The sequence below is a fragment of the Hyla sarda genome, chromosome 2 (genome assembly GCF_029499605.1).
Source record: "Hyla sarda isolate aHylSar1 chromosome 2, aHylSar1.hap1, whole genome shotgun sequence".
Taxonomy (NCBI): domain Eukaryota; kingdom Metazoa; phylum Chordata; class Amphibia; order Anura; family Hylidae; genus Hyla; species Hyla sarda.
The window spans coordinates 120,533,197-120,821,554 of NC_079190.1; the positions used below are offsets into that span (position 1 = coordinate 120,533,197).

At 42.7% G+C, this 288,358-nt stretch overlaps 2 protein-coding genes and 1 long non-coding RNA gene across 6 annotated transcripts; 2 read left to right on the top strand and 1 right to left on the bottom strand.

Annotated features, from left to right (window-relative positions):
- Positions 1–42,319: 42,319 nt before the first annotated feature.
- Positions 42,320–75,803, bottom strand: GPALPP1 (GPALPP motifs containing 1). 2 transcript variants are annotated; one of them, XR_008888487.1, is made up of 9 exons: positions 75,574–75,803; positions 66,587–66,704; positions 65,103–65,201; positions 63,749–63,845; positions 52,161–52,298; positions 51,473–51,637; positions 44,903–45,001; positions 43,462–44,080; positions 42,320–43,351 (listed from the first exon to the last, which is right to left on the bottom strand). XR_008888487.1 is itself a non-coding variant. In XM_056555424.1 (8 exons), exons 1-8 carry the CDS (start codon positions 75,647–75,649, stop codon positions 43,862–43,864), a joined length of 1,011 nt encoding a protein of 336 aa, XP_056411399.1. In that variant the 5' UTR covers positions 75,650–75,803; the 3' UTR covers positions 42,320–43,861. The 2 variants fall into 2 exon arrangements, 1 of the variants encoding a protein (XP_056411399.1); XM_056555424.1 differs by having other exon boundaries at positions 42,320–44,080.
- Positions 75,804–75,946: 143 nt separating this feature from the next.
- On the top strand, positions 75,947–109,301 carry NUFIP1 (nuclear FMR1 interacting protein 1). 3 transcript variants are annotated; one of them, XM_056555419.1, is made up of 10 exons: positions 75,947–76,304; positions 78,407–78,480; positions 79,597–79,701; positions 86,151–86,213; positions 87,586–87,662; positions 100,522–100,614; positions 103,464–103,660; positions 104,269–104,394; positions 105,294–105,532; positions 108,565–109,301. In XM_056555419.1, the coding sequence occupies exons 1-10, from the start codon at positions 76,091–76,093 to the stop codon at positions 108,862–108,864; spliced, it is 1,488 nt and encodes a 495-aa protein (XP_056411394.1). In that variant the 5' UTR covers positions 75,947–76,090; the 3' UTR covers positions 108,865–109,301. The 3 variants fall into 3 exon arrangements, with proteins under 3 accessions (XP_056411394.1, XP_056411395.1, XP_056411396.1); XM_056555420.1 differs by having other exon boundaries at positions 75,993–76,251; XM_056555421.1 differs by lacking the exons at positions 75,947–76,304; positions 78,407–78,480 and adding an exon at positions 78,910–79,076.
- Positions 109,302–117,177: 7,876 nt separating this feature from the next.
- On the top strand, positions 117,178–163,237 carry LOC130357717 (uncharacterized). The gene is made up of 3 exons (XR_008889229.1): positions 117,178–117,249; positions 150,405–150,530; positions 163,065–163,237. It is a non-coding gene; the product is annotated as an uncharacterized LOC130357717 (long non-coding RNA).
- The last annotated feature ends 125,121 nt before the right edge of the window (positions 163,238–288,358 follow it).

Sequence of the window (288,358 nt, forward strand, 5' to 3'; positions counted from 1 at the left end):
CCCACAACCTGAGGGGGTAGCTTTCAACACATAAGTCCGCACCCGTCAATAATGTGTATATATGTTTTAACCCCCTCATGCTGGAGGACAAGAACCTCAGTATGCTAGTGTCTGAGCCCTGTTGGGGGGGGGGGGGGGATGCAGAGAAGAGATAAAGTGTTGCACTCGCAAAAATTTTAAAAAAATCTGTGTTGGGTATATGAAATTGTAGCTTCAGTTGTGCGAATGACATCAAAATCTGACCCTCATATAGATCTCCAACCTGCGAGATACCGCTAGCAAGCCATTCCCTCAAATCAATGTCTGGTATCGATGCTTGTATTAGAGAGAGTGGAATAGACTTTCTATCTGCTAATATGGGTCTGTTTGAGTTGGTCAAGTAAAATTTCCAGGCTGCACAGGAGACATTTACTATAGGGTTATTTGTTTTAGGAAGGGATTCCATATAGGTAAATATAGCATATCAGATAGGGAATATGGGGCTACCGAATGGCTCTCCGACACTGTCCAAGGCAGATCCATATTGGCCCTTCTCCACTGCTGGAGAGAGCCCACTAATGTGAATATATATTTGGACTCTATATCATTCATGTTGATGTCTGGATACACTGCTATTCTGTTTTGTATATTATTGTACTTTGTGTATTGACGGTACCTTCAAGTGCCGTTGACTGTTTTTATGTATGTTAAAAAACTTTCTCAATAAAAAACTATTGAAAGTAAAAATAAAAGGTTTAAAAAAATACTAATAATTAAATAAATGCCCCTTCCCTAATACAGTGGTCCCTCAACATATGATATTAATTGGTTCCAGGAGAACCATCATATGTTGAAACCATCATATGTTGAGTACATATGTCTATGTAAAAATGGTAATTGGTTCTGGGGCCTCGGAACCATTGTATGTTGAATGCATATCTCTATGGGAAACTGCTAATTGGTTCTGGGATGACCATTGTATGTGGAGTGTATTGGGAGTGTTTAACAAACCAGGGTGCCTCCAGCTGTTGCACAACTACAACTCCCAGCATGCATGTACAGCCATTGACTGTCTGGGCATGCTGGGAGTTATAGTTTTGCAACAGCTGGAGGCACACTGATAGGGAAACATTGATGTATGGGGTGTATTGTGTGTATATGTATTGTATGTGATGTGTGACATCGCATACAGTACTGTACAATTCTTTAAATACCTTCAGGGGGGACAGAATGTCCTCCATTGCGATCCTGCCGACTACAGCTCTATAGGAAAAGAAGGGGAGGGCAGCCAGCAGCTCATTGGATGCCTGCAGCAAGATGCTGCAGGCTATTGGCTATGGCTTCACTGGGGGGGGGGGGGGGGGGGGGCTTACCCGGCTCTCACAGTGGAAGCCTGCGTGAGTTAGCAGGACAGCATGTGAGTAACAGGAGGCAGAACGGGGCACACGGGGCACATTAAACAACTATCTGTCAGTTGCTGAAGTTGTCAGCGCTGTCAGATAGCTGTTTGTATGATGGCCCCGACACACAGCAGCATCATATGTCGATGCTGCCTTCAACATATGATGGGCTCTGAGAGGCCATCATATGTTGAAATGATCATATGTCGGGGCCATCATAAGTCGGGGGGTCACTGTAATGTCCTGTATTATCACAAAAAAACAAACAAAAAAACTATACACAATAGGTATTGCCACATTTGTAATGTACTATAAAGGATAATGCTATTAATCCCACATGGTGAACACCATAATAAAACAAACAATGGGAATTGCTAATTTTGGTCCAAAACGTGTAATAAAAATGATCAAAAGGTACCAAAAATACATAAATTGTACAAATTAAAATTCAGCACATTCCATAAAAAATTAATCCACACACAATGCTGTTGGACGAAAAACAAAAAAGTTATGGCTGTCGGAACACGTCAACACAAAAAAAGGATTTTGTTGTGAAAAGGAAAAAGAACATAAAAAGCTATATAAACAGGTTATCACCATAATTGTACTGACCCACAGAATAAAGATAACATAATTTGTACTGCACAGATAAGTAATCTTGAAAAATGCCAGAAATGTTTTATTTTTCACAAGCTTTGTGAATTTTTCACAAAAAATGCTACATGTATGAACAAAAATTTACCACTAATATAACGTACAGTATGTGAAAAAACATTCTCAAAATCGCTTTGCTCAGTAAAAGCATTTCAAAGTTATTACCACATAAAGGGGTAATCTGCCCCTAGACATCTTATCCCCTATCCAAAGGATAGGGGATAAGATGTCAGATCGCCGCGGTCCCGCTGCTGGGGACCCCCGGGATTGCCGCTGCGGCACCCCGTTGTCATTACTGCACAGAGCGAGTTCGTGAGAGCAGCGTGACATCATGGCTCCACCCCTCGTGACATCACGGCCCACCCCCTTAACCCCTCAAGGACCTGGCCATTTTACACCTTAGGACCAGAGCGTTTTTTGAACATCTGACCACTGTCACTTTAAACATTAATAACTCTGGGAAGCTTTTACCTATCATTCTGATTCCGAGATTGTTTTTTCGTGACATATTCTACTTTATGTTATTGGTAAAATTTTGTCGATACTTGCATCGTTTCTTAGTGAAAAATTCCAAAATTTGATGAAAAAATTGAAAATTTTGCATTTTTCTAACTTTGAAGCTCTCTGCTTGTAAGGAAAATGGATATTCCAAATAATTTTTTTTTATTCACATATACAATATGTCCACTTTATGACTGCATCATAAAATTTACGTGTTTTTACTTTTGGAAGACACCAGAGGGCTTCAAAGTTCAGCAGCAATTTTCCAATTTTTCACAAAATTTCCAAAATCACAATTTTTCAGGGACCAGTTCAGGTTTGAAGTGGATTTGAAGGGTCTTCATCTTAGAAATACCCCACAAATGACCCCATTATAAAAACTGCAGCCCCCAAAGTATTCAAAATGACATTCAGTCAGCATTTTAACCCTTTAGGTGTTTCACAGGAATAGCAGCAAAGTGAAGGAGAGAATTCACAATCTTCATTTTTTACACTCGCATGTTCTTGTAGACCCAATTTTTGAATTTTTACAAGGGGTAAAAGGAGAAAATGTATACTTATATTTGTAGCCCAATGTGTCTCGAGTAAGCACATACCTCATATGTCTATGTAAAGTGTTCGGCGGGCGCAGTAGAGGGCTCAGAAGTGAAGGAGCGACAAGGGGATTTTGGAGAGTACGTTTTTCTGAAATGGTTTTTGGGGGGCATGTTGCATTTAGGAAGCCCCTATGGTGCCAGAACAGGAAAAAAAAAACACATGGCATACCATTTTGGAAACTAGACCCCTTGAGGAACGTAACAAGGAATAAAGTGAGCCTTAATCACAGGTGTTTCACGACTTTTGCATATGTAAAAAAATAAAAAATAAATTTCACATTTATGCAAGGGTTAATAGCAGAAAATAACCCCATCTCTTCTGAGTATGGAGGTAGCCCATAAGTTGACCTGAAGTGCACTACAGGGGAACTACAATGCTCAGAAGAGAAGGAGTCATATTTGGCTTTTTGAGAGCAAATTTTGCTCGGGGGGCATGTCGCATTTAGGAAGCCCCTATGGTGCCAGGACAGCAAAAAATACCCACATGGCATACTATTTTGGAAACTAGACCCCTTGAGGAACGTAACAAGGAATAAAGTGAGCCTTAATACCCCACAGGGGTTTCACGACTTTTGCATATGTAAAAAAAAAAAATTCACTAAAATGGGGGTTTCCCCCCCAAATTTTACATTTTTGCAAAGGTTAATAGCAGAAATTACCCCACAAAATTTGTAACCCCATCTCTTCTGGGTATGGAGGTACCCCATAAGTTGACCTGAAGTGCACTACGGGCGAACTACAATTCTCAGAAGAGAAGGAGTCATATTTGGCTTTTTGAGAGCAAATTTTGCTCGGGGGGCATGTCGCATTTAGGAAGCCCCTATGGTGCCAGGACAGCAAAATAACCCCCACATGGCATACCATTTTGGAAACTAGACCCCTTGAGGAATGTAACAAGGGGTACAGTGAGCATTTACCCCCCATTGGTGTCTGTCAGATCTTTGGAACAGTGGTCTGTACAAAATTTTTTATTTGCACAGCCCACTGTTCCAAAGATCTGTCAGACACCAGTGGGGTGTAAATTCTCAATGCACCCCTCATTACATTCCGTGAGGGGTGTAGTTTCCGAAATGGGGTCACATGTGTTTTTTTTTGCGTTTGTCAAAACCGCTGTAACAATCAGCCACCCCTGTGCAAATTACCTCAAATGTAATGGTGCACTCTCCCTTCTGGGCCTTGTTGTGCACCCCCAGAGCACTATGCGCCCACAAATGGGGTATCTCCGTAGACGGGAGAAATTGCATTACAAATTTTGGGGGGCTTTTTTCCCTTTTACCTCTTGTCTAAATGAAGTATAGGGCAACACTAGCATGTTAGTGTAAAACATTTATTTTTTTACACTAACATGCTGGTGTAGACCCCAACTTCACCTTTTCATAAGGGGTGAAAGGAGAAAAAGCCCCCAAAATTTTTAGGCAATTTCTCCCGAGTACGGCGATACCCCATATGTGACCCTAAACTGTTGCCTTGAAATACGACAGGGCTCCGAAGTGAGAGCTCCATGTGCATTTGAGGCCTGAATTAGGGATTTGCATAAGGGTATTCTACTTCAGTGATTCCCAAACAGGGTGCCTCCAGCTGTTGCAAAACTCCCAGCATGCCTGGACAGTCAACAGCTGTCCGGCAATGCTGGGAGTTGTTGTTTTGCAACAGCTGGAGGCTCCATTTTGAAAACAGTGGCGTACCAGACGTTTTTCATTTTTATTGGGGAGGGGGGCTGTGTAGGGGTATGTGTATATGTAGTGTTTTTTAATTTTAATTTTATTTTGTGTTAGTGTAGTGTAGTGTTTTTAGGGTACAGTCACACGGGCGGGGGATTACAGCGAGTTTCCCGCTGCGAGTTTGACCTGCCGCGCAAAATTTGCTGCATTGCAAACTTGCAGCCTGATACTCACTGTAAGCCCCCTGCCCATGTGAATGTATCCTGTACAGTCTATCAGTGCATGCTGGTAGTTATAGTTTTGCAACAGCTGGAGGCACACGGGTTGGGAAACACTGAGTTAGGAAACAGACAATGTTTCCCAACCAGTGTGCCTCCTGTTGTTGCAAAACTACAACTCCCAGCATTCTCAGGCATGCGGGAAGTAGTAGTTCTGCAACATCTTTAGAGCCAGATGTTGCCGAACTACAACTCCCAGCATGCTTGGAGTTGTAGTTTTGCAACATCTGGAGGACTACAGTTTGCAGACCACTAATACAGTGGTTCCCAATCTGTGCCCTTCCAGATGTTGCAAAACTACAACTCCCAGTATGCCAAAACTGTCCAGGCATGCTGTGAGTTGTATTTCTGCAACATCTGAAGGGCCAGATGTTACAGAACTACAACTCCCAGCATGCCTGGACAGTAAGGGCATTCTGAGGATGTGTAGTTTTGCAACATCTGGAAGGGCACAGTGGTCTCCAAACTGTGGACCTCCAGATGTTGCAAAACTACAACTCCCAGCACGCCAAGGGCTGTCTGGGCATACTGGGAGTTGTAGTATACAGGGTCCCAATACAGCAATGCATGTCGCTTTACGGCGACGTGCATTGCTGTAAAGGGCCCGACCGCGGCTGAAGATCCACTCACCTGTCGCCGCCACCTGTGACAGCCGGGATCATGCAAAATTACCGGGCGGTGATCGCCGACATGGGGAGCCTAAATGGCCCCCCTCGGCGTTTGCCCTGGATGCCTGCTGAAGGATTTCAGCAGGCATCCGGTTCCGATCTCTGCCCGGCAAACGGCAGGGACAGGAAAACGCCATGACGTCCTGGGACGTCATTGGTCCTTAAGGCCCAGGGTGCCATGACGTGTCAGGACGTCATTGGTCCTTAAGAGGTTAATACAAGTCTATGGCAGGGGCATGACGACCGCCACGCCCCCCCCATATACTCGTATTGAGAGGGGCGGGCCGTGACATCACGAGGGGTGGGGCCGTGACGTCACGATGTTCCGGCCCCTGTACTGCCCGTCATTACGTGCAGAGCGAACTCGCTCTGTGCAGTAGTGACAGCGGGGTGCCTCAGCGGCGATCCCAGGGGTCCCCAGCAGCGGGACCGCGGCGATCTGACATCTTATCCTCTATCCTAGGAGCGGAGTACCCCTTTAACCCCTTAACTGTGCCGGCTCCCGCGATATGAAGCGAGGTCGCGCTGGGACCCCGCATCACATCGCGTCGGTCCCGGCGCTCATCAACGGCCGGGACCCGCGGCTAATACCACACATCGCCGATCGCGGCAATGTGCGGTATTAACCCTTTAGAAGCGGCGGTCAAAGCTGACCGCCGCTTCGAAAGTGAAAGTATCCCGACTAGTCAGTCGGGCTGTTCGGGACCGCCGCGGTGAACAGCTTACAGTACACCGGGAGGGCCCTTACCTGCCTCCTCGGTGTCCGATCGGCGAATGACTGCTCCGTGCCTGAGATCCAGGCTGGAGCAGTCAAGCGCCGATAACACTGATCACAGGCGTGTTAATACACGCCAGTGATCTGTGTAAGAGATCAGTGTGTGCAGTTTTATAAGTCCCTATGGGACCTATAACACTGCAAAAAAAAAGTAAAAAAAAAAAAGTGTTAATAAAGGTCATTTAACCCCTTCCCTAATAAAAGTTTGAATCACCCCCCTTTTCCCATAAAAAAAATAAAACAGTGTAAATAAACATAAACATATTTGTGGTATCGCTGCGTGCGTAAATTTCCGAACTATAAAAATATATTGTTAATTAAACCGCACAGTCAATGGCGTACACGTAAAAAAAAATCCAAAGTCCAAAAAAATGTATTTTGGTCACTTTTTATACCATTAAAAAATGAATAAAAAGTGATCAAAAAGTCTGATCAAAACAAAAATCATACCGATAAAAACTTCAGATCACGGCGCAAAAAATGAGTCCTCATACCGCCCTGTACGTGGAAAAATAAAAAAGTTATAGGGGGTCAGAAGATGACGTTTTTAAAAATAAAAATTTTCCTGCATGTAGTTATGATTTTTTCCAGAAGTACAACAAAACCAAACCTATATAAGTAGGGTACCATTTTAACTGTATGGTCCTACAGAATAATGATAAGGTGTCATTTTTACCGAAATATGCACTGCGTAGAAACGGAAGCCCCCGATTTTGTCGCACAATGATTATTTTTTCCGTTTCGCCGTGAATTTTTGGGTAAAATGACTAATGTCACTGCAAAGTAGAATTGGTGACGCAAAAAATAAGCCATAATATGGATTTTTTGGTGGAAAATTTAAAGGGTTATGATTTTTAAAAGGTAAGGAGGAAAAAACGAAAGTGCAAAAAACGGAAAAACCCTGAGTCCTTAAGGGGTTAAAGGGGTATTCCAGGAATTTTTATTTGACTATGCTACAGGGGCTGTAAAGTTAGTGTGGTTCATAATATACTGTCTGTACCTGTGTGTGACGGTTTTCTCACAATTCTTGATGATTGGTCATTCTTGGTGATTTTCACTCCAATATTTATTTTTACCAGCATACAAAATGACTGCTGTCTCAGATTTTTCCCAGCTTGCAATGCGGCCGAGACCTGACTCACTAGTCAGCTGATGACAGGGAGCCTGTCTGCTTCAATGGGTGGAGGGATCGCTTGGTGGGAGAGAGATCAATCTGCAACAGCTGTAGGCACCCTGATTGAAAACCACACTGATTTGAATGGATGCAGCTCATTTATGTTTCAACGGGTGGGGTGGCTCATGTGTGGGAGGGAGAAAGATGGAATTGTGGGATTTGTAGTCAAAAAAAGAAAAGTCAAACAGGAAATACCAGTTCACAAAAAGCTAGCGACAGTATCATGGTAATCTCACAACTTAGCCATTTAGCCCCAAGACAAGCGCAGATCCTTCCTAAGCATGTTCATTACTGTCTGCCAGGTACATACTAAAATCCCCTTATGCTGGATAACTCCTTTAACCCCTTAAGGACAATGGACATACTCCTACGCCCCCGTTTCCGAGTCATTAAGGACCGAGGACGTAGGAGTACGTCCTGTCCATTCCCGGCCCCCCGCCGCTAGCCGGAGGGGAGCCGGTGCCCGATGCCTGCTGAAATCGTTCAGCAGGCGTCGCGGCATATCGCCCAGGGGGGTCATGATGACCCCCCATGTCGGCGATGGCCGCAGATTGCTGAACAATTCAGCCATAGCGATCTGCGGCCGATTCCGCGTCAATCGGGTCTCTAGTGACCCGGAATTACTGGCTGATCGGGGCCGTCTATGACGGTGACGAACAGCCATAGCCAGCAGCTGGTGCCACCTCACGATCACCCTGATTCGTCAGCCGTTTTACCGGCCAACCTGCTGCGGGTGCTACTCCCGCAACCCGCTCCGCCCCTCTTCCACAGGTCGTGAGCGGGTGCGGGAAGAAGACCCCGGGAGCTGGGGACCCCGATCCCCGCCGTCAATGTTGGGATCGGGGCCCCAGGAGCGACGGCTGCGAGGGACTGACCTGCAGCGGAGCAGCAGTAGGAGATGAGTGGCAGCCTCCTGCTGTTGCTTATAAACAGCTCCCAGCATGCAAAAAGGGCATGCTGGGAGCTATAGTTATGCAACAGCAGGAGGAAGACCACAACAACTCCCAGCATTCCCTTATGGGCATGCTGGGACTTATAGTTTTGCAACAGCTGGAGGCACATTTTTTCTATGGAAAAGTGTACCTTCAGCTGTTGTATAACTACAACTCCCAGCTTGCACAATCAGTTAAAGTGCATGCTGGGAGTTGTGGTGCATCTGCTGGTTGCATAACTACAACTCCCAGCAGGCGGTGACTGCTGAGAGTTGTAGTTTTGCAACAGCTGAAGGCACACTGGTTGTGAAACACTGAGTTAAGTAGCAAACCAGTGTGTCTCCAGCTGTTGCATAACTACAATCCCCAGCCAAAGTAGTACGCCTCCAGCTGTTGCATAACTACAAGTCCCAGCATGCCCTTCCGCTGTCCGTACATGCTGGGGGTTGGAGCTTTTGCAACAGCTGAAGGCACACTGGTTGCAAAACACTGAGTTTGTTACCAAACTTGGTGTTTCACAACCAGTGTGCCTCCAGCTGTTGCAAAACTACAACTCCCAGCATGCACTGATAGACCGTACATGCTGGGAATTGTAGTTTTGCAACAGCTGGATATTTCTCCCCCCCCCCCCAATGTGAATGTACAGGGTACACTCACATGGGCGGAGGTTTACAGTAAGTATCCGGCTGCAAGTTTGAGCTGCTGCAAATTTTCTGCCTCAGCTCAAACTGCCAGCGAGAAACTACTGTAAAACCCTGCCCGTGCGACTGTACCCTAAAAACACTACATTACACTACACTAACACAAAATAAAATAAAAGTAAAAAACACTACATATACACATACCCCTACACAGCCCCCCTCCCCTCCCCAATAAAAATGAAAAACGTCTGGTATGCCACTGTTTCCAAGATGGAGCCTCCAGCTGTTGCAAAACAACTACTCCCAGTATTGCCAGATAGCCACTGACTGTCCAGGCATGCTGGGAGTTTTACAACAGCTGGAGGCACCCTGTTTGGGAATCACTGGCGTAGAATAACCCTATGTCCACCCCTATGCAAATCCCAAAATTTTTTTTTACATATGCAAAAGTCGTGAAACACCTTTGGGGTATAAAGGTTCACATTACCCCTTGTTACGTTCCCCGAGGGATCTAGTTTCCAGAATGGTATGCCATGTGTTTTTTTTTTTTTGCTGTTCAGGCACCATAGGGGCTTCCTAAATGCGGCATGCCCCCAGAGCAAAATTTGCTTTCAAAAAGCCAAATGTAACTCCTTCTCTTCTGAGACCTGTAGTGCGCCAGCAGAGCACTTTTCACCCCCATATGGGGTGTTTTCTGAATCGGGAGAAATTAAGCTTCAAATTTTGGGGGGTATTTTCTGCTATTACCCTTTTTAAAAATGTAAAATTTTTGGGAAACCAAGCATTTTAGGTAAAAATTTTTTTTTTTTACATATGCAAAAGTCATGAAACACCTGTACGATATTAAGGTTCACATTACCCCTTGTTACTTTCCCTGGGGGGTCTAGTTTCCAAAATGGTATGCCATGTGTTTTTTTTTTTTGCTGTTCTGGCACCATAGGGGCTTCCTAAATGCGGCATGCCCCCAGAGCAAAATTTTCTTTCAAAAAGCCAAATGTGACTCCTTGGCTTCTGAGACCTGTAGTGCGCCAGCAGAGCAATTTTCACCCCCATATGGGGTGTTTTCTGAATTGGGAGAAATTGGGCTTCAAATTTTGGGGGGTATTTTCTGCTATTACCCTTTTTAAAAATGTAAAATTTTTGGGAAACCAAGCATTTTAGGTAAAATTTTTTTTTTTTTTACATATGCAAAAGTCGTGAATCACCTGTGGGGTATTAAGGTTCACTTTACCCCTTGTTATGTTCCCCGAGGGGTCTAGTTTCCAAAATGGTATGCCATGTGTTTTTTTTTTTTGCTGTCCTAGCACCATAGGGGCTTCCTAAAGGTGAGATGCCCCCCCCCAAAAACCATTTGTTGCTCCTTTCCTTCTGAGCCCTCTACTGCGCCCGCCGAATAATTAACATAGACATATGAGGTATGTCCTTACTCAAGAGAAATTGGGTTTCAAATACTAGTAAAAAATTTCTCCTTTTTACCCCTTGCAAAAATAAAAAAATTGGGTCTACAAGAAAAATTGGGTCTACAAGAGTGTAAATAATGAAGATTTTGAATTTTCTCCTTCACTTTGCTGCTATTCCTGTGAAACACCTAAAGGGTTAATACACTTACTGAATGTCATTTTGAATACTTTGGGGGTTGCAGTTTTTATAATTGGGTCATTTATGGGGTATTTCTAATATGAAGACCCTTCAAATCCACTTCAAAACTGAACTGGTCACTTTAAAATAGTGAGTTTGAAAATTTTGTGAAAAATTTCAAAATTGCTGCTGAACTTTGAAGCCATCTGATGTCTTCCAAAAGTAAAAACTCATACATTTTATGATGCAAACATAATGAAGACATATTGGATATGTGAACAAAAAAAAAATGTTTTTTGAATATCCATTTTCCTTACAAGCAGAGTGCTTCAAAGTTAGAAAAATGCTAAATTTTCATTTTTTTCATCAAATTTGGGGATTTTTCACCAAGAAAGGATGCAAGTTACCATAAAATTTTACCACTATGTTAAAGTAGAATATGTCACGAAAAAACTTTCTCGGAATCAGAATGATAAGTAAAAGCATTCCAGAGTTATTAATGTTTAAATTGACAGTGGTCAGATTTGCAAAAAACGCTCTGGTCCTTAAGGTGTAAAATGGCCAGGTCCTTAAGGGGTTAAAGACACATGCCAGATTTAAAAAATGCTATTGGATTTCATATTTCTGATAGTTTGATAGTTTTGATATTTCTTGGCCTGTGTAGAAAAAAATACTGAGAACACAAATCTTTCACATGTAATGTGCTGTCAACTAATGGTCGGAATATAGTCATAACTAAGTTCTGCCATTATGTGGTACACATGATCTACATCATAGATTATACAGTAGCTCCACAAAATGTGACACTTTCACAGAATATACATTTGACATGTTAAAGGGGTACTCCGTTGAAAAACTTCTTTTTTTTTTTAAATCAACTGGTGCCAGAAAGTGAAACAGATTAGTAAATTTCTTCTATTAAAAAATATTAATCCTTCCTGTACTTATTAGCTGCTGAATACTACAGCAGAAATTATTTTCTTTTTGAAATACAGAGCTGTCTGCTGACATCATGAGCACAGTGAGCTTACAGTGAGTATCAGGCTGCAAGTTTGCGATGCAGCAAATTTTGCGTGGCAGCTCAAACTCGCAGCGGGAAACTCGCTGTAATCCCCCCCGTCCGTGTGACTGTACCCTAAAAACACTACACTACACTACACTACCACAAAATAAAATAAAAATTAAAAAACACTACATATACACATACCCCCCTCCCCAATAAAAATTAAAAATGTCTGGTACGCCACTGTTTCCAAAATGGAGCCTCCAGCTGTTGCAAAACAACAACTCCCAGTATTGCCGAACAGCCGTTGACTGTCCAAGCATGCTGGGAATTTTGCAACAGCTGGAGGCACCCTGTTTGGGAATCACTGGCGTAGAATACCCCTATGTCCACCCCTATGCAAATCCCTAATTCAGGCCTCAAATGCGCATGGCGCTCTCACTTTGGAGCCCTGTCGTATTTCAAGGCAACAGTTTAGGGCCACATATGGGGTATCGCCGTACTCGGGAGAAATTGCCTAACAAATTTTGGGGGGCTTTTTCTCCTTTCACCCCTTATGAAAAGGTGAAGTTGGGGTCTACACCAGCATGTTAGTGTAAAAAAATAAATTTTTTACACTAACATGCTGGTGTTGCCCTATACTTTTCATTTTGACAAGAGGTAAAAGGAAAAAAGCCCCCCAAAATTTGTAATGCAATTTCTCCTGACTATGGAGATACCCCATATTTTGGCGCAAAGTGCTCTGGGGGCGCACAACAAGGCCCAGAAGGGAGAGTGCACCATGTACATTTAAGGTGATTTGCACAGGGGTGGCTGATTGTTACAGCGGTTTTGACAAACGCAAAAAAAAAAACCCCACATGTGACCCCATTTCAGAAACTACACCCCTCATGGAATGTAATGAGGGGTGCAGTGAGAATTTACCCCCCCACTGGTGTCTGACAGATCTTTGGAACAGTGGGCTGTGCAAATTAAAAATTTTGTACAGCCCACTGTTCCAAAGATCTGACAGACACCAGTGGGGGGTAAATGCTCACTGTACCCCTTGTTACGTTCCTCAAGGGGTCTTATTTCCAAAATGGTATGCCATGTGGGGGTTCTTTTGCCGTCCTGGCACCATAGGGGCTTCCTAAATGCGACATGCCCCCCGAGCAAAATTTGCTCTCAAAAAGAAAAATATGACTCCTTCTCTTCTGAGCATTGTAGTTCGCCTGTAGTGCACTTCAGGTCAACTTATGGGGTACCTCCATACTCAGAAGAGATGAGGTCACAAATGTTGGGGGGTATTTTCTGCTATTAACCCTTACAAAAATTTGAAATTTGGGGGGGAAACACACATTTTAGTGATTTTTTTATTTTTTTTACGTATGCAAAAGTCGTGAAACCCCTGTGGTGTATTAAGGCTCACTTTATTCCTTGTTACATTCCTCAAGGGGTCTAGTTTCCAAAATGGTATGCCATGTGGGTATTTTTTGCTGTCCTGGCACCATAGGGGCTTCCTAAATGCGACATGCCCCCGAGCAAAATTTGCTCTCAAAAAGCCAAATATGACTCCTTCTCTTCTGAGCATTTTAGTTCGCCCGTAGTGCACTTCTGGTCAACTTATGGGGTACCTCCATACTCAGAAGAGATGGGGTTACAAATTTTTTTTTGGGGGGGGGTTCTGCTATTAACCCTTGCAAAAATGTGAAATTTGGGGGGAAACACACATTTTAGTGAATTTATTTTTTATTTTTTTACATATGCAAAAGTCGTAAAACACCTGTGGGGTATTAAGGCTCACTTTATTCTTTGTTACGTTCCTCAAGGGGTCTAGTTTCAAAAATGGTATACCATGTGTTGTTTTTTTTTTTGCTGTTCTGGCACCATAGGGGCTACCTAAATGCAACATGCCCCCCAAAAACCATTTCAGAAAAACGTACTCTCCAAAATCCACTTGTCGCTCCTTTGCTTCTGAGCCCTCTACTGCGCCCACCGAACACTTTACATAGACATATGAGGTATGTGCTTACTCGAGAGAAATTGGGCTACAAATATAAGTATAAATTTTCTCCTTTTACCCCTTGTAAAAATTCAAAAATTGGTTCTACAAGAACATGCGAGTGTAAAAAATGAAGATTGTGAATTTTCTCCTTCACTTTGCTGCTATTCCTGTGAAACACCTAAAGGGTTAAAACACTGACTTAATGTCATTTTGAATACTTTGGGGGGTGCAGTTTTTATAATGGGGTCATTTGTGGGGTATTTCTAAGATGAAGACCCTTCAAATCCACTTCAAACCTGAACTGGTCCCTGAAAAATTGTGAGTTTGGAAATTTTGTGAAAAATTGGAAAATTTCTGCTGAAATTTGAAGCCCTCTGGTGTCTTCCAAAAGTAAAAACACGTCAATTTTATAATGCAAACATAAAGTAGACATATTGTATATGTGAATAAAAAAATTATTTGGAATATCCATTTTCCTTACAAGCAGAGAGCTTCAAAGTTAGAAAAATGCATAATTTTCAAATTTTTCATAAAATTTGGGGATTTTTCACCAAGAAAGGATGCAAGTTACCACAAAATTTTACCACTATGTTAAAGTAGAATATGTCACGAAAAAACAATCTCGGAATCAGAATGATAACTAAAAGCATTCCAGAGTTATTAATGTTTAAAGTGACAGTGGTCAGATGTGCAAAAAATGTCCGAGTCCTAAGGTGTAAAATGGCTGGGTCATTAAGGGGTTAATAATCCTATGACATTGTTACACTCTATACAGTAATATGAAATAAGAGGCTTTATTGGGGCCAGTAGATAGGCAGGATAAAAGTGACACATCAATAGAATTTCATGTTCGAGTCACATTCATTATACATTTTATGCACACTGATTTTATTTAGTTTTTTTTTTTTGTTGATTCCCAGGCATTTTTGCTAATAGCAGGCATTTTTGCAGATTCTTTATAAATATTCATTCTTGACAGATGCATAAATGCTAAAATGACAGATAATTATTCATTTTATTTAGGAAATTACTGAGTTATTTAATGTAAGCAGTGAATGTTTAGAAAAGTTCAATGAGCTGTTCAAACGTCAGCTTGAAAGTGATAATCAGATGTCTTGAAAAGAAACACCGGCTGAGAAATAATAGTACAGTCAACACTGGAATTGGGCATTTAAACCCGTCTAAAAATAAAAATCTCATGCAACAGAAATATTGGAAAGCCAAGGGGTGAAATATGTGTGGTGTTTTGGGGCAGAGGTTGAAGTCCCAAGCTTTTCTAACAATTGCTCTAGTAATTGACTTATATGCATTCTACAGGGTGGGCCATTTATATGGATACACCTTAATAAAATGGGAATGGTTGGTGATATTAACTTCCTGTTTGTGGCACATTAGTATATGTGAGGGGGGAAACTTTTCAAGATGGGTGGTGACCATGGCAACCATTTTGAAGTCGGCCATTTTTAATCCAACTTTTGTTTTTTCAATAGGAAGAGGGTCATGTGACACATCAAACTTATTGGGAATTTCACAAGAAGAAAAACAATGATGTGCTTGGTTTTAATGTAACTTTATTCTTTCATGAGTTATTTACAAGTTTCTGACCACTTATAAAATGTGTTCAATGTGCTGCCCATTGTGTTGGATTGTCAATGCAACCCTCTTCTCCCACTCTTCACACACTGATAGCAACACTGCAGGAGAAATGCTAGCACAGGCTTCAAGTATCCGTAGTTTCAGGTGCTGCAGAATGGGCAAAACTTTGTTCAGTGATGAGGCAAACTTTTATGTGCATGGTGAAGTTAACAAACAAAACCACCGCTATTGGTCTGACACTAACCCACATTGGATAGATACCTCCAAGACTGTTGGAACACAGAAATTTATGGTATGGTGTGGTATATGGGGTACAAATATAGTGGGGCCATTCTTCATCAATGGAAACCTCAAGGCCACTGGATATGCAAAATTGCTACATGATGATGTGTTTCCCTCTTTATGCACTGAAGCTGGCACGTCCCTGAGTTTTTCCAGCAAGATGGTGCACCACCACATTATGGGTGTCAGGTCCGAGCATTCCTAGATGAACAGTTTCCTGGAAAGTGGGTTGGTCATCGTGGGCCAGTTGAATGGCCCCCAAGGTCTCCCGATCTGACCCCCTTAGACTTTTATCTTTGGAGTCATCTGAAGGCAATTGTCTATGCTGTGAAGATACGAGATGTGCAGCACCTGAAAGTACGGATACTGGAAGCCTGTGCTAGCATTTCTCCTGCGGTGTTGCTATCAGTGTGTGAAGAGTGGGAGAAGAGGGTTGCATTGACAATCCAACACAATGGGCAGCACATTGAACACATTTTATAAGTGGTCAGAAACTTGTAAATAACTCATGAAAGAATAAAGTTACGTTAAAACCAAGCACATCATAGTTTTTCTTGTGAAATTCCCAATAATTTTGATGTGTCACATGACCCTCTTCCTATTGAAAAAACAAAAGTTGGATTCAAAATGTCCGACTTCAAAATGACCGCCATGGTCACCACCCATCTTGAAAATCCCCCCCCCCCCCGCTCACATATACTAATGTGCCAGAAACAGGAAGTTAATATCACCAACCATTCCCATTTTATTAAGGTGTATCCATATAAATGGCCCACCCTGTATATTTTATTTCTAACCAGCATATGATTGCTGTTACCATTTGTAGGCGCTAGGTGTTTACATATCTTACTCATCTATTTTATTACCTATTGACCCATTATCCTCCTACCTAGTAGTATTGATGTATTGTTATCTAAGCTTTGACAGTGACCCCTTTCCCCCACATGATATATGGTTTTAAATGTTTTTATGTCTTTGGGACAAAGTGTATCAAATACAGTTGTATTGATTTCATATTCTTATTTTGTGTTGTGGGGTTATTAAAGGTATATGTTATTTTTAATAAATGTTTATTTACTGTATATGTACAGAGGTAATTAAAGGTTTCTGAGGCTAACCAATAAAGTTGGTCACAACCACCTAATTTGTATGGTGATAGCCCTACAGTCAACTTATGGAAGAGGATTAAGACAAGTTAGATATTAAAGGTTTTTTTCTCAGACTTTGTGATTAATGGTCTATTATCAGGATAAGCCATCAATATCTGATTGGTGAGGTGCCAACACCCAGCACATCGATCAATCAGCTGTTCTGCAGTTCCACTGTGCCTGAATGTCCACAGTAAGACTAACTTTTTCTGGATTTTTGTTTGAAAACTGCCATTGCATTTTTTGTGCCAAAGCCAGAAGTGTATTCAAAATGGATGGAAAATATAAAGGAAGGACTCCTTATACCTACTGGATCAATTTCTGTCTTTGGTTCAAAAACTGCAGTGGCAGTTTAAAAAAATAAAAAAATTTAAAATAAATAAACGCCAGAAAAAAACCTGGGTGGAAACTTAGCCTAAACAGAGCTGAAAGCACATGGCTGTTTTCAGCGTGTAGTGGCCATGCTGGTTTATTGCAAGTCTCCTCCTGTTTACTTTAATAGGAGCTGAGCTACATTAACCCCTAAAGGACCAAGCCCATTATGACCTTAAGGACCAGACCATTTTTTGCACATCGGAGCACTGTCACTTTAAGCGTTAATAACTCTGGGATGCTTTTACTTACGAATTTGATTCCGAGAATATTTTTTCGGGACATATTCTACTTTAACATAGTGGTAAATTGTTGTCGCTACTTGCATCATTTCTTGGTGAAAAATTCAAAAATGTCATGAAAAATTTAGAAATGTTGCATTTTTCTAACTTTGAAGCTCTCTGCTTGTAAGGAAAATAGACATATCAAATAAGTTATATATTGATTCACATATACAATATGTCTACTTTATGTTGGCATCATAAAGTGGACATGTTTTTACTTTTTGAAGACATCAGAAAGCTTCAAAGTTTAGAAGCAATTTTCCAATTTTTCACTAAATTTTCAAAATCTGAATTTTTTAGGGACCAGTTCAATTTGAAGTGGATTTGAGGGGGCTTCATATTAGACCTCTCAAAGTATTCAAAATGACATTTAGAAAGTTTGTTAACCCTTTCACAGGAATAGCAGCAAAGTGAAGGAGGAAATTCAAAATCTTCATTTTTTACACTCATGTTACTCACACATGTTCTTGTAGGCCCATTTTTTTTAATAAGGGGTAAAAGGAGAAAAAGCCCCTCAAAATGTGTAACCCAATTTCTCTTGAGTAAGGAAATACTTTATATGTGGATATAAAGTGCTTTGTGTGTGCACTAAAAGGCTTAGAAAGGAAGGAGCGACAATGGGATTTTGGAGAGTGAATTTTGCTGAAATGGTTTTTGGGGGGCATGTCACATTTAGGAACCCCCAATGGTGCCAGAACAAAAAAAAAAAAAACACACATGGCATACTATTTTAAAAACTACACCCCTCAAGGCACATAACAAGGGGTACAGTGAGCCTTAACACCCCACAGGTATTTGATGACTTTTCGTTAAAGTCGGATGTGTAAATGAAAGGAGGAGCCACATTTGGCTTTTTTAAAGAGCAAATTTTTCTGAAATGGTTTTTGGGGGGCATGTCGCATTTAGTAAGACTAAGGGGTACAGTGAGCCTTTACACCCCACAGGTGTTTGACAATTTTACACTAATGAATTATTTTTTTCACTAAAATGCTGGTGTTACCCCAAATGTTATATTTTCGCAAGGGGTAATAGGAGAAAAAGTCCCCCAAAATTTGTAACACCATTTCTTCTGAGTATGGAAATACCCCATATGTGGATGTAAAGTGCTCTGCAGGTGCACTACAGGGCTCAGAAGAGAAGAAGCACCATTGGGCTTTTGGAGAGAATTTGGTTGGAATGGAAGTGAGGGGTCATGTGCGTTTACAAAGCCCCCATGCTGCCAGAATAGTGGACCCCCACATGTGACCTACACCCCTCACAGCATTTAATAAGGGGTGCAGTGAGCATTTACACCCCACTGGCATTTGACAGACCTTTGGAACATTGATCTGTGCAAATTTAAAATAAAATTTTTCATTTTCATGGACCACTGTTCAAAAAATCTGTCAGACACCTGTAAATGCTCACTGCACCCCTTATTATGTTCCATGAGGGGTGTAGTTTCCAAAATGGGGTCACATGTGGGTGTTTTTTTTTTTTTTTTTTGCGTTTATGTCAGAACCACTCTAACCAGCAGCCACCCCTGTGCAATTCACCTCAAATGTACATGGTGTGCTCACACTTCTGAGCCTTGTGTGCCCGCAGCGCATTTTACATCCACATAATGAGTTTTTCTGTACAAGAAAATTGCATTACAAATTTTGGGGGTCTTTTTTCCTTTTACCTCTTGTGAAAATGAAAAGGATGGGGCACCACCAGCATGTTAGTGAGTGTAAAAAAAATTTTTTTTTCACAATAAAATGCTGGTGTAGACCCCAACTTTACCTTTTCATAAGGGTTAAAAGAAGAAAAAGCCCACCAAAATTTGTTAGGCAATTTCTCTCAAGTATGGAAATACCCCATATGTGGCACTAAACTGTTGCCTTGAAATTCGACATGGCACCGAAGTGAGAGAGCGCCATGTGCATTTGAGGCATAAATTAGGGATTTGCATAGGGACAGACCCGGATTCAAGCATTACACTTGCCTCCGATCCCAAGAATACCCTACAGCATTGTTCAAACAAGGTGCCTCCAGCTGTTGCAAAACTGTGAAGGGATATATGTATATGTAGTGTTTTACCCTTTATTTCGTGTAGGTGTAGTGTAGTGTTTTTAGGGTACATACACATGGTGGGGATTCATAGTGAGTTTCCCACTGGGAGTTTGTGATGCAGCTGTAAGTTTGCTGCGCCTCAAACTTGCAGCGAAAAACTCAATGTAAACCCCCACCCATGTGAATGTACCCTGTACATTCACATGGGTGGAAAAAAAACTCCAGCTGTTGCAAAACTACAACTCCCACTGTAGTGCCGGGGTGTTGCAATGGTGTAGCAGGGTCTGGTGGTATTAACCCTGTGGGGTAAGGTGTTATTAACCCCTGATTAGTCGTGATGCCAGGATGTGGTTGTTTCGGTATAAGGCCCTGCCGACAACCAACCCAGAAACGTCATGCAATAAAGGAATGTCCACAGCATTAATTTTTAAAATAACTGGAACTTTTACTTGGAATTCTAATTAAACAGTCTTTACAAATATGCAGTTTCTCTGGAGGCAACCGGGATGCAGGATACCTCACAGGCTTGCTGGGACTTGTAGTATTGAGATGATTTATGCAGACCTCTGTGCTACTAATATTATTCTTGCGTTGAGTAGTAGTCACTAGAATTGTAGATAGAGCTAGATAACTCACGGTTTGAAGTGGCTGCAGGTTCTTTAGGCTTTGGCCTAGCGGAGATGAATTTAGATAGTACAGGTATTGTGCTTTCTTATGAATCCAGGAATCAAGAGAGAGAGAGAGTTTAGAGGCTACAGACCCTTATATACTAGGGGGGCTGGACTAAAGCCCATTGGTTGCTAAGCCTGTGGTTCCTGTGCCCATGGCACTCTGGGTAGTGTCACATGACAGTGGTTCACATGACTAACCTCTATACATTTGTACAACTTTATGTATAATGAAAAATATGTACACAACACATTTACAATGCATTAACAAAAGGTGAGCAAGGGGTGAGCCCTGCAGGAGAGCCCTATGGACTGCAGGGACTCTTCCGGAGGGGACCTAGAGATTGTACAGGACCATGTCCTGTACCGGGACACCACACCAGCATGCCCTTTGGCTGTCCGTGCATGCATGCAAGTTGTACTTATGCAACAGCTGGAGACACACTGGTTGCAAAAGAGAGTTTGTTACTTAACTCAGAGTTTTGCAGCAAGTGTGCCTCCAGCTGTTGCAAAACTACAACTCCCAGCATGTATTGCCTATCAATGCATGCTGGGAGTTGTAGTTTGCAACAGCTGGAGGCACACTGGTTGCGAAAAACACTGAGTTAGGTGACAAACTCTCAGTGTTTCGCAACCAATGTGCCTTCAGCTATTGCAAAACTACAACTCTCAGCATGCACTGACAGCCGAAGGGCATGCTGGGACTTGTAATTATGCAGCAGCTGGAGGCACACTACTACAACTCCTAGCATGCTCTATGGCTGTCCGTGCATGCTGGGGGTTGTAGTTATGCAACAGCTGGAAGCACACTTTTTCATAGAAAAAATGTGCCTCCAGCTGTTGCATAACTACAACCCCCAACATGCGCAAACTACCAAACGGCATGCTGGCAGTTGTAGTTGTGCCTTCTGCTCCTGCATAACAACAACTCCCAGCATGCCCTTTTGTGCATGCTGGGAATTGTTGCTAAGCAACAGCAGGAGGCATAGCCATACCTCCTGCTGCTGCGCTCCATCCTCCAGCCTACCGCCGCCACCGACTCCGATCCTGGAGCCCCGATCCCCCGCTTCAGGTACCAACTCCCAGGACCCGGTCCTGATTTGGACGGGTTAAAGGGGTACTCCGGTGGAAATTTTAAAAAAATTTTTTATCAACTAGTGCCAGAAAGTTAAACAGATTTGTAAATTACTTTTATTTAAAAAATCTTAATCATTCCAGTTCATATCAGCTGCTGTATACTACAGAGGAAGTTGAGTTGTTCTTTTCTGTCTGACCACAGTGCTCTCTGCTGACACCTCTGTCCATGTCAGGAACTGTCCAGAACAGGAGCAAATTCCCATAGCAAACCTCTCCTGCTCTGGACAGTTCCTGACATGGACAGAGGTATCAGCACAGAGCACTGTAGTCAGATAGAAAAGACATTCAAAAAGAAATTTACTTTCTGTGTAGCATACAGCAGCTGATAAATACTGGAAGAATTAAGATTTTTAAATGGAAGTGATTTCCAGATCTGTTTAACTTTCTGGCACCAGTTGATTTAAAAAAATTGTTTTCCACCCGATTACCCCTTTAACCTGCCACAGTCACTACACAATAAACCGAGCCATGTGCGTCAGGCTGTGCATACTGTGGGCATCCAGGTGCAGATACTCTGTCAGACAGCTGATTGGTGAGGGTGCCAGGTACTAGCACCCCTCCTATCAATATTGTTGACTTATCCTACTTATACCAGAAAACCCCTTTAAAGCACAACTGTCATAATATTTTGCCCCCCCCCCCAGACCACTATAATGGTGTTCCAGATGATTATAAGGTGACTACAGTCATACCTTTATTGCTGTTTGTTCTTCTTTTCTTACTAATAAAAACCTTTTACCAAAAAGTCAGGCACAGTCGGATAGGCGTGGCTTGGAGTTCGCCACCACGCCTATCCTGCCTTCCAGCGCTGGGACCGCTATATCTCTCTACACAGTGCATCAACACCATGTGCCCGTCCTGTCAGCTCTAACCTGCGCGCACCACCGCTTCCTGAATTTACACAGCGAGCACTCGCTCCCGACGTCTATGCTCTTAGTGCGCATGTGCTGTACTAGAGGCAGTGAGCGGACAAGCGTCTGCCTCTAGTACAGCACATGCGCACTGAGCGCACAGAAGTCGGGAGCGAGCGCTCTGTCAACTTAGGACGAGGCGGCGCACGCGTCTTAGATGCGCTGTGGATGCACTGTCTAGTAAGACACAGCAGTCCCAGCGCTGGAAGGCAGGATAGGCGTTGCAGTGGCAGGCCTTGGGGAACCAAGCCACGTCTATCCGGCTTTGCCTGACTTTTGGTTAAAAGGTTTTTATTAGTAAGAAAAGACGAACAAACAGCAATAAAGGTATGACTGCAGTCACCTTATAATCATCTGGAACACCAGAAGGCTAAGTTTTCAGTTGTTGTTTTTTCTGGCAGTTTTTTGAAAAGGAGAAGTATAAGTCCTTCCTATATATATATGTCCTATTCCTTTTGAATACATTTCTGGCTTTGGCTCAAAAACTGCAGTGGTAGTATTCCAAAAACTTCCAGAAAAAAACCAAGTGGAAACCTAGCCTTATAGCTGTCTGGGTGGTCAAAATATGATGACAGTTGCGCTTTAACCCACATGATCTTTTGTTTCTAGCAGCAGGTAAATCTCCTCTTCCTGTTAAAATAAATAAATAAATAAAAAACCTGCATGCTTGATCAATACCAGCATAAATATTTCTAAGGGAGTTTAACCAAATAAGAGTTTGTCTGGCAGCTATCTAATGGTCATGGCCAACCTAACATATACCGTTGAATATATATGTTAATTCATTATTAATCAAGGGTCTTCCTTTGTTCAGGATTCTCCTATTGTGGCTACAGTAGTCCAAAGTTGTCCAAAGTGGAAAAAACCCTAATTATATAATTATATACTGCATAAGGGTATTCAATTTTGTTGAAGTAGTATTGCCATAAAATGTATTTATGGTATATTCGCACAATATGCCATAAATGCCTGGTTTTGACCCCTCCTTTGATACCCACACCTATCAAGAGAGTCTTGTTACGGGCTGTCTTTATGACTTAATGGTAAAGCTTCTAATAGGATAACTAGATCCCAATTTTTGCACTAGGCTCTTTAGAGTTAATGGGTGATTAATTTGTATGTCACTTCCAACATTATCCAAAGAGAAGAATCCTGGAGAAGTGCCCATACTTTGCAATATAATGTGCAAAGATATTCTTTCCCTGACAGCAGATACTGGGAATAATGACTATAGATGCTGCTTAATTTGTTTATTTGGTGTGAGGAACCGTCCTCGGGGATAGCCCTGGGATCATCCTGGTCACTTGCCACGGGACACGTTTCCTCGCAATAACTCTCCAGACAATAGTTCAGCATACAAGTCTGGCACCTCGCCAGCTTTATTTATACAGGTTGCAGGAAAAACAAAAAAAACTCAGGAACAAAATAAAGTCCTAGACCGTCTGGTCACTGACTACACACGTAAGAATGCCCTGACTACTTACTGGTGAGCTACCCTCAGCCAACATAACATGTGCCCCTGTAACCTGTTTACTCACAGTTCCCACTGTCACTTGGGCCTTTCACAGCTCCTGCTGTGTGCATCCAACAGGGCCCACTGTCTCCCCTTACAGCAACCTGCTGTTTCCCAGGGAGAGCCCAGATCATCATTGGCGCTGTGCCCGCAGGGGCCCCCCGTCACATTCGGGACATCCCTGTGTCCCAAAAATCTTTTAAGGACACAAGGATGCCCCTGTTACCTCTCTGCGGGCGCGTGTTTACTTTAAAAACGCAGGGGCCGCCGGGAGGTAGTGCACGCAGGGACGTCACTGATGTCCCGTGCGTGCGCCCATAGAAGAGCGGAGCAGTGAGGAGGACGCGCGCATGGTAAGTCACCAGTACGTCATTTCAGTGTTCCCACCACTGCTCCTCTCCGGTCCCGGGACCTACTGCTATGGCCCATAGGCCATAGCAGTAGATCATGACCCTGGACCGAAGGAGTGGTGGTCAGAACACTGGGGCATTAAACAGGCATACAGCCTCCAGCCATACACTGTATATGGCTGAAGGCTGTATGTCTGTGGGGGAACTGTACTGTACCTAATGTGGGGGAACTATACTGCACCTAATGTGGGGGAACTATACTGCACCTAATGTGGGGAACTATACTCATACCAAATGTGGGGGAACTGTACTGCACCTAATGTGGGGTGAACTATACTGCACCTAATGTGGGGAACTATACTCATACCTAATGTGGGGGAACAGTACTGCACCTAATGTGGGGGAACTGTACTGCACCTAATGTAGGGAACTATACTGCACCTAATGTGGGGGAACTGTACTGCACCTAATGTGGGGAACTATACTGCACCTAATGTGGGGAACTGTACTGCACCTAATGTGGGGAGCTATACTGCACCTAATGTGGGGAGCTATACTACACCTAATGTGGGGGGAACTTTACTGCACCTAATGTGGGGAACTATACTGATACCTAATGTGGGGTAACTGTACTGCACCTAATGTGGGGGAACTTTACTGCACCTAATGTGGGGAACTGTACTGCACCTAATGTGGGGGGAACTATACTGCACCTAATGTGGGTGAACTATACTGCACCTAATGTGGGGTGAACTATACTGCACCTAATGTGGGGAACTATACTCATACCTAATGTGGGGGGACTGTACTGCACCTAATGTGGGGACCTATACAGCACCTAATGTGGGGGAACTGTACTGCACCTAATGTGGGGAACTATACTGCACCTAATGTGGGGAACTGTACTGCACCTAATGTGGGGAACTATACTGCACCTAATGTGGGGAGCTATACTACACCTAATGTGGAGGAACTATACTGCACCTAATGTGGGGAACTATACTGATACCTAATGTGGGGTAACTGTACTGCACCTAATGTGGGGGAACTTTACTGCACCTAATGTGGGGAACTATACTGCACCTAATGTGGGGAACTGTACTGCACCTAATGTGGGGGAACTATACTGCACCTAATGTGGGGTGAACTATACTGCACCTAATGTGGGGGAACTGTACTGCACCTAATGTGGGGGAACTGTACTGCCCCTAATGTGGGGGAACTGTACTGCACCTAATGTGGGGAACTATACTGCACCTAATGTGGGGGAACTGTACTGCACCTAATGTGGGGAACTATACTGCACCTAATGTGGGGAACTGTACTGCACCTAATGTGGGGAACTATACTGCACCTAATGTGGGGAGCTATACTACACCTAATGTGGGGGGAAATATACTGCAACTAATGTGGGGAACTATACTGATACCTAATGTGGGGTAACTGTACTGCACCTAATGTGGGGGAACTTTACTGCACCTAATGTGGGGAACTATACTGCACCTAATGTGGGGGAACTACACTGCACCTAATGTGGGGAACTGTACTGCACCTAATGTGGGGGAACTATACTGCACCTAATGTGGGGAACTATACTGCACTTAATGTGGGGAACTATACTGCACCTAATGGGGGGGGGGGAACTATACTGCACCTAATGGGGGGGAACTGTACTGCACCAAATGTGGAGAACTATTCTGCACCTAATGTGGGTGAACTATACTGCACCTAATGGGGGGGGGACTATACTGCACCTAATGTGGGGGAACTATACTGCACCTAGTGTGGGGAACTATACTGCACCTAGTGTGGGGAACTGTACTTCACCTAATGTGGGGAACTGTACTGCATCTAATGTGGGGAAACTATTCTGCACCTAATGTGGGGGAACTATACTGCACCTAATGTGGGGGAACTGTACTGCACCTAATGTGGGGAACTGTACTGCACCTAATGTGGGAGAACTGTACGGCACCCCAAATGTGGGGGAACTGTACTGCACCCCTAATGTGGGGGAACTGTACTTGACCCCTAATGTGGGGGAACTGATCTGCACCCCTAATGTGGGGGAACTGTACTGCAACCCCTAATGTGGGGGAACTGTGCTGCAGCTCTAATGTGGGGGAACTGTACTGCACCCCTTATGTGGGCGAACTGTACTGCACACCTAATGAGCGGGGACTTGCACCTAATGTGGGGAACTATACTGCACCTAATATGGTGGAACTGCAACCTAATGCGAGGGAACTATACTGCCAATCTAATGTGGGGGGAACTATACTGCCAATCTAATGTGGGGGAACTATACTGCACCTAATATGGTGGAACTACAACCTAATGCGGGGGAACTATACTGCCAATCTAATGTGGGGGAACTATACTGCACCTAATGTGGGGGGAAGTATACTGCCATTCTAATGTGGGGGGAACTATACTGCACCTAATGTGTGGGGAACTATATTGCCAAGCTAATGTGGGGGAACTATACTGCACCTAATGGGGGGGAACTGTACTGCACCTAATGTGGGGGGAACTATACTGCACCTAATGTGGGGGAACTGTTGGGGGGGGGGGGGCATCATAATGAAGTGCTCTATCTTCCAGGCAGCCTTAATCTGGCCCTGCAGATCATACCGAATCTCTCCCTTATAAGCGCCACCCTTCTTTGCTGCCTCATTCATTGGGCTGAGGTGAGGGTTGCTCCAGAGTGAGCAAAGGAAATCCACCCTTTCTTTGCCATTTTATCACAATGGATAGCTTTCACAGATCATCTACAGAACTCTAATGAAGAGATATGAAGGAATTGGATAGCAGTTGAAGATACCTTGGAGATTTCAGGTGTCCAAATTTCAAATCTGACCAAGGAGTTTGAATGGCTTGTGTGGGTTTTCTCTGGGTACTACGGTTTCTTTCCACACTCCAAGATATACTGAAAGGTTCATTTGCTTCCTAGGAAATTGATCCTAGTGTATGTCTCAAATTGGAAATTTAGAGTGTGAGCCCCACAAATGCGGTGGAATATCTAACAGTAATAAATTATAACATAACACAGATACATTTTTTAGTCCAAATTATGGCTTTCAGCTTGATCACAGGTCTCTTAAGGTTATCAGACCCACGCTTAGTCTGGGACTTGTGGTCGTAATATAGACGCAAAAATGCATCCACATAACATCAGCTGCTGTGTCCATTTTTTTCAGACATAGCAAAGAATGTAGGTCAGATAAAAGTAATGACTTCTTGTCAGATGGCTCTTCATATGTGGCTGGGAGTAAACTACCTGTATTTGTTTTTTCTTTCCCAGCTTTCATTATGGCTTATGTTTTCCCATCCTCTCCAGACATGTTTAATTTTTCCATCATAAATAAATGCCATCTTTGTATGGGTGAGTCTGTAAATAAGAGGTTCAACACCCTTTGAGTCGCTATCTTCCACAAGCAGAAACCTATTGAAAGTAGAAATTGCAGAAAATGAAAGTCTGAGCTGAAAATTGCTTTTCCTCTGTAAAGATGTGTTTCTAGCTTAACAAGAACAAACAATCTAAAGCGTATACTATCTAACAATGGCGTTGTAAACGCCTGTAAATGAAAACACATACAAATATGAAATTATATTTTAAGTAATTAAAAAAATGGGAAATTTTATTATTACTATCTTAACCCCTTAAGGACCACGGGTTTTTCCGTTTTTGCACTCTCGTTTTTTCCTCCTCATCTTTTAAAAATCATAACCCTTTCAATTTTGCACCTAAAAAACCATATGATGGCTTATTTTTTGTGCCACCAATTCTACTTTGCAGTGACTTCAGTCATTTTACCCAAACATCTACGGCGAAACGGAAAAAAAAATCATTGTGCGATGAAATTGAAGAAAAAACGCCATTTTGTAACTTTTGGGGGCGTCCGTTTCTACGCAGTACATTTTTGGGTAAAAATGACACCTTATCTTTATTCTGTAGGTCCATACGGTTAAAATGATACCCTACTTATATAGTTTTGATTTTGTTGTACTTCTGTAAAAAATCATAACTACATGCAGAAAAAGTTATACGTTTAAAATTGCCATCTTCTGACCCCTATAACTTTTTATTTTTCCACATATTGGGTGGCATTTTTTGCGCCATGATCTGAAATTTTTAGCGGTACCATTTTTGTATTGATCGGACTTTTTGATCGCTTTTTATTCATTTTTTCATGATATAAAAAGCGACCAAAAATACGTTATTTTGGACTTTGGAATTTTTGGGCGCGTATGCCATTGATCGTGCGGTTTAATTAATGATATATTTTTATAGTTCGGAAATTTACGCACGCGGCGATACCACATATGTTTATATTTATTTTTATTTACATGGTGTTTTTTTTTTTTATGGGAAAAGGGGGGTGATTTGAACTTTTATTAAGGAAAGGGTTAAATCACATTTATGAACTTTTTTTTTACACTTTTTTTTTGCAGTGTTATAGCTTCCATAGGGACCTATGACACTGCACACACTGATCTTATACCCTGTTCACTGCAAAGCCATAGCTTTGCAGTGATCAGGGTTATCGGCGGTCGATTGCTCAAGCCTGAATCTCAGGCTTGGAGCAATCAAACGCTGAGGGGACACGTCGGAGGTAGGTAGAGGACCTCCGCTCTGTCCCAGTTGATCGGGACACCGCATTTTCACTGCAGTGGTCCCGATCAGCCCCGCTGAGCAGCCGGGAAGGTTTTACTTTCGGTTTAGACGCGGCGTTCAACTTTGAACGTCGCGTCTAAAGGGTTAATAGCTATTAGCCCCGGGTCCCGGCATCAGATACGTTATATCGCGGGAGCCGGCCAAGGACGTAAATATACGTCCTTGGTCGTTAAGGGGTTAAAGTGTACCTGTCAGATCCCTCAAAAAAAAACACTATTATATGTTACTTAGTACCTCATCCTGATCATGTACATGTCATTTTAATATCTCTATCGCTGATATTTCACACAAAAAAATTGCATATTACAGCAGATCAATGTTTTTTTCATCCTTCAAAATGGATTGGGTGTGTCCTTCTCATGCCTGCACTGTGATGACTCCTCCCCTCCCTCTCCTGACTCACTGCTCTTGGGAGCCTGGCAGCCCTACTCTGTAACCCTTTCCTCCCTGGTGTTATGCTGTACACACACACAATGATTATTGGAGATTGCATGTACTCTATCACCAAAGACAATGGCCCTCATTTACTATTGCAAACCTGACATGTTTTGTCGAATTGTGCGCCAGATTCTGGTGCATTGCGCCAGCAATTCTGTCAGAATTTGCACCAGAATTAAAAAAAACCCGACTAACTCTCCATTTTACTAAAGAAACCCGAAAAGGGGGCGTGGTCACCGAAAAGGGGCGTGTTGCCGACATTTTCACAAAAGCACAACATATTTACTAAGGTTTCCACAGAAAATGTGGTGGATTTCAGCTGAAGAAAACCAGACAGATCAGAGCATGTGTAATAAAAAGCAAAATGTAGGGAAACGTGCAAAAAGTAGAGAAATCTTAGTAAATACTGTTGGAAAAAAATTGTAGGGTTTTCCTCAGCTCAAATCCACCACATTTTCTGTAGAAACTTTAGTAAATAGGTAGGGTTTTTGTGAAAATTTCGGGAACATTCCCTTTTTCTGTGACCATGCCTCCTTTTCCCGACAGACATGCCCATTTTTCAGGATTTCTAAGTAAAATGGAGAGTTAGTTGGGTTTTCCATTTCAGGCGCAGACAGAATTTCTGGCACACAACCCGACAAAACATGTCAGGTTTACAATAGTAAATCAGGGCCAATATGGTGAGTGTGTAACTTACATCTTCCTAAATTAGTGCAAAGGTTTAGTGCTAAAAGTACATTTTCTATATGTTCCTATATCATTCATGTGTATGTAGTTTTGGAATAGTTGGAGGTACAGTGTGTGGAAAACTCTTTTTTGCAGCAGTGTTGCCTTCAGCTGTGTGCATATAGCTTTTGCAAAACTACAACTCCCAGCATGCCCAGACATCCTTTGACTGTTCAGGCATGCTTGGAGTTGTAATTTTGCATCAGCTAAAGGCACATGTTTAATAAAACTCTGTGTTACAGTTGTGTTACGGCTGTGTTCCTCCTGCAGCCTTGTCAATCAGCCATCTCTTGTCCATGACCATTGGACACGCTCATGCTGCTGTGGGACTCATCAGTGTCCCAGGAGGTATAGGGACTCCTAGTGGTGGGGTTTTCAAAGGCAATTTTCTTTAATAAAATGTAAAACATTTTTAATGAAGTATATTAGAAAAAAAGATTGTTTTGCCAAGATGTACAGCATATAAAAAGTTTTTATATCTGACAGTGCCGATTTAAATTCAGACAGCTTATGACAACACCAGGCAGGCAGCAGATGTGCCAAGTTATCACAATGACTTGAGCTGTCTTCCTAGGCATTTCAGACACTTTTTTTACTCCAACTTTTAGATGGCTTACTTAAGGCTAATATTTTTTACACATTTTGGCTTAATTTGGAGCAATTTAAGGCTTCTCTTAGCCATAAGCCCCTTAACGCTGTCTAGTAAATCGCAAAGTGTCTAAAATACATCATATATCTGCTGTAAAGCATGTAGTGCAAATTAAAGGTAACTACTTTAGCTAGTAATTCTCCCCCAGTGAAGATTAGATGCTGTGTAATATTTAGGCTAGGTATTCAGAAGCTGAACCACACTGGGCACACTGGACCGACCACATTGGTGCAATTTTGCCCCATTTACTATGAGGTCAAATCACTTTTGTGACACTTTTCCAATGGATGCGACAAAAGTGTGTGGCATCGATAAATATGGCATGGCTTTGGTAAAAGGACATAGCGACAGCAAACAGCAAAAATGAGCCGAAATCCTGGCACAGTTTAAGCCAACTAATAGTTGGTCTAAACTGAGACTAGACAGACTAAAAATGTGACAGTTTTAGAAAAACTTTTGTGGACCTTTTGTCCATATCATGCACACGCACCATCGCTAGTCCTACAGTGCCATCTGTTTCATTCCTATGTCATGTGGTCACCAGCCTGATCCACAGAAAATCACAGTGTTTAATGTGTCAAAAAAAGTGGTCAGTGCTGGGTCAGCGGACTACATGTGAACTATGGATGACATCATGCTCTATCAGATTTCTTTTAGCTGCTCACAGATACCTTCCCACCCCACCAAGATCTGTATACTGCTGTTCTTTTTTCCTATGGGATCAGAGTATATATTAGTTGCACACCTTCCCTGAGTGTTCCATTTTTGCTATCATTTTCCCAATTCTGTGCTATATTTGAATTTACTGCAAGCCTGCAGCAATTTGTTGTAAATCTATGAAGGATCCGGTGTGTGTGAACGTACTCTTAATCTGTTTACTGCAAATTGCTAAAAATTTTCATCTCATCAAAAATAAAATAATAAAATATGCTTATAATTTCCCTTTAATATCTCATTTTTTTCATTCATATTGAGCCTTTTTTTTTTAGCACATATTAAATGCCCAAAATAATTTTTCTTATTAACATGGGCTCCTGTGTTTCACCCTGATACACATAATAGTTGGCTGGTTCAGGGGAGATTATTAGCAGTTTCTGATTTCTTCCCTTCTACACAGCACATAGATCTCAGGAGGAGACATTGAGAGAGGTTACAGTTGGAGGCTGAGAACCCCCCTGTTATAGTTACTGTTATGTCAGTGTTAGACATTATGATTATAGCATAGCAATACTAATTTACTAGCATATTCATAGTTCTTAAAAATACATACATTTTATATTCAAGCTATTCCCAAAATTAGTGTAAAATGTAAAACAGTAGAGTAATGAAGGCTAAAATATCATTTCTCACTTATGACGAAGTTATCCACCATAAGGTGATTTTAGTACGTACCTGGCAGACAGTAATGGACATGCTTAGGAAGGATCTGCACTTGTCTTGGGGATAAATGGCTATGTTGAGAGATTACCATAAAGCTGAGGCTATCTTTTTGTGAACTGGCTATTTCCTGTTGGAGTTTGTTCTCTTAAACTAAAAATCCCATGATTCTATGTTTGTAAGTGTGAGGACAGTTTCCTCCCTCCCACACATCTGCCACCCCAGCCATTGTGTCTGTACCTGTGTGTGACGGTTTTCTCACAATTCTTATGTGATTTTCACCCCAATATTTATCTTTAACAGCATACAAAATTACTGTTGTCTCAGATTTTTCCCAGGTTGCAATGCGGCCGAGACCTGACTCACTAGTCAGCTGATGACAGGGAGCCTGTCTGCTTCAATTGGTGGAGTGATCAATCTGCAACTAATGCAACAGCTGTAGGCACCATGATTGAAAACCACAGGTCTTTCTTTTTGAATGCAGCTCATTAATGTTTCAATGGGTGTGGTGGCTAATGTATGGGAGGGAGAAAAATGGAATTATGGGATTTGTAGGCAAAAGAAGAAAACTCAAACAGGTAATACTAGTTCATAAAAAGCTAGCCACAGTGTTATGGTAAGCTCACAACATAGCCATTTAGCCCCAAGACAAGTGCAGATCCTTCCTAAGCATGTCCATTACTACCTGCCAGGTACATACTAAAATCACCTTATGGTGGATAACCCCTTTAAAGATGCTACAGCAATTTCCATGGAAATAGGTAACAATAGAAAGGAGCTGTCCTTATTCATGGCAGTGCAGAGTGTGCATTGTCCAGGAGCACTCTATACACCACTATCATGTCTTTTTCCTTGTAATGTTTTATGTATTGCATGCTTTTTGTTGGGATCCATTTGGTGGTTGTTTTTTATTGGAGTCTGGTTGCTTTTGTTAAAATATTCAGCTTAGGCTTCAGAGAATATTCTTATTTAAGTAGTGCAATAACTATACAGAACAAGTACCGTTTTACACTTGAATTGGGCATATTAGGTCTGTTCGCCAACTTATTGTTCAGCCAACAGCTATTTTTCCTGACCCCATTCATACACATGGTTGAGTGTGCATGTGTTTTTTAATAGAGAATGGAGGGTAAGCCATGGCTAGACACCTGGTAGTGGCTTATCTCCTTTGTGAACAAAAGGATCAGGGTAGAGTCTACCATCTGCCAAAGTCTGCCTCACTTATATGCCACTTATCGGGTTGCACTAGTCAGTAGAGTATGGATGGTTCCCTGTGCTCCCACAGGTATTCGCGGCCATTAGGCCCCTACTTTTCATGGCTCAATTACCCACCACTCAAACCTCAACCTAGCTGTAGCACAATACACAATTTTATGTAAATGGAAAATATTTGTGTTACACCCTGGATGTTACAACTGTATGCTTGAGTGACTCTTTTATATAAATAATCAGATTTTTATAACATCACTGTCTCTAAGTGCAGATTAAGTCTATGGAGCTTGTGTTGTACAGCAAGATGGAAAAGGCAGCGAGCTGGGGAGCGAACCTCATGCTTCTTTTGGCTCATTTTGGAGATCAGTGGGGGTCTAAACATGCAGACTTCTTACATGTCTCTGCGACAAAACTTCTTACATTTCTCTGCGACATGTCAATAGTTTCTTCTAATGACAGGGACACTTTAACTTAATTCTTCTTTGGGTACGTTCACACTGCAGAATTCCCGCTGAATTCTGAGAGCAGAATTCTGCAAGTAGAATTCCGTGCAGTGAACTGTACCATTAGTGTGAATGGGTCTTCCGCGAGACCCGTTCACACTGCGGAATTTCAGCGGCGGACAATACTGCCGCTGAAATTGTTCCACGCAAAGAAAGAACATGTTCACTCTTTGCGCGGAATACCGCGAGTACTGCATAGCCGTTAATGGTGACGGCGCAGTGCCCTGCGGTCTCACCATCGAAGAATCTTCAGCTGCGTTCGCCTGACAGAATCTCCGCTAGCGGAATTCTGCAGTGTGAACGTACCCTAACTATTCTTTGGAAGGACCACTCATGTGCTTAGGGTCTTTATCATGCTTTATGACCTATTATATTGGCCAGTTATTCCCACGATTCCGAGCTATTGGATTATTTTGATGGAACTGTCCATTATGTCCATGGCTGTAATTATAGTCTATAATTTTTGTGGTTGTACATGTTACAACCACTGAACGCTGTTAATATGTACTGTATGTAATTATATTGCATGGATTACTATATCATTTCCTGATGTGAAGCCTCAGATCTACATCTCTTTCCCACTGCCATCATCTTTTTTTCACATTACTCTTTTAGAAAAGCACGGTTGGTACTGTCCTGTATTGAGGTTCATTGTAATTAAATGATGAGAACTGTATGGCCTTTTGGATGATAGATTGTACCTTTTCCAATTTATAATCGTGTTCTTTATAATATACCATATATGTTTCTGTCAGTGCTTCCGAATGCCTTTATTAGTGATGTGAAATGTCTTACACAATAATGATCATATTCCGTCACATCTCGACCAGTCTCTTTCCCTAGACGTTATTGATCACCTAACTAAAAAAAAATATTTCTCCTCTCTCTTTTTTTCCGGCAACTTTCTCTGCTCTTTGAAGCACACTGTTGCGGCACCCGAGAGGAAGCATAGCAAGGGACAGAGCCTGTGGGATGACTTGCCACAGCAGTGCCGCAGCCTGTCAAGGTCAAAGTCAGGTTGGCACGAGGGTTTCTACTGGATTCTCTCATGCTCTATGGGAGTGTTTCCGAACCAGGATATCTCTAGCTGTTGCAATTCTACAACTCCCAGCATGCCCGGACAGCCAAAGGCTGTCCGGGCATGCTGGGAATTGTAGATTTGCAACAAGTGGAGACACCCTGGTTGGGAAAAACTGCTCTATGAGTCAGCCACAGGAGAAAATAAAATAAGGTACAGTTCTTTATTGACTAAACTGTAGGCAAATCATTCAATGTACAGAGGCACAGAATCTTACAATAAAAGAAAAGTATCAATGGCTGGAGTAGGGAAGCCCTCCAAAGGAAAAACAAGGTTGTGTGTATGGGGCTCCAGAAATAGTCTGCACTCCACTCTACCCCTTTGGAAAATAGTGTGCTCGTCCTTAGCTTCTTTCCTGAGGAAACATACTGGTTGGTTCAGAATAGGGGGATTACTTGATAGAGAATGAACCGAGTGTTGGCTGCACACACACAATGCTGGTGGTGCCCGGTTACAGCAGCACAGCTTCCCTGAAGAGAATAGAAGCGGAGTTACAGTAACCAAGCACCACCACTACACAATGAATGGCGCCAACTGCTTCTGCCCCATTGTTTGTGTATGTGCTGCTGCCGAGAATCTGATGATTAGCTGACCAGCCGGGTGCTGAGTGTCAACACCCCACCAATCAGACATTGATGGCCTATTCTGAGGATAGGCAATCAATGCATGCCTGGAAAATGACCAAGATAGCATGTGCTTTTTATTTCCTATTTCTGGCTGCTTTCTTCAGTGACTTCTGCATCAACAGTGCCACATGGTCCGGTCGTGTCCTGTCCAGCAGGGGGAAGAGAATTCCTTCATAGTCCTATCCTCAAGCTCTCATCCATTGAGGTTGGCTATCAAAAAAATCCAGCTTATTATTTTTTCCAACACATATGCAGGTACAGCTATGACCTTTTTTTTTTTTTTTTTTTTTTTTTTGGAACAAGAGTAGTGAATGCCATACCTTTTCTACTCTGTTGAACTATTTCCACCAATGTTTGATTGGAAATAGAGTAATTTAAGAGATCTGACCCAAGCCCATTGCTAGAATAAAGTTGCGGTGCTGTTAGTAATGTGCAGTGTCACTTTGTGCTGATTCATTTAAAAATATACGTTAACTGCGGGCAAGGCAATATATTAGCTACAGGTTTCTAAATCCTCTGCTACACTTCAGAAAGCCTTTATATTTATTGAATACAGATTTATTATTGAGCTTCTAAAACATCCTTAAAAGGGGTACTCCGATGAAAAACATTTTTTAAATCAACTGGTGCCAAAAAGTTAAACAGATTTGTAAATGACTTCTATAAAAAAAAATTCTTACCCTTCCAGTACTTTTTAGCAGCTGTATGCTGCAGAGGAAATTCTTTTCTTTTTGAATTCTTTTGTCTTGCCCACAGTGCTCTCTGCTGACACCTGATTGCCCGTAACAGGAACTGTCCAGAGCAGGAGAAAATCCCCATTGCAAACCTTTGCTGCTCTGGACAGTACCTGATACTGACAGAGGTGTCAGCAGAGAGCACTGTGGACAATACAAAAGAGAAATTAAAGAAAATAATTTCTTCTGTAGTATACAGCTGCCAAAAAGTACTGGAAGGGTAAAGATTTTTTTTAATAGAAGTCATTTACATATCTGTTTAACTTTCTGGCACCAGTTGATTTAAAAAATAAAAATAAAAAATAAAAAGTTTTCCACCGGAGTACCCCTTTAAGTGGTAGATGTAGGCAGCCAGAGATGTATATTTTTAAGGCTCAATATATGCACTAACTATATTTCTTATAACCAATTTCTTTTTACTTATTATAATAGAAAAAATCCAAAGTATAGATAAACTCTGAATACAGCTACAGTTCATGAGACATGGCAAGAGAGTAAGTTCCGAAAGAGAATTCATATGGTTCCTACTGCACAGCCCTTTATATGGATAAAATATTTTCTAATAGAGACACTTTATTATGTGTGTTGCTTAGTGAGACAACTTTAATATAAAATGAGTAATACTAATGGCAATGGGATTTCACTGCACAGTGCACACTACAAAAATTCCACCACAAAAAGAATGGCCATGTTCGTTCTTCAGGCGGAATCTGCTCTGCAGACATTGCTATGTATGGGGATGGCAAAGTCCCAGGGTCCTAGTGCCAACTGATTCAGTTGTCCAGACGAAAATTCCATAGTGTAAACCCAGCCTAACTATAATTCAAACCCAATCCATGAAACCTAATTGCATTTATGATTATAGACACTTTCTGGCATTAATAGTTACTAGGACACACAGGTTTCCGTCTGTTGGACCTGGTTGTAGCTGTTCTATGTAAAATCTTGCTGAATGTGGACAAGGGCCATCACAGCAAAACAGACCAGATCTGCCATTCAACGTCATGTTGATACTTCTGCTCCAAAAGCACTAAGCATTTTGTTTGGAGGACTTGACCATGAGGTCTTATTTAGAAAAATCAACCTGTGGGGAAAAAAGGGAATGACAATATCCCCATCCATAAAGCTATGTTCACACGTAGTATATTGATACTTATTTATAGTCAAAATCAATAGTGGAACTGGCACAGAGAAAAACTATACTAGAAAGAGTTGCTAATTGTTTTGTGTTTTGCACCCAATTCTAGTTTGGGCTACAAATACTAAGCAAAATGCTACACGTGAACATAGCTTAACACCGAAGCACCATTACTTTTGTCACAGATTTTGGCAATAATAATATAGGAATGTAAGAATATTAGTACATACTAGAGCATAACAGTGACCATAGTTGGAATGTATTTTAAAACTTTTAAAATTCTTTATCCTTGCTCTCGATGTCATAGGTTTACAGCGATGCATCCATCTATCCTATTCATGCAAAGTTAAATATAGTATTGGCCAATGTGAAGCTTTTCATTATATATACACTAATATGTTTATTTTTACTCAGTTTTCAGAATCTCTCCTTTCCCCATCAGGTGTTATTTACATAGATGTATTTTAAGTATTAATGCTGAACTTGTTGGAGAGACGTTGTTATGGAATGCCAGCAGCTAAATAAGGAACAGATGGCGCCTCTGTATTCTGGTAAATATAATTTGTGCTTCATATTCCCTAGTGTGTAACAGAGTAAATGAATGGCTAATAAATATTTTCTATGTAGAGTCTACAGTGTGCTAGTATACAAATAAAATCCGTTCAGAAAGTTTTCATGCCCTTTCACTTTTTCCACATATTATTATGTTGCAGCATTTTGATAAAATGGAAAAATAAGTCTGCATTATTGTGCACTCAATAGCCCAGAATATGAAAACTGAATTTTAGAAAATGTTACTAATATATTAAAAAGGAGAAACTAACATTTTGCATGGACATAAGTGTACAGACCTTTTGCTCGTGAGGGCTCAGACCGCTGGGACCCCTGCAATCTCCTGAATGAAGCTCCGGCTGTCTGCTAAAAGGGGCCGGCCGACACACCCCTCGATGTATCCCATAGAGATACATGGAGGGGGCATGTCGGCAGACTGCCTGGGCCCCGTTCAGGAGATCACAAGGGTCCCAGCGGTCAGACCCCCACAATCAACTTATCTTTCACTGCACTACTCCTTTACAACAGTAGGCATTTGGAACAACCAGACTGAAAAAACCAAGAGAAAGTAGACACCCTAAAAATTGTGCACACCAAAAAGTACCAAAAAGTACCAAAAGTAAATATTGTAAAAAATCTTTATTATAAATACATAGGCTAGACACACATTTCTTTAGCCTATGTACTTCTAATAAAGATTTTTTTGTAATATCTACTTTTGGTACATTTTGGTGTGCACAGTTTATTTTGTGTGTCTACTCTCTAATTTTTTTTCAATCTGGTATACAATAGACACACTTTGTGGCGCCCGATTCAAATGATTACAGCTGAACCCATTTCTTTTTATGTGATTTGGAACAACCAGAACTCCTCGTTGAGCTGACACTTCACCAAATGAAGTAATCAGGGGATAAGAGCCTTGGTAAAAGGATGTGACCAAGAACCAAATGGTCACTCTGGCTGAGCTCCTTAGATCCAGTGGGCAAATGGTAGAACCTTCCAGAAGGTCATCCATAACTGGCTGTAGAAGTATCAGGCTATGAAGGTGTTTGGTCAGGGTAGAACAAAAACTGAATGGAGCAAAGTACAGAGATATTCTTAATCCATATTTCTGATCCAGACTGCTCTGGACCTCTGACTAGGCCTAAGGTTCACCTTCCAACAATACAACAACACTAAACACACAGCCAAGAAAACATAGGAGCTGGTTAGAGATAACTCTGAATGCCCTTAAAGGGGTACTTCGGCCCTAATAATTCTTATCCCCTATCCAAAGATGTATGATTGGACCCCTGCAATCTGTCATTCCGCACCCATCTTTGTAAGCTCTCTGCAGTGCTGGAGGCTCCGAGTTTGAAGTGTGACGACCATGCCCCCGCGTGATGTCAGGCCCCGTCCCCTCAATGCAAGTCTATATGAGGGGGCGTGACTGCTGCACACTGAGCCTCCAGCGTTGCAGAGAGCTCGTAAAGGTGGATGCCGAATGACAGATTGCGGGGTTCCCCAGCGGCAGGACCCCCACGATCAGACATCTTATCCCCCTATCCTTTGGATAGGGGATAAGATGTATTCGGGCAGGAGTACCCCTTTAACACAGTTAAAGCTATTTCTCGGGACATTTATCATAACATTTATCTATATAATTGTCTGTCTTTCTACACAAGTTAACTTTTTTTTTTTTAAATACTTTTCTTTAAATGGGGTTTTCTGAAGAAAGTTTATCTATATAATTGTGCTCAGTTAAATACTTAGCAGGCATGGTGGGGAGAAAGGGTGCTAAGTATTTAACTAAGCCCCGGATGATGCAGTGAGCAAAACGTCGGGTTCAGCGTGTGGCTAAGTAGGCTTATGTCTCCCACTGGGGATTTATGTTTATCTCATTATTCTGTCAATATATTATTCGCTTTGTAATTTTTGTCACTATTATGGGTAGTTATATTGTATTTACTTATGGGTTATGCCACATACTTTGAGGATGGATCATAACATGTCTTCCCTTGCACTTTGTATAACTTACCCTAGCCACGGCTTTTAGTTTTAGTTTTGGTCCACTGTGGATATCATTACTATGTTTGTGATTTTAACATCATCCAGTTTTTTTTGTGTTATAAGGTTGCTTATCATAACGAGTAAATAAGAGGCTTTTCCCAAGGTTTAGGAATAAATGTCTGACTTCACACTCTCCACTTAATATATGCCTCTTTATACTAATACACCTCTTCTTTCATTTTAGTCATCGCTCCAGATTATTCTTCCCTGGCCATGCTTGCACTCTTTGGGGGACATTTCCTAGTCTAGTCTATTCTGGGTATGCTTATAGACCAGCGTATATGGTAGTCTCCTGTCTATTGTGCTCCTAATTTATCAAAGGTCTCACAGCCCTTGATAAATTCTGTGCTCAGACTTCAGGGTCTACAGCTTAAACTGCATTTAGACCTGCTCCAACATGGTCTGACATTTCAGTGTATTTTGGGCAGATGCGACTTGTCGCACAAAAGTCGCACTTGATAAATTCAGCTCCAATGCATTTTCCAATGCATTTCCATCTAAAATAGACTTGCATGCATCATGTTCTAAAAATCCTCAACAGCAAAAGTCGCAGAAAAGTCGCACATATTTAGACTGCGACTTTCTGTGCGACAAATTTAGACAGGAAAAACCAGTCTAAATTCTTTGATAAATCTCCCCCTTTGTTCTTCTTCTTTGGTTTCCTATGCCTCCTTTTTTCTAGCCTATACTCAATCACACATTACAACTGCCTATTCCCCCAGTTGTTAATTCATTTAATATACCTGTATATGGTAAATGTGCAGTTGTACATGCTCTTAACCTATACCTTTCCTAAACTTTTCTGCCTCTGTACAACAATTTATTATACTAACCACAACTTATTTGCTTACTGTACCCCTGTATTGAAATTAAAAATAATTATTCATAGCAATCATCTTCTAAATCACTTGAGCCTGATTTAAAGGGGTACTCCGGTGAAAAACTTTTTTCTAAAATCAACTGGTGCCAGAAAGTTAAACAGATTTGTAAATTACTTCTATTAAAAAAATCTTAATCCTTCCTGTACTTATTAGCTGCTGAATACTACAGTGGAAATTCTTTTCAGTTTGAAACACAGAGCTGTCTGCTGACATCATGACCACAGTGCTCTCTGCTGACATCTCTGTCCATTTTTAGGAACTGTCCAGGGTAAAAGGAAATCCCCATAGCAAACATATGCTGTTCTGGACAGTTCATAAAATGGACAGAGATGTCAGCAGAGAGCACTGTGCTCATGATGTCAGCAGACAGTTCTGTGTTTCAAAAAGAAAATAATTTCCGCTGTAGTATTCAGCAGTTAATAAGTACAGGAAGGATTAAGATTTTTTAATAGAAGTAATTTACAAATCTCAAACCTATAATTCCGGCAATATACCGACTTCAATCCTTAAGTGACCTCCTGAGGAAGAATACGAAACACGTGTTGAGGCGGCGGCGGGGGTACAGTGATCTTGTAGGACTCAGCATGACTACCTTAGGTAATAACATATGACCACATTATTTTCCATGATTTTGTTATTCTTGTGATTTTTTCATGTATGCTAGGGTCTAGAGATGAGCTGTCCCCTGTACTTTTGTGGGGTTCATTTTTAAGGGTGGGTTGTTTTAATTGGGTGGGTCCCATACTGTGTTTTTGATATTGTTCCTTAATAAAGTTTTGTCATTTTTTGAATTTACATTTTTGGATTCTTATTGAGTGGTGGTTGTAGGTCTATAATTTACAAATCTGTTTAACTTTCTAGCACCAGTTGATTTAAAAAACAAAAAAAAAAAGAAGTTTTTCACCGGAGTACCCCTTTAATACTTAAACAAAGACATCTGACAAATTCTACATACAAAGTGTGTGAGACAGCCTTAAATTAATTTAGGAATTTTATGCTGCCCGTGTTCGTTTTGAGGATAAAAGGCCATTTTACACTACAGTAGGGCCCATCTGTTTCGTTATAGCAAGCAGCCAACATGTGCTTATTTCTTAGCAGCACATGGGCAGTGTTGTTTCCAGAGTACTTCCCAGTTACCGAAAGTAGTAGTAGAAAAGCTGAGAGATGTCACATTAAGATAGGGTGTAAGTGTTCCTTACTTCAATCTGCCAATGGGGAGACACCTGACAGATATTACATTGGTTCCTATGTAATGGGTACATTTGTGTAAAAATTCACCTGTCACTGCCTTGACATAAGGTCGCAAAAGGTAAATCAATGGGTTGTGACATCTTCACACACACACACACACACATTTGTGTTTATAAAAAAAAAAAAAAAAATTCTATAAAATGTATTCATTACACAACTATTTACCTGAATTTTATAAATTTTAATATCACATTGTGTAAATAAAACTCCTAATAAAAGTCCAACTTCATAATTATGGTATAACAATAACTTAAAACAAAATCATGAATGTACACACGCATTAGAAAGCAATGCTACAAAACACCTGGTAAAAATTGTGCAATCTATTTATTATGATGACGCCAATTGGCATTATAAAGAAGTCATCGCTAATACTCCTGTACTACAGGCTTGTTACCACTTGGTACTGCAAGTTTGTGGAAATAAACTAGAGGGAGATTTATCAAAACCTGTCCACAGGAAAAGTTGCCAAGTTGCCCATAGCAACCAATCAGATCGCTTCTTTCATTTTTAAGAGAACTTTTCAAAAATGAAAGAACCAATCTAATTAGTTGCTATGGGCAACTCAGCAACTTTTCCTCTGGACAGGTTTTGATTAATCTCCCCCTAAATGTGGAAGACTGATAGTAGAGCTCTGTTATCCACCATCTCACAGACATAGCCCACACTAGGGACCTTTAAAGCCTTGGACAGGGCTTGTGGTCAAAACATAAATCACCTGGTTAGTTCAATCTTCTTACCCAGGGACCCTGCTGAATTGAGCATACATAGCAGAAACATCTACTGGTGTCATATTTTCAATAGGTGTAAATTTGTCAATACAGTGACGACCCCGACCTAAGATGGCCCCGACATACGATCATTTGAACATACGATGGTCTCTCAGAGGCCATTGCATGTTGAAGGCAGCATCAACGGACGATGCTTTTGTATGTCGGGGCCATCGCATAAACGGCTATCCGGCAGCACAGACTGCTTCAGCTGCCACCGGATAGCCGTTTACGGTGCCCCATGTGGTCCGATGACGATCACTTACCTGCCCTCAGGGCTCCAGCACGTCCTCTTCAGGATCCCCTGCATTGTCGGCGCTCTCCATCGTCGTCATCACGTCACTGCGCACGCCGTCCCGTCATCCAATAGGAGCGGCGTGCGTAGCAACCTGATGGTGGCGATGGAGAGCGAGGATGCCGGGGAAGCAGAGGCCTTGCCGGAGCATCAGGGACACCCCGGGGACACGGTGACAGTGATGGAAGGAGACATTTAGGGCAGCGGTGACGGTGCCGGAGCGGCGGGGACACGCGAGTATAACCTCCAATACCAGTGATATTTAACCTGCGGACCTCCAGATGTTGCAAAACTACAACTCCCAGCATGCCCGGACAGCCGTTGGCTGTCCGGGCATGCTGGGTGTTGTAGTTTTGCAACATCTGGAGGTCCGCAGGTTGTAGACCACTGTCCTATACTTTACATTGCACGGATCCCTCAACATACCATCGTTTCAACAAACGATGGTCCATTTGGAACTGATTACCATCGTATGTTGAGGGACTACTGTAGTTTAATTTTCCTTTAGTCTGAAGTTGGAAATTACAACAAAGGGGAAACATTGTGGAACCTATTCCCAATGTCCAGGAATCGGTGAAGACTACTCATGCATGTAAATGAGTTAAAAGCTCATACATTATTTACAGCAAAAGCAATCATCACCTGATAAATTATATTAATGTTTACTGCACAACTAGCAGATAAAATGGGAGAAGCAAGACATCCAATGGGCAGTCTGTGGGTGTAGGAAATGGGGTCAGTAGATAATAAAGCCAACATATATAGGGTTATATGGCTGGATATCTTCATAGGAACATACTGCTGTTTCCATGTGAGAATTTAGTATTCAACTCTTTGGATTTCCGCAGCAAAGCTTTCTTCTGAGCATCATCAAAGCGATTAACCTGTAAATCTTGTTCTCGGTCAAATGGTCTTCTTTCCTTAGGTTTATCTTTATCTACCTCTGCTTTCCTTTTAAGTTTTTTGCGGTGAAGATCTATGAGAGATTCTGATCTTTTTGAATCCTGAAGAAAAGAAAAAAAAGCATAATGAAATATCTACTTTTAAAAAGGAGTCTGCCACTTTCTTCCTGCACTCGTTTCATGTGTGCAGTATATTGCTATGGAGGTGGCCGAGCAACGTGTATGATCAGATGTTCCTCCATGTGCAGCAAGAATATATAAGTAAGTAACCTCACCATAAAAATGCTTGAGAATAGGAAAGAAGTGGGCAAACCCTTTAAAGCAACACACCAATCAACAGTTTATTCCTTTCCCAGAATAAGCCTGGTGAGGGTAAATGGCTTCCCTGCTTCCCATCTTGCTCCGTTTCCACAAAATACTGCCACTACTGGTCCTTGCTGCTCCCGTGTTACTGCTCGCTTTAGGGTTTGTGGTTAGACCGGAAATCACTTTCCTTAGAGGACTAAGGGTCTCTGAATTACATAGGGAAAGTTACTTCTGGTCTACACAGCAAGCGCTGTTTGAATCACAAATCACAGAGTACAGGTGAAATGGAGCCCCCCATAAGATGGGGAGCAGGGCAGCTATTATCCCTCCCTATGCTGGGTGGGTAAAAAACGCCCAAAAAAGGTAATATGGTATATATTACCAGGTGTGTATCTTTCTTCTTAATTAAAAATTTATTAAAAATAAATACAGTTTAGGGACTGTATGAAAGAATTATATTGGACAGTATATATCACTACATATTATAATCACTAGTATTTACTGGAAGCCTTGCATAGGGAAACAAGGTAAAATCTTTACAGTAACTTCGGATAATTTTGGGCAATGCCACCTGTAAAGGTGGTGTGATGAGCTGCTGTATATAAGACAGTTACTTACATTGTGGATGGACACCTGCTCCGCCAATCTCTTATCTCTTTCAGAAACTTGTGGAATTTCTTCACCTTTACTGCTGGAAACCTTGCCCTCTTGTTTCTCCTTAAAAACATAAATGCAGGTTTATGGTTAACAAGGTGACACTGTAAAGAAGATAAATTGTATGTTCTTTTTAGTATATTTGCTACACAAAATTTTGAGAGACAACAATGTAGTACTTCTGGACAGGCGAGTCATGCATGGGTCCTTTCTACTTATTAGAAAAGTGGATGAAACCAACCAATGGACCTCCTCTCCCCCTATAGCCCCCAAATAATGTTGCTCTGTAGTATGTATACCGGTTTAGGTATCACTAAACTTTATACACCTAAATTTAAAGCATACCTCTCATTTCAGGTGACTTCAGAATTAGCTGCCCTGCGTGTGTATATGAGAATCAACATTAGTTCTATTTTATAACTTGAATATGGTATTTTTAGTAGATGTCTGCTTTGCAGGCCTTATAATTTACAGTTCTCCTAGAGCTGGCGAGTGGAGCTCTCTATATAGAATTGTATTGCTTGTCTTGTAGAAACAAGATAAAGCTTAGCTGATTTTAGAGAAGATGATTTGAGCAGCAGAAGGATGGGTCAGTTGGGGGGAGGGGAAAAGTTTGATAACAGGAGAAAGAAGCAATTGTGTCTAATAAACTATTACAAAGTTTCTTATATTCACTTGTACTATTAATTTATGTAAAGTTTGTTCAAATGACAGTGTTCATTAAAAACAAAAAAAACTAACAAAATCCAAGGCATTTAATGTACATTAAATTTAATACAGCCAAATGCTATGTGTAGACATATTTTCATATCCATGCTTGCAAAATAGGTAGACTAGAGAGGAAGGGCAGCTTCTTTGGTCTACTACTCTGTTACTCTGAATGCAAATTATGGGGAATGAGGAGGATTCTGAACATAACAGTGAAATTAAAACTACAGCTTACTGAAAGGAAAAGGCACCTGATAATATGTATATTACAAAGTTTTATACCTTTATTTAGAAACATAATACTGATGTATATTTACAATAATTTACATTGTCAATATGTTCTTAATTAAATTAATCTGCAATTCAATAACCAATAAACTCCAAGCTTTGCATATTCAGTGTGGGAGTCTTTGTTAAGACCTCTGCATTTATTTTAAAGTGCAAAGCAAAGGCCATTGGAGGAATGTCATATCTAAGAAAATGAAGCAGAACTAATAATGATGTTTATTATTACAGACTGAATAAAGGGTGTTGGTTTACCCAATTTAGTACATAAAACCAGGCTAGGTAGGTTTAGATCTTTTTGGGAACAGGGCATTTTCTGTTGGAGTTTGTTCACTTTCCTCCCTCCCACACATCCGCCACACCACCCATTGAAACCCAAATTAGCTGCATTCCATTCAAAAGACCAGTGTTTTCTAACCAAGGTGCCTACAGCTGTGGCAAAATTATCTCTCTCCCACCCAGCAATTGCTCCACTCACTGAAGCAGGACAGACTCCCTTTGAACATCTTACTGGTGATGTCATGTCTCGACACACTGCAAACTGGGAAAACCCAAGACCTGAGTAATTTTGTATGCTGTTAAAAATAAATACTGGGGATGAAAATCCCAGAAGAATTGCGAGACCACCTTCACACACACAGGTACAGACACTATATGATAAATCACCACCTTATCAAAGCTATGAATCTATGCGAACACGTTATTATCAATTGGTTCTGCCCCAAACTATTCTGATAACACTTTATAAAGCAAGCATGTAACTAATTTTATGGATGGAGAACTGTCTAAAACTGTCATTATGGGTAGAAATATATGGAGATAAAAAAAAATATATATACAAAAAAAATTCTGATAGGGGTTTGCTATAAGCCACCAAACATAATGGAAGAGGCAAAAAAAACAAGGCAGCAAATCAGAATGAGGTGATAATAATGGGGGACTTTAACTATCCTGATATAAACTGGGAGACAGACTTGTGAATCTCATAAAGGAAACAGGTTTCTGACTATATCTAAAGACAATTATCTGTCCCAAAGGGTGCAGAGCCCGACCAGAGGGGGCGCCCTACTCGACTTAATATTAACCAACAGACCTGACAGAGTAACTAATGTGCAGGTAGTAGGACACCTAGGGAATAGTGATCCTAATAGAATACATTATAACTTGTTCTTCAATAAGGGAATCTATCTAGGTGCCACAAAAACAATGAACTTTAGGAATGCAAAGTTGGATCAACTCAAAGAAGCCTTTAACAATATAAAATGGGATAATGTCCTCAAAAACAAGAATACTGACTATAAATGGGAGACTTTTAGGAATATTTTTAATTCTCAATGTAAGAGGTATATATATTATATATATATATATATATATATATATATATATATATATATATATATATACACATACATACACACACACACACACACACACACACACACACACACCTTATGGGAATAAGAAGGTCAGGAATAAAAGAAAACCAATATGGATGAATCATAATGTTAAGGAGGCAATAAGTGACAAAAATAAAGCATTTAAACTACTAAAACAGGACGGCAGTGAAGAAGCATTAAAAAGCTATAGAGAAAAATGTAAATGATGTAAAAAACAGATAAAAGCCACCAAAATGGAGATAGAAAGACTCATTGCAAAACGAACCCCAAAATGTTATTTAACTATATAAATAGCAAAAAGGTTAAAAATGAAAGTGTTGGCCCTTTAAAAAATGATGAGGATGAAATTATAAACGGGGAGCAGGAAAAAGAAAATATATTAAACAAATTCTTCTCCACTATGTTCACCGAGGAAAATGAAATGGCAGGTGAAATACAGAGAGATAAGGTAAACTCCCCAGTACAGGTCACCTGTCTAACCCAGGAAGAAGTACAGTGCCACCTACAAAGAACAAAATAGACAAATTACCAGGTCCAGATGGCATTCACCCCCGTGTTCTAAAGAAATTAAGTAATTTTTAATATTCAAGGACTCTATAGTGAAAGGGAATATTTAAAAAGGGGTCAAAAGGTGACCCCAGGAATTATAGACCTGTTAGAAAATCCTCAAACAATTTACATACAACAGAGGTTAAACTAAGAGATGCTATTTTGGAGTATCTTGATAAAAATAAATGTATGATTCCATATCAGCATGGCTTTATGAGCAATCGGTCCTGTCAAACTAACCTGATCAGTTTTTATGAGGAGGGGAGCTCCAGACTGGACCAGGGGGAATTGCTGGATGTCGTATATCTGGATTTTTCCCAAAATATTTGATACGGTGCCACATAAAAGATTGGTGCATAAAATGAGAAGGATTGGGCTGGGGGAAAATGTGTGCAAGTGGGTGAGTAACTTGCTCAGTGATAGGAAACAGAGGGTGGTTATTAATGGTACTTATTCTGATTGGGTGACTGTTACTAGTGGGGTACCCCAGGGGTCCATCTTGGGTCCTATTCTATTTAATATATTTATGAATGACCTTGTAGAGGGGTTGAATACTGAAGTAGCAATCTTTGCAGATGATACTAAACTCTGAAAAGCAGTAAACACATTAGAGGACAGTGAACTGTTAGAAATGGATCTGGATAGGTTGGAGGTATGGGCTGGGAAGTGGCATATGAGGTTCAACACTGATAAATGTAAGGTAATGCACATGAGGAAGAAAAACCCGGACTGAGATTACCTAATTTTTCGCTCCATAAGACGCACCTAGGTTTTAGAGGAGGAGAACAAGAATAAAAAATATTCTGAACCAAACGGGTACTAAAATATTTAGGACCCCCTTGTGGCCAGCAGGACTCCATTATGCGGACAGGAGAACGGGACAGCGGCAGCGGCGCGAATAAAGGAACGGGGCAGCGGAGCACTTCGCGTTTCAGACCCAGGAGCAGGTAAGAGTCAGCAGCCTTTGCCCCCACAACCCTCCCATGCAGCCTTCCCATGCACTTCAGCACAAACACACATTCGCTCCATAAGACCACCCTTGTGGCCAGCAGGACCCCTGCAGACATTTCCTTCCCACCTTTGGGGGAGAAAAAGTGCGTCTTATGGAGCGAAAAATATGGTATATATTAAATGGGAGCACACTTGGGACGACTGACATGAAAAAGGACTTAGGAGTCATAGTTAATAGTAAATTTAGCTTTAGTGACCAGTGTCTGGTAGCTTCTGCCAAGGCAAATAAAATCATGGGGTGCATCAATAGGGGCATAGATGCCCATGACAAGGAAATAATTCTACCGCTGTACAAATCGCTAGTCAGACCACACATAGAATACTGTGTACAGTACTGGGCACCAGTGTACAAGAAAGATATAGTGGATCTGGAGAGGGTTCAAAGACGGGCAAACAGGGTAATACTGGGAATGGGAGGACTACAGTACCCAGAAAGATTATCAGAATTAGGGTTATTTAGTTTAGAAAAAAGAAGGCTTAGGGGAGACCTAATAACTATGTTTAAATATATCAGGGGACAGTACAGAGATCTCTCCCATGATCTATTTATACCCAGGACTGTATCTATAACAAGGGGGCATCCTCTATGTCTTGAGGAAAAAGTTTCTACACCAGCACAGACGGGGGTTCTTTACTGTACGAGCAGTGAGACTGTAGAATTCTCTGCCTGAGGAGCTGTTCATGGTGAACTCTGTAAAAGAATTTAAAAAGGGGTCTGGATGCATTTTTGGAGAGTAATAACATCTCTGGTTATGTGTACTAGATTTATAGGAACAGAACGTTCATCCAGGGATTTATTCTTTTTTTTGCCTTCCTCTGGATCAACTCAGTAGGGACTCATTAGGGATATAGGTTGAACTTGATGGACTCTGGTCTTTTTTCAACCTTATGAACTATGTTATTAATAATATAGGTAGGTATATACACAATCATGTGTATATAGAATACGTGTTCCTCAAGGCTGGACTTGATTATAGTATATTTTATAAAAGCTTGTATATAAAAAAATGAATATTTAAAGAAATGTGTATTATACACACACACACACACACACACACACTTCTTTAAATATTTTTTTTTTATATACAAGCTTTTATAAAATATACTATAATCAAGTCCAGCCTTGAGGAATACGTATTCTATATACACATGATTGTGTATATACCTACCTATATTATTGTTTAGGTTGTACGGAATACACAACCTCCACGTTAGTATTCGCCTGGCACCTATAAGTCATTATTTTGGTTTTAGAGCTACCCAATTCTTTATGTTATTAATAGGTGATGGCCACAGGTTAGCCCAAGGAACTCTGCACAGGTTACAGAGCACGCCAAGATAATTCTATCACAGATGTAAATTGGACCCTCTTCAGTCTATTGTGCCCATATCAATTGGGCTTGTTGTAAAGTACATATATAAGGAGCTTGGCAATATTGCTGCCCCCCACAATAGTGTGAAAGTATAAACCAAGCTCTGTTTATACTGGCTTTTGTTTTTTCAGGAACAATGGTAGGTAAAGATTGGTTTTTAATATATCCTAATGACTTATAAGCCAATCGTTTTCCTACCCCCCCCCCCTCCAAAAACAAACGAAAAGCACTGGACAAGGCTGAACTTTGTTGGTCCTCAAAGAGCGATGGAAACCTGGCAGAATAGCAATATAAGAAGTGGCGAACAAAGCCAATGCATAGAAATGTAATGACAGGCATCAATTACTACAAAATCACCTATTACAAAACCTTCCTTTACAAATGTCAGTTCTACTTTCTTCGTACAAAAAATACATAAAAAAGTCCTTTCTTGAATAAGAACGGTCAGATTCCAAAACTTTTTATATGTTGTACATCTTGGGAAAACATTAACCTTTCTAATATATTTCATAAGAACATTTTTATTTCCTTTTTATAAAAATCAGCGAGGGTGGGCTAGCACTCCTCTGTGCCCTCTCCTGTCTGATAGTACTCCTCTGTGCTCTCTCCTGTCTGATAGCACTCCTCTGTGCCCTCTCCTGTCTGATAGCACTCCTCTGTGCTCTCTCCTGTCTGATAGTACTCCTCTGTGCTCTCTCCTGTCTGATAGCACTCCTCTGTGCCCTCTCCTGTCTGATAGCACTCCTCTGTGCTCTCTCCTGTCTGATAGTACTCCTCTGTGCTCTCTCCTGTCTGATAGTACTCCTCTGTGCTCTCTCCTGTCTGATAGCACTCCTCTGTGCTCTCTCCTGTCTGATAGCACTCCTCTGTGCTCTCTCCTGTCTGATAGTACTCCTCTGTGCTCTCTCCTGTCTGATAGTACTCCTCTGTTCTCTCCTGTCTGATAGTACTCCTCTGTTCTCTCTCCTGTCTGAAAGTATTCCTCGGTGCTCTCTCCTGTCCTATCAGACAGGAGAGAGGACAGAGGAGTGCCTGCCCACCCTCACTTACTGGACTTTGTCCATGCCTGTGCTTCATGAAGCCATGATTTCTATGAAAAGGAAATAAAATGTTCTTATGAAGTATATAACAAAGGTTAATGTTTTGCCAAGATGTACAACATATAAGTTTTTTGTATCTGACAGTGCCCATTTAAACATTTATATACTTACTATTGCTTTTCTCTCCCTGTCAGCAGGAGTTTCAGTCCAACCTGACCTATCCCCGGATTTTTCATTAGTCTTTCGCTTGAATGTTCTTGGTCCCAGCCCAAATGTAGTCATCTCTGGAGGAAGTTCAGTCATCCAAGACTCTCTTGTTGGATTCTTGAGCTCATCCTTTAATACAAGATACAGATTTAACCTACATATATTTTGGGTAAGCTAAAATGTAACTAAAACACATCTAATACTATCCCAAAGAAAAGCATATAAGGGAACAATCTTAAAATGTATTAACTTTGCAAACATTGGCAGTTGTTTTTGATGAACCATGAGCAATTTTAACAGCACCACATCTTTCCCAGATCCCCACACATTACATTATCTAGCAGGTCCCATTAAAATCAGCATATTTGGCCAACACATATATAATGTTTATGGTCAGCTATAATCATAGATTGTAAACCTGTGTGGCTAGGACCCTTATTTTATACCAGTCACTTCATAAGTCAAACTATTATTTTTAATTGTTTTTGCATGCTATGTCTTTATACCCCCTGTATTTTATACGTACAGCGCCCTAAAAGATTAACGGCACTACAAAATACATACCAAAAACTTCCAAAATTACCAGCAAAGTAGAAAGATCTAGAGTAACAAAATAGAATGGTTATTTAGTATCAGTACTCTTAACCCTCACATCATTTGAGGTAAGTTTCTGTTTCATTTTCAAGGCACGCCGTTCAAAATCCTCAGCGACACTGGACTGGACAGGCCCTTTGGCAGGTACTGGACCAATGATTTCTTCATCATCACTATCATCATCATCATCAGCTGCCTAAAAAGAATTAACCACAAGAATATTGAAATGACCTTCCATATTGAGCAATTGTTTACATTTAAACTGGCATCTAGGACTACATGGTGATGTCTAATAGATCTAGCAACTGCCATATGTTACTTCCTGAAGTGCTGACAGCATGCAGAACAACAAGCACTGAAGTGTCACTAGCAGTACGTGTTTTATTACAAGGCTCCAGCTCCTACTGAAAGTAAATTCCAGGGTCTTGCGACTTACATCCCCAGGCTTATACCCTCAATAAATGCAGATGACACATCTTGAACAATCTGTTCTTTGCTTCATCTGGACAAAGCTCACTGAGGAAAGTCACTGACATCTTAAAAGATCCTAGTTATACATAATATAAAGAATATAGAGCAGAAAGTCCTTATAGCTGGCATATACTCTTGGTGGAAGCAGAGGCCCCCCAGTCTCAATAGGGCACTCGTCACTATAATTTAGTAAGTTGGTTATAGATTCTCTTTACTTCAGAGACTAAAGGGGTTGTCCAGGATTAGAAAAAAAGAGCTTATTTAATGAATAAACAGCACCATTCCTATACTCAGGTTGTTTGCGGTAGTGCAGTTTACACTGACGTGAAAGGAAATACAAGAAAGGAGATTAGTGCTTGGAAGTGCCATGAAACGTAATGTTTACTAGAAATTGATTAAAATCTTACATATGTGATATAGTGATTGTAACGCTCACTAGCGGTAATGAAAAGCCATTAAGGCACTGGCCAGGCTTGGCAGGGCCCAGCCAACCTAGCCGTGCCAATCAGATAACAGGTTGCAAGTATATCAAAAGTACCACCAACTCGTTTCTACCACCAGTATTGGTGGCGTCATCAGGGAGGTACAATGAAAATACAGCTTTAGAATAGTTAACATGCAAAACAGTAGCCAGTAGGACCTGCAAGTCAAATGCCCCAACAAAAAAAAAAAATATATATCTATATAGTTAAGGACATGTGTTGCATCGGCCCTGTGGGAAAGACGATGCACATTCCACAATGGTTACTGTATCTAAAGTCAGGTGCCACATGTCATAGCCAATAGAACCTGCAAAAAAAAGCCCCAAAACCATACTAATGTAATTTAGGTGAGAATGGACATATATTGCATGATAGAGTACTGTAGGGAAGAAAAACACATCCCAGTGGCTGCTGTGTCCTGATTCAGGTGCCACCTGTATAAAAATCCACCTGAAAGATAAAGAAAATTCCATTCACAATGTTGTCCCGTGAAAGGAAAATCAATATAGAGCTGTCTGGTGACAGTTCTATAAACACTCACGGTTTTGTAGATTCACAAAAGAGAACCGGGAGGTAACCTGCAGCATGCAGGGAGCCGGAGGTTGCCGGCTCATTCGCGGGATCTGGCAAGGAAGTGGAGTCTGACGTCACATCCGCTCCAGGCTGCGAGATAAAGCGTGCCTGGCCCCACCCGCCAGACACATCAGTGGGGGACATGTGCGATAGCCTATGCGTAAGCCTGCGCAAGATAGTACTGGCGGCATGGAGCGGAATAACAACAAAAATGACAGCACGGCATGACAGGTAGATATAAACTAAGGGCATACAGGCAATAGGGTTGACGGCATCATGTTATCAATCTGAAACAGTATGTTATATACTAATCACCACTATATAAACAGGATTTACTGGGCATAGGTGCAAGTAATACCAAGTAAGCAATTTACTCACACGGTATACAGTATAGGCGTTAGAGGGGAAACTTTTTATAGCTACAGACCAAGATGGAATGAGCCCCAAAACTACCAAAGTGGGGGTAGAAAATTTTTTTTTTTATTTTATTAAAATTTCAAATGTGACATAAAGCACAATGTATCATGGCTCAAGAGTGACATGAAAGACAACATTTTTTTTTATATGAAAAATAAGTGCTGTAATCCATGATAAGGAGCCCCATTGGGCCAAAGGGCAGGGAGCACACATAGCTGACACCCTATAGGGAAGGGGACTAGTAAAAGAGGTGGAGGGGTATTATGCATGGCTCTAAGGGGTACTAAACTCACCCTAGGAAACCCTAAGTATGGGCCCTGATGCCTAGGCGGAGTGGCCGCTCTAAAAAGGGCGGTCCCGAGCTGGAACCTCCTGCACGAGTCCTAATAGACCCTAATAAAAATATGACCATTAGATCCTTCCGGCTGACTAAAGCCGCCTCTATGTACCTAACTTGGTCATCTGGGTGACCAGCTATTGTGCATCCCGCCTCATATAAGAAGCACCCAAAGTGCAGTTGCTCATTAAGGCCCAAGGGGGCCACTGTATTGAGTCTATAGATCCACCGACATTCTTTTTGTAGGAGTAATCTGTTAAGGCCCCCCCCCCCCTTCTCCCAGACATATAGCATCTGTCAATGCCTGTGAAAAAGATATTGGTGAGAACTCCCCCATGCACATTTTTCAAGTGGTTGGCAACAGGAGTATCCCGGGAGTTCCTGATATCACCAATATGCTCCTCTTAAATTCCCTACTCGTTTTTCCCCACATACAGGAGTGGGCATGTGCAGACTGCTAAATATATATATCTGCTTTGGTGGAGCAGTTAATAAAATGTTCAATACGGATAGGTTCAGTTTGATGGGGTAGCATATAAGTCTTGGTGACATACTGGCATGCCCTACAATGACCACACTTATGGCATCCCTTAATGGGTGCCAGTCAGCCTAGCCAGGACTGGGTGGTGGGATCGGATTGTCTTAAGTGACTTTGGACCAGCATGTCGCCAAGACTGCAACCTCGTCTATAGGTAATTTGTGGTGCGTTACCAATAATATCCTGCAAGTCAGGGTCGATCTTAAGTATATCCCAGTGTCTGTTAATTACATTCCGTATAGGGACCGAAAAATTTTCCAAAGTACAAATTATTCTGGCTGGTGGTAAGGTATCTGAGACATTTCTATTATGCTTGGGAGTTAGGAGCTCATTCTGTGGTCTGTCAGCGGCCTCTCTAAGAGCTTAGTTTAGTATGTACCTAGGGTAGCCCCTTTCACGGAAGAGCTGTGTTATATTGCGCGCTTCCCGTCTGAAGCTCTTAGAGAGGCAGACCACAGAATGAGCTCCTAACTTCCAAGCATAACAGGAATGTTTTTTCTACCCCCACTTTGGTAGTTTTGGGGCTCATATAGCCTGTAGCTATAAAAAGTTTCCCCTCTAACGCCTATACTGTATACAGTGTGTAAGTAAATTACCTCCTTGATATTACTTGCACCTATGCCCAGTAAATCCTGTTTATAGAGCGGCGATTAGTATACAACATGCTGTTTCAGATTGATATCATGCAGTCAACCCTATTGCCTTTATCCCCTTAGTTTATATCTACCTGTCATGCCGTGCTGTAACTTTTGTTGTTATTCTGCTCCATGCCCCCCCCCCCCCCCAAGAAGCCGCTGCAGATCATTGATTTAAAGCGGGCTCTTTAAATCAATGAACTGAAGCGGCTTTGGCTAAATCAGAGACCACCGCCGCCACCCACTTCTCTCCCTGCCTGTCCGGGGGTCCTCCCAACCACCGCTGCTGCCTCCAGCCATCCCTCCTACCCCCGCACCGCATACCGCCCCCACCACCGCTGCCCCCCAGCCATCCCCCCATACCCCCGCACAGCACACCGGCGCTGCCCCATTGCCTCCCCTATCCCCGGTTTTATAATTACCTGTTCCCGGGGTCCCCGTTACTTCTGGCTCCCGTCCTGAGCTGTGCGCACTGACGGTGACGTCACGTTGAGGACGTCACTGCGTTGCGCAGCGCACAGCGTAATGCCGGACGCACCACGAGCCAGAAGTAGCGCGGGCCCCAGACCCCGGGAACAGGTAATTATAAAACAGGGGATAGGGGAGGCAATGGGGGCGGCGTGCGGTGGGGGCGGCGTGTGGTGCGGTGGGGGGTGCGTAGGATAAGCATAAGGCTATCCTTCATATAAGATAGGGCCAGGGACTATTGATAGGATTCAGATTATTGGGCGGACTAGATGGGCCAAATGGTTCTTCTCTGCCGACACATTCCATGTTTCTATGTACATCTTTCCAACAGGGCCTATGCAACACGTCCGTACCTATATAGATATATGTGTTTGTTGTTGGGGCATTTGACTTGCAGGTCCTACTGGCTACTGTTCTGCGCATTAACTATTCTAAAGCTGTATTTTCGTTGTGGCAATATATAAAGAGCTGACACCGGCACCACAGTCTGTAGTAAGGAACAGTTCATACAATATCGGAACTATTCGATGGCAGCAAAGGTCTCGGTAAATGGCTGTTAGGCTGTATTTTCGTTGTACCTCCCTGATGACGCCACCAATACTGGTGGTAGAAACGCGTTGGTGGTATTTTTGATATACTTGCAACCTTTTATCTGATTGGCACGGCTAGGGTGACTGGGCCCTGCCAAGCCTGGCCAGCGCCTTAATGGCTTTTCATTACCGCTAGTGGGCGTTACAATCACTATATCACGTAAGATTTTAATCAATTTCTAGGAAAAGTTATGTTTTATGGCACATCCGGAGCACTAATCTCCTTTCTTGTATTTGATTTATGCTGGATGATAATAGTGTTATCAGGTGTCTTATGAAGGACCACATACTTTTTCACTATGTTTCTAGTAGACTGAAGTGAAAGGAGCCAAGTTGTAATACTAAACACAACCTAAAGACAGGTGTGGTGCTGTCTTTGGAAAAAAAAAAAAAGAAAGAAATGTTTTCTATACTGGATAACTCCTTTAAAAGTCAGAAGTGTATGTGTTAAATAGTTAATAATAATGGGAGGACCACTACGAGAAGAGTTCTGCAAAAGTAGAAACAAATCTTATCCAATCCACATTGGGAATAAGAATGGGGAGAATGTTAAAACTTAGCCTTTATTTGACTTGTATAATGATTAAAGCCGAATATGTAATTATATATTCCAGGGAAGGCTGATTATCAAAGCCCCCAAGAAAATAACCATATGATCACCAGAGGACTGATAGTTGCTATCAGGGTGACACTCTATCTAGTAGTCATCTGCTCGAATTGCACCAAGACATATCATAAGAAAATATTTATACATTAAAGGTACCCTACACGTTTCTGTCTCAATAATGCAACATCCTCAGCGGTCACCCAAAAAGAGACTAGGCTGTATGAAGCACCATTATAGATAACAGTCCCTAGTCAATATTTCACATTACTTAGTGCAAGATCATGGAAAGAGTACACAAATCCTTGAGGGATGGCAACCGATGATGTAGAGTATGCCCTTTTTAATAATTAACCCATGCAAAGGATATATTTTGTGGCCGTGAGACTCCAGGGATAACCATCCATAGGTATATCAGAATAATGGTCTCAATATTTGGCACACAAGTGAGATGCAGCACACACCTGCAGTTGGTGACCCCTGAGGATGTTGCATTATTGCGACAAACATGTAGGGTACCTTAATGTATAAATATTTTCTTATGATATGTCTTGGTGCAATTCGAGCAGATGATTGCTAGATAGATCGTCACTATCAGTCCTCTGGTGATCATATGGTTGTTTTCTTGGGAGGCTTTGATTATCAGCCTTCCCTGGAATATATAATTACACATTCGGCTTTTATCAGAATCAATTTTTTCTGATATACATTTTTCACTTGGTGTTTTTGTTTGATTTTATTATAAGAGTCAATTAAAGGCTAAGTTTTAATATGCTCCCCATTCTTATTCCCAATGTGAATTGGATAAGATTTGTTTGTGCTATATATTTTTGGGAGTTTTTCACACATTATTATTTTTGTCTTTACTGCTGGACCCGTTATTTTTAAGCAGTTGCTTTTCTGCAGAAGTAGAGTTGACATATCATAGCTCAGCTGTCATTGTACATAATTTAAATGACTTAAAATGTTATTCTCAGTAGGACTGATGTAGCCTATAGGTAAGTTACAGAGGAGGAATTATGCTTGTAAACTGAGAGCTCTATAATAGTTTTACTTTATTTGGAGGTCATGATGCCAGAAGTATATATGGGGAGATATATATCAAAACCTGTGGAGAGTAAAAGTTGACCAGTTGCCCATAACAACCAGATTCAAAGAACGAAAGCAGTTCCAGCGCACCTGCGCTTGAAATGCGTCATCTACGTCTTGTCTATGTGTGCTGGTTTAAAATAATGCCAATTTTCTATTGCATCTACAGAGCTGGATCCCGCTTGTATTTGTTGAACCAATAAGATTGCTTTCTTCATTTTTAACAAGGCCTCAGAAAAATTCAAGAAGCAATTTGGTTCCTATGGGCGACAGGTCGATTTTTTTCTCTGCACAAGTTTTAATAAATCTCCACCATAGTGCATATAGTTAAGAGAAGTTGTTTCGGTATTTACATTTTTTTACCCTGTTCAGGAAAGGGTTAGATAAAAATGACAAATGACTGTGTATTTGAACTAAACAAAAAAAAAAGAGGGAAAAAAACTCCACACCAAACTCCAAAAATGGGCTGGACAAAATTATTGGCACCCTTTAAAGGGTATTCCAGGAAAAAACTTTTTTTTATATCAACTTGCTCCAGAAAGTTAAACAGATCTGTATATTACTATTAAAAAATCTTAATAATTCCAATAATTATCAGCTGCTGAAGTTGACTTGTTCTTTTCTGTCTGGCCATAGTGCTCTCTGCTGACATCTCTGCTTGTCTCAGGAACTGCACAGAGTAGAAGAGGTTTGCTATGGGGATTTGCTTCTACTTTGGACAGTTCCCGAGACACGTGTCATCAGAGAGAACTTAGACAGAAAAGAACAACTCCACTTCAGCAGCTAAAAAGTACTGAAAGGATATAGATTTTTTTAATAGAAGTAATTTACAAATCTGTTTAACTTTATGGAGCCAGTTGAGAGATATAAAATAAAAAGTTTTTTCCTGGATAACCCCTTAAATATTTGGTTGCACACCCTTTGGAAAAAAGAACTGAAATTAGTCGCTTCCTATAACCATCAATAAGCTTCTTACACCTCTCAGCCGGAATGATGGACTACTCTTCCTTTTCAAACTGCTCCAGGTCACTCTTATTGGAAGGCGCCTTTTCCCGACAGCAATTTTAAGAACTCTCCACAGGTGTTTAATGGGATTTAGATCTGGACTCATTGCTGGCCACTTCAGAACTCTCCAGCGCTTTGTTGCCATACATTTCTGGGTGCTTTTTGAGGTATGTTTGGGGTCATTGTCCTGCTGGAAGACCCAAGATCTAGGCCACAAACCCAGCTTTCTGACACTGGGCTGTACAGCGAGACCCAAAATCCGTTGGTAATCCTCAGATTTCATGATGCCTTCCACACATTCAAGGCACCCAGTGCCAGAGGCAGCAAAACAGCCCCAAAACATCATTTAACCTCCACCATATTTCACTGTAGGTACTGTGTTCTTTTCTTTGTAGGCCTCATTCTGTTTTTGGTAAACCAGAAAGCTCTATCTTGGTCTCATCTGTCCACAAGACGTTTTCCCAGAAGGATATTGGCTTACTCAAGTTCATTTTGGCAAAATGTAGTCTTGCTTTTTTATGTATCTGTGTCAGCAGTGGGGTCCTCCTGGGTCTCCTGTCAGTGTTTCATTTAATTTCATTTCACTTAAATGTTGACAGTTCGCACTTACACTGGTGCCCCCTGAGCCTGCTGGACAGCTTGAATATCTTTGGAACTTGTTTGGGGCTGCTTTTCCATCATCCGGACTATCCTGCATTGACACCTTTCATCAATTTTTCTCTTCCGTCCATGCCCAGGGAGATTAACTACAGTGCCATGGGATGCAAACTTCCTGATAAAGTTGTGCACTGTGGACAAAGGCAAATCTAGATCTCTGGAGATGGACTTGTAGCCTTGAGATTGTTGAAATGTTTTCCACAATTTTGGTTCTCAAGTCCTCAGACAGTTCTGTTCTTTTTTCTTTTGTCCATGCGTAGTATGGCACACACAGACACACAATGCAAAGACTAAGTGAACCTTTCTCCTTTTTATCTGCTTTCAGGTGTGATTTTTATATTGCCCACACCTGTTACTTGCCCCAGGTGAGTTTAAAGGAACATCACATGTTTGAAACAATCTTATTTTTCCACAATTTTGAAAGGGTGCCAATAATTTTGTCCAGCCCATTTTTGGAGTTTGGTGTGACATTATGTCCAATTTGCTTTTCTTCCTACTTTTTTGTTTAGTTCCAATACACACAAAGGGAATAAACATGTGTATAGCAAAACATGTGTTACTGCAATCCTTTTCTGTGAGAAATACTTCAATGCCTGAAAAAATTCAGGGTTGTCAACATTTATGGCCATGACTGTATGTATACCAAAGAGAAAAAGAAAGAGCTTTACCACTGTTTTACCAATAAAATCAATAGTTTTATTTATACTTCCATAAAACATGATTACCATTACACACAATACACAGGATTAGGTCTTACAGTACAACAGTCCAATACTTAGAGTGGTTCAGTGACCAACACCCCTCTCCCTTCATGCACTTTATGTTCTCCTGTTATCACATTAAATCATAATACCACAGGTTAAGTATACTATATGGTTGCTATTTTTTCTTTTAAGAGATGAGCGAAGTTCTCTGCTCGGCAGTTGACTTTATCCTGCATAAATTAGTTCAGCTTTCCTGTGCTCTGGTGGGCTGGAAAAGGTGGATACATTCCTAGGAGACTCTTTCCTAGGACTGTATCCACCTTTTCCAGCCCACCGGTGCACCTGAAAGCTGAACTAATTTATGCAGGATAAGTCATCAACTGCCGAGCCGAGAAGTTCGTGACTAATCTCTACTTTTTTCCCCCCATATAATAACATATGCTGGGAGGGGAATAATAAAATCACTCTACTATGGAGACCCAAATCCCTGTACTGTATTCAACCTATTCTCATACATATCTGTCACCAAAAAAGGCAGTCCACTTACCCATCACTAATGTGGTTCGTTATGACACCCCCCCATGACCTCTTGAGAAAGACTGCGAAATGTGCATTGAGGTTGGGGGAGGTGTTGGAACGAACCACATTAGTGATGGGTAAGCGGACTGCCTTGTTTGGTGCCAGATATGTATGAGAATAGGTTGAATACAGTACAGGGATTTGGGTCTCTATAGTAGTGATTTATTATTCCCCTCCCAGCATATGTTATTATATGTAAAAATAGCAACCATATAGTATACTTACCCTGTGGTATTATGATTTAATGTGATAACAGGAGAACATAGAGTGGTTCAGTGACTGACATCCCTCTCCCTTCATGCCCTTTAAGTATTGGACTGTTGTACTGTAAGACATAATCCTGTGTATTATGTATAATGGTAATCATGTTTTATGGAAATATAAATAAAGCTATTGATTTTATTGGCAAAGCAGTGGTAAAGCGCTATCTTTTTCTCTTTGGCAAAACTATATATTAATCTACTTTCTTCCTTCTGCTCTATAACAATATTTCAGAGTGGGCTGCATTATCAATGTGTTAAGTTCCCTTTAAATGTATTGCCATTTAGTTTTGGATCAGGAACATTGTCGGTTCCCAGATCCCTCTTGCCTTTTAAACGAACAGATGGGAAGTGATGCAGAACAGTGCTCTAAGATCCATTGACAGGTCAATTAACATTTCTCTCTCTATTTGCACTGAAAATTAAAAAGGGAAAAAAAGACAAATGCAGGTTTTTCCAATATAAAAAATTAAGATCTTAAGTCTATAAAACATAAATTAAATAATGCAACACTAACATAGCGTCAAGCGAAGCACATGTGGGTGTCGGTATGGTCTTGTCTGCTTGGTACATGCTGCACTTTTAGCTTTTCTCGTTTCATTTGTTTTCCTATGTTACTGTGCGTAGGATTTATTCTGTGTATTCCTATTTGCCGTTGTTTTTATTTACTCACTTGGAGGATTGTCTCCAATGCTTCTAATTAAGAGCTGTGTGTATAATTAGCATTATTTTGCACTATGACTAGTATATACACCTGATCTTTGGGTGTGTCGTTATTATATTATATATCTCTCTCTATATATTTTTTAACAACATAGCTGTCTATAATTTTATGTAGGGCTGGACGGTATACCGGTTCATACCGAATACCAACATTTTTGTGCTGCACGATATGAATTTTAACCCATACCTCAATACCGGTTTGGCCCCTCCCCCTCGGGAATGAATGAATCAGCCCAGCGCTGCGCTGTCCCCACATCGGGAACTAATCCTATGTGACCTGCGAGCTCTGTTTTGCCCCCCAATTAATTATTAGCCCAGCGCTGTCCCCATCGGGGTAAATTCTCACATGTCACCCGCATGCGCTGCCCTCCTTGTCCCGTTTGTTGTGGCCACCGGCGCTGACACTCTATACCAGTGGTCTCCAACCTGCGGACCTCCATATGTTGCAAAACTACAACTCCCAGCATGCTGGGACAGCCAACGGCTGTCCGGGCATGCTGGGAGTTTTAGTTTTGCAATATCTGTAGGTCCGCAGGTTGGAGACCATTGCTCAATACTGTGCGCTATCCTTATGCCCGGGCTGCAAAAAGTAAACAAAATAAAACTTTAACTCACCTCCCGTTGGTCCGGTACTGGCCTCACTTGTTTCCTGGGGACGGGAACATCGAAGAGCAGTCAGCTTATCACCGGCCGCAGCGATGTTCCGCCTCGGCCGGTGATAGGCTGAGCGCACTGTCATGTAAGAAGCCGGCTTCTTACATGACAGTGGGTTCGGCCTATCACCGGCCGAGGCGGAACATCGCTGCGGCCGGTGATAGGCTGACAGCTCTCCGACGTTCCAGTCCCCAGCGTAAGGCCGACGTAGGTGCGTTAAAGTTTATTTTGTTTACCTTTTGCAGCCCGGGCATAGGGATACCACACAGTATAGAGTGTCAGCACTGGCGGCCACAACAACCAGAACGAGGAGGGAAGCGCTTGCGGGTGATATGTGAGTATTTACCCCGATGGGGATGTGGGCTGATAATTAATATTGGGGGCTAGGAAATACCGTTATATACCGTGGAACCGCCAAAAGTTTAAAAAATACCGTGATACACACATTTGGTCATACCGCCCAGCCCTTATTTTATGCCATATACTTTTTGTACAGTCTGTGTTTAAAGACAACATGTCGAAAGTTTTTCTAAGGACAGCCACTCCTCAGACCCATAATAAAATGTAGGCTTTCTAAGTGTTAAACAGCCACTGAAGGTGTACGTGTAAATTATCCGCTTAGTTAAATTACTTGAAAATAGACACCCATCACATGCACATTTCAATTCTTACAGCAATGAGAATATTTTTTGCCAAAATTGTGGTTCTAGTAACATTTACAGGGAAGGTGTGCCAAAATTTTTTATTTTTTAATAAAAGCAATGCGATTAATGTAAAAATAAAACTTTGATATCCATTACTGCATTTCAGCCAGGACACGACAGTAAAGCTATATGTAACATGTCAGTGCAGCCAATTACCTTGTACTTATCTGGAGATCCCCTTTCGTCAGATCCATCCTCACTATCTGAACTCTGCCTTTTAAAGCCAGGTGGCAAGGCTGGACCTATAACTGGCCTTTAAAAAAAAAAAAAAAAAAAAATGAAACATCTCTGTTTATAACAAAAAGAACACTGGAAAATATAATTTACTCAAATAAAAAATATTTCATAGTGCATAATGTTTTCAAAGGAGTGATATTAACCCATTAAGAACAATTTCAATTTTATTTTATTTTTGTTTTGTTCTCCTCGCTTTCTAAGAGTCATAACTTTTTTTTTTTTTGTATTGAACGGGTGACTTGCCAAGTGGTAGCTGTAATGGCAAAGGTCACTGACACCCGCTGTCCCTTACACCCTGCTGTTTGTCTTTTTGGACATAAACCTCCTAATATGCATTATGCAGAGTACAGGTTGACACTGCATCTAAATGGAGCTCCCTCTAACTCTACATACCTACTGTTACTTCTGGAGTCAACGCCATCCTAATATCTGAAAAACTGAATGTTTTATAGAGTTATTTAACAAAGTGTATATATGTTAATCAAGATAAACAAGCCATGGGGTTGTTCCGCTCGCCTCATTATCAATATTCACATGTCACAATATTCCTATTCTGAACGCTGGGACCCCCCCCCCCCCCTGCGATCTCCTGTTTGGTCCCCCGGTTCTCTAGCACAGGAGCGCATCATGACCCCAGCCCGAAGCGCAAGTCGCAACGCCCCCTCCATATTGGAGGGCTGTTCGGCAATTTTTGGCTCTCCTATAGAGATTTATGGAAAGGGCAGAGCGACCTCGATCCTTCGTATAGGGGATAAGTTTTTGTTTGTGATACTTATCCTTTAATTTATATACAGTTTGTTGAACAACTTCACAACGGCTGCACAGATTTGGCGGAGTTATAAATTATTTGAAAGAGGGTCACCCCACTATAAGCCTGTATATTCAGCTTAGTGTCAGTTCTCACTGCATGGTGACTGTTTCAGTATTAAGAAAGATAATAGAAACTGAAACAGAAGTCCTGGAAATATATTATTTACATAAAAAAGGCTGTTTATAAAGCCAACACATATTTAGACTGCCGAAAATAAGTTTCCACCATTTTTAGATGGCTTAGTTTTATGGTGCAATTACTTATTTTTTTGGTGAAATGAAACCACATTCATACTCACTTCAAGGCAACTTAGGCTACTTTATTGAACATGTTTCTGAATTGTGGTGTAATTCCTGTAAACCAGTTTTAATTACACAAAATAATCCAGATTTTTAGATTTTTGGTGCAGTCAATTATGATTATGGTTAACGTGGCAAAAAAATTAAATAACAGAGGGCATACCTTTCAGGTGAATCTGATGGTTTTTTAAAGCCTGGTGGAAGGGCGGGTCCAAAAAATTCGTCATCATCATCATCATCACCTGGTAGATTATCTATTTTTCTGCAAATATAAGATTCAGTCTCAATCAATTAAAAATAATAATTTTATTAATTTTTTTTAACCTTACAGAGATTAATATACATGAGAAACCTTCCCTCACCACCTCCTGACCAAAAAAATAAAATAAAAAATAAAAAACACTGGAATCCAATTGGCTGCTATCACTTTCTTAAAACAGTACTTTTAGATTATGTGTGCAACAGAAGCAAGTGCTAGTAATCAAGTCACATCTTTATTAAAAAGCATAAATATTTATACTAAGTTTTAAAAGTTTATTCTCTTTGTGTGGAAAGGATTTCATTTTACTGTTGCGGTGCTTTTCCTGCTGGCAGTGGATTATAGAAGCCTGTACAGTGATCCCACAACTTAGGATGGCCTCAACATACAATGGTCTTTTCTGGACCATTGTAACTTGAAACCAGACTCAACATACAATGCTATGGAATCTGCGAAACGTGTCAATGGCTGGAAGAACCGACCAATCAGAATGGATATTTCACTGGTAAAACCCCTGTAGTCCTAAAGTGCATGCACTGACTGGTGTCTGGTAGCGCCCCCCTACAGTACAGGGAGGTATTACATGTTCCGTACTCTTTACCTGTGCCAGGGTTAGCTGCTCCTTTGGGCATCAGGTGAGGGCGGCTCTTTTTTTTTTTTTTTTAAAAGGACATTGCGTGTTCTGTACAGGACCCTGAAGAAGCTTCTGTCCTCTACATAGACCAGCGTTTCCCAAAGAGGGTGCCTCCAGCTGTTGCAAAACTACAACTCCCAGCATGCCCGGACAGCCCAAGGCTGTCCGGGCATGCTGGGAGTTGTACTTTTGCAACAGCTGGAGGCACCCTCTTTGGGAAATACTGACATAGACAGTGATTTACAGCTCCCAGCAGATCTTTCTTACTTTTATATGTAAGGATTTGCTTTATCTCTATTAGTTATCTACTTATTTTTTGTTTAATTCTCACTTTTTCCTATTTTTGGATGACATTTTGGTGGCTTCAGAACCAATTACCAGGTTTCCATAGAGTTATGGTATCAACATACAATGGTTTCAACATACAATGGTTGTCCTGGAACCAAATTAATATTGTAACTTGAGGGACCACTGTAGTCTATCAGAACTATGATGACTGAATGCTGTAAGCTCAACATTGTGTTATTCTATAAGTCACATGGTATAAAAGTTTTTTTTTTTTTTTTTTTTAAGTATTACTCGATGCCATCTCAAAGACAGAGATATGCCATTCGAGGCTGTTATCACTAATCAGCCTAGGATATGCAATGTTTCTTATACAGTTTTGCAAAAAAAAAAAAAAAGAAGAATGAATAAAAACACCCAAAAAATGGCTTTTCTATAAACCTCTAGACAAATCTATAGCTAAACGCACCTTTGTGATTCGTTTTTTCTCTCCTTATGGTGCCGGTGGCTGTGTGATGTCTCCTGATCACTGTCCTCAGATGAATCTGAACTCCTCTTGTATCCAGGAGGCAACGCTGGGCCTGCAACTATGCAGAACAGTCCAAGTCAATAGAAACAAAAAGCAGTAGGATCATTCATCCTTACAGACAAGGATCTCCTTTGATGTCCATATTGTGTTGAAATACCTAAAACCCCTCCTACTAAAATATAATTTCAGGGTTACACTAGGTTCACTCTGTTTGTGCCCAGACCCATTTTGTGCCGAATGGATCATGAACGGGTTGGAGCGCAACCGACACTGCCGGGTCCCGATGGATCTCATTGACTTGAATGCTGTCTGTTATTTTACTGTTATTGACTCGGCGCTCAATCCATCTCATTGTAGGAGACTGGCTAGATAGACATAATAGGGACTCTGTCTTCTGCAATCATCTGAATTTAGAAGGAGTAAAATGCACTAGAAGACATAAATTTATTTAAATGACAGCAATACTTTAGTTCAGAAATAAACAGGAGATCTCGGTATTGTAGCCACGCAAGGATGGGTTCAAATACTTTTTGTGTTTTAAAGGGTACCTCTCATCAAAAAAACTTTTGATATATTATAGATTAATGTATGCAGAATAACTTTACAATTGCATGTTATAAAAAAATATGCTTCTTTCTATTTAATTTTCCACTTTGAAGAAATGACCACTAGGGGTCTCCCTACCAGTCCTGGCAGCAAGCATTTCAGACTCATACTGGAGTCCTAAACACTACGAGCTGCCAGTCTGCTTTGTTCATAAAGGAGAACACTCAGAGCTGCCAGCCTGCTTTGTTCACAGCCTGTTTGGCTGTGAACAAAGCAGGCTGGCAGCTCTGAGTGTTTAGGACTCCAGCATGAGTCAGAAATGCTTGCTGACAGGACTGATCGGGAAAAATACAATAGAAAGAAGCATATTTTTCATTAACATGCTATTGGAAAGTTATTCAACATTCATTAATCTAAAATATATCAAAAGTTTATTTGATGAGAGGTGCCCTTTAACTGTTTTTCTCATAGTGCAGGTGGCGCGGATTACAAGGACCTTTACTGTTTGTAATCCCCTGGGAGAGCTTTGTTGGGAGCAAAGACATCTTACATGCTGTCTGTCACAGTAACCCACAGCACTGCTTCACAGCCAGCACATGCTGATAAAGATTCCCTTTAAAAGGGGTACTCCACTGACTCCGCGTTCAGAACATTTTGTTACGTATGCTGGGTGCAGGCTGAGGGGGTTGTGATGTCACGGCCACGCCCCTCGGGAAGTCACGCCCCCCCCTCAATGCAAGTCTATGGGAGGGGGCGTGGCGGATGCCATGCCCCCTTCCATTGACTTACATTGAAGGGGCGTGGCGTGACATCACGACCCCCGCACCCAGAGTTTGGAACAAAATGTTCCGAATGCTGGGGCAGTGGAGTACCCCCTTTAAGGGTGGGGACACAAACAGGAGCTAGCCCAATCCCTGCTGCTTCTAAGGTGGCCATGTACACAGAGACTGTACTCTAGGCCTCTGTTTACAAGGAAATCTCTGCTGAGCCAATATCTAGCTGCGGTGGATCATCTCTGTGGCCGGTGATTGAATGAGCAGAGATGTCCTTGTAGGGAGAGAAGGACTAGCATAGAGACCGGTGGGGATTAAGGCATTGTAGGCATTCGCACTGCAAAATGTCCAGGGACATTTCTGGCAAACAATCTGTGCACCGATTCAACCGGCCCTAGAATTGCTCGGACATACGCGTCACCGCTCATTTCCAAGCAAAATTGCAATGTGGAATTCTGCTCGGAAATTCTGTAGTGTGAACCTGGCCTAAGAGTGGCAGTGAATTGGACAAGCGAGTAACTTTTTGTGAAAGCCTGGCCCCTTTAAAAAGTATTTGCATTATTGAAGATTTATTTAAGACTGCCAGAAACAATCCTGAATATTTTTTATTTGGCTTTCTTATAGCTGAGAAATAATTATATGTAACCAAAAAGAAAAAAAACACAGGGCACAAAATAAATGTACACTCCAGGTTTTTTTTTTATTTATACAGGTAACTAGGGGTGTGAATTGGAAAGAATCTGGCGATACGATACGTATCAAGATACATGTAGGACAATACAATATATCCCGATTCTTTCTCAAAGACGATATATTGCGATTTTTTCGCATGAGGCTGTATGAGGGCTAATTTTTTTTAGCCACAATCTGTGTTTTGTATCGGTACCATTTTGGTTATGATCTGACTTTTTAATCTCTTAACTTTTTTCTGGGGGTGTGGCACCCTCTTTAGCCGTGCACCCCACCCCTCTCAGACTGGAGGTGGTTTAGTCAATGGCTGATCCAACATGTCACAATGTCACACAGTCAGAGGCTATATGCACAGCAGAGGTGAGTTATGTTAGGGTCCCATCCGATATGAGACCACCTCCGCGTGGTGGATGGGGGGGGGGGACACATTTTGATCAAAAAGTGGGCCAAGAGCCTCCATTTTTTGACCAAGAGTGCTGTTACAACTTTCTTTTTTGTACATTTTGTATTTGCCACCGCAGCGGGCACCTGTGTATTAGGTTGTTGTGCTGGCTATTTTTCCTTTTGTTTTTACTTTATAAAAATTGTTTTTTATTTTACATTTACGTAATTTACCATATGGGATACATAATGTTATATTTTAATAGGTTGTACAATTACGCACGCAGTGATACCAAATATATTTTTATTATGTTTACATGTTTTCATATAGGAAAAGGGGGGTGATTTGAACTTTTTATATGGAAGGGGTTAATGTGTGTCTTTTAAACTTTTTTTTCACTATATTATATTATTATTATTACTACACTTTATTAGTCCCTTAGGGGACTTTTAGGAGGAGTCATTAGATTCCTCATACAGATCAATAGAGTTCTGCTCTTGAGCTTTTTTTAAGCACAAATAAAACATAGAAAACTAAAAAAATTTTTAACAAAGTACTGCATATTAGAAAGTGCAATAGCAAAAATTAGTTTTTATGAGAGTGCCCACTTAAAGTAAAATGTCAGACACAAGGTGGAACCCAACTAACCCTAAAGACAATGGGGTGTGCTGAGCTGGACTGTACCAAGTGTTGAAGTGTGTGGTATCCCAGAGCAAAACACCCATGTCTACCTGCTCTATCAGGTGGATGTTATGCTATGAGGCCCACTTCCACCACCTAAATTTGCGTATTAATGTGTTTAGTGATAAAAATGCTTTAAATGTGCTATCTAACCTTGTTGTGCTAGTGTGCCTTTAATTATATGCGTTAACTGTATTTCTCTGTCAAGGAAGAGTGAGGAAGCCACAGCAGCAGTTGAGCCAATCAGGGCCCTCCAGCCATGCCTCCACCCTAGTCTGGTAAGACAGGGTAGATCCCTCAGTGTGGTAGTCTGGACTTGGTTAGCAGTGAGGAAGGGTGTCCTATCACCCTGCTCTGTTAAATCATGGGACTAGGCCTTCAGTTTTCCTTGTAGTCTTTTTTTTTTTTTTGAATGGCTGTTCATCCTCACACGGATCCCACCACCCAGGTTTCAAGTCTCAGGATGAAGGTGTGATGATCCTCTGCCCACATATATCTGCTCTATTACCCCTGGCAGTAAGCACTAAATAGGAACACTGTTGTGAAGGACTTCACTGGTGGCAGCCCTCTCTAATTCTCTTCTACTAAATAGTCAGTGTTCATACCTCCTGTGACATTCCATCTCAGGGATTAGCTCTCGGATCGTCCTGGTCACTTGCCACGGGACCCGTTCCTCACAATAACACAGCAGACCACAGTTCCGCATACAAGTCTGGCTCCTTGCCAGCTTTATTTCCACAGGTTGCAGGTAAAACAAAACATACCTCTGGAACAAAAAGTCCTAGACCGTCTGGTCACTGACTATACATGTAAGCATGCCCTCACTACTAACTGGTGAGCTACCCTCAGCCAGCATAAAACATGTGACTCCTGCAACCTGCTACTCACAGTTCACACCACTTTTTGGACCACTCACAGCTTCAGCTGTGTGCTTGCTCAACAGGGTCCGTGTGTCTCCCCCTTCAGCGACATGCCGTTTCCCAGGAAGAGCCAAGATAAGACTGAGTCTCCATTTATATACACACCTCCCTTCCCTGCTGCCTCATTAATTAAGCAGCAGGTGAGAGATTCTCCAGGGTGAGCCAAGGAAATACACCCTTTCCTTGTCACCTTATCACACTCCCAACCATCCCCGATCCGGATTGGGGTGATGTCCCACGTCCCAGAACGGCCCCCACATGTAACATGTTCAACTGTATGTACCTAATGAGTCACATACAGTTAAATGCAGAACTCAGTGGGAAGTTTGTCAGGGTGAAGAGCCATTGGCTCCTCAAAATGTCAATCACTCGTGCCTGTGGCTTCATTTAGCCAGCAGACGCAAGAGGCTGGACCCATCCTCTGTGCTTCAGCGCATGAGTGACATCATCAGATGCCAGAGCACACAGGAAGAGGAAAGACCAGAAGAAGAGGCCGCGCTGAGCTGCAGCAGCCGACAGATGTTATCTGGGGGATTTACCTACCGAGACAACTCTCCCTGAAGGGACCTGTCTAATTACTGGAGCGACCTAACTATGCAATGGGAGGGACTTTCTAACTACTAAGGGGGCATTATAGTTCTTGAAAAAGTTCCCGCCATGTTCGCCAGAGATGAGTCGTTGCCGAAAGGAATCATTGGGGCGGTCTGAAACGGAGAAGAAAAAAGGAAGTGAAGAAAGCCGATGAGAGAAGACGTCACCTGATATAACTATGTAATCGCTTATATGGTCTGTAGTGGTATTGATGGTTGTTGTCAGTCTCTCAGTATAAAGTCCTCCTAAACTTAGGTCACAGACTGACATTATTGCTGTTAAAAACATATTCCCATTCTGCAGCTGCATGCGTGCTTAGGGAGTGACTAAGAGCATGGTTAGCGCGTGACTGAAGGTTTGGTTAGGGGTGTGACAATGGGTGAGGTTAGGGGAGTGGCTTGTCCCTCTATGCTCTCAGCGAAAGTTGGGAAGTACCAGTGTAAGTCATCACTCCTAAAGTCAAGTCAGAGTCAAGTCATAGTCTACTTTTACTATAAAGTCTCAGCAAGCCCATAACATTGGCTGTGGTTTTCTAACTTATCCATTGCTGTTATTGTTAAAGCGTTACTGTCATTAGTAAGAATTTTTTTTTAATGCTTAAATCAGTGTAGCAATGTGCCCTAAGACCTGTATGCATAATATGCATATGTTAATATGTAAAATACCTTTTGATCTATGGATATCTGATCAGTCTTCTGAATTCCTCTCAAAGGCTAGGAGCGTTTCCCCTGGAGCATGATGAGGTCCTCTCCTCCCCCCTCCCCTGTCATTAGATCTGCACAAACATTTTTACTTTTGCAAAGCATATTGGCTGAATGCATGCTCTATATTACTAATGCAGCCATGTGAAACTATATGGTGCAAGGACAGAAGAAAAACCTGCCAAAGAATAAAGATGTTCTATAATACGAAAGTAGCCATGTGGAACCTATATGCTGCACATACACAAATCATAAGTTCATAAAATTACTGAGAAGAGAAACCATTTTGCATTTAAATAATAGTTTAGCACCTTGTATTGCTTTTAACTGTGCATGTGAATGCTTCTCCTGAAGAGGCTGCAAGCTGTCTGCATCTTATCTGTGCTCTGAGGAACAGCATCGAGAACCCCCCCCCCACCTCCCCTCAGAGATGGGGGACCAAAAAGGACCAAAAAGGCTGAATTTTTTGGGTTCGTTTGCAGAAAAGACCCCCTAGTGGCCATTTTTTTTTAACTTGTTTTTCGCAACTTTAGCAATCAAATTTTTTTAATGAGGTATATTAGGAAAATGCTTAGTTTTTAAGGAAGTAAGTATTAAATGGCACTTATTGCACCTCGATGGAGAAGCCAAGGTGCATTGTTTGTTTTAAAAAGTGAATGTGCAAATTCTGCCTCATAAAAGTCCTAGATCAAAAATCCTGATCATGCATTATGCCCCATCCTTTGGATAATGGATAAGTGTCTGACCACGGGGAGTTCTGTCTGCTGTGACCCCTCGCAATCTTCTAAACAGAACCTCGACACTACCCAGAAGTGGAGCGTGTCGACCCCTGCACAAAGCACTGGCCATCACGCCCCCTCTATGTATCTCTACAGGAAAGCCGGAGATAAATCGTTCGGGTATATCATGCTCTCCCATAGAGATTGATGAAGGGGGCGTGTCGACCTTTGCTTCGTGTGGGGGTCAACATGCTCTGTTCCTGTGGAAAGCCAGTGTGCCGTGCAGGAGGTATTTTTCCGCATATGGGGATGTATGAGGGCTCTTTTTTTTGCGCCGTGATCTGAAGTTTTTAGCGGTACCATTTTTGTATTGATTGGACTTTTTGATCACTTTCTATTAATTTTTTTCATGATATAAATATCTATTTTGGACTTTGAAATTTTTTTGCACGTACGCCATTGACCGTGCAGATTAATGATATACTTTTATAATTCAGACATTTTGGCACGCGGTGATACCACATATTTATTTTTATTTACACTTTTTTTTTTGACGAGTCAAACTTTTATTAGGGAAGGGGTTAAATGATCTTTATTCACTTACACCCCCCCCCCCACTTTTCTTTTGCAATGTTATAGCCCCCATAGGATAACATTGATCAATGATTCTGCCGCTTGACTGCTCATGCCTGGATCTCAGGCACTGAGCAGTCATTCGGCGATCGGACACACAAGAGGAAGGTAGGGACCCTCATGTCCTGCAGCTGTTAGGGACACCGAGATTTCGCAGCGGCGGTCCCAAGCAGCCCACTGAGCTAGTCGGGGGTAGTTTACTTTCACTTTAGATGCAGCAATCAACTGTGAATGCTGCATCTAAAGGGTCCCGCCCGTTGTTAGAGACCAGGCCCGACCCGCTATGATGCGGGGCCCGCGTTATAGAAAGGGAGCGGACTCAGGGCGTTCTGGTACGCCCTTGGTCCTTAACAACCACGGACGTAAATGTACGCCCTGGTTTGGCGGTACTTCGCGCACCAAGACGTACATTTACGTCCTATGTATGACCGTGAGCATCGGAGCGGTGCTCGCGTCATACACGGCAGGTTCCGGCTGCTATCAGTACAGATCATCTGTAATGGAGGACGGAGGTCCCCTCACCTGCCTCCGTCCATCTCCCGGCATCTCCTGCTCTGGTCTAAGATCGAGCAGACCAGAGCAGAAGATGACCGATAATACTGATCAGTGCCATGTCCTATGCCTAGCACTGAACAGTATTAGCAATCAAAGGCTGTCCGGACATGCTGGAAGTTGTAATTTTGCAACACCTGGAGGCACACTGGTTGGGAAACACTGCTCTGGGGAATCAACGTGCACAGAAGTCAGGGAAACCTGGGATTATTTTAAGAAAGCTACATTATAAAACTGGATAATTTTAGGGAACCTATTAGTTTAAAGCAAATCTGTCACCAGCGTCACCTGCACTATCCTGCTGATTCCAGCGCTAGTTACCTTTTTTTACAAATATGAAAATGAAGTGCTTTGGTGCACTGGAGGCGTTCCTAGTCCATTGGTGTGCTCTTCTGCCCACCCAACTTAGCCCTGTGCACCGCCCCTTCATAAATATTCATGGCCCTGAGCTTTATTCTATACAAGGAACAAAAATCTGTAGATCTGCCTACTCCCGTCACATGATCATCAGAACATGTCCTTTTTTTAGCCACATTCTCTTCTATCTTCCACTGCTGACCCCCGCCCCACATGTACTGGTCATATGACTGTGACAACATCACAAGTCCTACACCTTTAGCATGTAGCAGATACAGAGAAGGTCCTGGCTGCACACTCACTGGAGACCTCTGCTTCTCTGTATGGGTGTGTTCACACAGTACGTTTGTAGTGTACGGTTGCTGGATCGGGTTGGGAGGGGCGAAAACCAGTCCCTCCCGTATACCAGCTGGATCCGGCCCAAACCCCATTCATTTCAATGAGCCGACCGGAGTCAAACACTGACTCCGGTTGTCTCATTTTTGCCCCGTATATGGTTTTCTGACCGGACCTAAAACCGTGGCATACCATGAGGGCAAAAATGAGATCACTGGAGTCAAGTGTTTGACTCCGGTCGGCTCATTGAAATGAATGGAATTCGGGCCGGATCCAGCTGGTATACGGGAGCGGCTGGTTTTCGCACCTCCCAACCCGATCCAGCAACCGTACACTACAAAATTTGTGTGAACACACCCTATCTGCTACATGCTAAAAGGTGTAGGACCTGTGATGATGTCATGTGATGTGTGTGTGTGGGGGGGCCATGTATAGATAAAAGGTAAACAGAGTTGGAGTCAGTGTCACCTGCACTATTAGCCTTTACCAGCAGGTTAGTGTGGCTGACGCTTGTGACAAATTCCCTCTAAACACAATGGGGGAGATTTAGCAAACCTTGCGCAGAGGTGGAGCAGGTGACCACAGCAACCAGAGGCCAGCTTTTTTTTCTTCATATATACTGGTTTTTTTTTTAATACCTCTACAGCATTGATCCCAAACGTGTTTTCCAGCATGCTGGGAGTTGTAGTTTTGCAGTAGCTGGAGTGCCCCAGGTTGGAGAAAATAGCTTTAGAGCAGTGTTTCCCAACCTGGGTGCCTCCAGCTGTTGCAAAACTACAACACCCAGTATGTCGGGCAGCTTTTGGCTGTCCGGGCACGTTGAGGGTTGTAGTTTTGCAGGAGCTGGACGTGCCCTGGTTGGGAAATACTGGTATACTTTACTTCTATGCAACACTTTCAACAGGTACATTGCTTAGCACAGTGCTCTCCTGTTGCCGAACTACAACTCCCATGATGCCCGAAGGCTGTGATAGCATCATGGGCGTTGCAGTTATGTCACACCTTGGTAAACACTGGCTCGGTAGTAAAATACAGTCTTTTAATACCTTCTCCCTCATCGTCGTGATCGTTACCGCCGCAGAATCCTGGAGGCAGCGCTGGACCGATCAAATCCCGGGACATCTTGAACAGAGCAGTAAATGACTGACGTCACTACAAGGCGCCGATACTTCCGCTCTCATCTATGTCGCCATGTATGATACCGGAGAGCGTATGTTCCTCCCCAGAACTGACCGAGCTCACCACCTTATTCGATAAACACCACGCCGTGTCACCGCCGTATATGACACGTGAACGCAAACAAGCTCCACAGCCACACAAGCTGTCGCTCCTGAAATGACGTGTGCGTTCCATAGACGACCACGTGACACACGCAAAGCCGAATGCCACCATCTTTGATTCTGGCACACCGCTTGTTCTCACTACACATGCAGTGTATGATATATAACAAGTATTGATAGTTGTATGCCCATATTATGTGACTAAGCGGGGGTCATGAACTGGACCATCCAATCCTGATCCCGCTGACCTGTAGGAGAATCCTTTCCCGTGTCATGACGCTATATGTCCCCCGGAAGTGAGCGCCATATGCACGCTGTTATCATGGAGCAGCATGCAGCTTACCCTCCTCCTGTCCTGCGGCCTCCGGTGTTCTCCGCTCCCCCGGATCCTGGACAAACCGGACCCCCAGCGCTCTGGGCATCAGCAGCACCCCCTGCACCTTGGTATGGAGGGTGGAATCAGTGGGGATCACAGCAGGGATACCAGCAGCGAAACGGTGGGTGACCAGTGCAGCAGGACGCATTGCACCCAGTGGGCTAGAGGCACATGTAGGGTTGGCACCTTTCTTGCAAAAATAAAATACCGGCCATGCTAATTTGCATAATTATTTATACCTAACATCACAGGATAACCATGCGGGGAAAATGTCCTATTCTGACTGCTTTAACTTATTTATTTTTCTCCCTACATGGGCCTGTCTGACGGCTCATTTTTTTGTGCCCCAATCTGTAGTTTTTCACAGTACCCTTTTTGTTTCTGTGACTTTTTGATCGCTTTATTTTATTTCTTTTTGTTACTAACAACTCCCAGCATGCCCTGACATTCTGTGATTGCAGCTGGCCAAAATGGAAAGTACAACTCCCAGTATGTGGGACTATATAGTAGTGCTGGGCGGTTTACCAGTTCATACTGAAATTATTTTCCTGCATGACATGAATTTTTTCCCATACCGCAGTCCCGATTGGGCCCCTTCACCCCCCCCCCCCTGATGACTTTTCCTGCATAAATTAGTTCAGCTTTCCGGTGGGCTGGAAAAGGTGGATACAGTCCTAGGAGACTCTTTCCTAGGAATGTATCCACCTTTTCCAGCCCACCGGAGCACCTGAAAGCTGATCTAATTTACGCAGGATAAGTCATCAACTGCCGAGCCGAGAAGTTCGTGACAAATCGAATTTACTGTAAGTTTGCTTATCTCTACTAATCATATGTGACCTGCAGGCACTGTTCTACTTCTCTTCTGAATTATCAGCCCGGCGCTGCGCTGTCCGCCACATTGGGGAACTAATCATGTCACCCGCGAGTGCTCATGGTCCCTCCGATGCGGTTCTGGGGAAGGGAATGTCAGTCGTCAGCCTATCACCGGCTGCAGTGATGTCCTGCCTCGGCCGGTGATAGGCTGAGCCCACTGTCATGTAAGAAGCCAGCCGACTCCTCACATGACAATGTGCTCAGCCTATCACCGGCCGAGGCGGGAAATCGCTGCAGCCGGTGATAGGCCGACGGTTCTGTGACGTTCCAATCCCCAGAACCGCATCGGAGGGACAGTGAGGTCGGTAACGGGGAACGTCGGAAGGTGAGTTAGTTTATTTTGTTTGTATTTGCAGCCTGGGCGCAGGATAGTACAGTACAGAACAGCGGCTAATAATTATTTGGGAGAAAAGCAGCGCTCTCGGGTGACCGCCAGCAGGTATCGAGGACATTTGCACGAGTAGAAGTACTCCTGCAAATGTCCAGTATCTGTACCGATACCAGTATCAGTATTGGGATGAGAGATGAGTGAAGTTAAAGTAATTTGATTCATCACGAACTTCTCGGCTCGGCAGTTGCTGACTTTAGCCTGCATAAATTAGTTCAGCTTTCAGGTGCTCCGGTGGGCTGGAGACTCTCTCCTAGGACTGTATCCATCTTTTCCAGCCCACCGGAGCACCTGAAAGCTGAACTAATTTATGCAGGCTAAAGTCAGCAACTTCCGAGCCGAGAAATTTGGGACGAATCAAATCACTGTAACTTCACTCATCTTTAATTGGGACATCCCTATGAAGCAGCATAAAATCTGGTTCAGCTTCAAATCCTGCATATCAAATATGTTCAGGATACTGTATGTGTGAATAGACCCTAAATCTTCTGTATTCCCTAACACAGTGGGGGAATTTATTATGGCTAAACTGACACTATTGATAAATTCCCCCTGTGTTACGGTTGGGGAATCCTTCTCTGGACTGATACAGTGCCGGATCCTTTTTGGTGTACCTGCTTTCAGATACGCTGGTATTAGTACAGTACAGGGATCTATTTGAGATTGCTATTGCTTGTCAAATTCTGTAAATCTTTTTCTTCTATTGGCAGATCCGTTTTATGTTATGTCAACACTTACTGCTCTAATGACACAAATGTAGTATCTAAGGCGTTAATGGATCAAACCACCATTCATGTTACTCGAAGTAATGAGAAATGTCTCCTTGCTTGTTTTGTTACTTTGAAAACCAGGGACTGGGCATGTGGAGCCTATAAAGAATGTATTGTTACCATTAGACAGCTAATATAAATGTAACACTATTTATTTTTTTCATTCTAATTTACTTTCTTGTGCTATTTCAGTGGGGCCTAGGCATTATGGCCACAGTCGACATGTACAGGAAGGAAATGGTTGGCATGGTAACAATGACCATAAGGTATAGTGTATGATGTAGTCCCATATTAACATATGTATATTTGTATTTTAATATAATTGTCTGGACACAGCAGGATTACTCTGGATTCCGAACTGAAAAAACTGAAGCTCTAATCACTGGGGGAGATTTATCAAAACCTGTGCAGAGGAAGAGTGGTGCAGTTGCCCATAGCAACCAATCAGATTGCTTCTTTCATTTTCCACAGGCCTCTTTAGAGGCCTGTGGAAAATGAAAGAAGCAATCTGGTTGCTATGGGTAACTGCACCACTCTTCCTCTGCACAGGCTTTGATAAATCTCCCCCACTGTGTGTACTGTCATGGTGGGGCGGGGTCTGACTGTACTCATCAGTGCTATGCCAATGCAAACCCCACTAACCTGAAAATACAGGTGGTTAGTATGTGTGATCATGAGTAAAATGATGTATTTCTTACCCCAGCCTGTTCAGCCATTCACAAGATATAGAACGATCTTGCAATATGCAAACTAACTCTTAACTTCACTGTGGGTAATAATGAGCCCTCATACAGCCCTGCTTCCTCCTCTGTCCAGAAATAAAAAAGCACAAACGGATGCGCTCCGTAGTGTAACACCAAAGGTGAGTTGGTAACGCTAAGTGTGAATTGCGCTTACCACATGAAGTTGTACTCCAACCAAGTACAACAATGAAACAGGGCATATCATCAAAGGGTCTCTGCAGCTTCGTCCCGCTGAAATAAAATCACGATAAAAACAAGCAATCTCCAGGAAGCAGAGTGGGATCAATGGAAGCGCTTAGACCAGATAAGAAGTTAAAAGGATTTATTTCCCTTAATGCAACGCGTTTCACGTCACCCGCTTCCTCAGGAATCCTTTTAACTTCTTATCTGGTCTCAGCGCTTCCATTGATCCCGCTCTGCTACCTGGAGATTGCTTGTTTTTATCCTCCTCTGTCCAGACCACCTATGAATATCCATTATCGTTAAGGCTCTTTGAATGAAAAAGCTCAAAAATGTGAATTTGCGGTGTACTCAAGGCAAAAATGGGCTGTGTCCTTAAGGAGTTAAATGATTTCTCTTTAAAAATACAATGCTTAAGTTTACCTGTTAATATTTCATGCATATTTTCTCTGGTTTTAGAAAAAGAAGAGAAAAGAACCTGTTTATTCATATTTCTGTGACCCCTGTGATCGAGGCTTTAAGAACCAGGAAAAATATGAGGAACACGTTTCACAACATGTCAAGGTACAATCATACTACTCGTGTGTGAATTCAACATTACAGGATAGAATCCTTTCTTGGCATAAGCTGCTGTTCAGTTGAGTATCTGCAGAGGGAAGTCTGTGTGAGCATAAAGATAACTATTTCTTGGCCACAGGTTGAAACGTATACATTTTCCTGCATATAGTTATGATTTTTTCCAGAAGTACAACAAAATCAAACCTACCGTATTTTTCGCCGTATAAGACGCACTTTTTCTTCCCCAAAAGTTGGTGCGTCTTATACTGAGAATACACGCCTATCACAGCGGTCCCTGCGGCCATCAACGGCCTGGGACCCGCGGCTAATACAGGACATCACCGATCGCGGTGATGCCCTGTATTAACCCTTCCGACACGGCGATCAAAGCTGACCGCTGCGTCTGAAGGGAAAGTGACACTAACCCGGCTGCTCAGTCGGGCTGTTCGGGACCGCTGTGGTGAAATCGCGGTGGTCCCGAACAGCTTACAGGACCTTACCTGCCTCCTCAGTGTCTGCTCTGTGCCGGGATCCCCTGCTTGACCGGCGCTCTCCTTTGACGTCATCACGTCGTCTCGCACGCCGTCTTGTCATCCAATAGGAGTGGCGTGCGTAGAGACGTGATGACGGCGAAGGAGAGTGTGGAAGAAGACGTCCCGAGAGTCGGGGACACCACGGGGAGGCGGCGACAGAGATGGAGCGACATCCAGGGCAGCGGTGACGGGTCTGGAGCGGCGGGGACACGTGAGTATTACCTCCTATACCAGTGGTCTTTAACGTGCGGACCTCCAGATGTTGCAAAACTACAACTCCCAGCATGCCCGGACAGCCAACGGCTGTCCGGACATGCTGGGAGTTGTAGTTTTGCAACATCTGGAGGTCCGCAGGTTGAAGACCACTGTTGGGTTCAGAATCTTTATTTTTTTTTTTTAGATTTTGCACCTATAAATTGGGTGCGTCTTATACGCCGGTGCGTCCTATAGGGCGAAAATACGGTATATAAGTAGTGTATCATTTTAATCATATGGCCCTACGGAATAAAGAGAAGTGTATACAGAGAAATTGGAGTTGTAACACCACCTTAAGTATAAACATATAAATCTTTATTGAGATGTTTTACATAAAAAAACATATAAATTCAAAAAAATGAAGTATTGCAATAGAAATCCAACACAAAAATAACTGGCGCAGAGTAAGAAAAAATACATGCAAATGAGCAAATAAAAATGTCCGCACACTATATATAGCAATATATGGAATAAATAATTTGGCAACTGTGGGCTATCCATACAAGTGCTGCATAATGAAACATAGAAATTTACATCTAATATAACCTAGGGCTGATATATAGCCAGGTCTAGGAATGCATAGTGAAATACAATGATTAGAGATGAGCGAACTTACAGTAAATTCAATTCGTCACGAACTTCTCTGCTCGGCAGTTGCTGACTTTTCCTGCATAAATTAGTTCAGCTTTCAGGTGCTCCCGTGGGCTGGAAAAGATGGATACAGTTCTAGGAGACTTTCCTAGGACTGTATCCACCTTTTCCAGCCCACCGGTGCACCGGAAAGCTGAACTAATTTATGCAGGAAAAGTCATCAACTGCCGAGCTGAGAAGTTCGTGACGAATCGAATTTACTGTAAGTTCGCTCATCTCTAACAATGATAGTGGGGACAACATGTCCAAATACTCAATGACAATCAACGTGTAACCTTACCCATGTGGGATAACAAACTCTGCGACCGACCCCTACGATCGTTTCGGTTTCCCTTTTTCAAGAGGTTTGGAATAAAGAGAAGGTGTAATTTTTAGCGAAAAATGTACTGCTTAGAAACAGAAGCCCCCAAAAAATACAAAATGGTGTTTTTTCTTCAATTTTGTCGCACAATGATTATTATATATTTTTTTCAGTTCTGTCGTAGATTTTGGGGAAAATTAGAGTACAAAAAAACAGAAAAACCCCAGGTCCTTAAGGGGTTCAATTTCTTTTAGTGCGGCCAATATATTGTTTTTGGCAGGGACGTGTTATTACATAAATAACTGAAGTACTGTCACAGGTCAGTAGTTCATCAATTTTGTGTTGGTGAGAATTAGTCGTTGAGGATACAATTTGTCTTTTTTTGAAATTTTGTTTGCTTACAGCTGTTACAACTTTTGCACCTGAAGAAAAAAATCTTTCAAGGATAGCCAAGTTTGTTGCGGGTTGATGTTTGAATTTTGGCTAGGTTGCTTTTCCTAGGTTTGGTGCTTTGGTGTATGTCATTTTTGCTTTGTCAATAACAGTGCTAGGGTTTTGTCTTGTTTTAGTAGGGGCCAGTGTTTATTTATAATCCACTTTCTTGTACTGTTGTTATATGGTAAAATTATCTTCATTGTTTGTTCGTTTTCATCTTCCATTTCTCGTTCTTAAAAATATGATTTTCTATCTTGTCTTATTTTCTCAAGTGCTCTGGATAATTTTTTGTATAAAGTCTTTGGTTAATTCTTTTGCTTCTTCTTCAAATCTCTCTTTGTTTGTGCAGTTTATTTTTAATCTCTTAAATTGTCCCTGAGGGACACTTAGAAGCTATCTGGGCAGATGACAACTTTCAAATAAAATGTGTGAATTTTTTGATATTGGTTTTTTGAAAGTCTGCTTTTCCAATTTCTCACCTTCTACTGTTATTTTTAGATGTAAAAATTCCACATAGGAAACACTAGTCGGAGGGGTAAATTTCAGGTTTAAAATCGTTAATATTAAGGGGGTATTCCAGGATTTGTTTTTGACTATGCTACAGGGGCTGTAGTTAGTGTAGTTCATAATAGTGTCTGTACCTGTGTGTGACGGTTTTCTCACAATTCTTCTGTGATTTCCACCCCAATATTAATTTTTAACAGCGTACAAAAGGACTGTTGTCTCAGATTTTTCCCAGCTTGCAATATGGCCGAGACCTGACTCACTAGTCAGCTGATGACAGGGAGCCTGTCTGCTTCAATGGGTGGAGGGATCGCTTGGTGGGAGAGCGATCAATCTGCAACAGCTGTAGGCACCCTAATTGAAAACCACACTGATTTGAATGGATGCAGCTCATTTGTTTCAATGGGTGGGGTGGCTGATGTGTGGGAGGGAGGAAGATGGATTTTTTTGTAGGAAAAAAAAAAGTCAAACAGGAAATACCAGTTCACAAAAAGCTAGCCACAGTATTATGGTAATCTCACGATATAGCTATTTATCCCCAAGACAAGCGCAGATCATTCCTAAGCATGTCCATTACTGTCTGCCAGGTACGTACTAAAATCACCATATGGTGGATAACCCCTTTAATAAAAGACAAAAACCCATGTAAATTTTCATTCGTCCCTCGCCATACCAGTAAAATGTCATTGATATATCTCCGCCATAGGACCAGATCTGTGCCTAAGTAAGTGGGTCACAAAAATATTTTCCCAATACCCCATAAAAAGATTTGCGTAGCTCGGCGCAGATCTGGCCCCCATGGCGGTACCGACTTTCAGGTAAAAAAAAATTGTTAGTCAAAGCAAAAATAGTTGTGGGTTAAAATTAATTTAATACTCTGTTAAAAAAGAAAGAAAAAAAACAATCTGAGCTGGTGGGAGGTCTCTTACTTCAGATAAAAAAAAAAAAAAAAAAAAACGCTTGTATCCCCTGTTCGTGGTTGGTGCATGTATAAAGACAACTGATATCTAAGGTTCCCTGTATCCAGCCCTCTTGCCATTGTAAGTTCTCTGCGATGGTAATTGTGTCCATTGTATCTTTCAAATAGGATGGTATTCTCTTCACATATGGTTGCAGGTATTTTTCTACGTACTGCAACAAATTTAAAGTGAGGGATTGAATCCCTGAGACTATAGGTCTGCCAGTCGGTTCTGTCGAGTGCTTGTGTACTTTTAGTAGACAATAAAATAGTGTTTTTTAGTGCTTTAATAGAAAGTCAAATTCAGTCTTGGATAAAAAAAAATTCTTTAAGTGCTTTCGTACATAGATCCTCCAATTGTTTTGTATACTACAGTGTCGGGTCTTTTGTTAAATGTTTGTATGTCTCCTGATCTTATAATTGTCTATAACATTCTTTTATATAGTTGGTTGTATTCCATACCACAATAGCTCCCCCTTTGTCTGCCAGACGGTTAGTAATCTAGTTGTTTTTCTTGAAGTTGCTTAATTGCTGAGATTTCTTTTCATGTTAGATTACTTTTCGGCTTGCTTATGGAGGTTTTTAGATTTCTGATTTAATTTGTTACGGCAAATCTAAAAGCATTCATTTCTCCACTCGCTTCCTGGGTAGGATAGAACGTTGATTTTTTTATTTTTTTTATTTGAAATCTGAGTGTATGTAGTGGCTTTCCATTGTTTTTGTTTCAATCAGATTCTTCAATTAAATATTTCTTCAGGCTCAGGTTCCATATAAACTTTTCTATACCCATGTAGATGTCGAATTTTAGCTCCACATGTGGGGCAAATTTTAATCCTTTAATAATTTTTGTTGGTCCTCTGTTAGTGCCGTCCAACTCTAATTATTGCTGTGTCCTGTATTCGTTGTTCTTCTCCATTCTTTTATTTTCTTCCGAATTGGAGTCTCGTCTAGGTCTATTAATGCATTTCCGTTGTCTAGTTCTCTTTTTCGATTTCCTCTTGTTGTGTTTACGGTTGATGGTATATTTGAATTTGTTTCTGGTGTCTTGTTTCTTACCTCTTCCTGGCTTGTCTGATGAATTTGGGCTAATACAGGGATTTTGTTCCTTCTTTGTTCCTGGGGAGGTGTCTTATTTTGTGATTATTGTCCCTTGTTTGAGGTAGTAATGGTGGTTTCACTGTTGGTCCTGTTCGTTTAGGTCTCTTCCTTTTTGTTTAAAACGTTTGTATGTTTGTCCTCTTGTTCCATATTTTTGGTTTTGTTTGTCCTGATATGAATTCGGTGGGTATTTTTGATGGTATGTTCCATGTCCTAAAAAATCTTATGGATTTGTGGTGTCTGTAGGAGTGCAGCATTTCTATTGTTGGTGGGTATTGTATATTGTGTAGCCGGTTTGAAATGTTCTTTATTATATATTTTTATTTCCGGGATAGTATATTCTTTATAGTTCGATGGGTGTGTGTATTGGATGCCTTGCTTTTTATGTATTTTTCCTGATTTTTATTTTTTTATTTTATTCAAGTTTATTACGTGAATGTATTATTGTGGATTGATATTCATAGTTTTCCTCAATTTTAGCTTTTGCTCTTTTTATATTTTCATACATTTCATATTCTTTTATACACATATATACTATATATATTTTCTCCTTTCAGCTATTATAATTGATTATACTAGTTAATCCAATTGACCCACACTACAGAACACTCACTCATACATTCAGTTACTAATATTTATTTACATTAATATTCAAATTAACTTAACTGATTCACACCTATTAGGCCCTACCAACATTAACCCACTGTATATCCCACTCTCATTCCTGACAACACATACAGAGTAGTCCTTGAGAACCTGCCTTTTGCCTTTTTTTCTTTCAAATGTAGTAAAACCAAATAAAATCTATTTGGCCAGGTTATCGCTGTAATCATACTGACCCAAAGAATGATTTACACATATCTATCAGTTATATTTATCAGTTTTGCCCCACAGTATTTATAGTAATATTAGAGGGTGTTATTGTAAAATACAATGGGTTCAGCAAATTAAAAGCCTTCATAAGACACTGTAGGTGGGGGGAAAATAAGTTATGGCTCTTGCAAAAACAAATCTTGTTAAGTTAATCTCCAGACAAGACTTGTAAAATCACCTTGTCGCTACTTTGAAGGGGTTAATCTAACCAAACCACAGGAGGGTTTGTAAAGTACAGGTACCTTTTTACTAACAAATGGTTTGTGCCGGTGTTCTTTGTAACACAGGTGGGTGTGTGACAGTTTTCTGTTTTATCAAGTGTTTATTTTTTTTATTTTTAATCCAAATAAAAACTGGCAAAAAGACCAATACACACAGTAATGGTTCCCTGTGTGCAAATAGCAATATGTCTAACAGATCTAAAAGAACAAAAAAAATCCTTGAGAATTCTTCTTTTATAGCGTCCAATATAGTTTACTGAAAAGCCCCAACGTTTTAACCTGCCCAATAGCTGGTTAGTTTTGTGTAGGTTAAAATGTTGTTGCTTTTCTTTATGCTAGTTGGCCTTAATAATAGAAGAACTTTCATCAGGGGCTCTATTGACAGCTTTATTTTGTTTTGAGGATCCCAATTGGGATAGAGGATCATTCTATTGTTGCATGCTTGCATCCTTTCATCCTTCAATGACTAGTCCTATCTAATTTTTCCCTTATTGCAATTACAGTCTAATAGAACTAAACATTGTAAAATCCTATCAAAATGTATGGTTAAAAAAATAAATAAAGCCATGTGGCATACTAATAAGCCAGTGTCATGCGAACATTATTCTAATTTTCTAAACTTACAGTGCCAAGAAGAAGACTGCAATTTTAGAGCCCACGAGAAGCTGGTACAATTTCACTGGAGAAATGTAAGTTGTGCATGAAGTAGTCTTATTTGTTTGGGTACAGTGAGGTGAGGGAGAGTTTAAAACACACACTTTGTAGTAGTTTTTATAGCCAAAGACAGAAGTGGATTTGAAGTAATGAAAAATAAAAGCAACGACTTATACTTCTCATGCCTACTGGATCCACTTCTGGTTTTGGCTTAAAAAAAAAACTTTACATTTTTGTAAAGTATTGTCTGGCACTATAATTCTAGACCCAGCAAGTACATGTATGTGTATATGTGCTGTGTTAAATAAGTACAACACTTTTGCATAAATCAGCAGTACAAGCGCAGAAACATTTTTCCTTCTCTACTTATCAGGCTCCTTTCCTAGTGAACCTCCCACCTAAACACCATTTTAAACTGCTCAAATCTAACTGATCATAGAAATCATTGGAGAGGGGATAGGAGAAGGGGGAAGTGGAATTAGCTAGAGACAGGCAGACAGACACAGGAACACAGCTGCAGCTTGTAGTGAGTGTTATCTCACATCATAACTTATCCTGCTCAGTACTACTCTGCAATGTCCTCTGTCGCTACTGCTTTAGATATGTTGGGAAGGGCTGTGCATAATTTTTCAAATTCTTGCTAAAGAGACATTCCCACTTATGGCAAATCCTGTGGACATGTCATAAACAGCCTCAGTGTTTGTCATAAGTGTCTGACAGGTTTTAGGTTTGGGTCCCAAACCTATGTTGAGCCCCTGGGTTCCCAACCACTTTTCTACCCGATGAGGTGGCCGATGCATCTAGGGGGAATAATTGGAGGAGTGGCAGCCCTGCTCCATTAGAACTCCTCTTAGTGCGAAGGAAACATGCAGGAAATTATGCATCTATTCATTTGCAATGTGGATACAGCAGTTTATTATAATAGGTGTTGTCAGTGTGACTATGGTGGTGGGGGGTGTGAATATGTAATGGCAGGGAAGTGTAGTCAGGCCTGTACTGAGTGCATACAGTAAAAAAAAATAGCTGCTAAAGAGGACCCCTTCTTGCGTTAAAAAAAAGACTCCCTACATATTCAATCCTACTTCAAAGTCTGCGCCTCTCTGATAGATTGCTGAATTCATCAGAGGAACTATAGGCCCCTATATCTCAGGAAAGTTAAAACGGGTGATCGACATACTAGGAAAACATATGTAATCAAGTCTCACCTAAGCTTTGTAATGACGCCAAGACATGTCCTCTTTAACCTTATTTATGCAGCTCCCTTATTGTAAACCACTAGCCAGAGGTGCAAACCCTCTTCTAATATGTTAGAAAGGCAATCTGCATAGTTCTCAAATTGCATCTCTAAGTTATCAGCGAGCTGGCTGTACTCTCATATCCAACTTAACTTGTACTTAATGATTCTAGATGCACGGACCTGGAGCCAAGAGAATAAAACTGGATACACCTGACGAAATCAATAAATGGAGAGAAGAGAGACGAAAGTATGTGTCTGTAGGACTGTTTAATTAGTATTGTCATCACAGAAATAACATCCACATTTAATTGCTCCTAAAACTGTAGCAACAGCATAGATGTTACTTCTACAGGAATACACAAATAGGTGCATGTGGAGGTTCTTGCCACCCCTTCTATTTATTTATTTGTTTTCAAATTCAAAAGAAATTTTATTAGCAAAGGAGTAACAAGTTTACATAAAAAGAACCAACCACCCCTTCTATTTTTTAAGCAAACACAGTAATAGTTTTAAACTAATCTCTTGTGCTCTGGCTAGAGATGAGCGAAGTTACAATGATTCAGTTCGTCACGAACTTCTCGGCTCGGCAGTTGCTGGCTTTAGTCTGCATAAATTAGTTTAGCTTTCAGGTGCTCCGGTGAGCTGGAGACTCTTTCCTAGGACTGAATCCACCTTTTCCAGCCCACCGGAGCACCTGAAAGCTGAACTAATTTATGCAGGCTAAAGTCAGCAACTGCCGAGTCGAGAAGTTTGTGACTAATCGAATCACTGTAACTTCGCTCATCTCTAGTTCTGGCCCTCAGAAGTAGTCTTCATTGGTTGTGCATATGATTACTACATTTATTTGTTGTACTATGTCCTCAAATACTGTCACGAATAACGTTATCTGCTCCCAAAAGGGAATGTTCATTACGCCACTTGGATGTAATAGAGACGGCAGTCCTACTTTTGCCCCCCCCCCCCTTCCCCCCTTTCCTGCCTATAAGTGACAGGGTAGAGCTGTTAACATGTGGCAACTTTTATGCTCTGGTGAACTTGTCATGACCTGCCATTCTTCTAATTGGTCCCATGTAGTGCTCAGTTTATGGTACTGTGGGGTACATCAAACACCTAGTTCTCTTGGCAAAATGTGCTGCTTGTCAGATTTGTGAAAAGTGGATTGACAGGGGTTTTCTCGCAAAACCTATTCATGCCCTATCCCAGCAGATCAGATACCCCTGTGGATAGGGGAAAATAGCCACGAAGAAGAATGAACGATGATCCGGCACCAGATGAAAATTATGCAGCTTTATTTTCTCCGTATCAAAAATAGACAAATTTCAAACGGAGCTCATGAAACTATTGGAGGAGGGTCTAGCCCTTAATGTCATCACCCAAAGGGAAAAAGATTATCTTTATATACAAGATCCAAATGTATGCCCTTCCCAAAACTCAAAAGGGGATAAATCCCCCACCAATGAGACCTATTGTGTCTAGTGGTGGCTCATTGTTGGAGCATTTATCAATGTGGGTGGACCAGCTATTACAACCCCTGGTGCAGCGTGTCCCCGGTTATTTGAAGGACTCAGGAGATATTCTGAAAATGTTTGAAAATAGAAGATGGGGTCCGGAGCATGCATGGCTATCATGCAATGTAGTTTCCCTCTACACTAACATCCCTTGGACAGTAGCCATGTATGCTTTGGACAACCATCTTAGGAATTATGGTGATTAGACTCAGGAATTATGTGAATTTGGAAAAATGTCATTTTGGTTTTTGATGTCTCGGAACTACTTTGTATTCGATCGGGAGTTCTTTTTGCAGAGAAGTGGAGTCTCGATGGGGGCCAGACACTCCCCATCATTAGCAAACCTAACGATGTCTTACTGGGAATCCCAGGTCATTTTTTTCAAATGCCAATCCATACTGTACAAACATACAGTGGTACGGGAGATTCATTGATGATCTCCTTTTAATTTGGGAGGGAGATGAATCTCTCATACCACTGTTTGTTCAGTACATCAATCAAAATCCATACAATTTAAAATTTACTAATCACATGAATAAAAGCAACATAACATTTTTGGATTTGGAACTAAGTAGTGTAGTTGGAGAAATATCACAGTGGCCACACATCGTAAACCAATTTCAGGTAATACAGTTTTGAGGGCCAATAGTAACCATCCAACACATACGATAAAAGCCATACCGGTAGGTGAATTAACCTGTCTTAAAAGAAATTGTTCTAATAATGAAATATATAATACACAGTCAGACAACCTGATAAATAGATTGAAGGAACGAGGGTACACAAATAAAACATTAAATAGAGCCCAAAAAGTAGTATCCAACAAAAATAGAACAGATCTTATTCAGGGAAGAACGAATAAAAGGGAATTTGAGAACAAACTAACCTTATCGTTAACAAATTCCCCTCATTTCAATAAAATTAAAAGTGTAGTGTTACGGCATTTACACATATTAAAACAAGATGAGATAGTGTCCAAAATATTGGAAAAGGGGTGTCTTATAGTTTAAAAAAAAAAAAGCCCCCACACTAAAAAATCACTTGTCGCCAAGCCTTGTGGAGGAGTCCCGATCGAATACAAATGGGTGGCTCTCACAGAAGGGCTTTTTCAAGTGTGGACATAAAATATGCCTCACTTGTAACTATGTGAAGGTAGTAAAGGAGTTTGAAAATGCGGAGGGCAGCAAAAATATGCAACTAAAAACTACATGAATTGTAATAGTAAAAATGCGGTTTATATGATTGAGTGCACACATTGTAAATTAAAATACATAGGATATACTACACGGAAATAAAAAATGCGAGCTCTAGAACATCTAATTGATGTGGGAGCATTAAATAGGAACAAATCTGCTGCCTCTCCATTTCCAAACTGTAAACGGTGGAAATATATCCGGATATAAAATATATGGCATCGAATTGGTAAAACTGGACATAAGGCAAGGATGCATTAGAAGAAAGTTGGAACATAGGGAAGCCTTCTGGCAATTCACTCTTGGCACACGTGCCCCGTTTGGCATGAATGTGAGACGGGAATTGTTATTCCATTATTGATGCAAACATTGTAACATTAATATCAGAAAATAGAATGTGAAATATAATAACTGCTCATAATGGTTGAAAAAATATTTCTTACCATGTACATGGTGTTGAATATAGTGTTATCATTATTTTATAACACCTCCTTTTTTAAAGTGTGTGTTTAACAAACGAAGTCTCTGTCCAGTTGTGAGGTCTCACGGGCAAGTGTAGGTAACCTGAATGGATTGGAGTGAGTTAATAACTCCTCACCTGAGTTGGTACGAATAAAAGCTCTTGCCTGTCAGATCCATGACGTCACTGAGGAAGAGCGCGCATGCGCTTGAAACGTGTATGACTATGGAGGGAGTCGGTTTTACTGTGTGATGTTGGTCTATTTTTGATAGAGAAAATAAAGCTGCATAATTTTCATCTGGTGTCGGATCATCGTTCGTTCTTCTGCGTTGGATATCAGCACTTTGCCGAGTGCGGACCCGTGCACAGAAATTGGTAGCGATGAGCTGAACTGAACATTTACCTTGTTTGTCACAATAGCCACTAAACCTTAGGCTTTCTGTTCTGTGATTATCGTCATAATACCACTGCGATGATTTGCAAACATTATACATTGTAGCAAACTATTGGGACAGTCGAAAGAGTTGCTCTGATGTAGCTAGCTTAGCACAGTACTTGGTTATTGGTGAATGAAACCAGCCCAGTTGTTCATAATAGTCATAAAGGACAAGTGATTATAACCTCTTGGTCGGCTCAGAGGTATTGTAGGTGGTGGTATACACATTTCTCCTTCAAGACGTAAAGAATCAGATTGGTTTTCAAAACCTTATGCCTGGCTGTCAGCAGTCTGACAGTAGCAGGATTGAATGCACGCTGTGTGCAGAGCCTGAGCAGATGTAAGCAGCAGGGGCTGTATACAAGGGCCAGGATACAGCTGTGCGTGTCAGGTTGTACTGCTCAGCTGTCAGCTCCCTGAACTAGATGACTGCAATAATGTCAATATTTTCAGAATAAGAAAGTTGATATTGTGTGAACATACTTGTATGTACCTCTTTTGTGTTTAGAGTTTCAGAAATAAATCTTTACTCTGTGGGATGCGTTGCTTGTTTCCACTGCTAGAGATGAGCCAAGTTAGTGATTCGGTTCATCACGGTTCGGCATTTTCTGACTTTAGCCTGCATAAATTACCGTATTTTTTGCCGTATAAGACGCACTTTTTCTTCGCCAAAACTGGGGGGAAAAAGTCGGTGTGTCTTATACGGCGAATACACCCCTATCGCGGCGGTCCCTGCGGCCATCAACGGCCGGGACCCGCGGCTAATACAGGACATCACCGATCGTGGTGATGCCCTGTATTAACCCTTCAGACGCGGCGATCAAAGCTGACCGCCGCGTCTGAAGGGAAAGTGACACTAACCCGGCTGTTCAGTCGGGCTGTTCGGGCTTACAGGACACCGGGAGGGACCTTACCTGCCTCCTCGGTGTCTTCTCCGTTCAGGGATCCCCTGTATGTCCGGCGCTCTCCTTCCTCGTCTGCGTGCGTAACGACGTGATGGCGGCGACGGAGAGCGAGGATACCCGTCCGGCAGCAGAGACGTTCCGGAGCGACGGGGACACGGCGACAGCGATGGAGCGACATCCAGGGCAGCGGTGACGGGTCCGGAGCGGCGGGGACACGTGAGTATTACCTCCTAAGCAGTGGTCTTCAATCTGCGGACCTCCAGATGTTGCAAAACTACAACTCCCAGCATGCCCGGACAGCCAACGGCTGTCCGGGCATGCTGGGAGTTGTAGTTTTGCAACACCTGGAGGTCTGCAGGTTGAAGACCACTATTGGGTTCAAAATCTTTATTTTTTTTAGATTTTGCACCTATAAATTGGGTGCGTCTTATACGCCGGTGCGTCCTATAGGGTGAAAAATACGGTAGTTCTCTCCTAGGACTGTATCCACCTTTTCCAGCCCACTGGAGCACCTGAAAGATGAACGAATTTATGCAGGCTAAAGTCAGCAAACGCCGAGCCGAGAAGTTTGAATTACTGTAACTTCGCTCATCTCTATCCACTACCATTGGTAGATAGGCAGAGGTCTTTCTACTGGAAGTGCTAGTCATTTATTTCCATCAGGAGAGCCGCAGCATTATATGCTTAAGAGCAGTAAAGCATTATTTGTTGCCATTTAAACTCCAGTGGGTGGCATGTTGGCTCAGGGGTTAACCGAGTCCTGAGTTCAAATACAAACTCCTTACAGATATTGCTCTTGGTTGCATGTTCTCCCTGTGTTTGTTTTTTGGTTTGCTTTTGATGCTCCAATTACCTTCCACACTTCAGAAGCATACTTGGGGTCCATGCACACTTTAGATTTTGTGGGTCAGACTTTAGTTTTGGTATTCTGCTTGGAAATCCAGTTGCAGCAAAGTCCCATTTCTCTCATTGGGATTCTCCAGCGCACATTGCACACTATGGAATTTTATTATTCTTTTAATAGAGCCTCGGATCCCCTGGTTCTTCTTAAGATGGGTATAGGCAGCACACAAAATTTTGTGCAAAATAAACTTGTCTTTTATTCCATGATGCAGCACACAACGTTTCGGCGATCTCTCACCGCCGACTCGAAAATCTCTCAACTTGAAAATGGCGGTGAGAGATCGCCAAAACATTTTCTGCTGCATCATGGAATAAAAGACACTAGTTTATTTTGCACTAATTTGGTGTGCTGCCTATACCTATTGTATCTATCTATATTGTGCAGCCCTGGTTGGTAATATATATGTATGTGTGGCATATTTAGCCCCAAACCAGGAAAAGTAGGACTGCGTAAATAAAATAAAGAGAATTAAGACAAATAAAAATGATTTTAATGGTCAAACCATGAAGCTTTTATTGATAGATGCAAATTGACATGACAGAATGACAGCTTCCAAAATGTAAATAACAGTAGTCCAGAAACCAGACTTGAGGTACATAAGCAAGTCATATGCATAATGTGAGCATCCAGAGCAAAAGTAGATAATAAAAGTACAACTATCAGGTAATGCAAAAAAAACGAGGCCTAGCGTAAGTGATCTAGAAGTGGCTGACACCTGCAGGAGTATATACAGAAGGGGTCAATAAAGAGACAGACAATGAGTCGTATCGGGGCAGTGGTTAGAGGACAACCAGGGGTCCCATAGAGCAGTAAAAGGATCCACTACATCTTCCCTAATAGCAGTTTTTCATATAACAATATAAGATTGATCCTAGAGACTACATTCCCCACTCTCAGTACAGATTGTTTCCATTGAGTTGCGATATGTATTCAAACAGCCAGCAGGATATATTGAGCAAGGCAAAATAACTTATGTCTCATCCTGTTCGGCCTGCAGCCCAGTAGGCAGAAGGCAGGCATCCGGGGAACTCTCACAGATAGTACAGACTCTATGAGGTCCAAAATTTGCGACCAAAATGTAGACTATTGGACAGGACCACCACATATGAAAAATCGTTCCCCTCATGCCACAAGCACGAAAACATAGTGGGGACACAGAAGGATAAATAGCATGTAATCTTGTCGGAACCAAATACGGTAGGTCTGATGGAGGACTTGCCGTTTCCAAATAAAAATGATTTTATTTGGTAATTTAAGTTGAATTTTTTTTTTCTTTCAATAATCTCCGTATAACATCAGGGAGGTGTTTTGTTAGCAGAATCATCCCTCCAAATGATAGGAATTAGCATTACACAATTGTCAGCATCGCTGGCTGTTTACTGCCATTACTTCACTCGCTGTTGTTGTAAAAGTGATTTCAAGTGATTTTTATTATGTGATCCAAAAATGGTGGTTGTCATAGTAATCTTTAGTGAAAGCTAAAAAATCTGCCCTTGTAATGACCTGCTCTCTGGGATAAGTGCCCTCTCCAGGCAATAAACAAGTACCCTCTTTTTATTTATTTTTTAGTGTAATTCAAGTCTTCTCTTCTGTCTACAGAGGTCATGTTAATTCAATGACTCCTCTCTTGTTTGGCAGATTGTTTAGAACTGAATACAGCCAACTTTATATTGTCTTTTTATTTAATTTTTTTATATATTTTTTTTTTTACAGCTAAAAACTATTTAAGATTTCATGCTGCCCACGAGACAATTAGAAACTGAAAGCTGCAGAAAAAAAAATCGTACATTAACTTTTTCAGTACTTTCTATGATTAAGACGTGTGAGAGCTGAAGAAAGGGGGTACTATGAACGCCAGGCCTCTCTGGACCTTTTACTTTACCTTTTTTGATATAGCTTGGAATAGCTGTGCTTCCAATTGATAGGACCTCAGCTACTAGACACTTTTTAATATGTTGCCAATAAAATCTTCTAAAGTTGTTTTATCAAACATGCAGGATACATATTTTTTTTTTTTTTTACATTTCTAGTGAACATGGCAGAAATGCATAACCTTATCCACAGTTTTCTGTGGCCTTCGCATTTGAGGACATACATTTTTAAGATTTTATCTGCAACCTTTGGCGCTGGATTCAATAGTCCAGTCAGAATACAGCTAGAGCTGTCAATCAATGATGGGCAGGGTCGGGGAGGCTTTTATTACTGCCCTGCCTCTCCACATGTCTGTGTTCCTATAGCAGGACAATTTATGGCCCATCTTAGTGTGAATTCTCCACATCTATGGTCTTAACCCCTGCATATTTGTGAGATGTAACCTGTGTCTTCTGCTTGTGAACTTAGATTTGCTTTGGACTTGATAAAGGGAGGAATCCCGAAAGCTTGTCTCTACAAAATTATGTTAGTCCAATAAAAAAGGTATAACAAGATACTGCAACATATATATATATATATATATATATATATATATATATATATATATATATATATATATAGCAAAATAATCTGTAGTTGCAGTATCATGTATATGTGTGTATATATATATAATATATATAATATATAAATAATGTATATGTGTGTGTATAATATATCTCTATATCTATATCAAAGCTGGTTTGTGAGTCGCTCACCCAGTGCACGCCCAACTCGCCTCCTGTGCCGTGGACCTGCCGGTACCGCCTCCGGCTACTCACTTGTGCAAGAAGAAACCAGGTCCGGCACTAGGTTGCAAGTAAAAACTTCTTATTCTTTTATTTCAAGATTCTGCGGTACAGGGTAGAAAGACTGACGCGTTTCGCTAAAAAGCTTAATCGTAGTGTACAATTAAGCTTTTTAGCGAAACGCGTCAGACTTTCTACCCTGTACCGCAGAATCTTGAAATAAAAGAATAAGAAGTTTTTACTTGCAACCTAGTGCCGGACCTTGTTTCTTCTTGCATATATATATATATAATATAATATTTATCGTACGGGATTCATAATATTATATTTTAATAGTTCATACAATTACGCACGCATCGATACCAATACATGTTTTTTATATAAGAAAAGGGGGTAATTTGAACTTTTGAAGGGATTAATGTGTGTCTTTAAACCTTTTTTTTATTAAAACTTAAAAAATTTTTTTTTTTTTTTTTACACTTTTAGTCCCTTAGGGGACTTGTAGGAGGAATTATTAGATTCCTCATACAGATCAAGAGTTCTATTGAACTCCATTGATCTGTGTGCTCTGCGATCCATTGATAGAGCCTAGTCCGCCATTCTATCAATGACAGAATCACAGACACCAGGGAACAGAGGTAAGCCCTCCGGCTACCTCTATAGTGGATCTAGCTGCGGAGGCGATCTAGCCCACCAGGGAGCGTTCACATGTCTCTTTAGACACCGCTGTCAGCTTTGACAGCGGCGATCTAAAGGGTTAATAGCCAGCATGCGGCTGCTGGCCGCATGTTGGCTATTAGCTGCGGCCCCGAGCTACTGAAAACAGCCGGGTGCTGCAGAGTATGGAGCGGGCACGAGTCCGAAGCCTGCTCCATACACGCCTTTTTGAGTGCCTCCATGCTTGTCGTGGGCTTTCAGGTCCGGTCCTGCTTTCCCAAAGCAGGGCTAAGGGCCTGAAAAATTCACCCGCCCGGGCATCGGGCACATAGATCAGTGACTGCGTGTCCCGGGCATTGGGTTATAGCACTTCCACTTCCCATAGACAGGATATTAAAAAAACTGTTTTATCTGTCACGTAAAGTGCATGACCGAGGGCAGGGATATTTATGCTCTTCCCTTTCCAGTGCCTAATAAGGGCTGTCAGCAGGATAGTTAGCATGAAATGACAGATACCCTTTTACTAATCTTTAAAAGGAAACTCGCTCTCCTTTTATCATGTATTCTGATCTGCCTGATTTCATATTACATAGAGCAGAAGGAGTTGAGTAGATTGATTATATCTGAGTTTATCATTTCGTGGGTAAAGAATGAGTAGAGCTTGTAATTTATAATTTTACATTTCTACCTTTTCCATGTTTGAGTCCAGTGGGTGGTCTTACCCACTAATTGACAGCTATTTCTTATACAAGGATGGCAGTCAGTGTTTAGGACTGCCCAAAATGAGCAGGAATGTAAACAAATAAATTACAAGATCTAAAAATACATAGGTGTGTGCAACTTATAACTAACCGGAATAGGATACCAACACTCAAAGGTGTCTGAAATAGGTGAACTAATATGTAAAAAGGAAGGGAAGTCCTCTAAGGTTAATAAGGGTCCTGAAGGATACCTTACCACAGATACATTAAATTAACAATGGGTACTGCAAATCAAGAATTTAAGGTCATACACATAAATTAAAATACATTTTAAGAAATATATAGGAAAAGACAAACAAAACCTTGCCACAGGGCCCTTGTGGTAGGCTGGAGAAGTAAAGTACTGCAGATATGGACAGTAAAATGTACCACCAATTATTAATCAATATAATTATAAGAGCATACAAATAATGCACATAGATGAGTCCCTTTATACATTAATCCCTCTCCTAGAGAAATCTTTATGTGAACAATAGATCAAACTTCATCTCCTAAGGAGAAAGATGGATACAATGGTGCTATACAATTAAAGGAGTACTCCGGCCCGAAGACCTCTTATCCCCTATCCTTTGGATAGGGGATAAAATGCCTGATCACGGGGGGGGGGGGGGGGGTCCTGTCACCTCTGGAGCAAACATCGCTCCGGGTCTGCTGAATCCCGATCACGGGGCCGCAGTATCATGACATCATGGCTCTATCCATGTGTCACGCCACGCTCTGCCCCCTCAATGCAAGCCTAAGGGAGGGCGGGACCCCCGAGATCAGGCATCTTATCCCCTATGCATAAGATGTCTTATGGCTGGAATACCCCTTATAATGCAAATAGATCAGTGACTATATACATTAATGTATACTCTTATAATTATATTGATTAATAATTGGTGGTACTTTTTACTGTCCATGTCGCAGTATTTTACTTCTCCAGCCTACCACAAGGGCCCTGTGGCAAGGTTGTGGTCGTCCTTTTTTAAAAAAAATATATATATATTTCTTAATTTATTTTAACCTCTTTTGGGATGCAGGGCATATGCATACGCCCTGCATCCCCGATCCTTAAATGGACACTGTCAGATATAAAAAGTTTTGATTTCTTATAAAGCGTTGCGAAGCAATATGTTTTGCAATTGCTTTCATCAGAAATTTTTTATTTATTTAATGGTGAAAAAAGGCATTCAAAAAAACTGGTATATGTCCCAGAAGGCAGGAGGACCCCTAGTGGCCAGTCTGGCCCCATCCTGCCAACATCGCGGACGATTTCCTTGATTGACAGCAGGTCCAGCACTGCTGTGCTGCTGTAGTGAAGAATTGTCTTGAAGAGTTCTGTCCCGAACAGGAGTGTAGGGTTTGCAGAAATGTGAGCAGTGCATTGATCAGAGCGAGACTGCCCCCCCCCCCCCCATATCAACCAATCAGTCTCTCAGCACTCGACACAGTGACTGTCATCAGCTGTTCGGGACACAGAACTCTTCAGGGCACACAATTCTTCACTACACCGGTGGTGGCAGCGCATCCACAAAGGTACCGGTGCTGAGGGTCCATGATGGGACATCACCCGCGTGTGGGTGGAGTTTGCTGGACGGCGCTGTTGTGACTGTGACCTGCTAAAAACTGGACCAGTGGTGCAGGTCTGTTTCCCTGCCAGGGTGCCACCAGCTGTTGCAAAACTACAACTCCCAGCATGCTGGGAGTGGCAGTTTTGAAACAGCTGGCACCCTGGCTGGGAAACAGTGCTCCCCATAACCTGTCACACCCTGAAACTACAACTCCCATCGTGCCCTGACAGATGCAGGCTGTAAGGAGTTGTAGTTTGAGAGACTGCAGATTGACTGACTGTGCAGGCTGTAAGGAGTTGTAGTTTGAGAGACTGCAGATTGACTGACTTTTTATTTTTTATTTGAGATCATATAAAACTACAAATCCCCATCATGCCCTGACAGATATACAGGCTGTGAGGACATGATAGGAGTTGTAGTTTTGTAGCAGGGGAAGATTGACTGGTTGTGGATGGATCACCTGAAACTACAACTCCCAACATGCCCTGACAGATATACAGGCTGTCAGGACATGATAGGAGTTGTAATTTTATGATCCCTTCACATACAGTCAATCTGCAGTCTAAAACTACAACTCCTGACAGCCTGTATCTCTGTATATAGCATAAAACCAGAGAGGTGTTACAGATGAGACTTCTGTACTTGGCTGATTGCCAGCTCGCTCCCCAGACCAATGACTCAGAGCAGAGAGGGGGAGTGGTTATCACACTGAGAACAGAGAGACACTCCCCCTGCTTTTGGTGAACAACTTTTACAGTGAGCAGGATATAAAAGGTAATTCTAACAGAAATAAAGGCCGTATGATCAGGATGAGGTACTGAGCAACATAGAACAGTGTTTTTTTTTTTTTTTTGGCTGATCTGACAGGTACGCTTTAAGGACTCAGGGCGTACCTGTACGCCCTGAGCATTTCTGGTCCCTGCCGCTCACCGGGCGGGGACCGGACCGGAATGCCAGCTGAAATCATTCAGCAGGCATCCCGTGACATGGCCGAGGGGGGTCCTGAGATCCCCCCATATATCAGCGATCACCGCAAATCGCTGGTCAATTCAGACCAGCCATTTGTGGCGATTACGGGTCATAAGAGTCACTCTGCAGATGCTATAAAACCAACTCCTATCATGCCTTGACTGTATATCTGTCCCCCCCCCCCCCCCCCTCCACAGTCAGTCAATCTGCAGTCTCTCTGCAGGATATTTCTCACAGAATGGCCCCTCAAATCCACTTCAAACTTAACTGGTCCCTGAAAAATTCAGATTTTGAATTTTTTGTGAAAATTTTGAAAATTGATGCTATACTTTGAAGCCCTCTAATGTCTTCAAAAAGTAAAAACATGTCCACTTTATGATGCCAACATTAAGTAGACATATTGTATTTGTGAATCGATATAGAATTTATTTGGAATGTCCATTTTCCTTTCAAGCAGAAAGTTCAAAATTTCGAAAAATGCAAAATTTTCATGAAATTTGGGGATTTTTCACCAAGAAAGCATGCAAGTAACAACGAAGATTTACCACTATGTTAAACTAGAATATGTCATGAAAAAAGTCTCTGAATCAGAATAAAAGGTAAAAGCATCCCACAGTTATTAATGCATGAAGTGGCGGTCAGATTTGCAAAAAAAGCTGCGTCCTTAAGGTGAAAATAAGCTGCGTCCTCAAGGGATTAAATTCTTGGTTTGCAGTACCCATTGTTAATTTAATTTTAATTGTGGGAATCCATCAGAACCCCTGAGGACTGTCACCTTCCTTTTTAAAAATTACAAGATCTAATGGATCTTTTCCCACAAAACGTCTCCACTTCTGCTCTATACCTTGATGCATGCAGCTCAGATAGCAATATTGACATGCTTCTTTTGTCATGATACTTGCATAATCACTATCCTTTTTTTCCTATGTTTTTCTACTGTAGAGAAAGGAAGGGTTGGTTTGTCTTTTTTTGTTTATTGAACACATCAGTTTTTTATTTTTCAATTATCTATTCCATTGTTGTTCAGGTATCAATCATAGCCATTTACACTTGTGTATATTCTTTATCTGTATATTAACCTGTCCTACATTTTACATGCGTAGAAACTACCCAACTCTACAAAATGTTTCGAAAAAGATTCAACTCCAAAAAGAAAAGGAAGCAAGAGGAGACGTACTGAAAACAGCACAGTTTGGGTTTGTATAATTTTTGTCAATATTTGCACAATATTTAGTGCAATGTTTGTTTTTGATCTTTTTTTTCATTAACCTTGTTTGTTTGAAACAAAGTTTTATGCTTTAATCTTTACATACTAAGTTTATTAAATTCTCCAAGGCACAACTGAAACAGGAATAAGACATACAAAATAAAATTAACAATAAAAATACTGTAGTAGAGCAATGAACCCGAACAAAGAGAAATTATGGGTAGACTAAAAGAATCTAGTTGCTTAAAGGGGTATTCAGGCCTTATACATCTTATCTTAGGGGATAGGATGTACGATCACTGGGATACCGCTTATGGGAACCCCGCAATCTCAGTGCAGCCCTCGGCATTCTGTACCGGATGCTGCCTTCGAGACGTGACGACACGGCCACTCCCCCTAGTGATGTCTGTGATCGTACATTTATCCCCTGTCCTTTGGATAGGGGATAAGATGTATAAGGCTGGAATACCCCTTTAACAAAGTGTGGTCAAGGAAGGAAGAAGTGTAAACAATTGGGATAGTTTAAATCCCTACATAATATAACATATCTGGGGCAAATGACAGAGTATTATAGGTTACAAGTCTAAAATTGGTCAACATTATCAGTAATAGCAGCTATTTTTTATTTTTAGTATGAGAACATTAACCCTAGCTATAACATCTGTTAAACATAGCTCAGGTGTCTTCCACTGGACAGCTAGATGTATATTGGCAGCTAGTAGAATGAATTGAATCAGTTAAAAGAAAGCTTATAGAAACCTCAATGGTTTGTCCCCCAACAGACAAACTGATTATGCTAACATAAATGAGTGGGTCTTGTACAGTAGTTGTTATGGCCTCCACTTCAGACCAGAACCGTAATGCCACCGGGCAGGACCACCACAAATGAATAATTAAACCAGTGACCTGAAGCTTAGAGAGTCTTCTGTTAAATGTTATAATCCTCCCAGTTCACTGCCTCCATCGTGATAAACCACCCCTTCCCTTTATTTTTATTATTTTTTAGTTTTCTACCTTGAAATTGCTCTGTATTTTCTGCTCAGTCTGTCAGGTTCATAGACTGGGAAGGGGCGTTCCCCAGCAGGCGTGACATCATCTGAAGCCATACAGGGGAGAACTTCCTCCCTCACTCTGCTGCACACAACCCAGAGCAGTTCAGTGTGAGATGAGCTATGATTGGCTAAGCCTGCACACACCCCTCTCAGAACTCCAGACTGCATTTCCCGATTTTGGACTTCTGCCAGGCCTGCAGGAGTCCAAAGTCTGTGCAAGAGATGGGGAGAAATTTGCTCTGGACAAGTAAGGAGACACCTAGTGGCAATTTTTTTTTTTTTTTTTTTTTTTTTAAACACACATAAAACAGAAAAATTCTGGTGAAGTTATTGGATGCCTGGTTTTGCCAGAGAAATGCGTAATAGAATATTCCCTCATGGTAAAGAATAACTGGCAACAGAGTATTCTATTCAGGTTACCCTGTTTCTAATGCTTCTTACTGGGCAAAAATCAGTGAATATTTATCTTGCTGCTAGTATGGTATTTTTAACTGCTCTGTAGGTGGCTGCTTATGTGCAATGCTTTCTCTGTTCCACTTCCCCTGCTAACCATGTCCCCTTCGGCTGATATATAATTTCGATGCCATAACAATTTATCTGATTGATATTTAATATATGCTATACTTACTGTGTGTTTTTATTTTTTATTTTTTTTTATAGAATTTTTATTCCATTCTGCTCTGTTTTTTCAAACCACACACCCTCACCACATTTTGCTGCCTTTTATCTCAAAAACAGTTCACAATACTGCTCATTCATCAACTTTGGCTGCACTAAACTACTGGTACACACCCTCACTGACTCCCACTTTGACTACTGCAACATCCTCGCCTGTGGCCTTTCATGAAACACTCTTATCCCCCTCCAATCCATCCTTAACTTTGCAGCCCGACTAATCTACCTCTCCCCTCCCCTGCCTATCACCTCTGCCAATCCCTTTAAACCGCCTCTCATATAATCTCGATAACTCTGCCTGTGCTCTTCCCTTGCCCACACAAATATTTATCCTTCTCTTTCCCCCCACCCCAATACACTGCAACTTACTACCCCGATATAGCAGACTCTTTCCCACTATCAAGACTTTCAAATGCAACCAAAAAACTAATCTTTTCAGGACAGCCTGTGACCTTTTAATAGCTGTGAACTGTGCTTTCCTAACTGCTTACTAGTGTTGCTCGCGAATATTCGCAATGCGAATTTTATTCGCGAATATCGCATATTCGCGAATATTTGCGAATATAGCACTATATATTCGTAGTTACGAATATTCGTTTTTTTTTGGTTTTTTTTTTTTACTTAATTTTTTTTTTCACAGTACACATCACAGTGATCATCCCTTTCTGCTTCCAGCTTGTGTGGTGTAAAGAAGGCTCTAATACTACTGTGTGAGACCGGTGTGCGAATCTTCGCATGTGCGAAAATTTGCATATGCTAATTTTCGCATGTGCGAATTTTTGCTTATGTTAAATAAGGTATATGCTAATTTTCGCATATGTTAATTTTCGCATACGCGAATTTTCGCATATGCGAAAATAAATCGAGAATTTATTGTAGATTGTAAGCCCTCGTGGCCTGGGGTCCCCTCTCCTACTGTCAGTCTGTCATTTCTTATGCTCATTGCACTTGTATTTAGTTTTTTACCCCTTATCACTAGTACAGTGCCCTGGAATCAAGGGCACTTTAAAAATACGTTTTTGTTTTTAATTTGAGTGGAAGTTTGTGCTAAAGCCTTATGTCTTGTTTGCCTCATAAATAGTTCTGCTTTTTTCTTGCTTTGTTCTTGCAGTAAGATGAAGGGAATGAGGAACTGTGGTACCAAGGATATATCCTGGAACAATCACCAACATGCAAAGAAAATGAAGAGCGAACTCAGGCCTGCAGAACTGCAAGGAAAAACTGTAGAGCCTCCCAAGGAACCATTAACCAGTCAGATTATTCCCCAGCCTGTGAACCCCCTAGATATGCTCGCTGGCAGTGACCCAGGTATTAGGTTTTGTTTTTATTTTTTTATTTATATTCTATTAGATGCTATGGTGTTCTTACTGTGAAGTCAACTTTTACATCCATTAGATATAGAAATGGGATATGCTGCAGTACCAAGTAAAGGCACTTCCCAGAGTATGGCACTCTGCCTAGTAGAAAGTGAAGAGCCTGCCGAGCTCGCATTATTGCAGCAAAGCTGTAATTTCCAATGGTTTGTCACAGGACTTAACTGCATGGACTAAGTGCTTTAGGGGAGATTTGGAGACATTTGGCTGACTGAGCCTTCTGTGAGATGCAGAGGGAGAAAAGTTGGCATATTGGGAAAAGGGGTTGAAGCAATCTTCTGAGCTGTGGGCAGCACGGGGGCTTAAAGGGGTACTCCGCCCCTAGACATCTGATGTCTGATTGTGGTGGTCCAGCCGTTGCATGGTTGTGACATCACACCACGCCCCCATGTGACATCATGTCACACCCTCTCTATTCATGTCTATGGGAGGGGGTGTCTTGGCGTTAAGCATTGCCCCAGAATTCAGTATGTAAACATAGGTTTAAAGTTACATGAAAAATGTCAGTCCTTTTTTTTTTTTTTTTTTCATTTCTTCCTGCAGAATCTGACAGTGGCGAGGAGCCAACATCTGCCGGCTTAACAGTCATTCCAAAGCTAGTAACATCTGGCCTCAGTAAACTTATGTCCAGTTATGGGAGTGCATCTGAAAGTGACAGTGAACCCGAGGGTAAGTATATCTGATGTAGCCCCAGCAGAATATCTATGTATGCTATGCTTTTTGTCCTAATTTCTGTGGGATTAGCATATTAGAGTAAAAAGAATGATGGCACTTGAAATATAAATGCTGAAGCATTGTTCTGCTTTATTTATATTAATCACAGAGGATATACTTACAGTTCAGACAAAATGTAAAAAAGCTTTACCAGCCAGCGTTGGTCTAATATTTATTTGTGTAGAATCACATTCTTGTTAGTTAATATAAACATAAAATGTAAATGGAAAAAAAAGTCTGTACATAACATAAAAGCACTCCACGAAGCTGACAATTTCTGGGCCTCCGGTTAGATCTAGTTATGCCATTTATAATAATAGTCAAAAAGAGTACTTGGAACTGGCATCTTAAAACAAAAACAAAAAATTGTATTTCTATTTTGGATCACATGTAAAGAAGCCAGTTTCAGTATATTACCAGTGATGCAAGCCAAGCCTTTTACTTGTGGGCTGGTTTATTTTACCAAGTATTGTCTACTACATGGAGATTACAGGACATTATTAAATTGATATTATTATACTATTATAACCTCCAAGTGCAGAAACTTGAGTAAACCTGACAAACCATGTTGCACAAATTTCTGTCTTGCATTACATTTAGGAAGGAATTATTAGTAGCTGAGAATATTCGAACTGGCCCATTCAGTTATTTATTTTGCAAATGTGTTGGTTCCCCCTAGTGGACATTTGCTTTAATATTGAAGGATGGTACTTTGTTGCACGCAACTAGCTGTGAAGAAATAAAGTTAATCTCTTATTCAGTATTTGATATTCTTGGTGGATTGTTTTTTTTATTTATAAATACATGCTTACCAGCCATTGATCTATATTGATTATTGTTGTTAATTCTTTCAGCGTTGCCAATCAAGAAGGTAGCAAATGCCATAGAAGAAAATAGACAAATATTGGAAGCACATGGGCAGACTATGGACTCTAAGTCTTCAAAAGCTGGGTACACTTCGAAAGTGACAAACACAGGCTCTTGCAACGCTGCAACGCGGTCAAAAGTGGCCCATAATAAAGTTCATCACAAAAGAGGCCACAACGCAAAGAAACCTGTTAACACCAGGAGTCGGACTTCACTGCTGGAAATGGTAAGAAAATAATGTGTTAAAACACCCCCTTAGGACACTTTTCCAACCCTATAATGCTCTGTGATGTGTTTATCCATCATGAGAGAAGGTTACTTTACACTCCATGTTGAATATATGTTGCACGTATCTCAGATACAATGTATATGTAACAATAGAGGGTGAACTCACCTTTGCTCATAAGTGGCAGAAGTGTGCCATTGAGACAATAGAGTTCCTGCTTTCACCTCCTGGATTGCTATTCCTGACCGTTTATCCTCTTAGGTGCTGAGGCTGCTAGTTATCACAGCATCAAAGGGCCTCCCTTTGTCTGAGCATTAGTAGCCAGTGATCACATGGTGCATATGGCTTGTCAAGGCCCAAGCCACGTCATGTGAGAAGAATGCCCAGATGACACGTCACCTGGTGGCCTGGCTCACTGGAAAGTGATTTTATGCTACCCATTATTTAGCATAACACTCATAAGACTTCTGTTAACCCCTTAACCACATGCATATGATCTTCTCACTATGTAGCCAGCACCTGTGCGATAAATGTTCAGTGCAGGAGCGGCATGGTTACAAGATCTGTGCCTGCATCATGCTTCTGCAGTCTGGATTAGCAGTTTAACCCCTTAAGGACCCAGGGCGTATGGGTATGCCCTGGCTCCTTGGTACCTAAAGACCCAGGGCGTACCTGTACAACCGTGGGAAATTTCTTACCCCCCCCCCCCCCCAAATCGCCAGTCAGTTCAGACCGGCGATTTGCGGCAGCATCTCCAGGTCAAGCTGGTCTCTGGTGACCCGGAAAAAAGGCTGAATGGGGCTGTCCGAGACAGCCCCATTCACCCTTTCCCAGCAGGAGTGAGGTGGCATTCAATCTCCAATATCCCATTGTCGCTCATTCCCTTCTGAGCCGAAAACTTTACGTCCACATGAGGTATTTCCTTACTCAAGAGAAATTGGGTCACAGTGGTCTGTGAAAATGAAAAATTACATTTTAAATTTGCACAGCCCACTGTTCCAAAGATCTGTAAATGCTCACTGCACCCCTTATTACATTCTGTGAGGGGTGTAGTTTCCAAAATGGTTACATGTGGCGGGGGGGTCCATTGTTCTGGCACCACGGGGGGGGGGGGGGGGGCTTTGTAAATGCACAGGGCCCCCGACTTCCATTCCAACCAAATTCTCTCTTCAAAAGCTCAATGGCGCTCCTTCCCTTCTGAGCATTGTAGTTCGCCCGCATAGCACTTTTCATCCACATATAGGGTATTTCCATACTGAGAAAAAATTGGGTTACAAATTTTGTGAAAATGATTAAGTTGGAGTAACGCCAGCATTTTAGTGAAAAAAAATCTAATATTTCATTTTCACGTCCAACTTTAGCAGAAATTTGTCAAACACATGAGTTGTTAAGGCTCACTGTACCCCTTGTTACGTTCCTTGAGGGGTGTAGTTTCCTAAATAGTATGCCTTGTGTTTTTTTTTTTTTTTTTTTTTTTTGTTGCTGTTCTGGCACCACAGGGGCTTTCTAAATGCGACATGCCCCCCAAAAACCATTTCAGCTAAATTTGTTTTCCAAAAGCCAAATGTGACTTCTTCTCTTCTGAGCATTGTAGTGCACCCGCAGTGCACTGGATGTCCACACGTGGGGTATTTCCATACTCAGAAGAGATGGGGTTACAAATTTTGGGGAGCATTTTTTCTTTATTACCCCTTGTACAATTTGGGGGGAAAAAAAAACGCATTTTTGTGAAAAATAAAAAATTCATTTACACATCCGACTTTAACGAAAAGTCGTCAAACACCTGTGGGGTGTTAAGGCTCACTGTACTCTTTTAGAGATGAGCAAAGTTACAGTGATTCGATTCGTCCCGAACTTCTCGGCTCGGCAGTTGCTGACTTTTTAGCCTGCAAAAATTAGTTCAGCTTTCAGGTGCTCCGGTGGGCTGGAAAAGGTGGATACAGTCCTAGGAGAGAGTCTCCAGCCTACCTGAGCACCTGAAAGCTGAACTAATTTATGCAGGATAAAGTCAGCAACTCTGCTCAGCTCTGTACCCCTTGTTACGTTCCTTGAGGGGTGGTGTTTCCAAAATAGTATATAAAAGCAGTAACAAAATGTTTGCGGTAGCTATTGTAGTTACAGGACAAAACTGAGCTTATTTTTAGTGAAATACACACTAGTGTATTGGTCTCACAGGAGAAGGGGAGGGAAGAAGCTTGATAATAGCAGAGAGAATAATTTTTGTCTAATAAGCGAATGTAATATATCTTGTTTTATTAATCTATGTGAAGTTTGTTCAAATGACAGTGCTTATTTATTTCATAAGTCCTATACCTGTACCCCAAAATAGTATATCTCTGAACATGGTGATCTGTGCAAACATACTATATTTGGTTCTCTTCACATCTATACTGCATGTTCTTAAAATTTATATAGATTTATAAATTTTTCCTTTTTTCATTGAAATGAAATGTGTGCTGAACTAAACAAGTGCTAGATATCTTTAATATATTTAACGCCATGTTAGATTGCTGCACCTCCTCGTACATTCAGGTTCTTTTTAAATGTCCTCCTTATTAGCTTTACCAAATAAAAACGTGTTGAATATTAAGTTACTCCTTTTTAAGTCTCCGTAAGCACAGTAGAAGCCTAAAGTAGTGAGGAGTTCAGTTTTCTATCCATTGGGTACTGTTCTTGGCTCTCCTTATCACTTGCAGTGATATAGCACTGATGGCTGGATTGTGCAGTCTGTTGTATATTAATGACGAGTGGCTGGCGTAGAAATCCTGTTGTACCACATGGTGCTCAGATAATTATTTCTCTGCCTTCAAAAGCAGATTGTAGTCCATTTAGTGGTGTTGGCAAGGGTGTAAAATGGCAGCGTTAATGGCTGTGTGCTCTGGCTGCATTCACAATCCTGCCTTCCCGGGTCTTGTCTAGTATTTGCCTGCTTTATGAGATGTGTGAATGGGCAGCTGGCTTTAATACTTTAGCAGAAAACTAAAATGTAATATTGTAATATTTATTTTTTTAACATTTTCTTTCTTTTCTAGTTGCTGGCCCGTGACATAAGACATGAAAGAAATGTCCTTTTACAGTGCGTCAGATATATTGTCCAGAATAACTTTTTTGACTGCACATTGGAGCATGAGCAGCAGGTCACCAGCGAGTCTTTACCAGCAAAACCCAAAGATGTAAATAGAGAGACAAAATCCAAAGTGAAAGGTGTACAGAACATTGAACTGGATGAGAAAAAGGCTCCAGTGGCTAGCTCCTTCATCAGACCACTACAACCGGTGGATGATGACATCTGGGAAATGAATGCGAACTGTGTTGAAACCTTTGCAGTTTAAAATGCTTCAAGGTTGAAGAAAGGACTTCCCCCCCCCCCCCCCCCCTAACTTTTTCTTTTGTGTCTCACAATACCCAACAAGTATTTAAGTTCATTAAAGATTCATGGTGGAGCCTCTAAGTATTGCCATCACAGAAGAACAGACTTAGCAGCTGCACTATTCTTCTAGTCAAGTCGATGGACACTGTCAGAAGCTGATGGATCCCATTTTAAGTCGAGAGGGTCCATCAGACAGTTGTTTGGTGGTTTTGACACTGCCAGCATGGCTTCTGTTGTAACTGAAGCCATGGCCAGAGAGAGAACTTGTCACTTCTTTTAGCAAATACATACATTCTTCATGACATTCTGGAGCATATTTACTTCTAAGTTTGCATTGTTGTTTCTCTTTTATACTTTCTGGAAATATATAAATAAATTGTCAACTAGGTGTTTACATTCGGTTTATTAGTCTGATTCTGTTGTCACTGCTGACATTTTCGGACAGTAGGGGCACACCCTATTGACAAAGGTTCATTCATAAATATTTTTCCAGGAGGAGTAACTGAGGAATCGCACACTGCAGTGTTTTAAGAATACTCTAGAATTTTTGCTTCAGGTGGAATGAAAGTAGTTACTAATACACGTTCTATGAGTGCCTCAAGTCTTTTAAAGGAGTATTCCAGGAAAAACCTTTATTTTATTTTTTTTATATATCAACTGGCTCCAGAAAGTTAAACAGATTTGTAAATTACTTCTATTAAAAAAAAAATCTTACTCCTTACAATAATTATCAGCTGCTGAAGTTGAGTTGTTCGTTTCTGTCTGGCAACAGTGCTCTCTGCTGACATCTCTGCTTGTCTCGGGAACAGAGTAGAAGAGGTTTGCTATGGTTTAAAAAAAAAATAATGATTGAGACAGCATAAACTCCTCTCGCAGTTGAGCAAATTACTTCAATATCCGGCCCATCATAGAGCTGGGAAACCTCAGGTAGTATACACAATTTAGACATGCTAGGATTATGCCACAGAGGAGAATATGTAAAAAACATAGGATAATGCAAAAGGGTCCTAAATTTCGTCCACACCTTACGGATAAGTACAAAGGTAGGAGAGAGGTCTGGGGGGGGGGGGGGGGGGGGCGCGTTTCTGTGCAGCCATTTACATCGGATAAATGGGGGTCTCCCTACCAATATGCCTTGATACTACATCTGTGCGCCTCATAGTAGTAAACTGCACCCACCCCTTCACTGCGGAACCTGCGATGCTAAAAGTGCAACAAAGGATTTGGAATGGATAAACCACCCTTTTCCTTACCACGTTGCAACGTTTCAAGACTGATCCTAGCTGCTTGCCATTCCAGATAAGCTCTCTAAATATCAACTGAATTCTAAGAAAATATTTCATAGGAATCCAGACAGGGGTGTTATGTAGAATATACAAAAACTGAATCATTAGAACCATTTTAACGAAGTTGGATCTACCAATCATAGAGAGGGGAAGTTTACGACAAGTAGCCACTTTAGAGAACTACGCTAGCAACGGAACAAGATTAAGAGTTACATAATCAAAGGGAAAGACAGTAACATAGACACCCAAAAATTTAAACTGTAACAGGGAGGCCAACCCTAGCAATAACCGGTAAATTTTTTAAGAAAATGAAGTATTTCTCACAGAAAAGGATTACAGTAACACATGTTTGGCTATACACGTTTATTCCCTTCGTGCGTATTGGAACTAAACCAAAAATGGGAGGAAAAAAAGCAAATTGGATATAATGTCACATCAAACTCCAAAAATGGGCTGGACAAAATGATTGGCACCCTTTCAGAATTGTGGAAAAATAAGATTAAAGGCGCATCACATGCTTGAAACACAGTCACCTTGGACAAGTAACAGGTATGGGCAATATAAAAATCACACCTGAAAGCAGATAAAAAGGAGAGAAGTTCACGAAGACTTTACATTGTGTCTGTGTGTGCCACACTGAGCATGGACAACAGAAAGAGAAGAGAACTGTCTGAGGACTTGAGAACCAAAATTGTGGAAAAATATCAACAATCTCAAGGTTACAAGTCCATCTCCAGAGATCTAGCTTTGCCTTTGTCCACAGTGCGCAACATTATCAAGAAGTTTCCAACCCATGGCACTGTAGCTAATCTACCTGGGCGTGGACGGAAGAGAAAAATTGATGAAAGGTGTCAACGCAGGATAGTGGGGAAAGGAAACAAAAAAGAACCACACAAGGTGCCTAGTGAATTATCCCAATTTACCAGAGCAGTTTTACAATGCTAATATTGTGCTCACCTTGAGTGCAATAAATATGCGCATATCGCCCAAATGTATTGGGTGTAGGAAAGTAGTGGACTCCCAGGAGTGCTGCGATTCCGTAGGGATGTGAGGACAGGTGCAGGACTGTCCACGAATAGTACAGGAAAAAATGAAAAGCATCCCTCTCTAGGCACTGCTTCTCCCGATGGAATCACACACAAGAGGTAGTCGGATAAAATCTATTCTTTATTATCCAATGGTGATATTGTAGAGTGATGGAGATGTTGACTTCTAATATACACACATTGAGCACCTTTGGAAGAAACAGCCACAGTTCTGTCTTTGTCAGCGGTATTGAAGATGAGGCTTGTACCGCACGTTAAGGGAGGATGTTGCAGAGGTGCGCGATGTGTAATAATTGGAGACAGAACTTGAAGATGAGGCTTGCGGAGGATGTCAGGATTCTCCATAGAATAGTGAACGGGGCTTGCAAGGCACGTGATGTATGAGGTAATCACTGGTATTGTAAGTAAAACCTACCATTTTCTGCTATCTATTATGGATATCCACCAAACAGTAATCCAGAGAAAAGCAGCACTCAGTCCTGAAGCAAAAGTATAATGGGTGCACGCAGAACTAGACCTTGGTCAGGGGTCCATATATTAAGCAGCAAAATCCAGATAAATCCGCAGCACACAGGTCCAATGTAGTGAAAAAAAGGAAAAATTATTTCATCATGCGAATGTCATACATCGACATTTCTGCTGGCTCTCCCAGCCTTTCTCAAGCTCATACAAGTGTTATAAATCACCCATTATATCATGGCAACCATTACAATTCAATTATCAATTCATTTATAACAAAAATAGTGATATCTAAAATTCCACACAATAAGATATACAAAGCAAATTGCATAATATACAAAGTACATGTGCCCATCCTGTACATATAAATTATTCATCACAAAGTTACATTGACTACATATTATTTACCCAAAACCCTAATAAGGTCCTGATTCTATCCTCAGAACAGATGTGCACGTGAAAATAAAAACTATTAAAAACAAAAATATACGGGAATCGCCACTCACCGCTATGTTGTAGATACCTAGCGTGGGAGAAAAACAATGGCGCATGTGTGCCGAAAATGTGCGGTATCAAATGTGAGGCTTGAGACATTCACATGATGGAATACATTTTTCCTTTTCTTCACTACATTGGACCTGTGTGCTGCGGATTTATTTTCTATTATAGATATCCAAATTTTTATTTTTGGTATATATTTTGGTACTATATCCCACACTGTAATCTTTACCCTATGATGGTTATCCTTATATTCTAGACTGATCTGATACTTATTTACTTTAAGTGCAATGAATACTTTATTCCAAATTTTCCAACTACCACTCATCATAAGGCGATATCATATACTCTCTTATTATGTTATTTATTCATGTATTTTCTTTACAATAGTGTTTTCTGCACCTGGGAAAGCCGAGATGCATAAGTCAGTTTCCCGGAGAGTGATTACCTCATACATCATCTGCCTTGCAAGCTCCGTTCACTATTCTGTGGAGAATCCTGACGTCCTCTGCACCATCACTTTGTGCGGTGCAAGCCTCATCTTCAAGTTCTGTCTCCAAGTATTGCACATCGCGCACCTCTGCAACATCCTCCCTTAACGTGCGGTACAAGCCTCATCTTCAATGAGGAAGGGTTAAAATCCAAAACGCGTCATTGGATAATAAAGAATATATTTTATCTGACTACATCTTCTGTGTGAGTCCCTTGGGAGAAGCAGCGCCTAGAGAGGGATCCTTTTCATTTTTTCAACGCAGGATAGTCCAGATGGTTTGGTAAAGCACATCATTCTACTGTTTACCGAAAACGGAATGAGGCCTAAAAGTACAAGAACACAGTAACTACAGTGAAATATGGTGGAAGTTCAATGATGATTTGGGGTTGTTTTGCTGGCACTGGGTGCCTTGAATGTGAACGAGGCATGATGTAATCTGAGGATTACCAATGGATTTTGGGTTGCGCCGTACAGCCCAGTGTCAGAAAGCTGGGTTTGCGTCCAAGATCTTGGGTTTTCCAGCAGGACAATGACCCCAAACATAGGTCAAAAAGCACCCAGAAATGGATGGCAACAAAGCGCTGGAGAGTTCTGAAATGGCCAGCCATGAGTTCAGATCTAAATCCCATTGAACACCCGTGGAGAGATCTTAAAATTGCTTTTGGGAAAAGGAGCCCTTCCAATAAGAGAGACCTGTAGCAGTTTGCAAAGGAAGAGTGGTCCAACATTCCAGCTTAGAGGTGTAAGAGGTTTATTGATGGTTATAGGAAGCAACTGATTTCAGTATTTTTTTCCCAAAGGGTGTGCAACCAAATATTAAGTTAAGGGTGCCAATAATTTTGTCCAGCCCATTTTTGGAGATTGGTGTGACATTCTGTCCAATTTGCTTTTTTTCCTCCCTTTTTTGGTTTAGTTCCAATACACACAAAGGGAATAAACATGTATAGCCAAACGTGTTACTGTAATCCTTTTCTGTGAGAAATAATTAATTTTCTTGAAAAATTCCAGGGGTGCCAACATTTATGGCCATGACTGTGTAAGAGCCATTAAGAGGGGCAAGGAGTGTGCAAGATCTCCCAGGAAGAGAAGCATATCATCTACGTAAAGGGCAATATGTTCCTCAATATCCCCATAATGGAAACCCCTAAACTCGATGGAAGCCCTAATAAGTACCTGTATTGCTATGGCAAATAGAAACCGGGAGAGGGGACATCCTTGGCGTGTACCTCGACCCAGGGGAAAGGAATGGGAAAGTAAACCATTAGACCAAATTCTGGCACAAGGGGAAGCGTATAACAATTGTACCCATGTCAGAAACTGGGGCCCAAATGCCATGTGACGCATGACACTCCACCAGAAATACCACTTGACTCTGTCAAAAGCATTGGCAGCGTCTAGTGAAAGCACAGCCCTGCAAAACGCTCCCTCGGGCTGCAACTGGAGATTCAAAAAGAGCCAACAAATGTTATCCGGTGTTGACTTCCCCGGCATGAACCCCATTTGGTCACCATGTACCAAGGTAGTAATGACCCCCAGGAGACGGTTAGCCAAGACCTTCGCCAATAACTTAACATTGGAGCACAGTAAAGAAATTTGTTCTATATAAGCCCGCAGAGAGCGGGTCCTTACCGGGTTTCAGTAGCAATACTATAATGGCCTCTAGCATAGACCCAGGCAGACCCTCCCCTTCTTCAGCAGCCCGCAGAACCTCCAGCAACTGGGGCAACAGAATGGCCCTCATTTACTTAGAAAATCGGGTTGTAAGTCTATCTTGCTTTCTTACCCGACTGCTTTTTTTCCCCTGGTATTTATTATTATGTCGCATCCTATTTGTTGCACGTGGGTTTTGTTGGTTTTGGTTTCCAACTCCTCTGAGTTGTCGGGGAAAAATCCCCAACAATTCAACAAATTCGGGTTGGAAACCTTTATAAATACGTGGGAAAGCTCAGAAATGTCGAGTTACGCCCCTTTTTCGGGTTTCGGAGAATCCACATCGGGTCCGTCGGGCAAGAATGTCGCATCCTGTCGCAGACTGGCGCACGATGTCTGCGACATGTCGCAGACAAAGATGCGCCAAAAAAACCCCGACAAAACAAGTCGGGTTTAGAATAGTAAATGAGGGCCAATGTCTTGGTATTGTTTAAGATACTCATTGGGAAGCCCATCAACACCCGGAGACTTCTCATTAGGTAAGGCCTCCAACGCAACCTCTAATTCCTCAAGAGTAATGGGTTCATTCAGGAAATCCCTCTTGGTCTGCAATAGCATCGGGAGCGAGATGCCAGAAACAAATTGATCAATAGCAACCAGATCATGTGGCAGCTTGGAAGGATATGTCTCCTCATAGAAGGAAACCAATACATTTAAGATGTCCGCATCCTCCTGGACAACATTCCCAGCACCATCTCAGAGACAAGAAATAGAGGCAGATCCCCGCTGAGCTCTAATAGTACGAGCCAGCAGGCAACCCTTGCTCTCACCACTCTCAAAGTAGCGCTGCTGTTGAAAGAAGTGCTTGTTGTCCGCCATCTGTAATAAATGTGAATCTAATAGGGCTTGCATGGGCTGTAAATTATCTCTAGCTAGGTCAGAAGGGTCACGCAAAAACCTTTGTTCCACTAGGAGCACTTGCTACTGTAGTGAGGCCTGAATTGCCCTATTCTTAGATTTACAAGTCGTAATATCCCTGATAAAGACACCCCTCACATACACCTTCAAAGAATCCCACACTGTGCCCACTGAGGCAGTTCCCGCATTGATCTCGAGAAAGGCTTCCACATAAAGCCAACTGAGGGGACTTGAAGCCAAAAGGGGTTCAGTCGCCACGGAGAACACCACAATGCCGCAAGATCAATGTGTGATAGCGTAGCATGAGAGGTAGAGTAACAAGAGTATTGCACCTTGGTAGGATTATGTCTTCGCCAAAGGACTGCCCACCCAACCTCCTCCACAAACCTAGCCAAACCCGTAGTAGAAGGAGTCCTGGGAGGTCCCCGGGCACCAAACCTATGAATTGTCAAGTGCGTCTCAGAGAAGCACAACACAGCAGGTTGGTAGGATTTAAGCACCTGAAATATAGCAAGACGCTTAGTGGGATCACATTCCACGCCCCTCACATTCCATGCCACTATATGTAAATTGGTAGCGATAAGGAAAACAGGGAAGCATAATTGAAAACATAGAGGGGCGGATACAGTAGCCACCAGTGGTCTAGAGGAAAGAAAGACATAGTAAATAGAGCACTGCAGAAGGGCCAGAAGGAAGGACACAAAACACACACCCCATACAGACAACAAAAACCAAACAGTCGCAACTTGCGACATAGACAGGGGGCAAACAAACAGCTCAGGTATAGTGAGCAGGTAACATGTAGACAAAAAAAACCTTCACAAGTATGCCGTGCTCAAGTCCGAGCAAATACGAACAAAATATATATGGGAAATCTGGCAGCATATATAGAAGCCTGCAAACCAGATGACTGAATATATGCAGTAAATGAAATAACAAAGTGCAATAATAGAATAACATAAGCACAGGAGCACAATCAGAGCCATAACACCTAAAAAATTAGCCAAGGAACAGGTACTCCAAATCAGGTTAACAGGACGAACAGTTAAATGCAAAGTTCACACAGGAACCTCAGGTACAGGCATGCCTTATTTGTGCCTCATGAGCATCCAGCCACTCAGCAGCCGCCACAGAGGTGTCTAACATATGGGTGTTCCTAAGGCGACTACCCGGAATCGGGCAGGGTACACCACATTCAGTGCACGCAGGCGTCTCTTGATATCCACATATTTGGCCCAACTCTTTTAAACTTCGGCCGAAAAATTTATAATCGCACGATGCATATCTCTCATGAGTGGAGGAACTTGATCCTCCAGATCATCCACTCTTTCCTCAACTGCACTAATCCTCTCGGAAACCTTTTGCATATCATAGTGGATAAGGTTAAAGTCCTCACGCAACCCTCCTAGCAACATTTTAACATCAGTGTTGTCCTTGGAGACAGCCAAAAAATATCTTTCAGGGTAGGCTAAGCAGTAGCAGTTGGAGGCAGTGAGGCACCTAAAGAAGCAGACACCACACCAGCAGAGGAGGGGGTTAATGGTAATAGGAATTTGTGTAGCCACAGCTTTCACTGCCCCAGCATATGAGACATCAGGGTAAGGCTCAGCAGGGTCTGTAGAAAAAAGGGCAGCAGCGGTGGTAGAGGAGTCCCCAGTGTAGGCAAAGGATGATTCAGTATGCAGGGGGTTAACCCCCGACTGACCTGCGATTTCATGGCGCTCAGTCCTGCTCAGCACAGTAGAGGAGGTCACATCTGCAGAAGAGACCGGGGCCCCGGACAGCCAGTCAGCCCCATCAATCTCCAATCATCCGCCAGGGCCCGCTCCGGCTGATCAGTAACTCGTGCGAAGCGCTGCAGGCACTCCGCAACTCCCGCCACCCCCACAAAAGATGGTGCCGGCTCCTCCGGCATTTCGGCCTCACATCCGCCTGCGCCCGCTGTGTCCTGGTATTGGGCCTTCGCCCTGTGATGCTCCGGGCACCTTCAGGAAGAAGTAGGTAGCAGATATGGAGATTTTTTAAGCCAGATGCCCAGAATATAAGCAGGATGCCCAGTGGAGCTCCGGACCGTGCGACCACCCACATGCTGCGCTAAGCCACGGCCCCCAAGATTATGGTTTATTAGTTTATCCCTGCATATCTTCTTCACAGTGTATATAGTTGGCTTACCATTCAGAGGGACAATATGAACAGATGAGTTCTGACTTTCTGGCAGAATCTATACATGTTGCGTACGGGTTTCTTATATCCCCGTAAACAATTTCTCCAGAGTGGAGCCACAATATGTAAGCACTATCTTTTGTATGCTGTCTAAAATTTTTACTTTAAAATGATCATGGAAAACTTATTGTATGTTACGTATGTTTTCTGAAACCATCTGACAGCTTGGCCGTTGAATCTTTTAGTCTGGGGAAAAAATTGTTCCTCTTTAGATATGTCCGAAATACTTGACCCTGGGATTGCCTAGGATTGTATAATACTTTCCCATGCAATTCAGGCACATTAAAGCTTTAATCCCCCTATATACAACTTTCCAGACAATCTTGTAGCCGGAGAATTGCTATTGATTCCTGGAATGCTGATGCCAAAGGTCCCATGGAAGTCTGTTGGACCTCTGGCATTAGACCTGACTGATCACGTGAGTCTTGGAGTAATTCTTGGGCAACAAGATTGCCCGGTAAGTTAAAATGTATATTGCCGCCCAAGCAAATGGAGACGAACACTCTTTAAAAGCAAAACTATTTTTTCCACACTAAACAGATTGACGGCTAAGCCGCTAGTTTTGGAAAAGATAACTAGACTTGAGCAAAACTAAAGTTGTTAATTCGTTGAAGTAATTGCATTTGAGATGTGTTTAAACCTATTGGTTATTAAAGGAAAACTGTCAGCTTTCTCCCCCCGCACTAACCAGTGGTACTGGCTGGTAGTGAGGGGGACGCTGATCAGTTTGATGCTTACCGTGCCCGGATCCGCCACGCCGTTTGACCCTAATCTTCTATTTTCGGGATATGCTAATGAGGTGCTAACTGGCACTCTGTCGTCACTCTGACACCAGCCGCAGCGCGGCCCAGCTCATCAATATTCCTCCCCTCCCTCCACCTCTCCCTCTTCTCCCTGCTCTGTAATGAAGAGAGAGGGGAGGAATATTGATGACTTGGGCGGCGCTGCGGCCCGTCACTGATGTCAGAGTTAGCACCTCATTAGCATATTACGAAAATAGAAGATTAGTGCCGAACAGCACGGTGGATCCGGGCACGGTAAGGACCAAATTGATCAGCGTCTCCCACACTACAAAGTCAAACAGGAAATACCAGCTCACAAAAAGCTGGCCACAGTGTTATGGTAATCTCTCAACACAGCCATTTAGCCCCAAGACAAGCGCAGATCCTTCCTAAGCATGTCCAGTACTGCCTGTCAGGTACGTACTAAAATGCACTAAGTACCAGGGAACCAATACGCACATTCACGTCCTAAAGGGCATTCCTACTGCAGGTCCCTGCTGCTTTCAGTAGCCAGGACCTCTCTGCTAATGGTGAACATCAGCAATCACGCTGATAACTACCATTAACCCTTCAGATGCTGTGATTGATAGTGTAACAGTTGCAGTCATTGTATTCACTCATTGGGCCACCTGCAGCACAATTGCAGGGGTTTCTTTACCGGCCTCCTGCCACTTTGGGGGTGTTCTTGTGTAGTCTACCTAAAGAGGCAGACTATATAGGTTGATCACCAATATTACTGATCAGTGTTATGCCTCTGCATAGCACCGAACAGGAATAGCAATTCAAAGATTGCTATAAATAGTCCTATATGGAGACAAAAAATTGCCTCTTTTTCTCTTTTTTTGTAAAAATAACGCGTGTGTAAATGTCCAAACTATTAAAGTATGTTAATGATCCTGTATGGTGAATGGTGTAAACGTAAAAAAATAAACAAATCCAAAATTGCTGATATTTGCTCAAATCCCCCAAAAATATTAATAATAAATACTGTAGTTTACCTCTGTCTCTCCCCTCTGTCAACATCTCCACTGACTACCCGCTGTCTAATGAATTTAATTTAAACTGTTCACCATGACCTACAAGGTCATCCACAAGCTGTCCCCTCATACATCTCTGACCTGAGCTCACCATACAATGTCAGGCTTCTGCTTCCAAAGCCAGCAGGATATTGTCATGTATAAAAAGAGGCATGGACTAAAGGGACAGGGACATAATACTCCCCCTTTATAAAGCATTGGTACGGCCTCAGCTGGAATATGCTGTTCAGTTTTGGGCACCTGTCCATAAAAGGGACACTGCGGAGTTGGAAAGGGTGCAGAGACGCGCGACTAAACTAATATGGGGCATGGAACATCTTAGCTATGAGGAGCGATTAAAGGAGTTACAAAAAAAGTTTTTTACCCAAATATCCATGAAAAAATGAGGGTGCATGTGTGCGCGTGTATACCCCGATATACCCCGAGGAAAGGCAGGGGGAGAGAGGCCGTCGCTGCCCGCTTCTCTCCCCCTGCCTTTCCTGGGGTCTAGAGCGCTGCTGTCGGCCCTTCTCACCCCCTGGCTATCGGCGCCGCTGCCCGTTCTGTCCCCCTGACTATCGGTGCCGGCGCCGATAGCCAGGGGGAGAGAAGCGGTGCCGACAGCCAGGGGGAGAGAAGGGGCAGCGGCACCCATTGCCGGCGCCGCTGCCCCGTTGCCTCCCCCCATCCCCGGTGGCATAATTACCTGAGTCCGGTCCGCGCTGCTCCAGGCCTCCGTCGTGCGTCCCCAGCGTCGTTGCTATGCACGGCGCGGCGCTCTGACGTCATGCGCCGCGCCGTTCAGCGCATAGCAACGACGGAGGCCTGGAGCAGCGCGGACCGGACTCAGGTAATTATGCCACCGGGGATGGGGGGAGGCAACGGGGCAGCGGCGCCGGCAATGGGTGCCGCTGCCCCTTCTCTCCCCCTGGCTGTCGGCGCCGCTTCTCTCTCCCTGGCTATCGGCGCCAGCACCGATAGTCAGGGGGACAGAACGGGCAGCGGCGCCGATAACCAGGGGGTGAAAAGGGCCGACAGCAGCGCTCTAGACCCCAGGAAAGGCAGGGGGAGAGAAGCGGGCAGCGACGGCCTCTCTCCCCCTGCCTTTCCTGGGGGTGTATCGGCGTATAACACGCACACAGACTTTAGCCTAAAAAGTGCGTCTTATACGCCGATAAATACGGTAAGTATATTAATGGCCCATACAAAAAATATGGAGAAAAACTGATCCAGGTTAAATCCCCCCCAAAGGACGATGGGGGCACTCCCTCCGTCTGGAGAAGAAAAGGTTTAGTCTAAAGAGGCGACACGCCTTCTTTACCGTGAGGACTGTGAATTTATGGAACGGTCTACCTCAGGAATTGGTCACAGCAGGAACAATTAACAGCTTTAAAATAGGGTTAGATACATTCCTGGAACAAAATAACATTAATGCTTATGCAGAATTATAAAACTACATCCCTTCCCCTTATCCCCTTACACCCTTCCCTTCAATTCCCTGGTTGGACTTGATGGACGTATGTCTTTTTTCAACCATACTAACTATGTAACTATGGAACTCTCTACCCAGACACATTCGGCTCTAACCCACAATTAAGACCTCTGAAAGGAACCTGAAGACCCATCTCTATAGGCAAGCCTATGACCTACAAGAACCCTGCTGCCACTGCCCTCTGAACTGCTGCTTCCCTAACTGCTCACAGATGATCAACTCTCCCCTTTCCCTATTGTATCCATTCCTTCTCCGTGTAGATTGTACGCCCTTGTTGCAGGGCCCTCTCTCTCTCTTTGGATAAGTCTGCAATTTACATGTTCACTGTGCCTGCATTTGTATTATGTATTTAAACCATCATCAAATGTAATGTACCCTGGAACAAGGGGTGCTATAATAATAATAATATTAATAGTGTACCGCAAGCATGCAATTCATAGACACATAAGGTGCTCTCGTGACCAGATCTGGTCATATATCTGATCTGTGCTTCAAGGCATCTGCACAGACACCATTTGGCAATTCACAATGAAGAACATATTCTTGAAACATTGCAGATATAGGAGTTAAATGTCACAGTTGTATCTTTTTCTATATCCGAGAAGGATTATAGTGACATTTAAGACTAAGCATACGCAAGACTATAGAAATGGAATTATGACATTTTTGCTTGTGAATTTTTCCTGTTCCTTTTAACTGTTTTAGTTATCTGCAGTCAGCATATAACATTTCTAATAAAGACATTCTCCATATGGAAAAATATACTAAAAATACCCATGTTTTTGTTCTCCCATATCTTTGAGTTATGGCTCTACCTCTCCTACCACTAAAAATAAACAAACAGCAGTAAAGCCATAATGTAGTAAGGTGAATTGGGGGGATTAAATCATACCTTTCAAATACCACAAAAAAAAAATATATACCGTATATAAATAAAAAAAAAATATATATATAAAAATATATATATACTACTCTGTACAGCATCTCAGGTATTTTAACAGGCTTTCTCTCAATTCGGGCCTATCATTTTGTGTGGGAAAAATCTGGATTACTTAGAGGGAAGCCATGCACACAGGGAAACCATAAAAACTCCATGCAGATGTTGTTTATGTGGTTAGAATATAAACCAGAATACCAATGCTGCAAGGCAATAATACTTAATCCTTTTTATTTACCAGGATGGTCATGATTTTCTTGTTTTGGATCAGATAGTTATTGGTGGCATGATCAGTAAATGTAAATGCCACTTGTAGGGACCTTTACAATATGCATTGTACATGCTTAGTGCACTCATCTCAGGAGAGCCGTTACTAGGCAACAATGATGCTTCATGCGTGCCCCGGGAGGACACTCCACCACATTGGCTCCTCAATGTGGTCTCCAAACCTGATTGGTCACCAGTGGTTTAAAAGTAATTATAAAGGCACCTTACTACAGTAAACCTCCCTTAGTAGACATCTCTCGATAGTTTTTTTTTTTTTTATCAATTCTTTATTTAAATTTTTTTCAGAAACAGGTTACAAAACAGTACAACATATACTTTCAGGTAGTATCCTGTATGACAGGTCAATGGGCTGGCAGGCTCCAGAAAAGAGAAATCCACTTAATGCATATACATGTATATAGCAAAGGAAAAGCAACATCATGAATCTAAGCTCCAGGACAGAGCATGCTCCAGGATTCAGGCCTCCACCCCAGCCCAAGACCTGTCAAACAGGGAAATGGTGGGGAGGGGGTAGGGTAGGGTATCCAGATAGCGGATAGTCCCATAAGACTTAAATGGGCACTGTCATGAAATAAAAAAATTGATATGTTGTAGTACTTAACTACTACAACATATCTCTAATATACTTTAATTAAAAAAAGTGATTTTAAACCAGTTTAAAATCACTTTTAAATTCAGCCACTAGGGGTCGCCCTCCTAGTGGCCGAATGCATTCGGCAGTGATGTCACTACAGAATTTTGACTCATTTAAGCCTTGCAAATGAGTCGAAATTCAGTCACTGCGGTGCTCGCTCCCGCCTGTCAATCAAACAGGCGAGAGCGAGCATGCTGATAGCTGGGGCTGCGCGCATTGGCCAGCTCCACTGGCCTCGCGCGTGGCCCCGCCCGCCCCCGTTACCCTGTCCGGAGGCAGCGTGCGCACTTATTGCCGTGCTGATCCTCCGGATGGGTAAGTCTGATCTGAGGTCTTATTATACTTTATACAACTCCCAGCATGACCATACAGTCATCAGCTTTCAGGGCATGCTGGGAGCTTTAGTTTTGCAGCAGCTGGAGGCACCCTGATTAAACATGAGTGTTTCTCAAACAGTGTGCCTCCAGCTGCTGAAAAACTACAACTCCCAGCATGCCCTGACAGCTGTATGGGCATACTGGAAGTTGTAGTTTTTCAACGTGCATGGCAGGCCGTAGATGCTCCTCCTCTCTGGATAGCACAACAGGGAGGAGGAGACCCCGGAGCTGCCTGCCGTGCTATTGGCAGATCATCTATGCGCGCTCCTGACAGGAGCGCTGCATAGACGATATGAGGGCAGAAGCAAGCGTCCAGCAAGGTGTCAGTGATGTCGCGCCTGTTGGGAAGCGCTGTTTCCTGCCCTGCTTTATAGAGCAGATTTAGAAGCACTAAATCTGCTCTATTAAAGCGATTTAAAAAATGTTTGAAGCCATGTAGGGGGTTAGGGCTAGATTACTACTAGGTAGGGACATATTAGGTTATATATTACTTGGTGGGAGCTACCCTTTAATGTATTTTCACCCCACTCCCAATAGCGGATGCGGACACACCGAATAGGGGACAAAACACTTGCAATAGGGGGCATAAAACTCCCAATAGGGGACATAACACTCCCAAAAGGGGACAAAACACTCCCAATAGGCAACAACCAGGCTTATTTGCCAACCCTACTTTGTACACAGGGCCCCTGTCAGGGGGCTAGAGTCAATACACCCCAGTAAGGGGCCTAGGCACCCCACTGCAACTGCCAGAAATGAAGCAGAAGATCGCTGTTTAAAGTAGTCTCCTGCTTCTGTACATCCGCTGGCCACATAATTCGCCCCCCTGATCCCCCCTGCCACTTTATTTCCCCTGAGCTAAATCATCCCCCCCCACCCCTTTATTACCCCTGTGCCACATAATTTCCCACAAGGGGTGGTAAAGAGGGGGGGGGGGATGAATTTGCACAAAGGGTAATAAAGGGGGAATTAAATGGCACAGGGGGGATCAAGGGGAAATTATGTGGCACAATGGGTAAGGGGGGTATGATTTGGCACAAGGCACAGGGTATAAAGGGGGATGAAATGGTAAAGGGGAGATAAGGGGAGATTAAACATCCCTGGGAGATTCTACTGTAATATTGCTTTTTATCTTGTTTTATAGGTAACTAGCTGAGTACCCGGCGTTGCCCGGTTTTTCCTTCCTAATCCTTGTTGGGGACGAAAATCAACAAAGGAGGAAACTTTTGACTTCATATCCCATCCTCATATATTGTTGTCATATCCCAACCCCATTGTCACGATGCCGGCTGGCAGGAGGTGGATCCTCTGTGCCAGAGAGGGATTGGCGTGGACCGTGCTAGTGGATCGGTTCTAAGTCACTACTGGTATTCACCAGAGCCCGCCGCAAAGCGGCGGTAGTGACCAGGTCGTATCCACTAGCAACGGCTCAACCTCTCTGACTGCTGAAGATAGGCGCGGTACAAGGGAGTAGACAGAAGCAAGGTCGGACGTAGCAGAAGGTCGGGGCAGGCAGCAAGGATCGTAGTCAGGGGCAACGGCAGGAGGTCTGGAACACAGGCTAGGAACACACAAGGGAACGCTTTCACTAGGCACAAGGGCAACAAGATCCGGCGAGGGAGTGCAGGGGAAGTGAGGTATATATATGGAGTGCACAGGTGAACACACTAATTAGAACCACTGCGCCAATCAGCGGTGCAGTGGCCCTTTAAATCGCAGAGACCCGGCGCGCGCGCGCCCTAGGGAGCGGGGCCGCGCGCGCCGGGACAGGACCGACGGAGAGCGAGTCAGGTACGGGAGCCGGGGTGCGCATCGCGAGCGGGCGCCACCCGCATCGCGAATCGCATCCCGGCTGGAGGCGGTATCGCAGCGCACCCGGTCAGTGGATCTGACCGGGGCGCTGCAGTAACGAGAGTGTAGCGAGTGCTCCGGGGAGGAGCGGGGACCCGGAGCGCTCGGCGTAACAGTACCCCCCCCCTTGGGTCTCCCCCTCTTCTTTGAGCCTGAGAACCTGAGGACCAGACTTTTATGCAGGATATTGTCCTCAGGTTCCCAGGATCTCTCTTCAGGACCACAGCCCTCCCAGTCAACCAAAAAAAAGGTTTTCTCTCTGACGTTTTTGGAGGCCAGTATCTCCTTTACCGGAAAGATGTCCGAAGAACCGGAGACAGGAGTGGGAGAAATAAGTTTAGGAGAGAAACGGTTGAGGATGAGTGGTTTAAGAAGAGAGACATGAAAGGCATTAGGAATACGAAGAGAAGGAGGAAGAAGAAGTTTGTAAGAGACAGGATTAATCTGGCACAAAACTTTGAAAGGACCAAGATAGCGTGGTCCCAATTTGTAGCTGGGAACACGGAAGCGGACATATTTAGCGGAGAGCCATACCTTGTCTCCGGGAGAAAAAATGGGGGGAGCTCTTCTTTTCTTATCAGCAAACTTCTTCATGCGTGATGAAGCCTGTAAGAGAGAATTTTGGGTCTCTTTCCATATGGTGGAAAGATCACGAGTTATTTCATCCACAGCGGGCAAACCAGAGGGCAAGGGAGTAGGGAGGGGGGGAAGAGGGTGACGGCCGTACACCACGAAAAATGGTGATTTGGAAGAAGATTCAGAGACTCTGAAGTTATACCAGAATTCGGCCCATGGTAGAAGATCTGCCCAGTCATCCTGGCGGGAGGAAACAAAATGCTGTAAATAATCACCCAGGACCTGGTTAATTCTTTCTACTTGCCCATTGGATTGAGGATGATAAGCAGAAGAAAAATTTTATTTAATCTTGAGTTGTTTACAGAGAGCCCTCCAGAATTTTGACACGAATTGGACGCCTCTATCCGAGACGATCTGCGTGGGCAACCCGTGAAGATGAAAAATGTGTACAAAAAATTGTTTTGCCAACTGAGGCGCAGAAGGAAGACCAGGAAGAGGAATAAAATGTGCCATCTTGGAAAATCGATCAACGACCACCCAAACAACAGTGTTGCCACGGGATGGGGGTAAGTCAGTAATAAAGTCCATACCAATCAGAGACCAAGGCTGTTCGGGGACAGGCAGAGGGTGAAGGAGACCAGCAGGCTTCTGGCGAGGAGTCTTGTCCCGGGCACAGACAGTGCAGGCCCGCACAAAATCAACAACATCCGTCTCCAGAGTCGGCCACCAATAGAAACGAGAGATGAGTTGCACGGATTTCTTGATGCCCGCATGGCCTGCGAGATGGGAGGAGTGACCCCATTTGAGGATTCCGAGGCGTTGGCGTGGAGGGACGAAGGTCTTCCCTGGAGGAGTTTGCCTGATGGAGGCTGGAGAAGTGGAGATCAGGCAGTCAGGAGGAATGATGTGTTGCGGAGAGAGCTCTACTTCCGAGGCATCCGAGGAACGAGAGAGAGCATCGGCCCTGATGTTCTTATCGGCAGGGCGAAAGTGAATTTCAAAATTAAACCGGGCAAAGAACAGAGACCACCTGGCCTGGCGAGGATTCAGCCGTTGGGCAGACTGGAGATAGGAGAGATTCTTGTGATCGGTGTAAATAATAACTGGAAATTTAGATCCCTCCAGCAGATGCCTCCATTCCTCAAGTGCTAATTTAATGGCCAGTAGCTCTCGATCCCCGATGGAGTAGTTCCTCTCCGCCGGAGAGAAGGTCCTAGAAAAAAAACCACAGGTAACAGCATGCCCGGAAGAATTTTTTTGTAGAAGAACCGCTCCAGCTCCTACTGAGGAGGCATCAACCTCCAATAGGAAGGGTTTAGATGGGTCAGGTCTGGAGAGCACGGGAGCAGAAGAAAAGGCCGACTTGAGCCGTTTAAAGGCGTCTTCCGCTTGAGGAGGCCAGGACTTAGGATTGGCATTCTTTTTGGTTAAAGCCACGATAGGAGCCACAATGGTGGAAAAATTTGGAATAAATTGTCTGTAATAATTGGCGAACCCCAAGAAACGTTGGATAGCACGGAGTCCGGAGGGGCGTGGCCAATCTAAGATGGCAGAGAGTTTGTCTGGATCCATTTGTAGTCCCTGGCCAGAGACCAAGTATCCTAGGAAAGGAAGAGATTGACATTCAAACAGACATTTCTCCATTTTGGCATAAAGTTGATTGTCACGAAGTCTCTGAAGAACCATACGGACATGCTGGCGGTGTTCTTCTAGGTTGGCAGAAAAAATCAGAATATCGTCCAGATACACAACAACACAGGAATATAAGAGATCACGAAAAATTTCATTAACAAAGTCTTGGAAGACGGCAGGGGCGTTGCACAGGCCAAAGGGCATGACCAGATACTCAAAGTGTCCATCTCTAGTGTTAAATGCCGTTTTCCATTCATCCCCCTCCCTGATGCGGATGAGATTATAAGCACCTCTTAAGTCCAGTTTGGTAAAGATGTGGGCACCTTGGAGGCGATCAAAGAGTTCTGAGATAAGAGGTAGAGGGTAGCGGTTCTTTACCGTGATTTTATTAAGACCGCGGTAGTCAATGCAAGGACGTAGGGAGCCATCTTTTTTGGACACAAAGAAAAATCCAGCTCCGGCAGGAGAGGAGGATTTGCGGATAAACCCCTTTTCTAAATTTTCCTGGATGTACTCAGACATAGCAAGAGTCTCTGGGGCGGACAGAGGATAAATTCTGCCCCGGGGTGGAGTAGTGCCCGGGAGGAGGTCAATAGGACAGTCATAAGGCCTGTGAGGGGGTAGAGTCTCAGCTTGTTTTTTGCAAAACACATCAGCAAAGTCCATATAGGCCTTAGGGAGGCCGGTTACAGGGGGAACCACAGGGTCACGGCAGGGAGTACTGGGAACCGGTTTAAGGCAGTCCTTGAAACAAGAGATACCCCAGCTCTTGATCTCCCCCGTGGACCAATCCAGGGTTGGGGAATGGCGTTGGAGCCACGGTAGTCCAAGGAGAATTTCGGAAGTGCAATTGGGGAGGACCAAGAACTCAATTTTTTCTTGATGAGGTCCGATGCACATTAGAAGGGGCTCCGTGCGGTAACGTATGGTGCAGTCCAATCTTTCATTATTAACACAATTGATGTAGAGGGGCCTGGCGAGACTGGTTACCGGGATGTTGAACCTGTTGATGAGAGAGGCCAAAATAAAGTTTCCTGCAGATCCGGAATCCAAGAAGGCCATAGTAGAGAAGGAGAAGGTAGATGCAGATATCCGCACAGGCACAGTAAGGCGTGGAGAAGCAGAGTAGACATCAAGAACTGTCTCACCTATGTGCGGAGTCAGCGTGCGTCTTTCCAGGCGGGGAGGACGGATAGGACAATCCTTCAAGAAGTGTTCGGTACCGGCACAGTACAGGCAGAGATTCTCCATGCGGCGTCGTGTCCTCTCTTGAGGTGTCAGGCGAGACCGGTCAACTTGCATAGCCTCCACGGCGGGAGGCACAGGAACGGATTGCAGAGGACCAGAGGAGAGAGGAGCCGGGGAGAAAAAACGCCTCGTGCGAACAAAGTCCATATCCTGGCGGAGCTCCTGACGCCTTTCGGAAAAACGCATGTCAATGCGAGTGGCAAGATGAATGAGTTCATGTAGATTAGCAGGAATTTCTCGTGCGGCCAGAACATCTTTAATGTTGCTGGATAGGCCTTTTTTAAAGGTCGCGCAGAGGGCCTCATTATTCCAGGATAGTTCAGAAGCAAGAGTACGGAATTGTATGGCGTACTCGCCAACGGAAGAATTACCCTGGACCAGGTTCAGCAGGGCAGTCTCAGCAGAGGAGGCTTGGGCAGGTTCCTCAAAGACACTACGAATTTCCGAGAAGAAGGAGTGTACAGAGGCAGTGACGGGGTCATTGCGGTCCCAGAACGGTGTGGCCCATGACAGAGCTTTTCCAGACAGAAGGCTGACTACGAAAGCCACCTTAGACCTTTCAGTAGGAAACTGGTCCGACATCATCTCCAAGTGCAGGGAACATTGTGAAAGAAAGCCACGGCAAAACTTAGAGTCCCCATCAAATTTGTCCGGCAAGGATAGTCGTAGGCCTGAAGCGGCCACTCGCTGCGGAGGAGGTGCAGGAGCTGGCAGAGGAGATGATTGCTGAAGCTGTGGTAGTAGCTGCTGTAGCATCACGGTCAGTTGAGACAGCTGGTGGCCTTGTTGCGCTATCTGTTGTGACTGCTGGGCGACCACCGTGGTGAGGTCAGCGACAACTGGCAGAGGTACTTCAGCGGGATCCATGGCCGGATCTACTGTCACGATGCCGGCTGGCAGGAGGTGGATCCTCTGTGCCAGAGAGGGATTGGCGTGGACCGTGCTAGTGGATCGGTTCTAAGTCACTACTGGTATTCACCAGAGCCCGCCGCAAAGCGGGATGGTCTTGCTGCGGCGGTAGTGACCAGGTCGTATCCACTAGCAACGGCTCAACCTCTCTGACTGCTGAAGATAGGCGCGGTACAAGGGAGTAGACAGAAGCAAGGTCGGATGTAGCAGAAGGTCGGGGCAGGCAGCAAGGATCGTAGTCAGGGGCAACGGCAGGAGGTCTGGAACACAGGCTAGGAACACACAAGGGAACGCTTTCACTAGGCACAAGGGCAACAAGATCCGGCGAGGGAGTGCAGGGGAAGTGAGGTATATATATGGAGTGCACAGGTGAACACACTAATTAGAACCACTGCGCCAATCAGCGGCGCAGTGGCCCTTTAAATCGCAGAGACCCGGCGCGCGCGCGCCCTAGGGAGCGGGGCCGCGCGCGCCGGGACAGGACCGACGGAGAGCGAGTCAGGTACGGGAGCCGGGGTGCGCATCGCGAGCGGGCGCCACCCGCATCGCGAATCGCATCAGGCTGGAGGCGGTATCGCAGCGCACCCGGTCAGTGGATCTGACCGGGGCGCTGCAGTAACGAGAGTGTAGCGAGTGCTCCGGGGAGGAGCGGGGACCCGGAGCGCTCGGCGTAACACCCATATCCTGACCTCATAGCCTGTCCTCATATCCCGACCTCCTATCACTGGTAACAGGAGCAATTATTTCAGAAGACTTAAAGGTAGGCAGACAATGTAATAGAGCAGTAAGGAACACTAGCAGAATGCTTTGATGTATAGGGAGAGGTATAAGCACTAGAAAGAGAGAAATGCTCATGCTGCTGTACAGAACACTGGTGAGGCCTCACTTGGAGTATTGTGCGCAGTACTGGAGGCCGTATCTCCAGAAGGATATAGATACTCTAGAGAGAGTTCAGAGAAGATACTAAATTAGTACATGGATTACAGGATAAAACTTACCAGGAAAGATAAAAGGACTTTAAAGGGGTACTCCGGCCCCGAGACATGTTATCCCCTATCCAAAGGATAGGGGATAAGATGTCTCACCGCAGGGGTCCTGCCGCTGGGGACCCCCACAATCTTTTAATCTCCACCCACCTGTTTGAGCTGCACGCCGCGGTGCCAGCTCACAAACAGCCGGGTGGCGACCACTGGGCCGGAGTATTGTGACGTCACGACTCCGCCCCTGTGTGACGTCACCCCCCGCTATGCAAGTCTATGGGAGGGGGCGTGATGGACTTCATGCCCCCTCCCATGGACTTGCATAGCGGGGGCGGAGTCGTGACGTCACGATACTCCGGCCCCGTGGTCACCACCCGGCTGTTTGTGAGCTGGCACCGTGGCATGCAACTCAAACAAATGGGTGGCGAATACAAGATTGCGGGGGTCCCCAGCGGTGGGACCTCCGCGGTAAGACATCTTATCCCCTGTCTCAGGGCCAGAGTACCCCTTTAACATGTATAGCTTGGAAGAAAGAAGAGACAGAGGGGATATGATAGAAACTTTTATATACAGAAAGGGAATCAACATGGTAAAGGAGGAAGAAAAACTACCACAAGAGGACATAGTTTTAAATTAGAGGGGAAAAGGTTTCTGCAGTAATATCAGGAAGTATTACTTTACTGAGAGAGTAGTGGATGCATGGAATAGCCTTCCTGCAGAAGTGGTCGCTGCAAATACAGTGAAGGAGTTTAAACATGCATGGGATAAGCATAAGGCTATCCTTCATATAAGATAGGGATAAGCATAAGGCTATCCTTCATATAAGATATGGATAAGCATAAGGCTATCCTTCATATAAGATAGGGCCAGGGACTATTGATAGGATTCAGATTATTGGGCAGACTAGATGGGCCAAATGGTTCTTATCTGCCGACACATTCTATGCTTCTATGTTAATTACACTCTGGAGTGAGTACAGGACAGTATTCAGCCACTTAGAAAGATTTTTGAGCCTTTTTTCCCAATAGGGCACATCTCTCAATAGTGGACACTTTTTTTTTTTTTATTCCCCATGAGTGTCCACTTCTACTTTTTTGTGGCATTTAGCAGTAGTTTTTAAGTGATAAATCTTTTCCCTTGATATTTGCAAAAAGAAAAACAAAAAAAAAACTGTGAAAGATGCATCCTGTATAACCAGTAGGTGTCACTATTCTAGTGTTTCTGTTAGGAAAGTCTATGCTGTAATAGGGCAGTGTACTTCTAATTGGTATGTTAAAGGACTTTCTCTGGTCTGCAACAGTCTTTCCCAACCAGGGTGCCTCCAGCTATTGCTAAACAACAACTCCCAGCATGCCCGGACCACTTTTGGCTGTCCGGGCATGCTGGGAGTTGTGGTTTTGCAACAGCTGGAGACAAACAAATTGGAAAAGACTGATCTATAACATTGAAATATTACTTATGAACATTGTGTGGTGGGCTGCCCAATGTTTATGCAACTATAGCAGCAAGTGCATAAGCGCAGTGTGGACTCTATCTCGTATGCTCAACCAATGGGGCTAATCTGCAATTCCAGACACCATTCATGGACAAGAGTGGCGTTGTTTCCAGGCAGACCCTATTATGCTATTTTAGAATCCATTTAAATATTGCTTCATTGTTAACTGTCTATAAAAAACATCCTTATTTTACGTTTCCATAGCACCAAGTGGTGCGCAGTCACCTACATCAGCATGAGTCATGATTCATTCCAATACACCGTTTTAGTAATTTCGCCAGCTCCCCCATTCCTTCTGTACGTGGATTATTTGGGGAAAAGGCAATTTGTCTGTGTCATGTGAGACATCAAATCAACAGACCCTGCAAAGCCACATGAATGGATGCAAGGGTATATGTATGTGCTGAGAACTAGTGATTTGAATAATGCACTTAAAAATAAGCGTGAAACAACTATATACAGTAATAAAATAGACAGTAGGGTTAAAAGCTAGTCTTGTGAATCATTCGTTTCTCTAGTGTATTTTCTTTTATAAATTTTTAGGCCTTTCAGTTATATTTTCAGTCAAAATTCAAAGCCTAAAGGCTTAAGTCTCCATTACTGGGACAATGATGGACAGGTAAATGTTAAATGGACACTGTCAGAATCACAAACTTTTTATATGTTGTATATCTTGGCAAAACATTAACCTTTCTAATAGGTTTCATAAAAAATGTATCTCCTTTTTAGGGTATGCTCACACTGACTAATGTGAACGGAATCTCTGCTTTCATGTGAATAGGCCCTTAAAGAGTACCTGTCACCAAACTAAACTTTTAATATATTGTTATGTAATTATAAGACACTTTGCTGTTTACTCGCTGTTAATATTCTTAACCTTTATATATTTTTAATACGATTGAAAAAACTGCCACTAGGTGGCTCTTTTCTGTTCCCTACTGCAAGCCAAGCCAGTCTGGCAAGAGACACCAAACTCAGGAAGTGCGTGCGGGGCATGGCGAAGCACAGCTCTCACAGGCTTCAGTAATGTTGTGCCAGCTGAGGTACACCCACTTTCTCCAGCTGGGAGCTCACACAATATGAGCAAGGGGAAAGGTATGATAAAGAGCTTTTTTAAGCTTGGAAAAAAAAAATTAAGGGCAGGAGGGGTGTTAGGAGTAGTTACGGAATATATTCTGAGTTAGTTTAGAAAAAATGGTTTGATGACAGGTACTCTTTAACCTCTTAAGGACTCAGGGCGTAGCTGTACACCCTTCCCATTCTATAACGCCGGGCCACGGCGTGACCTCGCATCATAGCGGGTCGGGCCCAGCCTCTAACAATGGCCGGGACCCGTGGCTAATAGTGCGCGATACTGATCGCGGTACCACAGGCTATTAACCCTTTAGATGCGGTGTTCAAAGTTGATCGCCACATCTAAAGTGAAAGTGCTCCCGGCTAGCTCAGTGGGCTGTTCAGGACCGCCGCAGCTAAATCGCGGCGTCCCTAACAGCTGTGGCGTCCTGTGTGTCCGATCGCTGAATGACTGCTCAGTACCTGAGATCCAGGCATGAGCAGTCAAGCGGCAGAATCATTGATCAATGTTATCCTATGGGATAACAATGATCAATGTAAAATATCAGTGTGTGCAGTGTTATAGCTCCCTATGGTGGCTATAACATTACAAAAAAAAAGTTAATATAGATCATTTAACCCCTTCCCTATCAAAAGTTTGTATCACCCCCCCTTTTCCCATTAAAAAAAAAACAGTGTCAATAAAAATTTAATTAAACATATGTGGTATCGCTGCATGCATAAATGTCTGAATTATAAAAATATATAATCAATTAAACCACACAGTAAATGGCGTACGCGCATAAAAATTCCAAAATCCCAAATAGCGTATTTTTGGTCACTTTTTATATCATGAAAAAATGAATAACAAGCAATCAAAAAGTCTAATCAATACAAAAATGATACTGCTAAAAAATTTGCCCTCATATCACCCCGTACACGGAAAAATAAAAAAGTTATAGGGGTCAGATGATGATAATTTTAAATATGTTAATTTTTGTGCACGTATTTATGATTTTTTTCCAGAAGTACGACAAAATCAAACCTATATAAGTAGGGTATTATTTTAATTGTATGGACCTACAGAATAAAAAGGTGTAATTTTTACCGAAAAAATTTATTGTGTAGAAACGGAAACCCCCAAAAGTTACAAAAAAATCACACAATTATTTTTTTTCCTGTTTCTCTGTAGATTTTTGGGTAAAATGACTGAAGTCATTACAAAGTAGAATTGGTGGCGCAAAAAATAAGCCCTCATATGGATTTTTAGGTGCAAAATTGAAAGAAATATGATTTTTAAAAGTCATTAAGGGGTTAAAGAGGCACTGTCATTGTTGAAAACTAATCATATGATGGCTTTTTACAATACAAATGTATTTTTTTTTAAATGACAATTTTCCCCAGAAATTAAATCTAAAAATAGCCGCCATTAGGGGTCATCAATCTTTAGCCTAGACAGACTGGTCTTGATTTTGCAGCATTCCAGATACCGACCGTAAAGCATGCCATAATCCAGTATAGGCGATCTCCGCTTTATGCGATACAGTTTATGTGTGGGCATGCACTGCCTGTGAACGAGCACAGGGAGCGCGCACACACAGGTAATGCGGAGTACAAAATGGTACAAATGCACTACAGTCCACTGAACAATCACGTATTTCTGAACAGCAGCAGGACCCAACAGTGCAGCACCACAAAAAAAAACAAATCCAGGGATTAAACCCTAAATTGCACTCTGTCACACAATTCTGAGCAGCAGAAGATTTGTGGAGAAAAAAAACCTCAATAGAGCTGAAAAATGAGGAGATGAGATGCTTCAGAAAGTTCAGGCAGCTTGGAGATCTGTATGAGGCAGCTGACAGCTATCTGCCCCTCTCTGCTGCAATGTTCAATAACGTGAATAGGAGGTTTAGCTATCAATGATCCTTCTCAGAGTAACACCACAGCACTCTGCACTCCTGTCTTTCCCTAATGCTGATGTGACTAGCAGTTGCAGTGTAACGCTGTGGTATGAGCTATTCACACACGCAGTCCCATCCTCTCCATCTGAGTGCATAGATGAAATGAAGAGAGGCAAGATGGCCGCCGATTATATAGGCGCTGTGACATCACAGGGGTCAGTGAACACTGATAGGCTGCATCTCACATGTGCAGAACCAAAAATTTCGTATTTTACGTTATGTTCGTTTAAATTTTTTTTTTTCGGTTCTGTGAATATTCGGAATGCTGTGCATTCGTCATATTCGGTTTTCGGATGCATCCGCAAATTTTTTTTGTTTGTTTTCGGATACATTCGTTTAAAAAATGGATGCATTCGTTGAAAACAACGAATGCATTCGTTAATTCTGATTTTTGGTTCTGCACATGTCTACTGATCCCTCAACATACGATGGTAATTCGTATGTTGAGGGATTCGTGCAATGTAAAAAAGTAAAGTCATACTCACCTGTCCCCGCTGCTCCCGATGGTGTCCCCGGGCTCTTCGGTACTCTGCTGGGCTCTCCTGGTGTTCTCCGGTCCTCCGTTGTCTGCCGCAAGGCTTTACTGGTCCTCCGTAGCGAAGTCATCACATCGCTCCTGCACACCGTTCCTATTGGATGATGGGACGGCGTGCGCGACGGTATCATGACGTCAGAGGGAGACCCGTATGAAGGCCCCGGACCAGCCCAGGACCCACCGGAGGAAGGCCCGGAGCAGCGCGGAAAGGTGAGTGAACCTGCCCGGGCTGCTTCAACTGCTATCCGGCAGCAGCTTAAGCATTATGCGCTGCCGGATAGCAGTTGATGCATGGCCCCGACATTCGGTATACTGATAGTGAATGCATTTGTTGTTTGTTAACATGCATATTTGTTATGCGTTAGTTAACGAATGCATTCGTCAACTGTATATTCGTATTTGTATGCTTTTTCGGGATTTTGTAATTTTTTTTTTCGTGCATTCTTTTCGTAACAAACATCTGAAAACGGGAAATTTCGTTTTGTTCCGTGTTCGTTACGAAACAAATTGCACATGTCTAATAGTATCCACCGGCTGGTGTTCTACAAAACTACAGAGTTTTTTCTGCTAATAGTTAGGCATATTACTGCCCTCATCAGTGCATACCGCATAGGTACATGCAAGTATTGTACTATTTAGTACCTGTTAAGCGGTCAAGGTGCTCCATACCGTCAAAGTCCAAACAATAGTATCCACTGGCTGGTGTTTTACAAAAATACAGATTTTTTTCTGCATATAGTTAGGCATATTACTGCCCTCATCAGTGCATACCGCATACGTAGATCCAAGTATTGTACCATTTAGTTCCTGTTAAGCTGTCAAGGTGTTCCAAACCGTCAAAGTCCAAACAATAGTATCCACCGGCTGGTGTTTTACAAACATACAGATTTTTTTCTGCTAATAGTTAGGCATATTACTGCCCTCATCAGTGCATACCGCATAGGTACATCCAAGTATTGTACCATTTAGTACCTGTTAAGCTGTCAAGGTGCTCCATACCGTCAAAGTTCAAACAATAGTATCTACCAGCTGGTGTTTTACAAAAATACAGAGATTTTTCTGCTAATAGTTAGGCATATTACTGCCCTCATCAGTACATACCGCATATGTACATCCAAGTATTGTACCATTTAGTACCGGTTAATCTCTCAAGGTGCTCCAAACCGTCAAAGTCTAAACAATAGTATCCACCGGCTGGTGTTTTACAAAAATACAGAGTTTTTTCTGCATGTAGTTAGGCATATTACTGCCCTCATCAGTGCATACCGCATAGGTACATCCAAGTATTGTACCATTTAGTACCTGTTAAGCGGTCAAGGTGCTCCATACCGTCAAAGTCCAAACAATAGTATCCACCGGCTGGTGTTTTACAAAAATACAGAGTTTTTTCTGCTAATAGTTAGGCATATTACTGCCCTCAACATTGCATACCGCATAGGTACATCCAAGTATTGTACCATTTAGTACCTGTTAATCTGTCAAGGGCCTACATACTGTGAGAGGACAGCCGTAAGTAATCACCTACTGCTGTTCTAGACAAATACTGTTTAAGGAGTAGTGAAGCGCATTGTAATACCCTCATAAACACACTAAGTATGTCAGGCAGAGAAGTGCCAGGATGTGCACAGAGGAGTGGCAGAGGCCTAAATACTTCAGGCAGAGTTGGCAGCAGACTTGGGGCGAGTGGCAGCAGGAGTTGCAGCGAGAGGCCTGAGCTCCCGTTATCAGCCAGCGGTCGTGTCTCCACCAGCAACCCATCTGCCGTCGTTGATTGGTTAACACGCTCATCCACATCATCACAAGTGACATCTGACACCCCCAGTCAACAGTCGGTGGGTTCCTCAGACACAACCCTCAGTTGGCATGGCCCCGGAGCAGTCCCTGTCCTCCCATTGCCTTTGTCCTATGCTGTTCCCTCTCCTAAAGAAGTATCTTATGCTGTGGGCTCAGCTCCACTATTTACTGAGGACCATCTAATAGAGGACAGTCAGCAGCTACTGGACAGCCAAGAAGGGGAGGAGACATGCGCCGCTTGCTCCGCTATGCGGCCAAGTAGTGATGCGGAGAGTGATGTGGGAGGCGGTGTTGCAAGTGTTCAGGGTCCTGAAGCAGACACTGTTGGGGAACCTGAGGAGGACATCAGTGACGTGCACACAACTGTTGATGATGATGAAGCCGATCGCAATTGGGAGCCGGGTGCAGAAGGGACTTAATCATCATCAGGAGAAGAGAGTTGCAGGTTGCCCTTGAGGCAGCAAGGCGGTAGCACGGTTGGCAGTCAGCGTGGTGGCAGGAGTGGAAATTCAGGAGCCAAACGTGCCCGGGGGAGACCACCTGCTTTGCGGCAGCCTAGCTTTCCAGGAGGTAGTGGAACAGGGGTTCCTGGAGACAGTGCCAGTAGTAGTCAATTAGTGCGGACTGCGGGTGGGAAAATCAGCTACTCGGCGTTGTGGAAGTTTTTCATAAGGCATCCGGAGGAGGTTCACGTAGCCACATGCAAGATCTGTCGGCAGAAGGTAAAGCGTGGCCAGGGTCCCAATGTCGGCACCACGGCCCTGCGTCAACACATGCTTCGCCACCATAAAGCAGCCTGGGAGAACCGTGGCTCCGATGTAGTGGTCCAGCCTGCTGCATCACCCAGTGGCCATCCGCTCCCTCCTTCATCCAGCCAAGGCTCCACCACCTCAGCCGAAGGGAGCTGTGTGTCAAACCCTCCTTCTGTCTCTCCTGCTTCTCCCGCTTTTAGTCAGCCATTCCACCAACAATCCATCGGCGAAGCCATGTCCAAGAGACAACAGTATGCGCCCACTCATCCAACGGCGCAGAAGTTGAATGTGCTCCTGTCCAAGTTGCTGGTGTTGCAGTCCCTTCTTTTTTAAGTGGTGGACTCTGCACCTTTCAGAGAATTGATGGCTTGTGCCGAGCCGAGGTGGAGAGTCCCAAGTCGTCATTTCTTTGCGAAGAAGGCAGTACCAGCCCTGCATAAGTTTGTACAAGAGAAGGTCCTTGAGCCTGTCGGTGTGTTCAAAAGTGCACAGCAGTGCCGACTTGTGAAGCTGTAACTATGGGCAGGGACAATACTTGTCTTTTACAGCTCACTGGGTAAATGTGGTTCCTGCACAGCCACAACAGCAACTTGGACAGGTCACACCGCTTCCTCCTCCACACTCTCGCTCCCAGGCAGTTGGTCCTGTTACAGTGTGCAACGCCGCCTCCTCATCCTCCACCGTGTCCTCGGCCTCCACTGCACGTCCAAATCTCGGTGGCCCTTCATCGTACCATGTGTGTAGGGCACGGTGGTGTCAAGCTGTTCTTCACATGGTTTGCCTTGGCGAACGGAGTCACACAGGGGAGGAACTGCTAAAGTTCATTCGTAAAGAAATCCGAGTATGGCTTACTCCATGAAATCTGGAAATGGGAACCATGGTGACCGACAACGGGAAGAACATCGTGTCCGCGCTGCGACAAGGAAGTGTGAAACATGCGCCCTGCATGGTACAAGTGTTGAATCTGGTTGTCAAGCACTTCCTCAAGTCTTCACCCCATTTGCAAAACATCCTGAAAATGGCAAGTAAACTGTGCATGCACTTCAGCCACTCTTACACCGTCAAGCACACCTTCCTTGAGCTGCAGCATCAGAACAGTATCCCACAACATAGTCTTATTTGTGACGTTGCCACACGGTGGAATTCCACCCTCCATATGTTGGACAGACTATACGAACAAAGAAAAGCCATCACCGATTTCTTGATGATCCAAGCAGATAGGAGTACTCCCCTGTGTAACTTCAATGTGAACCAGTGACAGCTCATACGTGACACCTGCCGTTTGCTGAGCCCTTTGAGGAAGCCTGGATTACGCCATTAACGACGTAATTCCTCTCCTACATTTCCTACAACAAATTATTGAAACCATGGCTGGCCACGGCAATGGAGACATTGTGCCTACATCTCAAGGCTACATGAGCCCTGTGGGGGCTGAACTGGAGGAGGAGGATGATGAGGGGCAGAGCGGAGCACAGTTTAGGTTGGATGAGATGGCCGGTATTTCTAGTCTTTGGACAGGACAGGAGAGGAGGAGCAGGAGCAGCCAGAGGAGCTGGAGGGTTATGAGGAAGTTGAGAGAGAGGACCCAGACACACCGTGGCAGTATGCAGTGGAGATGGAGGCAGGTAGTCCCTCCGAGTCACTGGCGCAAATGGCACACTGCATGCTCAGTTGCTTGTGTAGTGACCCCCGAATTGTCAAAATTCGTCAGCGGGATGACTTCTGGATCTCCACCATATTAGAGCCTCGCTACCGTCCCAAAATGGGGGCCTTTTTACACCCACTGAGAGGGAGGACAAACTGACCTACTACAGAGAGATTCTACGTAGTCAGTTGGCTGATGCCTATCGGCCACATGGTCCATCCACTCGCAGGTCTGACTCGGGGGGCCCTCTGCGCTCACCTTCCGCTGCCATGGCTGCTGGGGAGGGGAGGGGTGGGAGGAGCAGTACCAGCTCAATCAACAGCAGCCTGAGTCTACAGTCGCTGATTAGTAGCTTTCTTCACCCGCATAGTGAAGCAACTCATCAGCAGCAGGTAGTCATGGAGAAGGACCTGAACCAGCAGATGGTGGCATACCTTGACATGGCCATGCCAACAACCATTGAAGATCCGCTGGACTTCTGGGCAGCCAAACTTGATTTATGGCCACAACTAGCAGAGTTTGCCCTGGAAAAGCTGTCCTGCCCGGCCAGTAGTGTGCCATCAGAGCGGGTGTTAAGTGCGGCCGGGGCCATAGTCACCCCAAGGTGAACTCGTCTGTCCACCAAAAATGTGGAGAGACTGACATTTGTCAAGATGAATCAGGGATGGATCAGCCAGGATTTCCAGCCACCAATGCCAGATGCCTCAGAGTAGATTGACCATGCTGCTACACCAACATTTCCCAATTATGGTTGGTTATGAAACCCTCTTGGGTTATCAATTAGGGTTATGAAACCCTCTTTGGTACTACGATTGCCTGCTCCTGGCTCATCCTGTGTCTTTCAGGAACTACTTGCCTCACTGATGCTTCTGGCCTTGGGCCTTTAATTTTTGGATGTTTAGCAGTAGCTAAATATATGCTTAATGCAAATGTCAACATTGATCTTTAAATGTAAGGTGATGGTTATGAAACCATCTTGGGTACTGCGAATGACTGCTCCTGACTCATTCTGTGTCTTTCGGAAACTACTTGCCTCCCTGATGCCTCAGGCCTTGGGCCTTCAATTTTTGGATGTTTTGCAGTAGTTAAATACATGCTTAACCCCTTAAGGACTGAGCCCTTTTTCACCTTAAGGACTCGGCCATTTTTTGCAAATCTGACCACTGTCACTTTAAACATTAATAACTCTGAAATGCTTTTAGTTATCATTCTGATTCCGAGACAGTTTTTTCGTCACATATTCTACTTTAACGTAGTGGTAAAAATTTTTGGAAACTTGCATCCTTTCTTGGTGACAAATCCCAAAATTTGATGAAAAATTTGAAAATTTAGCATTTTTCTAACTTTGAAGCTGTCTGCTTGTAAGGAAAATGGATATTCCCAAAAAAAATTTTTTATTCACATATACAATATGTCTACTTTATATTTGTATCATAAAATTGATGAGTTTTTACTTTTGGAAGACACCAGAGGGCTTCAAAGTTCAGCAGCAATTTTCCAATTTTTCACAAAATTTTGAAACTCGCTTTTTTTCAGGGACCAGTTCAGGTTTGAAGTGGATTTGAAGGATCTTCATATTAGAAATACCCCATAAATGACCCCATTATAAAAACTGCACCCCCGAAAGTATTCAAAATGACATTCAGTAAGCGTTTTAACCCTTTACGGGTTTCACAGGAATAGCAGCAAAGTGAAGGAGAAAATTCACAATCTTCATTTTTTACACTCGCATGTTCTTGTAGACCCAATTTTTGAATTTTTGCAAGGGGTAATAAGGAGAACATCTTTACTTGTATTTGAAACCCAATTTCTCTCGAGTAAGCACATACCTCATATGTCTATGTAAAGGGTTTGGCGGACGCAGTAGAGGGCTCAGAAGGGAAGGAGCGTCAAATGGTTTTTTGGGGGGCATGTCACCTTTAGGAAGCCCCTATGGTGCCAGCACAGCAAAAAACCCACATGGCATACCATTTTGGAAACTAGACCCCTCGGGGAACGTAACAAGGGGTAATGTGAACCTTAATACCCCACAGGTGATTCACGACTTTTGCATATGTAAAAAAAATAATAATAATTTTTACCTAAAATGCTTGGTTTCCGTAAAGTTTTACATTTTTAAAAAGGGTAATAGCAGAAAATACCGCCCAAAATTTGAAGTCCAATTTCTCCCGATTCAGAAAACACCCCATATGGGGGTGAAAAGTGCTCTGCTGGCGCACTACAGGTCTCAGAAGAGAGGGAGTCACATTTGGCTTTTTTGAAGGAAATTTTGCTCTGGGGGCATGCCGCATTTAGGAAGCCCCTATGGTGCCAGGACAGCAAAAAAAAAACCACATGGCATACCATTTTGGAAACTAGACCCCTCGGGGAACGTAACAACTGGTAAAGTGAACCTTAATACCCTACAGGTGTTTCACGACTTTTGCATATGTAAAAAAAAATAAAAAAATTTACCTAAAATGCTTGGTTTCCCAAAAAATTTACATTTATACAAAGGGTTAAATACCCCCAAAATTTGAAGCCCAATTTCTCCCGATTCAGAAAACACCCCATATGGGGGTGAAAAGTGCTCTGTTGGCGCACTACAGGTCTCACTACAGGTGGCGCACTACAGGTTTAGGTAAATTTTTTTACCTAAAATGCTTCTTTTCCCAAAAACTTTACATTTTTAAAAAGGGTAAAAGCAGAAAATACCCCCCAAAATTTGAAGCCCAATTTCTCCCGAGTACGGCGATACCCCATATGTGACCCTTAACTGTTGCCTTGAAATACGACAGGGCTCCAAAGTGAGAGCGCCATGCGCATTTGAGGCCTAAATTAGGGATTGCATAGGGGTGGACATAGGGGTATTCTACGCCAGTGATTCCCAAACAGGGTGCCTCCAGCTGTTGCAAAACTCCCAGCATGCCTGGACAGTCAACAGCTGTCCGACAATACTGGGAGCAGCTCAAACTTGCAGCCCGATACTTACTGTAAGCCTCCGCCCATGTGAGTGTACCCTGTACGTTCACATTGGGGGGGGGGGGACATCCAGCTGTTGCAAAACTACAACTCCCAGCATGCGCTGACAGACTGTACATGCTGAGAGTTTTAGTTTTGCAACAGCTGTAGGCACACTGGTTATGTATCACAGAGTTTGTGACCTTACTCAGTGTTTCAAAACCAGTGTGCCTCCAGCTGTTGCAAAACTACAACTCCCAGCATGTACGGTGCATGGTGTAAGGTGACTGCTGGGAGTTGTAGTTTGCAACAGCTGGAGGCACACCGGTCGTGAAACACTGAGTTAGGTAAAAAAAAACCTCTAAGTTTCACAACCAGTGTGCCTTCAGCTGTTGCAAAACTACAACTCTCAGCAGTCACCGACAGCCAACGGGCATGCTGGGAGTTGTAGTTATGCAACCAGCAGATGCACCACTACAACTCCCAGCATGCACTTTAGCTGTTTGTGCAAGCTGGGAGTTGTAGTTATACAACAGCTGAAGGTACACTTTTCCATAGAAAAAATGTGCCTCCAGCTGTTGCAAAACCATAAGTCCCAGCATGCCCATAAGGGAATGCTGGGAGTTGTGGTGGTCTGCCTCCTGCTGTTGCATAACTACATCTCCCAGCATGCCCTATTTGCATGCTGGGAGCTGTTGCTAAGCAACAGCAGGAGGCTGTAACTCACCTCCTGCTGCTGCTCCATTGCAGGCTGTCCCTCGCCGCCGCCGTCGCTCCTGGGGCCCCGATCCCAACATGGACGCACCCGGGGTCGTCTTCCCGCACCCGCTCACGCCCTCCGGAAGAGGGGCGGAGCGGCTGCGGGAGTGACACCCGCAGCAGGCGCCCTGATTGGTCGGCCGGTAATCCGGCCAACGAATCAGGGCGATCGTGAGGTGGCACCAGTGCCACCTCACCCATGCAGGCTCTGGCTGTTCGGGGCCGTCAGAGACGGCCCCGAACAGCCAGTAAATTCCGGGTCACCGGGTCACTGGAGACCCGATTGACCCGGAATCGCCGCAGATCGCTGGACTGAATTGTCCAGCCATCTGCGGCGATCGCCGACATGGGGGGGCATAATGACCCCCCTGGGCGATATGCCGGGATGCCTGCTGAACGATTTCAGCAGGCATCCGGCTCCGGTCCCCAACCGGCTAGCGATGGGGACCGGAATTCCCACGGGCGTATGGATACGCTCTGCGTCCTTAAGGACTCGGAATGCAGGGCGTATCCATACGCCCTGCGTCCTTAAGAGGTTAATGCAAATTTCAACATTGATCTTTAAATGTAAGGGGTTGGTTATGAAACCCTCTTGGGTAGTGCGAATGACTGCTCCTGACTCATTCTGTGTCTTTCAGGAAATAATTGCCTACCTGATGCCTCAGGCCTTGGGCCTTAAATTTTTTGAAGTTTAGCAGTAGCAAATACATGCTTAATGCAAATTTCAACAATGATCTTTAAATTCTCGGCGCTCTGCTAGAGCCTTCTCCTAACCCGCCGGGGCCGATCCGAGGACCTCACTAAACCATCCAATCGGTAGTAGAGACATGCGGTGTGTACAAAGGGCAGGGACTTAATGAACCCGAGCTTATTACCGGCGCTTAATTGTGATTCTTCTTTCCTGGCAAATAATTGCAATCCCTGATCCCTATCGCGAACAGGTTCAGCGGGTTACCCGCACCTGTCGGTGAAAGATAGACACACTCTGGTCCGTTCAGTGTAGCGCGCGTGCAGCCCAGGACATCTGAGGGCATAAAACACCTGTTATTGCTCGATCTCGCGAGTGATCGTGCAATGTAAGGGGTTATTAAAGCCTCTTGAGTACTGCTGATGTCTACTCCTGACTGCTCCTGTGTCTTTCAGGAACTACTTGACTTCATGATGCTTCTGGGCTTGGGCCTTTAATTTTAGGATTTTTGAAGTACATACATACATGCTTAATTTAAATTTCAACATTTATGGTGCAATGTATGGGGTTATTAAACACTCTTGGGTAGTGTTTTTTTTTCAAATTTTCTGATAATTATCACAGTAATAAACTTGAATTTTCCACAATAATAACCATTACACCATGTTGCGTGTGATTTTTCAAGTAAAATTTTCAAAAAAAATGCGCAGAGGGATGAACTCTGCTTCTTTATTTCCTAAAAAATAATTTTATAGAAGAATGTCTTTTGGTGGTCCACCGTCTTGCATTATAGAGTCTTCTGGACTCTTGGATGTGCGCTTGTTCTTAAACAAAGGTACAAAAACCAAAAATGGCCAGTCAGGGCTATGGAGATGTTGCGCCTACATCTTATGGCCACATGAGCCCTGTGGGTGCTTGTGAGATTAGGTCCTTTGTACCCACACGGCAGGGTCCAGGACACAAATTTTGATTTAAATTTAAAAAAAAAAAATCACACATTTCAATGGTCTCCTCATGCTGCAGCCAACTCCAGGCTGAGTCATTCTGGTAATATATATAGAGCACTCGCTGTCCTAAATTTTCGTAAAAATTTTTCGTCAAACATGTTTGTCTTTTTTATTAGGGATTGTGAAGCTTTGGTGCGTACTCATGCATCAGCCAACTCCAGCCTGTGTCATTCAGGCAATATATGGTTTACTGATGGTGCTGCTGGGCCTGGGTTTGGGAATTTCAAATTTTCTCATAGGTAGCACCCGCTATCCATAAGTCTTCTTCATAAATTTCTACAATTGTTGAGTTTTTTTGGAGGGATTGTGAAGCCCTAGTGTGTACTCATGCATCAGCCAACTCCAGGCTGTGTCATTCAGGCAACATATATGTAGCACCCGCTGTCCTAAATATTCTCAAAATTATTTTAAAACTTGTTGTTTTTTCTTTGGGATTCTGAAGCCCTGGTGTATACTCAATGCTGCTTCCTGCTACACTCTGTCAGCCCTTTGGTCCTGCGACAGTGTGCTACTCCGCCTCCACATCCTCCACTGTGTCTTAAGCCTCCACTGCCCGGACAAGTCTCAGTGGCCCTTCAGCATACCATGTGTGCAGGTCACGGCGGTGTCACGCTGTTCTTCACATGGTTTGCCTTGGCGAGAAGTCTTGGAAACAATGGGCGGTCAGGGCAGTGGAGACGTTTCGCCTAAATCTCACGGTCACATGAGCCCTGTGTGGGCTTTTTGGATTTGGTCCTTCGTACCCACATGCTGGGGTCCGGGACACGCAAAGGTTGTTTTAAATTTCAAATCAAAAAATGATGGCGCTGCTGGGCCTGGGTCTGGGAATTAAAAATGTTCTCATGGGTAGCACCCGCTATCCAAAATCTTTTTCAAAAATTTCTAAAATTGTTGTGTACTTAGGGGGGGGAGGGAATTTTGAAGCCCTGCTGTGTACTCTTGAATCAGCCAACTCCAGGCTGTATCATTCAGGCAATATATGCTTTACTGATGTTGCTGTGGGGGCTTGTTGGATTTGGTCCTTCGTACCCACACGATGGGGTCCGGGACACTCAAAGTTTGTTTTAATTTTCAAAGAAAAAAATGATCGCGCTGCTGGGCCTGGGTCTAGTAATTTCAAATTTTCTCATAGGTAGCACCCGCTATCCAAGATCTTTTTCAAAAATTTCTAAAATTGTGGTGTTTTTTGGGAGGGATTGTGAAGCCCTGGTGTGTACTCGTGCATCAGCCAACTCCAGGCTGTGTCATTCAGGCAATATATGGCTTACTGATGCCGCTGTGGGGCCTGGGTCTGGTAATTTCACATTTTCTTATAGGTAGCATCTGCTATCCAAAATCTTTTTCAAAAATTTCTAAAATTGTGGTGTTTTTTGGGGGGGGATTGTGAAGCCCTGGTGTGTACTCGTGCATCAGCCAACTTCAGGCTGTGTCATTCAGGCAATATATGGGTTACTGATGCCGTTGTGGAGCCTGGGTCTGGTAATTTCAAATTTTCTCATAGGTAGCACCCGCTATCCAAAATCTTTTTCGAAAATTTCTAAAATTGTGGTGTTTTTTGGGGGGGATTGTGAAGCCCTGGTGTGTACTCGTGCATCAGCCAACTCCAGGCTGTGTCATTCAGGCAATATATGGGTTATTGATGCCACTGTGGGGCCTGGGTCTGGTAATTTCAAATTTTCTCATAGGTAGCACCCGCTATCCACAATCTTTTCCAAAAATTTCTAAAATTGTGGTGTTTTTTGGGGAGGGGGGGGATTGTGAAGCCCTGGTGTGTACTCGTGCATCAGCCAACTCCAGGCTGTGTCATTCAGGCAATATATGGGTTACTGATGCCCCTGTCTGGCCTGGGTCTGGGAATTTCAAATTTTCTCATAGGTAGCACCCGCTATCCAAAATCTTCGGTTTAAATTTCTTAATTCATCTTTTAATCTTAGGGATTGTGAAGGCCTAGTGACTACTCATGCTGCTGGCAACTCCCGGCTGTGCTATTCATCCACTATATGGTCTCCTCATGCTGCTAACACCTCCATGCTGTGTCATTCAGCCACTATATGGTCTCCTCATGCTGACAACATGTCCATGCTGTGTCATTTAGCCACTATATGGTGTCCTCATGCTGTCAACACCTCCACGCTGTGCCATTCAGCCACTATATGGTCTCCTCATGCTGCCAACACCTCCACGCTGTGTCATTCAGCCACTATATGGTGTCCTCATGCTGCCAACACCTCCATTCTGTGTCATTCAGCCACTATATGGTGTCCTCATGCTTCAGCCTCATCCAAGCTGTGTCATTCAGCCACTATATGGTCTCCTCATGCTGCCAACACCTTCACGCTGTGCCATTGAGCCACTAAATGGTCTCCTCATGCTGCCAACACCTCAACGCTGTCATTCAGTCACTATATGGTCTCCTGACACTGATGCCACCACCAGGCTCTGTAATTGTGCTGCTGTGCGCCAGTGATTCTAAGAGCGGTGCCGGTAATCTGCATGTTATTCTGAATAACATTATTATTTCACTAACCTAGCACACTCCATATGCGTTTTAGAACACAGCAAAGTGTTCTATACTTCTATAGAGGCTGTATGTAGGCTAGACATAGCCTTTTTTAACATAGATTCGCCGCAAAGAAATTCGGATCGAAACAAACTTTATCGGAAAATTCGGCGAACCGGCCGAATCGAATTTTTGAAAAGTTCGCTCATCTCTAATTATCAGCACACAAAATAAAGGGTGTAAAAAAATGCTTCACTTACACCTACAATGATAAATGTGGGCCATTGTCTCTGCTTATGCATGCAGAATGGAGGTTATTGGTTATTCATGTGATATCCTATAGAAATTTAGGACTCACATACAGTATTCTGTAATAAACAGTGGAATTTTATTCTCCTGATCCCAGATCACAAGATATCCCTGTAAACATTACCTATCCAACAATGACATGAAGCAGCACTGTATATATTAGGCTGTACAATCTGTAGCTGTGATCTGTCTCAAATCTCAAATCTCTGCCTTGCCCAAGTAAGTGTATGACATCTCTTCTTATGATGTCAACTTCTGCAGTATCTATTGCAATAAAAGGCCCCATTCACACAGTGGAATTTTTTGGCATAACAAGCCAGTGCTAGGACCTATCGGAAATCTCCATAGATGGCAATGCATTTCCAAGCGGATTTCGGAGAATGTTCCCCAGCGGACACATCTGCCATTGTGAATCACACATTCTGCTTTGATAGAAAGAGAAAATAATGGGGGACACTCATGGTTCTGTAGTCAGGTTCTTGATATCTTTATTAATCCAAGTGCATTTAAACAGTGTTCAGCGGGGCACCGGATTTGGGGCGCCAGCTTGGATAATAGCTATTTTGCGCTGCTCCTGTTCCTTCTTCAGATCCCATTCTGCTTTGTGCACAGTGCACAGGGCCGGTGCAAGGATTTTTTTTTCTACACAAGCGAGGAAGCATTTTAGTGCCCGGGCAACAGAGATTATTGTGCATCTACCCGCTGGCCTGTGTAGAATAATAATGCAAACAGTGCATGCGTCACTGCTCACCAGGGGTGCACCCAGGATTTTCACATATAATAATACCTCCACACCAGGACGACATATTACTACTGCAGTGCCTAATATCATCATACTGTTATTAAATAAAAAACACTATACAGAGAACATTATCACCACTATACAAAGGACTAATAATTGCACCACACCATAACAATTACCAATACCACCATGTAGTGATGGGATAATACTACCATACTGATGCTAAATAAATCCACTATATACAGTTCAGTATCACCAATAACACCACTATACAAGGGACAAAAAATACTGCCACACCATGACCACTACCATTACCACCATATGATGACAGAATAATATTACCATACTGATACTGCATAAAACCCCTGTACACAGACTAAAATTCCCCCATACCGTGCCCATATAGTGGTGACTCCGACTCTACACAGGCTCTACAGACCATGTAAGTGATTACAAACAGTAAGTCGTTCACTTTTCCTATTTCTTCTCCATCCAGCCCAGACCGTCATGATGATTTCTTCTATCATCAACTTGTCTCCACAGAACCTGCCAGACAAATATTTTAGGATCCGCACTAATTAAGCACCTCTAGCGTTCCATACAGTAAAAATAAATTTGTCTCACCAGCTGGGATTTCTTCCTAAGTACTTTATCCAATGTGGTGGATCCATCTTGAAATGTCCATCAAAATGGCCGCCTCTGTTAGCTTCCTCTAGCTGTCATCCTCCTTGTGCTGGAGGGCTGTACAGGACTTCCTGGAGACCTTCGTCCGTTCCTCCCTCTATCCTGGCTTTCTCTGGAGCAACTTATGCTCAAATGATAGGTGTGTCCATCATGATTGAAGGTGTGTCCTTTATAAATGTGGGCGTGTTTATCCTAATTGATCATGTGTCTACTATCCATAAATATACCTATATATTTTATTAAAAATATATATCTCCTCCTAGTGGGTTGGCTGAATATACATTTAACTTGTGGGTGTATAGTGGGTGTACTCGTTCCTGATTGGGGATATATATATATATCTTCAATGATATTGTATATTGAAAAATGACATACTTTTTATCAAAGTGCCACCAGTAGGTAGGTTCATGTGTAGATAGATACCTGTAGGTACTAACTCCCTGTAGGCAGTAGCAGCCTCCTATAAGTAGGGGTTACTCCCTGTAGGTAGGTCCCATTGTAGATGGAAGCCCCCCTTTATTAAGTTGCAGTCACCTGTATATAGTTACAGGCCCCATATATAGTAGTAGAACCCCCCACTTAAAGTAGTAGCAGCCCCCATTTAGGTAGTAGTAGCAGGAGCTTATCTAGGTAGTAGTAGTAGAAGCCCCCTTAAGGTAGTAGTAGCAGCTCCCCTAGATAGTAGTAGTAGAAGCCCCTTTAGGCAGTAGTAGCAGCAGCTCCCTTTATGTAGTAGAAGTAGAAGCCCACTTTAGGTCGGTAGTAGTAGCAGCAGCTAAGTGGAGTTGTGGCGGAATTTCTGTGTTCTCAAAACACACAATTCTGCCAAAATTTAAGCCCCATTTCCAAGTCTTTTGGCAGAAATTCCACCTGAATTCCTTCGTAGAAGTCCACGCGGAAATTCTGTTGTATAAACAAGGCTGTATGGTGAATATCCAAGCAGCAAATTTCTTAAATAAATCTCCCTATTCATCTTCAACTTCATCTTTATTCCCATTTAGATGAAATGAACAAAATATTTGGTTGCAGAAATCTGTGTGTGAATCCACCCTATATATTTTCAAGGTACAGTAAAATCTCCCTTAGTGGACACCTCCCAATAGGGGACACCTCCCACTAGCGGAAAGTTTTTAATTCCACGGCAGAGTCCCATAAAACTTAAAGGTGTATTCCAGGATTTTTTTTTTATTTGACTATGCTACAGGGGCTGTGAAGTTCGTGTTGTTCATAATATAGTGTCTGTACCTGTGTGTGACTGTTTTCTCACAATTCTTCTGTGATTTTCACCTCACTATTTATTTTTACCAGCATACAAAATGATTACTGTCTCGGATTTTTCCCAGCTTGCAATATGGACGCGACCTGACTCACTAGTCAGCTGATGACAGGGAGCCTGTCTACTTCAATGGGTGGAGGAATAAATCTGCAACTAATGCAACAGCTGGAGGCACCCTGATTGAAAACCACAGGTCTGCAGTTCATTTATGTTTCAATGGGTGGGGTGGCTGATGTGTGGGAGGAAGGAAAATAGAATTGTGGGATTTGTAGTCAAACAAAGAAAAATCAAACAGGAAATACAAGTTCACAAAAAGCTAGCCACAGTATTATGGTAATCTCACAACATAGCCATTTAGCCCCAAGACAAGCGCAGATCCTTCCTAAGCATGTCTGTTACTGCCTGCCAGGTACCTACTAAAATCACCTTATGCTGGAGAACCCCTTTAATGTATTTGCACCCTCCGAATAGGGAACACTCCCAATAACAGATGGGGACACACCCAAAAGGGGACAAAACACTCTTATTAGGGGACAAAAAAACTCCCATTAGGGAGACAAAACACTCCTATTAGGGGACAAAACACTCCTATTAGGGGACAAAACACTCCCAATAGGGGACAAAACACTCCTGATATGGGGACAACCAAGATTATGTGCCGGCCCTACCTTGTACACAGGGCCGGCGTCAGGGAGTACAGCCAATAGCAGCCCCTATACAGAAGCCGAAGACTGCCGTTTAAACAATGGTCTCCTGCTTCTGTACGTCTGCCGGCCAAATCATTAACCCGCCCTCCTTCCTTGATCACCCCGAGCCACTTTATTTCTCCCGTGCCAAATCATCCCCCCCCTTTATTATCCCCTGTGCCAAACAAGTTCCTCTTGATCACCCCTCTTCCTGTGCTATTGCATTCCCCCTTTATAACCCTGTTTGCAAATCCATCACCCCCTCTTTACCACCCCCTGTGCCATTTCTCTCCCCCCCCCCCTGTGCCATTCCATTTCATTCCCCCATTATCCCCCTATGCCACTTCATAAAGAAGGGGGGAGGGTGCTGATTTTACACAGAGGGTAATAAATGGGGAATGAAATGGCACAGGGGGGGGGGGATCAGGGGGAAATGATGTGGCACAGGGGGTAAAGGGGGGATAAAATGATGGGGGAGATAAGGGGTGATTAAACGGCACTGGGAGATTCTACTGTTATATTCCTTTTACAAGTAATTACACTCTGGAGTGAGTACAGAACAGTATTTGGTCATTTGCCGACACTTTTTTATTTCCCGTGAGTGTCCGCTATTGTATTTACTTAGTCTCCGTCCCAAGAAAAGTTTACAAAGTTTTTTTTTAGAAGTGATATTAATATGGTAATATTAAGAGTTACACAGCCATGAGACACTATCTGGTTACAGTTGTGTCTCAATCATGCCATCTAGTGGACACTACATTCCTATACAGCAAAGTTCTATGCTACAGTTTTATACATTTTCTGCTTTCTCATATATATATATTTTTTTTTATTCCTGGTAAAAACAGTACATTAAAATGTTAAATACTATATAACCAACAGCAAGGAATGGCAAGCCTCTAAAGGTGCCAATCATTATTTATTATCATATTCTGCAATAGTTCCTTTATTTTAACTTAATATAAGTTTTCAATTTATGGTGCTCACACCCTAAGTTTGGTTCTTAAATGGAGCATGTATGCTAATAAAAAGATATTAGGACATTACTAGAAAATGCATTACTCAATCTTTGTTAGAAGAGAGTAAGCAATGACCTGCTTGTTGTCCATGTAAGGCTGTGGCCATACAGTATATTTTAAATTAAATGTCATTGATAGGAGCCACATATTGAAACATGTTTTATTTTCTAATCTGTTTCTTTTTTTTTTTAACAATAGTAATTTAGTTTTATTTGATTTTTAGTACATTATCACAGGGGCAATCAACTTTACTGAGCTGCTTTTAACAGCATTTAGGAAGCTCCATGGACATACACACAATGAATATCTCTAGACCCTCTTCTTTGTATGGAGTGGGTTGTAGGCTGTGGATCTCCTCGGACATGCCTGCTGCTCTTGTGTTGGGCCCACTGTGAAAATGTTTACTGTGTTCATGCACTTTATTATATTCATTATATTTGTTATATTCATTGTATTTTTTATATTCATTGTTATTTATATACTGTGCCTTTCAACAGAGATGCAGTGTTAACCAGGTGACCCTGCCTGCCCAATGAGAACCATCAAATTCTCATGTATATAGTGTAGGGGGAGAGGAGTTGCCCCAGTCTAAGTTGGAGTTTACTTCCAGACTAGTGCTGAGTACAGTGTGGAAAGGAGGTGGAAGTCGTGTGTGGAGAATCCTGAGGGAAGCCTAAGAAAATATCTTCTCAAGTCAGCCCCGCCATTCTTCAAGTGTTCCTGTTACAGTGGTGAGTCAAGCTCTGGCAGTGATAGTAATTGGACCTTGTCAGAACCCTAGACAGCATGGGATAACTTCCAGTCTCAAATCTAAAGTCTATATCAATCAAGTAGGTGACAAGCACCATAAGTTCCAGCAAGGCAACAGGGCTCCCAAGGGTTACACTGCATCCAGGGCTGTCTTTAAAGTGGGGCAAAAGGGGCAGCTGACCTGGCCCTGTCATTCCTGTGGACCCAAAGCAGCTAGCCCTTTAGCCCCATGCAAAAGGAGCTAGCCACCGCCTGTTGAGGCATGGCCGGCACTGCCACCGCGCTGCGGCCAGGCTGCCAGCGCACCCCCACTCCTGGCCCCTTCACCATTTTTTTTAATAAAATGAATGTGGCTGGGGCCACCCTTAAAAGCACCCTTCCCCACCGCGAAGTCCCCTTTACTAGTGATGCTGAGGGGTGCCTCTTCTCCGGGCCGTTTCCCCGTTTCCAAGTAAAGCGATCCGGGGCAGGGACGCTGTCGCTTTAAGAGCAGCAGATGTCCGTGCGCAGGCCCCTTGACGTTGCAGACATATCCCTGCCTGGCTGCTCCACTGCAGAAAGAGATCCCGCCGCCACTGAGAGCTGCCACTGCAGCAGTGTCAAGGACAGAGGGGAGGAGATGAGGTCGTTTCAAGGTATGACAAATGTAAAGGATAAGGAGTGTGGAGTCTGATGAGGGGGGGGGGGGGCACTGAGGAGTTGTGGAGGATAATGGGGGAGGAGGGGTTCTGAGAAGTGTGGAGCATGATGGGGGTTCTGAGGAGGGTGGAAGATGATGGGGGTTCTCAGGAGGGTGGAGGATGATGGGGGTGGGGTCTGCTGAGAAGTGTGGAGCATGATGGGGGGGCTGAGGAGGGTGGAGGATGATGGGGGGGGGGAGTTCTGAGGAGGGTGGAGGATGATGGGGGGGTTCTGAGGAGTGTGAAGGATGATGGGGGGTTCTGAGTAGTGTGAAGGTTGTTGGAGTGAGGGGGCTGCTGAGAAGTGTGGAGGATGAAAACATTTTTTTGCCCAGGGTCCAATCAAAATTAAAGACGGCCCTGACTGCATCTCTTCTACTTTGCTCCATACTGTGTGTTTTACCATCTACACCTGCCCAGTAAAGGACAGTTAACCCTAACCCGACGTGTTTCTTACCCCCCATGTCTGGCCCAGGAGAAGCTGTCTCCACCTCGGACCGTGTATAGGCTAATGGTTCCCTGGCATTATGAATTGATAAGTATTCCTTGCACCCCGTGTCACCAAAGGCCATTACAGGCCTTTTACTGTAATACTGTACAAATTGCTTTCCAGCAGTCTCCTACTTATCATAACTGACAGAACAGGAAATCTCAGCTTACTATTAAACACAGTGGTGAAACCGAAAATTGCTACATTTTAGGCTTATTTTGTAATGTATATAGAAAAAACATCGCCAACAAAAGGTTAAAATTGCTTAAAAAATTTGATTTAATCACTAGGTCATTTTCTGATAACACTCTTTAAAGCTTAGTTCACACATGTAAAATAAAAAATAAAAAAATACTAAAGTAAAATAGATATAAAAGGCAGCAGTTTATGCATTGTATAAAAATAAAACTGCAGAATTTCTGCAGTGTACATTAACAATCTACACACTGACAGACCCTTTCCTATAGACTCTAATAGAACACGCTATCAGAATAAATAAACTGCTGCTTTTTATATCTATTTAGACCCTATTTACATTTGGTAAGGATTTTGCTCAGTATTTTTAACAAAAAATCTGAATGGAACGACACAGAAGAAATCTAAAATTATGCTGGAATTTATTTCCCATTCTCCATCTTCCATCTTCTTATGGCTTTTAGGACACGACACACTGCGGTCAGCTGATCTCCAACTGCATCAATGTCCTGATAGCAATGTCTGGTAACAGGCCTGTGCAGAAAAAAGTTTGGGCTCGGGCTCCAGCTCCATACATCGCTGAGACTGGACTAGCTGACTGATAAGCTGACCGCAGGGTGACGTGTCGGCCCCAAAAGCTGTAAGAGAACTGGGACTGGAGGACGGGAGTTTATTACTCTTATTGCGGCAGTCCAGGAAGAATGCCAAGATAAAAAATAAATCGCTGGATAACCCCTTTGAATAATAACACACATAAATTACACAAGACAAGAACAAAATTCCTAAAAAAAAACATATAGCCCCATGAACCGGTGGTATGCCACATGTATATAAATCTCTGTATATAAGTATGGGGTGGGTAGGAAAACTCAGGACCAGATCACTTCACCATATATTACATACTAGCTGAGTACCCGGTGTTGCCTGGTTTTTCCTTCCTAATCCTTGTTGGGGAGGAAAATAAACAAAGGAGGAAGCTTTTGACTTCATATCCCGTCCTCATATATTGTTGTCATATCCCGACCTCCTATCCTGACCTCCTATCCTGTCCTCCTATCACGTCCTCCTATCCCGTCCTCCTTTCCCGTCCTCAAATCTCGACCTCCTTTCCCGTCCTCCTTTCCCGTCCTCCTATCTCGACCTCCTTTCCCGTCCTCCTTTCCCGTCCTCCTATCCCGTCCTCCTTTCCCGTCCTCCTTTCCCGTCCTCCTTTCCCGTCTTCCTATCCCGTCTTCCTATCCCGTCCTCCTTTCCCGTCCTCCTTTCCCGTCCTCCTTTCCCGTCCTCCTTTCCCGTCCTCCTTTCTCGTCCTCATATCTCGACCTCCTTTCCCGTCCTCCTATCCCGTCCTCCTATCCCGTCCTCCTATCCCGTCCTCCTATCCCGTCCTCCTATCCCGTCCTCCTATCCCGTCCTCCTATCACGACCTCCTATCCTGTCCTCCTATCTCGACCTCCTATCCCGTCCTCCTATCACGACCTCCTATCCCATCCTCATATCTCGACCTCCTATCCCGTCCTCCTATCTCTACCTCCTATCCCGACCTCCTATCCCGACCATCCCGCCCTCCTATCTTGACCTCCTATCTTGACCTCTCATTCCGTCCTCACATTCCGACCTGTAATATGTGACCAGGTATTGAAATATCTCCAGCCGTACAGAAGTTATGTGGGAACATACATTTCCCATTGATTTGCATGGGACTTTAAACAAAAACCCCAACCTTCACAAATGGGGGTAGTTAAGGGTTAAATTAACTATCCTATATTTTAAGTGGACATATCAGTAACATGTGACCAAGTATTATCGAAATATATCCAGCCGTTTAGAAGTTTTGCAGTAATATATATATTTCCCATTGACTTGTATAGGACTTTAAACATAAACCCCGCCCCTGGCAAATGGGGGTGAGTAAGGGTTAAATCACCTATCCTATGTTTGTTGTATAATGTAAGTAACATGTGTACCAAGTTTCATGTTAATATCTTTAGCCGTTTGGACGTGATGCTGGAACATACACACACACACATACATACATACATACACACACACATACATACACACGTTGAGTTTTATATATATATAGATTGTACCCAGGCGATTGACATCATAATATGCATCAACAATTCATCAACATCTGGCAACAGTTATTAGAAAAGAAGATTATAAGGTCCCAAACCTGAAGTAGATTGCCCACCCAAGACCGTGTGGGGACCCCGGCAGACACCTCGACTACTTCATCAGGAGGTGACTTGGCTTACTTTGTAAAGATCAGTAGAATACTTCAATTTTCAGAAAAGCGTATTGTAACTATTTTTTTTATGTACTTTTATCATAATGGAATCTCCTGCCAGTACTGGATAATATGACCAAAAAGGGAACTGCTGTGGGGCCTCCTTGTAAACTTATGATCTGACACAGATAATGTGCATAAATATTTGACCATAAAATAGCAAATATACTGTCCACATATCTTTTGTATGAAATATGTTGTTGACTTGATCCACCAAAGTATGTCCTCACTGTATCTGTGCATGTTCACTCCCATATGATTTGTTCTATGGCTTCTAGCTGTAGCTTGGAATGCTAAGCCTTGTTCACATTGTGAGAAATCCTCCTGAAGTCTATTCAAGACTTTATAATCCATTACATTCCAAAAGGCCATTTTTTTTGCTTAGCAGGTCAACAGGCCGGTAGCAGGTTTAAGGAGGTATATGACCCCTGGCTGTGAGTGAACATGATCTGCATCACATGAATTCCTCACATCAGAGAAACATCAGGAACCTCATTAATTCTCGCAGTTAGAGTAGATTCTTGAGATGTTAGGACTGCGGTCAGTACTCAGACACCCAGGAAATGAATGAAATGAAAGAAAATAAAGGCAGAATGTATCGCTTATTTACAATTTATGAATAGCAATGGATAATACCATACCGGGAACACAGCGGAGAACACCCACATAATGTAACACCAATATTCTATATTGTAGTCTCCAAGTCAGTTTCAGTCCTTAAAGAGCAAAAAAAAAATATCCTTATTTATAAAATTCAACTAGGGGAGGGAGAAGATTCGGGTAAGTGGCAGTGGTTGTCATTGGGGGGGGGGGGGGGGGGGGCTTAAATCATCCTGACACCAAATGGGGATCAGATTAGATCAACAATTAAGAATTCTGCAGGTTTGCATAAGCGTTAATGTTATTTTGTTGTAAGAAATCATCTACGCCTTACTTGTATTCCTCTATTATTACTGCAGTGAATGGCTCCTGAGGAAGAATATGATGTGAATTATGGTAATGATGCCTTGTAATATGAAATTCAAACTTGTTTTCGCCACTCAGAGGCGATTTTACACAGAACAGCATTTTACCATATTTTTTATGTACGGGCCTTTTATATACTTACTAACCACCAAGGTGGTCCTACGTATTGACAGATATATTTATAGATTTATAGACATATTTATGAACATCTACTGCTTGGATGCCAAGGCTTGGCTTGCAGCTAGCATTTTTCTTCAGCCCAAAAATGTTTAGTGGAGTCCAGGCATAGTGTCCAAAAGGTATGCCAATGTGTGATGTACTAACAACAGGCTAAAATGGGTATTTCAGATGTTTTTTTTTATTTTTTATAATACTCCAATCTAAGGTTCTGTAAAGTAGAAAAATACAAATACTTACCTCCCTCACTCTTCTGCTGCTGCTACAGTGTTGGTCCCCGATGCACAGCACTACCTTGTGTCAATTTTGACACAAGGACCTGCCACCCTCAGCCAATAAGTGACTGCAGTGGTGTACCAATTACCTCAACCACTGATTGGCAGAGCCAGCAGGTACTTGTGTCAAAACTGACACAAGGTAGTGCTGTGCATCGGGGACCAACACTGTGGCAGCAGCAGGGGGTGAGAGAAATAAGTATATGCATTTTTTCTATTTAGCAAGACCCTTAGCCTAAATATTTATGAAAAACTATTATCCAAAATACTTCTTTAATGGACCAAGCGTAGTCTACTCTGGACTTTATTTGGTCCCTTTTCTTGAATGTATACTCCTATTTTGCAGAATGTATACTCCTCAATAATGCAGCAGACCATGCTTTTGAGTCACTTCAAATCAAGCATAAATTCTGGAAATGGTCCAAACATAGTCGCTAGTAGTAGACTACGTTTCTTAGAAACTTTGGGGGTGCTCCAATATGTTGGCATACCTTTTAAACTGTGGGCCAATGTCCTGCTGAAACACAGTGTGACTTAGACTGTCTGGTATCAATTATTAGTAAATAAATAGGTGATAAATTTCCTATATGGGAAATGCTCTTTATTGATTTCTTGCTTGTCTGCCATCTGCTGGTGAAAGGTGAATATTGCATTGGGGATATTTGTGTATGTGTGTCACAGAATGTGTTTGTATATTTATGGGTACATATGTATTTACAATGCATATGCCATGAATGCCTCTTTACAAAATACTGTATATTCTTTTCATTCATAGTAAGAGTTCGTAGTGTAATAAGTGATATTACTATACTGTAACTATGAGAACATAGGATCAGCTTGCTTTAAAGAGAACTCATGTAGCAATAATTATATCTTCTAGAATGTTTTGTCCTCTGAGATGTTTATGAACTATGTGATAGTTATGTCATGTTCATCAGTACAATATCATTTTCATTTTATTTTATTCTCCAGCATTAGCAATAACTTCAGTGTCACAGGTCTTTGCAAGGTATTAAATAAATATACATTTTTTTACTGACCATAATGATGTCAAATTCATTATTGAAAAGTGTTTTCCATTACCGGCAAGAAGATTAAAATTCCAATTCATAGTCATAATGGCTTTTCAGTGACTCACTGCTGTGTGACTAAGACAGATACCGCAAATTCAGGTTTAAAATGAAAAAGTCATTCAGCTTTATCTTCCACATATGTATCAGATCATGTTGATATATTTATTGAATCAAGGCTTCGGAGAGATCTTCTGTTTTTAGTCAGTATGTATGGAGAACATTAAAGGACATATTAGAAGGAAAATATATTAGGAACATTTTTGCCTAAGATCTGATGCTGTAGAGAAAAATAAAATTAGCCTAGTAAGAGAGAAAACAGAGCACCAGCAATTAGGACTAATCACATGTCAAGAGTTGGACATGCTTTGAGAAAAGGGTACGGGTTTGTCCACAAAGGCATTTTTGGTAGATTCTTTATACTAAAATTGTGCATGTTTTATTCATTGTAAGAAATAACTTACAAATGTAGAATAGAAAGATGCAATTAGTAACAACAAATAGATAAACAATGCATATTTAATGCATGGTAGGAAATAATGCATCAATGTGAACCATATTATGTGTTCATTTTAGATATGGAAGGGTTACTTGAGTTTTTTTGAGTTGATTCACAGCTATGTCAATAACACTCTTGCCCAGAAAGAGTGGCGTACTAAGGGGGGGGGGGGGGGAGGGGTTTGCCGCTCACAAGGGGGGTGCCAGGGGCGGACTGACCCGCCGCCGCCACCACTACTGAGGATCCGGGACACTCGTGATACACGCACATACAGGAGAAGGCGTCCCCTGTGTGAGCCGCATCTGCAGCTTACACAGAGGAGACGTGACCTCCGCCCCCACGCAGCATGCAGTACAGGCGCCGATGACGTTACTCATCAGCGCCTGTACTGTGGAGGGGAGAAGACCCGGGCCTGCAGCTGAGGAGATCACTGTGTGGGATATCAGATGAGCATCCTTTTTTTTATTTTCTTTCTCAACTCTACATACACCTATGAGGAAGGTGGGGGGGTTACTCTACATATACCTATGGGGAAGGGGAGGGGGGTTATTCTACATATACCTATGGGGAAGGGAAGGGGAGGGGGGGTTACTCTGCATATACCTATGGGGAAGGGGAGGGGGGGGGGTTACTCTACATATACCTATGGGGAAGGGGAGGGGTTACTCTACATATACCTATGGGGAGGGGGTTACTCTACATATACCTATGGGGAAAGGAAAGGGAGGGGGGATACTCTACATATATCTATGGGGAAGGGGAGGGGTTACTCTACATATACCTATGGGGAGGGGGGTGTTACTCTACATATACCTATGGGGAAGGGGAGGGGGGTTACTCTACAGATACCTATGGGAAAGGGGGGGTGTAACTGCATATACCTATGGGAAAGAGGGGGGGGTGTAGCTGCATATACATATGGGAAAGAGAGGGGGAGTGTAACTGCATATACCTATGGGAAAGAGAGGGAGGGTGTAACTGCATATACCTATGGGAATGAGGGGTGTAACTGCATATACCTATGGGAAAGAGGGGGGGGGGGTGTAGCTCTGCTTATACCTATGGGAAAGAGGGGGGGGGGGGTGTACCTGCTTATACCCATGGGAAAGAGGGGAGGGGAAGGTAACTCTGCCTATACCAATGGGGAAGAGGAGGGGGGAATCTGCCTATACCTATGTGAAAAAAAGGGGTTTAACTCTGCCTATACCTATGTTTTTTTTTTTTTTTTACTCTGCCTATACCTACGGGGAAAGGGGGTGGGGGGACTCTGCTGCCTATACCTATGGAAAAAGGGGGGTTAACTCTGTTCCTATACCTATTGGGAAGGGGGTTTAACTCTGCTGCCTATACCTACAGGGAAGGGGGGCTACCTAACTTTATACCTGGATGCCAAACTACTTACCTACATATCCAGCTACATAACTATGTACATGCCTGGCCTTCATACATGGATGCCTAACTATCTAGCTAGCCCCCTACCTACCTAACTTGTCACCTACCTACATATCTGGCTTCCTGATCTACCTACCTAGTTACCTATTTACCTGGCTACCTACCTACCTGCCCGTTTACTGTGCAGGACACCAAGCAGGGCATTATTACAGTTTGTGGGCCTATAGATGGAAAGATTGTGTAGAGGATTGGAGGGCACTGGAAAAATGCAGAGTTTGACATGTTTTTCCTGCAGATGTTAAGAGATCCACATGGCGGTCTTATCCGGACGGAGAAGAAAAGGAAAGAGGACACCGCTGATCAGAAAAGATGTAATTGTGAGTCCCAAAATGTAACTGTAATCACTTATATGGTATACAGATCCTGTGTACAGCTGTTATCTACCGCCATATGGTCCTGTATATAATCACTTATATTGTATACAGATCCTGTGTACAGCTGATATCTACCGCCATATGGTACTGTATATAATCACTTATACATATCATTTATAGTATACTGGTCTATGTATAGTGGTTTTATTCAGTACAGTGTGGCAGTATTATCCAGTTATTGTGTGGTGGTATATATTTACTCCTTGTATACCAGTATTATTAGTCATGGAAATTTACCTATGTTAAAGTGTTTCTTATATATATATACATTTTTATTTATTGTGTGTGGGATTTAGGTGGAATAGGGGCGTGGCAGAAGATTGACGAGCTGCAGAGCCTAGTAGGGGCCCTTGCTTTTTTTTGGTCCGTGGGCCCCGAGTGTTGTCAATCCGTTCCTGGGAGGGGGTGTAATTAAGAGGGGGGGAGGAGGGGGGTAAATAAAGGGGGGGGAGGGGGGTGTAATTAAGGGGGGGAAGGGTGTGGGGGGTGCCCAACAAAGGGTCCGCCCGGGGTGCCAAATGCTCTAGGTATGCCCCTGCCCAGAAAGCACTATAACCCTCATAATTTCTACCCCATAAAACTTAACATTTTGTCACGTTGGGTAGGGAAAGAGTGAAGCCCTAATCTTGCCCACACCCTCTGTCTCTGCCTACTTGCGTTCCCATCCTAAACAACGGGTTCACAACCACGAGGATTGTCCCTTCCAATGTACGTGTAGGGACAGACAGAATCAAAACCATAAAATGCAAACTAGTCGGAGTCCGGGAACAGCTGGAAGCACACAAAACTAACAGAAATAAATCTAGACAAACACACAGTAAAGCGAGGTCAGACTAGCTGGGGTCAATAACAGGAGTAAGCAGAGTACTGGAACACTAAGCAGGAGAGTAGTCAAAAATCAGAGCCAAAGATCAAAACCAAAACTCAAGAAAGTTTGGGTCAGACACGAACGAATCATTATACACGGATACACTTTTTGTACGGTTTTAAAATATATATATATATAAAATAAATGTACATTTTTATGGGATAAGGAATTATAAGGGTTTTAGTGCCTCCCGGGCATGGTATTGTTGGTATTATTGGTACCCTTCCCTACCTCAGGGCAATGTTTTGTTGTTATGTGGACAGCTATGTACACCTGATCAGGAAGGAATATGACTTCTATTATTCTGATCCTTCCTATTGACACACTAGCCTTGAGTAAGAACCCAGAATCAAGGGTTCGAAACACGTCTGGTATGTATTGTTTGGATTTTATGATATTTTTTTTATTTGCAAGCTTTAAGAGAGAAATAAATGTGGAGGACATGATGAGGTTTTACCTTGAATATGTGTGCTGTATGTTATTGGTAACATTTTGGCAAACATTCATTTAACAATTTTTTATAATTTCATTTTAATGATGGAGTTTTTTTTTTTTACCATATGCATTATGCAGTATAAGGCTGCATTCACACCATGTTTTTCGGTTCATGTCAGGCTGTACATCAGCAAAATTGAATGCCAATGTATAGTCTGAGGTGTTCAAGTAAACTCATTGGGGGACATTTATCATTGTTTGCTTCGGTAAGCGAGTTCTGTAGGCATTTTTTTTCTTTCTTTGGGTTTGCTTATGTGATCATACGATCACAGGGGGTTGATAAATTTGACTCACATAAGCAAAAACCAATAAAATCACTTTGGAATACCATTTTCTTAGCACACATAAGCATAAAAATTGTGTGTTTTGATACATTTTTTTAACCACTTTTTTCTCCCCCTAAATGTACTAAACTATTTTTTTTTCTTTTCATTTCAGATCCGTCTATCCTGTGGGCTACTTCAGATTTGGTGGACTACGATAACCAGCATTTTTTTTGTTTAATATTAACATTTTGTAACGAGGACTTGTGGGGGACTGTTTTTTGGAATAAAAGTTTTGGAAAATGGAAAATTTTGCATTTTTCTAACTTTGAAGCTCTCTGCTTGTAAGCAAAATAGACATTCCAAATAAATTATATATTGATTCACATATACAATGGCCCTCATTTACTAAGAGTGGCGTGTAGGTTTCTTTGTGGGTTTTAATTCCCTACAATTTATTTTCCACGGTATTTACTAAGGTTTCCCTACATTTTCCACTTTCCCTACACTTTGCTTTTTTTACACATGTTCTGATCCCTCTGGTTTTCCTCAGCTGAAATCCACCACATTTTCTGTGGAAAACCCACATGGCATACTATTTTGGAAACTACACCCTTCAAGGAACGTAACAAGGGGTACAGGGAGCACCCCACAGGTGTTTGACGACTTTTGTTAAAGTTGGATGTGTAAATGAAAAAAAAATGTTTTCACTAAAATGCTGTTTTTCCCCCCCAAATTTTACATTTTTACAAGGGATAATAGGAAAAAATGCCCCCCAAAATTTGTAACCCCATTTCTTCTGAGTATGGAAATACCCCATGTGTGGACGTTAGGTGCTCTGCTAGCACACTACAATGCTCAGAAGAGGAGGAGCGCCATTGAGATTTTGGAGAGATAATTTATTTGGAATGGAAGTCAGGGGCCATGTGCGTTTACAAAGCCCCCTGTGGTGCCAGAACAGTGGACCCCCCCAGATGTGACCCCATTTTGGAAACTACAGCCCTCACAGAATTTAATAAGGGGTGCAGTGAGCATTTACATCCCACTGGCGTTTGACAGATCTTTGGAACAGTGGGCTGTGCAAATAAAAAATTACATTTCTCATTTTCACGGACCACTGTTCCAAAAATCTGTCAGACACCTGTGGGGCGTAAATGCTCACTGCACCACTTATTACATTACGTGAGGGGTGCAGTTTCCAAAATGGGGTCACATGTGGGGGGGTGGGTCCATTGTTCTGGCACTATGGGGGCTTTGTAAACACACGTGGCCTTCAATTCTGGACAAATTTTCTCTCCAAAAGCCCAATGGTGCTCCTTCTCTTCTGAGCATTGTAATTCGCCCGCAGAGCACTTTACATCCACATATTTGGAGTTACAAATTTTGGGGGGCTTTTTTCCTATTATCTCTGGTGAAAATTAAAAATTTAGGGTAACACCAGCATTTTAGTGATTTTTTTTTTTCATTTTCCCATCCATCTTTAACGAAAATTTGTCAAACACCTGTGGGGTGTTAAGGCTCACTATACCCCTTGTTACGTTCCGTGAGGGGTGTAGTTTCCAAAATGTGGTCACACGTGGGTATTTATTTTTTTTGCGTTTATGTCAGAACCGCTGTAAAATCAGCCACCCCTGTGCAAATCACTCATTTAGGCCTCAAATGTACATAGTGTGCTATCACTCCTGAGCCCTGTTGTGCGTCCGCAGAGCACTTTACGCCCACATATGGGGTATTTCCGTACTCAGGAGAAATGGCGTTACAAATTTTGGGGGTCTTTTTTTCCTTTTACCTCTTGTGAAAATAAAAAGAATGGGGTAACACCAGCATGTTAGCGTAATTTTTTTTTTTTTACACTAACAGGCTGGTGTAGACCCCAACTTTTCCTTTTCATAGAAAAAAAAAATTGTAACGCAATTGCTCCCGAGTACGGAAATACCCCATATGGGGCACTAAACTGTTTCCTTGAAATACGACAGGGCTCCGAAGTGAGAGAGCACCATGCACATTTGAAGACTAAATTAGGGATTCCATAGGGGTGGACATAGGGGTATTCTACGCCAGTGATTCCCAAACAGGGTGACTCCAGCTGTTGCTAAACTCCCAGCATGCCTGGACAGTCAGTGGCTTGCTGGAAATGCTGGGAGTTGTTGTTTTGCAACAGCTGGAGGCTCCGTTTTGGAAACACTGCCGTATGATACGTTTTCATTTTTATTGGGGGGGGGGGGATAGTGTAAGGGGGTGTATATGTAGTGTTTTACCCTTTATATGTGTTAGTATAGTGTAGTGTAGTGTTTTTTGGGTACATTCGCATTGGCGGTGGTGAGTTTCCCAATAGGAGTTTGCGCTCGCCCTTTGACGATCAGTACATGCTGGGAGATGTAGTTTTGCAACAGCTGGAGGCACACTGGTTGGAAAATACTGAATTAGGTAACAGAATCTAACTGAAGGTTTTTCCAACCAGTGTGCCTCCAGCTGTTGCAAAAGTACAACTCCCAGCATGCACGGTCTGTCAGTCCTTGCTGGGAATTGTAGTTTTATAACAGCTGGAGGTTTGACCTCCCCATGTGAATGTACAGGGTACACTCACACCGGCAGGTTTACAGTGAGTTTCCTGCTTCAAGATTGAGCTCCAGCAAATTTACTGCCACAGTGCAAACTCCTAACGGAAAACTCACCGTAAACCCCAGCCAGTGCAAATGTACCCTAAAAACACTACACTACACTATACTAACACATAATAAAGGGTAAGGGTTGCGTGGGCGGGAGATGTGAGGGCAGGTGACAAAGCTTGTCACTCTCCTGTACATCTTTTACCCGCTCATCCCACTGTGCCTGTGAAAATGAAAAAAAAAAAAAAAGCTGCTTAAATCCCTTGATAAATCTCCCTCATTGACCTTAAGGGACCAAATGTTGTTACAATTAGATTACATTTGGTCCCTTAAGGTCAATGAGGGAGATTTATCAAGGGATTTAAGCATCTTTTTTTTTTCATTTTCACAGGCACAGTTTCCTGAATGTATGTCCTTTCTGTGTGTGTCCACCTGGATCCCTGTAAGACATTTTGCCAATGTACATCATGGCGGAAGCCTCTAAACAAGCAAGGGGCCTAATTCATAAGTTAACATTATTCATTGGATTGTTATGAAAGCAATGGTACCATGTATGTATTTCTGGTGAACAAGCTCTTAATGTATTAAATCAACAGTGTGGGGCTTAAAGGGGTACTCCAGTGAAAAACTTTTTAAAATCAACTGGTGCCAGAAAGTTGAACAGATTTGTAAATTACTTCTATTAAAAAATCTTAATCCTTCCAGTACTTATTAGATGCTGAATACTTCAGAGGAAATTATTTTCTTTTTGGAACACAGCGCTCTCTGCTGACATCACGAGTACAGTGCTCTCTGCTGACATCTCTGTCCATTTTAGGAACTGTCCAGAGCAGCATATGTTTGCTGTGGGGATTTTCTCCTACTCTGGACAGTTCTTAAAATGGACAGAGATGTGAGCAAAGAGCACTGTGCTCGTGATGTCAGCAGAGAGCTCTATGTTCCAAAAAGAAAATAATTTCCTCTGTAGTATTCAGCAGCTATATTTAAAAGAAGTTATTTACAAATCAAAACTTTCTGGCACCAGTTAATAAAAAAAATAATAATAATAATAATGTCCACCGGAGTACCCCTTTAAAGCAGCAATCTTTCAATTTCATACAGTGCATTCAAACCTTTTTTGCTTTTTTGTGCTATATAAAAATAAAAAGTGTTCTCCCTACAATCTGCATTCAATACCCAATAATGAGAATATGAAACAGAAAGCTTTAGGGGTCTCCCATTTCTCCTTATTGAGATGTTTCTACACCTTGTCACCTAGTAAATTAAGCTGATTGGACATGATTTGGAAAGGCACATCCCTGTCTGTATGAGGTCTCACAGCTGACAATGCATATCAGGAAAAAATAAAAGCCATAAGGCGGAAAGAACTACCTGTAGAGCTCAGAGACAAGATTGTATAGAAGCACATATCTGGAAAATGGTGCAAAACTCCATCTGCTGCAGCAAAAGTTCTTGAGTACAGAGGCATCCATAATTCTTTCAATGAAGACATTTGGAACAACCAAGACTCTTCCTAGAACTGGCTACCCCACCAAATTAAGTAATCAGGAGAGAAGGGACTTGGTGAGAGGTGACCAAGAACCCAGTGATCACACTGGTTGAACTCCAAAGATCCTGTGTACAGATGAAACAACTTCCACAGGGTCTACCACCACTGCAGCACTCCACCAATCTGGGCTTGTCGGCAAAAAATCCTCTCCTCAGTATAAGACAAATTAAATGTAAAACAATAATTTCAAAAACTAACAGGTTGTTAGTATACATTTTTATCAAAAAGTACAAGCCCACTCCCCACGTCAAGGCCCCTAGTCAGAGTTGGGCCCTAACCTAACACTGGTGTAGCACCGGGCGGCGACAACTGCCTCCGCAACACCAAGCCCACAGGGGGAATAACTCAGTGGTCAGGCAGCCATGCAGCTGCCCGACCAAGCCCAGACAAAGCATCACAGAAACAATGGCCGCCACAGAGCAGAACACCAGTTTGAACACCTACCATGTGCTCCCTGCCAGAGGACTGGGAGAATGCTAGGAGGAAACCTATATGCTGTCTCCTGCTATATAAAAATGCTGGGCCGGATGGGTGGAGTGGAGTGCTAGCTATGAAAGAGGGGACAGACTACAAATGTACAACAAAAGTAGAGAAACAGAAAAATAGCCAGACATCTACAATTTGTATTTTTATCTACTTGCTTCTCAGCATAATTTAAAAAACTAAGAGGATTTTAGAATGTGCGGCTATGTTTCTATTTATCCATTTTTGTTTCACATTTGTAATCTCTCCCCTCTTTCATAGCCAGCACTCCACTCCACCCATTCAGCCCAGGCATTTTTAATCAGCAGGAGACTGCATATGGGTTTTCTACTAGCATTCTCCTAGCTCTCTGGCAGGGAGCACATGGTAGGTGTTCACACTGGTGTGGTCCTCTGTGGCGGCCATCGAAACACCCTGGAGAGACCTAAAAAATGGCTTCCATCAGCGATCCCCAGCCAATCTGATGGAGCTGGAGAGGATCTGCAGAGGAAAATGGCAGATAATTCCTAAGTCCAGGTGTGCAAATCTTGTGACATCATACCCAAGAAGCCTGAAGGGTCTGAATACTTATGTAGCTGCAATATTTTAGTTTTTTTATTTTCAATAAATTAGCAAAGATTTTTAACATTGGGTAGTGAGTGTAGATTGAAGTGACAAAACTAGATTTAATTTTTTTTTTTTTATCACAATGCTGCATAAATGTGAAACAAGTTAAAGGGTCTGCCGACTTTCCGATTGCATTGTGCATATTGATGTAGGTTATATCATTAGTATTCCGATGCATTATTGCAGGGTTACAATAACAAGCAACATGTTTTCATAGACAAATATAGATGGCAGGCCTGGGGGTCTTTTTTAGAACCTGTGTTGCCATGTTAACCCATCTGTGCTCTGAGAAGGCACCCTTCCTTCCTCAAGCTCCTTAGAATCTGAAGTGTTTCTACTCTAAATATTTAGTTTTTTAAGTTCAAGAAATTTTTGTCCAGAAATTCTGTACAGGTTTTGAAAGTCACAGAATTTCTGTTGCTGCATTTGTATCTGCTGTAAATTTGCAAAAAATAAATAAAAAATCAGCAGATTTCTGTCAAAATCAATAGCAGATTTATGGCAAAAAGATCTGTTCTGTGTGGACCTATAATACTTTTCTGACTTCTACCGTGTATCTATAAAGTATAAGGACAGAACCTTTAAGGGGTGCTTTGCCCCTAGACATCTTATCCCCTATCAAAGGATAGGGGATAAGATGTCAGATTGCGGGGGTCCCGCCGCTGGAGACCCACGCGATCTCCCTGCTGCACATGACATTTGTTTAGAGCGTCTGATGCAGCTCCTGAGGCTTGTGACGTCACGGCCATTCCCCCTCAAGGCTAGTCTATGGGAGGGGGCATGACGGCCGTCACGCCCCCTCCCATGGACTTGCATTGAGGGGGGGTGGATGTCACGAGCGGGCGTGGCCATGACCTCACGAGCCTCCGTCCTGCATCGCCAGTCATCCAGCACGGAGCAGAGTTCACTCCATGCACCAGTTGCCTGGGGTGCCACAGCCGAGATCGCAAGGGTCCCCAGCGGCTGGTCCTCACGATCAGACATCTTATTCCCTCTCCAAAGGATGTCTAGGGGTGGAGTACCCCTTTAATGACATATCATGCTTTCTACCGAAAGGATACTCTTCATCTAATTTCCTCCCGCCTCATATGCCTCTGTGCAGATATCTTCCATTCATAGCTCATAATAATAAACCATATCATAATTTAACTGCATCATTAATTGTTACTTGAGAAAATGGAGAATGTGATAGAACAAACAGAGGATATAGAGAACACGAAATGTATGAAGAAGATCCAAGTACTTTGTATAATAAATATAATATTATGTACTAGCATCTGCTTTGGATCTGGGAGCGAGTAACCATGCCAACTGTGCATGTAATTTGATAAGCGTGCCTGAAAGTAATTGTAAAACTATGTAGCAACAGTATATCGCATTTTATTTCAGAGGCATAACAATGACTGTTTTAACTGGGTCAAAGCCAACCTAAGATCTTAGTATATCTTCGGAACTCAAGAGAGGATTAACATGGAATGTGAATTTATTTTCAAGTACAAAACGCCAAATATCAAAGACATGTATGAAAAAACATCTTCGCTGTGCATCCTCTGAATTGATGATTTATTAGGTTTTGGACATTTGTCCACGACGACCATTGCAATTCAGGTAGAAGAAGCCAGGAGGTAAAATTATTGTATATCCATACTTTCCTATTGCAAACATTATTTCAATTTTTTTTTTTTTTTTTTAAACAAAATCTGATTAAGGCTGTGTTTCCACTTGGCTTATTTTTGGAAATGTGCCACAGCAGCTTTTGAAGTGTATTCCAAAGGAAAGGGATATATAAAGGAAGGACTTAAACCAGGTTCACACTAAGGCTGGGGTTACACGGCAGAATTTCTGCACTGGATTCTGCATGAAAATTGAGCATGAATTTATAGCCCATTCACTTCAATGAAATTCCTGCAGAAGAAATTCTGCTTTGTGAATGGAACAGAAGAATCCTTAGTGTGAACCCGGCCTTACACTTCTCCTTCCTCAAGGATCCACTGTTTGCTTTGGCTCAAAAACTGCAGTGACAGAGTTTATCAGAAAAACTGCCAAGTGGAAACACAACCTAATAGTGTCAGTAGTGATGAGAAATGATGTGACAACTGCCCAGATACCATTACCCTTCAATGCTGTCCTTATAGTGCCAATCCAGATATCCAGTAAGCTAAGTACACAGAGTGACAAAAAAAAACTAAACACAACAAGTAGGAGTTGAAATTGAATGAAACTTTCAATGTGTGAATGTAATGATGATATATGTAATCAATAGCAATATTAGAGCAAGAGAATAAGTTTATTGGGGAGACAGCACAATTCATAGGAGGCTCTAGTACCCTTCTGCACCGCCTCTAGCCTGGATACATGGTGAGATATGGTTGGACATGGAGGCATACGTTTTTTGTATAGCATCCTGCTGCACATTTGCCCACAGATGTTTCTACTGGGCTTGTAGATCCTGTACACTTGTAGGTTGCTGAAGCTGGTTTGCCATAAATGCTAGATTGGTGATAAATCTGGTGACCGGGCAATTCAAATAAGTGCTACAATCTGGCAGAGACATTCCTGGAAAACCTTGCTGTGTGTGGTTGAGCATTATCCTGCTGAAAAATGCCAGTTGGATGCCCTGCCATAAGAGGCAACACATGTACTGTACACATCACTGAGCTGTTATTGTTCCTTGTATCACCTGAGGTCACTGACTTTTGTATGTGATGACTCCCCAGATCATTACACCAGCAGTGGACACAGTCTGACTCTTCACGGGAAGGGCAGGATTTTAGCACCTTCAACTAGTTTGGATCCTAAATTTGTCGCTAAAGACAATACAGTTGTGGTCCGTAGAAGTCCAGGTTTCCCATTCACAACACCAATGCAAATGAAGCCGACAGTGGTTGGCTGCAAATGGCAGGACACATTATGGGTGCTGTGATGCTAAATTTCCTTATTTAGCTTAGCTACTGGAAATGGTCCAGATGAGACAGAGGTATGTAATAAAGATACTAACTGTGTCTGGATGGTGGACAAGGAAACTGTGGGAGCTGCTCGTGTATGTTGGTGGATCAAACAATACTCTCTACTAGAGGTCAATGTAGGGCACCCGAGGCCTGTTTGCTGTGTGCTTGCTCTCACATAAACACAGCTCCTAACACAACTTGGTCAAAATGACGTAGATGGCAGGTAAATAGTCAAAATGACCATCCTGCTTTTCTCAGTCCAATGATGCACCTTGCAAAGTCTGTCATCTGGGCAAAATGTTTTTAATGCTGCAGGACAATAGGGAAAAGTAGCACATTTTTGCACAAACCCCATTTTTGCTAATTTTTTTTTACATGCAACTTTTTAAAGTCACCAAATTTTTGTGCAACTCCACTCACTAGGTGGCATACAAAGTACAAATCAAAAAGTGTATTGAAAAAACTGCACAGACTCATCATACATCATGAGCCACTTTGATACATTTAGAAAACAGGAAAAAATAGGAACGTGTGACCGGGCGCCAAAATCCCAAGAACGACCAATATGCCAAAAGTATTCCTTAAAATCAGTTTGGCTTTTATTGACAACATATAGAAGGATGCAACATAAAAGTTTCGAACCCGTGCCGGGTTCTTCGTCAGGCATAGAGTATTACAGCTGCACGTATCCAGTGGTTTTAAGTATACCCTAGTTACATTACTGCCGGGTCATAAGGTCAGCAGTACATCTCATTTGCATAATAATTAGTGTGGCATACATTTGCATAAAGTGAACAGAGAGAGATTATTATTACATTGTTGTAAGATTTGTACATATAATTGTAGCCAGGTATGTTGTGGCTAACAACCGTAGTTTTTTTAAATAATAAAAACAGATTGCAGCGTGTAACACTGCGCACAATTACAGGCGCATCTGCCGGCTATGGAGAGGTATGTCACAGCTGGTAGCTGTCAAATGTGTGCCTATATGTGGTAAGCAATGTACATTATAGTATTGTAGGTAGGCATGACAACGGAATAATATTTATATGATGGTTTCCACCATCTCATTTAGCCCTTTGGGGTTGACTGTACCTAGCTTGAACATCCAGTAGATTTCTCGTTTCTTTAGGAGTTCGAATCTGTTGGAGTAGCAGTCCGGGATGTAATCGATCGGGGTGACTTTGAACGGATCTGCATTTTCCGGATGTGTGATGGCACAGTGTCTTGAAAGTCCATGCAGTAGAAATTTATTTTTGATGTTTTGTCGATGTTTATTTATACGAGAGTGTAGGTGTTGTGTCGTCCTACCTACGTACTGGAGGCCGCAGACACAATCTATCAGGTAGATCACATAGGCTGATTGGCACGTAAGCCTGTATTTAAGTTGGAAACTTTCTTCCGTAGAGTGTGATTTAATTGCATGTGCCTTGTTTTTTATTTCTTTGCAGCACTTACACCGCATTGTGCCGCATCTGAAGCTTCCCAGAGGAAAGGTGGATTTTTCTTTTATGCTGCCGAATTTGGCTGGGGGCTAGAAGGTTTTTAAATGTGGGTGCCCTCTGGAACGTTACCTAAGGATGATTTGTGATCCTATCTCTTAGATGTGGATCACTTTGTAGGATGTGCCAGTTGTTCTTCAGTATTTGTTTCATTCTTGTGGCAGAGTTGTTGAAAGTGGTAATAAAGTTAGTTTTCTGTTTGTTCCCCTGGTCTGTCAGGTTTTCCTTCTTCTTTGCGTCCGGGATGAGACATTCTTTCTGGGACTTGTATTGGACTTTCTTTCATGCTTGTTTAACAATTAGTTTAGGATACTTCTTCTCCATAAATCTTTTCTCCAGGATTCCGGCCTGATGCTTAAATGTGGCGTTTTCGGTACAGTTTTTACTGACCCACTTAAATTGGTGTATGGTACGTTCTTCAGCCACTGCTTGTAGTGTCCACTACCGTAGTCGAGATAGCTGTTTACATCAACAGTTTTAAGGTAGGTTGATGTGATGATGTCCTTGGTATTGTGGCTGATGCACAGGTCCAAAAAATGGATTTCTTGGCTGCTTTTTTCCCATTGTGAAATGGAGTCCCCAGTTGTTATTGTTAAGATTAGTGAGCAGAATCTCAGCGGACTCTTTGGGACCGTCCCATATGAAAAACAGGTCGTCTATGTATCTGCGGTACATAGTGATGTATGGTGATAGTGCCGGGTTATTTGAAATGAATTTGGACTCGAAGGCCCCCATGAAGAGATTTGCATACGCGGTCCCTTTGCACTGTTGGTATATTTTATTGTGGTAGGTGAAGTAGTTGTTGGATAATATGAGCTCCAGTCCTTTAATGAGGAATTGCTTCTGGATGGATGGAATTTCCATATCCTCTGCCAGGAAGCTTTGTACACACTCCAATCCTAGCTGGTGCGAGATGTTAGTGTACAATGAGGAGACGTCACACGTGATGAAGAGGTATCCCAGTTTCCAGGGCAGATCTATGAGTGTTTTGATTAGTTGGGTTGAATCTCGTAGGTAGCTGGGCAGTTGCAATATGTACTTCTGTAAGAATAGATCGATATAATGAGATAGGTTGCTATTGAGGGAGTTGGTATTGGATATAATTGGGCGTCCGGGAGGGTTACTGATGGATTTGTGTATTTTTGGTATGAAGTAAAAGTATGGTTTGTTGGCATTACTTGTCTTTAGATATTTTTCTTCATCCTTATTGAGAATGTTTGCCTGTGCTCCTTCCTTTACAAGCTGGTGCAGATTGCATTCAATCTGTGGGAAGGGATCGTATTTGATCTCGGTGTAGTATTCTGTGTCTGAAAGAATTCTATGAGCTTCTTCTTCATAGTAATCATAATCAACTATGGCTAAACCTCCGCAGTGCGGACAAAGTGAATTTTAGTACAGTATGTCCTAGCTATATGTCAGCATCCTGCCAAAAAAGGCCCCCTTCACTTTAATGATATAGCCACCAAGTCCCTATATTAGGGCCACTGCGCGCATGTAGTCACTAGCTGACTACCTATGGGCTGATGTGACCCACTGCAGTGCACAGTGGTATAAGTCAGCATCACTTTTTTGATGAGATGCCAACATATAGCTAGGTATTGAATTAACATAATAACAGTGCTCAGCCAAATTACCAGTTAGATGAGGGCACAAAATTGGTAGAGAGGTTTGCTATCATCTACATATCCTGTGAAGAAAAGACCCTCTGCCCACCCACCAAAAGTTCCACCCTGCTGAGCTCTTTGTAGGGCCACACAGTCCATGCAGCAATGTGGCTGACCTTGGGCCTGTTCATTTTTGATTTGGCCCATATAACAATAATGTACTTTGAAATAACCTAATTCATTATGGTGGAAAATATGTGAACCATAAATAATCTATAGCATTAAAAATTATGTACAAATTCTGCATATAAAGAGTTAATCTTTTACAGCTATCCATGTACTTTATTTCTTTTATTATTCAGTGAACATTATTAATAAAATAAAATCTTGCAAAATGAGGCTAAGTCCTCAGATACCTTCTGCATTGTAGTCACTCTGATACGGCCCTTTCTCCTAACAATGAATTAGTAAGTGGGAAAGGCACATTTCTCTTATTGCATTCCTGATCTAAATAGGAAAGTCGTAATGTTGCCTGTCTGACTCATTTCCTCTTGTTCTGTTTGGTGGTGTGGGCAAGTCTAGTCTGAGCACTGCTGCTTCCCTCCTATGTAAGGGCTGTAGTCTGGATTCCAGATGATGTATGAACAGTCATGTTTGGAATGCAGCTGTTCTACAGTCACTTGTCCTGAAGTGAATTCTTGCAGGATTCTTGTAATATTTTTTTGACATGTCTTAATGGCAAAAGCTGTGGCCTAATTTATTGTGGATAAATGAGTTGATTTTTCCTGTGGTTTCTGTTCTATTCTTCTACAGAGCGTGTGAAAATGTAAATATATTCTGTTGAGTCCAGTGGAATCTGAGATTTATTTCTTGACATTTTCTTTGAATCTTTGAAGTAAAGTCTTTGTATAAACTGATGACTGAATTCTACAGAGCACACAGTCATGGGCATGTATGGCCCTTCTTTACTTGTGCTTAGCAAACCTAAAACTATCTGGGTATTAAAATAAGCCTGTACATAGATGTCCTGTCTCTATTTTCTGACTAATATTGAACTCTGAATTTACTATTTTACCACAAGGCTTTTGCACAAGGCCTGATATAGTAAAGTTCTGCTAGTAATAGAGATTACTTGAACGTTGTAATGTCTGTTTTTGCATATTTCCGTCTTAGGCCCTATTCAGACCTTGTTTTTTATGTATTATCAGTTTTCTGTGCTATTCCTCCTGGATAGGGAAAAGTTAATACTATTAGCCATTGGGAACTCGGGTGGGGCTATTTAAACCCCAGCTCTGCTGAACTCTGTGCTGGTTATTAGTTTTACTTTTGCTATGTTTGTATATCTGAGTTTTAAACTGTTCAGGACGTGGGGCGTATGCATACGCCCTGCATCCCGAGTACTTAAGGACGTAGGGCGTATGCTGGGGACCGGACCATGATGCCTGCTGGAACCATTCAGCAGGCATCCCGGCACATCGCCCAGGGGGGGCCTGACCCCCCCCCCCCCCTCATGTCGGCGATCTCAGAAAATCGCATGTCAATTCAGACATGCCATTTTCTGATATTCAGGACTGATCGGGTCTCTGGTGACCTGATCACCCGGAAAATAGGGATGAGCAGTGCTGCGATCTCCTCCTATCCCCTGACATTAATCAGAACTGAGTTCTGACCAATGGCAGCGCAGGACAGGGGGTTGCCATGGAAACCCCCCATTCTGCCCACCCCTGGATGTCGGGAAGAACTGGGGGAGAAGATGGAGACCGGTACCTTACCTGAAGATGTCGTGGGGACCAAAGATCATCGTGGAGACTGCAGAGATCCCGGCTCAGGTAGGGAAACGACGGTGGGGGGGAATGAAAGTGAAAGTAAAGCGATCTTTACTGTGGCAACCACTAGGAAGGCCGAACTGCAACTCCCAGCATGCCCAGACAGCCCAGGCATGCTGGGAGTTGTAGTTATGTAACATCTGTCCCTTCAGATTTTGCAATTTTCATGAAATTTTTGAAAATTGCTGCTCTACTTTGAAGCCCTCTAATTTTTTCTAAAAGTAAAAATATGTCCATTTTATGATGAAAACATAAAGTGGACATATTGTATTTGTGAAGAAAAATAAAATTTATTTGGAATATCCATTTTTCTTACAAGTAGAGAGTTTCAAAGTTAGAAAAATGCAAAATGTAAAAAATTTTCATGAAATTTTGCGATTTTTCACCCAAAAAGGATGCAAGTAACGCCGAAAATTTACCACCTAAATAAAGTAGAATATGTCACGAAAAAACAATCTCATAAACAGAATATTCGGTAAAAGTGTTTTAGAGTTATTAATGCGTAAAATGACGGTGGTCAGAATAGCGAAAAAGGGCTCAGTCCTTAAGGTGAAAAAGGGCTGCGTCCTTAAGGGGTTAACCATGGTTGATTCCTCTTTATAATATTGACTTTAGTCTGCTTGGTTTTAGTAATAAATGTATACATTTTATTAGAAGCAAAAAGAATGCACAATACACAAACAGTATGGGATGCAACCCGAGATACGATAAAATCAGTAAATAAACATAACTAAACAGTGGGTATAATAAGACACAATACAAGAAATGCAAATATTGTCATTAGAAATAGTGTGAAGCTGTCAGCAGGTTAGTACATGGATAAGGTATAGAGAACATCGGGGCAATAGGAAAAAGACATCCAGGGGGACCAAAGACGTTCAAAACATTACACCACATCACCCCTCATGGCATTGAGTTTCTCAGAGAGCATAATGGGATTAACACTGTCAACAACTCTATCTGGGGAGAGAACAGAGGATTCCCAATTCCCCGCCACATGAATCCTAGCTGCCATAAGAACAAATTGAGCTAAGCGGAAGAGCCTATGAGGCATATGGGTTGGCCTCCTACTAAGGAGACAAATCATGGGTTGGAGGCGGGCATGGGAATCCAGGAACCTCTCACAGTATAGACACCACAGAGGACCAGAACATCCTAACAGTGGACATGACCACCAGATATGATGCATAGAGCCAAGGTGGCCGCAATCTCGGAAACATAATGATGAGGAGGATGGAAAAATCCTATGCAATCAGGTAGGGACATAATAGGCCCTGTGGAGGATTTTGAGAGACGTCTCCATAAGGGAGACCTGCCAACTGCCCCAACAGTTCAGTTCAGTTCATCTGTTCATCTCCTGGTTTCTGCTGTATACTTATTCCATATCTAGTCTTGTTTATTTATTCCTATCTGCCGTTTATCTTGATTCCGGTTTCTGAACTGTATGTTAGTACGCTATTTCCTGCCATGTTTGTATATTTATATCCTGTCTGCTTTATCTGGTTGGTTTCCCGTTATGTTTCCTACCTGTCCCTTTGTACTATGTACAGTATTATTTGTGTAACTTTACACCCATTGTACTTTATTGCAATGAGGAACCGGCTCCAAGTTGTTGATCCGCCCTTTAGGTGCACCGAGTGCACCTGAAGAAACGCCCATCGGCGTGAAACGGCACCGTTGTGCTTTGGTGAACGTCCCTGCCTACTAACTGCTCTGCACTATCTGCACGGGGATTGCATCCAGAACCACTTTCAGTATGTACGTTGCTGTACTATGAAATAAAGAAGTTCTGCTGATCGGGTGAGTGCACTGGCTTCTGTTTTTTCTACGCATTGGTTTCATATTTGGACTCTGTTATAGCCACTGTTGCACCCCTGCCATACCCCGTCCATCCATACTTTGCGTCTGACAGATTTTTCGCTTAGTATATACCAGCAGTGCCCAGGCTCCCCACTGCCTCACTCACGTTTGTTACTAAAGATGGAAAGTTGACAGATTCTGTTATAGGCAATGGGGTTCAACAGGTGGCGTTGGCATCCATCATGTAAGGGATTTGGCACTGCTGTTATTTTGTTTTTTTGTTATTATAGCAGGAGAGAAAAGGAAATACTAGCATAGATAGCCTTAAAGCGCTACCAATATGAGAGAACATGATCAGTTCAATAGGTGGTGGTGGAGGTGGTTATGGGGGGAGGGGGTTCAGGATAGGCATATTTTTGTACGATTGATTTATGCAAAGTTTGTTGAAACAACATTTAAAAATAATGGGGAAGATTTATCAAAACCTGTGCAGAGGAAAAGTTGTCCAGTTGCCCATAGCAACCAATTAGATTGATTCTTTTATTTCTAAAGAGGCCTCTGAAAAATGAAAGAAGCGATCTGATTGGTTGCCATGGGCAACTGGTGAACTTTTCTTCTGCACAGTTTTTGATAAAATTTTCCCCATAGTTTCTGACCCGTGGGGCAAACACTATTATAAATCCTACTTACCCCAGTGCACATAATTATAAAACTACACGCAACTTCACTGTTAAGGCTTGTTCTCATTACCGTCTGTACCCGTATTCTCATGCTGTTATTAAATCCATTCTTGACATGTTCAAACGGCTTGCAAATGGCTGTAAAAGAATCCCAGCCAATGGGATTTTTTTCAGTCCTTTTCAAGCCGTTTGCACCCATTCGATTCATAACCGTTATTTTTGACAGCAAAAAGACCTTTAGGGTAGGGTCACACATAGCGTACAGCAAAACCTGTTGGGTAGCGGGAAATACATAGCCTATTTTGCTACAGGCAGACACACAGGGGGAGATTTATCAAAACCTGTCCAGAGGAAAAGTTGCTGAGTTGCCCATAGAAACCAATCAGATTGCTTCTTTCATTTCTCATAGGCCTTTTCAAAAATGAAAGAAGTGATCTGATTGGTTGCTATAGGCAATTTAGCAACATTAGATGAGTTTTGATAAATCTCCCCCACAGAGCTGCGGCAGAGAAGTCCTGTTTGTCTGTCTGTAGCAAAATATGCTGCGTTTTTTCCCACTGCCCAGCAGATTTGCTGCAGTGAAGTTAATGATTAGCAAAATCAGCATCACAAAATGACCAGCAAAAATATGCAGCAGACCCTGTACCTGTGACAGCAGCACCTGCACAAACCTGAATATACAGGTTAATAGTGCTGGTGATGCTGTTTAAAATGCACTGCACCTGGAACAAAATTTGTTCAGACATTTCTGAGCTATCTGCATTTTATTTATATGCAAATATCCTTTTCTAAACAATGAAGGAGGTCTCCTAACTTTTGCGCAATGCTTTACTCACCTGCTCTAGCCGAAGCTGGAATGCAATTTTTTGAAGGGGGAAGGGATATCGGGCTGGAGCGGGTGGGCAAAGCATTGCTTAAAATTGAGGAGACGGCCTCCATTCGTCAAAAAATGTAATTGGCAAATTAGGGAAAATACAGGTGGCTCGGGAATGGCTAAATTTATTTTTTCCCTGGTAAAGTGCCTTTTAAACAGCCTTAGGCTGGGTCCACACTACGTTTTGTCCCATACGGGAGCGCATACGGCAGGGGGGAGCTAAAAGCTCGCGCTCCCGTATGTGACCGTATGCGCTCCCGTATGCCATTCACTTCAATGAGCCGACCGGAGTGAAACGTTCGGTCCGGTCGGCTCATTTTTGCGCCGTATGCGCTTTTACAACCGGACCTAAAACTGTGGTCAACCACGGTTTTAGGTCCGGTTGTAAAAGCGCATACGGCGCAAAAATGAGCCGACCGGACCGAACGTTTCACTCCGGTCGGCTCATTGAAGTGAATGACATACGGGAGCGCATACGGTCACATACGGGAGCGCGAGCTTTTAGCTCCCTCCTGCCGTATGCGCTCCCGTATGGGACAAAACGTAGTGTGGACCCAGCCTAACCCACACTATTAACCTGTCTATTCGGGATAGTGTGGGTGAAGCTGCCATGACAGCCATGATTGTGAGAAATGAGACCTGATACAAAATTGGGTCAGCACACAGTCTACTCATTCTCTATGGAGCTACTGGAGATTACAGCCGAGTACAGCTTTTGGCTATCTCCATGGCTCCATAGAGATGAAAGCATCTGGAGGAGAGTGCCCATTCTCATGAACATCTGGAGACCCAGAGGTCAGACCTTCATGATCTGACACTTATACCCTATCCTGTGAATAGGGGATACGTTTTTAATCACTGGAATGTTTTTTTTTAAATGTGAATGTAATATTAAAGGACAGATTATGCTATCATGTGAGTAACCCTTTTGAAAGACCATAATAATAGTGCCATAAATGCAGTTAACTGGTGCATGGAACCCTGAAAAGGAATTCAGGGTACCATTTTGTATGTCCATTAATACCAGCTCAAAAATTACTCATCTAAACATCTGTATCTGCAATGTTGTCCTAAACTCCATGATAACATGTCTGAGAGGCATGGCGCCTCTCCACCCCCTATGTCATCTCGGTTCAGCAGGCCCTGCCGTGCTATGATGCAGCACCAAAGGGCAGAAGGGGCAGCATAGTGGAGATTTATCAAAACCTGTGCAGAGGAGAAATTGACCAGTTGCCCATAGCAACCAATCAGATCACTTCTTTTATTTTTCAGAGGCCTTTTTTTTTTAAATGAAAGAAGCGATCTGTTTGGTTGATATGGGCAACTGAACAACTTTTCCTCTCCACAGGTTTTGATAAATCTCCCCCTCTCTTCTTATAAGTAGTTGCTATATCTGAACTGCATACAGCAGTTAGCACTTAGAGGGGTTAAGTCTGTACGGTAGTGGCATTTGCAGACTCCTTAATGTAATTGGGCATCTGTCCTTATGATGGATGTTCTTTTACTGTACATCAACTAATTTACACTATTGATTAATAACATGTTATAACATACAGGACTGCGGTCCGCATGTGTACAATCACCATATCAAATCAGTGACTATGATTATGGACTCTCAGGGGTCACAATTACCTCAAAAGATGTTATGAAGTAGTTAATATTTCCTTCATCGGTACATGGTTTGCCTTGCCTCACAGTCTAGAATGTAACACAGTGTAAGCTTACTGATGAAATAACATATGATGTGAGAAATTAGGGCTGCATAATTGCTGAGTAACTACAGGGTAGTCTTGGCAACCAAACGAGATAAGAACTTAACCCTTTTCGAGTGCTATAACATCAAAGGTCCAGGGACTACATATTCAATATTTATTCTTAAAGAAAAATGATGGGTATTGAATATTGCACATGAGCATTATTTTTATATTACTCAGATTTGTAGGCCCCGGTAATATCTACTTGGGAACATTTATTTTATACTTTACGCAGTAATTTATTGTTACATTCTCATGCTACTTATAAATAAATGCAATTGTGGGGCTCCATATTTTTTGGGCCATCTGTATAATAGTTAATTGTGTTCAAACCATATTTTCTAAAACTAACTCAGATTATATTCCTTAACTACTCCTAACACCCCTCCTCCCCATATTTTTTTTCCCAAGCTTTAAAAAGCTCTGTATCATACATTCCCCCTTGCTCACATTGTGTGAGCTCCCGGCATGAGAAAGTGTGCATTCCCCAGCAGGCGCGACATCACTGAAGCCTGCGAGAGCTGTGCCTCGCCATGCCCAGCACGCACTCCCTGAGTTTGGTCTCCTGCTAGGCTGGGAGGAGACCAAACTAACTGTTAGACTTGCACAGGGAGCAGAACAGAGCCACCTAGTGGCCGTTTTTTCAATCACATTAAAAACATATTAAGGTTGAGAATTTTAACAGCAAGTAAATAGCAAAGTGTCTTATAATTACATAACAGGAACAGGAAAGGAAAAATGATCCTCAATAGGTGCAATAAACAGCAGTAAAGGAGATTTCAATGGTCATCCATCATACATATAAAGATATTTATTGAGCACACAGTAGCAACGCGTTTCTTGCCCGGATCGGGCACTTCCTCAGGCAAATGTGCATGTACAAACATAAAAATGGCAGCAACTTAAATAGGCATGGATACACAACTATTCAAAGGTCAAATTAATTAAGCTATTCAGGAACGCTAGTAACTAGACCAGCCGTAGTAAAAAGCACACGTATCAACTTAGTGATTTAGATAATTTACATAAAACAAACTTTATCATAAAAGAATTTGTCTTTAAAGGGAAAAGACATATACAGTAGTTGGATTTAGTAGGTTTGCAGCTTATTGCGCTGCAGTATCCTGATAGGAGAATATGGTTCAGTATTATAATTACATAAGGAAAAATATATTAAAAATCTAGTTTGGTGACAGGTACTCTTTAAGATGTCTATACTGAAGTCTAAGGGAGAATTTATCAACTGCTCTGTAACTTGTGCCATGTGAAAGTTGCTGAAGCTATGGACAGACTGGCTTTCCTAGTGTGTAATTTATCATTAGTTGGACGCCTCATCTATACCATGGCCTGTACGCCAATACTACATAAACCATATAATACACCACCCCTTGATTTAAGCTTGAAAATAAACTACCCCTGTGTGGTGTCAGAATGGATTTTACTTTGTGGTAAAGCTTGAAAAGTTGCATTTAATATATTCTGCACATAATGTAGAGTTCCGTACATCTCTAAAATGTTGAGCAGCTTTGGGGCTGCACAAAAATTTTGTGACAATTCAAAGCAAAGTACACAGCATATATCAATGATAAATTCATTACATTTATTTCTTCTAATCTTTCCTCATAACTATCCTCCATGCCGATTATTAGTAGTCAGTCTTTATTATCCAAAACTGAACAGCATATTCTTGCCAATGCTTTATAGCAGTGGTCTTCAACCTGCGGACCTCCAGATGTTGCAAAACTACAACTCCCCGCATGCTGGAAGTTGTAGTTTTGCAACATCTGGAGGTCCGCAGGTGAAGACCACTGCTTTATAGAATGCTAATTTTATGTCCCTGTGCCACAAGTTTATGTCTTTTGTAATACATGACAATATCCTGCTGGCCTTAGAAGCAGCGCTTTGACATTGTGCTGTTCTGTAGTCCATGATCTACAGGTACACCCAGATCCCTCTCTACCAGAGACTCTCCCAGTTCTACTCCCCCTAGGGCATATGATGCATGCAGATTATTACTACTCAGTTGCATAACTTTACACTTACCCACATTAAAGTCCCAGATGAGTGAAGCAGAGGTGATATTCAGGATCAGGGTCAAGCAGAAGTCAAATGAAGGACAATGACTCAGGGAATGAGAGCCAGGAAAGGAATCCACCACAACCAACAGGCAATGCATGGCAGGATGATTCAACTTAAAATATTCTCCCAGACCTCATGCCAAAGTAGCAATGAGAGTTTAAGCTGTTTTATTGGTGAACGGATTTTTGAGATGTTTTTGAGGTGCAGGTGACAATTACACGAAAAGGACTTAATTTAGGGAGTGAAAGACAGATCAAAGTCTAGCATAACTCCAAGACAGTGTGCTTGCTGCCCGAGAGTTATGTTAGTATCACACACAGAGATGGAAGACGGCCCCCAAAAAAACGGGAGAAAAAATGCCAGAAAAAATGCCACGGCATTTTCCTGCGTTTGGCGTTTTTTTCTTGCGTTGTTTTCTTGTGTTTTTTTCTGTTTTTTTTGCCTTTGAGAGGAAATTACATTTTTGGCCCCTTTCAAAATTTGTTGGGTACTAAAAAAAAAAAGGATGCAGTAGGGAGGGAAAAGAATGTATTTAACGAAAATGTTTTTTTTTATAATTACATTTTAATACATTTTTAAACAGGGATCAATTTATGTGGGCAGGCAGGGATCTTAAAATGTAGCAGGTAATAATAAAAATGTAGAAAGGGGCCATTTAAATGTAAAAATAGTCTACTTTTTCTAATTAATTTTGTTAAACTTTTTATTAGTTATGTATTTTAATTATATGTTTAATAAAGTGTGTGTGTGTCTTTAACTTTTTTTCACTTTTTTTCCAAATTTTTAATTATTTAATTATTTTTAATTATTTAATTATTACGTAATACTACTACTCCCAGCATGGAACAGACTGTTCCATGCTGGGAGTAGTAGTACCTGGACTAATAGACACATCGCCCCCGGTGTCACTTCTGACACCCGTTGCGATCGTCCCTGATATTGCAGCGCTCGCATCTCAGCTCTGTACTTCGGGACGGCCAGTGATGTGAATAGAATTTACATCACTAATTGATGTACTTTGGAGTGACATTAGTCATTTTACCCAAAAATTCACGGCAAAACAGAAAAAAAAAATCATTGTGTGACAAAATCGAAGAAAAAGATGCCATTTTGTAAATTTTGGGGGCTTCCGTTTCTACGCAGTGCATATTTTGGTAAAAATGACACCTTATCATTATTCTGTAGGTCCATATGGTTAAAATGGTACCCTACCCTTATATAGGTTTCATTTTTTCGTACTTCTGGAAAAAATCATAACTACTTGCAGGAAAATTTATACGTTTAAAATTGTCCTCTTCTGACCCCTATAACTTTTTTCTTTTTCCACGTACAGGGCGGTATGAGGGCTCATTTTTTTGTGCCGTGATCTGACATTTTTAGCGGTATTATTTTTGTTTTGATCAAACTTTTTGATCGCTTTTATTCATTTTTTAATGGTATAAAAAGTGACCAAAAATACGCTTTTTTGGACTTTGGAATTTTTTTACGTGTACGCCATTGACCGTGCGGTTAATTAACAATATTTTTTTAGTTCGGACATTTACGTACGCGGCGATACCACATATGTTTATTTTTATTTACACTGTTTTATTTTTTTTATGGGAAAAGGGGGTGATTCAAACTTTTATTAGGGAAGGGGTTAAATGACCTTTATTAACACTTTTTTTTTGCAGTGTTATAGCTCCCATAGGGACCTATAACACTGCACACACTGATCTTTTACACAGATCACTGGCGTGTATTAACTCACCTGTGATCAGTGTTATCGGCGCTTGACTGCTCCTGCCTGGATCTCAGGCACTGAGCAGTCATTCGCCGATCGGACACCGAGTGTTACGCCTAGCGCTCCGGGTCCCCGCTCCTCCCCGGAGCGCTCACGGCGTCTTTCTCCCTGCAGCTCCCCGGTCAGTCCCGCTGACCGGGAGCGCTGCACTGTCATGGCCGTCGGGGATGCGATTCGCACAGCGGGACGCGCCCGCTCGCGAATCGCATCCCAGGTCACTTACCCATCCCGGTCCCCTGCTGTCTTGTGCTGGCGCGCGCGGCTCCGCTCTCTAGGGCGCGCGCGCGCCAGCTCTCTGAGACTTAAAGGGCCAGTGCACCAATGATTGGTGCCTGGCCCAATTAGCTTAATTGGCTTCCACCTGTTCCCTGGCTATATCTGATCTCCTTCCATGCACTCCCTTGCCGGATCTTGTTGCCTTGTGCCAGTGAAAGCGTTTAGTGTGTCCTAAGCCTGTGTACCTGAACTTCTGCTATCCATCCTGACTACGAACCTTGCCGCCTGCCCCCGACCTTCTGCTACGTCTGACCTTGCCTCTGCCTAGTCTTTCTGTCCCACGCCTTCTCAGCAGTCAGCGAGGTTGAGCCGTTGCTAGTGGATACGACCTGGTTGCTACTGCCGCAGCAAGACCATCCCGCTTTGCGGCGGGCTCTGGTGAAAACCAGTAGCCTCTTAGAACCGGTCCACTAGCACGGTCCACGCCAATCCCTCGCTGACACAGCGGATCCACAACCCGTAAGCCGAATCGTGACACCGAGGAGGCAGGTAAGGGCCCTCCCGGTGTCCTGTAAGCTGTTCGGGATGCTGCGGTTTCACTGTGGCTGTCCCGAACAGCCCGGCTGAGCCGGGATACTTTCACTTTCACTTCAGACGCAGCGGTCAGCTTTGATCGCCGCGTCTGAAGGGTTAATACAGGGCATCACCAAGATCGGGGATGTCCTGTATTAGCCGCGGGTCCCGGCCGTTGATAGCCGCAGGGACAGACCCGATATGACCCCGCGGCATATCGCGGGAGTCGGCGGAGGACGTAAATATACGTCCTTCATCATTAAGGGGTTAAACATTATTAAAATACATTACTAATAAAAAGTTTAACAAAGTTAATTATAAAAAAATATATTATTTTCAGATTTAAATGGCTCCTGTCTACATTTTTAATATTGCCAGATATATTTGTATTTCTCTGCCCGCCAACATAAATTGTTTAAAAATTAACAACAATTTTGTTAGAAAAAATATACATTTTCAATACAATATTTTCCATCACTACTGTTTCCTTTTTTTTTTAATGGTACCCTGCGAAATCTTATTAAAAAAGGTATCTCCGTCCCTTTTTTGGATCGCTAAAGTCAAAAAAGGAATAAAAAACCACCTGCAAAAATGCTAAAGTTAAAACCCATGATTTCAGGGGGAAAAAAACACCATAGACTCAACATGCTACGATTTTGAAAAACTGCCAAGGAGCAAGAAAACGTCAAAAAGGAGTGAAAAAAATGTCAAAAGGGTTTAAAAAAAACCACCAAACTGAAAAACGAAAATTGGAAAAGGAATTTTGTGAATTTCTCATTGATTTACAGCTAACATCTGGCATCAGCGTTTTTTCACAGAAAAAGTCGAAAGTTAGCCTTAGGTAGATTAGTCCAAAAAATACAAGAAATATAATTTTGGACATGTGTAAAGAGAAAAGGGGAGAGGACCCAAGACTGATCCCTGGGGAACCCCAACAGCAAGAGGAAAAGGAGGAAAAGTAGAGACTGGAAAATGAAACACTGAAGGAGCAATCAGAGAGGTAGAAAGAAAACCGGAGAGAGCAGAGTCCTTTGCAACTCACCCATGGATGTCATTTTTGCCCAGTCAGCGCTGCTGGCTCCAGTTAGAAGTAAAAGCCAAACCAGGAATATTGTCAAACACTGGAGTGGTTTATTGAGTATAAAAAACAATAAAAGTAAAAGTATGACGTGTTTCGGGGGAACCCCCCCTTCCTCAGATCAGTATCATACTGATCTGAGGAAGGGGGTGGCTCCCTCGAAACGCATCATACTGTTAATTTTTTTTGTTTTTTATACTCAATAAACCACTCCAGTGTTTGACAATATTCCTGGTTTGGCTTTTACTTCTAACTGGAACCAGCAGCACCATCATAAGGGTTATTTTCTTCTTCCTACACTGACTCTCATCAGGACTGGATCACTCCTTCTCATGGAACCCGGGCTTAGCAGCAGTTCCTCCTCTTCATACTGGTAACCCATGATATGCAAATTTTTCATTCGCTCTAGGTGAGCAGTCACTACCTCCTTTTTATTTTCACAAATTGTTTTAGTGGTGACACACGAGGTGCCTCCATTGGTCTCTTTTTTTCTTCTATTTCAGGTGTATTTTTACCCAGTGTATTTCTTTTTGCTGAATTGTGTACAATGGGGGAGATTTACCATTGTTAGACTGACTGCAGTCGACTGGAACTCGGGAGGTAGTAGATCCACTGCACCACAGTAGTCTGGAACACGAGAGGTGGTAGATCCGCTGGACTTGTGTGGCTGATGATGCGGGCCGTGCCAGGGAGCGGAGTCTAAGGTGTCTTAGGCACAATTAGACCACACAGGCAGCTGAGGTGAAGCAAGGCACAGAAGGGATGAGACAGGACATAGTCAGGGTAGCAGGAGGTCAGGGCAGGTGGGACAGGAGCAAAGTCAGGAACGTAGCAGTAGGTGAATAGGCAGGCGGCAAGGAACACAGTCAGGTCACGGAATGCAAGGTCTGGTACACGGCAAGGAAACACAAAATAACACTTTCTCTAAGGCACTGGGGCAAACAAAGATCCGGAAGAGGTATGTGGGAGGTGCAGAAACTCATAACCGAGGAGCAGGTGAAGCATATGATTATGGGCGTACTGGCCCTTCAAATTTCAGAACTTCAGGTGGGGGTACATGCGCCAGATCTGGGAGATGGAGGCAGAGGGCGAAGGTGAGTGACGGGCTGGGACTCGCATGCGGGTGCGTCCCGTGATGCGAATCCAAGCCCCGTTGGCTGGGGACATGAGAGGGGAGATGCGCTCATGGCTGGCATGCCCGGCCAGAGCGCAGTGTGTAACAGTACCCCCCCCCCCTTTGGTCTCCCCCTCTTCTTGTTGGTAAAAAATTTCTTGAGGAGATTCCGGTCCAAGATGTTTTCTTCAGGCTCCCAGGATCTCTCCTCAGGACCAAATCCACTCCAGTCAACCAAGAAGAACTTTTTCCCTCGCATAGTTTTGAAGGCAAGGATCTCTTTGACTTCATAGAGATCAGAGGAACCAGAGACAGGCATAGGAACAGTGTTCTTTAGAGAGTACCAGTTGACTACCAGAGGCTTGAGGAGTGACACATGAAAAGAGTTAGGAATACGGAGATAAGGAGGTAACCGGAGTTTGTACTAAACTGGATTGATTTTTTGTAGGCCATTAGGTACCGAGATGAGATCGTCAGACCCCTTGTGAGACCATATGCTGGTGCGGTTGGCCTTGGGTTCCTCCTTGTTTTAAGGACATTACATCAAAGTTGGATCAGCCTGTAGTGTGGTTTTCCACTTTGATTTTGAGTGTGACTCAATATCCAGACCTCCATGCGTTGATAAATTTGATTTTCATTGATAATTTTTGTGCGATTTTGTTGTCAGCACATTCAACTATGTAAAGACAAAAGTATTTCATACGATTAGTTAATTCATTCAGATACAAGATGTGTTATCTTGGTGTTCCCTTTATTTTTTTGAGCAGTGTAGTTGCTTCATGTTGCGATAAAATTTTGGTGATGTTTAGATTTAGCAGCTGTATCAGCAGAGCAGCCATAGTCTTCAATAAACCAAAAGTACCCCATTTGTAATTGTGTTTGGTCAGCTACCTGACAGTATATGTTATATCAGGGATAGGATAGCATAGATTACCACACAACTTTGTCCCACAAATAAAACAGCAAAGATACTAACATAAATTAAGTTAAAAAAAGGGGAATGAAGATGCATTACAATAATGTTTGATTCTACATTTGATGACTACACCTAATGTTAATAAAACTTCAAAGGCTTAGCTGCAGTTTAAGTGAATAAAATAATTTTAAACAATTAGTCTTTCTTATGCTGAATTTAACTAATAGCTTTCATAGATTAATTATCTGAAAGCTTTCTTTGATGTTCACTGTCTAGTCTTCTTAGTAATGCTTGTTTTTTTTAACCTGCCAAGAAGAGAGGCCAAAGGGAAGTTAAAAGTTCATTATATTTCATTTTAGACTATCTTTTTTTTTCTTTCAAAAATAATATCAGTAGGAGATGCTGGAATCAAATGAAACTTTGTGTGACAGTAATGATAATATACTATTAGACAGAAAGGATAAGTTTATTGGGGTAAACTGTACAATTGAAAGGGGATTGTAGTGCCCTGTTGGGCCACCTCCTGCCTGCATACAAGATGCGATACAGTTAGACATGGAGGCATTTAGGTTTTGTATAGCACCCTGAGGCAAAATTGCCCACAGATATTTAGCTTTAGATCCTGCACATTTGTAGGTTGCTGAAAAAGTGGCTCAGCTGGTTGCAGCAATGCTCGATGTGTGATAAATCTGGTGACCTGACAGGCCAAGAGGTTGAAAGAAGTGTTGGAATCTGGTCGAGACATTCATGTGAAACCCTTGCTGTGTGAAGGTAGGGTCACACGGCATGGACCCTACAGTGTGCCTCCAGCTGTGCCTGCTCGTTGCAGCAGTCCGCACAGCGATCTGTAAGTTGCCGTGAGCATGCGCAGTATACTCGCACACATGGTGGCTGTTCTTGGCTAGTGTTGAGCGGCATAGGCCATATTCGAATTCGCGAATATTCGCGAATATATGGACGAATATTCGTCATATATATTCGCGAATATTCGCATATTCGCAATATTCTCATTTTATTTTCGCATAAGCGAATATTCGCGAATGCGAAAATTAACATATACGAAAATTAGCATATATAAAATTAGCATAAGCGAAAATTCGCATATGCGAAAATTAACATATGCAAATTTTCGTATGTACGAAAATTCGCACGCACAATAGTATTAGAGCCTTCTTTACACCACACAAGCTGGAAGCAGAGAGGGATGATCACTGTGATGTGTACTGTGAAAAAAAAAAAAATAAAAAATACGAATATTCGTAATTACGAATATATAGTGCTATATTCGCGAATATTCGCGAATTCGCGAATATGCGATATTCGCGAATAGAATTCGCATTGCGAATATTCGTGAGCAACACTATTCTTGGCCTATCTCAGGGAGCAAGGGGAGCGGGCGTTATGTGAGCGAGTACACTGCGCATGCGCGTGTCTGCTTGTAGTAGCAGATTGCCACTACGAGCAGGCACAGCTGGAGGCTCACTGTAGGATCCATCATCAGTGGTTCTGCATGGTAAAATACGATGCGGATCCGTTCTTTGTGACCCTACCCGGAGGGTAAAGATAATCCTGCTAAAGAATGCCAATTGGAAGCCCTGCCAAATGAGGCAACACATGTGGCTGCAGGATGTCTTTCACATATCGCTGAGCTGTTAGTAACCCACATATCACTACTAGGGGTGACTGTCATATATAATGTCTTCTCACAGCATCACACCAGCAGTTGGAGCAGTGTGTCACTCCACTTTAGGGCAATCCTTGCAGATTCTTGTTACAAGTCCTATGAGTACTATGTACTCTTGTAAGTATGTCCAATACTGGTATATCTTACACCTATTATTAGTTCCATAAAGTTCTTAATATAAAGAATACTATAGGTGCTATGCACCTTTTGCCACTTGAAAAGTATACAAATTAAAATCTATAGCACGTTGGAGTACTATACTGTATACTCAGGCATGCATACCTAGAGAAGATTACCCTGATGGTTATGTTCTCAGTGCTAATGCTTACATTTCCTATAGAGAAAAAATCGTTGGTGATTTGCACCACTCACTGCTCTGGGCATGCATGTGTATGGTGGTAACTGTGACTTCTGTGAAGTCATTGGCAGCTCTAGCTTTTATGAAGTCTTTCTAGCGGCTGTATCTTCTGTTCATGCTCTTGCATCCCGCCTCTGTCAGGATTGTGAATCCATACATGCAGTCTATTGGGTACAATGCATTTAGTGTCATATGTTGTATGTAGGGTGCACCACAAGAAAAGTGAATAAAGAACTGAACATTTGGCTTACATTGACAGGGGAGCATATAATGGAATGGTGATACCCCATACCTTCATTTTTTGGTCCTGAGAATGTAGCAAAAGCTTCCTGTAGTGCATGAAGGATTATATAGTTTAAAACACATCAAATTTGTTTTCTTTTGATACTGTGACCATGCCTTGTTTGTACTGATCATTCTTGGTTAACATGATGGAATAAATAGATTACACCTTTTTGTATACAGTGATAGACAAATGTTTCTCTGACTCAGGTAGCCACATTCATAAAATTGTATTGCCAGGACCAAAGTGCTTCCCTTAGTTGTGGAAGCTGCAGTCTTAAAGGGAATTTGTTGTAAAAATTTCTCTTGATCAGAGGCAAATTCTGAGACATGTTCTTTTTTTTTTTGTACATATTTAAGGGGGCCGCCATTTTGCCTGATCTATTTTAACAACATTTTGTGATATGATATGGGAAATGGACCTCAATTAAGGAGGAAGACTAATGAATCATTTGATGCATGTGTCTTTACAGAGGAAGAGGTTCTACGTTTGCTGTCTAAAGTAAAGACAAATAAGTCTCAGGGGCCTGATAGGATACACCCAAAATTATTAGAAGAACTTAGTGGTGAGCTAGCAAAACCGTTAACAGATTTATTTAACCAATCACTGGTAACAGGAGTCGTTCCGGAAGATTGCAAATTAGCAAATGTCATGCCCATTCACAAGAAAGGTAGTAGGGAGGAATCAAGCAACTATAGGCCAGTAAGTCTGACATCAATAGTGGGGAAATTAATGGAAACCCTACTAAAGGATAGGATTGTGGAACATCTAAAATCCCATGGATTGCAAGATGAAAAACAACATGGGTTTACTTCAGGGAGATCATGTCAAACAAATCTTATTGATTTTTTTGGACAAGAGGACATAGTTTTAAATTAGAGGGGCAAACGTTTAAAAGTAATATTAGGAAGTATTACTTTACTGAGAGAGTAGTGGATGCATAGAATAGCCTTCCTGCAGAAGTGGTCGCCGCAAATACAGTGAAGGAGTTTAAACATATATGGGATAAGCATAAGGCTATCCTTCATATACAGTAAGAGCGGGCCAGGGACTATTGATAGGATTCAGATTATTGGGCAGACTAGATGGGCCAAATGGTTCTTATCTGCCGACACATTCTATGTTTCTATATGCTTCACGGCAAGCCTCATGGACCATAGACAGCAATGGACATGACCTGTCCCAATAACATGAATTGGAGACCTTTACAGTGGTCATTCTCCAGGGAGGGGATGCTGATTTCTGTTGTGAATGGTAAATATCGCTCTACTGGTGTCATCATCGCGCTTTTGAGAAGAAAGGCATTACTGGGAAATGATCTGTACAGACTATAACTAGTTACTAGAATATGAACTGCAAGATTTCAGGATTATTATAAAATGTAGATAGCAAAATTTAAATTTATAAAACAAATCACCAAAAATCCTTAAAAAAATTACATAAAAACCTGATTAAGACAATAGATCATTTTCTGATGACACATTCCCTTTACTGGACTGGGATGGAGCTGAGCTGCAATACCAAACACAGTCAATGGACATGTATGACACTGTTTCTAGTTAAAATAATGTGTTTATGACATTTTAATGCCTTAGGTGCCCTGGTTTCAACAACATTACTTTCTTGCTACTGTTTCCTTCTTCACAAGATATAGTAGCATATTTGTTTGTCTAATTAGTCAGATAGGTTGGAATTTTATTTCAAAATGAGGTGTAAATGCTAGGGAAAGGCCATGTTCACATGGCCGAAAATGTATGAAATGTCCACATGAGCAGACATTCCGTACATTTCAATGTTCCAGTGGGCACTAGGACTGCTCGGAAATGCATTGTCTCATAGACAGCAATGCATTTCTGCATGTCTAATCTTTCTGTAGATGCCACGTGCACAGTGCAGCAGAATTCTATTGAAATCAATGGGACTCTGCTTCAGAGCTCAATATTATAATGGAAGTCCACTTGGAAATTTTGCTGTGTGAACATAGCCTTAGGGGAAATTATTAGAAGGCTAAGGGGATGTGTATTCTATTAAGGGTTATGATTATAAAGCTCCTAATCACACCTCCTTAGCCTAGCATAAACACAAAATTTTTCAAAAGAGTTCCTGCCCATATGACTATTCGGTCAAGTAAATAGTAAAATTCCTATATTTCAGAAAAAGGGGGAGTAGCAACAAAATCCAAAGCATCATGTGAATCAGGTCACCAAGGATACAAAATAATAAAACTATTTTTTATTTGGAGTGACCATATGTCCTCTTTAATCAGGGACTTTAATATATCTTGCTCAGGTTATAGGAGCTTTAAAGGGGTACTCTAGTGGATTTTTTTTTTATCAACTGCTGCCAGAAAGTTAAACAGATTTGTAAATGACTTCTATTCTAAAATCTTAATCCTTCCAGTACTTATCAGCTGCTGTATGGGGCAGAGGAAGTTCTTTTCTTCTTTAATTCCTTTTCTGTCTGACCACAGTTCACTCTACTGACACCTCTGTCCATGTCAGGAACTGTCCAGTGTAGGAGCAAATCCCCATAGCAAACATCTCCTGCACTGGGCAATTCCTGGCACGGACAAAGAGCACTGTGGTCAGGCAGAAAAGAAATTCAAAAAGAAAAGAACTTCCTGTGGTGCATACAGCAGCTGATAAGTACTGGAAGGATTAAAGGACAACTGCAGTGGAATTACTCTTATCCCCTATCCACAGGATAGGGGATAAGCGTTTGATCATGGGGGGTCCGACCGTTGGGACCCCTCTCGATCTCCCTAATGGGGCGCCGGCATTAGCGCCCACGGTGACGCCCCTACTCCTCCCCGCCCCCCATACAGTTCTATGGGGGATGCGGGGAGGCACGAATGCTGCCTCCCCGCCTCTCCCATAAAGATGTATGGAGGAGGCGTGCCGGCCGCAACATCATGCTGCGGCTGGCACGCCCCTTGCACGGAAGAGCCGGGGCCCCGTACAGAAGATCGCCGGGGGCCCCAGCGTTCGGACCCCCCGCAATCAAACACTTATCCCCTATCTTGAGGATAGGGCATAAGTGTTTGTACCGCTGCAGATGTCCTTTAAGATTTTTAAATAGAAGAAATTTACAAATCTGTTTAACTTTCTGGCACCAGTTGATAAAAAAAATAAAAAAAAAATAAATTGTTTTCCACCGGAGTACCCCTTTAATTTCTCAAAGACTCTTAAATGCAACACGAGCCTTAGCGAATCACTAAGCAATGTTTCCGTCCTGTCACTTGGTTCATCCATTCTATTTCCTAATGGCTCCGTCTCTTCACAGCTGTCTAAAGTAACAGTTCTATTTGCAGGTTTCTCTGGCTGATGTTCCTATTTTAGTTCATGGATGGTTACAGGGCAACAAAATCTAAGTAAACAAAAGACGTCCCATTGAGATAAAAATATATTGCAGAAAAAGAGTGTTCTATTTGAAGCAGCAAGTAGTCATTTTACCAAATGGATATTTCAGATGGCCTGAGTCTATAGAAGCCCAGCATGTTTCTTCTGCATTATATATTTACTGGAGGTCTAGTAGGATATTAGCTTGTTAAAAGGCGAAGCAGTAATGTTGCAATTTACTCTGCATTGGGTAATAATAGAGTGTTGTCCATGTGGCACTGAGCTGATGTAAACAGTATAATTGTGAGCTATGGAGGAAGGCTAGGTAATTTCACAGCAGCTACCACACACTTTTGACTACTGAAGGTATACTAGACAGCATCTTAAACAGATTTTGAAAGTGCTAAAGGTCACATGGAAAATCTAATAGATTGAAAATGCTTCTGATAATAAAGGAGGAGAAATAGCAGTAACTATGAAAAAAATAAGGCAGATTTGCTATTGGAAATAGGAAAAGGCACAACTTAAAACCCTTAAAAAAATTGACTTACACGCAGGGCTACACATTGATTGTGTGTTTTGAATACTTTTTCCGCCACATTCTGCAAAAGAGTATGTCTTCTGGGAAGGCGGTGTGGCTAATCCAAAGGGTGTCAATTAAAATGCTATAATGTGCACCAAAATGTTGGCAAAATTCTCCTGCAAAATGAAGTAGGTGTTGTAATCTTTGACTATAGAGCAGTGGTCTTCAAACTGTCCAACTGTTGCAAAACTACAACTGACGGCATGCCCCTACAGCCAACGGCTGTCGGGGCATGTTAGGAGTTGTAGTTTTGTAACAGCTGGACAGTCAATCACTCTTGTGGCTGCTGTTTGGTAACACCTGGACTGTCAATCACTCTTGTGGCCATCTGCATTATACAGGCAGGCACCAGAAGCCGAACCTCCTTTCCTATGCTATCCGGCACATGAGTGACATTATCATGCAACTGAGCACAGAGAAGAGTCTAAACTTCTACCAAATCTATTAACAAGCTTGAGCTACTTTGATAAATCAGGTGTTTTCTTACACTGTCTAGTCTAGGTGTGGCCGAAAAAAACCTTATTGGGCACTGTTCTTGTTTCCAGTAAATTCAGGCAGATGCTGGATGTAGTAAAAGTGCTATCAAGCACTGTGTTTATTAAAAAAATAACAAATAGTAAAACCAATGATGTGTTTCGGAGGGACAGACCCCTTTCCTCAGATTGGCATGTACACACATCTCAGAGTAGCTCTTTTTATACAGTCTAAAATGGACGCCAGGTATAGTAGGTGGAGTCACAATCAGGTTACGTAATAGACAAAAGGATCCTCATAAATTGATAAAACCCATAAAAAGACATTCATTATTAATGTTGATCTAACTAAACTATACCTGGCGTCCATTTTAGACTGTATAAAAAGAGCTACCCTGAGATGTGTGTACATGCCAATCTGAGGAGGGAGGTCTTTCCCTACGAAATGCGTAATTGGTTTTACTATTTATTATTTATTAATAAACACAGTCCTTGATAGAACTTTTTCTACATCCAGCATCTGCCTGAATTTAGCGGAAACAAGAACAGCGCCCAATAAGGTTTTTTCCGCCACACCTCCAGATTCTGCATGGGAGAAGTTCTTTTTCTTCTTTCCCATTCCACCTTGGGATCAGCAGTTCATCTCCAGATATCTACAGTACCCCTCTGGGGTGATATGTCCAACATTGTCTACTACCAGGAGAGCGGCCATCTTTAAGAGCCGACCTTCCCTGTTCCTGTTGATCTGGTTACCCTGGGTAATACACAAGGTGCTGCCCTCCTTTTCCTTTCCTTCTAATAGTCTAGGTTTAGGCCACCTTCACTCACATATGTGTCTTGTCTGGCGGCTGTACAAAAATGCACCGGAGGGAAACTGATTGTAAAACTGATCCCATTCTTTCAAATGGGACAGTTCACATTGACCTGATGTCTCAAGTTTGATGCTGGGAGGTGGAAAGGGCACCACAGCATTGGCACCAGACATCTCGCTGTGCAATGAACAATGATGAACTTTTGTCATCGGTTGTGAAAAAGGTTGCGGCAAGTTTAGACTAGGTCCACTGAGCCGGACGCCAGAAATATGTAAACTCAGCCTTACATTGCCTAAGAATCATAAGCAGGTTCTGTGGAGACAAGTTGTGGCTGGAAGAAATTGTCATGAAAATGCTAGCTGTAAGTCACGCATTGTAACTGCTGTATAATCATTTATATGGGCTGCAGAGCCTGTGTAAAGCTGATATCTACCACTTTATGGTCAATGTTTGGGGTGAATATTTTCTCCATACATAGTGGTATTATTTGTTTCCAGTATACAGGATTTAGTCTTTAACAATATGATGATAATATGTATGGTGATATTTTCTCCATGTATACTGGTATTATTGATCTAAGTATACAGGATTTGGTCAATAACAGTATTATGGTATTATGTATGGTGCTAATATTCCTTTTTGTATACTGGTATTGTTGGTAATATTGGTCTCAGTATACAGGATTTGGTCAGTGTCAGTATAATGGTAATATGGTGATAATTTTCCTCCTTATATAGCAATGGTATTTGATAATTATATGATTTATTTAGAGGTAGATGTGTTGATTATGGGAAATTGTCTTATCTATTTTAATGTTTATAGATGCTCAATTGGGGTTATGTCTAGAAACATGATTGGCCAGTCCATAATTTTTACACTTAGCTTCTTTAGCAAGGCAGTGGTCATCTTGGTGTGTTTGGGGTGATTATCATGTTGGAATACTGCCCTGCGGCCCAGTCTCTGAAAGTAGGGCATCATGCTTCGCTATGACAAATAACATGGGGGCAATCATGATTCCCTCAATGAACTGTAGCTCCCCAGTGCCAGCAGCACTTATGCAGCCCCAGACATGACACTCCCACCATCATGCTTGACTATAGGCAGGACACACTTGTCTTTTTACTCTTCATCTGATTGCTGCCACACATACTTGACACCATCTGAACCAAATAAGTTTATCTTGGTCTTGTCAGACCACAGGACATGGTTCCAGTAATCCATGTCCTTAGTCTGCTTGTCTTCAGCAATCTGTTTGCAGGCTTTCTTGTGCTTCATCTTTAGAAGATGCTTTCTTCTGTGACAACAGCCATCTAGACAAATTTGATGCAGTGTACGGTGTATGGTCTGAACACTGACAGACTGACCCCTCAGCCCCCCCCACCCACCCATTTAACCTCTGCAGCAATGATGGGAGCACTCACATATCTATTTCCCAAAGACAACCCCTGGATATGATGCTGAACATGTGCACTCAACTTCTTTGGTCAGCAACACTGTGTGTGGACAGCTCTCTCCCACGTGTTTCCAGCACCAGCGCATGGGCTAGTCAACAGCGTCCCTGGATCGGATCAACGATAAAACAAAGAAATGTCCAGCGCCAAGTGCAGTAAAACGACAGGTATTTTATTGTAGGATCAGCGGATACAAACTTGCATCAAGCAGGAGCCGATGCGTTTCGGACCTTTACAGGTTCTTAGTCATGGCATAACACACAGGATGAAATCCAAACTTTAGATACTTTCTTAGGAACATCACACTTAATAAGTGGAAAACATGGAAATGGAACAAAGGACGTGTATGTATACATTAATTCAGGCAGAAAAAACCTACACAAACAATTTATGCAATTATATAACATCCCTACACAAAGTAATAAACAACTTCTTTGGTCAACCATGGCAAGGCCTGTTCTGAGAGGAACCAGTCCTGTGAAACCTCTGTTTGGTCTTACCCACCGTGCTGCAGCCCAGTTTCAGGATCCTGGCAATCTTCTTATAGCCTAGGCCATCTTTATGTAGAGCAGAAATTCTTTTTTTCAGATTATTCCATGATTTTTTTCAGAGTTCTTTGCCATGAGGAACTTCCAGTGACCAGTATTAGAGAGTATAAGAGCAATAACACCAAATTTAACCTCTTAAGGACCAAGGATGTACTGGTATGTTCTGAGTCCTTCCCCTTTCATAGCCGGTCTGGCCCGCCCTCTAACAACGGCTGGGACCCGTGGCTAATTGCGTGCGGCGGTGATTGCGGTGCCGCGCGCTATTAACCCTTTAGACGCGGCGTTCAAAGTTCAACGCTGCGTCTAAAGTGAAAGTAAATCACTGCCAGTTAGCTCAGGGGGCTGTTAGGGATGTCTGCGGCAAAATCACGACATCCCTAACAGCTCTGGGACACGAGGAGGGTCTCCTACCTTGCCTCCTGGTGTCCGATCGCCGAATGACTGCTCAGTGCCTGAGATCCAGGCATGAGCAGTCAAGCGGCAGAATCATTGATCACTGGTTTCTTATGAGAAACCAGTGCTCAATGTAAAAGATCAGTGAGTGCAGTGTTATAGCCCCCTATGGGAGCTATAACATTGCGATAAAAAAAGTGAAAAAAAAAGTGAATAAAGATCATTTAACCCCTCCCCTAATAAACGTTTGAATCACCCCCCTTTTCCCATAAAAAAAGTGGAAATAAAAATAAACATATGTGCTATTGACGCGTGTGGAAATGTCCAAATTATAAAAATATATCATTAATTAAACCGCACAGTCAATGGCGTATGCGCAAAAAAATTCCAAAGTCCAAAATAGTGTCTTTTTGGCCACTTTTTTTAATCATGAAAAAATGAATAAAAAGCGATCAACAAGTCCGATCAATACAAAAATGGTACCGCTATAAAACTTCAGGTCATGCCGCAAAAAATTAGCCCTCATACTGCCCCATATGCGGAAAAATAAAAAGTTATAGTGGTCCGAAGATGACAATTTTAAACGTATACATTTTCCTGCATGTAGTTATGATTTTTTCAGAAGTACGACAAAATCAAACCTATAAAAGTAGGGTATCATTTTAATCGTATGGACCTACAGAATAAAGAAAATGTGTCATTTTTACCAAAAAATGTACTGCGTAGAAGCAGAGGCCCCCAAAAGTTACAAAATGGCGTGTTTTTTTTTCCCAATTTTGTCTCACATTGATTTTATTTCCCATTTCGCTGTAGATTGCTTGGTAAAATGACTGATGTCATTACAAAGTAGAAATGGTGACGCAAAAAATAAGCCATCATTTGGATTTTTGGGTGCAAAATTGAAAGTGTTATGATTTTTTAAAGGTAAGGAGGAAGAAATTAAAGTGCAAAAACGGAAAAACCCCTGGTCCTTAAAGGGGTACTCCAGTGTTTAGACATCTTATCCCCTATCCAAAGGATAGGGGATAAGATACCTGATCGCGGGAGTCCTGCCGCTGGGGACCCCGTGATCTTGCACGCGGCACCCCGTTTATAATCAGTCCCCGGAGCGTGTTCGCTCCGGGTCTGATTACCGGCGACCACAGGGCCGACGGCGTGTGACATCATGCCTCCGCCCCCGTGTGACGTCACGCTCCGCCCCTCAATGCAAGCCTATGGGAGAGGGCGTGATAGCTGTGGGAGGGGGCGTGATAGAGGGGGCGGACATTTCCACTTGTACTCACGTATGTTGCCAAGGTTTAGACATAAATGGCTGTATGTTGAGTTATTTTGAGGGGACACACTACTTTACATTGTAGCATAGTGTCATTTCTTCAGTGTTGTCACATGATCAAAAACGTGTCCCCCATCCACCACGCAGAGGTGGCCTCACTTCAGATGGGACCCTAACATGCTCACTCTACTCATCGCTGCTGGGCATATAGCCTCTGACTGGCTAACATACAGGATACATAATCAGTTTAAAATCCTCCTGTGGAAAGGGAAGAGTAGATGGCTAAGAGAGGTTGTCACTCCTCCTCACTTGTATATCCTCACATATCCTCTTTAAAAACACCACAAACTATTTCTCCTTAAGTGACATGGAGCATTAGCCTGTATAGCTCTGTAAATACAGAATAAGGTAGACTTAGGCTCTCAGGAACTTTCTATTAATGAAGGTCTTCCCTGTCTACATTTGTGCTCAGCACCTTTTAAGAAAATGCAACCAAGGGCGCTAAAAATGCCATCTGGAAAAAGAATGAACACATTCAGTGTCAATGCATGCAGCACTACTATTAAAGATCCCAACACATATTGCCAGGTGGTGCAGCCCTATGACAAAATATTGTCAGTTTATTCTTACGAGACTAATAGTAAATTATGCACAGAGAACTGTTCTCTGAAAGTACATAGTCCTGCATAAGTGCACAGAGAATACACACAGTGATGTCACAGTACAGGGATAATACACACAGTGATGTCACAGTACAGGGATAATACACAGTGATGTCACAGTACAGGGATAATACACACAGTGATGTCACAGTACAGGGATAATACACACAGTGATGTCACAGTACAGGGATAATACACACAGTGATGTCACAGTACAGGGATAATACACAGTGATGTCACAGTACAGGGATAATACACACAGTGATGTCACAGTACAGGGATAATACACACAGTGATGTCAAAGTACAGGGATAATACACAGTGATGTCACAGTACAGGGATAATACACACAGTGATGTCACAGTGCAGGGATAATACACACAGGGATGTCACAGTACAGGGATAATACACAGTGATGTCACAGTACAGGGATAATACACACAGTGATGTCACAGTACAGGGATAATACACAGTGATGTCACAGTACAGGGATAATACACACAGTGATGTCACAGTGCAGGGATAATACACACAGGGATGTCACAGTACAGGGATAATACACAGTGATGTCACAGTACAGGGATAATACACACAGTGATGTCACAGTACAGGGATAATACACAGTGATGTCACAGTACAGGGATAACTCATAGTGATGTCACAGTACAGGGATAATAAACACAGTTGGCTACAGAGGCTTAGCTTGTAGCTTCAGGGGCCCCGCTGCAAAATCTGCAACAGGGCCCCATATGCCAATCATTGTACTGTTCTCTTATTGGGGGGGATGCTTTAGGCACCACGGCCCCGATGCGACTGCTACCTTTGCTACCTCTATAGCTACGTCCCTGGTTGGCTCATAATAATCTCACATTGTCAACACAAAAGATTAAAACGTATGAGTTTAAAAACAATGTACTTCAGTATACCATAGAAACAATGAATTAACAGATCTGACAACACTGAAGCAGCAAACTTTGTGTAAACCAAAATTTGCTTACAAATACTAAAAGAAAATACTGACCAAAATGCTGCCGTGTATAAGTGACCCAAGGCATAGTCACCAGAGGGTAGATGACCAATATGGTTTCAGTATGAGAATGTCTGCCTTTGCTACAGGCAGCTAACATGTATATTGTAACTGGCTCCAAATAGCACAGTGACCAATAAAATCTTTACCTTCCAATAATTTGCTTTATGCACAAAATTTTTATGTCTTTACAAAACCAGTAAATAATAATGACACGAGTCTTTGTGTCACAGCTTAGTTATTTCAGCTATTGAATCCCCAAGATGCAGGTTTATTATTCAGAAAGTAGCAGATAAATCTGGTTTTGTTTCATTAGATGCCAAAAAGGAAGCAATTATTTAGAGAATATTAATTAATGCCCTTGAGGTTTATTATGGATTGATTCTGTCTTTTTGGGATTCATTTATGGAAAATATTATTTATAACCAATTTCCACTATGTTGCTTCCAATCTATCAAATCTATCTGTCTATGATTATGTATTGCCTGTTGATGTTGGAACGATGCATAGAGGTTCCCCACCACAGCACAAAGAGTATAAGAGCCGAGAGGAGGGAAAGAGAAGACAAGTAAAGAGAATGCCCGGAGTTCGTGTAAAGAACTACAAAGCCAAGCTACAGCCCTCAGCCTACCAGGCAGAAAAGATATTGACTAACCACTGCTTGCAAGTAGAATTGCTAGAAACATCAATGCCTGACAGCTACATTATCTTTGACTCTCTGTTACAGTATATGCTTAGGTATGGGACGTCTGCTCTGACTCCTTGTGTCTATGGAAACTAAGGGTTCATGCACACTCCTACGTATTTTGGTCAGTATTTGATAGCCAAAACCAGGAGTGGAACTGAGACGGAGAAAAACTATAATGGAAATATTTGCAGCATTTTCTGTGTTTTGAAACCATAACTGCTTTTGCCTAAAAATACTGACCAAAGTACCATGTGTGAACCCAGTCTCAGATGAATGTCTCCAATGCATGCTTCTGTATAGGCATGCATAATTTGCTTGTAGGCTACCTTATGATTATATATATATATATATATATATATATATATATATATATATACACATATATAGTGACCCAGCATGGTGTATGGCGGGACCACGGGTTGTAGCGGTGTAGGTGGTGGGGCCAGATGGTATTAACCCCTGGGGCAAGATGTTGTTAACCCCTAGTGTTTAATGTTTAAACTGGGAGTTTTTCTGACACATAAGGCAAACATACACTGCAGATGCAGAGTGTGTGTCCCCTTAGAAAGAACTACTAAGTGGTGCATAAACTAACTTAAAATACCCAAAGCGATCATAAGATCCCTAAGTGACACCAAGCAGGAGCACTCTGTGAGTGAGCACAATCCTCTCCCTCTTTTTTGAGGGACTTTAAACAGACACAGCTTGCCCAATTCTTTTGCTATCTCCTCAGATTGTGAATAATTGGAACATAGTAAAATGATAACCACTAGTCATATGAACAGGCCCTGTCTACCTGCCATTCACTATTTTTAGCCACTGTAAGGAATGGAGCTTGCATTGTACTGTCATACCCCTATCTATAGAAGGGCATACAATGTATTCTCTCTCAACCAACTAGGGAAGAGAAGAGTCACACATGTTGGATTTCAAATCCCTAATCCTTTTACTCTTGGCCAGCAATCCCTCCCTCCATTTAGTCCACATGTACACTTGACCAACAGGGCAACATGTGCATTTGTATAGGTTGAATGTTAAGGCTAAGAATTGTGCCTGCTTTGAAGCATGTTGAGTATCTCACCTCAGGCAGTAGATTGCAAAGCCCCTGAAGGGCAGCATGCTCCATGGAGTGGGCGGCCGTAGATCATTATGTTTAGAAACTTCTGTTACACACTACTCCCATTATGTACTGTTCTTTTTTCAATTGACCCCATGACCTGAAATTGATGGCTAGATACAGATATAGAATGCAAGGCAGTCAGGACTGGGAATGCAGTAATTTTTTGGTATATGTATGACTATTATAATGGTGTACATATGGTTCTGTTATATCCTAAAGATTTAATGCAGACAAATATTTCTTATGATTTTCAATGTGAACAAGTGGCACCATTTTAGTATTTGCCTCAGGCAGCATATAAGTTAGAATTGACCCTGCTCATATTCGGTGACAGCTATCTTATATGCGTGACCAGCATAGTGTTCTAACAGTACCAGCAGCCTTTTCCTCAGAGTTAGGGAGCTACGTATGTAGATAACACTGGTGTGTGAAGCCATGTGTCATTTGTTCAAAGGCACCGTATTAATCTTATACTGCAGCTGCTGTGTAGATGAAGGGAGAGTTGACATTGTATAATTAAGCTGTTGTGACAACGGTAAGTAGGGACAAGAGGTTTTTCTAAGGCTCAGAGCAGTACTGCAACAAGGCCAATCACATCCAGATCTGACTTGTATTCAGCAACTATTATTTCAGTTCTGCAGCAGCTGAGTTTTTTTTTTTTTTTATCTCAACTGACTGTGTGGAGCAGTCACTATATACTGGGTGGTGAAAATTCTTAAACACCTCAAACAGAAGAATACAATTAGAGATGAGCGAACTTTTGAAAAATTCGATTCGTCTGATTCGCCGAATTTTCTGAAAAAATTTGGTTCTATCTGAATTTATTCGCGCCGAATCTATATTAAAAAACGGCTATTTCTGGCCTACAGAGAGCCTCAATAGGGGTGTAGAACACTTTGCTTTGTTCTAACATGCATATGGAGTGTGCTGGGGTAGTGAAATAATACTGTTATTCAGTATGATATGCAAATTACAGGCATCGCTTTTAGAATCACTGCAGCAGAGTGGCACAATGACAGAGCCTGGAGATGGCATCAATTTGAGGAGACCATATAGTGGCTAAATGACACAGCGTGGAGGTGTTGGCAGCATGAGGAGACCATATAGTGGCTTAATGACACAGCGTGGAGGTGTTGGCAGCATGAGAAGACCATATAGTGGCTGATTGACAAAGCGTGGCGGTGTTGGCAGCATGAGGAGACCATATAGTGGCTAAATGACACAGTGTGGAGGTGATGGCAGCATGAGGAGAACATATAGTGGCTGAATGACATAGCTTGGATGTGGCTGAAGCATGAGGAGACCATATAGTAGCTGAATGACACAGCGTGGAGGTGTTGGCAGTTGGAGAAGACCATATAGTGGCTGAATGTCACAGCGTGGAGGTGTTGGCAGCATGAGGAGACCATATAGTTGCTGAATGACACAGCCTGGAGTGGACAGCAGCATGAATAGACACTTGGGCTTCACAATCCCTAAAATTAAAAGATGGATTTTTGGTTGCTAGTGCTACCATAACATTTGTTAGGCCCAGCAGCATCATTAAACCATATAATGGCTGAATGACACAGCCTGGAGGTGGCTGAATCATAAGGAGACCCTATAGTGGCTGAATGGCACAGCCTAGAGATGGCTGAAGCATGAGGAGACTATATAGTGGCAGAATGGCAAAGCCTGGAGGTGGTTGAAGCATTAGGATACCATATAGTGTCTGAATGAGTTGGCAGAAGCATGAGGAGACCATTGAAATTTAAGATTTTTTTTTATTTAAATTTAAGAATTTGAAATTGAAATTGAGGATTTTGAAATTGAAATTTTAACTCCCAAGTTTTAGTGCCCCGGGCCCCGGCGTGTGGGTACAAAGGACCAAATTTAACAAGGAGTTACATGGCTGCACAATGACAGAGCCTGGAGATGGCATCAGTATGAGGAGACCATATAGTGTCTGAATGACTGCCTGGAGTTTAGTAGAAAAAAAGAAGGAAAGAGCACTCCATAGCGTAATACCACAAGGTAGGGGATCCACAGGTAAAATAGGAAATGCCCTTATCATGAGCGGTTGTGTAAACTCACACACAACAGTGGTCAGAGTGAGTGATAGACAAGTCCAGTCTGCAGCCTTCCCAGCCTGCGGTGAAATGCGTAGCATTGTTTTAATAAAGTCATCCTCCACCTTACCTGACGTGTCTGCTCCTGCTCAGCGCCATTGAATCCCATCACACCTTGAAGTCGTATCCTGCCAATGCCTGGAGTTTATGGCAGCATGGGGAGACCATATAGTGTGTGAATGGCACAGCCTGGAGTTGGCTGAAGCATGAGGAGTCCATATAGAGTCTGAATGACACAGCCTGCAGCTGGCAGAAGCACGAGTAGACACTAGAGCTTCACAATCCCTAAGATTAAAAGATGAATTATGAAATTTAAATTGAATATTTATGGTAGCCCAGACCCAGGCCGAGCAGCATCAGTAAACCATATATTGGCTGAATCATGAGGAGACCCTATAGTGGCTGAATGGCACAGCCTAGAGGTGGCTGAAGCATGAGGAGACCATATAGTGACTGAATTGCACAGCCTAGAGGAGGCTGAAGCATGAGGAGACCATATTATGGCTGAATTGCACAGCCTGGAGGTGGCTGAAGCATGAAAAGACCATATAATGGCTGAATGGCACAGCCTGGAGGTGGCATCAGTATGAGGAGACCATATAGTGTCTGAATGGCACAGCCTGGATTTGGCTGAAGCATGAGGAGACCATATAGTTTCTGAATGGCACCGCCTGGAGGTAGCTGAAGTATGAGGAGACCATATAGTGTCTGAATGGCACAGCCTGGAGGTGACTGAAGCATGAGGAGACCATATAGTTGTTACGCCGAGCGCTCCGGGTCCCCGCTCCTCCCCGGAGCGCTCGCAACATCCTCGCATTTGCAGCGCCCCGGTCAGACCTGCTGACCGGGTGCGCTGCAATACCTCTCTCAGCCGGGATGCGATTCGCGATGCGGGAGGCGCCCGCTCGCGATGCGCATCCCGGCTTCCGTACCTGACTCGCTCTCCGTCGGTCTTGTCCCGGCGCGCGCGGCCCCGCTCCTTAGGGCGCGCGCGTGCCGGGTCTCTGCAATTTAAAGGGCCACTGCGCCACTGATTGGCGCAGCTGGCTTAATTAGTGTGTTCACCTGTGCACTCCCTATTTATACCTCACTTCCCCTGCACTCCCTCGCCGGATCTTGTTGCCATTGTGCCAGTGAAAGCGTTCCCTTGTGTGTTCCTAGCCTGTGTTCCAGACCTCCTGCCGTTGCCCCTGACTACGATCCTTGCTGCCTGCCCTGACCTTCTGCTACGTCCGACCTTGCTCTTGTCTACTCCCTTGTACCGCGCCTATCTTCAGCAGTCAGAGAGGTTGAGCCGTTGCTGGTGGATACGACCTGGTTGCTACCGCCGCTGCAAGACCATCCCGCTTTGCGGCGGGCTCTGGTGAATACCAGTAGCAACTTAGAACCGGTCCACCAGCACGGTCCACGCCAATCCCTCTCTGGCACAGAGGATCCACCTCCAGCCAGCCGAATCGTGACAGTAGATCCGGCCATGGATCCCGCTGAAGTCCCACTGCCAGTTGTCGCCGACCTCACCACGGTGGTCGCCCAGCAATCGCAACAGATAGCGCAACAAGGCCACCAGCTGTCTCAACTAACCGTGATGCTACAGCAGCTATTACCACAACTCCAGCAACAATCTCCTCCGCCAGCTCCTGCACCTCCTCCGCAGCGAGTGGCCGCTTCCGGCCTACGATTATCCTTGCCGGATAAATTTGATGGGGACTCTAAGTTTTGCCGTGGCTTTCTTTCACAATGTTCCCTGCACTTGGAGATGATGTCGGACCAGTTTCCTACTGAAAGGTCTAAGGTGGCTTTCGTAGTCAGCCTTCTGTCTGGGAAAGCTCTGTCATGGGCCACACCGCTCTGGGACCGCAAGGACCCTGTCACTGCCTCTGTACACTCCTTCTTCACGGAGATTCGAAGTGTCTTTGAGGAACCTGCCCGAGCCTCTTCTGCTGAGACTGCCCTTCTGAACCTGGTCCAGGGTAATTCTTCTGTTGGCAAGTACGCCATCCAATTCTGTACTCTTGCCTCCGAATTATCCTGGAATAATGAGGCCCTCTGCGCGACCTTTAAAAAAGGCCTATCCAGCAACATTAAAGATGTGCTGGCCGCACGAGAAATTCCTGCTAACCTGCATGAACTTATTCATCTGGCCACCCGCATTGACATGCGTTTTTCCGAAAGGCGTCAGGAGCTCCGCCAGGATATGGACTTTGTTCGCACGAGGCGGTTTCTCTCCCCGGCTCCTCTCTCCTCTGGCCCTCTGCAATCCGTTCCTGTGCCTCCCGCCGTGGAGGCTATGCAAGTTGACCGGTCTCGCTTGACACCTCAAGAGAGGACACGACGCCGCATGGAGAATCTGTGCCTGTACTGTGCCAGTACCGAACACTTCTTGAAGGATTGTCCTATCCGTCCTCCCCGCCTGGAAAGACGTCCGCTGAGTCCGCACAAAGGTGAGACAGTTTTTGATGTCAACTCTGCTTCTCCACGCCTTACTGTGCCTGTGCGGATATCTTCCTCTACCTTCTCCTTCTCTGCCGTGGCCTTCCTGGATTCCGGATCTGCAGGAAATTTTATTTTGGCCTCCCTCATCAACAGGTTCAACATCCCGGTGACCAGTCTCGCCAGACCCCTCTACATCAATTCTGTTAACAATGAAAGATTGGACTGTACCGTGCGTTACCGCACGGAACCTCTCCTAATGTGCATCGGACCTCATCACGAAAAAATTGAATTTTTGGTCCTCTCCAACTGCACTTCTGAAATTCTTCTTGGATTACCGTGGCTTCAATGCCATTCCCCAACCCTTGATTGGTCCACAGGAGAAATCAAGAACTGGGGTACTTCTTGTCTCAAGGACTGTCTTAAACCGGTTCCCAGTACTCCCTGCCGTGACCCTGTGGTTCCCCCTGTATCCGGTCTTCCTAAGGCTTATATGGACTATGCTGACGTCTTTTGCAAGAAGCAAGCTGAGACTTTACCCCCTCACAGGCCTTATGACTGTCCTATTGACCTCCTCCCGGGTACTACTCCACCCCGGGGCAGAATCTATCCTCTGTCTGCTCCAGAGACTCTTGCCATGTCAGAGTACATCCAGGAGAATTTAAAAAAGGGCTTTATCCGCAAATCCTCCTCTCCTGCCGGAGCTGGATTTTTTTTTGTGTCCAAAAAAGATGGCTCCCTACGCCCTTGCATTGACTACCGCGGACTTAATAAAATCACGGTAAAAAAACGCTACCCCTTACCTCTTATCTCGGAACTCTTTGATCGCCTTCAAGGTGCCCATTTTTGCTCCCGGAGACAAGGTATGGCTCTCCGCTAAATATGTCCGCTTTCGTGTCCCCAGTTACAAACTGGGACCACGCTATCTTGGTCTTTTCAAAGTCTTGTGCCAGATTAACCCTGACTCTTACAAACTCCTTCTTCCTCCTTCTCTTCATATTCCCAATGCCTTCCATGTCTCTCTCCTTAAACCACTCATCATTAACCGCTTCTCTCCCAAACTTGTTTCTCCCACTCCTGTCTCCGGTTCTTCTGACGTCTTCTCCGTGAAGGAGATTCTGGCCTCCAAGACGGTCAGAGGGAAATTTTTTTTTTGGGTGGATTGGGAAGGCTGTGGTCCAGAAGAGAGATCCTGGGAACCTGAGGACAACATCCTAGACAAAAGTCTTGCCCTCAGGTTCTCAGGCTCCAAGAAGAGGGGGAGACCCAAGGGGGGGGGGGGGTACTGTTACGCCGAGCGCTCCGGGTCCCCGCTCCTCCCCGGAGCGCTCGCAACATCCTCGCATTTGCAGCGCCCCGGTCAGACCTGCTGACCGGGTGCGCTGCAATACCTCTCTCAGCCGGGATGCGATTCGCGATGCGGGAGGCGCCCGCTCGCGATGCGCATCCCGGCCCCCGTACCTGACTCGCTCTCCGTCGGTCTTGTCCCGGCGCGCGCGGCCCCGCTCCTTAGGGCGCGCGCGCGCCGGGTCTCTGCAATTTAAAGGGCCACTGCGCCACTGATTGGCGCAGCTGGCTTAATTAGTGTGTTCACCTGTGCACTCCCTATTTATACCTCACTTCCCCTGCACTCCCTCGCCGGATCTTGTTGCCATTGTGCCAGTGAAAGCGTTCCCTTGTGTGTTCCTAGCCTGTGTACCAGACCTCCTGCCGTTGCCCTTGACTACGATCCTTGCTGCCTGCCCTGACCTTCTGCTACGTCCGACCTTGCTCTTGTCTACTCCCTTGTACCGCGCCTATCTTCAGCAGTCAGAGAGGTTGAGCCGTTGCTGGTGGATACGACCTGGTTGCTACCGCCACTGCAAGACCATCCCGCTTTGCGGCGGGCTCTGGTGAATACCAGTAGCAACTTAGAACCGGTCCACCAGCACGGTCCACGCCAATCCCTCTCTGGCACAGAGGATCCACCTCCAGCCAGCCGAATCGTGACAATAGTGGCTGAATGGCACAGCCTGGAGTTTGTGGCAGTGTGAAGAGACCATATAGTGGCTGAATGGCACAGCATGGAGTTGGCTGAAGCATGGGTAGACCATATAGTGTCTGAATAGCACAGCCTGGAGGTGGCTGAAGCATGAGGAGACCATATAGTGTCTGAATAGCACAGCCTGGAGGTGGCTGAAGCATGAAGAGACCATGTAGTGGCTGAATGGCACAACCTGGAGGTGACTGAAGCATGAGGAGACCATATAGTGGCTGAATGGCACAGCCTGGAGTTGGCTGAAGCATGAGAAGAGACCATATAGTGGCTTAATGAGACAGCCTGAGGTGGCAGCAGCAGCATCAGGAGTCCTGAAAGTGACCCGGTGACAGAGTGGGTGGCAATACCAGTAGCCTGTGACGAAAGTGGGTGAAAAAAGGTCTGATGCAGAGGAATGTTTGTAACTGGGGAGCAGCGCCTTAAATCAGTTTGGCACTATCCATATTTGTGAAGTGTTGGTATGGCACCATGATCAATCTATTTGATGCATCAGGCATTGGTGGTTGGAAATCCTGGCTGATCCATGCCTGATTCGTCTTCACAAAGGTCAGTCTCTCCACTTTTTTCGTGGACAGACGAGTTCTCCTTTGGGTGACTATGGCCCCCACCGCACTAAACATCCGCTCTGATGACACACTACTGGCCGTGTAGGACAGCTTTTCCAGGGCAAACACTGTTAGTTGCGGCCACAAATCAAGTTTGGCTGCCCAGAAGTCCAGCAAATCTTCGAGGTGTGATGGCATGGGCATGTCAAGGTATGCCATCACCTGCTGGTTCAGGTCCTGCTCCAGGTCTACCTGCTGTTGATGAGTTGCTTCACTATGCGGGTGAAGAAAGCTACTCATCAGCGACTGTAGACTCAGGCTGCTGATTGAGTTGGTACTGCTCCTTCCCCCACCTCACCCCTCCCCAGCAGCCATGGCAGTGGAAGGTGAGTGCAGGGGGCCCCCCGATTCAGACCTGTGAGAGGATGGACGATGGCACCGATAGATATCGGCCAACTGACTACATAGAATGCATCTGTAGTAGGTCACTTTGTCCTCCCTCTCAGTGGGTGTAAAAAAGGCCCCAATTTTGTGGCGGTAGCAAGGATCCAAAAAGGTGGAGATCCAGAAGTCATCCCGCTGCCGAATGGTGACAATTCGGCTGTTACTACACAAGCAAGTGAGCATGAAGTGAGCCATTTGTGCAAGTGACTCGGAGGGACTGGTTCACATTGAAGTTACACAGGGAAGTACCCCTATCTGCTTGGATCATCAAGAAATCGGTGATGGCTTTTCTCTGTTTGTACAGTTGGTCCAACATATGGAGGGTGGAATTCCAACGTGTGGCAATGTAAAAAATCAGACTATGTTGGGGGATACCGTTCTGACGCTGCAGCTCAAGGAGGCTGTGCTTTGCAGTGTACGAGTGGCTGAAGTGCATGCAAAGTTTCCTTCCCATTGTTAGGATGTCTTGCAAATGGGGGGGGGGGAACACTTCAGGAACTGCTTCACGACCAGATTGAACACGTGTGCCATGTAGGGCGCATGGCTCAGCCTTCCCAGTCGCAGCGCATTCAAGATGTTCTTCCCGTTGTCCGTCACCATGATTCCCATTTCCAGTTTTCGTGGAGTGAGCCACTTTTAGAAGTTGCTCCCCTGTGTGACTCCGTTTGCCAAGGCAAACCATGTGAAGAACAGCGTGATACCGCTGTGCCCTGCACACATGGTATGCTGAAGGGCCACTGAGACTTGACTGGGCAGTGGAGGCTTAGGACACGGTGGAGGATGAGGAGGCATAGTCGCACACTGTCACAGGACCAACAGCCTGAGAGTGTGGAGGAGGAAGCGGCGTGACCTGTCCAAGTTGGTGTTGTGGCTATGCAGGAACCACATTCACCCAGTGAGCCGTAAAGGACATGTATTGTCCCTGACCATAGTTACAGCTCAAGACGTCGGAGCTGCCGTGCACTTTGGTACACACCGACAGGCTCAAGGACTGGCCCACCTTCTCTTCCACAAAATTGTGCAGGGCTGGTATTGCCTTCTTCCCACTGGCTTGGCACTCTCCACCTTGGCTCAGCACAAGCCATAAGTTCTCTGAAAGGTGCAGAGTCCACCACATGAAAAGGGAGGGACTGCAGCACCAGCAACTAGTACAGGAGCACAGCTCTGTACCATTGGATGAGTGGGCGCATACTGTTGCCTCTTGAAAAATGCTTTGCCGATGGATTGTTGGTGGAATGGTTGACTAAAAGTAGGAGGAGCAGGAGCATCTGGAGCGACAGAAGGAGGGTATGACACACAGCTCCTTTCGGGTGAGGTGGTGGAGCCTTGGCTGGCTGAAAGAGGGAGCGGCGTGCCACTGGGTGATACAGCAGGCTGGACCACTACATCGGAGCCAAGGTTCTCCCAGGCTGCTTAATGGTGGCGAAGCATATGTTGACGCAGGGCTGTGGTGCCAACATTGGGAACCTGGCCACACTTCACCTTCTGCCAACATATCTTGCTTGTGGCTATGTGAACCTCCTCCGGATGCTTGATGAAAAGCTGCCACACTGCCGAGTAGCTGATTTTCCCACCAACAGTCTGCACTAATTTACTGCTACTGCCGCCATCTCCAGCAACCCCTGTTCCACTACCTCCCAGGAAGGTAGGCTGCTGTGAAGCAGGTGGTCTCCCCTGGGCATGTTTCGCTCCAGAATTTCCACTTCTGCCTCCATGCTGACTGCCAACCTTGCTATCACCTTGCTGGCTCAGCTTCTGCCTCTTCTCCTGATGATGATGAAGGCCCTTCTGCACCCGGCTCCCAATTGTGATCGGCTTCATCATCATCAACAGTTGTCTGCACATCACTGATGTCTTCGTCAGGTTCTTCTACAGTGTATGCTTCAGGACCCTGAACCGTGCCAACACCACCTCCCACATCACTCTCCTTATCACTACTTGCCCGCCTAGTGGGGGAAGCGGCAGATGTCTCCTCCACTTCTTGGCTGGGCAGTAGCTGCTGACTGTAGTCTATTAGATCCTCCTCACTGAATAGTGGAGCTGAACCCACAGCATAAGATACTTCTTTAGGGGAGGGAATAGCATAGGACAGAGGCAATGGGAGGATAGGGACTGCTCCCTGGCCATACCAACTGAGGGTTGTGTCTGAGGAACCCACCGACTGTTGACTGAGGGTATCAAATGTCACTTGGGATGAAGTGGATGACCGTATTCACCAATCGATGACGGCAGATGGGTTGCTGGTCGAAACACGACCGCTAGCTGATACCGGGAGCTCAGGCCTCTCGCTGCGTCTCCTGCTAGCACTCGCACTTAGTCTGCTGCAACCTCTGTCTGATGAATTTAGGCCTCTGCCACTCCTCTGTGCACATCCTGGCACTTCTCTGCCTGACATACTTAGTGTGTATATAAGGGGAGTACAATATGCTTCACTACGCTTAAAACAGTATTTGTCTAGGACAGCAGCATGTGTGTAGTTTTGACTGTGCTTTCACAGTATCTAGGCCCTTGACAAATTAACAGGTACAAAATAGTACACTACTTGATGTACATATGTGGTATGCACTTATGAGGGCAGAAAAATGCGGTACAGTACCCTTAAAAAAGTATTTTAGTTAAACACCAGCCGGTCATTACTTTTGCCTTGACTTTCACAGTATCTAGGACCTTGACAGATTAACAAGTACAAGATAGTACACTACTTAGATGTAGGTAAGTGGTATGCACTTATGAGGGCAGAAAAATGTGCTACAGTACACTTAAAAAAGTATCTGAGTAAAAACACGGCCTGGTGAGTACTTTTGCCTGGACTTTCACAGTATCTAGGCCCTTGACAGATTAACAGGTTTAAAATAGTACACTACTTAGATGTACGTATGTGGTATGCACTTATGAGGGCAGAAAAATGCGCTACAGTATGCTTAATAAACGTATTGGAGTAAAACACCAGCTGGTGATAACTTTTGTCTGTCCTTTCACATTATGTAGGCCCTTGACAGATTAACAGGTACAAAATAGTACACTACTTAGATGTACGTATGTGGTATGCACTTATGAGGGCAGAAAAATGCGCTACAGTACGCTTAATAAACGTATTGGAGTAAAACACCAGCCGGTGATTACTTTTGGCTTTCCTTTCACAGTATGTAGGCCCTTGACACATTAACAGGTGCAAAATAGTACACTATTTAGATGTAGGTATGTGGTATGCACTTATGAGGGCAGAAAAATGTGCTACAGTATGCTAAAAAAAAAAAAAAAAATTGCCCACAGCACCAGCAGTACACAACAATGCTGGAGCACACAGTAACTGTGTACTAAACCCAAAATTGCTAAAAGACTCTCTCTCAAATACTATTAGGAATGGACTGCTGGGTATGGATTATACCGTCTACAGACTAGTATAACCAGCAGACTAGTTGTTGTGGAACAAAGAAACAGATTTGCCCTAAAAAAAAATATTTCTCCCTCCTGTGAAAACGTTTCTGCAGCTGAGGCAACACACAGCTCTCTGTCCCTCTCTGTAATACAATGCTGTTCACATTGAGGGGTTAATTGCTGCAGTAAGAATTAATTTCTGTGCAAATATGCTGTGCTCTGTGTCCTACAGAAGGCTGAGGTGACTAGGAGGTGAAACGCTGCTGCAACAAGCTTTTCTGTGTAACACACACACAGCGATGTCCATCCTATCTGTATGCAGTGTAATCAATGATATGACGAGCCACAAAATGTCTGCCGAATATATATGGCTGTGACATCACACGGGTGACTGGCTGCTGATGGCTGCATCCTACATGTGATTCAGAGTCATCCCACCTACTTCCCTTCCTGCCTTGCCTTCCCAGCGTTCCTTGCCCCATGTACTGACAAGTGGATCCGCCATTTTATATGCCCTGGAGCCTGGACCGCAGTAAATGGAGTTTAATGAAGCGATTCGCGTGATGGAATCGTGGCGATATTCGCATTCGAATTTCATGAAATTCATAACGAATTTGGGTTCGTCAGCTTTGATTCGTTTATCTGTAAGTACAATGTTGCATCTTAAATAGACCTCTGTTCTCCTCATAGAGATAACACTGAGATCATGTTACTTCCTGTAGTCAAACAGCAAACACACCTCATTGCCACAGGTCAGACATTCATCACTACTGACATTTGCCTGCAGGATCAAGAAGCTGAGACCCTGTTGTAATACACAGCTGGAACCCTGCAGCAACTGCCAGGATTGAAGATATGTCTGATCCCAGACATTTAACTTCTTAGATGCTGCAGTCAACAAAAACCATGGTGTCACCCATCAAGCTGCTCTGTTACCATGAAGCAGAACCAGCCTGGCTATTATACCCAGCTGTGACACTGCTGCAACTGTCAGGATCAGAAATAAGTCAGATCCCAGCATCCTAACCCCTTAGATGCAGGCAGTCAACAGGAATTATTATCAATAAACTACAGGATATTCTCACTGGCCTATATACAATTTCAATCTGCTCAGCACCCCCTGCTCTATAACAAACTGACTATAGATTAAACATTCTATTCAACGTGACAGGTTTCCTGTTCCCTGTAGTGATTCAAAAGACAAATGCTTGTAAATTATAACCTGGATTCTACACTGGTTTGCAAAGTGATGCATTGTGAACAAACATCATCGGCATTAAAATCTTGTGTTTAGAGTTTGGATCAGAAACTTGTAATTATGAACCTAAAACATTTACAAAATGCAAGAAGTAGATTTCGAGTCATTTACTCACCTTCAATCTAAATACTGTCACGATGCCGGCTGGCAGGTAGTGGATCCTCTGTGCCAGAGAGGGATTGGCGTGGACCGTGCTAGTGGACCGGTTCTAAGCCACTACTGGTTTTCACCAGAGCCCGCCGCAAAGCGGGATGGTCTTGCTGCGGCGGTAGTGACCAGGTCGTATCCACTAGCAACGGCTCACCTCTCTGGCTGCTGAAGATAGGCGCGGTACAAGGGAGTAGGCAAAAGCAAGGTCGGACGTAGCAGAAGGTCGGGGCAGGCAGCAAGGATCGTAGTCAGGGGCAACGGCAGAAGGTCTGGAAACACAGGCAAGGAACACACAAGGAACGCTTTCACTGGCACTAAGGCAACAAGATCCGGCAAGGGAGTGCAGGGGAAGTGAGGTGATATAGGGAAGTGCACAGGTGAACACACTAATTGGGACCACTGCGCCAATCAGCGGCGCAGTGGCCCTTTAAATCGCAGAGACCCGGCGCGCGCGCGCCCTAGGGAGCGGGGCCGCGTGCGCCGGGACAGAACAGACGGAGAGCGAGTCAGGTAGGGGAGCCGGGGTGCGCATCGCGAGCGGGCGCTACCCGCATCGCGAATCGCATCCCGGCTGGCAGCGGAATCGCAGCGCCCCGGGTCAGAGGACGTGACCGGAGCGCTGCCGCGGGGAGAGTGAAGCGAGCGCTCCGGGGAGGAGCGGGGACCCGGAGCGCTCGGCGTAACAGTACCCCCCCCCCTTGGGTCTCCCCCTCTTCTTAGAGCCTGAGAACCTGAGGAGCAGACTTTTGTCTAGGATGTTGTCCTCAGGTTCCCAGGATCTCTCTTCAGGACCACAACCCTCCCAGTCCACTAAAAAAAAATTTTTCCCTCTGACCTTTTTGGCAGCTAAAATTTCTTTGACCGAAAAGATGTCCGAGGAGCCAGAAACAGGAGTGGGAGGAACAGATTTGGGAGAAAAACGGTTGAGGATGAGTGGTTTGAGAAGAGAGACGTGAAAGGCATTAGGGATACGAAGAGAGGGAGGAAGAAGAAGTTTATAAGAGACAGGATTAATTTGAGACAAAATTTTGAAAGGACCAAGATAGCGTGGTCCCAACTTGTAGCTAGGGACACGGAAGCGGACATATTTAGCGGAGAGCCATACCTTGTCTCCAGGGGAAAAAACGGGGGGAGCTCTTCTTTTCTTATCCGCGAACTTCTTCATGCGTGATGAAGCCTGTAAGAGAGAATTTTGGGTCTCTCTCCATATGATGGAAAGGTCACGAGAAATTTCATCCACAGCGGGCAGACCAGAGGGCAAGGGAGTAGGGAGGGGGGGAAGAGGGTGACGGCCGTACACCACGAAAAATGGGGATTTGGAGGAAGACTCAGAGACCCTGAAGTTATACGAGAATTCGGCCCATGGGAGGAGATCTGCCCAGTCATCCTGGCGGGAGGAAACAAAATGTCGCAAATAATCACCCAAGATCTGGTTAATCCTTTCTACTTGTCCATTGGACTGGGGATGATATGCAGAAGAAAAATTTAATTTAATCTTGAGTTGTTTACAGAGAGCCCTCCAGAATTTAGACACGAATTGGACGCCTCTATCCGAGACAATCTGCGTAGGCAACCCGTGAAGACGAAAAATGTGTACAAAAAATTGTTTAGCCAACTGAGGCGCAGAAGGAAGAGATTGGCATTCAAACAGACATTTCTCAATTTTGGCATAGAGTTGGTTGTCACGAAGTCTCTGAAGAACCATACGGACATGCTGGCGGTGTTCTTCTAGATTGGCAGAAAAAATTAGGATATCGTCCAGATATACAACAACACAGGAGTATAACAGATCACGAAAAATTTCATTGACAAAGTCTTGGAAGACGGCAGGGGCGTTGCACAGTCCAAAGGGCATGACCAGATACTCAAAGTGTCCATCTCTGGTGTTAAATGCCGTTTTCCACTCGTCCCCCTCTCTGATGCGGATGAGGTTATAGGCGCCTCTTAAGTCCAATTTAGTGAAGATGTGGGCACCTTGGAGGCGATCAAAGAGTTCAGAGATGAGGGGTAAGGGGTAGCGGTTCTTAACCGTGATTTTATTAAGACCGCGGTAGTCAATGCAAGGACGTAGGGAGCCATCTTTTTTGGACACAAAGAAAAATCCGGCTCCGGCAGGAGAGGAGGATTTACGGATAAAGCCCTTTTTTAGATTCTCCTGGACGTATTCGGACATGGCAAGAGTCTCTGGGGCAGAGAGAGGATAAATTCTGCCCCGGGGTGGAGTAGTGCCCGGGAGGAGGTCGATAGGGCAATCATAAGGCCTGTGAGGAGGTAGAGTCTCAGCTTGTTTTTTGCAGAAAACATCCGCGAAGTCCATATAGGCCTTAGGGAGACCGGTTACTGGAGGAACCACAGAGTTACGGCAAGGGTTACTGGGAACCGGTTTTAGACAGTTCTTGGAACAAGAGGACCCCCAACTCTTGATCTCCCCAGTGGACCAATCCAGGGTAGGGGAATGAAGTTGAAGCCAGGGAAGTCCAAGGAGAATTTCCGAGGTGCAATTGGGGAGGACCAAAAGTTCAATCCTCTCATGATGAGATCCGATGCTCATAAGAAGGGGCTCCGTGCGGAAACGTATGGTACAGTCCAATCTTTCATTATTTACACAATTGATGTAGAGGGGTCTGGCGAGACTGGTCACCGGGATGTTGAACCTGTTGACGAGAGAGGCCAAAATAAAATTTCCTGCAGATCCTGAGTCCAAGAAGGCCACTGTAGAGAAGGAGAAGGCAGAGGCAGACATCCGCACAGGCACAGTAAGACGTGGAGAAGCAGAGTAGACATCAAGGACTGTCTCATTATTGTGCGGAGTCAGCGTACGTCTTTCCAGGCGGGGAGGACGGATAGGACAATCTCTTAGGAAGTGTTCGGTACTAGCACAGTACAGGCAGAGGTTCTCCATACGGCGTCGTGTCCTCTCTTGAGGTGTCAGGCGAGACCGGTCGACCTGCATAGCCTCCACGGCGGGAGGCACAGGAACAGATTGCAGGGGACCAGAGGAGAGAGGAGCCGAGGAGGAGAAACGCCTCGTGCGAACAGAGTCCATATCTTGGCGGAGTTCCTGACGCCTTTCGGAAAAACGCATGTCAATGCGAGTGGCTAGGTGAATAAGTTCATGTAGATTAGCAGGAATTTCTCGTGCGGCCAGAACATCTTTAATGTTGCTGGATAGGCCTTTTTTGAAGGTCGCGCAGAGGGCCTCATTATTCCAGGACAATTCTGAAGCAAGAGTACGGAATTGTACGGCATACTCGCCAACGGAAGAATTACCCTGGACCAGGTTCAACAGGGCAGTCTCAGCAGAAGAGGCTCGGGCAGGTTCCTCAAAGACACTTCGGATTTCCGAGAAGAAGGAGTGTACAGAGGCAGTGACGGGGTCATTGCGGTCCCAGAGCGGTGTGGCCCATGACAGGGCTTTTCCGGACAGAAGGCTGACTACGAAAGCCACCTTAGACCTTTCAGTGGGAAACAGGTCCGACATCATCTCCAGATGCAGGGAACATTGGGAAAGAAAGCCACGGCAAAACTTAGAGTCCCCATCAAATTTATCCGGCAAGGATAAGCGTATCCCAGGAGCGGCCACTCGCTGCGGAGGAGGTGCAGGAGCTGGCGGAGGAGAAGACTGCTGAAGCTGTGGTAGTAACTGTTGTAGCATAACGGTCAGTTGAGACAGCTGTTGGCCTTGTTGCGCTATCTGTTGTGACTGCTGGGCGACCACCGTGGTGAGGTCAGCGACAACTGGCAGAGGAACTTCAGCGGGATCCATGGCCGGATCTACTGTCACGATGCCGGCTGGCAGGTAGTGGATCCTCTGTGCCAGAGAGGGATTGGCGTGGACCGTGCTAGTGGACCGGTTCTAAGCCACTACTGGTTTTCACCAGAGCCCGCCGCAAAGCGGGATGGTCTTGCTGCGGCGGTAGTGACCAGGTCGTATCCACTAGCAACGGCTCACCTCTCTGGCTGCTGAAGATAGGCGCGGTACAAGGGAGTAGGCAAAAGCAAGGTCGGACGTAGCAGAAGGTCGGGGCAGGCAGCAAGGATCGTAGTCAGGGGCAACGGCAGAAGGTCTGGAAACACAGGCAAGGAACACACAAGGAACGCTTTCACTGGCACTAAGGCAACAAGATCCGGCAAGGGAGTGCAGGGGAAGTGAGGTGATATAGGGAAGTGCACAGGTGAACACACTAATTGGGACCACTGCGCCAATCAGCGGCGCAGTGGCCCTTTAAATCGCAGAGACCCGGCGCGCGCGCGCCCTAGGGAGCGGGGCCGCGTGCGCCGGGACAGAACAGACGGAGAGCGAGTCAGGTAGGGGAGCCGGGGTGCGCATCGCGAGCGGGCGCTACCCGCATCGCGAATCGCATCCCGGCTGGCAGCGGAATCGCAGCGCCCCGGGTCAGAGGACGTGACCGGAGCGCTGCCGCGGGGAGAGTGAAGCGAGCGCTCCGGGGAGGAGCGGGGACCCGGAGCGCTCGGCGTAACAAATACACATTACCTTACTTGCAGCTTTATACATATAGGATGTGATCCCAGCAGAATGTGAGATACGTGACGTGTACCAGACATATACTCTGGCAGAGGCAGTGATCAATCACATAAGATCATCATCCGGGATGATTACTTTAATACATAACATACTATTATCTAAGTAGCAATCCTTTTTATTACTGTTAGAGAACTAGGACAAGGACGATCAAAGAAGAACAATGAAGAGATGTATACTGAATCTTATTCATTGAGTATAAAGAAAACCCCTAATTTTCATATGATATATTGGAATAAGAGATAATCTGATATGTAGTAAATGGAAACAGAGCAAACTGATCTAATCCTCTTCATATGGAAATCTCTGAAATCAAATTAATATTGATACAAAGTCCTTTGACTCATTAACTCATCGTTTACCATTTATTACTACCAGATCTTAGAACACTGGGAAAACATTTCTGTGACGCAACAGAGGCAGCAGGCTGGGGATAATGGTGCTCAAGCGAGTGCCTTTCCCAGCTCTATCTAACAAGCTAACAAGCACTGAGACCCTGACTTTTCACATGTATCCTGGATATGTGAAATTTTTTTTTTTTTAAAGTGACAGGGACACTTTAAACATGCTATATATGGCACATCAACTCAATTTGAACAATACTGCTTGAATGAACAGCCTCCTTCTCTACATAAATTTATGAATACAATTATTCAGCTGATTATACTTGGAAACTTACTAGATTAAAAACATGTGAACCCACCTATTGTTTATATCATGGTTTAACAGAATTTATACCATTAACCCCTCGGAACCGGGACAATTTTCAATTTATTTTTCTCGCCTTGTAATAGCCATATCTCCTTTATTTTCCCATTCAAAGTATTTTCCCATTTATGGAGGTCAAAGTACTAATTGTACATTTTAATGACATCCTTTATTTTTTCATAAAATATGCAGTTAAAAGAATGGTGTGCGGTCATGTTATCGGGGGGGGGGGGTCTGTCTGAAGGCAGTATGTGGCCTACTGCTATATGAGGGCAGTATGGGGACCTACTGTTATATGTGGGCACATGGTAGGCATTATTACTGTCTAGGGCAATAGGTAGAGTTTGTAGGGAACCTGTTGTTGAAAATTTAAATCCCACCATATAAGGAGCCTGGGCCCCGCCTTCTCCCTGCTGACTCCGGCTCCTTACATGACAGTGCTCTCAGCCTATCTCCGGCTGAGGCAGGATATCGCTAAGACCAGCGATACGGTGGCCGCAGTGGGACGTATCGAGCCTAAGAAGCATGGAGCCGGGCAACATCGGAGGAACGGGACGCAGATACCAGAGCAACAGGAGAACATAGGAAGGTGAGTTACAGTTCTTTTTTTTTTGCAGCCCAGGCACAGAGGAACTTAAAAGATTTCTGCCGCATTTCTCCTTTAACTCTCTCCCTGCACAGATCAATTGCAATATTGCTACATATCATTCTGTTTATTCTGAATATTGGTGATTGATTAAGCAATTAATTGGCTGCAGCATCTTATGCATAGTGTATGATGATATTGCTAGGGTACTTCTGCCAGCCAGTTTGCTGTACAGGGGGTAACATGGGGTAATACAGCACAAAGCTGGAAAATCCCTTTAATACATTGCCAGCATCCAGCACCTGGTAACTATATTGCTCAAATTAGAATTATTTGTATTTGTAAACAGAAATTTGTACATAATCTAAACACATTTACAAAGTAATTATATTTATCAAAACATATTTATGTTTACATATTTACTGCTACAGTTTCTTGCTCTAGTACCTATGAGTTCTACTGGGCATATCTCTTCATCATTAGGCTGATCATTGTACTGTATCTATGTACAACAAGTAATTGCCATGCGGCTCTGGAGTGCAGTGTCCCCGTGTGACATTTAGCAGAGATACATTCAACAACAATCCTTGATTACATTCACAAGAGGATCTTCATTACTCTGCATTGATCACACTTCTTCTTAAATGATTAATGGCGGCGGTATATCACTTTACTGATTAAATGATGTACAATCAACTTGGCATCTCAACTCTAATAACTTCTCAAAGTGCTACAATAGTTCTGCATCTAGTATGAGTTTCTGGAATTACTTGAAAAGCAATAAGGTTGCATACACAAACACTGCTAGGTCTTGTGAAGGGCCCAAACTTACCAAGTGGTTCCTTACTTTCTTTCAGCACTGTCCACACACAGGGCCAGTTTCATAGGCAGGCATTGGTAACTAAAATGTCACTCAAGGACTAGATAGGCATAAGGCTACACTTCATATAGGATATGGCTGGGGACCATTCATAGTATTCAGAATATTGGGCAGGCTTGATGGGCCGAATGGTTCTTCTCTGCTGACACATTCTATGTTTCTATGGACCCTAGGAGAGAGTGTGGTACATGTACAACTTGGCTGCCTTGGACCAACAGGAACTTTTCCTGTCACCTTGAATGCCTTCAATCAGGGACATTACCATTAGAGGGGCTATCCACCATTGGAAAAGAATTTAAAAGCAGACCCAAATGTCATAATATAACATAAAACATTTACCTGATGTTTAATTCTACAGAAATCCATCACTGAAGCTCCGGAAGGCACCTTAGTCTCTGTTTACTAGCAGCTGGCACTTCACCACTTCAGCCAATCAGTGGTCTTAGTGTTCATATGCTGTACTACTGGTATCACCAACATGTGACCACCAAGGCCACTGATTGGTTGCAGCAGTTAAATGTCGGTCACTAGTAAACAGAAACCAGGGTTCCCACCAAAGCTTTGTCATTTGATCACCACAAGATTGCATAGGTGAGTAAATGATTTTATGACATTATTATTATTATTATTAATAATAATAATACTAGCTGAGTACCCGGCGTTGCACGGTTTTTCCTTTCTAATCCTTGTTGGGGAGGAAAATAAACAAAGGAGGAAGCTTTTGACTTCACATCCCGTCCTCATATATTGTTGTCATATCCCAGCCCCATATCCTGTTCCCATATTCCGACCTCATATCCCGACCTCCTATCCCGTCATCATATATCGACCTCATATTCCGACCTACTATCCCGACCTCCTATCCCGACCTCCTATCCTGTCCTCCTATCTCGACCTCCTATCTCGACCTCCTCTCCCGACCTCCTATCCTGACCTCCTATCCCGACCTCCTTTTCCCAACCTCCCTTTCCTGTCCTCCTTTTCCCGACCTCCTATCCCAACCTCCTATCCCGTCATCCTATTCCATCCTCCTATCCCGGTCCTCATATCTCAACCTCCTATCCCATCCTCCTATCCAGCCCATCTATCCCTACCTCCTATCCTGTCCTCCTATCCCAACCTTCTATCCCGTCCTCCTATCCCGACCTCCTATCCTGTCCTCCTATCTCGACCTCCTATCCCGACCTCCTGTCCCATCCTTCTATCCCAACCTCCTATCCCAACCTCCTATCCCGTCCACCTATCCCAGTCCTCCTATCCCAACCTCCTATCCTATCCTCCTATCCCGACCTCCTATCCCGAGCTCCTATCCTGTCCTCCTATCCTGGTCTCCCTATCCCGGCTTCCTATCCCGTCCTCCTATCCCGGTCCTCCTATCCCATCCTCCTATCCCAACCTCCCATCCTGACCTCCTATCCCGACCCATAATATGTGTACCATTTATTGAAATATCTCCAGCCGTACAAAAGATATGTGAGAACATGCATTTCCCATTGATTTGCATGAGACTTTAAACAAAAACCCAGACACTCACAAATGGGGGTAGTAAAGGGTTAAATTAACTATCCTATATTATCGAAGTATTATCGAAATTTCTGCAGCCGTTTGGAAGTTATGCGGTAACATATATTTCCCATTGACTTGCATGGGACTTTAAACATAAACCCCGCCCCTGGCAAATGGAGGTGAGTAAGGGTTAAATCACCTTTCCTATGTTTGTTGTTGACATATAAGTAACATGTGTGCCAAGTTTCATGTTAATATCTTTAGTCGTTTGGAAGTTTTTGTGGAACATACATACATACATATATACATACATACATACACACACACACACACACACACGTTGAGTTTTATATATATAGATTTATTATTTTATGACATTTGATATGCTTTATAAACATTTTAGAAAGGGTGGATAACTCCACTAACCATTTTTGCTATTTATTTGTTCAATGATGTTATTATTTGGACCCTTGATATCAATGTTTTTAAGGCACTGAATATCAGAGTTGTATGGGAACTAGTGAATATAGTAGTGTTATTTGCGCACTAACTGCAAGGCTGTGTGAAAATATATGCCAGTGTTATGTGAACACTATAGTGTAATAATATTTGGATGATGTATGGAGATATTATTTAGGTGCAGAAACTGAGGAACGTCCTTTTCACATCAAAATCCTTGACCATCAGAGATAGTCCTTGCATCTGGTCCACAATGGCAGACAAGGGATCCATATTGACACAAGTGGTTCCAGAGCATGTATGGTGGCTATTGATTCTGTTATGACTCACTGGGAATAGTGAGACTCTGCTCTCACCCAGACTATTGTCCCGCCTACTTGACAATCCACCCTAGGTTGCGGATTTTCAACTTGGCAACAGTCCCTGCACTGGACTAAAGTGCAAGGTGACACAAGTCAAAACAACAAACACAACGGTCAAAGTCAGCGAAAGGGTTAACCAAGAGAACTGACAAACAGGAAATCAGAAAGATAAAACAGTAGGTATACAGAGTGCTGACAAACAGGGACTCAAGAAGATAAAATGGCAGGTTTTTAGAGTATTGACAACAGGGAAACAAGAAGATACAATATCAAATATTGAAAGTACTGTCAAACAGGGACCCAAGAAGATATAACGACAGTTACTGAGAGTGCTAGCAAACAGGAAAACAAGCCAGAGTAAAAAACACCAATAAATGCAGAGAGAACTACAGAAAGACAGGACAAGGATGAAATCAGGACAAAAAGGCAGAACTGTAACTCAAGAGCCCAGTCAGTGCTAAGAAGGAAACTAAATATCCTGCCTCAGCAGCAGATTGGTCCAATGCCTGTAACTCCTCGCCCGGTCAAGTACGATCATCACACATACATACACAAAATACTACACCAATAGCCTTCTGGCTTGTTTAGATGATTTTTTAGCTAACTGCAGATGGACAGCAATGTTTTATAGAGAGCAGTGCCTTTCTCCTTGCTGTTCAGCCTGATGGTGAACTTATGAACATTTACATAATAGATAATGTAAGAAAGGATTTTAGTTGCTTAGAGAATACCTTTGGTACCTCGTGGACTCTTGCTTTCTGTATATCCTGTATGTCATTTATGTGGCCAACCAGCACCCTGCTCTGTACTGACAAGGTCGTAAAACACTGAAACACTTGTCTTCATATTGGTAACTCTTCCTTTTGAAGAAGTTCACAGCTTAACAAGAGATAGGTTTCTTCCTTGCAAAGGAAAGTTTGTCTATTTTTTTTCCCCATGGAGCATTGTCTACAAATAACCTTTCATACACCAACTGTGCTTCTTCATTGAGAAACCATAACCCTCCCCTTTACGTTCCTCTTAAATACATTTCAGACAGTAAGTACTACATATAATGGTTTCTTTTATTTCACTTGTCTTTGCATTGAGACTGAAAAGCTTTTACCATGATATATATTTGCATTTGTTTACTGTTCATCAGCATTTATTGTTATTGTTGAAAATAATCTTTATAATGATCACTCATAAATCATATTTTTTTTTTTTATAGTATTTTTTGTTTTGTTTTTCTCTTTACAAAATCTTTACTGATATATTCACAAAGATATATTGAAATCATGAGTTTAAGTCACCCAACCACTGTAGTATCAATTATTAAGTTCAAGAGGATTTTAAAGGCTGTATCATTGTTCTAGAATACAATGACCATTAGTGTTTTTGTTGCTAAGTACTACTGTGATTTAAAGCTGCTGACAACACCAGACGCTAACAATGAAATCATCTCTCTTTCTTCTCTGTGCAGTTCAGGCAGACACTCATTTGTATGTGAGGGTTCAGCTTGTCTGCTGTGTCTGGCCAAAGAGACGGATACTAATAGCATATGTTAATTACAATCCAACAATTTCCTTTCATTCGGCTGTTTATTAGCATTCTAAATTCTGCCTCATAGAACCAGCTGACTCTAAATGCTAAAACTGCCAGGGGTCACATGTTATTTTCAATCTGAGTTCATGATGTGCAACAGATTACCTTTGTCAAGCCGCCAACAAATCCAGTATCACATCAGATAACCTTTAACTGAAAAGTTCCAGTTGTAAAGTTCCATGAGCAGCTCCAGTAACTGGATAATGCTATCACTGCTAGCCATCATAGTACATGCCAACAGCCATAATGTACCAATCAGAATGCAATAAATACATCTTAGGAAATGTATAGATGGAATTGTTATCATTGTTTATATGATAACCATTTAACAAGTTTGCAAGTAAAGAAATATATTCAATTCTTATTGAATTTATATTTCCTTGTTACAATGGTGGCATACTCGTTACTCAAAACGTTTTTTTTTTATTGATTTTAAATTAATAAGACAATAAAAGTTTCAATGAATAATAAAGCAGATATATTGATTGTAAATGGCTTAACCTTTGTTTGTAACATTAACTATAAAAAAAGGTGGACATAAAACAATTATCAATTCTGATGTACAGGAGAATATAAAATGTTACGATTTTGAAATTCCAGTTTTCTAATACCAGGCTGAATGTTTACTTAATGGTAAAAATTCTGTCCATGACAGTGATTATTTTTTTTTTTTATGTAAAGGGCTAATATTATGCTTATATGATGATTTATCTTTTGTTTCCAATCATTCACAAAATTTAGTCTCATACCTATTGATATTAGATGGGTTTTTCCCATTCTTTTTTTTTTTTTTTTACAGGATTAGGGCAGTCTTTATGGCTATCCCACATCAGTACGAAAATCTGGCGTGGTCTGGAGAAGATTACTACCAGGTGCGTGGGAAGTAATGCATTTTTTGCAGGGGTGTTATTAATCAAGATCATAGATACATGATAATTAGTAATAAAATTAATTTCCCTGTATTAAATAGGGTTGTCTGCCTGCTATGAACTTTTTTCCTATTTCTTCTTTATTTTTTGTTTTGTCATTTTTAAGAAATGTTCCTAGATGCTGTCCCAATAGAAAAATAAGCCATACTCACCTGCACTGATTCCCACAATTGCCATTCCGACAGGGCCTGGCAGGGGCATTGCAAGCTCTCTAAATGACCCCGGGTCCATAGCTCCCATAGCCCCAGCCATGTAGCTTACCATGCTCTAACCTCACCCTAAGTTACGCCCTTAACAGCGCCCAATGGCATTTAGGCTCTTCCATCAATATTCTCACTAATACAAGTGGCCAACCGTACAGTGTGGTTGAAGCAATCACCCTCAGATCCCAGCATGTATACACTGCCTGAGAGTAATAGGAGTGTGATTGCTGCAAACACATTCCTATCATCCTTACACAATATTTACATACTCAGATAGCCTGTTTATGCCGAGATCCCACAGATAGTTAAAAAAAGATTTACTTTCTAAGTAAAAAGAAAAGAATATATTGTGTGGTAAGGCTGGGTGTGAGATGCAGGGCAGATGTAATTACCCTAGGGGCAGATGGCATTAACCTCTTGTGTTCCTGATGCAAGGGCATGGTTTATCCTTAACCACCCGAAGGTATACCGCTGGATCCTGGGCTAGGCACAGGGGCAATGAAGACACCAAGTTAGGGACAACGGTAGCTTTACTGAGGGTAGACAGTTGTTACAGTCTATGCAGTACAGCCAGGGCCCAAGGAGGTGACCAGTAACACAGAGACCTTGCAGGTTTGCTGGGACTTGTAATTGGACTGGAGAATTTAGTGCAGGCCACGCGGGGTAGAAAGATGACTTGACTTGACTGACTTGTGACTGACAGGACGGTGACTTTATCTTACTTGCACTTGACTTGTGGCTGCAGGACTTGACTTGAAGCCTCCACTACTCTGGACACACACTCTAGGCACAACTTGACTGGACCTATGCAGGAAGCAAGAGAGAGAAGCTAGCTCCACCCAGGGCTTATATGGGGGAGACTAGCAGGGAGCCCATAGGTCACTCAGGTGGTCAGCTGGTCACTGGTGCCTCCTGGGTAACAATCACATGTTACATTTTATTAAAGGTATAACACATCTTTTAAGATCCAACATATATACAAATGGGGAAACAACTACAGGGGGCCCTGGGGAAACTGAGGGACACTGCTTGACAGGGCAGGAAAGGTACGGGGCAACACCATCCACAATTGTATGTAACATTAATATAGCATAATATATGTAACATATATGCATGAGATAGTACCTCTAAAAGATAGTCATATTGTTACCAAATAACAAGAGCATACAAGAAGCAAATATCACCATACATAGTACCACCATACTGTTACTGACCAAATCCTGTATGCTGTGTTTTTATTACAGCTGAGGAGTGACCCTGGAGATAAAGGCATTCCTGGCTGATTTGGTATGGTATTAAAAAAAAAAAATAATGGCAACAAAACAGCCACCAGGAAGAAAATCAGGAGGGGGGGGGGGGATCTTACTAATAGCTTCAAAATGGACAAGTTCTTTAAATCCCCAAAAGACACTGTAAAAATCTGCACTCAAAGACAGGGAGCTGAGGTTCCAATTGAATACCCTACAGGATCCAGATATTCAGCGCTGCATATAGAGGGGGGGGGGGGGGGGAACAGAAGAAGGACAACATATTGGATGGTGTTCAAAAATGTAACAGAGCTCTGGAAGATTTAAATAAAAAAGTGGGAAACCTAAGCTCTGAAGTAATGCTAATTAGGGATGATGCCAACAAAATTAGAGAGCAGGTTCTTCAAAGGAACAAATCTGTTCCCCATATTGAAAAAGAGGTTGGCGAAATTAAAAAAACAATGGGAGACTGTTATAAACTGGAGGACCGCTCCAGGCAGAATAATATTAGAATCGTGGGGCTCCCAAAAAACAGAGAAAAAGATTAGACCCTGTTTCGTTTATACAAAACTGGCTGGTGTAAATGTTTGGTGTACAAAATCTCTCACCACGGTTTAATATAGAGCGGGCACACACCGAATTCCTTAAAAGAAGCCCATACAGGGAAGCCCTCGTAGAACTTTTCTATTAAAAACTCTCTCTAAGGACCGATACATTATTAAAATTTTCCTGGGAAAGAAAGGTGATATAGTATGCCAGCTCAAAAGTATATTTGTACCTTGATTTTTCTAGAGATACGCAAAGAAGGAGAATGTCATTTCAAGCAGTCAAAAAAATTGTTCCCAGCGAGATTGAGAATTACCTACAAAGATACGGTTCTTTTCTTCAGCTCTGAGGCAGAAGTCACAAAATGGATGAAGCTTCATGGAATAGACTGAGAATAACTTTATCCTCTGATATGGTTGGGGAGGGGGGATCTGGAGCCAGGGGTGGGCTGTGGAACAGAGTTTAGTGCAAGTTAAGAGATGCGTGGGGATGTCCACAAATAAGTATGGGGGGAAGGAGGGGTGGGAAAGGGAGGGGTTCAACCTGGTTTCTGGGATTTGGGTCATAATTTACAGAGGTGTTAAAGTAGATGGTGAAACCAGTATCGATGGGGGATTAAAAAGTTCTAGCTTGGAATATTAGAGGCATTAAAGATAGAAGAAAACGTATAGCCATTTTCGACAGAATCTCTAATTTTCTCCCCGGGATTATTTGTCTACTAGAGACCCAGTTGATGATGGATACACTGTGCCTCCTTAAAAAGAGATGGGTGGGTCAATTATACCACTCCACCTTTTCAGAATACTCCTCTGGGGTATCGGTGTTGATCCATCGCCAAGTGGAAATAAAGGTACATAAGACAAAGGTTGACTTAAGAGGCAGATTTGAGTTTTTATTTGCTAGATGCGAAGGAGTTGAGACAATCCTGGCCTTTGTTTACATTCCTCCCCCTTTTTCAACTGAAGCATTAAAATATTTGATAACATTTATGGAAGGGAAGAATTATCAAGATATGTTTGTCATGGGAGATCTTAATTGCATTTTGGATAAGAGTAAAGATTGGAGAGGAAGGGATTTAGGAAAAGGGAGTACCATTCTGTATAAATGGTGTCAGGAAATGGGTTGGAAAGATGTTTGGCAAAGTATGTATCCAAAAAGGGAAGTTTTTTTTTGTTTTAATAAAACCCATAAAACTGCCTCCAGAATAGACGAAAGAGTATTGTCAAAAAGTTAAGAAAATAGGATATGAACCTGTAAGTATATCTGATCCTGCAATTATGATCTGCCATATTGACAAGGGGCGGGGCAAAGAAACCCCTTGAAGTATGTCAATTAACACCCATAGGTTAGAGATCTCTGAGGTTACAAATGGAATCTCAGAAGAAATAGCAAGATTTTGGGAAATAAATAAAGAGTCAACGAGTATAACTATGGTGTGGGACTTCCTGAAGTGTTTTTTGAGGGGAATTCTGAGCAGAAATATTATAAAATTTAGGTGGTCCTGTAGCGACAGACAAAACCAATTGATTAAAGATATAAAAAAAAAAGCAGAGATGGAATTTTCCCTGATTTCCTTCTCTGAGAATTGGGATAAGGTAATGCAGTCTTGTAATACCTATGATAACATTATAAAATAGAAACCTTACACTCCCTTTTTTTTAAGGGGCAAGCTGTATTTGTGGAAGGAGGTAAGCCGGGCAAATATATCTCTGCAATAGTTAAAAAATCAATCAGAAGACAGAAATATTATGGGGCTTAAAGCGTACCCGTCAGATCCAACAAAAATTATTTTTAAATATATCACTCAGTACCTAATCCTGACCATGTACATCTCGTTTTTATGTGTTTAGAACCTTTATTTATTTTTTTATTACACTTTTAATTTAGCTCACAAGTCTGAATTCCTCTCAAACAGAGGGGGCGTGGCCTCACTGTGCAGGTCTCCGCCCCCTTTCTCAGTATGCTGTCTGCTCACATCTCCCCTAGCAATAGCAAAACTACAACTCCCAGCTTGTACTCACTGACAGTACTGGGACACAAGCTGACAGTGGGAGGATGATGCATGGACACAGCAGGACTAGTATGTGTCCAAGCAGGCAGGGGGGGAGTTGTTTGACTGGCTTTTTCAGTATGAAATACAGAACATTTTCTAATGTTTTTGCATATATTACAACATATCAAACGTTTTTGTATCTGACAGTGCCCATTTAAGGATAACTCTGGAAAATGGGTATATAGTAAAGAAGAGATCAGACAAATTATACTGGAGTTTTATCAACAATTATATAGTAAACTAGAGGGAAAAACTTAAATAGAATTGGGAGAATTTCTGGATAAATTGGACCTTCCTAAAATATTAGATGAGGATAAAATAGAAAGGAATCGCCCACATACTCTGGACGAATTGAAGTGAACTCAATCTGTGGAAATTCAACACCAGTACTAGATGGTTTTACATATCAAATTTATCGAGTCTTTGGGGATGTATTACTTCCTTGCCTTTTAGAGGTAATAAATGGATCCTTAGAAGTAGGAGGATTATTTCCTTCCATGGCGGAAGTCAATATTATTTTGATATATTTCCGCCCCATTTCCCTATTAAATACTGACTGTAAAATCTTCACAAAAATTATAGGAAATAGGATACAAAAAGTTATTTGTCAAGTACTTGGTAAGGAGCAAAAAGGGTTTGTACCAGGTACGAATGTATACGGAAATATCCAAAGAACCTTTCTCAATGTGCAACTAAATGAGGGTGGGGACCCCGCTCCATCCTGTCTCTTGACGCAAACAAAGCATAAGACAGGGTGGAGTGGGGATTCCTGTTTAAGGTTCTAGAAAGGATGAACTTTGGAAAATTTATTTTAAAGGTATTAACCCCTTAAGGACCAGGGTTTTTTCTGTTTTTGCACTTTCATTTTTTCCTCCTTAACTTAAAAAAATCATAACTCTTTCAATTTTGCACCTAAAAATCCATATGTGGCTTATTTTTTGCGCCATCAGTCAATTTATCCAAAAATCTACGGCGAAATGGCGAAATCATTGTGTGACAAAATTGAAAAAAAAAAAAAAAACATTTTGTAACTTTTGGGGGCTTCTGTTTCTACACTGTAAATTTTTCGGTAAAAATGACACCTTCTCTTTATTCTGTAGGTCCATTCGATTAAAATGATACTCTAACGTAAAATCATAACTACTTGCAAAAAAATGTATTCGTTTAAAATTGTCATCTTCTGACCCCTATAACTTTTTTATTTTTCCGTGTATGGGGCTCAATGAGGGCTAATTTTTTGTGCCGTGATCTGAAGTTTTTAGCGGAATAATTTTTGTATTGATCAGACTTTTTGATCGCTTTTTATTCATTTTTTCATGACATAAAAAATGACCAAAAAACGCTATCTTGTACGTTGGATTTTTTTTGCGCTTACGCCATTGACCACGCTGTTTAATTAATGATATATTTTTATAATTTGGACATTTCCACACGCGGCAATACCACATATGTTTATTTTTATTTACACTTTTTTTTAAATGGGAAAAGGGGGGTGATTCAAACTTTTATTAGGGAAGGGGTTAAATAATCTTTATTCACTTTTTTCTCACTTTTTTTATCGCAATGTTATAGCTCCCATAGGGGGCTATAACACTGCACACACTGATCTTTTACATTGTTCAATGGTTTCTCATAGGAAACCATTGATCAATGATTCTGCAGCTTGACTGCTCAAGCCGGGATCTCAGGAACTGAGCAGTCATTCGGCGATTGGACACAAGGAGGCAACAGCCCACTGAGCTAGCCGGCAATGTTTTAGTTTTAGTGAATGCCGCGTCTAAAGGGTTAATAGCACGCGGCACCGCGATCAGTGCCGCGCGCTATTAGACACCGCTGTGGCCCCACGTTATAGAATGGGAGTGGACTCAGGACGTACCAGTATGTCCTTGGTCCTTAAGAGGTTAAAATACTTCATAAAAACCCAAAAGCAAAGATAACAGTTATTGGTGCTCTGACTGATAGCTTTGAACTAAACAAGGAGACCAGACAGGGATGCCCACTATCCCCGCTTTTATTCGCAATAGCTATAGAACCTTTAGCACACATTATTAGAACAGCAGAATTGTTTGTTGGGTTTGGCTGTTACGCCGAGCACTCCGGGTCCCTGCTCCTCCCCGGAGCGCTTGCGGCGTTCTCCTCTCTGCAGCGCCCCGGTCAGACCCGCTGACCGGGAGCGCTGCACTGACACTCACGACGGGGATGCGATTCGCATAGCGGGACGCGCCCTCTCGTGAATCGCATCCCAAGCCACTTACCTGTCCCGGTCCCCGGCTGTCACGTTCTGGCACGCGCGGCTCCGCTCTCTAGGGAGCGCGCGCCAGCTCTCTGAGATTTAAAGGGCCAGTGCACCAATGATTGGTGCCTGGCCCAATCAGTCTTATTAGCCTCCACCTGCTCCCTGCTCATATAACCTCACTTCCCCTTCACTGCTTTGCCGGATCTTGTTGCCTTGTGCCAGAGAAAGCGTTTAGTGTATGTCCCAAGCCTGTGTTCCAGACCTTCTGCTGTTGCCCCTGACTACGAACCTTGCTGCCTGCCCCGACCTTCTGCTACGTCCGACCTTGCTCTTGCCTTGTCCTTTTGTACCGCGCCTGTCTCAGCAGTCAGAGAGGTTGAGCCGCTACCGGTGGATACGACCTGGTTGCTACCGCCGCAGCAAGACCATCCCGCTTTGCGGCGGGCTCTGGTGAATACCAGTAGCAACTTAGAACCGGTCCACCGGTACGGTCCACGCCAATCCCTCTCTGACACAGAGGATCCACCTCCAGCCTGCCGAATCATAACATTGGCGTTAATGGTAGCCTAGAGAAAATTCTGTTGTATGCGGATGATGTGCTCCTTTTTGTAACAAGCCCTGTTGAGGAAATCCCAGATGTAATTGGACTACTTGAAGAATTCCGGTTATAAAATCAATTGGAGTAAATCAGCTCTTCTCTCTCTAGAAGGAGAAATAACAAATTCAATAGGTAATATATGTATATTAAAAACAAAGGAAAATTTGGAATACCTAGGTATTAAAATCACAAACAATTTAAAAGAATATTCTAAACTAAATATTTCACCAGTTATAGAAAAGGTATTGAAAAATATTAAAAGTTGGGATAAACTTCCTTTAAGTATGGCAGGCAAATGGTAAAATGGTAATACTTCCTATGGTTTAACATCCTCTTAAGTCTGCCCCTATATGAATAACAGACAAATATTTCAAAGGTTTGGAAAGGGCAATTAATGACCTAATATGAAGAAGAAAAAGAGTTAAATTAAACAGTCTTTCCTAAACCCTCCTTTTAAAGATGGAGGCTTCGGTATCCCAAATTTTCTATTATATTATGTGGCAACACAATTAAGTTTTGTCTTGACAGAGGAAAATACTATAAAAGATTATTTAAACAATAGAAAGTGGTTTGTTAGAGCAAATGGAAAGTAGGAACACTCCCTTATGTAGAATGAGAGGGAAATTGTGGAAATATATTAGGAAGAGCACAGGAGTCACAGGTAGTTTAAACTGCACATTAATAAGGAACAACCCGTTTTTCCCTGAAGTATTAAAATTAAAAGAATATGTGAATTTGGAATCGGTCGGTATTAAATAAATTAATCAAATTATCACTAATAAGGGAATAATTGACTGGGAGACACTGAAAGGGAAATATGATATCATAGAAGATAATACATTTGCTTATATTCAGATTTTTAACTCACTTAAAATGGAAAGAGGTAACCCTAGGTTAAAGATAGAGAATCACAAAGTTTTCAATTGTTTTATGACGTCTCACAGTGGGGTAAAAAAGAGTTTACGAAAAATGTATAAATTATTAAAGGGGTACTCTGGTGGATTTTTTTTTTTTTTTTTTATCAACTGGTGCCAGAAAGTTAAACAGATTTGTAAATTACTTCTATTAAAATTAATCCTTCCAGTACTTATTAGCTGCTGAATACTACAGAGGAAATTCTTTTGTTTTTTGGAACACAGTGCTCTCTGCTGACATCACGAGCACAGTGTTTTCTGCTGACATCTCTTGCCCCCCCCCCCTGTACATTCACATGGGGGGGGCAAGCCTCCAGGGCCGGGGTTTGCAGCAAATTTTCTGCCACAGCTCAAACTCCCAGCGGGAAATTCGCTGTAAACCCCCACCCATGTGAATGTACCCTAAAAGCACTACATTACACTACACTAACACATAATAAAGGGTAAAATTTTACACATACATATACCCCTACACAGTCTCCCCGCCCCCAAATAAATAAAAAAATGAAGCCTCCAGCTGTTGCAAAACAACTCCCAGTATTGCCGGACAGCCATTGACTGTCCAGGCATGCTGGAAGTTTTCAACAGCTGGAAGTACCCTGTTTAGCACACTGGCGTAGGGTATTTTTGATATCTGAGGCAAGTCTAATTCTTGCATCCGGGTCCTTCCCTATGCAAATTCCTAATTTAGGCCTCAAATATGCATGGTGCTCTTTCACTTCGGTGCCCTGTCGTATTTCAAGGCGACAGTTTAGTGCCACATATGGAGTATTTCTATATTTGGGAGAAATTGACCAAAAGTTTTGGGCGGCTTTTTCTCCTTTTACCCCTTATGAAAAGGTAAAGTTGGGGTCTACTCCAGCATGTTATTGTACATTTTTTTTTATTTTTTACACTAACATGCTGGTGTTGCCCCATACTTTTCATTTTCATAAGAGGTAAAAGGAAAAAAAGACCCCCAAAATTTGTAACGCAAATTCTCCTTAGTACGTAAATACCCTATATGTGGATGTAAAATGCTCTGCGGGCGCACAACAAGGCTCAGGAGTGAGAGCGCCATGTACATTTGAAGTGATTTGCACAGGGGTGGCTTATCGTTACAGCGGTTCTGACATAAACACAAAAAAAACCACCCACATGTGACCCCATTTTGGAAACTACACCCCTCACGGAATGTAACAAGGGGTATAGTGAGCCTTAACACCCCACAGGTATTTGACAAATTTTCGTTAAAGTTGGACGTGAAAATGAAAATTTTATTTTTTTCACTAATATCCTGGTGTTATCCCAAATTTGTCATTTTCACAAGGGGTAATAGGACAAAAGCCCCCCAAAATTTGTAACCCCATATCTTCTGAGTATATAAATACCCCATATCTGGATGTAAAGTGCTCTGTGGGCAAACTACAGGGCTCAGAAGAGAAGGAGCGCCATTGGGCTTTTTGGAGAGAGAATGTGTCTGGAATTGAAGGCCTTGTGTGTTTACAAAGCCCCCATGGTGCCAGAACAATGGCCCCTCCCCCACACGTGACCCCATTTTAGAAACTTTACCCCTCAAGGAATTTAATAAGGGGTGACATGTTTTTTGAACATTCGTCCATAAAAATGAAAAATACAATTTTTTATTTAGTTTGCACAGCCCACTTTTCCAAAGATATGTCAAAGGCCAGTGGGGTGTAAATGCTCACTGCACCCCTTATTACATTCCGTGAGGGGTGTAGTTTCTGAAATAGGGTCACATGTGGGGGGTCCATTGATCTGGTAGCACGGGGCTTTGTAAATTCATTTACACATCCAACTTTAACAAAAAGTTGTCAAACACCTGTGGGGTGTTAAGACTCACTGTACCCCTTGTTACGTGCCTTGAGGGGTGTCGTTTCCAAAATAGTATGCCACATGTTTTTTTTTTTTTTTTGCTGTTCTGGCACCATAGGAGTTTCCTAAATGCAACAGGGCCCCCAAAAACCATTTCAGCTATATTTGCTTTACAAATGCCAAATGTGACTCCTCTTCTGAGCATTGTAGTGCGCCAGCAGAGCACTTGATGTCCACACATGGCGTATTTCAATACTGAGAAGAGATGGGGTTACAAATTTTGGGGAAAACCATCATTTTAGTGGGAAAAAAATTCATTTACACATCCAAATTTATTGAAAAGTCATCAAACACTTGTGGGATGTTAAGGCTCACTGTACCCCTTGTTATGTTCATTGAAGGGTGTAGTTTTCAAAATAGTATGTGGATTTTTTTTTTTTTGCTGTTCTGGCACGTTAGGGGCTTCCTAAATGTGACATGCCCCCCCCCCCCCCAAAATCCCATTGTCGCTCCTTCCCCTCTGAGCCCTCTACTGCACCCGCTGAACACTTTACATCCACATATGGTGTATTTTCTTACTCCTTTTGCCCCTTGTAAAAATTCAAAAACTGGGTCTACAAGAACATGCGAGTGTAAAAAATTGAGATTTTGAATTTTCTCCTTCACTTTGCTGCTATTCCTGTGAAACACCAAAAGGTTTCTTTTTCCAATAGATCACCCCTTGGGGCAATCCAATAGTACCCTAATTTCCCATATACCCACCAAAATGTATAACCTTTATTGAAAAATAAATCAAAAATATCCACACATTTAAAAAGTATCAGAGCAGTGCTCCCTGGTTTGAATCCAATACACTGTAGATATCTCCACTGAGATTATTGTTGCTATCTGTCGCTGAGTGTGCCTGCAGCTCACACTCTGCTTCCTCCGGAGACTGCTCTGATATGCTTAAAAACACCCTACTCAGCCCCCCCCCGACATGTTTCGCTACTATGTAGCTTTGTCAAGAGGTATGGGGCTACCTCTTGACAAAGCTACATAGTAGCGAAACATGTCGGGGGGGGGGGGGCTTGAGTAGGGTGTTTTTAAGCATATCAGAGCAGTCTCCGGAGGAAGCAGAGTGTGAGCTGCAGGCACACTCAGCGACAGATAGCAACAATAATCTCAGTGGAGATATCTACAGTGTATTGGATTCAAACCAGGGAGCACTGCTCTGATACTTTTTAAATGTGTGGATATTTTTGATTTATTTTTCAATAAAGGTTATACATTTTGGTGGGTATATGGGAAATTAGGGTACTATTGGATTGCCCCAAGGGGTGATCTATTGGAAAAAGTGATTGGATTAACCCTCCATATACTGGTCTTGACCAGTGTATTGACACCAAAAGGGTTAACACACTTACTGAATGTCATTTTGAATACTTTGAGGGGTGCAGTTTTTATAATGGGGTCATTATTTCTAATATGAAGGCCCTTCAAATACTCTTCAAAACTGAACTAGTCCCTGAAAAATTTCGATTTTCAACATTTTGTGAAAAATGTGAAAATTGCTGCTGAACTTTGAAGTCCTCTGATGTGTTCCAAAAGTAAAAACATGTCAACTTCATGATGCAAACATAAAGTAGACATATTGAATATGTGAATCAATACATATTTTATTTGATATGTCTATTTTCCTTACAAGCACAGAGTTTCTACGTTAGAAAAATGCAACATTTTCAAATTTTTCACGAAATTTTGAATTTTTCACCAAGAAATGATGCAAGTATCAATGCAAATTTACCACTATGTTAAAGTAGAATATGTCATGAAAAACACTCTTGGAATCAAATTCATGAGTAAAAGCATCCCAGAGTTATTAATGCTTAAAGTGACAGTGGTCAGATGTGCAAAAAACGATCTGGTCCTTAAGGTGAAAATGGGCTTGGTCCTTAAGGGGTTAATAAACAATGCTTTGAAACATCTTAAGGACCGAGCATTTTTCCGTTTTTGCCCTTTTGTTTTTTCCTCCCTACCTTTTAAAAATCATAACCCTTTCAATTTTGCACCTAAAAATCCATATGATGGCTTATTTTTTGCGCCACCAATTCTACTTTGTAATGAAAATTGAAAAAAAAAAACGCCATTTTGTAACTTTTGGGGGCTTCCCTTTCTACGCAGTACATTTTTCAGTAAAAATGACACCTTATCTTTATTCTGTAGGTCCATACGATTAAAATGATACCCTATCTATATAGGTTTGATTTTGTCGTACTTCTGGAAAAAATCTTAACTACATGCAGGAAAATGTATACGTTTAAAATTGTCATCTTCTGACCCCTATATCTTTTTAATTTTTCCGTGTACGGGGCGGTATGAGGGCTCATTTTTTGCACCATTATCTGAAGTTTTTAGGGTTACCATTTTTGTATTGATCTTTTTGTATTGATCAGACTTTTTGATCGCTTTTTATTCATTTTTGCATGATATAAAAAGTGACAAAAAATATGCTATTTTGGACTTTGGAATTTTTTTGTGCATACGCCATTGACCATGCGGTTTAATTAATGATATATTTTTATAATTCCCGTGGCCCCTGCGTTATAGTAAGGGAGAGGACTCAGGATGTACCAGTATGTCCTTGGTCCTTAAGGGGTTAAATAACAAACCTTTTTAAAGTAAAAATAAATCGTGTGAAGATATCAGGGATATTAATGATTCTGAGTGGGAAAGGATTTTTGGGGACATAGAGAAATCCTCTTTTTGTAAAAAAAATAGAACGAAACATTAAGTCGGTGATTCTGGGGATAGGGATGAATATTGGAAATGGGGGAGTGATATTGAAAGCCATTGGCCTAACAAAAATTTTGATTCTGAGGAAATGGTTTTCATCATATAGCTCACAGATTAAGGAATGGGAAAGCTTAGTGGAAAAGCTAGAAGCTTTGAATTGATATACTATAAAGAGAAAAATAAGTCCCCAAGTACCATTAAAGAGTGGAATAGATGGAAATGAAGTAAGAACAGACACCAGGTTGAATAGATGGAAATAAAGTAAGAACAGACACCAGGTTGATAGGGGAGGGAAAAGGCATAAGGGGGTATAAGAGGTTGTGATTTGCATTTAATGTCTATTTTATATATCTATTTATGATTTACTGATTTGTATACATGGATAAAAAGGAAAAATAAAAATTTAATAAAAATAAAAAATACGCACACAGGTACACACTGATAGTTTTGTGTGTTAACAGTAAAGGACAAGAGACAAATAATACTGCCACACCATGACCACCAGTATTTTGTTACTGAATAAAATCCCCTATGCATAAGACTAGTAATCTTCCCATACTATGCCCATATAATGTAGAAAAGAGCTATACAAAGGATCTGCAAACCTGTGTCAGATCAATCATCACAGTTATATCCAGTGACTCACAGGTGATGTCTTCTCTTTTTATCACTCCTCTTTCCTTTTCTTCTCTTTCTGGCTCAGACCATCACGTAAATATCTTCCAGCCAAAACACATTTCTTTAGCATCTGTAGGACTAAAATCTTAGACTCATTGTCAGGGACAGACCAGGGGGACAGGGAGAGTGAGCCCTAAACTGACCCCAAAACTCTCTCCCTGACTACTTGCCCATCCACCCTAAATGGTGGAATGACAACTGGGCATCGGTCCCTCCCGGAACTAAAGTGCAGGGGCCTAAAAACACATACTAATAAATAGTCGGTCACAAACCAGAAACATAACAGGAACATAAAACTCTATAACAGATTAAGTTCAGAGGACACAGTTCAGTGAGTAGCACAGGGGACACTATGGATCAGCAGTCATAAACAGAGGACTCAGTGGTCGTGAACAGAGAACACTATAGATCCGCAGTCATGTACAGAACTCCAAAGACCTAAAATCAAGAACTAATAAAAATAGAGTTCAAAACACCAGACAGGAAAACGGATAAGTCTACAGACTTTAGGAACAGACAGGAATATAGCATAATCCCCCAGAACATCCAGTAGACACAAAGTCCCCATGGACAAGAAACAGGGATCTATCGCTAATCAGGAATATTCACATTCCCTATGCAAACCTCCAGAAGACAGGAAGTCCCCATCGACAGGTAATAGGGATGCCTAGATACACAGGATATATTTATAGAGCAATGTTCACACTGAACACAAGACAGGAATAATCACAGTCCCATGGAGCGGTAACAGGGATGCCTAGATACACAGGATATATTTATAGAACACTGTTCACACTGAACACACAAACTGGACACTCCACTCAACTATAGGAGTAGCCATTAATAATAAAATAGACTACTGGCCAGCGGCACACTCCACCATGTGGTCAGGATGCTGGCCCAGTAGGAAAACAGAAATATAAAAAACAGAACTTCACATAAACGGATACATAGCAGAAAGGATAAACAAATGCTAAAACCGGCTAAACAAACACAGCTTAAAATCCAATAAGAGCATGCCACCTAACATGGCTAAAACGAGAAAAAACAGAGATTGTAGATTAAAAGCTCAAACAGAGAGTGTTTCACCAAGCCTCTATTAGCAGCATAGCTAGCCTGTTAGCAGCTAGACATCAGGAAGTCCATAAATGAATGAAGTCAGGATGAAATGAAGTCAATCACCAGCCCAGAGGCTAGACTTAGCTGACATTAAATAGACACACCCTAGGAGCTATTGGCTGAAAAAGCCAGAGGCATTAGCTATTCCCTAAACATAAAACTGTTCACACACAGCAAATCCAATAGCTGTGTGTGAACACAGACCAGGACAGACATGACACTCATGTCACCAGTGCTCTTTACACCACTACATAATCTTCTCATCTGTAGGCCCTCAATCTTTAATAATGCCCCATCCCTTTTGGTGTACCACACAGTAAAAGTGAGTTGGTTAATAGGTCCCCTATTAAGTAGGTATATCTCTCACAGTAGGCAGGTAGTTTTCCTATTAGGTAGGTATGCTCCACAGTAGTTATTTCCCTTATTAGGTAGCCCCCCCAATAGGTAAATACATCCTTAGGTAGGTATGGAAGATCATTTCCCACCCCCTCCCCCCAGGATGTAAATACTTTGGTAGGTAAATAGCCTGGTAGGTAGAAAGCCTGGTAGGTAGTCAGGTAGGTAGCTAGTTAGGTTGACAGGTAGGTATCTAGCTAGGTAGGTAGCTAGTTAGCTAGCTAGTAGGTAGATAGTTAGGTAGCCAGGTAGCTAGGTTGTTAGGTAGCTACCCCCTCTTTGTGAAAGGTTATATTAATACATAAAAAAAACACATACTCACCTTCTGCCCAATGCAGAGATCAAAAGAACTGCCAGGCCGCAGCTTTTTTTCTCCACAGTACAGATGCTGATAAGTGACATCATTGCATGGGGGTCATAGCCTCTTGTCAGTGTGAGCCGTAGGTCCAACGCTTCCTGCGACTTACAATAACATGCAGCTTTCACCTGTATTCGCGTGTGTACATACAGCTGAAAGGGCCACACTCTTGTTTGAGAATCTAGGGCCAGCGAGCCTGACCAAGACCCAAGGCTATAGGTGTCAGAACTGGGGCTTCAGCCCCCTTAGCCTCACCTAGCAATGTCCCTGGTGCCCAGTGTTCTTTGCTTCTTTCTGCTTCCACAGACCCAGTTATTGGCTGAGCAGTCAATTCCTACAGAATCAGCTCATAATAAGAAACTAAAAGAAGCATAGAAGACCGGGGACCATCCTTCTTGGTACAACAGCAATGTGGTATTTGGGCAGGTGAGTGTAAGTGCATTTCTTTAAAAAAAAAGTTTGTACCCCTTTCAACCCCTTTAACATTATACATTTCAAATATGATCAGACACAAGATTAAGACTAAGAGAGACGGGAGATGGTTTTGTATCATACATGATAGAGATCAGTTTTTTCTTAATAATTTAAAATAACAGCTTTATCCTGAGAGATGGTCAGCCCAGAGATGCCAAAAACTTGAAAGTAATGATAAATAACTCCAACAGTGCCCATAAGCAGCACAAAACACCCCAATCTGTGGAAATAAAAAGGACAAACGGACGGCACCTTGTGTAATACCCTTAGCGAGCAGAAGATTGGGGGGGGGGGGGAGCACCACGGAGCTTATAGATGGCTGCACACCTTAGAAAGAATATAAATGTGCATATCACCCCTGAAAATATCGGGGTACAAATGGTGCGAGTTGCTGCTCAGCCACTGGGTTGCAGGAGAAGACAACAGTTGTCCAGGAGAGGTATGTAGAAGTGAAGAAAAAACCCTTGGAATATGGCGCTGCAGACTATAGATGAATGAGGCGGATGCCAGAAATAGTTTGAAGTAGTCCTCAGCAGGACAGTTTATTGAACAATAATAATAAAAGACAGGATTACACTTTTCGGAAGACCCTGATCTGAGGAAGGGAGGGCTCCTCCCGAAACGCGTAATCCTGTCTTTTTATTATGTTTATTCAATAAACTGTCCTGCTGAGGACTACTTCAAACTATTTCTGGCATCCTCCTCATTCATCCATAAGAGTCTGCTGTGTCATATTCCAATGGTTTCTTCTTTGCTTCTACAAAAAACCTCAATGACAGTCCAAAATACCACAAGGTGCATACCAGTATTGTCAGTCACAGATCCCTATAAATGTTAGCAAAATTACCCATAAAAGTGATAGCTGCTCTGCCCCCAAGTTGCCAGCTATAATGCTTCTGTTAATGCCATTCCCATTGCCTGTATGCTTGGGACTTTGTGGCAACAGTTTAGGTAAGGCCCATTCTAAGTCCAGCATGGCAGTGCTTATTTGCATAAACCAACCATAAAGGCATCATTTAATAAGTTTAGTGTGGAAAATATGTAGTGGTATTAAACCTTTTGTGTCTCAGCTTAACTTTTTATTTTAAGGATCATAAAACTTCTATTTTTACCTTTTGGGGTAGACAGTTAGGAACAATTATTGCTGTTTGTATTAGTTTGTATTATTTTTCACAGTACATTAGGGTTACATTAAATGATCTGTTGAACTAACTATAGCCCAGGAACAGAAATATTTCAATTACATGTTTGATGCCATTTCCCTATATATTCTCTAATCTAGACAATGTTTTAATTAATATTGATAGAAATATTCATGTATTATTTGAAAGACAGCCATGTACTTTCACAGTTGTTAAATGATATTATTACAATATAATTCTGTCTTTCACCTTTGGTCAATATAATCTGGCATATTAATAAAGACAATTTTTGACCTTAGTTGTGTGAAGTATTTTATGTAGAAGTCAAGGTACCATAAATGCAGTATATGAGAGTAGTGAGAGTAGTGCCTGTTCAAAAAAAAAAAAAAAAAAAAGCATACATCTTTTATTTTGTGTTCATCTTTAGATTATGATTTTAACGAGTAACATTCAATACCAAGTTTAGTAATAAAACAAAAAAAAAAGAAAAGAATAATTTAAAGAGATAGATAGATAGATAGATAGGCCATCTGGTATGATCCCTCAAAAGCGCTACTGTAGCATAAGGTTCTGAAATAGTTAATACTTAATATCGTCATAGAACCATGGTCAGGTTGTGAAGAAAGAGCAACAACAGACTGCAAGTCCTACACTGTGCCCTATTTAGCACTTTCTTGTTTGATCATCATAGAAAGGTGTTAGAGTGTCCTTGCTGACTCTTGTCTACCACCAAAAAGTGCCTATAATGAGCACTAGGCATCAGAAGTGGATCATGAAACAATGGAAGAAAACAGATTAGTCTAATGAATAACATTTTCTTTTACATCCTATACGTTCAGGTGTATCTGCGTCACTTAATTGGTGATAACATGACATCGGAATGCACTATGGAAAGAAGACAGTCGACATATAGTCTACATTTCTGTTTCAAGAATGGTTTCTTTAGCAAGGATAGAGCTGAACAAGGGCATTGCTGTGTTTCAATGGATCTTTTATTGACCTATGGTAGGACCAGTGCCGGCCTGTCTGCCAAATCAGAGAGGATTAGTCTTGGATGTGCTGCTATGAGTGTCGTGTCCCAGATTGCCACAAAAGTGAGTAAAGCAAAATCATTAATTGCAATTTTCCAGTCACCTCCTGTGACATCCTTGTCCATTAATTTCTGTAATTTGGACTGTGAGTTAGACTATCGGAGAGTATTACATTGTACTGGATTGCCTCAGCAGTTAAAGGGGTACTCCGCTGCTGTGCAAGTTTCGGGACAATGTGACTCGGTCCTATGTGTTATCTGAACATCCTGGTGTTGCAAAGCTTAGCGCTAGCTGTTTGGGGCAAAACTGACCTTCAGTTCTGGCAGGATGTTGTGTAGTTTTTCGGGTTCTCCTTTGCTGGCGACCACATTCTTGCTCCTTTTGCAGCTATGTTGTGTTTGTGACGTGTGTGTGGGTGTGCATGAAGCTGTCCTTGTCTTCCCCGTGCTTCAATTCTGGTCAAACCCTAGTTGTTTAGCCACTCCTTTTAGGGGTGCAGCCCTCGCAGCGTCTCTGTGTGTATTGGCTGAAGCCTCATATGTTAAGTGTTGTTTGCTTGCATTGCATGCAACAGCGTAGGGATGAATGAGGAAAGTTCGGCCAGTGCAGCATCAGCTATTGGCCAGTGCAGGGCGGCATCAGAAACTAGCAAGTTTCACAGAAAAGGTTCAAACACAATGCCGGGAGGATGAACAAGGGGCGGAACAACATATTCTAAGCAGCACAAAAGGCAGAGACTAATGGCCAAGGGAGGGCGTGGAAAAGGAGGGGGAAAAAGCAACGATAACGGGCGCAAGACCTCCTGGGAACTGTAGTTCTCCTGCCGGGCAAAACAGAAAGACGGAGAGGGAAAGCAAAACAACACTCAGAACAAAAAGGAAGCACAAGACAAGCACGGACGACCAGGACCCCCCCCCCCCCCCCCAATATTGCAGGGTAAGGCAAACGTGCATGAGAACCGGCAGAGGGAAAACCACATTACCAACGGAGTACCCCTTTAAGTAAGGTTCAGGTTGTTTATCAGAATCCTTGCTTCAGAGGTCCTATTTCTGGGCTATTTGTGGGAGAAAAGCTTATTTGGGAAAAAAAAGGGTTATTTGTGTGATCATAGATGAAAGTTTGGGTTAACACCGCTCCGCTGGTCGCCACAGTAGAAGTCTTTTTAGGGCATGTCTTTTAAAGGGTAGTGATAAGCATTGTACGTTAGTTCAATAGGTACTAAACTTTAAAATTTTTGACCTTTTTAATATCTGACTGACCTTTAGTCATTTGACCTACTAACAGATGTAACACATATAATAAAATAATAACTTCTCTTGTATCTTTAAGTTTTATCATATTGGGCTGTGGTGCATTCTTACATTTGCTATCAGTCCAGCAGGTCAAACTGCTTTCTCCTTGGAGAAATGGAGAATAACATATTTTGTAAAACTTACATAATAAGGGCTTTCAGACAAAATGTGTTTTGTCATTCAGGCCTGTACATTAACATAGAATGCTTAAAGCTTCTATTCAAGGGGTTAAGCCATTTTTATAGAATTTTAATGAGCAAAAGGTCCACTAAAGTTCACTGCACATATCTGAACACCATAATATTACTTTTACTATAATTACTAATAGAACAGTAATCTTCGGATTTGACAGGACAAATAAATACTGCAAGCACCAGAGGAAAACCGGACAGACCCTATTGCAGTAAATAGAATCAGTGGCGTAGCGACTGGGACGCGGGCACATCCATGCGGCCGCATGCTGCATCTGCTAGCATACAATGGCCCTTATTTACTAAGAGTGGAGTGTAGGTTTCTTTGTGGGTTTTAATTCCCTACAATTTATTTTCCACTGTATTTACTAAGGTTTCCATACATTTTCCACTTTCCTTACACTTTGCTTTTTTTACACATTCTCTGATCTGTCTGGTTTTCCTCAGCTGAAATCCACCACATTTTATGTGAAAACCTTAGTAAATATGTTGTGTTTTTGTGAAAATGTCAGGGACACGCCCCTTTTTGGAGACACCATCCCCTTTCCCCAGTGCCCACGTCCCTTTTTCGGGTTTTCTTAGCAAAGTGTAGAGCTAATCGGGGTTTTTTCCAATTCTGGTGCTAATTCTGGCGCAAAAGCTGGTGCAGACAGAATTTCTGGTGCAATGCGACAGAATCTGGCGCACAACCCGACAAAACATGTCAGGTTTGCAATAGTAAATGTGGGCCAATGTCCGAAGCTACCAAATTCACCCGCCCCCCCCCCCCCCCCCGGTCCACGTCCTTTAGCAATCACCCCGGTTCTCAGCTGCGCCCACTACCACCCGACCTGGACCCCCTCCTACAGCACCATCCTTATCTTCGGCTGTGCTGTCCGGCGGCACGTCCTCTGGCAGCATCATCCATTGGTAGGATCATCCTCCTGGCAGTAGCACCCCCATCATCCATCGGCAGGATCATCCTCCTGACAGCAGCACCCCCATCCTCCATCGGCAGGATCATCCTCCTGGCAGTAGCACCCCCATCATCCAGGAGGATGGTGCTGCTGATGGATTATGGGAGTGCTACTGCCAGGAGGATGATCCTGCCGATGGATGATGGGGGTGCTACTGCCAGGAGTATGATCCTGCTGATGGATGATGAGGGTGCTACTGCCCCCCTTGGCAATAGCACCCCCATCATCCATTGACAGGATCATCAGAGGGTGCCATGTGTGGCAGTATTTTAATCAAGGGCAAGGGTGCAGTATGTGGCAGAATTATATTAGGGGGGTGCAGTGTGTGGCAGTATTTTATTCAGGGGATTCAGTGTGTGGTAGTATTATATTCAGAGGGTGCAGTATGTGGCAGAATTATATTCGGGGGGCACAGTGTGTGGCAGTACTATATTCGGGGGGGGGGGGGGCACAGTGTGTGGCACTACACTGGGTTATAGTGTGGGTGAACAGGAGTTCATACAGGGGTCACTTACATTTTATTGTTGGGTTGCCGCAGAGTTTCCGTCCTGTAAAGTCCTGTAATTCACCCCCTTAGTTGTGCTCTGCAGGCGTGTACCCCGCCGGTCATACTTTGGTCCTTGAGGAAGCTGCATAAGGTGCATATGCATTTTCTTCAACTCCCCGTCCCAGTGACATGGAGTCACACGCCCCCTGAGCAGTGCGCTCTGTATGCAGAGCACATGCACTGAAGATTTTACGCAGCTCTCATGTCCTGATCACGTAAGAGCTGTGCGTCCCCGGAGCTGTGCGTCCCCGGCTTCTGTAGCGAGGGCCTGGTGCATGCGCAGTTACACTCTCCGGGGAAGCACAGCTCTCACGTGATCAGCACGTGAGAGCTGCGTAAAATCTTCAGCGCATGCACTCTGCATACAGAGAACAGTGCTCAGGGGGCGTGTGGCTCCACGTCACGAGGACATGGAGTTGAAGAAAATGCTTCTTTGAATAAGGAGGGTGGGCTTAGGTACCTTTCTCCGTATTTAAGGTATTTTAATACCATATTTTGTACATTTTCAGTAAAAATTTTCTCTGGGTATTGAGAAAATCACAGCAAAAACTGAAAAAAAAATTCTGCAATGTGTAAACACAGCCCCAGAGGAGGTGTATAACTACTATACATCCTGAACTTATATAAATAGCAGCAGCATATAGATCCGGGTGAGATGGTGTCTATGAGTTGCTAGGCGATCCAGGGATGACATCCCCTGACACACATTTAGCACGGTAACATTTACATAGCAAAGGTGTGTAAGAAGTTACCCAAGTCAAATTAAGTCTAAAACCCTTAAATGGGCACTCTCATTAAAGTATACTTTTGATATAATATAGATTATTAAATAATAAAAATCTTTGTAATATATTTAATTAAAAAAAATGTACTTTTAACACTTTTTCCAAGCTTTGAAATCCTGGCCACTCGGTGTCATCCTACTGGGTCCAGGAAACCTCCGCCCCCCCTCCTCACGTAGGGCACGTACGGACCACTGCTGGCCAGGCAATGGTCTCTCTGCAGGAAATCACGTTTGCAGCTCGCTCTTTGCCTGTATATGAAACAGGCAGAGAGCAAACACAGTGCTCATGCGCATGTGGCGCGCACCTAATTTAAATATCCCCACCCCCTGATTCTCCCTCTTCTCCTCCTGTATTATTCATGCCGCTGTGTGCAACCCCAGTGCAACGCGAGCGGTGGTAGAGATGGGAGAGAGGAGAGAGGACGAGAGCTGCACAGCCTGGAGGAATAGTATATTAGTATATTATCTGTATAAACTAATTTTTTGCAAATTTCCGGCAGTGCACGGTAGTTCTGTATTCGGATGCTCCTCCACTATGTATGGCATGTGCAATGCCAAACATAGAGGAGGAGACACAAAAGCTGCCATCCCTGCCATGTACTGCGGCTGTATCCCGAGAGGGATCGCAACACAGAGGAAGAAGGGCGGAAGCCAGCCCTGGCAGGCATTAGACGACGTTGCGCCTGCTGGGCCATGCCCACTTCCTCCCTCACTGGAACATCGAGAACTGAGCAGGCTGAGAAGCATGTAAAAGAGGGGGTTGAAAAGAATAAAAGGCAGGATTAGTGTCAGGATCAGTCAGGGACCGGTACTGGAGGGATTTAGGGACAGATTAGTTTATGATAGGTACTCTTTAAGTGTATAACAAAGTAAAAAAGCTAGAACAACAAGCCTGAAAGAGCACCAGAAGATCCAACACACCTTTTGGAAGAGTTACTTCTTCTATGAAAAATTGCATCTTTACTCAGCATTTACAAATTGGATCACATATTTTTAAATTGTATCTGTACTTGCAAATGAATTTAAAAAAACTGCATTTTTTGTTACATTAACTCTTCATAGTGGTGGAGATGATTTTAGTATTTTAACTGCTGTTGTTGAGCCCTTGAAAGCCCCTCTATAGTGCACAGCTATAGCTCATTGTCTCCCTTTTAGGGAGTAAGACCAAAGCTGGAATGTTTGCCAGCAGCATTCACACCTGGGCTTCTTTTCCCTTCTCTGACCAATCACAGGAACGCACCAATTCATCTCTGCTATGCCATGACTTAGTGCTTAAAGGACAAAAGGAGAAAACAGGAGGGGATGACTTCTAGTATACAACTCATGTGATCACCAAGTAAAAATTAAATGTACCTTTGTTAGGTCTTCACTTTTGTAGTTGTGCAAGGATAGCCTCAACTCTATGAGCCCTTAGATTGTAATATAAACTGCCGCAATCTCTGGAGCAATCCACAGCATGACCTGTTGGGAGAGAACATGTCTTAAAGCCAATGCCATGACCAGGCTGCAAAATTAAACATCTTTTGCTTGCTGGGTGCAGTGGGTTTCCATACCACTTTGGAGAGCCACAATTTCCGATACTGAGACCACAGGGAAACACAGGATTCTTTTAAAACCTTTTTTGAATCACATGCAACGCAATTTGAAAGCACTCTTGCCTTCTTCATCAAGCATAAAATACAACTACTATACTGTATATGTATATACAGTACAGACCAAAAGTTTGGACACACCTTCTCATTCAAAGAGTTTTCTTTATTTTCATGACTATGAAAATTGTAGATTCACACTGAAGGCATCAAAACTATGAATTAACACATGTGGAATTATAGACATAACAAAAAAGTGTGAAACAATTGAAAATATGTCATATTCTAGGTTCTTCAAAGTAGCCACCTTTTGCTTTGATTACTGCTTTGCACACTCTTGGCATTCTCTTGATGAGCTTCAAGAGGTAGTCACCTGAAATGGTCTTCCAACAGTCTTGAAGGAGTTCCCAGAGATGCTTAGCACTTGTTGGCCCTTTTGCCTTCCTTGGGTTCACGTCTGGTGACTGTGGAGGCCAGGTTATCTGGCAGAGCACCCCATCACTCTCCTTCTTGGTCAAATAGCCCTTACACAGCCTGGAGTTGTGTTTGGGGTCATTGTCCTGTTGAAAAATAAATGATGGTCCAACTAAACGCAAACCGGATGGAATAGCATGCCGCTGCAAGATGCTGTGGTAGCCATGCTGGTTCAGTATGCCTTCAATTTTGAATAAATCCCCAACAGTGTCATCAGCAAAGCACCCCCACACCATCACACCTCCTCCTCTATGCTTCACGGTGGGAACCAGGCATGTAGAGTCCATCCGTTCACCTTTTCTGCATCGCACAAAGACACGGTGGTTGGAACCAAAGATCTCAAATTTGGACTCATCAGACCAAAGCAAAGATTTCCACTGGTCTAATGTCCATTCCTTGTGTTCTTTAGCCCAAACAAGTCTCTTCTGCTTGTTGCCTGTCCTTAGCAGTGGTTTCCTAGCAGATATTCTATCATGGAGGCCTGATTCACACAGTCTCCTCTTAGCAGTTGTTCTAGAGATGTGTCTGCTGCTAGAACTCTGTGTGGCATTGACCTGGTCTCTAATCTGAGCTGCTGTTAACCTGCGATTTCTGAGGCTGGTGACTCGGATGAACTTATCCTCCACAGCAGAGGTGACTCTTGGTCTTCCTTTCCTGGGGCGGTCCGCATGTGAGCCAGTTTCTTTGTAGCTCTTGATGGTTTATTGTGACTGCACTTGGGAACACTTTCCACCTAGAATATGACATATTTTCAGTTGTTTCACACTTTTTTGTTATGTCTATAATTCCACATGTGTTAATTCATAGTTTTGATGCCTTCAGTGTGAATCTACAATTTTCATAGTCATAAAGAAAAATCTTTGAATGAGAAGGTGTGTCCAAACTTTTGGTCTGTATTGTATATATATATATATATATATATATATATATATATATATATATATATTGTGAGAAGGTGAAAGGCATCATGGTGGATGGGCGAGCTGTGTCACCAAGGCTCCTGGCCTTGGTGAAGTAAGAGTCGGTATTTATTCAGTGTCTGTGGTGCGATGCAGACTGACACTATGGCCGTAGTATGGCTGGAAGGCCAATCTGGGATGGCTCTTACTGGGAATGACCAAGTGTAGGGTGGGGGTCATTCCCCACAATCCAGGCCGCCTTTTGTTGGCCTTAAAGGCAACCAGTTTCACCAGCTATGGGGGATTTGCTAGTTGCAGCTCACACTGCCAGAGAGAGCTGTATGTGAAGTTCTTCCCTGCGTTTGCTCCAAGGTTGGAAGCTGGTGAGCAGCCTGCATGGAGGCCTGGAAAAGACTTGCTTGATGCCGCATGGCATGGACTCAGGTGTGAACAAACACCTAAGGAATACAGGTGGACTTTTGTTACGTCTTCCTTGGTTCTGCATTTAAAGACTGTTTTCTGTGTGCCAAGTGTGAATAAAACACTGAACTTTGATTTGAAAAGTACTGTTTCCTTGCCTCTAGGCTGCAACCGCAACTATTTGCAAGAGCGAGTCATCACAATATATACACTTGTAAACTTTATAAACTATTCAGATGACTCGGAAAGAAATGACTTAAAGGGGTACTCTGGTGGTTAAGATTTTTGGCTATATTGCATCTTCTTTTAATGTTCATGTTTTTTGCAATTGACATGTATGTGTTTGTGTAGCATGTGTCTTTTTTTCTTACCTGTTTGTGGGTCAGGAACTTCTGTAGTACTGTATTGGATCTCTTACTGTTGTCCACAGGTTAGGATTAGGCTGTGGACAAGATGTCATAGCTTTTTTTTTCTCTGTTCTTTCAGAACTGCATGAGAGATAAGCCACGCCCCTCATCTCCCCCTCCTGGGGGACGCAGGTGTGCTAGAGAGCAAGAAGCTCCTACACAGCTCCTCATCTCAACTCCCCCTGCTCTGTCTGCACTGAATCATGTCTGCACTGAAAGAAGACAGAGAAGATAAGAGTGTTATGTGAAGGGGAGGATAACAAGGTGCATGGGCTGGGGATGTATAGACTGCTGGGGAATAAATCTCGGACTGGGGATGCTTTCTATGTGTGAAGGGGGGGGGTCCTGAATGACACATGCTGGGAGTTGTAGTCCCTGTTATGTGTGTATGCTAGTGTTTACAAACCAGTGTGCCTTCAGCTGTTGCAAAACTACAACTCCGAGCATGCCTGGACAGACTTTGGGCATGCTGGGAGTTGTAGTTTTGCAACAGCTGGAGGCACACTGGTTGGGAAACACTGTCCTAGCCTATTCAGCATACACATCATGTTACACCAGTGTTTCCAAACCAGTGTGCCTCCAGCTGTTGTAAAACTACAACTCCCAGCATTCCCTGACAGTCTTTGGGCATGCTGGGAGTTGTAGTCTTGCAACAGCTGGAGGCACACTGATTGGTAAACACTGGCCTAGCCTATTCAGTATATTACAAACAGTTTCCTAACCAGGGTGTCTTCAGCTGTATCAAAACTACAACTCCCAGAACGCCTCGACAGCTTTTGGCTGTCCAGGCATGCTGGTAGTAGTAGTTTTGCAACACCTGGAGGCACCCTGGTTGGGAAACACTGGTGTATGCCCTATAGAGGGGTGGTGAATTATTTTTTTTATTTACTGTAGAATGGCCATTGTTCTAAACCACCCCTTCCTGGTGGGTAATCGCTTTAAGACACTTTATACCAACTTGAGAATTGTGCGTCACTTCCAGAGTATGCATCTTTTCATGTTTTGATTAACAAAATATAAATGAATCATGAAGCAAAGCAATGAAAGGAAAGATTACACCACCAATTGTATGCACCGAGAAGATAGGAAAAGCAAGGCCTTGTTAAAAGAGAATATTGTTATGACAGAAGATGTGAGAAGGAACACGTAGAGAATAACAGGGCATTTAATAAGGAGCAGACTAAGAAAGGGGGAGACTTCTGCTCAAGTAGTAGAGAAATCAAGAACTCAAAAAACCCTTCTGGGAATTTCCACAAGGATAGGCAAGTAAGGAACTACACTGTGAAATATAGGGCACCATAAACAAACTTGGGCCCTTTAACATCTTGTCCTCAGTATCTGAGGTATTTAGGAGTAATTATTTCAGAAGACTTAAAGGTAGGAAGACATTATAATAGAGCAGCAGGAAACACTAGCAGAATGCTTGGATGTATAGGGAGAGGTATAAGCAGTAGAAAGAGGGAAGTGCTCATGCCGCTGTACAGAACACTGGTGAGACCTCACTTGGAGTATTGTGCGCAGTACTGGAGGCCGTATCTCCAGAAGGATATAGATACTCTAGAGAGAGTTCAGAGAAGAGCTACTAAACTAGTACATGGATTGCAGGATAAAACTTACCAGGAAAAGTTAAAGGACCTTAAGATGTATAGCTTGGAAGAAAGAAGAGACAGAGGGGATATAATAGAGACTTTTAAATACATAAAGGGATTAACACGGTAAAGGAGGAGAGCATATTTAAAAGAAGAAAAACTACCACAAGAAAACATAGTTTTAAATTAGAGGGGCAAAGATTTAAAAGTAATATCAGGAAGTATTACTTTAATGAGAGAGTAGTGGATGCATGGAATAGCCTTCCTGTAGAAGTGGTCGCTGCAAATACAGTGAAGGAGTTTAAATATGCATGGGTTAAGCATAAGGCTATCCTTCATATAAGATAGGGCCAGGGACTATTGATAGGATTCAGATTATTGGGCAGACTAGATGAGCCAAAAGGTTCTTATCTGCCGACACATTCTATGTTTCTATGTAATGAGAATACAGAGAGCACCCCCAAGAATACATAATAACAGACATCCACATCCCTCCCAACCTGAATCTTCCATCTCTGCTAGCATCTCAATAGGCATCTGTGATCTCTAATCGAATTCTCACCATGGCACACTATCTGAATGAAAAAGGTGTGTTTGAAATTGAGCAGAATGGGAACCACGATGGGGACTCAGGCCGCACCAAGTTATGCTAACTTGTCTATAGGGTGGTTTGAGTCCCCATTCATCCAGTGGTCCGTTCAGGTGAGCAAACACATTGTATAATTCAGGCAATGTTCATAATTTGTTAAGGCAATATAGGGGCCCAGACAGAAAATATCAGCCTCCTTAATTCTACCAATTAGGGTGTCTTTTAGTCTAATTCTGATAGAAACAACAGTGCCCATTTTACATGTGTAATAGGTGAATACATTTACTGACTGTGAATCCCCAGAGTCCATAGATTTAATGATAATCAATAACAATTTTCAGATTGATTTGTGGATAGAGAACATTAGAGGGATCTGTCTGTATTATTGATTCACTCTGCTACCCCCATAGAATACATTGGGCAAATTTATTTACCTATTACTGTTCGGTTTGCTGTAAGCAAAACTCAAAAATGTTAAAAATATTAATACATATTAATACTTTTTCTCATCTCTTATAGGTATTATACTAATGTCTAAAAAAATTTCCTATGTTATACACAAAAGCCTAAATATAATCAACACAGCGACTTTAGGGAAGTTTTTGTTAATGGTGTGCCAATTTTTTTAATAGAAATGTGGTGTTGATAGTGGAACTTTTCAGAAGTATATGCCTAGAACGAGCAGTGTGTCTGCCAGTGCTTTGATTAAAAAAAAGAAAAAAGTTGTTAATAACTTTGGCACACTTTAAAAAGAAAAAAACAAAGGACACAATTTTGCGCTGCCAAAGCAGACAGCCAGTAGCTTTATAAATTTGGCATCAGTTTGTGTCATTTAAAAATCCATATTTGTCCTCATGGCATTTTTACTGCACAATTGTTGGTACTTGTAACTGTGTTTTTCAGGTCCAAAATGCTGCTGCTAGATGGTATTTTAACCCCTTTACATCTTGGCCTGTTTTGATCCTAATGACCAAGATCCATTTTTTAAATCTGACATACTTTCTTTTTCCACAGACAAAAATGTAAAAAAGAAACAACAAACATTTGAAAAGCAAATGCTTAAAACTCATGGCACTTTTTGTAAGCATAAATTCTGAAAAATAATATATGTGTATCTGAGGCTGAAAACAGACACAGCTGTTTTGTAAAAAATAATGCCATACTCACCATATTTTTTTTTTTCACTCTTTAGTGGCGCATTTATGCTCAGTGGCCGCTTCTTGAATTTGTAGCATGCTCTGAGTATGGTGTTTTTTGCATGAAATGTGCTATTTTTCCTCCAGTAAACTTCCACAGGTAGAAACATTTCCAGATAAATACTATGTGTCCATGTTTATGTTAGTATTTTTTCTGCATTTTTCCTTCAATTCTGTAACAGAAATCTTGTAATGAGAAACATGTAAAGAATAAAACCCAAATATAAAATTCCTATACTAAAATGCCAAGCCCCCACCCCCCAATAACCCCCCCCCCCCCCACACACACACACACACTCACAAAAACTGTACTATTGGGGAGAAAAAAGAGGGAGCATAATTAGAGACATTTTTTTCATGACAAAAAAAAAGACGCCTAACTAAAGTCTGTTCGTTGCCTGAAGGAGCTTTTATACATGCATCGCAGTTATCCTGTACTCAGCAATGTAATGTGTGTACATGAAACATGTTTCTAAATGAATGTGATGAGGATTGCATATATATAAGATCTGTTTAGATTCAGGGTTTGATAAAGAAAATGATGATTTAGCACAATTGTTACACCTGCTAACAAGTAATCTAAACTCTTTTTTAGAATGCCACGCAAAATACAAGCAAATTTATTTGTGCTGAAGGAAATATAATATAAAAATTTAATATAAAAATTCTGCAAACTCATTCTATCTCTGTCTATTTAAAGGGGTATTCCAATATAATAAAATCATATATTGTTGGGGAGTTGGTAAAAATAAAAAATGGTGATATTTACCTACGATGATCCCCTGCAGCTCCCATTGTAGCTCCTTCCAGTCTCCTGCTGCGTGTCTCTTTTCTTTGCTACCGAGACAAGATTTTAAAGCAGGACCTGCCCACTCAACCAATCACTAGCAGAACAATGTTGAGCGGGCATGTCCTGTGCTGACGTCTCACCTGGAAAAACAGAAACTGGTTGAAACTGAAACAGCATAGAAAAGGGATGAGGTAGGTAAATGTTACCTTTATATACTGTAATACCCCTGTAAGTAAAACAATTTTGTAAAAAAAAAAAACATTTAAAAAAAATGCTGCAAAGGGTTGCATTTTGTTATGTTGAATCCTTTTTTATTTATTGACATACAGGAAGTGCCCACCTCTGCTCATGATTGGCTGAGCAAGTGCTTCCCACGTGTTGGTGGAAAGTAGAAATCCCTGCACATCTGAAACTGGAGACCACTAGGATAGACATGGCAGGAGAACAGGGGAGGTACGTTGTGGCAGGAGACAATAGCATCAGTGACAATGACACTGAAAATGCCATCAGTGCTACAGTCCCAGAGAGAGAACCTATTCAGTAGAAAGATAAATGTACAGATTGTAGAATGGTCCCTTTACATATTTCTAGGAAACTAGTTATCTGAATTTAACTACTTGCCAATCACTATTAGACTTGAAATGCCTTATTTGTCTGTATTTAAAGACAGTCCATTGGAGATATTTTCACAGCATGGAGACACTTAAAAGGGTACTTCGGTGGAAAACTAATTTTTCCAAATCAACTGGTGCCAAATCAACTGGTGCCAAAAAGTTAGACAGATCTATAAATTATTTAAAAATCTTATCAGCTGCTGTATGCTCCAGTGGAAGTTGTGTAGTTCTTCCCAGTCTGACCACAGTGCTCTCTGCTGACACCTCTGTCTGTGTCAGGAACTGTCCAGAGTAGAAGCAGATCCCCATAGCAAACCTCTCCTGCTCTGAACAGTTCCTGACAGGGACAGAGGTGTCAGCAGAAAGCACTGTGGTCAGACCGTAAAGAACTACACAACTTCCTCTGGAGCATACAGCAGCTGATAAGTAGTGGAAGGAATAAGATTTTAAAATGGAAGTAATTCACAAATCTGCATAACCGTCTGGCACCAGTTGATTTGAAAACATTTGTTTCCACCGGTGAACCCTTTTAATGGTATTTGTAGAGAGAAAATTCCACGTGCCTAATATGCAAATGAGTAGCAAGAATTTATTTAGTGGGTCTGAGCACAGCAAGTGCTTATTCTTTCCTTCATTATCCCAGCCCCTCACCCTCCTCCTTGGGCCATTTTACACAGAGCCAGTTGACCATACATGACGATATTGCCTTGTGTAATAGGGTCAATGATCAGTTGTTGATTGAGCCAATGCACATTTGTTGGTTGATCATTTTATTTAGCATTGTTAAAAAAATTGTTGGTCAGCTGTACATTTGTACATTTTGTATAACAGGGTCAGAGCTGTATTTGCCTTTGGGCACTTGTTGGCCTGTGTCTAGAGCAGCAATACAGTGGTGGCTTACAGTAAAAAGAGAAATACTTTTGATGTAGCTGTTGCTGCCATGCTGTGTCCTGGAGAGACAAATTGGTGAATTCATATAGGTCAGAATATCCCTACAGATCTGCAGCCGCAGCATGCTCATTTTATTATGGATTTGTGACTGATTTCGCCATATATAGGGGGGTAATATTTATGGGGAATCTTCAACAAAATCCACGTTATGCATGCATTTATTGCTCAGCATTCATAATAGATCTAAATTTGAAAATTCAGACTCAGTGTCTAGGGCAGCACAAGTTGTAAATACAGCCTTGAATAGGGGATGTATTGCTGGTGAATGATAGAAACAAGCCTTGTAGTTAAAGGGGTATTCCAGGCCAAAACTTTTTTTTATATATATATATATATCAACTGGCTCCGGAAAGTTAAACAGATTTGTATATTACTTCTATTAAAAAATCTTAATCCTTCCAATAGTTATTAGCTTCTGAAGTTGAGTTGTTGTTTTCTGTCTAACTGCTCTCTGATGACTCACGTCCCGGGAGCTGTGCAGTTCCTATGGGGATATTCTCCCATCATGCACAGCTCCCGGGACGTGACATCGTTTGAGCAGTTAGACAGAAAACTTCAGAAGCTAATAACTATTTGAAGGATTAAGATTTTTTAATAGAAGTAATTTACAAATCGGTTTAACTTTCCGGAGCCAGTTGATATATATATAAAAAAAGGTTTTGCCTGGAATACCCCTTTAACTCCTTAAACAAGCATCAATGTACTAGATCAGCACTTGTTTACAGCAAGCAATGGCCCATGCTATAGACCTTTGACTTGACTGACTGACTTGCAGTCCTATTTTTGCACTAGTGAGGGTGACATCAGACAGCAAAGGGGGATATTTACACATGACATAAAAGTGCAACTTATTGCTATAAAGACCTAATATCAATTCAAGACAGATATGCTTGTAAATGCCATTCAAATCTCTACCCAATGCCATAGCCAGTTTTATTGTGAAAATACTTCTGACAGACACCTCTTAACTATGAGTCCTGCAGGGTTACCATCTGCATGAGCGAGGGTACAGCTGCAGCAGCAGAGAGATAGCTGTCTGAGCTTTTTTTTCCATTAACACCTGTCTTCTTCATCATTATATTCACAGAGCTTAATATGTAAATTATATAAACCTGAAGATCATGTAAGAGCATGTTTATACATACTGAAAATTGGTGAAAAAATGATCTGGATATCGGTGATGGCCAGACAGTGGTATGGAGTCTAAGCAATCGTCCTGTTCTTTATTTGTAAAGAGGACCCCTGACCAAACCAAAAAGATATTATGGTTGCTGTCATCAATAGCTTAAGGGGTCCTGATTACAGACCTTTATTATTTTTTATTTTTTTAACATTTCAAGGAATTACTCAGATGGGCGTGAATTTACAGTATAACTGTCAGATCCCAAAAAAAAAAAAAATAAAATAATCAAATGTTATTCAGTACCTAATCCTGACCATGTACATCTAATTGTTATGCCTCTGTCACTTATAATTATTATAAAAAAAATACCTCTTTTCATTAGCTTACAGTGTAAAGGTCTTTCATTTTATTAGTAACAACATAAAAATATTTTTCGGATGTGACATTGTCCATTTAATTTTAATAATGGAAGTGACTATTAGGTGATCAGTGGAATTATACAGTCATCACCTGATTCCCTGATTGTCAGACAAGCTATGAACCTACATATCTCAGGAACAGATCAAGAAATTGCACAAAGATGTGTTAGCAGGGAACCCTAAGCTATTTAACCCCTTAACGACCACGGACCTAAATGTACGTCCTGGTTTGGCGGGACTTCGCGCACTAGGATGTACATTTACGTCCAGTGTATGACCGCGAGACCAGTAATGGCTGATATCCGCCATTAACCCCTCAGATGCCGTGATCAATACAGATCACTGCATCTGCGGCAGTGCCGTACTTTGAATGGATGATTGGATCACCCGCAGCGCTGCTACGGCGATTCCATCATCTAGCATGGTGGCCGGTGGTCCCCTCACCGTCCTTCGTCCGTCTCCCGAAGTCTTCTGCTCTGGTCTGAGATCGAGCAGACCAGAGCAGATCGCCGATAACACTGATCAGTGCTATGTCCTATACATAGCACTGAACAGTATTAGCAATCAAAGGATTGCTATAGATAGTCCCCTATGGGGACATAAAAAGTGTACAAAAAAGTTGAAAAATGTAAAAAAAAAAAGTAAAAAAAAAAAGTGAAAAATCCCCTTCCCCAATAAGAATGAAAATTTTCAGTTTTTCCCATTTTACCACCAAAAAGCGTGATACTTTATAACTTAATATCTTCACCATCCCTTGGGGCAAAAATGTCTCCCGGGGATGGTGAGGATAACGATTTTAGCATATATAATGCATTGTCAAGTGTTATATATGCTAGAATCTGCTGATTGGTTCCCTTTATTGATATTTCGATAACATTTTTAACATAGAGTTAAATTATGTGACTCACAATTAACATCTTTTTCTGATCAATGTCGTCATCTTTTTTTTTTTTTCCATCTGGCACAGACTGCCATGACGACTTCGTCCAGACCACACTTCATCACTTTAGCATTTGCAGAACAAACATTTTAGACACCACATTTTTCCAGTGTCCTCCCTATCTCTACATAATCTCCCCATCTATAGGCCCCCAAACTGTAATAGTTCCCCCTTGGTGTCCTGCACAGTAAAAGTGGGTAGAATAGTAGGTCCCTCATTAAGTAGGTATATCTTCCCAGTAGGCAGGTATGTATGTACCACAACAGTTAATTCCCTTTTAGGTAGTCCCCCTTAGGTAGGTATATAGGCAGGTAAGTAGGTGGCCAGGTAGCTAGGAAGTATTGTAGGTAAGAAGGTATGTAGATAGCTAAGTAGGTAAGTAGCCAAGTAGCTAGGTAGATAAGTAGGTAAGTAGCTATGTAGATAGGTAGCCAGGTAGCTAGGTAAGATGCTATGTAGATAGGTAGGTACGTAAATTGGTAGGTAAATAAGTAGGTAGCTATGTAGAAATCTAGGTAGCTAGGTATGTAGGTAAGTAGGTAAATATGTGGGTAAGTATGTAGCCTGGTAGGTGTCACGTATGGGCAGCGAACAGTGAAGCCCTAACTCACCCACAGCCACTGTCCCTACCTATTGCCTATCCACCCTAAGTGACAGTTCGACAACCATGATGACAAACCCTGTCTGCTAAGTGCTGGGGCAGCGTTGTCAAAATAATAAAATACAAAAACAGTATGAGTTGTAAAACAACTGGAGACAGATAAACTAACAGAGATACACTAAGACACACACGGTCAAATCAATGTCAGTTTAGCTGAGGTTGGTACCAGGAGATAGCGGAGTACCAGAACGCAGAGCAAGAGAAGAGTCAAGGGAAAAGCCAAAGATCCATATACAGAAGACAAACAATGCTGCTTACTAAAACTAAGTTCTTTCACTGGCGAGGATGAGAAGCACACTGCAGGTTTTAATAGCCAGCTACACAGGTGTGATCTCAGCATGGTCAGCTTACCAGCCCAGATAGCTAGGGCATAGCCACAACAACCAGAATAAGCAACAAGGCTAAACAGCATTAACACTTTGGGTGCAGACAGCACCAGTAGTTAGCTTTATTAGTTAGGTAGCCAGGTAAATAGCAATCTTGGTTACGTAGCCAGGTAGGTAGCTTTGTTGGTTAGGTAGCCAGGTAGGTAGTAATGTTGGTTAGGTATAGGTAGCAAAGTAGTTAGTAATCTTGGTTAGGTATAAGTAGCCAGGTAGATATGTAATGTTAGTTAAAGGGGTACTCTGCCCCTAGACATGTTATCCCCTATCCAAAGGATACAGGATAACATGGCTGATCACAGTGGGTCTGGCCGCAGGGACCCCCCATGATCTCTGCACCGGCCTGGGGCTTCTGTGATCGTGACGTCATGCCCACCCCCACCAGTCATGTCTAACGGAAGGGCTATGACAGCTAGTACTCAGTCAGCACACCTCCTCCCATAGACATAAATGGAGGGGGCGTGGTGGCTGTGTTCACCAGTCATCCAGCATGGAGTTCGCTCCGTGCTCCGGATGATTGGTGTGCAGCTCCAGAGATCGCGGGGGTCCTCAGCAGCCAGACCCCCGAGATCAGACATATTATCCCCTATACTTTGGATAGGGGATAACATGTCTAGCGACGGAGTATCCCTTTAAGTATAGGTAGCCACTTTCTAGCCCCCATATGAAAACACAGGTCAAACAGTGACTGAAAGATGTCACCACTGAGGCGAATAATTGGCTGGGTATATCCTGTGTGCTGAGATGGGGGCTAGGTAGTGCAGATTAGTGGGGGTATTAAAATGGTGGGATATTGGAAATGTGGCAACCTATTTCCTTTTATATTTAACCCCTTAAGGTTGCAGCTCATTTTGCTCTTAAGGGCACAGGAACTTTTTATTATTGCAAATTTGTTTTTTCTCCTTAACTCTTATTTTTCCATCCACATATGGGGCTTGTTTTTTTGCGCAACCAATTGTACTTTGCAATAACCCCTTTCATTTTACCATAAAATGTATGATGCAACCATTTTTTGTTTTTACCCAAAACAAAATTTACGCAACAAAATTTTTTGTTTTTACGCAGTGCACTTTACAGTAAAACTGACATGTTCTCTTTATTCTGTGGGTCAATACAATTAACATGATATCCATCTTCACACACTTGTTAATCATTGGGCTGCTGTTACGCCGAGCGCTCCGGGTCCCTGCTCCTCCCCGGAGCGCTCGCGGCGTTCACCTCTGTGCAGCACCCCGGTCAGACCCGCTGACCGGGAGCGCTGCACTAGTGTCACCGGCGGGGATGCGACCCGCGTAGCATCCCAATCTCCTCACCTGCCCCGTCCTCCGTCTGCTCAGTCCTGGCGCTCGCGGCCCCACTCCCTAGGGCGCGAGCACGCTGGCTCTCTGAGATTTAAAGGGCCAGTGCGCCATTGATTGGCGCCTGGCCCAATCAGTACCTGCACCTGTGCCCTCCTTATTAAAACCCACTTCCCCTTCCTTTCATCGCCGGATCTTGTTGCCTAGTGCCCAGTGAAAGTGTTTTCTGTGTTCCCATGCCTGTGTTCCAGACCTTCTGCTGTTGCCCCTGACTACGACCCTTGCTGCCTGCCTGACCTTCTGCTACGTCCGACCTTGCTCTTGCCTTGTCCTTCTGTACCGCGCCTGTCTCAGCTGTCAGCTGGGGTTGAGTCGCTATCGGGTGGAACGACCTGGGGGTTACCTGCCGCTGCAAGTCCATCCCGCATTGCTGCGGGCTCTGGTGAAAACCAGTAACCCCTTAGACTCCGTTCCCCTGGTACGGGCCACGTCATCAACCCACTGACACAGAGGATCCACCACCAGTGTCCTCGCTGCATACCTATCCGGATCCTGACAGCTGCTTTAAAAAAAAAAAAAAAAAAAACTAAATTTTTTTTTAAAACAAAATAAGTATGTTTAAAATTGTCCTATTCTGGCCACCTATAACTTTCAAATTTTTCCGTATACAGGGCTGTAAAAAAGCTCATTAACTTTCATTAAAATTATTTTTTCCTTTTTTTTTAGTTCCCACAGGGAACTATGTATCGCAATCTTTTGATTGCTTTTACTGTTCAGTGCTATGCATTGGCAAAGTAGTCATCAGTGTTATCGGCGATCTATTTCGGTCTGCTAGAAGATCAGAGGATAAGATTGAAGCAGACGGTCGGAAGCAGGTAAGTGATGCTCCGTATCAATCACATCATCTGAAGGGTTAATGGTGGGCATCAGTGTGATCACTGATGTCTGCCATTATCGGTGAGTCCCCGTCTGCTGATAGCAGCTGGAGCTCACTTGCTATGTAGTGAGCTCTGCTCCTGTGCCGTGTCATAGCCGCGTCATAAATGTCCATTACTGCAGCAAGTATCTTCACACGTGTCTTTAAGAGGTTAAAGACCTGAGACTTTTACAAAAATATTTGAATCACTGAGACAACCCCTTTAATGTTGTAGCTAATCGGTGTAGCTATATTTGTATACCTTATTGCTGTCCAGGGTTCTGAAATAGTTCTGTCCCTTCCCCTTCTGCCCTATTTATGCGAACAAGAATAAGCATTGGCAATGTGACATGAAAAACTGAACAATACTTATATTGTACTTTTTTACATTTATTATATAAACACCACAATTTATTTGGATCTGAAATAACAATTCTTCAAGCTAACAGTTCAAATCCAGTGTAGTGCAGATTTTCAGAGAAAGTTTATATCTGGAAACAAAACATGTGAATGTAATATGTATGCACACAAAACAATGCTGTACAATTACCAGAGGCTATACAAAAATGTACAGTTTAGACCTTGTTTACACCACAATGCATTTTGAGGCATGGATAAGTCTGGAAAAGACATATCCGTGCTCAAACTAACACAGACCCTATTCATTTCAATGGGCCAAGCATAGCAAGTGGCAATGTTTGGGTTATTTCTTGAGGATATGTAAGTTTCCTCTCGGAGTGAAAAACACGGCTTGCAGCAATTTTCAGTAAGAGACAAAACTCCCATACATTGGGAAAATGATCTGAATGTAGTCACTAGCTGACTTTGTTCAGGACATTATACAAGTATAACTCCTAAGCAGCATGCCTGCTGTCTTTAGGTTATATTGTTCTCAGATGTATCTTATAGGGATATCCCAGGATTTTTTCCTTCAGCCTTTGTGCCCACAATGCCAAATTATAATACTGTGTAATATGCTCATATTACCTCTGAATGATCCTTTTGTCCTGTTCTGATGCACTGGGCCCACACCCGTAAGGGTTGTAGTGCAAGTTTTTTGTATTCCTATTTCCCATCACTCCATGCGGCATGAGACAATATTTCATAAGTCACATGGTCTCCAGCGGGTGTGGCTATACTGCAGTAGTAGGCAGATAGCAGGGTGGAAGGGATTCATTGAAGAAATGGTATCCACGCACCACTGAAAATGGGACAAAGCAGCGCACTGAGGTAATAGAAGAATATTTCACAGTATTATAACTTGCCATTATGGGCTGAAAAGCTGAAAATCAAAAAAAAATCCTGTGATATCCCTTTAATAGCTTGTTTTTCTTTTGCCATCTGAATCTGAAAAAACATCTCTAGAATCCATCCTTTTCTTACTGTGGAAATGGCTATAAATTTGGACTCATTGGATTAATTCTTGTCTTGACTTTTATAACTCTTTACTAATAGGTCTTCCCTTAACTAAACTATCCCCTCTCCGGTCTATCCTTAGTTGAAAAGCCAGGCTCATCTGTCTAACCGCTAGACCAATGCCTTTACCCTGTGCCAGTCACTGAATTTGTTTCCCCATTTACATTAGAATACAGCAGTGTTTATGAGCAAATAGTAGCAATGTTAAGTATACTTGCAGTTCTGAAGAGCTGAAGAATCGATTGCCGCTTAGAGATTCGGCCGTCTCATATGGACAGCGGTGATAGTGGGCTTCAATGATGGGGACTGCAGCGCTTCAATGAGCCGTGAATTTTTCCAAATCGCGTAGAATGCGCGGAGAGAATGTTCAAATTCACGGTCCTATTATGTGTGGCATATGCTGATAGAGACTCAGCCGTCTCAGACATTACAGCAATAATGAAAGATCCAGTTTTTTGGAGGCTGTACAGGTAATCCACGATTTGGTCAGAGGGTATGTGGCATCCTCGTGGCCGTGGCAATGCGCATAAGTACCTGGGGCTTAGCGGATGCTGTTTAAGCGCAATAGCTGTATTCCAATATAGAGGCTGGATATATGTGGCGATAGTAGCGGAGCCATAGGACTTTTCTACAGCAGCTTTAAGATGTGTTCCAAGGTGTGTACTGTGAGGTATACATATACGTAGCTCCCTCTTAAATCAGTTAGATAACACAGAAAAAATGGGAGGGTTTAAAATTCAAAAACATGGAAAACAAGGAAAATGTGTCACTGTTGTCTACCTCTATTATTAAGTAACCAAATAGTCAGATTTTATGTAATAAAGGTGCAATTTATCGGAACAAGGGTAATACTGTTGATGTGCAGTAATAAAATAGTGATAGTATAGAATAGTGATGATCAAAAATAATAATAAAAGAATGGCGTTTAGTAATAGAAGAGTATAATTATAATAGGTGTAATGCTGATTACTTGCAGTGCTAAAAAGGATAAATATGTAAATATACACATAAGTATAAATAATGTGCTTTTAGTGAATCTTGCGGTGTGGTGACATGGATGTGTGAAAAAATTATTTGTAAATTACTTCTATTTAGAAATCTTGACCATTCCAGTACTTATCAGCTGCTGTATGCTCCACATGAATTTATTTTCTTTTTGAATTTCTTTTCTGTCTGACCACAGTGCTCTATGCTGACACCTCTGTCCATCTCAGGAACTGTCCAGAGCAGGATAGGATTGCTATGGGGATTTGCTCCTACTCTGGACAGTTCCTGACATGGACAGAGGAGTCAGTAAAGAGCACTGTGGTCAAACAAAAAAGAAAACAAAAAGAAAAGAACAGTAGTACCTCTGGAGCATACAACTGCTGATAAGTACTAGAAAGGTTAAGATTTTTAAATAGAAGTAATTTATATATCTGTTTAATTTTCTGGCACCAGTTGTTTTAAAAAAAAAAGAGAAGAACAAGTGAACATGTTGTGCTTCAATTCAACTTCCACCAATTCATGGCTTTTCTCTGTAGACATTTGTGTAAAGTATGGTTTATAATGAACTGTATTCACAAATTCACATATGTTGTCATTCCCCATATTGCTTCCAATCAGAGCAATAGTGATCGAAACATAGGTTAATTGTTGGTCAGTGGGCTTCCATAGTAACTAGAGTTGAGCGAATCAAAGCTGATGAACCCGAATTCGTTCTATCGCATGAATCGCTTTATTAAACTCCATTTACTGCGGTCCAGGCTCCAGGGCATCTTAACTGGCAGATCCACATGTCAGTACATGCGACAAGGAATGCTAGGAAGGCGGAAAGGCAAGGCAGGAAGGCTGGTAGGCGCGATGACCCTGAATCACATGCAGGATGCAGCCTTATCAGCAGTCACCCCTGTGATGTCACAGCCCTATATATTCGGCAGCCATTTTGTGGCCAGTCACTTCATTCATTACACTGCAGAGAGATAGGACGGACATCGCTATGTGTGTGTTACACAGAAAAGATTGTTGCAGCAGTGTTTCACCTCTTAGTCACATCAGCCTTCTGTAGGACACAGAGCACAGCGTTTTTGCACAGAAATGAATTCTTACTGCGGCGATTAACCCCTCAGTCACTGTGAACAGCATTGTATTACAGAGAGGGGCAGAGAGCTGTGTGTTGCCTCAGCTGCAGAAACGTTTTCACAGGAGGGAGAAATCATTTTTTAGGGCAAATCTGTGTCTTTGCTCCACAACAACTTGTCTGCTGGTTATACTAGTCTGTAGACAGTATAATCCATACCCAGCAGTCCATTCCTAATAGTATTTGAGAGAGAGTCTTTTTGCAATTTTGGGTTTAGTACACAGTGACTGTGTCTGCAGCACTGTTGTGTACTGCTGGTGTTGTGGGCAATTTTTTTTTTTGTTAATCTGTCAAGGGCCTAGATACTGTGAATGTCCAGGCAAAAGTACTCACCAGCTGGTGTTGTACTCAGATACTTTTTTAAGTGTACTGTAGCGCATTTTTCTGCCCTCATAAGTGCATAGCACATACCTACATCTAAGTGATGTACTATTTTGTACCTGATAATCTGTCAAGGGCCTACATGCTGTGAAAGGACAGCCAAAAGTAATCACTGGCTGGTGTTTTACTCAAATAATTTTTGAAGCGTACAGTAGCGCATTTTTCTGCCCTCATAAGTGCATACCACATATGTACACCTAAGTAGTGTACTATTTTGTACCTGTTAATCTGTCAAGGGCCTAGATAATGTGAAAGTCCAGGCAAAAGTAATCACCGGCTGGTGTTTTACTAAAATCCTTTTTTTTTAAGCGTACTGTACAGCATTTTTCTGCCCTCATAAGTGCATACCACATAAGTACATCTAAATTGTGTACTATTTTGCACCTGTTAATCTGTCAAGGGCCTAGATACTATGAAAGTCCAGGCAAAAGTACTCACCGGCTGGTGTTGTACTCAGATCCTTTTTTTAAATGTACTGTAGCACATTTTTCTGCCCTCATAAGTGCATACCACATACGAACATCTAAGTAGTGTACTATTTTGTACCAGTTAATCCGTCAAGGGCCTAGATACTGTGAAAGTCCAGGCAAAAGTACTCAACGGCTGGTATTGTACTCAGATACTTTTTTAAGTGTACTGTAGGGCATTTTTCTTCCCTCATAAGTGCAAACCACATATCTAAATCTAAGTACTGCACTATTTTGTACATGTTAATCTGTCAAGGGCCTAGATACTGTCAAAGGACAGTCAATGGTACACACCTGCTGCTGTTCTAGACAAACACTGTTTTAAGCGTAGTGCTGTTTTACGCACTAAGTATGTCAGGCAGAGAAGTTCCAGGACATGCACAGAGGAGTGTCAGAGGCCTAAATTCATCAGGCAGAGGTCGCAACAGACTACGGGGTGAGTGGCAGCAGGAGTCGCAGCAAGAGGCCTGAACTCCCGGTGCTAGCAGTCGTGCCTCGACCAGCAACCCATCTGCCGTCATCGATTGGTTAACACAGTCATCCACTTCATCACGAGTGACATCTGATACCCCCAGTCGGTGGGTTCCTCAGACACAACCCTCAGTTGGCATGGCTCGGCTCAATGGGTGAATGTGGTTCCTGCACAGCCACAACACCAACTTAGACAGGTCACGCCGCTTCCTCCTCCACGCTCTCAGGCCGTTGGTCCTGTGACAGTGTGCTACTCCGCCTCCTCATTCTCCACTGTGTCCTCAGCCTCCACTGCCCAGACAAGTCTCAGTGGCCTTTCAGCATACCATGTGTGCAGGGTACGGCGGTGTCACGCTGTTCTTCACATGGATTGCCTTGGCGAACAGAGTCACATAGGGGAGGAACTGCCAGCTCTAGGCTGTGTCAGTCAGCAACTATATGGTCTCCTCATGCTGCCAACACCTCCACGCTGTGTCATTTAGCCACTATATGGTCTCCTCATGCTGCCAACACCTCCACACTGTGTCATTTAGCCACTATATGGTCTCCTCCTGCCAACACCTCCACGCTGTGTCATTCACCCACTATATGGTCTCTCATGCTTCAGCCAACTCCAGGCTGTGCCATTTAGCCACTTTATGGTCTCCTCATGCTTCAGCCAACTCCAGGCTATGCCATTCAAACACTATATTGTCTCCTCATGCTTCAGCCAACTCCAGGCTGTTCTATTCAGCCACTATATGGTCTCATCATGCTTCAGCCACCTCCAGGCTTTGCCATTCAGACACTATATGGTCTCCACTGCTTCGTTCACCTCCAGCCTGTGCTATTTAGACACTATATGGTCTCCTCATGCTTCAGTCACCTCTAGGCTGTGCCATTCAGCCACTCTAGGGTCTCCTCATGATTCAGCCACCTCCAGGCTGTGTCATTCAGCCAATATATGGTTTACTGATGCTGCTGGGCCTGCGCCTAAGAATTTTTATGGAAGCACTAGCTAACATAAATCTTCAATTTAAATTTCAAAATTCATCTTTTAATCTTAGGGATTGTGAAGCCCTAGTGTCTACTCATGCTGCTGTCATTTAGCCACTATATGGTCTCCTCATGCTGCCAACACCTCCACGCTGTGTCATTCAGCCACTATATGGTCTCCTCACGCTTCAGCAACATTCAGGCTGTGCCATTAAGACACTATATGGTCTGTTCATGCTTCAGCCACCTCTAGGCCGTGCCATTCAGCCACTATATGGTCTCCTCATGCTTCAGCCAAATCCAAGCTGTGTCATTCACCCACTATATGGTCTCCTCATGCTTCAGCCACCTCAAGGCTGTGTCATTTAACCACTATATGGTCTCCTCATGCTTCAGCCACATCCAAGCTGTGTCATTCAGCCACTATATGGTCTCCTTATGCTGCCAACACCTCCACGCTGTGTTATTCAGCCACTACATGGTCTCCTCATGCTACCAACATGTCCACGCTGTGTCATTCAGCCACTATATGGTCTCCTCATACTGATGCCACCTCCAGGCTCTGTCTGTCATGTCTGTGTTCATGCACAGCCATTGGATTTGCTTGTGTGTGAACAGTTTTATGTTCCTCGGTCAGGGAATAGTTAATGCCTTTGGATTGCTAGCCAATAGCTCCTAGGGTGTGTCTATTTAAAGTCAGCCCAGTCTAGCATCTTTGCTGGTGATTTCAGATTTCATATGGATTTCCTGATGTCTTGCTGCTAAGATACTGGACATGCTGCTAGGAGCTTTTGGTGAAACATTCCTTGTTTGAGCTTTTAATCTACTATCTCTGTTTTAGAATGCATTTTGTGTGTTCTGGTTTTAACCATGGTTATGTGGCATGCTCTTAGTAGATTTTAAGCTGTGTTTGTTTAGTAGGTTTTAGGATTTGTATGTCCTTTCTGTTATGTATCTGTTCACACTGTGTTTTCTCTTGTATCCGTTTTCTGTGTTATCGATCCATGGGGACATTCCTGTGCCTACTGGCGGCTCTGATCTAGATATCCCTGTTACCTGTCCATGGGGACTCCGTGTCTACTGGAGGTTTTCTGAGGGATTGTGATTCCTGTCTTGTGTTCAGTGTGAACAGTGTTCTATAATTATATCCAGTTGTATTTGTTTTCTGAGTTGTAACTAGGCATCCCTGTTACCTATCCATGGGGACTCCATGTCTACTGGAGGTTTTATGAGGGATTACGATTATTCCTGTTTAGCGACAGATCCCTGTTACCGGTCCATGGGGACTTTGTGTCTACTGGAGGTTCTGGGGGATTATGCTATATTCCTGTCTGTTCCTGGAGTCTGTTTAGACTCATCCGTTTTCCTGTCTGGGGTTTTGAACTCTATTTGTTTATTAGTTCTTTATTCAGATCTTTTGAGTTTTTGTACATGCACTGATCTTAGAGTACATGATCACTTAGCTAGTGTTTTTCTCTACCATAGGTCTATTGTGTCCTCTGAACTTAATCTCTTATAGAGTTCTATGTTCCTGTTATGTTTCTGGTTTGTGACCGACTGTTTATTAGTATGTGTTTATAGGCCCCTGCACTCTAGCTCAGGGAGGGACTTGCGCCCAGTTGTCGATCAACCGTTTAGGGTGGATGGGCAAGTAGCCAGGGAGAGATGTTTTAGGGTCAGTTTAGGGCTAACTCTCCCTGTACCCTGGTCAGTCCTTCACACTGTCATTGTGCCGCTCTGCTGCAGTGATTCTAATAGCGATGCCTGTACTCTGCATGTCATACTACACAAATAAATTCGACCCGAACCAAATTTTTTCGGAAAATTCGTCGAATCAGACGAATTTTATTTTTCAAAAGTTTGCTCATCTCTAATAGTAACATTTAAAGGGGTACTTCGGTGGAAAACTTTTTTATTTTAAATCAACTTATGCCAGAAAGTTAAACAGATTTGTAAATTACTTCAAAAAATTCTTAAAGGAAAACTGTCACCAAATGCCCCCCTCACCAACCACTAACTGTACAGAGCATGGAAGAGAGGGAGATACAGAGGGAGGGCATGAATATGCATAAGCCAGGCGGTGCTGCGGGTCCAGCGGTGGTGACATCACAGTGGCAGAGGAAGGCAGTAACCCCGCCCTTGCCAGTTAGAAGATGATTTGCATATCTTGAAAAATGAAGACATCAGGCGAGCGGCGGGGCAGATCCAGGCATGGTAGGCATCAAATTATTCAGCGTCCCCTGCATTACCGGCTAGTACCTCTGGTTAGTGCGGGGGGGGGGGGGGGGGGGATTTGGTGACAGTCTTCCTTTAATCCTTCCAGTACTTATTAGTGGCTGTATACTACAGAGGAAATTCTTTTCTTTTTGGATTTATTTTCTGTCACAACCACAGTGCCCTCTGCTGACACCTCTTTCCATTTTAGGAACTGTCCAGAGCAGCATATGTTTGCTATGGGGATTTTCTCCTGCTCTGGACAGTTCCTAAAATGGACAGAGATGCCAGCAGAGAGCACTGTGGTCGTGACAGAAAAGAAATCCAAAAAGAAAATAATTTCCTCTGTACTATACTGCCGCTAATAAGTACTGGAAGGATTACGATTTTTTAATTAAAGTAATTTACAAATCTGTTTAACTTTCTGGTATCAGTTGATTTAAAAAAAAAAGTTTTCCACTGGAGTACCCCTTTAAGAATTCAATTTCATAGTATCCTGTGCTTTAAGCAGGATTGGTATGACTAATGACATTAAAAGAACTGGACGTTTGCTGACACGTTTCTTTGTAGATTACAGCTGATCACTAGGTAGATCTAGTATGGATTGTAGAAAGCAAATAACTAGATAAAGTTCTCTATTACATGCATGGTAGGATGTCCAGTCAATGAAAAATAGTTTTATTTTCTGATTGTTGTGACTTGTTAATATGTTGCACAAATTAACATTTCTAATCTGTTTTTAGCCATAATAACCCATGCTGCCCCATAGTAATATATATCCTCCTGAAACGTCCAATAGTTCTGACAAGGGCTCACCTAAAATGTGAATGGAGCCAGTGGATGATATCACAACAAAACTTAACTAAGCTTCACACCATTTCATTTTTGATGAGTGTGTAGATCTCAGTTGTCATAATTCCAGACTCAGCAGCTTGTAGGAGTGTAGGAGACACAATAATCATTCAGTACTGATCTATGTATTAAGCTAATCTAGTGTGTAAGGGCATTTGAAATTTCTAGAATAACATTAGACAACTTTAAGCAAAACTGTATAAAATATGTGTTGTAAATAAAAAAAAGTTTGTAAAGTTATTTTTAAATACATAAAAAAAATCCTTATTCTTTGGATTCTGAAAGTTATTAATGGGAATCTGTAAGTGCTCGGACATGATATGCTGTACAGTAATGTGAATAATACTTTTGTTTTAGCTGTCTGTGTTGTAAAAACTAGTGCAGGGGGTCAATACCTTGTGTTGTAAAAAATATAAATCCAGGGACTTATTCTGATTGCTATATAAATCTAAAGGTATGCCTGTGAAGGCAAAACAGATACTTTCTATACAGGTTTTTGCTTTTTTAGTGAGTGCAGACTTTTACAGACAGATTAATCATGTATTTCTATCAGTTTTTTATGATCCTGCCCATACATTGACAATTCAACTCAAGAGCCCTAAAAGGGGGCATTTCCTTGTTTTTTTTTTTTATTTTTTTTTTTATTTGTACAGATACATTTACTATGGGTTCTTCTACAGATTCTGGTGCATGTGGTTTGCACTTCGTTGACCAACTTTAAAGTGGTCAGTTATTACATTAGTGATTGGTGTGAAATGGCATATCAAAAATTAAAAACTTACTGTAATGTCCATTTATTAGTTTTTTTGTAGTTTTCTGTTTAGGTGTGTATTCACACACTAGTTTGTCCAGAGCAGTTTGCTATTTTACCTAAATAAGGAATAGTTAATGCTCTAAACTAAAGAGAACTCGGGTGGAGTTATTTAACCAGTGTTCTCCAGCATTCTGGTGCTGGTTATTGTGCAATACACTTTCAAGTCTGCTTGAGCATGCACCTTGTATTTATCTGTGTTTTAGCCATGGTTAAATAGTCTCGTTCTTTGTAGATTTTAGTCTGTGTTACATTTTTCGGTTTTAGGATTTGTATATCCTTTCTGTTATGTATCTGTTCCCACTATGTCTGAGTCTTGCTTGTTACCTGTGCGCTGTATGTTACGTTCCTGTTTGGTATCCTGGAGCCTATTGAGACTCATCCGGTTTTAGTCTAGTGTTTCATGTATTATATTTCTGTTTCCTACTTTGTCAGTATCTTGTCCACACGGTGGAGTGTGTCCACTGGCCAGAAGCCTATTTGGCTGTATTATTAACGGCTACTCCTTTTGTGGAGTGGGATGTCCAGTTTGTTTGTTCTGTGTCCCAGTGTGAACAGTGTCCTATATTATATCCTGTTTGGTTGATCTGATCTTTGTCCTTTGTGCTTGTACCTGTTTGTGAACAGTGTCCTATGTTCCTGTATCAGTTTGCCTGTTTATATTCTTCCCTGTTAGTATTTGTATTCTGTTTTGTATTTCTGGTTGTCTAGTAGTTTTCTGTTTTTGTTCTCGCCTGTGACCGACTATGTATATTTTGTGTTTTTACGCCACTGCACTTTAGCGCAGAAAGGGACCGGAGCCCAGTTGTCGATCCATCGTTTAGGATGGATGGGCAGGTAGGCAGGGAGAGTCTTTTTAGGGTCAGTTAGGGCTCACTCTCCCTGTCCCCCAGTCTCTCCTGACACTTACACTTACAAGCAGATAGCAGACTAATAGTAAATTTAACAAGATAACAACCCCAAACACTAAAGCCTTGACATTTTTAAAAACATGTGATATTAGTACATCTGGGCCAATATGTGGAATTATATATATATATATATATATATATATATATATATATATTTATTTATATATATATTCCTATATACAGTGGGGCAAAAAAGTATTTAGTCAGCCACCAAGTGTGCAAGTTGTCCCAATTATAAAGAGGAGAGAGTCCTGTAATTTACATCATAGGTATACCTCAACTATGAGAGACATAATGAGAAAAAAAAAGTCCATAAAATCACATTGTCTGATTTCTAAAGAATTTATTTGCAAATTATGGTGGAAAATAAGTATTTGGTCACCTACAAACAAGCAAGATTTGGGCTGGACAAAATTATTGGCACCCTTAACTTAATATTTTGTTGCACACCCTTTGGAAAAAATAACTGAAATCAGTCGCTTCCTGTAACCATCAATAAGCTTCTTACACCTCTCAGCCGGAATGTTGGACCACTCTTCCTTTGCAAACTGCTCCAGGTCTCTCTTATTGGAAGGGCGCCTTTTCCAAACAGCAATTTTGAGATCTCTCCAATGGGATTTAGATATGGACTCATTGCTGGTCACTTCAGAACTCTTCAGCGCTTTGTTGCCATCCATTTCTGGGTGCTTTTTGACATATGTTTGGAGTTATTGTCCTGCTGGAAGACCCAAGATCTCGGACGCAAACCTAGCTTTCTGACACTGGGCTGTACAGTGCAACCCAACCCGTTGGTAATCCTCAGATTTCATGATGCCTTGCACACATTTAAGGCACCCAGTGCCAGAGGCAGCAATACAACCCCAAAACATAATTGAACATATTTCACTGTAGGTATTGTGTTCTTTTCTTTGTAGGCCTCATTCTGTTTTCGGTAAACAGTAGAATGATGTGCTTTACCAAAAAGCTCTATCTTTGTCTCATCTGTCCACAAGACGTTTTCCCAGAAGGATTTTGGCTTACTCAAGTTCATTTTGGCAAAATGTAGTCTTGCTTTCTTATGTCTCTGTGTCAGCAGTGGGTTCCTCCTGGGTCTCCTGCCATAGGGTTTCATTTCATTTAAATGTCGATGGATAGTTTGCGCTGACACTGATGCTCCCTAAATCTGAAGGGCAGATTGAATATCTTTGGAAATTGTTTGGGGCTGCTTATCCACCATCCAGACTATCCTGCTTTGACACCTTTCATAAATTTTTCTCTTCCGTCCACGCCCAGTGAGATTAGCTACAGTGCCATGGGTTGCAAACTTCTTGGTAATATTGTGCACTGTGGACAAAGGCAAATCAAGATCTCTGGAGATGGACTTGTAACCTTGAGATTGTTAATGTTTTAACACAATTTTGGTTCTCAAGTCCTCAGACAGTTCTCTTCTCCTATATCTGTTGTCCATGCTTAGTGTGGCACACACAGACACACAATGCAAAGACTAAGTGAACTTCTCTGCTTTTTATCTGCTTTCAGGTGGGATTTTTATATTGCCCACACCTGTTACTTGCATCACGTGAGTTTAACTCCTTGGGGACAAAGGGCGTATGCATAAGCCCTCGCATCCCGTCACTTAAGGATGGAGGGCGTATTGATACGGCCTCAGCATTTCCGATCACCGCCGCTCGCTGGGCGGTGATCGGACCGGGATGACTGCTGATATCTATCAGCAGGCATCCCGTGGCAAAGCCTAGGGGGGTCCTGAGACCCCCCCCCCCATGTCAGCGATCGCGGCAAATCGTTGGTCAATTCAGACCAGCGATTTGCCTGCGATCCGGGCTAATCGGGTCACTGGTGACCCGATCGCCCAGAAAATAAGAATGATCATCACCAATCATCCTAAAGGATAGGAGCGATGTGGCAGTGTGGCCACCCCCTCCTAACCCCTGCCATTGGTCGGTCTGGCTGACCACCAATGGCAGGAGGGGGACGGGGGGTTAGAGTTCATTTCCCCTGCTCTGTCCACCGATCGGAAGTCGGGGAAGAGCGGGGGGAACAGGGGCGGCGACGGGGGAGCATGGCCCGACTTACCCGGACTGGCGGAGGCGGCGGAGGCGGCATCACGGAGCAGCGGCGGCAGCAGGAGGAGCGGCGGACGGAAAGTGCGGCGGAGAAGGCTGCAGTGAAGATCCCGGTAAGTGATTTTCTATGTGGCCTTCCAAAAGCAGCAAAACTTCAACTCCTTTGATAAATACCCCCCTATGTGTGGTTACAAAGCCCCCATGGTGCCAGAACAGTGGACCCCTCCACATGTGACCCCATTTTGGAAACTACACCACTCACGGAATGTAACAAGGGGTACAGTGAGCATTTACGCCCCACAGGTGTCTGACAGAATTTTTGAACAGTCGTCCGTAAAAATGAAACAAGTAATTTTTCATTTGCACAGCCCACTGTTCCAAATATCTGTCAAATGCCAGTGGGGTATAACTGCTCACTGCACCCCTTATTAAGTTCTGTGAGGGGTGTAGTTTCCAAAATAGTATTCCATGTGTTTTTTTTTTTACTGTTCTGGCATCATGGGGGCTTCCTAAATGCGACATGCCCCCAAAAACCATTTCAGCAAAATTCGCTCTCCAAAAGCCCAATGTTGCTCCTTCCCTTCTGAGCCCTCTAGTGCACCCACAGAGCACTTTACATACACATACCCATATGTGGGTATTTTGTGCTGTTCTGGCAAATTGCTTTATTAAAGCCAAATGTGACGCCTTCTCTTCTGAGCATTGTAGTTCGCCCGCAGAGCATTTTATGCCCTAACATGGGGTATTTCCATACTCAGAAGAGATGGGGTTACAAATTTTGGGGGGAATTTTCTCCCATTACCCTTTGTGAAAATGGTAAATTTGGGGAAAAAAACAGCACTTTAATGAAAATTTTCTTTTTTCGTTTACACATCCTAATTTAACGAAAAGTCGTCAAACACCTGTGGGGTGTTAAGGCTCACTGGACCCCTTGTTACGTGCCTTGAGGGGTGTAGTTTTTTTTTGCTGTTCTGGCACCATAGGGGCTTCCTAAATGTGACATGCCCCTCAAAAACCCTTTCAGAAAAATTAACTCTCCAAAATCCCATTGTTGCTCCTTCCCTTCTGTGCCCTCTACTGCGCCCTCCGAACACTTGACATACACATATGAGGTATTTCCTTACTCGAGAGAAATTGGGTTACAAATTTTGGGGGTCTTTTTCTCCTATTACCCCTTGTAAAAATTCAAAAACTGGCTCTACAAGAAGATGCTAGTGTAAAAAATGAAGATTTTGAATTTTCTCCTTCATTTTGCTGCTATTTCTGTAAAACACCTAAAGGCTTAACAAACTTTCTGAATGTCATTTTGAATACTTTGAGGGGTGCAGTTTTTATAATGGGGTAATTTATGGAGTATTTCTAATATGAAGGCCCTTGAAATCCACTTCAAAACTGAACTGGTCCCTGAAAAATTCCGATTTAGAAAATGTTGTGAAAAATTGGAAAATTGCTGCTGAACTTTGAAGCCCTCTGATGTCTTCCAAAAGTAAAAACATGTGAACTTTATGATGCAAACATAAAGTAGACATATTGTATTTGTGAATTAATATATAATTTATTTGGAATGTCTGTTTTCCTTACAAGCAGAGAGCTTCAAAGAGCTTAGAAAAATGCTAAATTTTCAATTTTTTCATGAAATTTTGGAATTTTTCACCAAGAAATGATGCAAGTATCGACAAAAATTTACCACTAACATGAAGTAGAATATGTCACGAACAAACAGTCTCGGAATCAGAATGAAAAGTAAAAGCATCCCAGAGTTATTAATGCTTAAAGTGACAGTGGTCAGAATTGCAAAAAATGCTCCCATCCCTAGGGTTATAATGGGCTCCGTCCCCAAGCATTTAAAGGAGCATCACATGCTTGAAACAATCTTATTTTGCTACAATTTTAAAAGGGTGCCAATAATTTTGTCCAGACCATTTTTGGAGTTTGTTGTGACATTATGTCCAATTTACTTTTTTTCCTCCCTTTTTTGGTTTAGTTCCAATACACACAAAGGGAATAAACATGTATATAGCAAAACACATGTTACTGCAATCCTTTTCTGTGAGAAATACTTTTTCTAGAAAAATTTCAGGGGTGGCAACATTTACGGCCATGACTGTATGAATTCCACTCTGATAAAACAACAACTTGTCTTTAGTGCCATTTCAATTTTGGAAAATTTACTTTTTAAGTTTCTTAGTTTTGTCACAAGACCTCCTTTTTGTTGAGGAAAGTGATCTTAAAGATTACCTACTTTTTTGTATTTGTATAACCAGCAGAAGACGTTGTCTCAAATCATATGGTCAACTCACTTTGCCTGTAGTCACCAAGTAGATGTCATGTCACCAAGTAGATGTCATGTCCTGCGCTCCTCCGGCAAGCGCATTGTCCCCTTGTCCCAGACTGCCGGCAGGGCTGGGATTCGCATCGCGGGACACGCCCGCATGCGAATCCCAGCCCATCACTTACCTCTCTTCACTGCTGCCTCCGCTCTGTCTCAGCTCCTGCGTGCTCGTCCCCGTCCCTTCGGCTCAAAAATTTTAAGGGCCAGTACGCCCATAATTATTGTGTACACCTGACACTGTCCTATATGTCCATGCACCTCCCACACTTACCTGATGGATCTTCAGTGCCCCTAGCCTGAGATTAAGCATTTCATATTGCCTGTTTGCCTTACCCGTGTATCCAGACCTTCCGCTACGTTATTTGACTCCGCACTTTTGCCGCCTGCCTTGACCTTCTGCTACGTTTGACTACACTACTGCTTTATCCTTCGGTACCTCACCTTTCCCAGCTACCTAAGTGGTCGAGCCATGTCGGGGGTAGTGACCTGGGTGTTGCCTGCCGCAGAAAGCGCATCCTGCCTTGCGGTGGGCTCTAGTGAAGACCAGCAGCACCTTAGACTCCGCTCCCCGATACGGTCCGAGTCATCAGCCACACAGGTTAGAGGATCCACATCCAGCTCCGTTACAGCAAGATCTGGCCGTGGATCCCACTGGGGTTCCTCTGCCTGATAGTCCAGATCTCACTTCCATCGTGGCGCTCCAGTCACAGCAGTTGGCCCAGCAGGCACAGCAGTTGAGCCAGTTATGCACCATGTTGCAGCAGTTGCTAACTGCTCAGCAGCAACCGTCACTACCACAGCCTCCTCCTGCTACTGTGGCACCTCCTGCAATCATGTCCGGATCAAGACTCTGTCTGTCTCTTCCCGATAAATATGAGGGGGATCCCAAGTCCTGTCGTGGTTTCGTGACTCAGTGCTCTATCCACATTGAACTTATGGCAGATCAGTTTCCTACGGAACAAGCAAAGGTGGCTTTCATCCTCAGTCTTTTAACTGGAAGGGCTTTGGCCTGGGCAACTCCACTTTGGGATTGCAGTGATGCTCTCACTACCAATCTCCAGGCGTGGAATTCCGGGGTGTCTTCGAAGAACCTGCTCGAGCTTCCTCCGCTGAGACGGCATTGCTGAGTCTTACTCAGGGCAACTCCTCTGTGGGCGAGTATGCCATTCGGTTTTGTACCCTTGCATCAGAGTTAGTATGGAACGATGAAGCTCTTTGCGCCACTTTCAAGAGAGGATTATCAAGTCAAATCAAGGATGTTCTCGCTGCCTGGGAATTGCAATCTAATCTGAATGAGTTTATACAGTTGGCATCCCGGATTGATATTCGTATGCGACATGAGGAACTACGCCAAGAAAGGGAGTCTGCATGACCTCGGCGCTTTCCTCGTCTGGCACCTGTCTTCCAGCAGCCACCGCAACCTTCTACATTGCCACCCGCAATGGAGGCTATGCAGGTGGATCGGTCTCGCCTGACCCTGCAGGAAAGGACTCGCAGACGAGCCGAGAATCTATGCCTATATTGTGCCAGTGCGGATCACTTTCTATAAGATTGTCCTCTGCTTCCTCAGCAACAAGGAAACGCACGCACTTAGGGTTTGTGCGAGAGGCCTCCCTAGGTGTGAATACCACCTCTCCACACTTAAATATGACGGTCCAGCTTTTCCTACCTTTCAAAGAGATCGTTCATGCCTTTTTGGACTCAGGCTCTGCGGGAAATTTTATTGATGCTTCCCTAGTACATAGGCATTGTCTGCCGGTGTCTCGCCTGTTAAAGCCTCTGTACATCTCTACGTTGAATAGTGAAAGACTGGACTGTACCGTGCTATATCGCACTGTTGACTATGCAGGTTGGAGTCTCGCATAGGGAGAACTTGTCCTTCTATGTTCTCCCTCATTGTACTTCTCCTCTCTTGCTTGCCCTACCGTGGTTGCAACTCCATGCTCTTCACCTGGATTGGAAAACTGGATAAGTTCTTCCCATCATTTACCTCTCTCCCCTTCTGCCTCCGCTCTGTCCCAGCTCCGGGGCGCATGCATACTCTTCCCTTAGGGTGCACGTGCGCTGGAGCTAAAAAATTTAAAGGGCAAGTACACCAATAATTATTGTGCCCAGCTACCTGTGTGGTCTAGCCATGTCGGGGTAGCGTCCTGGGTCTCGCCTGCCGCAGCAAGCCCATCCTGCCTTGCGGTGGGCTCTGGTGAAGACCAGCGGCACCTTAGATTTTGCTCCCCGATACGGTCCGAGTCATCAGCCACACAGGTTAGAGGATCCCCATCCAGCTCCATTACAGTAGACAATGTCTAAAATGTTCCCCAGGAAACTACTGTATAAAAATATTAATTGGACAAAACTATAAAAATATTTTGGATACTTTATCTATCAGATAGGATAGATATAGCATGTTCAGTCATATTCGCTCTCTTATGTGATGAATAAACATGTTCATAGCATATGAGTGTGCATGTTTTTGGGAAAGTCCAGGAAAATAGCTGTTGGCAAAAAGAGTGAACTGGGACAAATTAATTTTAACAATGCTACCATGCAATGGTGGTTAGAGTAGAGATAATAAAATAATTCCTAATATGATATTAATATCTGCATCCCTTCGGCACCATCTGCAGAATACAGGCATTGTATCCTAAAAATTGGGAAACCGCAGGCGTTGCCTCATTGGGTTAAATGCAATGTGACATCTCCACATCTGAACCATAAATATCTGATGTCCTTTTGAACCCTTTCCCCCTTGAACCCCTTAATTTTTGCACCTAAAAATCATAACACTTTCAATTTTCCACTTAAAAATCCATATGGGGCTTGTTCTTTGCGCCAACAGTTTTACTTTGTAATACCATTAATAATTTCACCACAAAATGTACAGCGAAACCAGAAAAAAATTATTTGTGGGGCAAAATAGAAAAAAAAAGCCATTTTGTAATTTTTAGCGGCTTCCGTTTCTACAAAGTACAGTTTTCTGTAAAGATTGCACCCTATATTTATTCTGTAGGTCCATACGGTCGCAAGGATACTCAATTTATATAGGTTTAATCTTATTATACTACAAAAAAAATCAGAACTACATGCACCAAAATTAATATGTTGAAAAATGTCCTCTTCTGACCCCTATAACTTTTTTAGTATAAGGGGCGGTATGAGGGCTCATTTTTTGTGTTGTGAACTGAAGTTTTTATCGGCATCATTTTTGTTTTGATTGGACTTTTTGATCACTTTTTATAAATTTTTCTATGGTATGAAAAGTGCGGTACACCATTGACCGTGCGGTTTAATTAACAATATATTTTTAAACTTCGGAAATTTACCCACGTGGCGAAACCACATATTTATTTTAATTTACACAGTTTTTTTTTTTAAATGGCAAAAGGGGGGTGTTTCAGACTTTTATTAGGGAAGGGGTTAAATCACATTTATTAATAAAAATTGGGAAACCCATGGGGGCTATAACATTGCATACACCGATCTCTTACACTGTTCACTGCTATGCCATCACATAGCATTGATCAGTGTTTCTGCCGCTTGACTGCTCCTGCTGAGATCTCAGGCACGGAGCATTCACTCTGCGATCGAACAGCGAGGAGGCAGGTAGGGATCCTCCTCCCCTCCTGCAAGCTGTTTGGGATGCCGTGATTTCACAGCGGTGGTCCCAAACAGCACAACTGAACTAACCGGCGATGTTTACTTTTGTTTAAGACAAGGCGATCAAGTTTGATCACTGTGTCTAAAGGATTAGACATCAGCCCGATCTGGGATTTCCGGCATTAGCCAAGAGTCCTGGTTGCTCTGACCTGCTGCAATTGGATGTGAATATATGTCCATTTGCGGCAAGGGATTAAAGCAAACTATAATAAAATATATATACCCTACAACAGTTTATACACAAATAAGCAATTTCCTGGTTTTTCCAGTGCACATCTGTCACTGAAAACTAAAATAATGACATTGTTATTTTCATTAAGATTTTTTTCCTAATAGGTTTAGGGGGGATTTGCAGAAAAAATTTTTTTTTGCTGGAATAACCATGTCGACTAATAGCAGCTAATTATGTGTAGAAGTCTTCTTATTATGTTAACTGGCTGAAAATCGGCCTAGACATTTCCCTGGGTTCTTTAATGCTAATTAATCTCTCTTATGCTTTACAGCCTTTGATACGTTTCTGACAGCCGTGGATTTCCTATAATGCCAATTCTCCAGCAGGACTTTGATGTTCATGCACTTGAACCAAGATCTTTGAAAGGAATATTCACTAAAACTAGGAACAGTCCATGTATCGTTTAAGTAAAGAAACTCTGCCATGATGGATGTGGATGACCACTAACGTACTGTGAACAGGATATCTCCATATTCACATTCAATAGACAAGATTGTACATAAAAGTGTTAAACAATCTCAACAGGATGTATTAAAATACAGGCCTCCATGAATATCACATGTTATACATTATTTTTCAATAAAAAATTTCCTAAAGGACAAACTTTAGGAAATATTTTACTACTTTTAATGTTGTAAGATTACCATAACGCTTTGGCTATCTTTTTTGTGAACTGTGTGAATTTCCTGTTGGAATTTGTTCTCCCAAACTACAGGTCCCATAGTTACTTGTTTGTAAGTGTGAGGTCACTTTCCTCCCTCCCACTCATCAGCCACCCCACCCATTGAAACACAAAGGAGCTGCATTCCATTCAAAAGACCACTGTTTTCTAACCAGGGTGCCTACATCTGTTGCAAAGCTACAATTAGTTCCAGAATGACCTCTCTCCCACCCAGCAGACCTGAGTAATTTTGTATTCTGTTAAAAAATAAATATTGGGGCAAAAATCACAGAAGAATTGTGACACCACCGTCACACACAGGTACAGACACTATATTATGAACTACACTGACTTTACAGCCCCTGTAGCATAGTCAAATAAAAAAAATCCTGGAATACTCCTTTAAAATTACCCTATTCTGACCCATAAAACTTTTTTTATTTTTATTTTAGCATTTTTGCTGACCCATAAAACTTTTTTTTAGCATTTTTGCTCTGACAGGACATTTTGATCACTTTTTGTAAATCTTTTTCTAAAATATGATGTGACCAAAAAATTAACAATACTGGTTTTGGTATTTTTTTTTCACACTGACACTGTTTACCATGTGATATCATGAACATAATATTTTAATAGTTCAGACAATTCAGCACTAACCCCTTAAGGACCAGGCCATTTAAATTTTTTTTCACTTTCGTGCACCAGAATTAGTATGTTCAAAATTGTCATCTTCAGACCCCTATAACTTTTTCATTTTTTCACATACGGCTATGGACTCATACAGTACCTCTGTGTTTCTATAGGGAAGTATGTATGAAGTTTTTACTGATCGATTCTGCCAGACCCTACATAAGTCCAGACATGCTTCATCGCATTGTGTATTATAAAGATATCAAAGTGAAAAGTGCCCACAGGTCTGTAATATTTGTCAGCAGGCAATGTGAGGTTCGCCATACAGTCTAAGCGTGTGTGATGGTTAATTTTTTTGCGCCATTATCTGAAGACTTTATCAGTACCATTTTTGTTTTGATGGGACTTTTTGATAGCTTTTTATAAAAAAAAAATGTAGGTTATACAAAATGACCAAAAATACTAAATTTTGGACTTTGACATTATTTTCTTACGTATACTCCATTGACCGTGCAGTTTAATTAACATTGTATTTTCATAGTTCAGACATTTACGAATGTGGCGAATTGATTGCGGGTGATTCAAACATTTTTCAGAGAAGGGGTTACATTACATTTATTAACTTTTTTTTCTACAATTTTTACACCATTTTTTAGTCCCCATAGGACTATTACATGCAATCTTCTGATTGCATACACTGTTCAATGATATGCCATAGCATAGCATTGATCAGTGTTATCGGCGCTCTGCTGCTCCAGCCTGGATTTCAGGCATGTAGCAGCAGAGTGCTGATTGGACGGAGATGGGGGCAGGTAGGGACCCTCCCCCATCCTCTCAGCTTTTTGGGACACAGCGATTTAACCGCAACGGTCCTGAACAGCCTGACTAAGCTGGGAACAGTTTACTTTAGTTTTAGACGTGGCAATCAACTTTGATTGCCGTGTCTAAGGGGTTAATGCCAGGCATCACCGCGATCGGTAATATCTGGCCACCCGGCTATGATGCGAGGTCAGCCCGTGCCCCCGCGTTATAGCACGGGAGCGGGACCAGGGCGTACAGGTAAGCCCTTGGTCCATAAGGTGCTAAATATGTTACTAAATATATTTTGTCAATTTTTTTAAATTTATTACACACTATTTAGGTCCCTATATGGGAATATTATAAGCAATCATTTCATTGCCTTTACTGCACAATGCTACGCAGTTGCATAGCATTATACAGTGAAATCGCTGCTGAGCTAGTATAGTCTCCCTAATAGACATCATTAGATTCAGCATTTGCTGCCAGCTAGAAGGCTGAGAATTGTGCTTGAAGACGGCAGTCATTTCTGAATATCTAGAGAACGCGTTTTGCCCAGAGGCTTAGCCTGAAGCTTCCAGGGAGATAAGCAGGAGACCTCCAGCAGCCTTATTATATTATCAGACCCCACGATCGCACAGTGCAGCTGTAATTTCAGCTTTTTGATGTCATGATTAGGGATGAGCGAACTTTTGAAAAATTTGATTTGGCCGATTCGCTGAATTTTTTGACGAAATTTGTTTCGATCCAAATTTATTTGCAGCAAATCAATATTAAAAAAGGCTATTTCTGGCCTACAGAGAGCCTCAATAGGGGTGTGGAACACTTTGCTGTGTTCTAACACACATATGGAGTGTGCTGGGGTAGTGAAATAATACTGTTACTCAGTATGACATGCAGATTATAGGCATCGCTTTTAGAATGACAGAGCCTGGAGGTGGCATCAGTATGAGGAGACCATATAGTGGCTGAATAACACAGCATGGAGGTGTTGGCAGCATAAGAAGACCATATAGTGGCTGATTGACACAACGTGGAGGGGTTGGCCGCATAAGGAGACCATATAGTGGCTGACTGACACAGCATGGAGGTATTGGCAGCATGAGGAGACCATATAGTGGCTCTATGACACAGCTTGGATGAGGCTGTAGCATGAGGAGACATATAGTGGCTGAATGACACAGCATGGGGGTGTTAGCAGCATGAGGAGATCATATAGTGGCTGAATGACACAGTGTGGAGTTGTTGGCAGCATGAGGAGACAATGTAGTGGCTGAATGACACAGCGTGGAGGTGTTGGCAGCATGAGGAGACCCTATAGTGGCTGAATGACACAGCCTGGAGATGGCAGCAGCATGAGTAGACACTAGGGATTCACAATCCTTTAGATTAAAAGATGAATTTTGAAATTTTAATTGAAGATTTATGGTAGCTAGTAGCTGTCACGATGCCGGCTGGCAGGAGGTGGATCCTCTCTGCCAGAGAGGGATTGGCGTGGACCGTGCTAGTGGACCGGTTCTAAGTCACTACTGGTGTTCACCAGAGCCCGCCGCAAAGCGTGATGGTCTTGCTGCGGCGGTAGTGACCAGGTCGTATCCACTAGCAACGGCTCAACCTCTCTGACTGCTGAAGATAGGCACGGTACAAGGGAGTAGACAGAAGCAAGGTCGGACGTAGCAGAAGGTCAGGGCAGGCAGCAAGGATCGTAGTCAATAAGGTAATAGCAGGAGGTCAAGTACACAGTATGGACAAACACAGTAACGCTTTCACTAGGCTCTAAGGCAACAAGATCCGGCAGGGGAGTGCAGGGGCAGAGATCAGATATAGTCTGGGAGCAGGTGGAAGCCAATTAAGCTAATTGGGCCAGGCACCAATCATTGGTGCACTGGCCCTTTAAGTCTCAGGGAGCTGGCGCGCGCGCGCCCTAGAGAGCGGAGCCGCGCGCGCCAGCACATGACAGCAGGGGACGGGAACGGGTAAGTGACCTGGGATGCAATTCGCGAGCGGGCGCGTCCCGCTGTGCGAATCGCATCCCCGACGGCCATGACAGTGCAGCGCTCCCGGTCAGCGGGACCGACCGGGGCGCTGCGGAGAGAGAGACGCCGTAAGCGCTCCGGGGAGGAGCGGGGACCCGGAGCGCTAGGCGTAACAGTAGCTACCATAAAAAAAATTTAGGTCCAGGCCCAGCAGCATCAGTAAACCATATATTAGCTGAATGACACAGCCTGTAGTTGGCTGAAGCATGAGGAGACCATATAATGTCTGAATGGCGCAGCCAGGAGTAGGCAGCAGCATGAGTAGACACTAGAACTTCTCAATCCCTAAGATTAAAAGATCAATTCTGAAATTCAAACTGAAGATTTTGGGTAGCTAGTGCTACCATAACAACATTTTTATTCCCAGACGCAACAGCTTCAGTAAACCATGTATTGCCTGAATGAGACAGGCCTGGACTTGGCTGAAGCATGATGAGACCATATAATGTCTGAATGGCACAGTAAGGAGTTGGCAGCAGCATGGGTCGACACTAGGGCTTCACAATCCCTAAGAAAAAAATATGAATTTTGAAATTTAAATTGAAGATTTAGGGTAGCTATTGCTACCATAGAAATTTTTAGGCCCATACCCAGGCCCAGCAGCATCAGTAAACCATATATTGGCTGAATGACACAGCCTGGAATTGGCTGAAGCATGAGGACACCATATAGTGTCTGATTGGCACAAACTGGAGTTGGCAGCAGCATGAGTAGCCACTAGGGTTTTACAATCCCTGAGATTAAAAGATGAATTCTGAAATTTAAACAGAAAATTTTGGGTAGCTATTGCTACCATAGCAAAATTTTTATTCCCAGACCCAGCAGCATCAGTAAACCATATATTGGCTGAATGACACAGCCTGGAGTTGGTTGAAGCATGAGGAGACCATATAGTGTCTGAATGGGGAAGCCTGGAGTTGGCAGCAGCATGAGTAGGCATTAGGGCTTCACAATCCCTAAGATAAAAAAATGAATTCTGAAATTTAAACTGAAGATTTTGGGTAGCTTGTGCTACCATAACAAAATGTTTATTCCCAGATCCAGGCCCAGCAGCATCAGTAAACCATGTATTGCCTGAATGACACAGCCTGGAGTTGGCTGAAGCATGATGTGACCATGAAATGTCTGAATGACACAGCCTGGAGTTGGCAGCAGCATGAGTAGACACTAGGGCTTCAAAATCTCTAAGAAAAAAGACAAATTTCGAAATTTAAATTGACGATTTAGGGTAACTAGTG

Bases quoted from the DNA above. Each gene is read 5' to 3' on its own strand.
- NUFIP1 (XM_056555419.1), top strand. From the start codon at position 76,091: ATGTCCCCCGGAAGTGAGCGCCATATGCACGCTGTTATCATGGAGCAG. The intron at 86,214-87,585 runs GTAAGTTGTGCA...TAATGATTCTAG, and splicing joins TACAATTTCACTGGAGAAAT to ATGCACGGACCTGGAGCCAA. The intron at 87,663-100,521 runs GTATGTGTCTGT...TTACATGCGTAG, and splicing joins TGGAGAGAAGAGAGACGAAA to AAACTACCCAACTCTACAAA.
- GPALPP1 (XM_056555424.1), bottom strand. From the start codon at position 75,649: ATGTCCCGGGATTTGATCGGTCCAGCGCTGCCTCCAGGATTCTGCGGC. The intron at 63,846-65,102 runs GTATGCCCTCTG...TTTTTTTTAAAG, and splicing joins CCATCAGATTCACCTGAAAG to GCCAGTTATAGGTCCAGCCT. The intron at 51,638-52,160 runs GTGAGGGTTAAG...CTTGTATTAAAG, and splicing joins AGAAACTTACCTCAAATGAT to GATGAGCTCAAGAATCCAAC.